The sequence below is a fragment of the Aquarana catesbeiana genome, linkage group LG12, assembly GCF_042186555.1.
Source record: "Aquarana catesbeiana isolate 2022-GZ linkage group LG12, ASM4218655v1, whole genome shotgun sequence".
NCBI lineage: Eukaryota > Metazoa > Chordata > Amphibia > Anura > Ranidae > Aquarana > Aquarana catesbeiana.
The window spans coordinates 47,705,878-47,935,883 of NC_133335.1; the positions used below are offsets into that span (position 1 = coordinate 47,705,878).

Here is a 230,006-nt window from a genome sequence, read left to right on the forward strand (position 1 = left end):
TCCCAAGGATGGGAATCAGTTATGGATGTATTTTTGTATTTCTTAAGGAGAATTTTGTGTATTTTTATTAGTTTTTCCCTTTTTTTTTTTTTTTTATATACTGGTGTCTTCACTGTGGATATCATATTAATTGACAAACACACACACACACACACACACACACACACACACATTTGCCTCCATTTTTAATAAAAATTATATTTAAGATTTATTGCACTGAGTAAAGTATCTCACGGTTAAGTTGCTGTTCTAGTACACTATTGATTGGTTATATATAAACACAAACGCAGCTTAATTGCACAATTTCCACATGAAGTAACACTTGATTAGCCAACTCACATTGTTGACACCCCCATACCTTCTGCAGTTATTGTGATAATAGAACGTGAATGACATTCTTAATATTAGAATGTCTTTTAAGTCCTAGCAACAGACATGTCAAACTGCGCATCTTTTTTTCCAAGCCGTAGAACAGTTATACCATTTTCCAGACTCTAAAGCCCCATACACACTATCAGATTTTCTGCTGATTTTTTCCTTCAGATTTACCAAAACCATATGAGGTCAAACCTTAGGAGTTTCAATTTGTATGCAATCAGGCAGGCCCTTGCACTACATGGTTTTGGTAAATCTGAAGACAAAAATCAGCTGAAAATCTGATAGTGTGTATGGGGCTTAAGATTCCACAGAACCAAGGTTTTGGTTATGCACAGGAACACCTCTAACTGTTAGTACACACATGCCGAATGTCAGGCCGGTTAAAAACGGGTGAGATGCGACCTGTGTATATGGCAGCTGATCCGACAGAAGACGGCCATGCATGCTGGGAAACCAGCAGCCAATGGCTGAACGTGCTGACCGGAGTGTTCGGGCGGGGGTAGTCCCCCTGTCTGAACACAATAGCTCAGCGGGGGAAATCACTGCACTAACAATCAGATTTTTAGTACTCTGGCTCAGACCAGAGCTGCCTTTTTTTTTCTTTATGAAAAAAAAAAAAAATACACTAACAAATGGTGTGTACTAGGCTTAATGCCCCAGGCTCATAAACCCAACCCTTCACAAGGAGGCATGGGTCTATGCGCCTATGTGATTGAGACCTTTCATGTTCCCAAATTTACCTGCAAGCTTAAAGCAGAACTCCAGGCAAAAACTTTTTTCCATGTCCTCATTGCTGATCTCCTACCTTCACCAACTATGTAAACCATGTTCTTCTGAGCTCTGTAATTAGTCTGCAATAACCTGTTGAAAAACCGCTGTTGCCTGCTGATTTCCTGTTTGCAAGACCGCTGGCTGCTATCCCTCCAGTAACCTCAGCCAGCGGTCTGACACGCCCCTTGTAGTCCTCTGAAAGCGAGCAGTGAGTTCCATTTCCACCTGGCTCGCTGTAGTGGGCGGAGGAGTCTCACAGTCCCGGTCTGTGCCGCCCATAGGGGTGGTGTCCTCCTCTGCTCCCCCCTCCTCCCTGCTCGCACTACACCTCCATCCCATCATCTATCTCTCCATTGCAGGGAGAGTTACAGATAATCAGGACAGAGTGGATCTCTGGCTGACAGGTCTGTATGTGAGGACACCGCTTGTCATACAGCCCTGCTCTCCCTGCACATTAGAACAGTGCGCTCTGCGCTGTCTATCACAATTCAGGTGCAGGGAGGCAGGGCTGTACCACAAGCGGTGTTCTCACATACAGATCTGTCAGCCTGAGATCTGCTGTCTCCAGAGGAGCTGTAACTTATCCCCACTCTGCAATGATGGGCACAGATAAGGCACTGGTGACACCGCAATGATGGGCACAGATAAGGCACTGGTGACACCGCAATGATGGGCACAGATAAGGTACTGGTGGTGCCTGATAAGCTGCACTGGTTTGCATTTATATTAAATATATTAATATGCATTTATAAGGCTGTAACCTATCATACCATGTGTTATGTATGGCTTGCTGACTGCAGAATGAGGGGTGTGATTTATTTTGAAGTGGGCATACATATCTCTTAAACTGTAGGAAATTTCACAAATGTAATAACTGTTTAATGGTGTGTGTGTGTGTGTGTGTGGGTGTGGGTGTGGGGGGGGGCTGGGGGTTAACCGACTGAGGGGGGTGAATTTTTTGAAAATCCCGGAGTTCTGCTTTAATAGAAATCTTAATTTAAGAAATGTCCAGTACAGCAAAAGACATTCAGAGCTGCCCTGTATCATCTACACACTACTTGTGTTATCTCAAAGGAGTTTAATCATCCCTTTTCTTACGCATCTTGGCCTACAGAAAAATTTGGCTTGATGGGGAGAAATTAAGTAATTGGAGGGTTTGAGTAGTTTAGCTAAACAACCGGGCAGAATCTCAGTCCACAAAAATGCTGTATGGTGTTATCCCACAACAGGCCGTAGGAGATCAGTGCAATTTTTGGCACAGTAAAGTTACTTTTCTGTAGCTACAGGGTCTTTTGTGGGATACAACATTGGGGAAATGTGTATGAATTGCAGAGATAGAAAGAAGTCTTAGAGCTGAAGGTATGATTTTAAAAGCATCGTTATAGTGGTTCAGCTGCAACCAAAGTTTGCAAATCTCATAGTTGACTGATCCCTGTATAAGCTGCAAATCACTGTAGCAGTCTTCTGCTCCCCTTCATGACTTGTCATGTGATTTGACAGTTTAAAGTCGCACCTGATTTCTGGCTATGGAACCATTCAAATTGGCGAGACTCCAACGTGCACCAACTTTGAAAAGGTTACTGCACTATTTCTGGCGATTTCATGTGCGACTAGCATTGACATCTGTGCATGAAGTCGCAAAGATTTCAGCAAGCAGCACCTGAAACTGCACTGACCGGCTACTTCAGCACGATTTCAAAGCTGCATTTGGCGTGAACCAGGGTTCCAGGTCCAGTGCTGAGGGACTGCCCGTCTACATAGTAGCCACAAGTGGCAATGAATACAAGGCGAGAGGCAGGGTGGGGATATCAAAATTTCCATTTTGCCCAATCAGAGAATGTGTTGTATTCAGAGAATTCAAGACTTTCTCTGATTGCCTTTTCTGCAGACAGGAGAAAATCAGTGTTAAAACCTCACCTAAGCTACGTTTTTATTCAAATCAATTCAGGCAACTTTAAATTTGGTCTGGCCACTGAAATGAATAAATGCTGAAGTGCTAAACGTGCCTAGCCCTTAAGCACTTTTATGCCCAAAAGCGCATCTTCTGAACTTGATTCTTCCGCATTCAGAAGGACCTTTGACTGCCCCTAAACGCTGGTAAAAGCCTGTCTGCGGGTGCACATATAGGCTTTTACTGAGGTGCGTTCAGGAGCTTAGGCAAAAAAAAAACAAAATGAAAAAAACATCAGTTTAGGAGCAGCATTGTGCATGAGGTATAAATGGTAATCTTACACAGTCACCTACAGGATTGGATCAAGATAACCCCTTATGACTATAAGCATGCCTCAGTTTTGTAGAGCATGATCTGAATACAGAAGAGTGGGTGAAACATACAGTATATACCTTAACAGACACCCAGGTTTTTATGGCAAGTATAAAAATCCTATATTCTCTCTCATCTATTGAGGAACACAGAGTATCTTAAAGCGTCAAGACATCCAAAAGCAGTCCAAGTCCAAACAAAGGATGGGAAACACATCAACAGGACCTTTTATTAAAAAAAATAAAACCCTTGGTAACTGCCAGCAGCTCAAAAAGTCCCCTGAAGGACCTAATGCTGAAAGCTGGTATAATATGAGGATGGAACATCCTCCTGATAGAAGTTAGAGAATATATGAACAGAAGACCAGGTGGCAGCCATGCAATACGAGAAACAGTTGCCGATACCAAAAAAAAAAATCTAGTAGAGTGTGCATTGACAGGAAAGGGTTGGACCCAATCCTTGAGACCTTAAAGCGTGAACAATGGTCTACCTGAGCCACATAGAGTTGGAAGAAGAAGCCGATACAGCCATTCAGGGTCCATTTGGGATGACAAATCTGGGATCAGTCTTTTTTTTTTTTTTTTTTTTTTTTATATAAAAAAAAAGAAAGTACCCTGGCTGAGAAGTTCTCACAGTTTGCACATCACTGTGTGTTACTGGAGTCTTTTCCAGTTGGCAATTCCTAAAGATTTAGGATTCATCTACATAGCTGTAAAGCCTGCACAAATATGTCCCTAGCTAGGTGACCCCCTGTTGAAGTCTATGTATGCTACAATGGGGGTGCCATGAGAACGCAGCAGGGCAAATATTGTGGTCAGCACCTAATTGAATACCCAAGGTGTTTACAAGGCTATAAAGTGGCAGTGCATGAGCTCCACCGTAAAGCATAGGAATCACTGATATGCAAGAAAAGATGGAGACATGAATATAAGCATTGTGTCTATGAAAACCAGAAAGCCTCCTTGGTTGGGGGGGGGGGGGTGTAGTATAGCAGATTTGGAGGATTCCATGTGGAGTTTCTGGTCCCTAATGCAGACATTAAGTGCTTTGAGATCCATGATGGGGCAGATGACCCCTATGGATTTCAGAAAATAGTAAACCAGTTAGAGAAAACACCCCAAGCCGTTCTGTCACAGGAACTAGGGCAGACATTTTGCACTTGAAGACCCTGTTCTGTTGAAGGATCTGTTCTGCTAATCTATTCAGTGACACAGGAAGATTAGAATTGAAAACCTAAGGCGACAGAGAGCAAAACTTGACTTGGGACATGACCTGTTGGTTGAGACACAGGATCTTTCATTCTATTACTAGGGTAAGACCTACTAATCGGGGTACTTTGACGCAAGAAGTCTGGCTGCAAAACACAGACTGGCCGGTTGGAGACCGCTGAGAGTGAAGTGAGATGAGAATTGTTGACACACAGCTGGGACTATAATGGTTCTAAGAAGAAGTGGCTAAATGAGTGAGAACTCATTTTATACGCAGGCTGAGACTCCCAATAAGCACCCTGTTTCGAGACATTTCGATAAAGTACATGGTGTATCTCTGCTACGAGTTCTGCTGCTGTTGTTGCTGACGGTGTGATGACCCCTAGTGGATGCTGATAGAAGTTCTCAGAGCCTGTTTAAAGTTTACCTGCCTGCTGTGATCCTCTGTAGTGGGGGATCATGGCCATTCAGTAAGAAGTAACCCCCCTCTATTTCCGGTGGTGGATCTTCTTTGGTTATCACGGATTTATCATTGTTTATCACTCGGACTTTGATTATTTATGGGTGATTTGGAGTCACTACTTAATTTTATTTAATTTTTCTTCTTCATTTGATGGGACACTACTGTGGATTATATGCAGCCTGCACCTATGCCACCATAGAAAGCAGAAGCCTCCTAGGAGGAAGAGTGTCACTGGAGAACCCCAGAAGAGGAGGTTCGGTAGTTCTTTGTGCAAAACCTTTGCACAGAGAAGGTAAGTATAACATGTTTATCATTTTAAACAAACAGAATGATGAAGCTTTACAACCCCTTTAAACAATGGATCAAATGCAGCAGTAGTTACATCTCTTTAAAATGGATTATGACCAGTCAGACATGGTTTGAGAAAGTACTAAGGATCAGGTGAAGGGTAGGAGTCAAAAGGAGTCCTAGAAAGGCTTTTCAGCTGCTTATAGGTGGGGTCCTTAAGGACAGGCATGTCCTCTAAGACAATATTAAAGTGACCCTAAACTTGGGTGGGGAATAAAATTCAAGTAAGAATTGTTACCTCTAAAAAGTACCTTCTATCGCTCTAAGCCTAGAAAGTACCATTTCTTGTCTTTGTTGCTGTGACTTGACTTCCTGTTTAGAGAGGCTGGCTATACTCAGTCTCCATGGTCCCACTGTACATAGGAACATAGCCATCTTCTCTTGCTTGCCCCAAAGATGGACTAGGGACTATTAGGTTTGTAGTATGCAAAGAGCAGTGTATTGCTTGTTTCAAACAATTGGAAGTGAGGGAGAGAAAAGGAGAGGTTTGAGAGCTCAGAAGAGAACGTTACAAGAAGCAGAAAAACACAGTAAGAAACAATTTCAGGAACAATAGATTACCAGGCAAATTTAGTAGCTGCGATGGATAATTTGGGGAAAATAAGGATATTGTTTAGTGTCATTTTAAGTACCTTAAGGCAGGCTGCTAGGGCCATTGTCAAATTAGATAATCTACAGAAGACGTCACCGAGGATCAGAGTCAACAAATAACTTGATGATATAGCTCAAACTCTTCCATGACCACGGTAATTATCTCAGCCAAAAGGGAAGAGGATCACCTAATGTGCTGTGAGTACCAGTGTGGTCTGAGTACTAGTGTCAGGAAGCTAGTTGTTAATTGGACAGAGCATAATTCCCAATCCCCCATTAAATTAGTACGGTGAACGGTGGCAGGTATCAAGATGCGACTCAGTGTACATCTTGCAGCATGTATGCGTTCCTTGATCATCTGATCGAGGGCAAATACTGCTGCGCAAAACGCAAGATGTTTCCCTGGAAGCCCAGGTCCTGAATTTAGGGAAGCAAAGTAGAGTTGGGATTGTACCCGGCGGGGGCCAAAGAGGCAGGTGGAGACAAAGAGGTGCAAGGAGCAGAGTAGATAGGTGACAGTCAGGAAAGGGTAGAGGGGGGAAAGATTCAGAAAGCCCAATCCTGGGCTGGAACATCCCAATACATACGCCCCCTTGCGCGATATTGCAGAAACCAATCAGAGACCAGCATTGCTGGAGCACAATGACGCCCCTAGCTGCCTGGGGAAAAACTCCTCCAGTGAGGGTGGGGGTAAAGACAAGAGAAATGAAAGATATTCTGGTAGTAGGGGACTCCATTCTCAGAAGTACAGAGAGGGCAATCTGTCACAAGATTCAAGACCTGAAGCACCGAACTGTATGTTATCTACCAGGCACTCGGTACGGCACATCACGGATCAGGTGGACAGATTACTGTGAGGGGCTGGGGAAGACCCAGCTGTCATGGTGCACGTTATGGTTTTTTTTTTTTTTTTTTTTTAGGGACCTAGGAGCTAAACTGATTAGGACCTCCAAGGCAATATTCTCAGAAATACTACCGTAACCCAAGCCACACCAGAGAGGCAGCAGTTTAGGGAAGTAAACAAGTGGCCGAGGAGCTGGTGTAGAAAAGAGGGGTTCAGGTTCCTGGAGAACAGGGTCGACATCTCAGTCGGTTACCATCTCTTTAGCAGGGACGGACTGCACCTAAATGGGGAAGGTGCAGATTGGCCTGGAGAGAAGATGGCCAATAAGTTAGAGGTGCTTTTTAGATGTAGAGATAGCCAGTGTGGAACAAATTTCAGAGGGTATTATTGGGGGCATTAGTAGTTGGTTGACTAAAGCACCTAAACTCGAGGTATGTATAGTAACAAGTCCTATTTGCAACCTCAGAACACCCAATAAGCAGATGCGCCCGGACAAAACAACGTGGCTTGTTCACTAATGCCAGGAGTCTGGCAGACAAGATGGGAGAACTAGAGCTGCTATTGTACGATTTTGTGGGAAATTCAGAGACTTGGTTCATCAACGCTCACGATTAGCTGGTAACTATTCAAGGGTATTCCCTATAATCGCAGAGATCCGGAGGGGGGGAGAAGAGGTATGCCCGTATATCAAAAAACAATGTACAAGTGAATGTGAGGGACGACATATCACCAAGGGAGGAGGCAGAATCCTTATGAGTAGAGCTACACGGGGAGGAAACAAAGGGGAAAGTAATACTGGGGAGTATGCTATAGACCCCCCCCCCCCCTAACCAGAGGGAGGAGGGGGCGGCAGATCTATCACAGTTTGGAATGGCAGCAAGGATGGGACGTGTCATAATGGGGGATTTTAAAATTATCCCAACAGACTGGGCGGAGGAACCGTGCATTCATCTAAAGCTTGCCATTGCCTAAATGTCTTGCAAGACAAATTTTCATGGGTCAGATGGTAAATGCACCAAGAAACAAAGCGTTACTAGACCTACTGATTACGAACAATACAGAACTGATCACAGATGTGGAAATACAGGACAATTTAGGAAGCCGCGATCACAGGTCAACATAAGGGGAATACAAAGACACGGAAGTTCAAAAGAGCGAACTTCCATAAACTACGCTCCTTGCTAGAAGATATTAAATGGGATAAAATCCCAGGAAAAATGAACACAGAGATAAAATAGGTGTGCTTTAAGACCACATTAAATAAGGATATTAGCCAGTACATCCCAAAGGGAAATAAATTAAAAAGAGCTAATAAAAGTCCTGGGTAGCTTAACACCAACGTAAAAAAAAAAGCATATAAAAGCAAAAGAAGGCCTTCAAAAAAATACAAGGCTGAGATGTCATTATCAGCATTCCAACTTTACAAAGTATGCAATAAGAAATGTAAGGGTGCAATCGGGGCGGCTAAAATAGAACATGAAAAGGCACATAGCGGAGGAGAGTAAAAAAAAAAAAAAAAAATCCCAATAAATTCTTTAAGTATATAAATAGTAAGGGAGGTCAGATCATATTGGCCCCATAAAGAATGAAGGGAATCTGGTTACAAAGGATGGAGAAGGTTTTGAATTTACTCACCTCAGTATTCACAAGGGAAACGGGGGGCTTCAGTAATCAAAACTGCAATGTTTATCCCTATGACATCACAGGAAGCACCCACATGGCTAACAGAGGATGGAATAGACTTGCAAAACGTAACATTAAAAAGTCACCGGGACCAAATGGCTTGCACCCGAGGGTCCTTAAGGAACTCAGTCAAGTGATTGCCAGACCATTGTTCTTATTTTTTTACAAACAGTCTGACCAGTATGGTACCAGCTGATTGGAGAATAGCCAACGTAGCACCAATATTTAAAAAAGGACCAAGATTTATCCCTGGGAACTATAGACCAGTTAGCCTAATGTCAATAGTATGCAATAGTATTTCTTGGGAGGGGATAATAAGGAATTATATACAAGATTTTAATAATGAAAACAGTATCATTAGCAATATTCAGCATGGATTCATGAAGAATCGTTCTTGCCAAACCAATCTATTAACCTTCTATGAGGAGGTGAACTGCCATCTAGACAAAAGGAAGGCACGGAGACATGGTGTATCTGGATTTTGCAAAGGCATTTGATACAGTTCCCCATAAACGTTTACTGTACAAACTAAGGTCTGGACCAAAGGGTGAGTACATGGATTGAAAACTGGCTACAGGGGAGAGTTCAGAGGGTGGGGATAAATGGAGAGTACTCGGAATGGTCTGGTGTGGAAAGTGGGGTCCCCCAGTGTTCTGTCGGAGGATGGGATAAACAGCTCAATCTCAGTATTTGCTGACGATGCTAAGCAGGACAATAATTTCTCCACAGGATGTGGAAACCTTGCAAGAAGATCTGAACAAATTAATGGGGTGGGCAACTACATGGCAAATGATGTTTAATGTAGAAAAATGTAAAAATGCATTTGGGTGCCAAAAATATGAATGTAAATCTACTCACTGAGGGGGGGGGGGGGGGGAGAAAGAACCTCTGGGAGAATCTAGGATGAAAAATAGCCTTTGCCAAGCTGCTGCAACCAAAGCCAACAGAACAGGGACAGGCATTAAAAGGGGGATTAACTCCAGACATAAAAGGATAATACTCCCACTCTACAAGACTCTGGTCCAGCCACACCTGGAGTATGCCATCCAGTTCTGGGCTTCAGTCCTCAGGATGTGCTGGAACTGGAGAGGGTCCAGAGAAGGGTAACAAAGCCAATTAAGGGACTGGAGGACCTTAGTTATAAGGAAAGATTACAAGCACTGAATTTATTCTCTCTGGAGAAGAGACGCTTGAGAGGGGATAGAATTTCCATGTACAAATACTGGTCTCCCCACAATAGGGATAAGACTTTCCCGTGCAAGGAAAGTTAAGACACACAGCCATTCACTAAAATTAGATGAAAAGCAGTTTAACCTTAAACTGTGTAGAGGGTTCTTTACCGTAGGAGCGGTAAGGATGTGGAATTCTCTTCCACAGGCAGTGGTTTCAGTAGCGAGCATAGATTAAAAAAAAAAAAAAAAAAAATACTAAATAGGCACCTAAACGACCACAACATACAGGGATATACAATGTAATATTGACATAAAACCTGAAGCACACACAGGTTGGACTTATGTCTTTTTTCAACCTCGCCAACTACGCAATGGGGCTAAAGAAAATTCAGAGGAAGGGATAAATTCTAAGAGCAGAGGTGCAACATGACTCCACGCTGCAATCATCAGAACCACCAGGCAGAGAGCAGCCCCAGAGCTGTCTGAATCAGACATGCTGTAACCAAGTGTGATAGAGCAATGTATAGGTGCAACGCCTTAAATATTCACAAAACACAGCTGGTAGAAGCAGATGTAATTCATCCAAGTGCTAGCAAGAAACAGGAGTGCTGAAGAAAGGACATCTAATAATCCTAGGACACTAGCAAAAAAACAAAACAAAAACACTGGGGCATTCTAGTTGTAGGAGGGGTTTGCCTGATTGCCAACATCCAATCCTCTTGTAGACAATAGTATAACCTGAAGATTTAAGACTGTGTCCCTCAATGGAGAAGAAATAGGGCATTAAACTTTGTCAAAGTTCAGCTTTGATAATTCCTAACTTGACCAGTAAACATTGCTGGTTTGCACATTTTTTTTCCACTCACTACTGCTCATCTTTTAAAAGAACCCATCTCTGTTCTGTGCAGTTGGTTGTCTCCTGCTCCCAAATGCTACAACAGACTGACACCTGAGCATATTAAAAGTGCAGACACAACCCAACCAGCTGAAGACCCTTAAGCCACCTTTAACCATAAACATGAATGCCCATATAATGCAAGCATTTTAACACAAGTATTTGAGTTTAGGATAAAGGGAGGCAAGGCACAGATATTTCAAGTACAACCTTATCTTGAGGGAAACCATAACAGTGGGACAAAGTTTGCCTGCCAAATTACTATGCTTGAAATCTGAGCTGCCAGATCAGTCATCTTAGGTGGTTACTTCAACTCTCACTGCATGCCAAAAAATAAAAATAAAAAAATATGAATGTGTATGGGGGAAGTAAACAGCTAAAAGGTTGAAGATCAAAAATTTTCTACAGTATGGTTCATGCTGCAGCTCCAGTCCAGTAATTTTTCCTAAGGCCCCTTTCACACTAGCGGACCGATTGGGTCCACCTGTCAGTTTTTCAAGAGGACCCGATCAGACCCTCCAGTCTCCTCTCTGGAGCGAGGCAACGGACATGTGTCCGTTGACATCCACCAGCATCCGATGCTATCCGGTAAAGGCAGATGGGGATCCATTCTCCATCCATCTGGCAGGCGGATGTAAACAGACAGGCGGTCCATTTATATCTGACCTCCCTTAGAGAACGGGCTGGGTTGGGGTCATGCAGAGCGGACACAGACCAACAATCCGCCTGCTCAGCAGGGATTAGCAGACAGATTCCCGCTGAGCAGGCGGACCAGAGCGAGCCCCGTGTGGAAGGGGCTTAAGCTGTTAGTCTGTTATGGACTGCTGCAGTCACTAGATGAGAGGCTGCAGGGCAAGCTGATCCAGGAGTCATCTCTAGTCAGACACTCAGTCGAGGAAGTAGATGCTTTTGACTATTCTAAAATTATTACTGGTCTAATAATGTAATGGTCTCCCACTAAATATCAGCCTTGTTCTAAATAAAAGGAAACCATAAACCTGTCATTAGACAAACCAGATCGTACCTTCTAAAAATGGAACTTACCTGGCTGGCACCCTGGCTTCAACACTTGCATGTAATTTTCCTGGCACATATTTTCTATCAATGCAAAATATCACAAGGAATTTAACACAAATCTTTTGTTCTTTTATTAGTCCTTCGTATAATATTACATGGATTTTTCTCCAAACCTGTAAGGTTATCTCTTTTATTACTTTTTTGTACAGTTGTATCATACATAGAAACGTCAAAAAAAAAAATCTGATAAAATATACATGCCACAGCAGCAGAAAGTTTTTTTTTTTTTTTTTTTGCAAACTAGTTAAAAACTATACTTTTGCCCTTTCGGTTTAATATACACTACAGCAAGAAGAAAATATGATACAGAGTGCAGATGCCTTTTTAAATCTTCTTTTCAGACTTGTTCCATCGCTGCATCCTCAACATCATGATTTGGGTTGACATCATTGCAGAGAAGCAACTGTCCATTTCTGCCAGTGGCCTATTCTATACAGAAAATAATCACTTGGGAAATAGTGTCAGGAGAAGACCCACCTTCATGTAGAATGCCCCCCTTCTGGATTAATGCTATAACCCAGGTCAAGTGACCAGTTTTGTACTTAGAATGCAGTCCCTGCCAAAAAGTTAAATACACAACAAAACATATATAGAATGGTTTTACCATCCCAAAGGTAAGCACCCACGTCTGATGAGGGTGAATTTATAATCTCAAAGCCTTTGTGGGCTGTGTCACTGCCCTAGCTTCATGTGTGATCAAGACTACAAGTGAACATCCCATTACTGGAGACCTTCACTTTTAGGATTTCAACTTCTAAGCGGTGGTGCTGACAGACTCCTGGTAACTACACTGAAAATAAAAAAAAAAATTAAAAAATTGTGACTTTAGAAGGTATACACAAGTGAATAATCCCCCCTTCCTTAAAGTTGAACTAAAATGGAAGATATGGGAACCTAAAACAAGGAACAGACTTAGCAGTGTAGGCCAAAGTGTCATCACCCCTCCAATAGGGCACAACGTCTTTGTACTGCATTCATTGCCCTTTGCAGCTTTAATGCCCCTCTTTAGTGCCAAAATCTGGTACAGTTGTCAAGTTCATGAAGGTTGTCTCATGTCCCATGACTAGGAGGGTGTTGCAGGTCCTGGCCTGAAAAGATGGGGTGAAGCAGAGGGTGCAGATGCAAAGCTGTAGCTGCTGAGGCTTGCCGAGGAGCAAACAGAGTTGGGTAGAGGGCATGGGGTAGATGGTGAAGCGTGAGAGGTCCAGCATGATGGAGGGCAGAAGCTGGGATTATGTGTATGGGGTGGCTAGCTAGGAAAGCAGCTGGGTGGGCTGGGATTAGAGAGTGGGTGAGGTGGGAGAGTGAGAAAGGTCCTAGATGAGGCTGAGGGATGTGATGAACTTGGGCCAAAGACTGTGGGTGGGGTGGGATGCCGATGGCTGCAGCAGCTGCTGCATGCTGAAGGATGGCATGCTGCATAGTGGTTATGGAGGCAGCAGACACTGGAGGTGGTGCTTGCTGAATGTGAATAGGCTGAAGGGAAGGTGTTGCAGGCTGTAGGGCTTGTGGAATTGCCCCTCCTGGGAAACTTTTGACCTGCTTGGCCAAAAGCTGTTGCTGTATATGCTGCTGGGCCGCTTGCTGTAGCTTACTGTACTTCTCCATTTCTTCAGGCGTGAAAGTGATAGGCTGGCTCTCCAGAGGTGCCAGAGAGCCCTCGTCGTCCTCTTCTTCCTCCACCCCCTCCTCTTCATCTTCACCTTCTGGACGGGGGGCATTTGAATCCATTGCAATAGGTGGGTATGCTGATGGGGGAAAAAATTCACCCTCAGGTGGTGGCGGCATCATCCTTCCATGAATAGGTGGAAAGGGAAGACTACCATTGCCTAAAGGTTGTGGTAAAGCACCTTCTGCAAACTCTGGAGGAGGCGGCTGAAAGACAGTGCCCTCTGTTGGCAGATGTTCTGCAGTTGGTGCAGGTGGCTCAGGCAGTGGAGTATTGTCCGGTGGTTGAGTACTGTCCACCTGTAAAGAAAGCTTAGTGTCTTTGTCCTTCTCCCCATCTACAGTAACAGAGATCCCACCTGAATCGTTCTCCACTTTCTGCAGGCCTGTGACTTTAGATCCTGCTGGCAATTTGCCTATCATAGGCAGTTGTGCAGTTTTATTGCCAAGAGCAGGTGGTAACTTGGGGCCAAAATATCCCTGAGGTGGATCCTTTACTTTAGCTCCTGGCTTTGAGGTTCCATCCTCTGTGGAGCCTGCTGCCTTTTCCAAACGCCGTGACTGAATTTTCTCAAGCAGCTGTTTAGCTGTTAGAGAACATCGGAAAGAGTCCTTTTCAGTGCTCCTATGTGGCTGGTTGGAGCTGCTTGTTCCTTTTGGTTCTGATCGACTCTCCTCTCTCCGGCTTCCAGAGCGAGTAAAATGTGGAGACTGAGAACGGTATATCTTAGAACGATTAAAGTCTCGCCTACCACCTAGACGGCTATCTACGCTGTCTCGCCCACGTGATCCTTTCCCAGAATGACTGCGAGCGCTTGTGCTCCGGTCTCTACTATAACTGCGACTACGCTTCCAACTGTGACCTGTCATGCTGCGACTTCTCCTCTTACTTCGACTTCGGCTACTACTGCTAGACCTCCCTCTGCCTCGGCTCCTACTTCCTCTTGATCGGCTTCTACTTCTAGAACGACTGTGACTGTAGTCAGAGGAGGAGTATTTATGCCTAGTGGAATGTCTCTTAGAAGCTACAGAATCAGAGTCTGAACCCGGTGACCGCCTTTTGGATCGCCGCCTTGACCCACTGCTGTAATCACTGTAGTCACTGTCTGAATAACTTCGATTGTGACTGTATCGACTTCTATCTGTGGAGCCACCTGAACTGGATGAGGAGGACCGTCGTCTCTTTCCAGACCTTGATCGACTTCTGGAGCGGTCACTAGTAGAATCATACTCATCACTAGATCTAGAGGTGGATTTTTTCCTTCCTGCATCATCTTCACTGTCATATTCACCACTACTGTGTCGGCTTCTTGCCTTGTTGGGTGTATTTCTGTGAGATGAAGATGACGGGACAGTAGCAGGAGGTGGGAGTGATGGTTTAAGTTCTGTTTTAGACTTTTTGTTTTCAGGCTCTTTGGAGGAAGCAAGAAGGTCCTTTTTTGTAGTGACGCTCCCAGTACTGTCCTCTTTATTTCCAGACTTTTGCATGCCTAACTCTTTAGTGTGGCTTTTCAAGGCAGGAGATGGACTAGGCTCAGACTCTACCTTTAACACTGTTTTGGAGGAACCCTTTGACTTCTTGTGCTTATGTTTCTTCCTCTTCTTCGTTTTCTGCTCTGACCCCTCATCTCCTTCTTTGTGTTTCCGCTTGCGTTTGCTGCTTTTCTTGTGCTTTTTTTTCTTTTTATGCTTATGAGACTTCCCTGTTGATTCTTTGTTCTCTTCTTCAATGGATTCAGGTTTTAGATCACCAAGAGGTGCTGAGGAAGCCTTTGACGGAGTACCACATGTAAGTGCCAGAGTGATGCCTTCCTTCTTTACTGCGATAAGGTGTTCTTTATTTGCTTCAGTGGGAGGTAGGCCATCTTTGCTAGTGCCTGGGCTGTCTTTCGTCTTGCCAGCCAGCTTTCCTTTGCCATCTTTGTTCCGGGAAAGCTTGAAGTCAAAGTATAAAGGGTTACAGCTGTAGGAGATTGAAGGCTCTGCTTGGGTGAATATGAGGAGCTCAGTGGGCCACTGCAGGGTTGTGCTCTCATCTTTGCTTAAAACTGGAAAAAAAGGACCAGTTGGGTGTTTTGGATGCTCTGGCTGTTCTTTCGCAGGCGTTGGGGATTTCTTAGGAGGGTCTTCATTTAAATTGGTGTTAGGCTTTTCTTTGCCTTCATCAGTCTCTTTCTTCTCTGCCTTAGGTAAACTTGGAGAAGCAATGCTTTCTGCTGCCTGAGTTGCCTTTCCATCACCAACTATGCTCTTCTCCCCTTTACTTTCTGTCTGTTTTGAAGGCTTGGCCTTGCTCGGAGCAGCCTGTTTCTTCTCTTCTTTTGAAGGTTCGCACTCAATCTGTGTTTGCTCTGTAGACCTCATGAAAAGTAGAAACTGAAAGTTGGGCTTCACCTTGCAATGAGCAGGTGGCATGTAGTGATAATACTCTGGCTCCCCTGCTTGAGCACATCTTTCCTCTCGTTTCATCTTTTTAAGTTTGGATAAGGTGCTAGCGAGAGAGCAGCCATCATCTCCCTGACCTTCCTCTTCCTCCACTTTGATTTCACTTTCTTTGCTGCACTCTGCTTCCACTGGACTTTTTACCATGCTTAAAATCTCAGTAGAGGTTTTGTCTTCTTCCTTCTCTTCCTCGATTACTCCCACTTCCTCACCGTGGTCCTTAAAGACAGCTGCCGACTCCAGCTTCAATGGAGTTTTCTTGGCAAAGGAAAAAGAGAAGCCCACCTTCTGGAGTAGCGAGGCACTAGCTGGACTTTTAAAACCAAAAGTAACTCCTGTTGTAGCTGTTGGTTGAGTTGGGGCAGAGAACGTCTGGAGTGTTTTTTCTTCCTGAATGTGTTTTGGGCTATCTTGGCCAGCTGAACTTGGCATATCTTCATCTTCTGTGCCTTCTTCATCCGCTGCAACTGTGATGGCTTTAAACCTAGGGCCACTCCCTGGAGCACTACTAGGAAAAATAAATAAATAAATTACCAATTCATAGAAACGCAAAACTGGCAAGACTACTACATATAAGATTAAAGATGCTGGACCTACAAAAGGCTTTTACATCAAACTTGTACTATTAAAAAAAAAAAAAAAAAAAAAAAAAAGAAGGATTGTCAGTTTGAATAAAATATCCTAAAGATTAAATTTTTTATGGACACTGTACATACTACGCAGACCAATCCGGCCAATCTTAGGTGCAAAAGCAGTCACCTGGGCTGCTCAGTTACCACTGTTCACCTTTTCAGGTTGATGGTGTTTACACAGCACTTAAAAACACTGGTGCACAGACCAAAATCTCAAGTCTAAAGTTCAGTATAGATTTCTTTTAGTAGTTGCAAAGGCTGAAGGATTTTTTTTTACCTTCATGCATTCTATGCTCAAAGGTAAAAAACCTGTGTGCTGCTTCCCCCCCCCCCTCCCCAGTTCCCCCTAATACTCACTTGAGCCCCCTCTCAATCCAGTGATGTGCACAGGAGCCTTTGATGTCTCAGGTCTCTCTCTCCTCATTGGCTAAGACAGCAGCAGGAGCCATTGAGGAGAAAGCGGGGAGTTGGGCCGGCCTTATGGAGGCATAGAGCGGGCTCAGGAACGAGCAAGCACCACTGCGCCCCCCCCAGGAAGAGGCTTGCCATCGGGGGCACTGGTCAAGGGGGAGGACCCAAAAGCGGATCAGGGCTGTTCTGTGCAAAACCATTTCACAGAGCAGGCAAGTATAACGGGTTTGTTATTTAAAAACGGAACCATTAATATTACTTTAAGTATTAAAAAAAGGTAAACCCTGGCATTTAACATACACAGAGCATATTACTGAGCAACCCAAAAAAATGACCAATCCTTTGGTTTTAAAGACTTTACCTTTCTGCTTGTTTCCTCTGCTCAGCCAGCTCAAGCAGACGTCGTAATGCCTTCTCCTGTTTGCGCTCATCCTTCCGTGACCGCGAAGAAACATTGCGGGCAAACTCTCGCTGCTTCAGATCCTTCAGCCTCTGCAATGTGGATAAAAATCCGTGTTAGCTGAACATATCTGCAGACCTTATTTTGACACATGGTTTTCGTTATCTACTTGTGTACAATTAGATCATGTGCCCAGTTTAAATTGCCCAGGTTTGACAGGCTCCCTCAAGTCAAGCTTTGAACCCGATTATACTTGGTTAAACAAAAAAAAAAACAAAAAAAAAAAAAAAAAAAAAAAAAAACTAAAGTAAAAATTACAGAAGAATTATTAATGCACTTTTCGATCACTACTCTGCCAAAGGTACTGTAAGCCCGTTTGTTCACTGAAGCAATGCCAAGATGAATTCATGAATATCAACACTGCAGATATAGATTTTTAAATCCATCCGCCACTCATAGCTTACCAAAAACTCATGCACAAAGACAGTTACAGGCATTTTTTTATGCCTCGTGTAAATTTCCCAGGGCTTTCCCATGCCTGGGGAGCTGCACATGCCGTCTTAGCCTACCCATAATGAGGGAAACTTCCATGTTCAGGAAATACCCCTGGATGCGCATGCACAGGCAAATACCCATACAAAGAAGCATCAGTGTTTATGAGTGAATGTCTGCATACAGCTATGCACTTCTATAGCAGGCTGTATATAGCACATGCTGCTTCCCAGGTGCAGGAGAGCATTGGGAAAATTTACACTGGGCATAACAAAATGCATATAATGGTCCATGTGTATAGACCCTAATAGTATTGCAACAACAACTCTTTCAATTACAAAGATATACCCATCAGGTTCAGCACTCGCTGGAAACCTCAGAACCTCATTTTTGAAAGTCTACAAATGCTTGGTGTTGCAGCCTCCCCATCATTGGCTCTCCGGGTAATCACCAGCAACAGCCACTGTTCTGTGCAGTTTTCCCCCTTGTCCTAGCTCTTTGGTCACATCCAAGATGGAAGAACTGCTCCGATTCACTTTAAATAAAAAAAAAAAATTACAAAAACACCAGCTCTAGCATCTTTAACCAACATAATGTGCCTTGATGAAGAAGTCAAACAAACTGCATCAGGCATGCTGCAGCTGGTGTTTGTATTGGTTTTTAAATTTGTTTTAAAAATAAGTAAATGCAACATGTCATATTCTTGCTATGTACCATGTACCCGTATGAAAAAGTCTGCTGTTCCCTGTATTGATTCCTTTGTGTGAAAACCCTGGTGTTCCTACCAGTCTCTTTGCTTTCTTATTAAAAATTGACCACACTAAGCAGCAAAACACAGCGTGGTCAGTTCTCTAGCTGTGCTGGAAACTCAGCCTGTTCCCCTCCAATGACCAGACTTGTCCTGACATGCCCCCCACCCGCTGCAAAGCCTTTCACAGGGAAGATCAGTGCCATGCGGTTTCTCCTCCTCAGCTCTTATGCAGATGAGAACGGAGCATGTAATCCCTTTTTTTATATCTATTCAAAATAGGTTTTGCCTTTCATTCCTAATTTAAACTGAGTGGGTTGTTTTAAAAGATGAGGGTTTACAATTACTTTAAGGGAGAAGTTCACCTTTTGTAACATGTTACACTCGTAATCAAGGGGTCCCAAAACTTCCCCAATGTGACAGGCGTTCATCTTCTCTGGTGCTCTGCCATTCTCTACAGAGAACGTGGCCATGTGGGGCTCCACCGTGGCCACGTTACTCATTCACAGAGTTCCGTGAATGGCAAACTACAAAGTCCGGCAGCCTTTGTGGCTGTTGGCTTGTAGTTCTCAATGAACTACCACAGCTTGATGCTTCCTGTCAGTATGCAACTGATTGGCCTTCCAATGTGCCAAACAGCTTACACAGGAGTCTGCAAGAGCTCTGCATTACACCCATGATCTGCTGATCAATGGTGTAATGCTTTACAGGGTCCCAGCCACCTGCGAGTATCTGGAGAATCCATGGAGGAGAGGCTGTAACACAAGCATTTACAGACATGTGGGTCTGATTTTTCCAGTGAGCGCTGAATCTGCTGGGTATACTGTATGTTTGTAATTGTAAAGAATAGCTGTTGGAATACCTAAATGCTTACATAAAACCATTTACACACATTTCACAATGCAAGACTTAATTTGTTTACGAATTATGCAAATTAGCTAAACTTAATTTTACTATCACACAAACTGCCTAGTTTTTAGTTTTATAAAATGTGGATTTTACTAAATGCTTCATTAAAAAACTGAATTTTTTTCCTCTCTAATAATAATAATTTGATGGTCGTCATCCTACGGCTTTAGGACTCCATGAGAAAAAGCATGCCAACCATGATTCACAAGCAGCTAAAATGATAGGACAGAGAAAGTAGCAAGTTAAAAAAAAAAATAAAAACAGCAAATGGCTGCTCTCTAGTTCTCGGGCAGGCTCACTTTAAAGGAGTGAAAAAAAGCACTCCCTACATGACATTTATTCATGCCGAGCAAAATCTTAAAGCTTATTGCGTAACAAATATGAAGCTGAGTAATTTAACCATTATCCGTTCAAAAATAGTATGCTGTACTATGACAAAAGTCAAGTTCCAAGGAACTTTTAAAAACAGCCTAGACCCAGGTGCTATGCAGCAATTCTTTCCATAAGAGCCCTTGCACACTGGGGCGGTTTGCAGGCGCTATTGCGCTAATAATAGCGCCTGCAAACCGCCCCGAAAGTGCCGCTGCTGTCATCCCAGTGTGCAAGCCCCGAGGGCTTGCACACTGGAGCGATGCGCTGGCAGGACGGTAAAAAAAGTCCTGCCAGCAGCATCTTCGGAGCGGTGAAGGAGCGGTGTGTACACCGCTCCTTTACCGCTCCTGCCCATTGAAATCAATGGGACGGCGCGGCTATACCGCCGGCAATGCGCCTCTGCAGAGGCGCTTTGCGGTGGTATTTAACCCTTTCTCGGCCTCTAGCGGGGGGTAAAACCGTCCCGCTAGCGGCCGCATACCGACGGTAAAACGACGCTAATAATAGCGGCGTTTTACCGCCGACGCCGCCCCCCGCCCCAGTGTGCAAGGGCTCTAAATGGTTAGACCATTTTCTTTATTACTTCACCAATTAGGACTTAACTTTCTCGCCATGCAGTGGGTATTTTTCTAAACAGTATTATACCTATTAGTCTCTGTGCAAAACCAAAAAATAGTAAGAATAAAATAGTAAAAAGTGTAAACATTAACAGCAAGGCACAATTGAATTGGTGGGGTGGGAAATGCTGTATATAGTGAAATATGAACACTGAATTAAAGGGCATGTCAATTTTTCATTAAAACTTTCAGTTCAACAGCCCACACCAAAACATGCCTGCTATAGCTAAGTCTCTTCTCCGTGCCTCTCTAATGTTACATTCATTTATTTTTAACATGACTTCTGAGTTGTGCCCCACCTCTTATACTTCGCTCCATCATTCTATTGCTAATAAGGGCGCTCTGGCTGGGGAAAGAAACATCAGATGGGTGGGCTTGACTTCAGGCGTTAAGCCTAGTACACACAGACCAAATGGTTCAATAAACCAATGGCAGAGCACTGACTGGGGTTGTTCTGGCTGGGGGGGGCTGTCTCCCCGTTAGACTAAAATAGCTCAACAGGGGAGATCGTTGTACTAACATCGGATTGTTGGTGCAACGGCTCCGACTGAGCGGTCAGTTTTTTTCCATTCAACCCGCTGTGTATAATGGGTAAAATATATATGTATATACATAAAGAAATGAAGGGTCTATAAATTTTTATCATAGGTGTATTTTAAATAAACAGAATATCAACCAAAAAAAATAGGATTTTTTTCCTCATACTTGCCTGTAAAATCCTTTTCTTTGAGTACATCATGGGACACAGTCAGGCTAATATTCATGACCTACTGGGATGACCCAGAGCAATAGCCTTGGGGGGAAGGAGACACCCCGCCAAACAATAGCCATCAGAACTTATACGGCAGCCCGCAGTACACTGTGTCCAAAAGCATAATCCTCGGATGCTTGAACAGCCACTTGATAAAAGTTTGTGAACGTATGCACTAAAGACCAGGTAGCAGCCTTACAAATCTGAGCCACAGATGCCTGATGGCAAAAAGCCCAGGAGGTTCCTACACCCCTGGTAGAACGAGCTCTCGCCCTAAAGGGAGAATCTTTATGTTTCAGACCGTAGGCCTGCATGATCAATTGACAGACACAATTGGCAATGGAAGCCTTGGAAGCTGCCTGCCCCTTCTTGGATTCTTTTAGTAAAACAAAAAAGTAGTCTGATCCTCGGATCTCCGTAGATCTAGACAAACCTTGACTGCCCAGACAACGTCCAAGGAGTGCAGTCGTCTCTCTTCCGCCGAATGAGACAGAGGGGAAAAAAAAAAAAAGTGCAAAATAATGTCCTGATTTAAATGAAAGGCTGACACCACTTTTGGCAAAAAGGATGGAACAGGTCGTAACACAACCCTGTCGTGGTGAAGGATCAACCACGGTTCCCTGCATGACTTTCCTTGATAGGTTCAAATGGTTGTTTCTGTAACACAGACGGCACCAAGTTCAAGTCCCAAAGACACATAGGTGACCTAATGGGGGGAAGCAAGCGAGTTGCCCCCTGTTTAAATGGTTCTGACCAGTGAATGGGAGGCTAAAGGCCTTTTAAAGAATACTGATTGGGCCGAAACTTGACCTCTGATTGTACTTAAAGCCAATTTGATTTCCACAGCTGACTGTAGAAAAAAAAAAGAAAATTCTCCAAATCACGTATTTCTGAGGAAAAGGTGCCAAATGTGACACCGGAGGGGGGGGGAGGATTCCCAAAAGTGGGAGTTCCATTTTTGGGTGGAACTCCGCTTTAAGTGTGCCCGAGGAGATGAGCACATTGGATAATCCAGTGCTTTTCCTCTTCAGGCCAACAAGAGGTCTAGCTGTAAATGCCTGGAATGGAACTGGGCATAGGGCACTGCCTTGAAGGAGTACACCATCCTCCCTAGGAGACTCATACAGAGCCGAATTGAGGGTTGTCTTGTGCCCCTTATCTAATGCACCTGAACCTTGAGGGCACAGATCCTTACAGGTGGAAAAAAATACTCCTGCTTGAACCGTATGTAGGATCAGACCTAAATACTTTAGACTTTGAGCTGGTTTCAAGGCCGACCTTTCGTTATTTATGATCCAGCTTAAGCTTTTCAAATACCGCACTGTGCATATTATGCTCTGTTCTAGAGCCTGTAATGAGTGATCTCTGAGCAGGAGGTCACCCAGATACCAGAGCACTAGGATCCCTTGGGCCCTTAAAAGACCCAGTACTGGTGCTAGGACCTTTGTGAAAACCCGGGGAGCTGTAGCCAGCGCAAAGGGTAGAGCCACAAACTGAAGATGATGTTCCTCTACTGCAAAACGTAGGAACCGCTGAAGGCTGAGGCTGAAAGATAGGTATGTGTTAATACGCGTCCTTTATTTTGATGGAGGCTAGAAAGTTTCCCCTCTGGAGTAAGGCTACTACTGGAGTGGACAGACTCCATCCAAAAAGGACTGGATCAGTAGATACTTGTTTCAGGGATCTTAGGTCCAAAATGGGCCATATGTCCCAGTTTGGTTTCTGAACCGTAAACAGGTTTGAGTAAAACCCTGTGCCCCTTTCGGATACTGGAATCCTTACAATCACTCCTTGATGCACTAGATTATGTAGTGCCTGAAGCAATGCCTGAACCGCAATATATAATTGAGGTGACCCATTCGTCCTGAATTATTGTTCTCCAAATGTCCACAAAAGTGCAGCAGCCTTCCCCCCCACTCAATGGAGTGGGGTCATCCCCTCAAAAAGGAGGGCTTGGTGCTGGGTTTAGAAGAATCTTGGACCCAGGGCGTCCCCCTGGCCCTAGTGCCCTGTTGGCGGCGGAACCACCTTGACATTTGAGAAAGCAGTCCGAGATTTAAACGCGGGACGTCTGGTGCTTTTCTTCACAGGAAGTAGAGAACTCTTCCCTCCGGAAAGCTTTTGGCTATATTTGTCCAAATGATCACCAAACAAACGTTCCCCATGAAAAGGGAAACCTGCCAATAACTTTTTACAAGGAAGCTCGGCTGACCAGTTCTTAAGCCACAAGAGTTTGCGCATAGGTAGACGAGAGAGACAAATGAGAAACCTGCTGTATTAAATCCTTTAAGGCGTCAATAGCAAAACACAGCGATCCAGAAAGGTCTCTTACTTTCAGGCAGATCATCATCCTGGTTAGGCCTATCAGGCCGTTTGACCTGATCCTTTACGGACTGGCAGATACCAATTGCTGCAACAGCAGGCTGAATAGCTGAATTGGCCAAATAAAAAGGAAGCCTTTAATAATTACTCCAATTTTTTGTCAACAGGGTCTTTCAAGCCCTGTGCGTTATCACCTGGACAAGTTAAGCTCTTGTTTAAAGGAAGAGACTGCTACATCTGCTGCTGGCATGCTCCATTTTTTAACAAAACTTTTTATCCATGGGATATAAAAAGGGAGAACCACTTAGTAGGAACAAAAATCCCGTCAGGATGTTCCCAATCAGCATACACCACCTGTTCCAACATTGGGTGTAGGGGGAAAGCCTGTACGGCCTGAAGAGGCCTCAGGGATCCCAAAGAGGACCGGGGGGGCTCAGTCACCTCTGCAAGAAGCAACTTTAAGGCAGAAAGAACCACTTCAGTCAGAGTCGGGATCAAAAGCCTCTGCGACCGAGAGGCAGACATCAACTGGATATCTTGTCCAGATTGCTCGGAAGCAGACTCATCTGCCGGGCCCTCCACAGAGTCCCAAGCTTTAATCTCTTCCCCATCCTCAACCCATTCCTGCTCCAGACTAGGAGGCTCCGGGAAGGGGGATCTGTCACGCTTCCCTGCCACCCTGTGGGATGGAGGCAATCATGCCAGCAATCCTGTGCTCTAACCCGGCTAGGGCCGAGGACAGTTCATCCTTGGTGATAAAGGGAGAAGCAGCGGCATTGACTATAGGCACAGTACCAGATAGGTGCAGCGGCTCAGATTGCTTGGAAGCCTCTGGCCTTTCAGCGGATACAACACTAGGGTTACGACTAGGTTCATCAGGACATCGGTGTGCCCTTCCCTGTAGTGTTAGTCCCGCTCCTTTTTTGAAGACATTTACCAGCCACAAAAGGAGCACTTGGGTGTAGTATTAAAACATCTCAGAAGGGAGACCCTTTAATAGGGTTCGCCAAGCCCCTATGTAATAATCCTGCTAAGCACCTTTAGCCTGCCAAGCGTCACTTGATGAATCACGTGACCCGGGTATGGAGAAAATGAACAGGTGCAAGTGTCTGTTCAGAGCCTGCTCTGTCCTACAGCTGCCTTCAGGAAGCACTGCATGCTTGGTCTACCCAGCTGAAATATGCTGGGTGTGCACCGGAACGTTCTGTGCATGCGCACCCACGTGGCCGTATTCGCGTATGACAATTCCTCGTGCGCCAAAGATAAAAGGCTACTGCTCATGTGCGGTGAAGCCATATGCGCCATGGTGCCAAACTGCTAAGCATAACGGCACTCTTGTGAACGCACATGCACCCTGGTGAACCAAGGCGAAATGGCGCGCCATCATACAGGTAAAAAAACAGCCAGACACGAGAAAAAAAAAAAAAAGTACACTTTGCAAACACCCTCAGCTAGCCCAAAACTCTGTCTGGTCACAGCACACAGGAGTCTAGCCTATAGCTAGCTTGGTTGATTGTTACAATCACTGGGACACCCCACAATAATAAGTAAAGTGGTTTCACTTAACCGTCCAGGCGCAGGGCAGCTTAGAAACTAAGAGCCCAATCTTTACCCTTCACAGTGGGTTCCTCTCACTTGAGGACCTTCAAAGGACTGGGTACCCTTTTCATGTTTAGGGTCCACTCCCTTGGGCCTGTACAGCACCCTGCTGGAATGCCTTACCGCTGTGGTGTCCAAGATTCCACTTCCCAGGGTCCAGCGCCCAGAGGCCGCATTACAGGCAAAACCTTGCAGGAGCTTGAGTCTAATTACTAATTGAGATCATTCAAAAGCTCCTCCCGTGTAGTTCTGGGCTGATCCCTTACTTTTCTCATGATCATCCTTACCTCATGAGGTGAAATCTTGCATGGCGCTACAGACCGAGGGTGATTGATTGTTATTTTGTATTAATGCACATTTGCAAACATTCACGCCAACAGTTGTCTCCGTCTCACTAAGCTTCTTGCTTCTAGACCATTCCAGCCTTGTGCAGGTCTACAATCTTGTACCTGATGTCCTTTGACAGCCCCCTTTGGTCTTGCCCAGAATGGTGAGGTTTGAATGGAAAAAATATTCTGTGGACAGGTCTTTTATACACAAAGGGTTGTCATTAGGAGCACCTTCTTAAATTAACAGGACTAATCTGTGTATCCAATGAGCACATACTGTAGCCAGTCTGTGGGAGCCATTTGTATTGTGTTTTGGACTCTTGGTTGATATTCTGTCTCTATCATTTAAAATACACCTATGATAAAAATTAAAAGACCCTTCATTTGGACAAACTTACAAAATACTACATACATACTATCTTACAAAAGAGAATACACCCTTCACATTTTTGTAACTACTTTATTATATCTTTTCATGTGACAACACTGAAGAAATGACACTTTGCTACAATGTAAAGTAGTGAGTGTACAGCTTGAATAACAGTGTAAATTTGCTGTCCCCTCAAAATAACTCAACACACAGCCATTAATGTCTAAACCACTGACAACAAAAGTGAGTACACCCCTAAGTGAAAATGTCCAAATTGGGCCCAAAGTGTCAATATTGTGTGGCCACCAATATTTTCCAGCACTGCCGTAAACCTCTTGGGCATGGAGTTCACCAGAGCTTCATAGGTTGCCACTGGAGTCCTCTTCCACTCATTCATGGCAACATCACATAGCTGGTGGATGTTAGAGACCTCGCACTCCTCCACCTTCAGTTTGAGGATGCCCCACAGATGCTCAATAGGGTTTAGGTCTGGAGACATGCTTGGCCAGTCCATCACCTTTACCCTCAGCTTCTTTAGCAAGGCAGTGGTCGTCTTGGAGGTGTGTTTGGGGCTGTTATGTTGGAATACTGCCCTGCGGCCCAGTCTCCAAAGGGAGGGGATCACGCCCTGCTTCAGTATGTCACAGTACATGTTGGCATTCATGGTTGCCTCAATGAACTGTAGCTCCCCAGTGCCAGCAGCACTCATGCAGCCCCAGGCCATGACACTCCCATACACTTTCTTTGTACTCCTCACCTGCTTACCGCCACATACGCTTGACACCATCTGAACCAAATAAGTTTATCTTGGTCTCATCAGACCACAGGACATGGTTCCAGTAATCCATGTCCTTAATCTGCTTGTCTTCAGCAAACTGTTTACAGGCTCTTGTGCATCATCTTTAGAAGAGGCTTCCTTCTGGGACAACAGCCATGCAGATCAATTTGATGCCGTGTGTGGCATATGGTCTGAGCACTGACAGGCTGACCCTTCAACCTCTGCAGCAATGCTGGCAGCACTCATACGTCTATTTCCCAAAGACAACCTCTGCATATGACGCTAAGCACACACACTCAACTTCTTTGGGCAACCACGGCGAGGCCTGTTCTGAGTGGAACCTGTCCTGTTAAACCGCTGTATGGTCTTGGCCAAAGTGCTGCAGCTCAGATTTAGGGTCTTGGCAATCTTATAGCCTAGGCCATATTTATGTAGAGCAACAATTCTTTTTTTCAGATCCTCAGAGGAGTTCTTTGCCATGTTGAACTTCCAGTGACCAGCATGAGAGTGAGAGCGATAACACCAAAATTTAAAACACACCTGCGTCCTTGTAACACTGAGTCACATGACACTGGGGAGGGAAAATGGCTAATGGGCCCAATTCGGGCATTTTCACTTAGGGGTGTACTCACTTTTGTTGCCAGCAGTTTAGACATTATTGGCTGTGTGTTGAGTTATTTTGAGGGGACAGCAAATTTACACTGTTATACAAGCTGTACACTCACTACTTTACATTGTAGCAAAGTGTCATTTCCTCAGTGTTGTCACATGAAAAGATAATAAAATATTTAAAATAATGTGAGGGGTGTACTCAAATATATATATATATGTGTGTGTGTGTGTATATACACACAGTGGGGACGGAAAGTATTCAGAACCCCCCAAATTTTTCACTCTGTTATATTGCAGCCATTTGCTAAAATCATTTAAGTTCATTTTTTTCCTCAATAATGTACACACAGCACCCCATATTGACAGAAAAACACAGAATTGTTGACATTTTTACAGATTAAAAAAGAAAAACTGAAATATGAAATGGTCCTAAGTATTCAGACCCTTTGCTGTGACACTCGTATAACTCAGGTGCTGCCCATTTCTTCTGATCATCCTTGAGATGGTTCTACACCTTCATTTGAGTCCAGCTGTGTTTGATTATACTGATTGGACTTGATTAGGAAAGCCACACACCTGTCTATATAAGACCTTACAGCTCACAGTGCATGTCAGAGCAAATGAGAATCATGAGGTCAAAGGAACTGCCTGAAGAGCTCACAGACAAAATTGTGGCAAGGCACAGATCTGGCCAAGGTTAGAAAAAAATTTCTGCTGCACTTAAGGTTCCTAGGAGCACAGTGGCCTCCATAATCCTTAAATGGAAGATGTTTGGGACGACCAGAACCCTTCCTGGAGCTGGCCGTCCGGCCAAACTGAGCTATCGGGGGAGAAGAGCCTTGGTGAGAGAGGTAAAGAAGAACCCAAAGATCCCTGTGGCTGAGCTCCAGAGATGCAGTCGGAAAATGGGAGAAAGTTGTAGAAAGTCAACCATCACTGCAGCCCTCCACCAGTCGGGGCTTTATGGCAGAGTGGCCAGACGGAAGCCTCTCCTCAGTGCAAGACACATGAAAGCCCGCATGGAGTTTGCTAAAAAACACCTGAAGGACTCCAAGATGGTGAGAAATAAGATTCTTTGGTCTGATGAGACCAAGATAGAACGTTTTGGCCTTAATTCTAAGCTCTATGTGTCGAGAAAACCAGGCACTGCTCATCACCTGTCCAATACAGTCCCAACAGTGAAGCATGGTGGTGGCAGCATCATGCTGTGGGGGTGTTTTTCAGCTGCAGGGACAGGACGACTGGTTGCAATCGAGGGAAAGATGAATGCGGCCAAGTACAGGGATATCCTGGACGAAAACCTTCTCCAGAGTGCTCAGGACCTCAGACTGTGCCGAAGGTTTACCTTCCAACAAGACAATGACCCTAAGCACACAGCTAAAATAACGAAGGAGTGGCTTCACAACAACTCCATGACTGTTCTTGAATGGCCCAGCCAGAGCCCTGACTTAAACCCAATTGAGCATCTCTGGAGAGACCTAAAAATGGCCGTCCACCAACGTTTACCATCCAACCTGACAGAACTTGAGAGGATCTGCAAGGAGGAATGGCAGAGGATCCCCAAATCCAGGTGTGAAAAACTTGTTGCATCTTTCCCAAAAAGACTCATGGCTGTATTAGATCAAAAGGGGCTTCTACTAAATACTGAGCAAAGGGTCTGAATACTTAGGACCATGTGATATTTCAGTTTTTGTTTTTTTAATAAATCTGCAAAAATGTCAACAATTCTGTGTTTTTCTGTCAATATGGGGTGCTGTGTGTACATTAATGAGGAAAAGAAATGAACTTAAAAATTTAATTTTAAGAGTGAAAAAATTTAAGGGGGTTTATATATACACACACACACAATATTAATATATATATTTAAATAGTGTGTGTGTATATATATATATACACACACACACACACACACACGTACACTATATATAAAAATATATACACACACACATACATACATACATACATATATACACACATATATACATACACACACACACCCACACATAGCAGTGTCTCAACCTTTTTACCCCAAGGAAACCCTAATCAAACCAATTTAGTATAGGTCAATGGCAAAAATGTCCCTTATATTGGTGGTCAATAGAAAGAATGTACCCTTACAGATAGCTAAAAGGGTAATTTTCATCATGCTACTGGCTTTGCCAAGTGGCATGGGTCCTGCAAATGGGAGGTCAGTCACCCACAGCTCAAGAAACCCCTAGCAACCCGGGTAGGGAATAGCTGATGTAGAAAATATATATATATATATATACACACACTGTATTAACAAAAGTAATGGGACGTCTGCCTTTACACGTACATGAACTTTAATGGCATCCCAGTCTTCGGCCGTAGGATTAAATATTGAGTTGGCCCACCCTTTGCAGCTATAAGAGTTTCAACTCTTCTGGGAAGGCCGTCCACAAGATTTAGGAGTGTGTTTATGGGAATGTTTGACCATTTTTCTAGAAGCGCGTTTGTGAGGTCCGACACTGATGTGAATGAGAAGGCCTGGCTCACAGTCTCTGCTACAATTCCTCCCAAAGGTGTTCTATCGGGTTGAGGTCAGGACTCTGTGCAGGCCAGTCAAGTTCCTCCATACCAAACTGGCTCATCCAGGTCTTTATGGACCTTGCTGTGTGCACTGGTCCAAATAATTTGGTGTGTGTGTGTGTGTGTGTGTGTGTGTGTGTGTGTGTGTGTGTGTGTGTGTGTGTATTTATGGTGTGGGGTTGTTTTACAGGGGAGGGGCTTTGCCCCTTAGTTCCAGTGAAGGGAACTCTTAAGGTTTCGGCATGCCAAGACATTTTGGACAATTTCATGCTCCCAAATTGACTGGCCTGCACAGAGCCCTGACCTCAACCCGACAGAACACCTTTGGGATGAATTAGAGAGCAGACTGTGAGCCAGGCCTTCTCATCTAACATCAGTGCCTGACCTCACAAATGTGCTTCTGGAAGAATGGTCAACATTCCCATAGACACACTCCTAAACCTTGTGGACAGCCTTCCCAGAAGAGCTGAAGCTGCCAAGGGCGGGCCAACTCAATACTGAACCCTACGGATTAAGACGCCATTAAAGTTGATGTGCGGGTGTAAAGGCAGGCATCCCAATAGAGTGTGAGTGTGTGAGTGTGAGAGTGTGAGAGTGAGTGTGAGTGTGTGAGAGTGAGTGTGTGAGTGTGTGAGAGTGAGTGTGAGTGTGAGTGTGTGAGTGTGAGTGTGAGTGTGAGTGTGTGTGTGTGTGTGTGTCCCCTAACTGGGAAAGGCTGATCTACAGTAAATATACATATATCCCATAGGACTCTGGTTAAGAATCTCTCCCTTCATGGCTGTGACAGGCTAATCTTTGCTTTTACAGTAAGCTATATACACCTAAGAAAATTATCCATACAGCCAGATATAAAAACCCAACAGAGTGTGCAGGAAAGAGCTGTACTGCATCCCCTCTAACATTTTCTATTAGCAATGTTTGAAGATTTTATTAAATGGTACAGATAGTTTCTTTCACAACAGATTTACTTAATATGAATGTGAGGGAGGAAGGGGGGGTGCTGCCTCCACAGGCCTGCTTTAGAAAACGCTAGCTGCCTGGCTTCAACATTTACTGACCAACTGATGCAAAACAAGCATGCAACAAATAAAGCTGAAGAAATTTATTTTGAGTCAATGGCTCAAAGAATTTAAGACAAAGCATCAGCAAGACACTCAGGAAGTTAGCAGTTTCTGAAGGTGGTCAGGAATCGGAGCCTGCACATTGATTTCTCAATCAATAGGGATTGGGCTTTGCTGAGTGGGTGGGGGTGGGGGGTGGCAATCTCTCCAAAAAGCAAAGACCCAGCAAAAGATCATACCTTGCCCCAATCTACCCAAAAGGGAAAGCCCATTTTGAGTAGAGTTCTGCCTTCACTTTACCTGTTTGTGTGCGTGGTCATAGGAATTGATGTGGTTGTCAAACTCCTGGTGCTTCTGATACTGCTTGTCACATAACTCGCAGTAGAAGTTCGCACGTAGCTCCTCCAGGGCTTTCGCTATGGCTTTCTCCTTGTCCACAAATTCCTGCACAGATCACAGGACATCCATGTTTAGGTATTAGTCCGACAGGCTATGATAGGACTCCTAGTTCCATGACAGGAGACCCAGAAGTGTTCACTGCCAATATATATCATTTTAGATTTTCAGTTCCACAGTCTGGCCATTAGATGTCAGTACAAACCTGTGATTATTACTTTGACACCTCTGCATGTCCCACACCTTCCAGTACAACATGAAAAGCCAAAAAGATCTGACCAAAGCCAGCTATAGATCATTAGCAAGACAGCCATAAAGCACAAGACTTGGAAAAGAAAAATGTTCTCAGCCCACGCACAAAGCTAGCAACCTGAGAAAAATTGTGTGCAAGGCGCCAATTACAACACGCCCTCTAAATCTGGATAGGTGGTAGTGCATGGCAGGGTAGCTTCTGCTCAGACAGCTATTAGTTTATTGCCCTATAGGGGGCTCAGCAACAGCTGCATGGCGATAATGAGAATAGGAAGTGGCTGTGAAAAATACAAAGGTAGATAAGCTAATGATTCTGCAACTCCTTTGGGAGCATTAGCTGGGCTTCATGCATGCAATTAGAGTAAGTGCTTAGAAACAATATAGAAAGCTTTGAGAAGTCTTTGATTTTAACCTCCTGCAAGACTGCCACAACGGAATGTTTACATTGAATTTGCTATATAGGGGCCAGCAGATGCTGAGTGGCTTATGGTCTACTGTAGCCCTCCCACCCACCCACCAGCTCTCTCCTAAAAAAAGGTGGGTTTAAGGCTGGGTTCACACTAGAACACGCACGAGTCCGGTGTGTCTCCATTCACCGTTTCAGGTCTGTTTTCAGCCCCACTTTTTGGCTGAATTTCAGACCTGAAATGGACCAAAAGATGCACAGGACTCCTGCCATTCACACTGGAGCCGCTGCAGAGAGGTGAGAGCCAGTCACAATCTCCTGACATGTGAATTGGATGCAAGGAAATCCACATCCAATTCACACTAGTGTGAGCCCAGCCTGATGCATTCTCTAAAGTGTAAAATTTGTGCCAGAAAATTACATTGAACGTACCTATGTCCTGTATTCATTATGGAGGAACTATTTTTGAGGCCATCATGGACTTTAATAGTAATGTATAAGGACTTCAACATATAGGATAGATGTATAAAAAGCAATATATATTAACACAATAAAAAAAAAATAAAACACATATAGAAAATACATTGTGCCACAAAAGGGCACCCAGATGCTCCCTATTTACTGGACAATAGCATGTTGATGGCAAAGAGCTGATAATTTAAACCCACATACATTATATTGTCAAAGGTATTGGGGATGCCTGCCTTTAGACACACAATTTTTAATGACGTCTTAGTCTGTAGGGTTCAATATTGAGTTGGCTCACTCTTTGCAGCTATAACAGCTTCAACTCTTCTGGGAAGACTGTCCACAAGGTTTAGGAAATGGAACGTTTGACCATTCTTCCAGAAGCACATTTGTGAGGTCAGGGACGAGAAGGCCTGGCTCGCAGTCTCCACTCCAATTCATCCCAAAGGTGTTCTATCGGGTTAAGGTCAGGACTCTGTGCAGGCCAGTCAGGTTCCTCCACCCCAAACTTGCTCATCCATGTTTTTATGGACCTTGCTTTGTACATTGGTGAGCATTCATATTTAAACAGGAAGGGGCCATCCCCAAACTGTTCCCACAAAGTTGGTTGGGAGCATGAAATTGTCCAAATTATCTTAGTTTGCTGACACCTTAAGAGTTCCCTTCACTGAAACTAAGGGGCCAAGCCCAACCTCTGAAAATCAACCTCACACCATAATCCCCCCTCCACCAAATGATTTAGAAGGGTGGCCCAATACTTTTGGCAATATAGCGTGCCTGAGCAAATTTGGGGTGGAGGAACTTGACTGGAATGCACGGTCCTGACCTCAAACCAATAAAACACCTTTGGGATGAATTAGAGCGGAGACTGCAAGCCAGGCCTTCTTATGCACATCAGTGCCTGACCTCATAAAATGCGCTTCTGGAAGAATGGTCAAACATTCCCATAGACACACTCCTAAACCTTGTGTACAGCCTTCCCAGAAGAGTTGAAGCCGTTATAGCTGTAAAGGGTGGGCCAACTCAAAATTGAATCCTATGGACTAAGACTTGGATGACATTAAAGTTCATGTGCGTGAAAAGGCAGGCGACCCAATACGTTTGGCAATATAGTGTATATATGTTATAACATATATCCAGATTCTTCTCGACATGTATCGCGGATGGGTCCGCTTCTTCAGGAGTTTTAAAGAACAAGCACAACATTTTTTTCTACAGAAAGAATAATAATTATGACAAGATAGCAGAAGACAAAAATAAAAGATATTCTTCATCACATAGAGGCTGTTTATAATCTTACCCAAGGCGTGGCACAGTATACCTCAGCCCCAGCAACTATGGGAACACCATTTAAAAAAAGAAAAAAAAAAAAAAAAGAAAAGAAAAAAAAAAAAGGGGGGGGGGGGGGGTAAATATATTCCCGGTCTGGGGGGTACAAAGATATCAAATAAAAGAAACCCAGAGAAGATGGTCTGAAAGGAAAAAAGGATAGAGACATTTGTGTTGAGTCACACACTGTACCAAAATATCGTAGCATCTTGGCTAGGGGTGGTTCTGGGGCTACACATGCTAAATGGATTATTGCCACAAAGATCACTGGGGTAAAAGCGAGGCCAGATATAACCTCATCTGAATACCTAAAAAGACCATGAAAAGACCATGAAAAGATTGGTCTAAGACCCCTTTCACACTGAAGCCAGTTTTCAGGAGTTTTAGCGCTAAAAATAGCACCTGTAAAGCACCTGAAAACTGCCTCCCGAGTGTGAAAGCCCGAGTGTTTTCACACTGGGGTGGTGCGCAAAAAAAAAAAGTCCTTCAAGCAGCATCTTTGGGGCGCCCCTGCCCATTGGAATGCATGGGCAACGCTTCCAAAGCGCCTGAACAGTTCTTCGGAAGCGCCACACCGTGGACGGTTTTAACCCCTTCTTTGGCTGCTAGCTGGGGTTAAAAGTGCTAAAACAGGCGGCGCTTTAGCGCTGATGCGGCCACGGCTACAGCATGAAAGTAGCTTAAAATACATTTGGAAGGTATTTCAATTCACCTTAGGTACATAAAGATGTAGTAGGTCCACCACAAGGGGTCACCAGAGCTCAACAGGTGGTAAAAAAAAACAGAGTTAGGTACCTGGTAACTCTTTTTCTAAGAAGTCTTCCAGGGCAGCATCCGAGAGATAGGCTCCTCCTCCCTAAAACAGGAAACACATTAGTCCACCATTATAAATTTCACACTCTTACCTGTGTGCCTCAGTTATGTTAAAGCACCGAAGGAATTCCCTGTAAGCTGCAAGCTCCCCCTCTGTACCTGGTTTTTGTTGTTTCAAGGGTGGGAACTAGTGCTGCCCTGGAAGACTTCTTAGAAAAAGAGTTACCAGGTACCTAACTCTGTTTTCTCGAATCGTCTTCCAGGGCAGCATCCGAGAGGATATATCAAGCAATACTTACTAGGGTGGGGTTAGAGACTGGAGCACTTTACGACCAAATGCTTGGTCTTGGTCAGACAGCTGGTCTATGCGGTAGTGCTTAGCGAAAGTACTGAAGCTCGACCATGTCGCTGCCCTGCAGATCTGCTCCGGAGTTGCCCCTGCTTTCTCTGCGGCCGAGGTTGCCCAGGCTCTAGTTGAGTGCGCTCTGATTTCACTAGGTGGAGTGAGATTCTGTGCCTTATAGGTAATCTGTATGGCCATCCTTATCCATCTGCTGATGGTGCTTTTTGAAGCTTGTTTCCCTCTGTTGATTCCTGCATAGAGGATGAAGAGGGAGGTCGTTCTACGCCATTCTTTTGTTCTTTCGAGATACGCTATGAGCGTGTTCCTTACATCAAGTTTGCTGTAAATGTTTCTTTTCCTACTATCCATGGTTGTTGGAAGTGAGGGTATGACGATGTTTTGGGTTCTGTGAAATGTAGAAGAGACCTTGGGTAGAAAGGCCGGATCTGGAGAGAGAATTATCTTGTCCAGATGTATTAGACAGTATGGTTCTATTGAAGATAGAGCTTGGATCTCACTCACTCTTCTGGCGGATACTAAGGCCAGAAGGAGCGCAGTTTTTAACGTGAGGTTTTTGTCTGAGCTGTCCTCGATAGGTTCAAACGGAGGGGAAAGAAAGCCCTTAAGTACTGTGCCCATGTCCCAGGTGGGAGTTTTGTACAATTTGGCTGGTTTGGATCTTTTAAGAGCTATGAGGAATCGTCTTATCAGCGGGTCTTCCGCTAGTCTAGTATCCATGACCGAGGAAAGTGCTGCAACTTGTACTTTCAGGGTACTTGGTGATATGTTTTTGTCTGCACCATCTTGTAGGAAGTCCAAAACTATTGGAATTATCCCACCGTTGGAGATTGGTCTGTCTTCGTACCAAGAAACAAATTTTTTCCTTATTTTCTCATAGATGGCTCTCGTTACCGGCTTTCTGCTGTTTAAGATGGTGTTGATTACTCTGTCTGACAGGCCTTTGTTCTGGAGTTTTACCCTCTCAGTAACCAAGCCGAGAGCTTCAAGATTTTGTGGTTCGGATGGTTGACTGGGCCTTGTGACAGTAGATCCGGGCGGTCCGTCAGTGTCAGCTGAGGTTGTATGCTGAGATTTTTTAAATGACTGAACCATGCTCTCTGGGGCCAGTGTGGTGCTATTAGTATCACTGTTGTTTTCTCTGCCTTGATTTTTTGGATTACTTTTGGGATTATGGCAGTCGGAGGGAATGCATAGCACAGATGCCATTTCCAGTTTTGGTTGAAAGCATCCACCCCGCTGTTGCCATCTGTAGGGTCCAGGGAGAAAAATATCGGAGATTTTGCGTTCGCCCTGGAAGCAAATAGGTCTACTTCGGGTATTCCCCACTTCTGGGTGATTTGAGTGAAGGTTGTTTGGTTTAGCGACCATTCCGTGTGTTTTATCGTTTTCCGGCTCAGGAAATCTGCCACTGTATTGTCTGTTCCTTTTAGATGAATACCGGATATCGATCTTATGTTCACTTCTGTCCATAGTAGGATAGATTGTGTCAGTCTCATCAGTTTTTGGGATTTTGTGCCCCCTTGTCTGTTTAGGTATGCGACTGTCGTTGCGTTGTCTGGTTGTATCTTTACATCCTTCCCCTGTAATGCTGGCTTGAAGGTTTTTAGCGCTTCCCCCACAGCTTTCAGCTCTCTCAAGTTTGAGGAGGCTTGTGCCCATTTGGGTGTCCATTTCCCTTGCGAGAACCGCCCTTCCATGTGGGCTCCCCATCCTAGGGCGCTTGCATCGGTGGTGATGCTGACTGGATTGACTTGAGCCCCTCGATGACCCGAAGTGTGTTGAGCCACCAGTAGAGTGTTTGACTGTGGCGGGGACGGGAATGGATTTTTCTAGGGATGCTTGCCTGCCATCCCATTGGGACAGAATGTAGTTCTGTAAGGGTCGCATGTGAATTTGTGCCCAGGTGATGGCTGGAATGGAAGACGTCATCAGTCCTAGTACGGACATTCCGTGCCTGATCGTTGTGGAATGGTTCCTTAGCAGGGACGTAATTGCTTGTGTCATTTTTACGTCTTTTTCCTTTGTTAGGAAAATGTTTGACAGTCTGGAGTCCAGCACGTATCCCAGGTACACTACTCTCTGGCATGGGATCATTTGCGATTTCTCTGCGTTTATTAACCATCCCAGGTTTTGCAGATGGATCATACTCTTGCGCAGGTTGTTTTCTAGGATTGCTGCTGAGTCCGCAAAGAACAGGAGGTCGTCTAAGTATGGTATTATTCCAATACCCTCCTGTCTTAGACCTTTTAGCGCTTCCGCCATTATTTTTGAGAATATTCTTGGAGCTGAGGAGATTCCGAAGGGGAGAGCTGTGTACTGTAGGTGCAGCGTAGCTGCTGGCCCCTGGATTGCGAACCTTAGAAACTTTTGGTGATCCTTCCTTATGGGGACATGTAGGTAGGCATCCTGTAAGTCTAGTGTTGCCATGAATGTCTCCTGCGGTAGGATGTTCCTGATTGAATAGATAGATTCCATTCTGAATCTCTTGTATCTTATTCCTCGGTTGAGTGGTTTGAGGTTTAGTATCAGCCTTAGTTTGCCTGATGGTTTTCTTTTTGCGAAGATGTGTGAGTAGAAGCCCTTTTGTTCCTCCTCTTGGGGAACGTGACAAATCACCTTCTGATCTAATAGTTTCTGTAGGGATTCTAGAAACACCTTTGCTTGATTGCTGTCCTTGGGTAGCATGGTCGCTAAGTATTTGGTTGGGGGGCGGTTGGAGAATTCTATTGCGTAACCGTCCGCTATGGTGCGCAGTATGAATTTGTTTTCTGTTATCTCCTCCCATTGGTGGGAGAAAGCCGCCAATCTGCCCCCCACCTGAAGGCAGTCATTGTTTTTTGTTCTTTTGGGTATTAGGCTTGAGGATGAATTCACCTTTGCCTTTCTTGTTTTGTTGACCCCAGTGCTTTTTTGCCCCTGGCTTATTGAATTTCTTGAAATGCCGAAAGGGCGCCTTCCCTTGTCTCTTCTTGGTTTGAGGGAACCCCTTATTTTTTGCTTCAGTCCTATCCAGGACTGTTTCTAGTTCGGGACCAAACAGTAGGTCTCCAGTGAATGGTATGCCACATTAACGGTTCTTGGAAGGTGCATCCCCCCCCCAGGATTTTAACCACAGGGCTCTGCGGGCCGAGTTTAGTAGTGCCGTGGTCCTAGAGGATATTCTGACAGTTTCTGCTGAAGCATCTGCCAAGAAAGCTGCCGCTCTAGTTAGTGTGGGGATGGTTTTAATTAGTTCCTCACTGGGTGTGTCGTTCTCCAATAGATCTTGCAGCTGGGTTAGCCAGATTAGCAAGGTTCGGGCTGTGCAGGTGGAAGCAATAGCCGGATTTAGGTTTGCCGCCCCTGCTTCCCATGCCCTTTTCAGGAGAGCTTCTATTTTCTTGTCCATGGGGTCGCTGAGGGTACCTGCGTCATCAAAAGCCAAGTCCGATTTGTTCGTGATTTTTGCCAGAGAGGCATCCACCTTGGGGCATTTAGCCCAGGTTTTGGTGTCTGCTTCCGCAAACGGGTATCTGCGTTTGATTGTGGCGGGGATGAAAAGCTTTTTCTCTGCCGCTGGTAGATGGGATACTGGCCTGAGCGACACTTGCTGGCGTTTCTAATTTCTCTATAGCTGAGCGTAGTGGTGCCATGGTGCTCTGAATTTCTTTCTTAAAAGAATTGAGCAGGTCTTTCAAAAATCCCTGTGATTCTTTTGCCACCATTTTGTCTAAGCATTTCTGACACAGGGGCTTTTTCCAATCTGGGGAAAGCCTGTGGCTGCATGAGGCACATGTTTTGCCTTTAGCCTTCCTTTCCTCAGGGGTCTTTGCCTGCAAGCGAGCATAGAGAACAAAAAAACCCCGTGAGTTTAGGTGGTCAAAGGAACTGCCTGTAGATAGGCAGTAAAGAGGTTAAGACAGAGATAATTCAAGAATATTCTGGCTTACCTTGGAGCTGTCCTGATTTGCAGGATCTGCAGGGCAGGGTGGGGAAGCGTCAGACATGATCAGCCACCAGGATCCTCTGCTTAGAGGCCTTTTTATCTGCTTCCTGCATAAGCTCCGGCCCCGCCCCCGGCTGACCCCGTGCAGGTTGGTGGACACACCTGCACATGCCGCTGTATTGTAGAGTAACTGTGCTGGTAGTGAAGGGTAGCATTGAACAAATTTGCTATTTGTATTCTGTTTTCTTTCTCTTTTTTTTTTTTAAACTTCCCGCCCCTAGGTGTCCCTGCTCTATCTCCGCAGTAGATAGACTACGGGAAAATGGCCGCCAACCCGGAAGCGGAACTTCCTCGGCGCCATCTTGGTACACCCCCGACTTCCTGTAGCGGCCTGTGGCGGTGAGGACGCTGCTGCGCCGCCCGGAGAGCAGTGGATTCGTTTGGGGGGACAGCCGCAGCCACCAGGGACCTAATTTAGAAGGTGCAAAACCCTCCCTGCTAGACCCTCTGCTGCTGAGGTTTTCGGCAGCGGTCGTCGGCGGCGGGGGGGGGGGCGCCCATCTATGCATGTATCCATCCCCCCTGGCGGGCTCCAGATTCTGCGGAAAGCCAGAGGGGGGTGCTTGCGGAAGCATACACAGGCCTAACAGCGGCATGGGGTGGGGATGACAGAGTCCTCCTGCAGCCTGGGGGGATGATTGCAGACCCCTCAGTAGGGGCGAAATCTCAGGCTTTGAGCAATGTTGCCCAGTGCTGCGCCTGCTCGCCCTCCCAAAGCCCCTTGGGCTGTATGGGATGCTGGCAGGGGGTCTCCTGCAACAAGCACAGAGACAGGTGAAAATAAAATAACAAACGTTCTTGCAGCTCCTGTGGGTCCGGAGGAAACACAAACAACTGAGGCACACAGGTAAGAGTGTGAAATTTATAATGGTGGACTAATGTGTTTCCTGTTTTAGGGAGGAGGAGCCTATCTCTCGGATGCTGCCCTGGAAGACGATTCGAGAAAAATAAAATAAATCAATGTCAGGCAACATTCTATTACGTTGTCATTCTTATAAATATTATAGTTCTTTCTGTAGAAAACATTTTCGTGCTTGCTCTCTAAAACACCTGAAGAAGTGGACCTGTCTGAGAAACGTGGAGAAAAATCTGGACTGCACCATGCTATTGTCCAGTTAATAAGGAGCATCTATGTGCCTTTTTGCGGCACAATTTGTCTTTCAATATGTGTGTTTTGTTTTTCTTGTTTATTTTAAAAATTGTAGCAATAAATATTTTTTTTATACATCTACGTGTTGAAGTCCTTATACAGTACCATTAAGGCTCGGTTCACACGGGGGCGAGTTGTCAGGCGACCTAGCCGCCTGACAAGTCGCCTCCCGTTCTGTACAATGGAACCGTTCTAATCGGAGCGACGCAAGTCGCTCCGACTTAGAAGAAAGGTTCCTGTACTACTTTGGGGGCGACTTGCATAGACTTCTATACAGAAGTCGTCTTGCAAGTCGCCCCAGCAGTCGTGTGCAGGTCGCCTCGGTGAGGCGACCTGCAAGTCGTGCCGCCTCTGGTGTGAACCGAGGCTTAAGCCCATGATAGCCTCAAAAATAGTTCCTCCATTCCCTAAAGTGGTTCTAAAGGTTTTTACCTTAATACATTCTATGCATCAGGGTAAAAACCCTCTGGGTGCAGCCCCCCCCCCCCCCCCTTATACTTACCTGAGCCCCACCTCAATCCAGTGATGTGCATGAGAGCAGCAGCTCTCCTGGGTCTCTCCCCCCTCATTGGCTCCGGTTGCTATCAATCACAGCTAGTAAGCCAATCAGGAGAGAGCAGGGGCAGGGCTGAGCTGTTCTCATGTGTGAATAGGCACACAGATGGACTCAAGCGCCCCCATAGCAAGAAGCTTGCTATTGGAGGCACTTGGCTAGGGAGGAGCCAGGACCGCCGGCAGGGTATCCAAAAAGGAGATTGGGGATGCTCTGTGCAAAACCATTACACAGAGCAGGTAAGTAGAACATGTTAGTTATTTTAAAAATATTTCTTTAGAACCACTTTAAGGACTAAATCAAAGCTTCCATCTACCTTTGGGACAGTTCCAACATTCTAACCTCTTCCCACACCCCTAGTTTCTTGCCGAATGTTTTGCCAATGCAACACGTTAGTACATTTCTTTAAAATTGAACCAAAAAGGCATATACAGCCCCTCTATCACTGGTGGTGCACATGTGCTACCTCCTCTCACACCCCCTCCCCTTTATCATAGTCAGATGCTCATGCTGTCTGGGAATGGGAGATGGAACCACCTAAAAGCTGGAGTGGGGAAATGCATTTATTTTGCAGGGGGTGTTCCACATTATTGGTAGGTTATAATACTACATTGCTTTCAAAAGTAATGTGACCTAAAAATCCTTTTCATTTTAAGTGGGGCAGGGTTTCACACTGGTAGAAATCTCCTACCCACCCCGGAACAGCAGAGACAGGCTAGGTTCAGCCAGTCCCACTCGCATTACCCTCACTAAATTTTCAATACACAAGGCGTGTCTAAAATGTTTGGTGAATGGTCCGATATCTCAAAAAATAGCAACATGGGCCAGGTGTAAACGCATGCACATGGCTATCCAGAGACACATCAGGAAGCATTAACTAGCGTGGAGCACAAGTGACCATCAGGGTAACCTGCTGTGGGCAGTCAAACGTAGTCAGTGTGAGAGGTAAGGTCACAGAGCAATGGAGCAACAAGTGAACATCAAGTTCTGCTACAAAAAGTATTTACAACTGGTTCAAACACTTTCGCGATGAGAAGGAAACGACTGAGGATGAGCCACGTTCAGGTCTGCCGTTGACGCAGAACCCCAGACATGATCGAGAGTGTGCGACAAATGCTCGCAGGAGATCAGCGACTGACGCTACGATTGATGGCGGAGGAATTGGGCATTGGTGGACATGGTGGTCATCATCTTCCCCGAAGATTTGTGTAAGCGAAAATCTGCTCCCGGTTTGTGCCAACAGTCGCCGATCTCATGCCAGCATTTGTCACTCGCTCAATCATGTCTGGGGTTCTACTTGTCGACAGCCGACCGGAAAACATTTTCTGCTCACGGCTTCCAGCCTGTACACCTGTGCCATCATTTTATCAGTCTCTGGTTTCCCCAGTTTGTAGCAGAACTTAATGTTCACTTGTTTCTCCATTGCACTGTGACCTTACCTCTCACACTGACTGCCCGCAGCGGGTTTACTCTGACCGTCACATGTACTCTATGCTAGGTGGCGCGTCTCTGGATAGCCATGTGCATGTGTGTGCCCACCTGGCCAGTGAAGTGGTTGAGATATCAGACCGTTCAGCAAACTTTTTAGACACACTTCGTATGCCTGCAGAGTGTTCACTAAAGGGCAGGAGAATTCATCCCTCTAGTGGATTCCAGAATAGTATGTAGGTACAATTCTAGCAGACTAATAATTGCTACCGGGGAATAGGAAAAGGGTAAGGAGAAAAAAACAAAACAAAAAAAACAAAAAAATAAAAAACAAAAAACTGGCTTTTCAACCTGCCCTTGGAATTTCATCATGGAATAGGAATCAACACCGTCTTGGGAACTAACCACTGGTCCACTCTATCCAAAACAATGGACATTTTTAGAAAGTTACTTTTATCAGGAGCATATTGTATCAGAATCAAAGTCCTCCCTGGGAAATAAAGGGTTATTAGTAACCCCCTCCTATGCTGCCAAAACCGGTTGTCTTCAGGAGTACTCGCTGACTAAATTAGGATTTGTTTTTCTCACCGTAAAATCCCTTTCCCTGTGTTCATTGAAGGACACAGCCTAGTACTTTAATATTGACCGCAGACTCAAAGTGTTTGTAACACTTCCATATATTAAAAAAAAAAAAAAAAAAAAAAAAAAAAAAACCTGTCACTGCCAGCCCCTCTTTTGTGCAGCCAAAACAGTGTAAATATTTGTGAAAAACAAAGCCTCTACAATTTTTTTAGAGATCCTCACGCCGGTCACATGACAACCGACCGCTCTTCTACTCCGATGTATAGGCAACAGCAGAAGGGGCCAAGATCTCCCTTTGGCATCAGCTGGGGGGGGGTCACATGACCGCTGTGCTGGCCGCTCAGCCCCAGCCGCCGTAGATGGGAGGAGAGCTGTCAGGAGTCATGTGGCCGGCCTGAAGATCTGAAAAAAACAGTATGTAGAGGCTTCGTTTTCCACAAATATTTACACTGTTATGGCTGCATAAGAAGGGCTGACAGTGACCGTTTAAGGTTTACTTTATTACTAATTAGCCAGCTCAGAGACACAGGAGCTGACAGGCAGGCAGGGAATGAGGGGTGAGGGGGGAGAGCAGAGCTGTGGATGATGGAGGCACGTAAACTGACCAAGGTGTCAGGGCTCAGAAGCCATAATAAACTGTGGTCAGTTTACAGAGGGAGGGCAGAACCAGGCAGGACTAGCCAGGTGATAGAAAGGGCCAAATTACACAGTACTAGCACTGTGCTGTGCTGTATAACATACTTTAAACACTTCCTGCCCGGCCTATAGCAAAAGGACAGCCGGGCGGTGGTTCAATTATCCTGACTGGGCGTCATATGACGTCCAGCAGGATAAGCTGCATCAGTGGTGTGGTGTGTCAGTCTGACACACCGCATCACCGATCTCGGTAAAGATCTGACAGAGGCTCTTTACCACATGATCAGCCACGTCCAATTATGATGTTAACAGGAAGTACCGTTTATCGGCTATTCCTCACTCGCGTCTGACACATACTAGTAGAGGAGAGCAGATCGGTGGCTCTCCTGACCAGGGGGGGGGGGGGGGGGGTCTGTGCTGATTGTTTATTAGCGCAGCTCCCCAGACCACCAGGGATATGCCAATCCGAAACAAATAAAAAAACTTTGTTTTTAAATTTTTGTTTAGAAAAAAAATAAAAACCGCAAAGGTGATCAAATAGCACCAAAAGAAAAAGTTTTGTTTGTACCCAAACAACATTTTTATAATTTTGTTCCCATATTGTAGCATGACCGTGCAATTGTCATTTAAAAAGTGTCTGGTATTGAAGTGGTTAAAGTAAAAAGGAACTTTTTTTTTTTTTTTTTAGGGTTATAAACACTTTAAATTGAACCGCCACCTGTAAAATCTTGTGGCCCAAACATGCATTCAAGGATGCAACGATATTGACCTTGCAAAACGCAAGCCTTGTACACAAGAATATCAGATGAATGATAGTCCGTTTTTTTTTTTTTTTTTGCATGTCTCATATCGAAAGCCAATAGGTTACCAAAGTTACAAAAATTCTCGTACGACAGAATACAACTTGGGAAGTGATGTAATGTACTGTATTAAGTTTGAGCATGTCCGGCCTTGGTCAAACCACTTTTTTTGTAAAAATATTGTACAAAATTACACGCAAATCGTTTGTTCTGTTATTGTACGGGGAAAATTTTCATGTGTGTCCCTTTGGATAATTTCGCATGAACTGTCGTGATCGGCTCTTAAAAAGGTGTGTACTAATGATCAGATTATCGGACGATTGCTCCGAAAGCAGTATTTTTCTTCAGTTTTTCTCATCACGTGTACTAGGGCATTAGTGGGGGTGTGAACAGATGACCAAGTAGCTGCCTAAAAGACCTCAGGCACGGTCACCTGATAATAAAAACCCAGGAATTGCTTATGACCTAGTGGAATGGACCTAAACAGGAAAAAGGAGGAGCCTGACCCTTAATGGTGTAGGCCTGAGCAAGGGTCTACCTAATCAACCTGCAAACAGTAGCCATAGAAGCAGCATGGGTCCCCAGAAGACACAAATAGTCTGTTTTATGTAAAAGAAGGCTGTGGCCGTAAACCAGCACAGTACGTCCTCATTGAGGTGATTGGCAGACACCACATTTGGAAGAAAAGTGACATGGGCGTAGAACCACCTTATCCCTGTGCAAGAACAAATGGAGGCCTTACAGGACAAGGCTACCAGCTTCAAAACCCTACAAGCAGATGTGGTAAACCCAAATAAGAGTCCCAGCACTAACACATTGTGCAAAAAAACTGGACTGCCTTTAGCAGATGGGGGGCTGGTCACCAACAGGGGCAGGTTTAAGGCGACAATTTTGTTGTACTATTGTCCTCCTGGAGGTGACCCTTTACAGTCTATCTACAGTCAATATTAATGTACCGGGCTGTGTGCTTCAATGAAGGAAGGATAAAGAAAATGTTTAGCATCTTTCATGTGTCTCAGATGCCTGGCCCCCTATCTACTTGCTGTATTCCTTCCTCCACCACCTATGGCACAGCATAACGGATCTGTACCAACATGAAGGCAAGAGAAAGGAAGTACAGTACCCAGCGGTGGGCAGCTAATACACTCAAAAGTGCCAGATGCTAAGCATGTTTCAGCCAGCAGAGGTCCTGAAGACAGCAGGTATCAGCGGGGTTGGAGGAGTAGCCATTAACCCCTTTACTTTGCAGGAAGAACTTTGATTCTGATTTTTTTTTTTTAAAGTCACTTTAAGCCTATGTGGTTGTACCTACAGGCAGTCCCACATTGTACACAATCAGGATTGGCCATGTCATACATATAGCAAGAATGGTGTAGGGAGGCAGGACTCCATATAAACCTGAGATGAGCCCACAAGGAGGCTCTGATGACCAGGAAGCTTTCTCAAAACATTAAATGGAACATAGGTCACATTTTCCATGCCCTCCTCTTGCATTGTGCGTTAATGCAGTTTGGCAGGTATCATTTTATGTTATTAACAGCTCATGAAGACACTCTGATGGGCAAAAATGTGTCTTAGTATTGCGAAAGTATGAAAAACCTTGTATTTCTGTCTCAGCTCCTCTGTATCCTCTTTTTCCACCTCCAGTACACGTCTTCGCTCTGTGGCATCCTCTGCGTAATCCAGCTGGTAAAATACAGAAAAAAAAAAAAAAGTTACTAAAATTAAAAAAAAAAAAAAAAAAAAAAAAAAAAAAAAAGTATAAAGACGTGTTCGTTTTGTCACGAATTACACAAATGCAGAATTGCTGACCAGACTTTTTTCAGACATTTGTTGCTTACAAGTTAAAAACATTATTTTTTGATAGACAATTACTTAGATCCCCCCAAACTCTAGAGACCCTAGAGCAGTGATGGTGATCCTTGGCACCCCAGATGTTTTGGAACTACATTTCCCATGATGTTCACCTACACTGCAGAGTGCATGAGCATCATGGGAAATGTAGTTCCAAAACATGTGGAGTGCCAAGGTTCGCCATCACTGATCTAGAGAATAAAATAGCGGTCTTTTAAAATAGATGTCACATGGTTTTTGCGCAACACTTTTTCAAAAGCAATAAAAAAAACAAACATGACATTTAGCCCAATTTTTACATTATATAATATATATTATATTTTTACATTGTGAAAGATGATGTTACGCCAAGTAAATAGATAACCAACATGTCACGCTTTAAAATTGCACCTGCTCGTGGAATGGCACCAAACTATGGTACTTAAAAAAAATCTCCGAAGACGGCACTTTAAAAATTTCTACAGGTTACCAGTTTAGAGTTAAAGAGGCGATCTAGACTTATTGCTCTCGTTTACGGTGATACCTCACATGTGTGGTGCAAACAGTTTACCTTTAAGGTCATGACCTACGCACGAGTTCACTACTATGTGCGAGCACTTGGGGTGCCTTAAACTTTTTTCTATAACTTTTTAAAATTTTGCGCTGTCCTTTTAAAAAAATAAATAAATATATCACTTTTATTACTATTGCAAGGAATGCAAACATCCGTTGCGATAACAATACAGCATGACAGGTCCTCTTCATGGAGAAATCTGGGGGTCTCTCTACCCTTAAAAGCAAAAGATCAAAAATAAATAAAAATACATGGCTCAAGAATCGGAAGTGACGTAGTCGTCTCTCCAGTCCCCCAAGGGCACAGAGATGAACAAACTGTGGCAATCCATCACTCATCTCTATGCTAAAACACAGCCAAGGCCAGATGGTTCCCAGATGGTATTGTTAGCCCAGGAACCATCGGAAAGCAGCGGGAGGGGGTATCGCCTCTCCCGCTGCTTATAAAAGTGATCTTGCGAAGAATCCGCTGCTGGTAAAGAAATGGTGTACATTTACAGTTAGGTGGTTGGCAAGTGGTTAACTAAAAAAAGGGACAACTATACACATTTCTTAAGATCAAACTGAACACCGCTTTCATGAAAGATGGAGCTCACCAATCAGCCAATGCATCCATTTACAGTGACCAACAGCCACCTGCTGGAGGAAAGTGGTTTTGCGCCATAGCCAACAGAAGAGAACTGTCTATTATCGCCATTAATACAGTGCTGACCATTTACACAGCACTTCAAATACATTTATAATAATCCTTTTTGTTAAGGAACCTACAATCCATAGTCTTCATCAAACAGTACAAGACATAGTCTTCATCTAACAGATAAATACAAATACTAGGGCCAAATTTGGAAAGGAGCCAATTAAACCAGCATGTCTTTGGAGGAGTGTGGAAGTAAACCCATGAAAGCACACTGAGAACATGCAAAACTCCATGCAGATAGTGCCCTGACCAGAATCATCTGAGCAGCAAGACTGACAACTTCAGTTTTGGGAGCAAGAGTATGAGTATTTTTGCAAATGCAAAAACAAAAAAAAAACAAAAAAAAAACAAAAAAAAACAAAAAAAAAAACAAAAAAAAACAAAAAAACACAAAAAAAAACAAAAAAAAACCCCCCCACCACACTAAATGCCATTTTTTGGCTTTTAAAAAAAGGCAAAAATCTATAGTCCACTTACTGGAAACATAACCACTTAAAGACAGTCTAACGTACATTTACATCAGTCTCAAGGAGGTGTACCAGGATAATGCCTGCAGCTACAGGCATCATCCTGGTATTTTTTTTTTCAGCCAGAGACCAGTTTTTATGTGAAAGCCATTCAAGCCGCTCGAAATGCTTTTACAAGCAGCGAGAAGTCTGTGCCTCTCCAGGCTCTATCGTCCCACCGGCGAGCCCTGATCAGCTATACGATATGGGAAACCGGAAGCAGCTAATATTTTGTCATATAATTTGGAAATCCATCATTTTATTCTCTAGGGCCTCTGCTAAAAAAAAATTTATATATATATATATATATATATATATATATATATATATATATATATATATATATATATATATATATATTTGGGGGTTCTAAGTAATTGTATAGCATAACAAATATAGATTTTTACATTTAAACAAAAAGAGTCAGAAAAGGCCTGGTCTTTAAAGTGTTACTAAACCCACAACCGTAAAAACAGTCTGTATATGCAGTAAAGCATGCTGGTTATACTCACTGTGGAACCCAAGGGGTTAATCCACTGTAAAAAAAAAAAGGCTGCCTGATCCTGTCTTCTCTGATCCTCCCCTCCCTGCACTGTCCACTGTCCCCCTGAGCAAGTCTGGATAAGACGGAGCCTTTGGAGTCAAGCTGCAAACGCTGGTTTGGTGTGTATTGCTAGAAGTTTTTTTTCTTGGGAGTGCACATACGATCAGCACAGGGCCAATCAGCACTGTCCAGACAGAGGGTCAGGAGACTCATAAGACAGCTCAGTGCAGTATGAAAACTGCTCCTACACGCTTCACCAAGAACTGATAGAAATCACAAGACTGCTATATACTCCTGATGAGAAGGTATTTATCAGTTTATATTTACTAAAATAACTACATTTCCATGTTCTGTGGGAGACCAGATATAGTGAATGCAGGATCCTGGGTTTAACACTTTAAGTGGTTAAGACATGTCTGAGGAGGCCAACACTACGAACCTGCCTCTCAAAGATAATAGCTCCCTGACTATCAAACTGGTCCTCTGCATGAACACCAGTCCAAAGACAAGATGCGGCAAAGTAACCATAGGAGGACCCCTGTTAGCAGTGATACGTCTCTTAACCTGCAGGATCTGGGTGAGATTTCTGCATTTAGCACCTCTGTGCACAAACCCTTTTGAGAATTTGTCAATTTGCATACATAGCACATTTACTCACCTCCATTTCCATGCGGCCCATTCCCATGACATCATATTTAACAACGATGGGGATAGGATCAGTTCTGCCTGCAGAAGAAACAGACAAGGAAGAAAGTGAGCGAGGGATGAGTGGGACAGACAGAAGTGGTTAAACAATGGGTTTTGGGTGGTTAGAAAAATCTTGCCTTGGAGTGCAGAGACCAGAAAGCTACAGTGGACCAAACAAGAGTCATTCTCACAGCTTACCGCCATCAGACTTGAAGGCCCACAGTCCAAGCTGCGGACTGATATTCCCTATGAACTAGTAGATAAACTGATGGAAGAAATCAATCATAAATGCCCAACCCAAACAATGATGGCTAGGGTAACTGGGCCTTGTGTATGGAAGTGTCAGATGTGGAATGCTGTATTGCCCTTCACGTCCTAGCCTGCAGCAGGAATATGAAAGGTTGACTGGTTGCTGTGCGACCAAATTTGACTTTTCTGATGCTTCCATATAGAAGGCACAGGAGCCAAACATAACCACTGGAGAATAGAATCTGTATCCGAATCCCACCCACATAACCTGCTCACGTGACTGATCTGTAAGCTGTGAAAAAGACTAGATGCAAAGAATTGACTCAACTAAATCAAACTAGCAGCAGATTGAATTTTATATTGTTTTATTGCTTCGAGGAGTATCCGAAATCCACTCACAACCAGCCAAAGCAAGGGAGGGGGGGGGGATAAAATAAGGAGCAGCAGACAGGCAATTCACTACCGCAGCTGATCTCAGACTGGTGCAGATTCCAGTTTAGATTACATCACAATGGGATGTAAGTCCAGGACACAGGGAAGGGAGAGGGACTTACCTGCTTGTATCACTCACCTTGAGTAAAAAAGACAAAAATGTTATCTGCTTGCCCAGCTACCTGGAACATTATGTGGCACAAACCTGTACATTATACCATTGGGCCAGGACTGTTAACATATTCACTAAAGCGCCAGCTCTACTTAGTAGCCTGCAGAATTGGCCAAAAGGCCCTAATCTTTACCTTACTTGTATAAAGCCCTGGTGCAGTCACAACTATAAATTAAGAGATTATCTAGATAGTTTTTTGTTTTTTTAAGGGCCTTATGGTCATAACAAGCAGAATGTATTCGAAAGAAGAAGTGGGGCGGCCCTAATTTGGAGTGCCATCTAGAATTTTTTTACATTCTAGATGCAGTTGTGGTAATTGCACACTCTGCAAAACCCCATTGGAGTGCTCTCCCCCACATATATATGCCAAGGATGCATTAAAGAGCAGGTGATACAGAATACGCTACCAAGTAAAGCTAATACTTTAAGTTTTAGATAAGAGTAGGGAATAAGTAAGACCTCTGGGAGACAGCAGAAAGTAGGAGGAGATCTCAAAACAAGAGGATATCCTCTTCCAAATGGCACTAGAACAAAGAGTTGCCCATTGGAACATTTGCCCTCACTAAAGGTTCATGCAACAACGTAAACATTTTGGATTTTCCAATCGCTTTCTGTACTGGAGACCATGATCACCAAGACCAAGTCCAGCCATACACGCCTCGTCTTTTTTTTTTTTAACACCTAGTGGATTCTACATAAGGAGATATATAGATAGATATATCAGGATAGTGGTCTACATGTACCTCCAATACAGGCAGGCAGTTACTTGAGAGCAGGAGGAACACTGAACTTTGAGAGCGCTCACCAGCACCCTCACGGTATATTGAGAACTACAAACCATCAGCTGCAGTGGCGGATGGTACTTGTAATCTATGCATTCACAGGAAACTGGGGACCCCCCTATATACTGGTGTAAGTTCAGAAAGGTAAACTTGGCCTTTAACTCCTTAATTTTATAGCTATCAGACACTTTGTAAAAACAGTTAACAGGCACAATCGCAACCCTTCATATTTAATAGGCTCCTGACAGCTAACAGAACCAATCACAGAACAGTCAGGAGCAAAGGGAATGCTGTTGACTACATCTTAAAAGTGGACCGTAGAGGAGATCTTTGACCTGATTTAAGAAATCACTTAGCTGAAGAGAAATTACAGATTACGTTGCTGTAATAACTGCCAGGCAAGAAAATAAATCCCCCGATGTGAGGATAAAATCTCCTAATTCAGACTGACAAATAGTAGTTGGATAAACATATATGCAGGAGTTATTTGTGCAAGAGCAAAAGACAAGGATCGGTTATAATATTCTGGGAAAGACAAAATATTACACCACAACCAAATTTCAATAGGCTAGTGTCATCCTTGCCTTTTTTAGTGTCAGAATTTAGTATTTTTTTTCCTTTCTATGCAGAGTTGTGAAAAGGATCAATGCGAACTGAACCCTTTAACAAGTGTCTAGAACACCTGTAAAATTTTGATCAGCTGTTTCCTTGCCTATCTCAAAAAATGAACAAATGGGAGGAGTCGATTAGACTCTGATCACTAAAAGCAAACCATGGATACCTTGTGAAATGTTGATGCTGCTGGGAATATGGTCATGTGAACTGCACCAGGGGAGAGAAACAAGAGGTTTACTGAAATCTATCCTGTATCATAGATCAGAGAGGGACAAATACATGAGGTACTCAGGAGCAAGTAGGTTCACATGAGTCGTAGTTTGACAGATCAAGTACTTGGTTGCGACCCTAAAAAATGTGTGCGGACCACGGTAATCATGGCTGCTGAGCCATAATACTGTGGTCAATTTACGTACCTCCGTCATCCCGCTCTCTGCTCTGAGTCTCTCCCCCTTCCTGCCTGTCAGTGCGAGAGCCAATCTCCTCCCCGACTCTCCTGCCACTACACGCTGCAATATGTGGTAAAAATACTTGTATACCCTCTGATTTACACAGTCATTAGCATTATGCTTTTTTTTTTTTAAAACAGTAGCTAAACACCTTTTCTCACACCACTGCTGTGCAGTCAACATATTCCCCTCTGATATGAGTCAGCCAGGAGAGGGAGGTTATTACCCCTTCCCGCTGCTCTCCTTAGGAAAGGAGCATGGAAGGGGATCATGTCACCACACAGCTGCGGTGTGAGAAAAAGGTATTTAGCCTCGTCATTCAATAATAAAAAAAAAAAAAAAAAGCCCCACCATGACCATTCAGCTCAATAAAATATAGCAATGGCCTTGAAACCCTACCCTTTGTGGCAGAAACCAATCCTCTAGGGGTCCTTCAGCCTTTGGTTGCATTGCCAAAATTGTCCTTTGCTAAAGGGAGGACTGCAGCTTCTCTTCTAGTCACTGAACTTCATTCTCCTAAACCCTTACTACTGAGCTGGAATTTGGGCATGTGACCCACCAACAAGGTGCTCTAGCGCAGTTTTTTTCTGAAGGTCAAGTATCTTAGGGTTTTCCCCTACAGGATTGTCAGCATGGTGGGGTGACTTATAACAAATGATTTCATGTCCAGACTTGACATTGTACAGGGATTAACCCCAAGCTTTTATTGGCTGCAATAAAAAGTGAATGCATTGATGTCCAATTTTTGGGTGCATTAGCTACGTGGCTCCTGGGGTTTGTCCAGCCCTGTCATAGAGTGTCAAGGTTTCAAGTAAAAAAATAAAAAAAATGATCAGGTGCCACATATTTGAAAGGGCAAGGGGTGTCAGACAGCATTATAAGAAGATGTTAGGAACTAAGTAGTGCTGAGGCTTTAAGTAAACAATCTAGGATGGTGAACACATTGTAATACTTTGCAAGCAGCCCCGTTAAATGGGGTCAAGTAAGGCCATCATGCAAGTCTATGGCCAATGATCAGTGTATGGCATTACATACAAGACTGATACACAAGAACGTTAGGGTGTAAGGTTTATTCTTTCAAAACCCAATGGTATAATATGGAAAGCAGCGGCCACAGCAAAAGGGAAAGGACCAAAGAGTACACGGAGTCCTGAAATAGTTGGTAAGGCAATTCCGTGTTTAAAGAATTTTTACTATGACCAATTTAAATTCATTTCTATACTGTAAATGTTGACTGCCAATTGATAAGAATACTATAATGTTTAATATTAGAGGAGTATAGGTTTAGTATTTATCTTTATTAGATTTGTGGATAAATATTCCATCGTCAAATGAATCTCCGAGGAAGTTTTCACACTGAAAGAAAATGCCCCATCCCAACAGGTCCCCTTATCAAAACAAAGCTCCTCCAGCCACCCACCTTATCCACCCTCCCATCATTGATCCCATCACCACCAAGAGCTGTGATGAAATTTCAGCTTCTGGTAAAACCTTGTATTATAGCACAACTCGTAGGATGCAATAGTGTCCTAAAGAAAGGATCAGCACCTCCAACCCTCCAGTACCACCAACAGGTCAAGTTTGAAACTGTCAGGTCATATGGGCTGCTCTTCCTGATCTGGAGACACCCCCAACAATGCATTATGTTCGAGTGTGGGCACATACTACAGAATAAATTGTGGCGATTAAACAGTCGCCCACACTCCTGAGGATCGACCGTAAGAACATACAATTGGTCTTCTCCATGGCATGAAGAATGCACCATATCCCAATGTACTTTTAACAAACAGAGCAGTAATCCACCTTGTGACATCCAAGTAGTACCTTTTGGGAAAAGCTGGGCCAACCAATATATATTCATTTACTTATTTATTAAGCTGGCCATAGATGTTAAAATTGAACTCTACAATTTTTAGATTTACCAAATCTATGTAGCTTGAAGGGCCGACCTTAATGCTGTCAATTTTTGTCCAGTTAGACAACCTTTGTGCAATCAATTCGTATGGCAAGTTTTAGAGACTCTAGGATGCTTTGCTATGGCTGCACTGGGCCTCAGTGGAGATGCTACCACTCGAGGATTACATAAATATGCCAAACAAAAGCAAAGTACAGACCTTTAAAGGGAAATTAAGGAATCCAAGGCCATCACTCCAAGATAAGGGGCACGAAAGATCAAACCAATCTGAAGGTTTAAATTTTAAAACACAAATACTGCATGGATTAACTGCTCAATTTTACCAAGGTGAGAGAGAGAAACCTGTATACTCACCTGATCCTCTGCTCCCCCGACAAACAGCAATCCCCCGGCAAACAGCGCTCCCCTACCATCCAGCGGTGGATTGTGCCTGACGTCCGTGTCCAGAGCTAGTCTATTAATGTGATGACGTCAGGAACAGTCCACCGCACAAGACCACTAGAGTGCAGGGGGGAAGGAGTAGGGGTTGTCAGGAACCACAGCGACCAGTCTTGTGCGGGGAAGATCGGAGGATTAGGCAAGTATAGCTCTGTTCTCCAATACCCTAGACAAAGACGAGCAGTTAACCCATGCAGTGTGGGCACAGGCCCATAGGGGGGGGGGGGGGGGGGAAAAAAAAACCTCTTGGGCTGCAAGGCTTTAAAAAAAGGTGAGGTCAGGTGGGGTCAGACTCCATTATCTCTGGTCTTGCCATATTACTAAACAAAGTCATGGCCAAATAAGCCAAATCAAGGCCAACAAGAACATTGGTAGATGAAACCGACAAGCTTATCTACAATACAATGTCCAAAGTTGAAGGCCGCAACTTTTTTAATGTAAAATAGAAGGGGAGCGCAAAATACTACCAGTGCATTTTTCAGCCATGTAATTTTGGCATCGCACTGACACCTGTAATGGGTTCATCCAAATCCACCTCCTTGGCAAAAGCATAAGAAAACATTTGGAGAAGTTTTGCACCTTGACCTCAAGTTAATGTTACTGTAAAGTGAAAGCAAAGCAAGCATATCAGATATATTTATGTAACATTCCCAGCTATTCATTACAGCTCAGAGATCACAATGCCTTCATCTGCTGCATTCTGCAGAAGGAACTTTCTTTAGGTATCATCCAGGGTCAGTATCTTGTGTCAGAAATGACACAAAATCCTGGTGCCTGTGCAGTACTCTGCTGTGTTCACAAATGTCTAACACTGATCAGCACTTGCTGCAGCCTCAAACCCTGTGACTTTCTACAAAGTACCAATGTACAGTCTGAGCAATCACCAGAGAACAGGAGATTGAGGAAATACCCCCTCTGCCAGCAGCAGATGGATGTCTCAGTGTAAAATGGTAGAGGAGAGGAGCATTGGACCACTTGGTGTTTGCGATTGTAAATTTGTAGCAATTGGTAACCAGCTCTTTGGTCCTCAAGACCCATACAAGTGGTCCCTATGGGATCATGATAACAGGCTGAAGGATAAAATAAGGGTCACTTCCCGGGTAAAAGTCAAGACTATATTTTATTCAGGCAAGGTGAGCTAATATGTCTTAGGGGATATAAAGACCTCTCTTCATTAGGGGTACAGAAACAGAGGATTGGGAAGTGGATTAGACTGTGGGATCATGGATATGATTGGTTAGTAAGGACTGGACACCTATTCCAGTTATAGTTTGTAGCCTACACTTAAGGCCAGGTTGCAGTTTTCTAAATATAATACAGCATAAGGGTAGCTGTTTTTTAGCACCAAACCCTTGAAAGTTTTTTTTTTTTTTTTAAATTCTCCATGCTCATCTAATATTTGGTGCACGTCACGCAACAGTTAAAGTCGTTAACCGCAAGCAAAAACAAAAAAGGGAGCCAGCCAGTGTTTGCTGTCACAACTAATGTCTTTGGGCTGAAGGTTATCTTAATATTATTTCTCCAATGTCAGAATACGGAACTGCCGGTATAACAGGATAATCTGGCTCCGCAGGTGGACAAGGATGGAAGACAACTGATCCTACTAAGGAAGCTTCCTTTTGCATTGTTTTACAAATTTACGTCAAGGCAAGTATTGGTTGGTCTCTAATAACCAGAGGAAGCAAATGTGTAAAATTATATGTGATCCAATACTCCCCTAATATTAAAAAAATAAATTTGAAATATTATTCTGCATCTGTTGCCTATAGTAACCTGATTCTCTATTTACTGCATACTGTCAGTGTAGATTAGAAATCTGAAGCTGAATGACTGCTATAGGCAACAAACAATCTTACTTTTCGCAGATGTCAATTAAAAGATCTACTTTTTATCGACATCTTTCATCTGTTTTTAGCCAACGAATACCTACTTTTCTGCTTAAGTCCTTTCCCTCTTAGTAGCCACAACCTGCAACCTATCATTACCCAGTTATTGCAAATGCTAGTAAAAAAAAAAAAAAAAAAAAAAGAGAAAAGTAATCAAAATCCACATGGGAACAAGGTTAAACATTTTCTGCAGATTTTTTTTTTTTTTTTTATTTCCCAGAGGCCTCTACCATTAAAAAAACTTGAGTGAGTGGAAGAGGATGACAGATATAGGGAGGACAAGCTGCAATTGGTTTATTTTTTCTCTGAAGTAAAAAAAAAAAAAAAAAACCCACACACCCCTTTTAACATGTCTCTTTTTATTGGACAAGGATCAGACACGTGTGCATGGAGATAGACAGAGGAAGAAAGGACGATCCAAGCAATATATATATATAAATGAATGCTACGACAGAACAGAAAGAGGAAGCCTAACATTGGTGCACTGATGACAAAAAAAAAGGTAGTCAGTCTGAACAGAAAGTTTAAATTACCACGGCTAAGTTTACCATCACAAGTCCAGGGGTATTATGCTGTAAAAAAGAAACACTTTTGGTTAGGCAGCAATCACGAGGTGAGAGGGTGGGAGGTGGCTTAGCAGGAGGAAGAAGCTTCTTCAGGGTAAGGGAGGGGGAGAGGTGGTCTCCAGAGCTTGCACTCTGACCAACAGGGTAGAAAGCCAAAGAATGTTTAAAGACCTAGAGATGGGAAATAGAAAGAGTACTGAGCTGCTGCACCTGTAGAGCTTAAATCAGGATATCCACACTTGGTCCATCATTATACATGAGCTGTCTTCTGAACTACTCTAAGCAACAATCACAGCTAATCCTCTTTCTGCCCCTTTACCTAAAAACATGCAAATCCTGGAAAACTCATCTCTCTTTTATACCAAGGCAATGGCTACTAGCCATTGTCTAAACCAGGGAGTCCAGCCTCAACAAAGCTTCTCCATTTCAGTTGTGATTTTTTGACCAATGGTTAGGTCAAGCTGTCAGCATCAGAGGGAGGTACCATCAGTTTCCACAGAATAGTCAAGCATTTTTTTGCACCCGTTTGAATATTTATAGGATTTAGAGTTGCAAGAAAGTTGGGTCTGATAATGCCATTGGGTTGGCCATGCATCTGACAAGGTTGTGGTCATTTCAAAAAGAAGAAAAAAATGGTCAAGGCAACCCATAAGTAATTTCCAATTGCATCTTCACTTGATCAAATTTGATCAAGTGCTGGGATGCTTTCATCCATTTAATCATTTTTGTGCATCAAGAGAGGTTAAAAATCACCACAAAAAACTTTGAAGTAAATTGTTAGTGTTAACCAAAAGTAGCTTGCCAGATTTAAAAAGACTGCCTACAAGATGAGTGCTACACACAAAGTACATAAACTTTATGGGCTGTGAGACATATGGGGCAATGTGAAAAGCAAGCCTTACTTCTAGGGAATGAGGCTTTTCTTCAAGTTGGATGATGTCTAGACCCTGGGTTTAGAGTGGACTTGGAAACAATGGGCTCCACTGGTTTACAGAAAAACAGACAATTGGCCATCTTGGAAGTTCTCGACTGAGCACTATAGCTGCACCCAGACTTCCCATCTAGCAGTTATCAAACTGTTGTCATCCAAAAACATAGATGGGCACGCTTAAACCACAGCTTTTTTGGGCATGTGCAGATGAGCAAATGTATTGGACTGATTTAAATTAGTTTAAAGATGCTTCAGAGTTCCTTCACATGTGCATTTAGCCTGCTTCCATCCTGCATTTGACCTTTGGAGTTGCATTTCTGCATTAACCTGTAAAAGGAAAGAAGAGCAAGTCTGACCCAAACAAAAGCCCATGTACACAGGTCCTTAGCACTTAAAACTATTAGTTAGGACAGTACAAAGTAGAGTAACCATGACAACCAGATCAGTTACCTCAAGTCAGATCACTGACCATATCAGTTTCTGATTGGTTACCATCATCACTGCACTTGGCTTTAGAACTTGTGCAAGTGTTTTTGTTTGCACCAGAACTGGTTTTTGTCCCATACAAATCAATCAGAATGCCAAAGCAGCTTGATGCACCCGAGTAGGTCAACCAATTCAGAAGGGTCTCAAACTGATCACAAAAGCAAGCAGAAAAACACCCAAAAAGCATGCTGCATTTGCTCAACTAAACAAACCCTTATTAAGTAGGCCTTTTACGCTAAAGGCAGGACCCTAGAATACATGTAGAGACATCAAATTTAAAGACCATCCCAGGTAATGTTCCATAAATATAAGACATTAGTGACCAATAATGAAGATTAGGTGGCTGAACCTAAGCTTCATGTGATGGGCTGAAGTGCAAATATCCATAAGAGCATCCTGAATAGGAGGGCTCCTGGGGGGTTGCAGCAGATATCCAAGATAGTAAATTGGACTACTAACGGTTTACTCCAAAAAAATGGGAATGCTTTGCAAAGTTTAAAAAGAATAAAACTGGTAGCTTGAAGTGGCGAGGAGCATGAAATCCTGGATATTGACTCAGAGTGACAGCGGCAAGGATACAATTTTATTATATTGCTCTAGGCAAAATGCCAGGAACAACGCTAACGTGATGCAAGGGTTCACTGCTGGAACCTATAGTAAGGAATGTAGCTGAGAGTCCGTTCAGCAGCGCATAAATTACTAGCTATACAATCATTTCAAATGCAGCATTTTAAGCCTCCAAAATTTACTGTTAAGTTTTATGTTTGGTACTAAAATTGTAATTTTTAATTGTTATGCAAAACTGAGAATATTTCAGTTACCACTTGCAATTAATAGGTGGCTCGCTGATTAATTAGTTGATGCTCCTGTTTGCAGGGCTAGAAATAGCTTTTAGCCCAGGTTCATACTGAGCTGCAGGAATGAAGTCATGCGAGTTCAGCTGAACTTGCATGATTTCGCTACTGCATGTCAGTCCCGATTTCGGCGTCAATTTCAGAGACATCTGTGCAGGTTTCTTCACAGATGTCAATGTAAATGGCAGCCCCAAATAGCAAAAAGTAGTACAGAACCTACTTTTTGAAAATCGGTGCAACGCTGCAGATGCCGCCATTGACAGCAATTGCTGCCGATTTGGCATGTCAAAGCGCTCCAGTGTGAACCAGGGCTTAATTGCAAATTCTCTCTGTGTCCGTAGGTTGGTCTCCCCCCCCCCCTTTACATTCTATGAAACGGCTTAATGTAAGCTGGTTAAACATATAAAATTCTCTGTGAAGCAGAAACCTAGCGTTCAAGGACTCCTGAAAGTCACATATTTATACATTTGTACAAATAAGGTTTATAGTGTTTTATTAGAATGGGTCTCGTGACACTGAGGAACGCGATATATGGACTCTTTTTAATTAAAGTCTTCTTGAGTTGAAGCACAGCACAAGCTCATGTGTCTGTTGTGGGATTAAATCCTGCTCCAAGAGGCCTTGAATTGCCTGAGCGCCACACACACACACACACACCTCAAATGCCAACATCTGATGCATTGAGAAACAAGGTAATTTAAACCCGGGCCAGATGCAAGAGAGAACAAGGCTTTAAATATCCAGCTTGGGGTGTTGAGTTACTTGAAACTTATGAATATTGTACACAGGTCAGACAAGTCTACAAGCAGGTCTGACTGACAGGTTACAAGGTAGTACACACTAACCTATAAACCCCCAACCTCCACAATCATGTCTTCTAACCAATATAGGACCTTCAAGGTAGAACACATACTCACGTTTACACTATAACTTGTACATTTGTCCATTACTCAACAGCTTATGAAACATTCCAGTACTATGGGGTACCTTTACTTAAACCCAAACCAAATGAAGCAGTTCCCTGAATGGGGAGGGTGTCTTCGCCCCAAGTGCAAAACACACTAAAAGTTACAATTTTACCCATTGATCTTTCAAAAGAAAGCAACAAAAATGTACTGTACTGCTCTGCCAAAGAAAGGGCTGCGGAACATGAACTATTTGTCATCTTTGTACATGGAGTGTGTAATTTACAAGACTTGGGTTCGCTGAACGAATACAGAAAAATTAAGCATATTGGCCTATGGCCTTTTTCTTTTCAGTGATGCAAGAGTCTCTCCCTCTCATCACGGATATAAAATGAACGTGGGCCCATTTGGCCCACCAAAACAGCAATACTTCCCAGCTGACCAGTCTTGTAGGGGGAACTGATCAATTAGTTCCTCTATTGCTCGCTGGAGAACTGGGTGGCAGAAGAGCCCGCCATCATCTGACCATCTCCTTGAATAAACCGGTACCTCAATTCACAAATTCATTTAGCTTGCAAGAGACTTTTCCTCCCAAAATCTCCTCGCTGTTCATCATGGATATAAAATGAATGTGGGTCCCTCAAAGCTGCAACACTTCCTAGCTGACCAATCTTGTAGTGGGAACTGATCAAACGGTTCCCCTATTATTCCCTGGAAAAAAAAGCCTGCTGGCAGAGGAGCCCACTACCTTCTGACCATCTCCTCGTGTAAACTGGTACCTCAATACGCAAATGCATTTTTTTTTTTTTTTTTTTTTACAGAAATGAAGCATGCAGGGTACATAAAGCTTAAATAACTACATAACAGTGTTCCAAAGTTGTTGCTCGTCTTCTGTAACCAGATCTTCTTGTCGGTGTAAAAACAGTATTGAAAGGGAAAGAGCATAAAGGTATGAAGTGAAAAGAGGGAGGGGAGGGGGACATGGGCATTCAAAAGACAATCATTTTCAAGAAAAAAAATAAAATCATTGAAAATAAATCAGCAACTGACTTACCCTGAAGGGATTTCCCCAGGCCCTGGCCAAGCTTCCACCCATGCTTCTGCAGTAAGCGATGTCCGATGTTATCCTGAACGGATAGGGGAAAGTAGGAAGGGGAGAAAAAGAAACACGAAAATATTCCGGTAATAAAATTTGCCCCCCCTCCCTTTGATCATTTACTCTCCACTGGTGACCGAAGTTTGTGAGAACTGACAGTCATGCAAAGAAAATAAAACAAAAAAAGGTATATAAATATAAAATTCTACTGAGTAAATTACAAAGTAATAAATAAAAAAAACTAAGTGTATGGTGACAAAACACTGTGCTCCCTACACTATGGTCTGAGAGGGTAAGGTGGTATTCTTACTGGCTCTCCAGTAATCTGCAGGAACAGGTCATATGCTGGGGTGTCTGGTAGAGACATACATAGATACAAGTTCAAAATTAAACCGGGAAACACAAAGCATAAGACAAACACCTAGCCATCACCTGAACCACAAGGAAGGTACTGTCCCAAACAGAGCCAAAGAGAAGGACCGAGTTGGAATTTCACATTAGAACATGGAAGAAAAATCCATTTGCCCCAACAATTTGTTTATTAGGACCCATGTTGGATTTATAACATGTTCAGCTAGAAACCAAAACTCTTCAAAGTTGTATTGTGACATTGGGGGGTCTCCAATTGTATGAAGGTGCAGTTTCCATAATGCAGTGTAAAGACAAGGCCAATCAATATGAATTGGCATCTAGCTTGACAGCTTCAGCATCACAGTAAACTGACAAATTCACTAAAGACTGCTTTTGATTTATATCCTTTGTAAGTTAAAGGGCCAGTAAGCCTAAATGACCAATGTTCCCAATCACCAATTGGGAAAAACAGAATCCCCATTTAAGATAAAAACAAAAAAAAAAAACCCCCTCAAATTTAGAAAGGATTCAAGATGATACAGGCATACCTTAAAGCTAAACTCCAGGCAAAAAGCTTAACACACAGATGAAATACTGGATACTGGAACCAGTTTTACTAGCTAAAGTAAGCTCTAACGAGCAGGGCCCTCTGATACCTCCTGTATTGATTTGTATTGTAAGTGTACTGTCTGCCCTCATTTAGTAAAGTGCTGTGCAAACTGTTGGTGCTATATAAATCCTGTATAGTAATAATAAAGAATTTGCCTTTCTGTGCACCCAACCACAGAGAACAGTCCTGTCTGGCAGGGCAGGAGACCTGATTTTTCTCTGCTACTGTTAAAGGATAAGTTCAGGTTTGGGAACATGTTATACATGCACCCATTTTCAGGGTGGAACATGTAACAGCGCAGCAATCCGAACTCTCGCTGTGACAGCAGTACGGGGAGATACAAACTGTCAGTTTTTGAAGAGTGCAGCCATTCAGGGCTCTGCCCACATGGATACATCCATTCAAAGTCCTGTGAATGAATGAACTACAACTACCGACAGCCTTTGAGGCTGTTGGCTTGTAGTTCTCAAGGAACCACCACGGCACTGTTGAGCGTTGTGGTAGTTCAAGGATTAATTTTTTACCTGCAAAAAAAAAAAAATGTGCATTATGTTGTTTATTTTTCTTAAAAGCTTGTTTGGCTGTACTTCTCCTGTGGATCACAGGAGTGCTTTTCATTCTGCACTCTTGTGACCCATTTTCAGCAGACAGCGGGCTGAAGTCCACTCTTCTGACGTCACAGAGCAAGTCCAGGCTTGGGAAAGATCGTGACAATATGGTCAGGATCCGCCCACATGCCTGGACTGGCACCCGGCTCAGCCTCTCAGCGAGCTGCTGAGCGCCCGAGACTGCCGCTCCCACCTTTTCCCCAGCGCACCAGTGAGCGTGTGTGGGGGGCAGAGGAGAGAGCCAGCGACTGACCGTCACCAGCTCTCTGCTCATGGAGCTCTGAGAACTGAGCTATTGGCAGCATTTGATCGCTTGGTTCTAAGTGTTAGAGCCAGCAGGGGACTGATGCTGCCTCCACCTAAGCAAGTATGAATCTACCAAAAAACTGGATTCCCGTACTTCTCTTAAGTAACTCCTGCAGGTCTGGTCTCTCCCTCCTATGACTGGACAGTGACAGGAGAAGCAGACTGATAGATCATCTGTCTCTCTGCTCTTAGCACTGCAGCACAACCCAAAAGGTTCCTTGTGCTGCTTCTCCCTCTCTCAGCCAGAGTCTTGCTGTAGAGGGGACCGAAAGGAGGTAGATACGTGGTCAAAATTTAGGTTCTTACACCATCTGCATAATTAATGAATGCAGAGCTGCTGTATCTTGTGGCTGAATATGTCTGGAGTTCAGTTTTAATGGTCAAATGATAATAGGCAATGAGCTGGCTATGATCTCACAGCCTCTCGTAGTTTAGGTTTATTGGTCCTTTAAATGGGAAGCAATGCAAAACTCATACTTCAAATTTTTGGGTAGGCCAGCTTCTTACAGCTCATAAATTGGACTGAATTTCAGAAGTTTTGCTCTCGTTAACTCTTGATGGGACAGCACGCTTCATCCCCTGAGGGTAAAATTCTTGAAGACACGGACTTGTGAGTGACCCAGAAGCCAACATTGTAGCAAGACTCGTATATACCATTTGGCTTCCAACTTGGCTTTCTCAATGACATTTTTGATCATCTCAGACGTAACTAAAAGCATGCAGCAAAAATGTTATTTGTTTTCGGAAGAAACCATTGGTGTTAGTGTTATCCAGACAAGAGTAATCATGGAAGAGAAGTAAAACAGAAGAGGTACACCTGTAGGCCTGGCTTTATCAAATGGGATTTATGAATGATTGCATAACCTCTAATGCAAAAAAGGGGTGAGACAGGACAGGGTTAACAGCCAAGGATGTGTAAGTGCAAATGATAAAAGCAAAAACAGAGGCATGGGGGGGTGGGGGTCCCAGCAGAGTGTCTCATCTTCCCTTTATGCAATCAGGTCCTCAAGGCTACAATAAAGACAGTAGAGGGCCCCGAAACATATCCTTCACCTGCACACGGTGGGAGCATAGATCTCGTGGGCCAAAAAATGAAAAAGCAGAGACAAATGTGGCAGGTTGTTGCCTTTCGACAACGAGGCGTTTGATTTTGATCAACAAAATGGCTGGCTGAGGGCCAAAACGAAGACACTAAACCTATATGATCTAAAAACTAGCGTGTGTCGGTACTGTAGATTGGATCAATACACCAATTATACTGCTGCTTAGTGCATGTCAACAGATCATTGTGCTTTCCAAAGACTGCATACAGACAAGGCATTGCAGTCTACTACGGAGACAATATTTCTGTGCAATGACGAAGGGAAGGCGCTACAAGGCACCAAGATGATGGGGGGAGGGAAACAATAGAGAAAAGGCTGAATGAGGGGGGCGGTGGGTGAGTCATACTGCAGGGTGGAACGTAGCAGGACATAGAAGGGAGTCTTGTTCTGCATTCCGATGCACAAAGGCGCATTGCAGAAGAGCAGCGTAGGGAGCTATTGAACACTGCCTGCTAATGACAGCTATGGGATAGAAACATAGCTGCATCATGAATCGTAAACACTTCCAATATCGCCATTGCTTTTCCTGAAAGGATAAAATTACAGATATTAAGCTGACTGCATATACAAAATAACTAGCTGTCATAAGGGCTATACCCAAAATTCAACGTTAATAGACATCCTATGGGATGAGAACATCACGGAAGATGTGACCATGCAAAGGTCACCCTGTGTATGCAGGTCTCTTTATGAATGGCCACACATTTGTATCTATTGGGACAGGCAGAATTACATGAATATTTAAGCTATAGACTAGTTTAAAACTGCAATTTTTTTGCTAGCAGTAAAAGTCATTTTGTTCTAGCAGTTATTATGCTGGGTGAAAGGCAAGGAATGGCCAAGCCTTAAAGTGGGATTAAATCCAAAAATGTAATATACCTGTATTGCAGCTTACCAATCATTAGATGTGGTGGCTGCATCAGTTCTCTTTGGCGCACCCCCCACTGTTCCAAACAACTCTGGGTGAATGAGCACAGGAGGCACAGCAGCATTGTCAGTCTCGAGGGAGGGTAGTGTTAAAATGTATTAACAGCTTTAAAGACATTCAAAGCCAAACTCCAGCTCACACTTTATAATTAGTTACAGCAGCAGTAGTTTTCATTTCAGGATAAATGTTTTACATGAATAAAAGCTGATCATTTTAAAAGCAGAGTTCCACCCACAAATGGAACTTCCACTGATTGGATTCCTCCCCCCCTCCGGTGCCACGTTTGGCACCTTTCAGGAGGGAGGGGGGAGAAGATACCTGTCAAATCCAGGTATCTGCACCCACTTCCAGGGAAAGATTGCCACATTGTGCGGCAAACTACTTGATGTCCAGCTCCCCCTCCACCTTCTGGGAGACACAGGTCCTATAAGACAGCAGGGACCATTCAAAAAGTGCAGCGCGACTCGCGTATGTGCAGTAGGAAACAGGATGTGAAGCCATGAGGCTTCACTTCCTGTTTCCCCTAGTAATGATGCCTGCACCCGGAGCCGAGGGACAGGTCGACTTCGGGTGCCGACACTGTGGGCTCCAAGCACAGGCAAGTGTCCTTATATTAAAAGTCAGCAGTTACAAAATTTGTAGCTACTGACTTAATTTTTTTTTTTACCCAAGCGGAACTCCGCTTTAAGTACCCCTGCTAGTGTTAGGCCCCTTTCACACCAGCAAACCAATCTGGTCCACCTGTCTGTTTTTTCAGGTGGACAGGATAGGACCATCCGTTCTCTATGGGGTAGCAGATGACAGCGGACGTCTGCTAACACTCCCCGGGCATTCGACAAAATCAGCTAAAAACAGACATATAGGGATATGATCGCCATCCATCCGGTGGGTCATCGGTGGATTGGGTCCTATGATGGGCTGTGTCCGTGTCCACTCTGCATAGCGGAGCAGACACAGACCTGTCATTCGTCTGCTCAGCAGGGATTAGCGGAGAGATCCCCTGCTGAGCGGATAGACCCGCTCCATCTGAAAGGGGCCTTAAATGGTTTGTCTCATTCATGTAAACTGATACAATCTACTGGAGAGCTTGTGCTTTTGAAAAAAAAAGACTTGCTGGCAGGATCACCAGATAAAAATAGAGGAAAGCCTAAAAAAGAAAAAATTAATGCAGCCACAACATCAACAAAATTGGTAAACTGCAATTTAATAAAGGTTTGCTTTTGGGTTTAATACCACAATGAAATTACCCTAGAAGCAAGGCATTAGCAAGATTTTCCAACAATTTTTAAAGTTCCTTGGGCTTGATCTTCTATGCTGCTATGCTCCTGCTATAAAACATACATCAGCACACTCTTCTTTTGCCTCTATTGATTCATCAAGGTGTCTTCATGGACTGATACAGAGGTAGGAGGGGCGAGTAGATCTTCAGCTTTTTCATTTAAAACAGTGGTCTCCGAACCGAGTCCTGGGGAGCAGATATGGCCATTTGCTTGCCTTTATCTGGCCCTTGGGAGCACTATTCCTCTCACTGATACGAGACAAGATTGCTCCCACTGACATCAACTATGGGGTACTACTCTTCCTACTGACACCAACAGGGAATTACTCCTCCCACCCCAAAGTCTGAAGCACAGTAAACTGGCCTATTGTTTAAAAAGTTGAGACCGATTTAAAGTCACAATGTGCCGTTTTGGAGCTCCCAGAGTGCTTTAGAAGTGATCTGAGGTATGTGCTACCTCCATTTCATTCCAATGGTTGGGTGGCAAAAATAGTAACAGGTGTAAAATAAGGGAGTCTTTCACTGTAAAGAAAAACCTTATGGGGGTCATAAGAGACTGGCAGGGATTTCCGCACACAAAAACCCCACAGATCATCCATCTGCAAAAGGCAGCTCTGCATCTGCTTGGACTAGACCAGATCCGACCCGTTTGTCCTTTTCAAGTATAACAGTCCATGGTTAGACAGCTGGAGCTGTGCTGCATCAACAAAGACTCAGCTGCTCATCCCTAAGGGCTGCCAATAACTGGATCTTTGAGGATTTTCTGAGGGGGTGGAAGCACACTAGTCAAGGTGTCATGGGAAGGGTTTTGCTCATTTAGGAAAAAAGGTCACCCCCCCCCCTTTAAGTTAGCAAAATACATTAAGTACATGGCTGCAAAGAATGGAAAACATGACACCCTGCCAGAGATTCTCAAAAACACCAAGTCTGCCAAAAGAAAGAACAAAACCGCACTCAATCTTGAAGATCGGAAAACCCAGGATGACAGATTGTGGAGAAATATCTTGGAAAGTTCCAACAAGAGTAATTAGGGTCTGGGAAATGATGCAACTTAAAGTGAACTGGCCGTGCCCAAGAAAGTGTAGAAACAAACACTGCTAGTGGTGCCTGCAGACTTGGGAACCTTGTCCCTGAACGCATATGGCGCTTTTCTACAAGTAAGCAAGTCCTGCCCCCTCCTGGATCTACGCCATACCCTCCAATAAATGAACTGTCAATTGAGACAGCCTCTCTGCCAGTAAAGTTTCTAGTATATGAAGGAGAATTGACCTTAAAAATTTTGGAGGTAGGCAAAGCTGAACAACAACTTGCCAGATAAGATCATAACTCAAGTACAGCTGGGGCCTATGATCTGGGGTTTGCCTTAAAATAATAACTGACAGCAATATATTTTTTCACCCTCTCCATCCACCATAGGAACTTATTGGAAGACTTCCCCTCTATTCCTGCTCTGGTTGCAACTCAAAGTTTGGGATTTACACTCAACTTTCATTCCTGTTGACAATGATGATCAGGACAAAAAGTGGATCTCCATAATGGGGACACCGAGAGCAATAAAAACCTCACAATGGCTCTAACCTTGTACCAATATCCAAATCTAAAAAAAGTTTTGCCCTTAAGCTAGCTAAAGGACTTTTTTTCAAATCAGCCAGCTGGAGGAAAAAAACAAAAAAAAACAAAAAAAAAAAAAACACAAAAATTCCTCCATTCACACAAGCAAGGTGGCTAGAGGAATCCTCCCTGCTGAGACATTGGGGTTGATTTACTAAAAGGCAAACACTTTGTGCACTCTGCAAGTACAGTTACATACTTACATAGTAGGTGAGGTTGAAAAAAGTCCAACCTATGTGTGATTCACCTATGTCAGTGTTACATTGTATACCCTTGTATATTGTGATTGTTCAGGTGCTTATCTAATCTTTTTTTAAACTATCGATGCCCCCCCTGCTGAAACCACTGCCTATGCATACTAGCTCATTATGCCTTTATCTTGCAGTGTTTTTTTTTTTTTTTTTTTGCAATTGTTAGAAGGATTAGAAGGTTTACAACCACTTTATTAAACTCCCTTCCGTGGAAAAGTTTTATCCCTATTGTGGTATTGTGGGGTCACCAGTGTGGCATTTGTAAATTGAAACCATATCCCCTATAAAGGGTCTCTTCTCCAGAGAGAATAAGGTCAGTGCTCGCAACCTTTCCTCATAACCAATATCCTCCAGTCCCTTTATTAGATTTCTTGCCCTTCTCTGTACTCGCTCCATTTCCAGTACATCCATCCAGTTCAAAGTCTTGTAGAGTGCGAGCAGTATCGCTTTCTCTCTTGAATTAATGCCCTTTTTAATGCATGCCAATATTCTGCATTGCATGCCATTGCTTTTACCATCCTTTATTCCCCCAGAGGTTCTTCCCCCAGTGTATAGATTGCATTCATATTTTTGCCACCCAAATGCATTTGACATTTTTCCGCGTTAAAACTCATTTGCCATGTAGTTGTCCACCCCATTAATCTGTTCAGATATTCTTGCAAGGTTTCCACATCCTGCGGAGAAGTTATTGCCCTGCTTAGCTTAGTATCGTCTGCAAATACAGGAGATTGAACTGTTTACCCCATCCTCCAGGTCGTTTATGAACAAATTAAATAGGATTGGTCCCAGCACAGAACACCACTTTCCACTCCTGACCATTCCGAGTACTCTCCATTTATCACTACCCTCTGAACTCGCCCTTGTGGCCAGTTTTCAATCCATGTACTCACCCTATGGTCCATGCCACCGGACCTTACTTTGTACAGTAAACAGAGAAGACTGAGAAGAATAAAGTTAATACCTTTGCCACCCTCCCCATCCTTTTTAACCAGGTTTCCTTCCTCATTCTTTATGGGGCCAATATGGTCTATCCTCCTTTTTTACTGTTTATATAAAGAATTTCTGGGGATTTTTTTGTTCTCCTCCGCTATGTTTTTGTGTTTCAATTGCACCCTTACATTTCTTGTAGCATTATTTGTAAAGTCTGAATGCTGATGACTATCCCTCAGCCTTGTATTTTTTGTAGGCCTTCTCCTTTGCATTTATATGCATTTTTACATTGGAGTTAAGCCATCCAGAACTTTTGTTCACTCTTTAAATGAATTTCCCAATAGAATGCACTGGCTCATGCCCTTATTCAATACGCTCTTAAAGTAAACCTCTTGTCCGTGTTGATTGTTCCTAAGATTCCATCCCAATTAATCTCTTTTAGCAAAGTTCGTAGTTTGGGGAAGTTGGCTCTTTTGAAATTCATTGTCTTTGTATACCCCTTATGTTTCCCATTTGTGTGATTTATACTGAAGCCAACTGACCTGTGATCGCCGTTTCCTAAATTGCACCTTATTTCCACATCTGTGATGTTGGTAAACAATAGGTCTAGTAACGCTTTGTTTCTAGTTGGTGCGTCTACCATCTGACCCATGAAATTGTCCTGCAAGACACTTCAGCCCAGTCTATATCTGGATAATTAAAATCCCTTATGACGACACTTCCCATCCTTGCTGTTAATCCAAATAGTGATAGGAGGTCTGTCTCCCCCTCCTTTCTCAGGTTAGGGGCCTATAGCATACTCCTAGTATTTTCCCCTTAGGTTCATCCCATTGGAGCTCTACCCATAAGGATTCCACCTCCTGCCTAGCTTCCTTAGTAATGTCATCTCTCACATTAACTTGTACATTCTTGATTTACAGGCATACCCCTCCCCCTTTTTTACCCTCTCTATCCCTGCGATAAAAGGAATACCCTTGAATGGTTGCCAGCCAATCATGACAGCTGTTGAACCAAGTCTCTGAAATACCCACAAAATCGAAATCCTCCTCGTACAACAGTATCTCTAGTTCTCCCATCTCGTCCGCCAGGCTCCTGGCCTTGGTGAACATGCCACATAGGTCAGACTGGTCGCATATTGTCCTTTTATTGGGTGTTCTGAGATTGAAACTAGGACTTGTTACTATACTAACCTTAGGTTTGTGTGCTTTAGGCAACCTACCACGAATGCCCCCAATACTACCCTCTGGAATATGTTCTGCGCTGACTACCTCTACCTCTGGACCCTCCCCCCCATTGCCTAGTTTAAAAGCCCCTCTAACTTTTCAGCCATCTTCGCTCCCAGCAGATCTGCACCCTCCTTATTTAGGTGCAGTATGCCCCTTCTATAGAACTGGTGACTGACTGAGAAGTGGGCCCAGTTCTCCAGGAACCCGAACCCCTCCTTACTACACCAGCTCCTCAGCCACTTATTTACTTCCCTAATCTGCCCCTGCCTTTCTGATGTGGCTTGAGGTACCAGAAGTATTTCTGGTAATACTACCTTGGAGGTCCTTTTCCTCAATTTAGCTCCCAAGTCCCTAAAATCGTTCTTTAGGACACTCCATCTGCCTCTGACTTTGTCATTGTTGCCAACATGCACCATGACAGCTGGGTCTTCCCCAGCTCCTCCTAGTAATCTGTCCACCAGATCCGTGATGTTCCCAAGCTTAGTGAATAAGGTTAAATAAAAGGTTAAGTTTCACTTGTAAAGAATACCCAATCACATGCAAGGAAATTAAAAAAAAAAAAAAAATGCATTTTTGCTTGCACATGATTGGATGATGAAAGTCAGCACAGAGCTTTCCCTCATTTACTAAACTCTGAAGAATGTCTATTTGCCTTTAGTAACTCAACCCCATTTTATTCTAATGCTGCTGATAGAGCAAACTTTTCCTACAAGCCCAAAAGACTTGTAAAGCAGGCACAGCCACACAGATAAAAAAGAAAAAAAATCAGTCTGATCCCTACTGAACTGATGGAATTGTATCTATGGCCAGGTTAATTCATACTTTACAAAAAGGCACAGAGAATCTAGCTTGACGATACAGGAAAGAGGTCTGCTGGCTCAACAAGACACCTGCACCTTGGCAATAAAGTTAATTAATACACTTTAGAAGACATAATTGGTTCACGTAAATGCAGTTTCCTGCCCTATGCATATTACAAAGTCTAACGTATATGTATACACTTTATGAACACAAGTGGTAGTACCGTTTGCCAAAAAAAAAAAACTTATGTATAAAAAGGCTATCTGTAGGCTATTTAATGAAAAGCAGCAGCGACCATGCCAGCTGAATGCAAACTGTGTACACTGTGGAATGAGAACTAGGTTAAAGAGTTGGCTATAAGCAGACGCAACCATGTCTAATGCAGGCTAGCTTCATAATAAAGGTCATGCCTTTAAAGAAGCCAGTTAGACAAAAGAAATAAAATAAATTCTAAGACTGCTAATAACCCATCACTAAAATAAATGAACAAATCATGATCTACAGAGGTGGCGTTGTGTCCCAAATCCTCCCTTATTGCCTGTCCTACTGCTGAAATAAATGGGCCTTGTACAAGACCAACAATGGGCAGATGACAAATAGGAGCAGATTGTTACCAATTTTTATCTTCACACTGGATTTGGAAAGCAATGTAAAAATTGTACCGACAGGCTACTCATCCACCGCAACCACAAAAGCAGCGATAGTGGATGATAGGTAAAGAACTCCGCAAGCTCAAGAGAGCTTTAGGAATCCTGCGCATGATCAACCCAGTGACCAAAAACAAATTTTGTTTACAGGTGTAGAATGCTTAAAAAGTAAAATAGCTAGTGTTAACCTTTAGACGCCTACCTAAATCGAAGGCACCACCTTTTGCAAGCCAGAAAAGCACCACTGTGAGCAGTTTTCACTTTGTAACGAAGGGTTTGACTTGACAACTAAGGCAGGTCCATACAAGGTTTGAATCGCAGCCGGTTCCTGATTCGAACAGTGTATAGGCAAGGCTGAATGTACCAAGTTGATAGGTTGGTTGTACCAAAGTCAATCAGCCTGCTGGGTTTTGCCTGTGATTCTCTCTAGCAGCTGCTACAGCCACTAGCAATAATCACGGTCTTCTACCTAGAGGGACGGCCCCCTACCGTGAAAAGTCAATGGTTCAGCAGGAGGGATTCCCGCATCAACCTTGTTTTGATAGGGGAATCTAATGAATTTCTTTTCTGCAACCCATTGTTGCAGGGAAGAAATTCACTCCATGTATGGCCAGCCTAAAGCAGGCCATAGATTATGCGATTTTCTTTTCTGCAAACTACCGGGAGAGCACAATGATTACTGCTAGCAGCTGTAGTCGCTGGCAATTATCGCACGCTGGTTGGTATCCATCGATCATCTTGGGTGCAATACGCCTGCCCACAGATGGATCGAATCTTGGAAAGTCCCAGTTAAACAGGCTGAGATTCAATCCATCTATGGCCATCTCCGTATGCAATGATAGCGTCCCAATGGCCGCTCGTAGGATATGGAATTTTTTTTTTTTTCCTATATACAGGACTTGCACCAAAAACAGCTGGGATCTAATTAGCTGTTATAAAGAACAGTTAAAACTTGTTGTGATCTGTGTCCTCGATAAAGAAACGTAGTGTTGGAAATATATGAAAGATATTAGTGCAATCTGGGAAACTTTACGCACTGGAAGAGACTCACTCATACTATGGGCTACCTATAAAAACACACAAATAATAGAATGTTTTAATTAGTACATGAAATGAACCATTGCCAAAAATCACTAGAGCACCACAGCGCAGACACAAAAAGTGGGCATGACCAGGCTGCTCGGGGGAGGGGAGGCACTCTGCTTGGGTAAGAGGTGGAAAAAAAATCACTATGAGCTTTCTACAAGAAAGGTTAAAAAAAGACAGACAAAATGGGGAAAGCATTGCTAGTTTCCAAAAGATAATACAAGTGGAGTGAAAATACGAACCTGGCTTTAAAAACAGGGCTGTCAAAGGAACAATTAAATGTAACACAGTAAGAAACACAGATTTTGTTGGTATTTCTATTTTAATGTTTTTTTTTTTTGTTGTTGCATTGTCACCAAGCCACTGCTTGCAAGTTAAAGGCTTAATATAGAGATACGAAAGCAGGATAAGTGAAATGAAAAAAAGGCATAGACAAAGTAATATGAAGGATTGTAAACTGGAGGGCTGGGCTAAGTGCTGGAAGGTTACAGAGGAGAGGGGCAAGAAGAGGAGAGGGGAAAAAAAAAAATGGGAAAGAATGAAGAAGTTATAAAAAGGAAAAAAACGGAGAGAAGATGGCACTTGGTAAGGGGGTGATGGATGCACTTGGCAGACAATGGCATCACTTACAGAGCCAGTCAAGAGCAGTGCCTGCTGGGAAAAGTAATCCAGCCATTAAAACCCTTGCTGAGGACTCATACTTACAAGCCTTTGCAGCTGTCCCACTGCCTAAACCTCCGCTAGATGAAAAGATGGTCATTACTCACGACACTTTGGTGAGAGATTGGTGCATCATAAAGGTTCTCAAATGTCTGCCATGACACATGCCCTGTCTAAGCTTGTTGAAGCACCTGGGCATGTTTGGAGTCACCATCTATGAAGTAGATGGGCATCAATTCTCAATGAGACTTTGCTGACTACTGGACTTATTCACCATATACAGTAATAGTCTCTATAGAGCCAATAAATGTCATCACATAAGGGCTGGTGCAGCAATAAAGGCTCATAAGTGCAAGTTCCAGCAGATGAAACCCACCCTGTTCATTGCCAATATATATTGTGTATGGCTGGAGATCCGTACTTCATTCACCAGTTACCAAAACATTGAGGGCAAAATAGAGGTAGTAACTGAACTGTTCAACATACAATATATTGTAGAGACCACTGCTAAATAAAAAAAAGAAACGATAAAAAAATGAAAAGAAAAAGAAAAAAAAAAAAAAAAAAAAAAAACACACACCACGAAAGCACACAGATGACTGCCCTATACAGATTTTCCCTTGAGAAGCGTGCCCTCATTTAAAAAAAAAAATGAAACCGATTGTCTGGGTTGCTTGCAGCGGGGACATGATAGCTGTTGAACAAACAAGGGTGACTATAGATATTATACGATGATCATGAGATCAGCAGGTGGAAAATGGACCTAGTGACAGCTGTCTGAATATGGGGCACGCACAAGAAAGGACTATCAGACTGCCAGTGAACAGATGTCATAACGCACCACCTCTATTTTGCTCTCATCAGTCCACCTTCACCAGCTCTTGAGTGGGTGTTAAGTTCAGCTCAGCGTGCTCCGTATTAAGGACTGAATGCTCACTGTGGTAATCTCATGCATACTTGCAGGACTGAGAGACCTCAACCAGCCTCTCAAAACCAAGCCCTGCAGCTCACTACAAGTTTGACACCACCAAGGCCGGACAGAGAGGAAGTTGTTGAGTCAGGCTATGCCGTGCGGCGCCCAACTTGGTGCCAGTAAGTAACCCTTCTCACTTGCCAACGGCCTGGTTCCTCTTAAGAACCTTCCGGTAGGGGAAGGGTTAACGTTGGCCAAGCTGAACCCAGGCAGTCTCAGAGTCCACAGATCCTGCCAGATGCACTCCATGGGAACCTGCAAGTTCTCCCTTCGCCACAGCTAAAATGGCATCAATTTTCCCAGGATGCCATACTGAAGAAATGCATTTAAAAAGGCAGCCCAGACACCCATATTCACACCACTTCAAAATCAAATTTTGTTTATGCTTTTAAAAATAATGTAATCTGCAAAGTAGACTATTCAGACATTTTCAGATGAGGGTGATGTTTGTATAAGAACACAGATTAGTCCCCGATTGTACAGTACTGGATCATGTAAAAAAGTAAAGACTCCAAAAATTGAGAGAGTACCGGGACAAGTACATAATTTATACCTTGGCTTCTCACCTGGAAGTGCAAGGCTAGAATCTGTAGACTCCTAGAGATCTACCATAGCCCAACACCACACTCTTCCCCACAGGTATTGCTGCAGAGGCCGGCTAACACTCCCTCAGAAAACTCATCCTTACCTGAACTCCCCAGACAACCAACTGTTGCTAAACATCCTGCAAATGGAAACCCTGACATTCTGCATGACGCAGAACCTGTCCAGCCTTCATCTACTGCTTCATTCAAAAAGAACTTAACTAGCTTCATTCTACCACTTTATTAAATAGAAACCTTCCATTTATAAAAGCCACCATTAAGGGCTCTTGATACAGCTTTGAATCTAACTGTTGGGCATTTTATCTTAGTCACAATGCATAACCATGGCTATAAAGAAACTGAAAAAAGGGTTGTCCATTATCAGGTCATCTAGTATTATAAAAATGACTTGTGGACATAAGGAACAGGTTACCATATCAAATGAAGTTTTAACAGAATTCTAAACCTGTTGACATAGAAAAACAAAACCAAACAAAAACACAAAACAAAAACAAAAAAACACCAACCACCATGAGAGCGCCATTATGCCAATTCCAACTTCAGCTTCCAGTTATTGGGGTGTGTTTCCTGTGCAGATTCTTCCCATTTTAGAAGAATTCTTCATCTTTCGTCAGGAGCCCTCATCAAGTGATCTCAACTATGCCCACCCTTCCCTGCCTGAGCCACCATTAATAGAAGCCATGCTACAGCTTTTACAAATGACACAGGATCTCTGAATAGGTGAAGGGTGGATGATTGATAGCGCTGCACCCTCCAGAGATCTGGTGTAATTCTTGAAAGCTGTAGATGCGCTTCTATGAATGGTGGATCCAGCAGGCATAGTTAAGCTGTCTTGATGAGAGCTCCTGACAGCCCTGTAGTTGTATAGACCCCTGCCGCACCAGAAGTTTATGGGGGTGGGCAGGAAAAGATGAAGATCTCTCCTAGAACATGAAAATGAATCAGCACAAGGAACACATCTCAACTTCACCTTCTGTGATTTTCCGTTTAACTTAAGCTAAACTTAGGTTTTCTCTGAAAGAGGGGCCTAGAAGAACCTAGTATAAACCTCAAATCTGCTCAAAGGAGGAGCAGGTAGATGCTCAGGAACCTGCTCTTTCACTGACAGCTATCCAAAAAGATGCACTGGTTAAATTTAACAGGAACAGATCCGGATTGGCAAGTCCAGGTATGATGGGCTGCTTTCAAAACTAGAATATTCCACAGCAATACTCTAATCAAACTAGTAGGGAACATGTAACTCTCCCATTCCTGGCCTTTGCTAAAAACACAAAAGGGAGCCTGATAGATATAGATTATATCTATCTCTAATAAAAACCTTATTTCACTAAAAACACCAAAAGACACCAGTACTTCCAAATAGGCAGCTTACTAAACATGGTCGGTCTCTACACTGGTGCTCCAAGTGCAGTGGTACCCTCCTCTGCAGCATTACCTTGTGCGTACTTTAGCTAGCAACATGCCAGCACATAGCAGAGAAAGGGAAGATTATATAAATATATACACACAAAGATATACGTGGTGTTCACTGGACCAAAACATAAAGGAGAAGGGTAAGGGAAAGATGAGGAAAGAAGTCCTAGAATATTAAAACCTTCACTGCTGGGGAGAGCAGTACCACCACACTGAACCCACCAGCAGTGGACTTAAGGAAAAAAAAATAAAAATAAAAATGTATATCATATAAAAAAAAAAGAAAAAAAAAAAAAGGCAGAGCGTGCAATACAAACCAGGTCATGAGCAGCTTAGCTAATATTGGGATCAACTGCTGTGGAAGAGAAAGGCCAGATAGGGCCAAAGTTGTGTAAAGTTCTGTAAACCATCTACACACAGACACACACGCACACACAAACACAACACAGACCTACGACTGGGTAGAGATGCACACTGCTGCTCAGCTGGTTGCACAGACATGGAAGGAAAGTGACCATTGTGAGGGCTTTTTATAAGGACAGGCTGTGCTGGAAAATTTTTGCATAAACAAAGTGGGAACAAGCCTTTAAAACAAAGCCATGAGACCAAGCTTGGCACAGTGAAAGGTTAGCACCACGCATCCTGAAACCTCACTTTTAGTTATAGTATGGCTTGAAGAGGCTACATCAATGTTAAGCTGCAAAGCGAAAGATGATCGCGAAGGGTAGAAACTTTTGTCCTCCAGTCATGAAGGGTTATTATTGCAATCTGAAGTTAAATTAAAACTTTACAACTATGAAAACAATTTAGGATGAACATGATGCCGAATAAGAAGCACCATAAGGGTGCATGAACATAGCTCTTACCTTTAACCTGCCAATATTTTCTCACTCCCTCTTAATCAATTTTCCCAATGCTGCAGTTGCTGCCCGATCTCCTCCTCCCTGTGACAGCAGTACGGGGAGAAGTTCCCCATACTAGCAGTCACTTTTTGAAATCAAGTGAAGGCGGGCGGTCATTCAAACAGCTGTGTGTTAATGAACTACAAGTCCCGACATCCTATGCAGCTGTCGGCTTCTAGCTCTTAATGAGCTGCCACGGAGCTGTGGTGTGCCATCGTAGTTCATTTATACACTGACAGAAAGTATCTGCTTGCCCGTACAGGATGTTTGGGCACACAGATTGCCTGCAGTGTATCTGCTAATTGCTGCTGGAATGCTTTACAGGCTCCAAAAAATTTATATATATATTTATATATATATTTATATATATATATATATATATATATATATATATATATATATCTCTATTAATTATTGCACTTTTTTACCTGCAAAAAAAAAATGTAAATTCATTATTTTCTTCTAAAAAAAGTGAACTTCTTTAAATAAAACCTTAACGTTTTGATGACATACCTTATTTTAGACCCAGTGATGTCCTCACCTGGTCAGTTTCTCTATGCCGGGGTCAGCAACCAGTCAATCGCGGTCCACCTGTCATCCACTGGCAGGCAACAGGTGGACCACGAACAGGTTCCTGCGCCGCCGACCCTCGCCTTCTATGTGTGCCGATCTTAGTCTCCCCTACTGCCTCCTCCGCGGCTGGGCCATCTATGTTCCGGTATCTCTCTCTCCCCCTCCCACCTCCATCCTCCTCCGCTGTGATTAGTGAACAGCGGAGACCAGGAGGAAGCACAGCTCAGGACAGAGGTCGGGAGGAGGAGCTGGCCAAACAAACTTCTCAAACCACTGGTTATTGTTTGCTTGGGACCACCCTGTGTGCTGCCAACCAATCACAAGCTTGCCAATACGAAAAAAGTCACTGCCAGCTCCTGCCCCTTTGTCCAGAATTGTGCTGACTCCCGGTCTCTGCGGTGGAAACAGGTAGGACACAGTGCTATGGGGTGGGGGTGGGGGGGGTTACTGCTATAGGGGAAAGGAGGGGCAGAAGACACCACCGTGTGTGTGCTTGCGTGTAGAGGGGGGGTGCTGTGAAGGGGCAGAGGACACAGTTATGGGCAGGGTCCTCTACCACCCTTCACATCACCACCCACCCCATCCCTGCATTCTCACCAAAAACACACTCCTAAACCCTGCACTCTTGTACTACTTTAACTCAAAACAAAAGTAAGGGTCGGCCTTGCTGGAATTTTTTTTTTTGGGGGGGGGGGTTTACACTGTGCCTGGTGATCTTTGACTTAATCGGTGTCGTTCAAGTAGATCTCCATCTCCCGAAGGTTGCCTACCCCTGCTCTATGCAAAGCAGGCAGATCATGGCCAGTAGGTGGGGCTGTACATAGCTTTCTGAAAACATCACTGCACAACTCTCAAGAGCCTCAACCCTAATTCAAACAGTGGGCTGGCTCTTGGGAGGAGTTATGCGAATTTCAAAATGCCTTGAATGAGTGAATGGATGCCTGGAAAGTGCACATAATAAGATGCCAATTCAAATGCTCTTTTGCAAAGCTACATTGTCTGGTAGAATCAGCAGCCTTCTGTTACCTGAGTGCACTGAATGCTCTGGTTCCACCCGCTGGCTGCCAGGTTAACTAGTGTGCCTTAAATAGTGGTAACTGGTGGGTAGAACCACAGCACTCAGCATGGGATGCAGGCATCCAATAACCCCAGAGATGACAGAACACTAATGATTCTAGCAGACCTTGTAGCTCTGCAATAGAGAAAAGTTTCAACTCAGCAGGTGGAATAGCAAGTTGAAGTATTATTCTTTTATAAGGTGCTTTTCTCATCCTCAACCGAGTCTTAAGTCATCAGCCTGATGGTTTTAGCTGATGATCAGCCGCTAAGGCCAAGCTGCACTGTTGGAGAGATTTGTGCCTGCTCTTTCCATTCCCAGTTGTCGGAGGACTTCAAAAGTTCCCAGTGGTGTCGGATGGATTTTTGATACATTGAACAGACATGGGGCCCATTATTCAAGCTAATTTTTCTTACAAAGAGTTTTACTTTAAGCCTTCCCCAATTAGATTTGAAAATAAGTTCCTTTTAATATTAAGGGATAAAAGGTGGGCACTGGGATAGAGAAAAACTTACTATGATACTTTCATACACTACATAACTGGGGACTACCTTTCTACATCAGCTCTTTGCAACGTTGCAGAAAAAAAAAAAAAGAAAAAAAAAAAAGAAAAAGAACCACACACGCATATCCATCTTTAATAAGGTCATAAAAATGAGAGGAAAAAAAAAAAAAAAAAAAAAAAAAAGTTGATTGTAAGGCATTGCACAGCTCACAGAAAACAAACAAATTGAACCCTAATCACCTCCACAGTTTAAACGACTGCAAGTCCCAGCTGAGCGTCAATGTGCATTTCACTTAAAGTGGACCTGTAACTTGCTACACACCAAGCAGACGGCCACTTGTAAGTTTAAGTTCTGCATTAGTCAAAACCCTGACTTCTACAAAACGTGCAGAATGAATACTGCTTAAACTTCCAAGATGGCTACCTCTCCATGTGCAGCTGACACGTCCACTTTAAAAACAAAACAGGTGGATGGTGCCAAAACTGGCGTTAAAAAGTCCACCTATTCTCTAGGCTATGCGAATACAAATGGAGTACGCTTCTAACCTCTCATGCAAAGGGCCAGGATACATTGCCCCTTGACTTCCAAAGGCCTGCTGGATATTGCAAGGCCTTTTCAATATGTAAGAATGTTATACAGTTTGCAAAGCAAAATAAAACAAAAGAAATCAAAATAAAACCGTAAAAATAAAATTAAAAACCACCAATGATTGCTTTAAGCTGGACTCCTACATCTTCTAAAAGTCTGTCTCACTGGGCAAGTAAAAAGAAAAAAAAAAAAAAAAAGATACAAAGAATATGAAGCCTGACCAAAATGCACCGTCTTACCGATTCAATGGGCTTGTCCAAAGAGGCCTGTTCAATCTCCAACTGTCCATCCTCATATTGGTCAAAGTGGTTACCCTACACAGAGAAAGAACACAGAAAATTAAGGATAAACCCCAGAGCATCATGAATCATCGCTTAAACATTTACTTCAAAAAGCAGATTCTGACCCAACTCGACAGATATCATCTCATCTTCAGGATTTTTTTTTTCTTTTAAAACTATTCTGTACAAAAATTTGGCAAGCATTACTTACCCTCTCCACGCTCCTCTGCTCACCCCTCTGTCCATTGGCATCTTTGGACCTACTCCATGTAAGCCCCAGCTGTTAATGACACACCTCCTGGGGATGATCACACAGGTTTGGCTCATAGGACGATGTTGCATAGAACAGCGCTCACACATCATAACATAAGCACTGTTTTACACAGCAATGAAAGCTGCCCATTGTGGATGCCAGAAAAAAAAAAAATAAATTAGGAAGTCCCTACTTGTCACGTAACCAGCTGGAAGCCAAGCCTGTACCTGGCTCTGCCACTTTACCAGGACAACTGAATACTACCTAACAGTTCAATGATGTGGACAGTATGTGCTCTAAAAGTTTGATGCCTTGCAGAGACATTGAGCAATGAGAACTTGGGAGAGTAAAAATTCTTGGGACAAAAAAAAAAAAAAAAAAAAAAAACAAAAACACACACACACACACACACACACACACACACACACACACACACACACACACACCATTTTATAGTATAGGGCAGGATCCTAGGGATGCTCACAAAAGGATGGAGTCAGGCTTTAATTGCACTGTTGATTACAAAAGTACATTAAATGACAGACATTTTATACCAGCTATATAATCATTGTGTGCATCACAAAAGCCACGTACCATTAGCTGCTCTAAATAAGGGCTTGTGCACAAGGACATTGCTGTCAAACGCAGGATCTTGCAATTGAACGCAGCAGCGCTTAAAGGCAAAAATTGCAGCAAAAGCTTCTTCCTAGCCTGCTTTGCCTTTAGGTAGAAAGAAAACCAAACGGCCATGAGCTCCAAGACTACATTGAGACTGCAGTTTGATGAAATGGGAGATTTCAACTGAGGTAGATAATGCATTTAAAAGATGTTTCCTAGAAGCCATACTTACAGAGATAACACATTTTCCAACATAGGGATATTTACAGGATCAACCTAAAGCCGATGGATTCGAAACTTGGCCGGTTCAGCAGGGACTGGCCTTGATTCTAACCATCTATGGACAGGCTGATTGTACCCAAATCGATTCAATGTACAACCAGCATGTCGGATTTTTCATGCGATTATAGCCACTGGCAACCATTATGTTGGAGTTCATAAATTAAGGGCATGTGAAAGTGGGAAGGACTCTAATGCCATTTAAACACATCACAATATGTCTCTTGCATTCACCTTCAATGAATCTGCTCAAAAGCAAAATCAAGGCCCATCCCCAGGCTCCTATCCCCCACTGACACCAGCTGGATTCCCAAACTACAATGGAGCGTGCCATCGCACACCTGATGAGCCTAAAATACAGCCTTTACCTCACTTAGGCCCCTTTCACACTGGGGCGGTAGGGGGCGTCGGCGGTAAAACAGCGCTATTTTTAGCGCTGTTTTACCGCAGTATTCGGCCACTAGCGGTGCGGTTTTAACCCCCCGCTGACGGCCAAAAAAGGGTTAAATCCACTCGTATAGCACCGCTATAGCCGCGGTATAGCCGCGCTGTCCCATTGATTTCAATGGGCAGGAGCGGTGAAGGAGTGGTGAATACACCGCTCCTTCACCGCTCCAAAGATGCGGCTGACAGGAGATTTTTTCTTCTCCTGCCAGAGCACCGCTTCAGTGTGAAAGCCCTCGGGCTTTCACATTGAACAAACAGCGGAGGCTGTTTTGGGGCAGTTTGCAGGCGGTATTTTTAGCGCAATAACGCCTGCAAACCGCCCCAGTGTGAAAGGGGCCTAAAACATGCTGCATGACATCCACTCCGCCTTTTCACTCACTGGTGCCAAGGTGCTATAGTCCCCGAGACATGTAGTCTAATGAAAAGTCATGTGACAGATTCTGAATGTGCACCCGCGGCTCACAAAAACAGAAGGGTTTGGAAATATGGGTTGTGTATTATTAAAGGATAACAAAACCCGAGAACAAAAATGCAAAAATGATTGCAGCTTACAGTTCTTAGAATTAAAGGGGTAGTAAAGGCAGTGCTCACAATAACTGTCAGCCCCTCTGTTAGGACAAAATGTACTATATAATATGTGCTTTTTAAAAAAAAATTCTTCTAAATACCTTTTCACCTTGCCAATCAGCGGTCATGTGACTGCCCGCCGATCTGCTTCTCCAATCTATGCACTAAAGAGGGAGGAGCGGAGATCTCCCTCCGACGTCTGCCGGGTCACGTGACTGCAGATCGGCAACGTGAAAGGAGGCATTTAGAGAGAGAGAGAAAAAAAAAAAAGTACATATACTATATAGTACATTTTGTCCTAACAGAGGGGCTGGCAGTAATTGTGAACAAGTAACTTTACTGCCGCTCGGAACAGAGATAGAAGGGGTAGGGCGGCTCACACACAGGAACTGAGAAGGCGGGGGGGGGGGGGGAGAAAGGACAAAGCAACAGGATGATGGAGGCATGTAAACTGACCACAGTGATCAGCAGCCATGATTACCGTGGTCAGTACACACAGGGGGACACAGGAACAGGCAGGATCAACCAGGCATTTTATATCATACATTGGGGGGTGGGGGAGATAAAATAAATTATATATATATATATATATATATATATATATATATATATATATATATATATATATATATATATATATATATATATATATATATATATACACACACACACACACACACATACATACATACATACATATACACACACACACACATAAAGCTCTTGTCCGTTTCTTCCTAGCAATCTTCTTATAATCTACCAATTGATCCCCCCCTCATGCAATGGAGATATGGACGTGTCTGTAGTCCATATAAAAGGAGAGCAGCCCAGTATGACAACCATGGCTCCCTTGGAGGAGTGTCAGACCCCCAGGGACAGGAAGGCTGCGATTTGAAGGAATACCATGTGAACATAAAAAAGCAAAAAGAAGCTTGAAAGATTACAAAAAAATAAATATTATAATATGAATGCAGCCATCACTAGTAAACCAATATATTGCAGTTGTGGTTTTGGGTTTAGATACACACTTTACATCCATTCACAACCAGGAAGGATATTTTAGTGATTTACATCTCTATCGATCTTTTGGCATGCAGCTTATACCAAAGGGACCCTCTACTCACACATTAGCGCTCACAATTTTTTTTTACTTAAATTATGCACACAGTGGTGGAATATAGATTATTCTAAATCAAATCTGAATATAAAAACAGAGCTGTATATGTAGCCCAAATGACCATCCTTCCCGATCAATATCCATTACAATTATGAATAGGCAGGATGTAGAACCTAGTGCTACAGTGACTGCCTCCATCATTATTCCCCAAGGTAAACATATTAGCTGCATAACAATGGCAAAAATCTCATCATTGCGCTAAATGCACATTGTACTGGCAACCAATTGACTGCCATATAGTCTATTCAGAGATAAATGATGCCCAGTGGTGGTGGTGGTGGGGGGGGGTGAGGATTAGCTGCCTGTAGAAGGTCACCAAGCAGTACGTTCATTCACAGTGCTTCCATCCCTATCCTTTGCCGACGAGCACACTTTAAGACCCCCCCCCCCTCGGATAGGATGACTGAGGACACGGCAGCTGGCTCTATTTCCTCCGTACACATTGTGTTTGTGCACGACATGTGAACTCAGCCACCCACTCGACAATTAAAACTATGAAGACGTCTATTTTTCAAAGATGTACAGGATCAGCCTCTGCAGATGGCTTCAACATGCTCGCAATCTGGGTTTTGTTTTTGGGACCCGGAGGTTTAAAAAGGAAAAAATGTCATGCCATGCTTACCCTCTAGATCAGGGATAGGCAACCTGGGGCCCTCTAGCTGTTGTGGAACTACATTTCCCACGAGGCAAGGCTGGCAGTTACAATTATTCCCAGAGGCATGATGGGACTTTTAGTTCTGCAACAGCTGGATGGGCCACAGGTGGCCTACCCCTGCTCTAGATTGCGATTTACTTCCAAAATTAGATTTTCCTTCTTGAAGGGTTTTCCTTGCGCTCCTTGTGCAAACATTTGAAGAGATGCACACTTTAAAAAGTCAAGAGTCCACACCATGATATTCTCTACAGGTTCGTTCAGCTCCACCTGTTTGTGCACAATATATTGCAGTTGTCAAACACAAGGTCTGCTGGCAGAATCATGCCCGCCAGGTCATTTCTTGTGGCAGTCTTACCTCTCCCGCAGCTGCGGCACCCCGTCGTCTCCACCCCCACCTTGTCTCACAGTCGGCAGCAGAAAGAACAGAACTTCTTTGCTTCGCTTCTCCGCGCAGTCATGGAGAGGCTTGTTTCTGAACCCCATCCCCCACCCCCATCTCAGCAGGACTGTCTTCACGATAGCGACAATGGTGGACCAGGCCTGTACGTGTGTCGGCATGTGTAGACTTTACCAGGGGTGCGGGTAATAGGGTGACAAAGCACAAGCACAACAGGTGTCATCCTTTACCAGGAAGTGCCAGAACAAGGACCTTCAACGGCAGGATTGGATACAACTGGAGTTATATTAACATGATTTAGAGCTTTAAAGCACATTTCAGATACCATCTGGGACTGGTACATACAATACTTAAATAGGAATTCTGTATTTAACCAGCTCTAATGCAACTTGTACTTGTTCATGTCCACTAAAGCCTCCCAGACAAATTGTATAAAAACACGAAGCACTGCCAGTAAGATCTGCACTCACCAAGAACAGACTGGAGCTCAAGGCTACATCGAGGGGTTCAAGAAAACTATTCATGAATAAATGCTCTGCAAATACTTGTTGGGAATTGATGTTCCTGGGTTTGGGTGGAGTTGTGTCTTAAGCAACTAATCATTTAAGCAATATGGCCAGGAGGCTTTTCCAGGTGGCATGAAGCTGACAAGACAAATAACTGAGTACAGCTTTCTGATAACCGTCAGCAGCAAGGGGATGCATCAAGGAACTACCCAGAAAAAAAAAAAAGAAAGTCTCAGCAGGGCAAATAGATACATTTCGCAAAGCTGCAATGGCAGTGCCAATGGAAAACCATTGGGACAGGGAAAAAAAAAAAAAAAAAAACCAAACACACACACACACACACCCCACGACTTAGGTTGCAACTCCTAGGCCTGATTCAGATGGACAAATAGGCTTCTGTGTTCATATACAGCTAAACACAATCTCTGGTCGCAGCAGCATTCCGTGCTATGGCCGCACTCAAACCAGACAGTCATCTGCAGCCAGAAGTGCCAGACTCTGACCCAATCTGCCTGCATCCAGGGCCCGGTCAGAGCCCCTATTCAGGCATACTACTAAGGATGAGCAGTTCCATACGAACAGCAGTGGTGTCAACCATACATTCATACAGGGTACATAACTGGCCGCGCCACTGCTTGCCGAAGGAGTTTTTCTGCTGCAGTTTTAAGGTGGAGAAGCCCATTGATCATCGGAATCGGCCCGTGTGTTGATCCATTGCCAGCACTGCTAGAAATTCATTTTAGCACATCAAGCAATTGCCCTTTTGTAAAAACATTCAGAAACAATGTACTGAGTGGGAGGAGAGGCTGCAATGTTTTCCGATGTTAAATACATGATGGCACCCTGGTATACCTTCAGATAAGCATGCTTCCAGCTCTCATCCCCCAGGGTCTTCATCAAGATCATTGAAAATCCACCAATATATAAATGTATTTTTTAATGCAACTTGTGTAAGTACCTTAAAATAATTATATCAGCCCCTCGTAGTCACCTGCATAAGAGCACCTACATGGGAACTGGACTTCAAGTATATAGGGCAGTGCTGCAACCGCTGTAGTACAGGCCTTTCAAGAATAATTCCAGGCACCAGCTGGAAGGTATGTATGTATTCATTCAAAAGTTTGCATACCCTGGCAGAAATTGTGAAATTTTGGCATCAATATTGAAAATATGACTGATCATGCCAGAAAACTGGTCTTTTAAAGGATAGCAATCACATGAATCCATTTATTACTGCAACGTTTTTTGGATCCTTTTTAAATCATTACAGAAATCACCCAAATGACCCTAATAAAAAGTTTACATACCCTGGAATGTTTGGCCTTGGCACAGACACAGAAGGTGGCGTACACACACACACAGGTTAAAATGGCAATTAAAAAGGTCAATTTGCCACATTTGTGGCTTTTTAAATCACAACTAGCGTCTGTGTATAAATAGCCAATGAGTTTGTTAGCTCTCACATGGATAGCTAGACACTAAGCCACGAGGAGGTAGAAAAGAACAGTCAAAAGACCTGCGTAACAAGGTAATAAAACTTTACAAAATGGAAAAGGATATAAAAAGATATCCAAAGCCTTGAATATGCCAGTACTGTTTAATCACTTATTAAGAAGTGGAAAATTAGGGGCTCTTTTGATACCAAGCGAAGGTCATGTAGACCAAGAAAGGTTGCAGCCACAACTGGCGGAAGAATTGCTCAGGATACAAAGAAAAACCCACAGATAACAGCAGGAGAAATACAGGCTGCTCTCCAAAAAGACAGTGTGGTTGTTTTTAATGCGCTCAATTCAACGATATTTGAACAAAAAAAAAAAAAAAGAGCTGCATGGCTGAGGTGCCAGAATGCCACAAAAAAAAAAAAAAAAAAATAAGTCCAATGGGCAGGTCAAGGTGTTGGGCATATTGTAACCAGGCTTTTTTGTGGAACTTGTACAGTAAAGGCTTCTTTCTGGCAAATTGACCAGGCAGCTCTTTTTGTTCAAGTATCAACGTATTGTGCTCCTTAAAAACAACCACTCCATTTTTTTCCAGAGCAGCCTGCATTTCTCCTGAGGTTACCTGTGGGTTTTTCTTTGTATCCAAAACAATTCCTGTGGCAGGTGTTGAAATCTTTGACCCACCTGACCTTGGCTTGGTATCAAAAGATCCCCAAATTTTCCACTTCTTAAGTGATTGAACAGTACTGACTGGCATATTCAAGGCTTTGGATATCTTTTTAGATTCTTTTAGATCTTTGTAAAGTTATATTTGAAACTTTACAAAGATTCTTTTACATCTTTGTAAAGTTTCATTACCTTGTTACACAGGTTTTTTTGACCGTTCTTTTCTACCTCCCCATGGAGGTAGAAAAGAGCTAACAAACTCATTGACTATTTATACACAGACACCAATTGGGATTGTGGCAAAATAACCTTTAATTGCCATTTTAACCTGTGTGTGCACCACCTTCTGTATCTGTACTAAGGCAAAACATTCAAGGGTATGTAAACTTTTTATCAGTGCCATTTGGGTGATTTGTTATAATGTAAAAAGGATCCAAAAACCATGTGATAATAAATGGCTTCACGTGATTGCTATTCTTAAGAGTTTTTTGGCATTATCAGTCATATTTTCAATATTAATGCCAAAATTTCACCATTTCTGGCAGGGTAAGCAAACTTTTGAGCACAACTGTACGTATGAATGCATGCATGCGAGTGATATACCTGGCCGACACCGCTGGAAGCTGCAAATCACTGAAGTAGATGCCGCTACTCGTGTGATCTCCACTTCCAGGTCTGCCTACTGCTGCTTACAGGAGAAGCTGCTTGGCACAGGCACCGTTCAGAGAACACTTTGCATTTCTGAAAAGCATTCCGATTGGAGCAGGTACAGAGGTGGGGCTTTGACATCATGCTTTCCACCTCATGCAATCACACCTGTGTTCACAATGCAACAGGGCCAGTCATTCAGCATGGGATCCGAAAGTGGAAATCACTGGAGTAGCAGTGTGCACTTCAGCGATTTCCAGCAGCATTGGTCAGGTATGGTATATAGTCCCGTTTGTCCAAGCTGGATTAATTTAACTACATAACATGCTGATGCCAGGAAATATTCTTTAAAATAGGCTCTGAACCTCCCAGCTGCCTGTCAACTTCCCTCTGATCCATCGCAGATCAATTTTCAGAGGGGATTTCTGCTAGCAAAAACAAGCCCTTAAAGCAGAAGTCCAACCCAAAGGGGAAGTTCCGCTTTAAGGCTTCCTCCCCCGCGCCTCTTTTTAAATTTAAATTTTATTTGGGGGGGGGAGGTGTTTGACCATTCACTATGTAGCGAAGCCGCAAGGTGTCACAGCCAGGTGCCCACAGTTAATATGCTGGTGCGGAGGACCAAACATGGCCCTCAACAGCCCCTGAGGTGAGCAAAGTACTGGATCCGGTGTTTGTTTTTGTAGCTACTGACTTCTATTTTCAGAAAACCGACTGGAGCTCCTCTTTAGGTGTGCCGCTTCTCCTTTACTGTATCTGCAACAAAGTTGAGATGTCCAGGTACTGCTGTGACAGCAGAGGGGATCCCACACCTGGCTATGCCATCTGGCAGGGGGTGACTTGGCCATAAGACTAATTGAATTTTATTACAAAAAACTCTGACAGGCACAACAGTTCATATATTTTTATTTCAGGTGCATTTAGCTGCTTAAATTGTACAGGGAACCTGTCTTCAGAGAAATAGGAGAACTCCCACTGTGGACCTACTTGCATGTCCTAAGTTAGTGACCACAAACCGCAATTGTGGCCTCTTTATTTCTCTCATAACAAGCATTCAAGCTCTTGTGGACGATGACCTTTTACCTCACAGTGTGTACAAGAGTCTGATCACTGAGCTAAAAAGGGCAAAAAAGAAAAAAAAGAAGGGAGGGCGGATGGGAGAGTGGTAAAAAGGAAAAAAAAAAAAAAGATTTTACGAAGACAGCAATTAAAAACTCACATGACTAAGCCCGCTTTTACAATTTTCACAGTCACGTAACGGGGAGGGGGGTGGAATTGAAGCATGCATGTCCTAAGCCTCCAAATCGAAACGATGCCCTGCGTCTCGCTGACATTTCACAAACACCTATACTTACAGCAGCTGAAAGGTTTGTACCAGACTTGATCAGGGGCATTTTTTGAACGCAGTGGGCCTTTGTACAAGGTTATACGTTGGGCTAGGGCCAAGACATTCCCAAATGCAGCAAAGATTAGCACTTTCAACTGAAATCAGACCTATTTTTAGGGTCCTATAATTAGAGGTCGACCGATATATCGGCCGGCCGATATATCGGCCGATATTTGGCGTTTTTTACTTAATCGGCATCGGCCGATTGTGCTGATAAAAAAGGCCGATTATAACTTCAGCCGTGACTTGCAAATGACTTCTGTAATATAAGTCAATGCAAGTTGCCTGAAAGTTATCTTCTCTCCTCCTCTGGGCAGCCTGCCAAGTCTGATAAGAAGATACATTTGTATCTCTTCAAGTTCTTTTTTATCAATAGACTGAACTCCGTGGAGAAGTTTTCAGTTTAACCATTTAAAGACTAAATCTTTTCTGACACTTGTTGCTTACAAGTAAAAATCCTGTATTTTCTGCTAGAAAATCACTTAGAACCCCCAAACATTATATATATTTTTTTTAGCAGAGACCCTAGGGAATAAAATAGCGGTTGTTGCAATATTTTATGTCACACGGTATTTGCGCAGCGGTCTTTCAAACGCAATTTAAAAAAAAAATACACTAATAAATTTTAAAAAAAAAACTAAGCAGTAAAGTTAGCCCATTTTTTTTTGTCCAAAAGTTTTGATTACCTGTTTTTGTGTATTAATTTTTAAGATATAGTTTTTTTTTTATATTTTTTTTAATCTAAATTCTACATACAAGTGAACTGATTGGAGGTTTGTTTTGTTTAATAAATGTTTAAATGTAAAAAAAAATTCTGTATCACTTTAGGTTGCTTTCACACTGGAGCGGGCATGCGTTGACGGTAAAACGCTGCTAGTTTTAGCGGCGCTTTACCGTCATTTTAGCGGCGCTATTCGGCTGCTAGCGGGGAGCTTATCACCCAGCAGCAGCCGAGGAAGAGGTTAAATGCGCGCCTGAAGCGCCGCTGCCGAAACGCTTTGCAGGCGCTTTGGCAGCGGTGTGCATTCATTTCAATGGGCAGGAGTGGTGGTATACACCGCTCCAAAGATGCTGCTTGCAGGACTTTATTTTAACATCCTGCCAGCGCATCGCCTCAGTGTGAAAGCTCTCGGGATATCACACTGAGACTGCAGGGGAGCCGTTTTACAGGCACTTTACAGGCGCTATTTTTAGCCCAAAAGCGCCTGAAAAAAGCCCCAGTGTGAAAGGGGTCTAAATGTTAGATTTTATGAGATGAAGGGGAAAAAAAAAAAAAAAAAAAAAAAATCGGCCTAATATATCGGCCCAAAAAAATCGGCATCACATATCGGCCATCGGCCACTGCGATTTCTAAATATCGGCATCGGCATCGGCCAGAGAAAAACCCATATCGGTCGACCTCTACCTATAATACAGAAAGTCAGGTTCAACCTCTGTTTTGACAAGACCAGGAGCTGCAAACCCATATTTCTCTTGTGGTGCCACTTGAGCAGCTATCTGGTACACAGTTGTAAGCAACAGCAAGTCCAGGCCCTCATGTTTACCATTTGGACAACACCTGACCGCTCTTACATGAGCTTGTTGGACATCCCATCCCAAAACCATGAAGTTGCCACCAACCCCCATTTAGCTAAACAGCCTCCACTTTTCTGGGAATGCTTTCCATAAGATTTTGGAGGGTGTCCGTGGACATTTGTGTTCAGTCAAAAAAGTGTTTGTAAGGTCAGGTACTGGATAAGAAAACCTGGCTTGCAATCAATTTTCCAATATATTCCAACAAGGTGCACAACCAATTTAACTGCAAATGACTGTCAATGGAAACTGCATAGCTATATACTTAAATTTTCTGATTCTGATGGTGCAGGTGAAATTCCTGAACTCATTTTGGAGGGGGTATCCACATGTTTTTTGGTCAGTGTATACTATGGAAGGAATCACTCCTGTCTTATTACTCAGATGTGATTGATGCAGAGGCACACTATTCACCAAAATCTTAAAACCTCTTTAAGTACACGCAGCTTAATTTGTATTCTGCTTAGGAGCTTCCAGAAGCCATTGGGCCCACTGGCAAAACCATAGAGTCCACTCACTTTTTCTCATGGCCTCATCTCATCAGCCAATGCTGGCCACCTTTCTACAATGTTAGGGGCCCTTTCACAGGCAGGCCATTTACATCCGACCTCCCATAGAGGAGTGCGGGCTGTATCTGCTCTGCATAAACTAAGTAGACACAGACCAGCCATCCTCCTTCTCATCAGGGATCAGCGGACAGATTCCCCACTGAGCAGGCGGACGCCAATGGAGCCATTGTAAGGGGCCCAATTCAGCAAGGACAGGCCAAATTTTGATCCCTGTACAACTTCTGTTCAGTCAGCCGCCAATCAACTTGTTTCTCCCCCATTGAAAAAAAATCTGCAGACTATAGACTACAGAGCTGATCAATGTCTTTTGACAAAGAATACAAAGACATAGCAAGGAGGATTCCCCACATACACCTCAAATGTGTTGATGGGAAAATCTGGTCAGTTTTTTCGTTCAATGTGCTGGCTGAAAAAAAAAAAAAAAAAACCTGGACTCATCTATGGCCAGCCTTAGGCTTCAATCACACAGGGGACTGCGGGTGGCCGCCGTGGAGAAGCAGAGATTGACAGTGTAGCAACTAGCTAAATGCAAATGGTGTTTGTGGTGTGTGTGAACAGCCACAGCCAGTGGCTGCATGGCTGGATTTGTAGTTACCACTGCTGTTTGCATGAAATCCAAACAGTTAGGTCCCTTTCACATAGGGCGGATTCGCTTTGCTCAGCAGGGGATCTGTCAGATGATCCCCTACTGAGCAAAACGGGTGAGTGACCACTCCAAGACTGCTCAGTTTATGCAGAGTCGGACATGGACTGAGCCTGCTATGCTCTAGGGGCAGTCGGGTGTAAACGGACTGGCTATCCCTTTACACCCAACTACCTTCTAATCTGCCCACACGGACATAGACTGATCCTTTTCCAGTTGTTTTTTCGCAGATGGGAGGTAAGCTGCCAGTCAATTTGGATACATGGACCAATCAGGTCCGCCTGAAATACCAACAGGCGGACCTGATCAGATCACGCGTGTGTGAAAGGGTCTTTACATGCGATTAGGGACTCTGACAGGTTATGTAGGCAGACAGTCAGGGTCCAGGGACATCAGTTCTAGCCGCAAAAAAACTGGCTACAGCCAATAGTTACGTTTGTATGCAGTCATAGCACAGAGTGGTAGAGGCAGTCGCCCTCATTCATCCATCTGAACTAGCTCTTATAGATTCGTCTTCAAAACATTTGGAGTCACTAACTGGCTACAAGCATAAAAACTAGGAGCAAAGGTTTGGGGTCAGTAGCTCAAAAACTAGTGACGTCACAGAGCCAGAATGAGAACTAGGAATTTTCAGGAAGAGACAACCAGTGACGACAGCCATAAACATTGACTCAGAACAGGTTTCCTTCACCAAAACCACAGAACGACGAGGGCATCCAATCTGGGGACCAGCAGTCAATGCACAGGGTGCCTTTTATTGGCCAAATAGCCTTGTAGGATAACGGGGCAGTGTCAAAGCCAAGTCGAAGCTTTTATTTGCCTATCCTGCACAGCATGGAAAACGACCTGGATGCAGCCAAATATACACTGTGAGGGCTCTAATTGCTCCATTAGTCTTTTAGGTGACGTTTTGTGACAAACTTGGTTTAAATTATATAACATTAAAACATTGATTTCAATTGGGTTCAAATCGGTGCCTGTTCCTGTGTGGTTATTTAAAATAATCATGTCTTGATCAGAGCTGAAACATGTTCTATAAAATTCTCTATACGAGAAGATATCTTCAGTACAGCCATCAGAGCTGAGCTGAAAAACGGCATTCTGGTTCAGCTCTGAAAAATGGCAATTTATCATTTAGAACAGCGATTGCTGATGCCGCAGTGAGGAAAGCATCCTGAAAACCTCAATGCAGATTTAAAAAAAAAAAAAAAAACAAACTGGGGAGGAGGAGGAGGAAAAGCTGGCTATAGCAATCAGGCTTCCATTTACAATTAATGTGGTATAAGAATAAATGAGCTATTCCCTGGAAATCTTTTGGCTCCTCCTCGTCTTTCCCAGCTACACATTCCCAGACTGTCCTTGTTTGCACTGAGATCTCCACATGGATAATCAAGTCAAGTCAATGCAAGGACTGTGCAAACCAAATAAACCCCTTATTTGGTCTGAGTGGAGTGCAACATACAATCATCACTGCATCTACTCTATAAAAATGGGGACTGCTGGCCCTGGCAACCAGATGTCTGCATTATGTTTAAGCTGAAGGCTCCATGCACACTAGGAGCAGAAAAAACGTCAACGTTTTTTTTAGCTTAAAAACGTGGCATAAAAGATGCAAATTGAAAGCATATTGTACAAAGTTAGGTGAGTCTGTTTAACCACTTAAGGACCAGCCTCGTTTTGGATTTTAGGTGCTTACGTGTTTAAAACAGGTATTTTTTGCTAGAAAATTACTTAGAACCCCCAAACATTATATATGTTTTTTTTTCTAACACCTTAGAGAATAAAATGGCGTTGCAATACTTTTTTTGGCACCGTATTTGCACAGCGGTCTTATAAGCACACTTTTTTTGGGAAAAAAATTTCACTTTTTTTTTTTAATTCAAAAAACGACAACAGTAAAGTTAGGCCAATTTTTTTTATATTGTGAAATATGTTACGCCAAGTAAATTGATACCCAACATGTCACGCTACAAAATTGCGCCCGCTCGTCGAATGGCATCAAACTTTTACCCTCAAAAATCTCCATAGGCGACGTTTAAAAAAATTCTACAGGTTGCATGTTTTGCATTACAGAGGAGGTCTATGGCTAGAATCATTGCCCTCGCTCTACCGGTCGCGGCGATACCTCACATGTGTGGTTTCATATGCGGGCGCTACTCGCGTATGCGTTCTTCTGCGTGCGAGCTCGTGGGGACGGGGGGGACGGGGGGGGGATTTAAAATTTTTTTTTTTTTTTTTTTTAAACAGTGTAAAAATAAATAAAACAATGGATCACTTATTCCTATTACAAGGAATGTAAACATGCCTTGTAATAGAACAAAAAGCATGACAGGACTTCTAAAATATGAGATCTGGGGTCAAAAAGACCTCAGATCTCATATTTACACTAAAATGGGGAAAAAAAAAAAAAAAAAAAAAAAAAAAAAAACCCACACCATTTAAAAAAAAAGGAAATTGAAAAAAAATATGCCTTTAAGAGGCATGGGCAGAAGTGACGTTTTGACGTCGCTTCCGCCCAGCAGTGTCATGGAGACAAGTGGGTGCCATCTTAGCCTCACTCGTCTCCAGGCACAGAAGGGAGACGGACACGATAGCCTCTGCCGCTACCGGCGGCTCCGATAAGCGGCGGAGGGCACCGGATCGCGGCGGGAGGGGGGCCCTCTCCTGCCACCGATAAGCGATCTCACGCCGAATCTGCCGCAGGGACCACTTTTATCAGAAAGCCGGCCGCCGCACAAAAAAAAAAAAAAAAAAAAGGTATACCGGGGTTATGGCAGCTGGCTGCTGCCATAACAATGATATCCGCCGACAAACTTTGGATGTACATCAGCGTGCGGCGGTCCGGAAGTGGTTAAGAGCATTTAGTTTATAGGCTTTTTTTGCACTACACGTCCCTCTGCAAAAGCCAGGAAATTATGTAAAGTGACACACTTTTTTTTTTTTTTTTTTAGTAAAAAAAGTTGAAACTTGACGTTCAGAAGAGAAAAGGAGTTTAGGAGAGACTGACGTTTTTACAGCTCCTAAACTTCTCCAGAAGGGGTTTTTTTTTCTGCCTCTGAACGTCCCTGACAGAAAACGCCTGTAGTAGTCATAATGTGCAAAGACACATAGGACACAATAGAAGTGCTTCTAGAGGCAGGTGAAAAAAAACGTCAAACGCATGTAGAATCAACGTTTTTTTAAGTCCAGTGTGCATGGAACCGAAGTGTTTAAAGTGGACATGAACTCAAAAGATGAACACTTGCCTTTTTACAGTGGGGAAGAAGATTTTGTAAGTTTGCACACTTAAAGAATTTAAGGGTGTATAAATTTTTTATCATAAGTGTATCTTAACCACTTAAGCTCGGCCCATTTGGCTGCGCAAAGACCAGAGCACTTTTTGCGATTCGGCACTGCGTCTCTATATATCTATATCTTTCCTCAGTTTAGGCCAATACGTATTTTTCTACATATTTTTGGTAAAAAAGAAAAAATTGCAATAAGCGTTTGATTGGTTTGCGCAAAAGTTATAGCGTCTACAAAATAAGGGATAGTTTTATGGCATTTTTATTGATAATTTTTTTTTTTACTAGTAATAGCAGTGATCAACGATTTTTATCGTGACTGCGACATTATGGTAGACAGATCAGACACTTTTGGCACGATTTTGGGACCATTCACATTTATACAGAGATCAGTGCAATTAAAAATGCATCAATTACTGTGTAAATGTGACTGGCAGTGAAGGGGTTAACCACTAGGTGGCGCTGTATGGGGGTTAAGTGTGTCCTAGGGAGTGATCCTAACTGGGAGGGGCTACGTGTGACACGACAATGATCATCGCTCCAGATTACAGGGTGTCACTAGGCAAAACGGTGAAATGCTTGTTTGTATTCGCATTTCCCAATTCTTCCTCTCCATGAGACGATCGTGGGTATCACACTCTGAGCTTGCGGCTGGCACGCGCGCCCGCAAGCCGCCTCTTAAAGGGCAATGTACAGGTACGTTAATCTGCTGTACGTGCCCTTCTGCCGCAGTATATCTGCGTGAGGTGGTCGGGAAGCAGTTAAAGAATAGAGACAGAATTTCAACCAAAAACTCAAAAAAAAAAAAAAAAAAAAACAAAACTGCATGATATAAATGTTATGAATAGAGTTGCAGTTCAGTGAGTAAAATAAGTATTTGATCCCCAAGCAAAACATGACTTAGTACTTGGAGAAACCCTTGTTGGCAAGCACAGAGGCAAAACATTTCTTGTAGTTGGTTACCAGATTTACACACATCTCAGGAGGGATTTTGGCCCACTTTTTTTTTTTTTAACATAGATCTTCTCTAGATTTTTAAGGTTTCATGGTAGTCTCTTGACAACTCCTTTGATGAATTTTCTAGGAAAATTCTTTCTAGGATTACAAAAAAAATGTAAAAAAAAAAAAAAAAAAAAAAAAGCTAAGATGCTGCATCTGTCCCGACGCCTCCAACACTGAGAACCAAGCGGTTGAACACCGCCAATAACTCGGTTCTCACAGCTCCCCGAGCAGGGAGCTGTAGACTGTCAGTCACATCTATCTGCTCTGCCCTCTTCTAGCTCACTGGAGCGCTGGACTGTGGAGGGGACAGGGGCGGCTGGGCTCAGGCTCTCAGCAGCATGCTGAGAGGCTGAGCTGGGTGTCGGTCCAGGGATCTGGCGAATCCCAACTCTGTGGTCATGATGACACGGAGCCTGGACTGACTTCTTTGAAGTCAGCAGAGAACGGACTTTAGCCCACTCTCTGTTGAAAACGGGTCACAAAACGAACTGCGCTCTTGTGATCCACAGGAGAAGTACAACCAAACGAGCTTTGGCTGTACTTCTTACAGGGCTGGAGACTGGCTGGGCCACTCCATGGCCTTAAGGTGCTTCTTCTTGAGCCACTCGTTTGTTGCCTTGGCAGTAAGTTTTGGGTCATTGTCATGTTGGAAGACCCATCTTCAGTGTTGTGGCTGAGGGAAGAAAGTTCCCATCCAAGATTTTACAATATACATGGCCCCGTCCAGTCAGCCTGTACCTTTAGCAGAGAAACCGCCCCAAAGCATAATGTGTCCATCTCTATGCCTGACTGGAGAAATGATGTCCCTAGGCTCATAGTCAGCATTTTTCTTCCTCCAAACATGGCAAAGAGCTCAATTTTGGTCTCATCTGACCACAACACATTCTCCTAATCCTTCTCTGAATCATTTAGATGATCACTGGAAAACTTCAGATGCCTGTACATGTGCCTTCTTGAGGGGGACCTTGCGGGCACTGCAGGGTTTTAACCCATGATGGCGTATTGTGTTACTTGTTTGGCGACTGTGGTCCCAACTGCCTTGAGATCATTCACAAGCTCCTCCCATGTAGTTCTGGGCTGATCCCTCACTTTGCTCATGATCATCCTTATCCCATGAGCCAAAAATCATGGAGTTCCAGACCAAAGGTGATTGATGGTTATTTTGTACTACTTCCGTTAGGGAATAATCACTCCAACAGTTGTCTCCTTCCCACTAAGCTTCTTGCTGGTCTTGTAGACCATTCCACCCTTGTGCAGGTCTACAATCTAGTCCCCGACATCCTTTGATAGCTCTTTGGTCTAGCCCATGATGGTTAGATTTGAATGGAAGAAAGATTCTGTGGACAGGTGTCTTTTATACACATGCCGAGTTGTCATTAGGAGCACCTTCTTATATTGAGAGGGTCAATTTGTGTACCACATACTGTAGCCAGTCTGTGAGAGCCAGAAATATTGTTGGTTGGTAGGGGATCAAATACTTATTTTACTCACTGAACTGCAACTCCGATTATTAAATTTGTATCATTTGTTTTTTTCTGGACTTTGGTTCATATTCTGTCTCTATCATTTAAAAATACACCTATGATCAAAATGAGACCCTTCAATTCTATGCAAGGCTGGGTTCACATATGGCATGCAAGTTTGCCCGGCCCGCAATGGAGCCAGTTCACACAGGTACAGGGCCGGCCACGGTCAGCATTCTAAAAGGGCCCTGTGCGTCTTTGGGCCCGGTTCAGGCATAAAAAGAACGGACCAGATTCGCACCTGAACCGGTGAACAGGGATGCAAACCAAACCCCATGCTGGAAACCGCAGCCACACATTCTAACCAGGCCTAAGTGGGCAAACTTACAAAATCTGCAGGGGATCATATAATTTTCGCCATTGTATATCTAGAAAAATGGTAATTGTGGCTCAGCGGCACTATGGAAAGAAAAAACAAACTAAAAAACAAAAACAAAAAAAACCCCTACCTGTTGCCTTGTACACTTCCAGAATAGAAGTGAGCTTTCTACTACGAGTGCACATGGCACCCCTGTGCCTAAAGCCTCATAGCTGTATATCTGCAGTGTAAGATCTAAGGCACTGCTTTTCTAAATGGCAGTCTTGGGAGACTTGGAGTCAGGTTTGGGGACATCGTCGTTCTTGCTAAGGAGAAAGCTGCCGTGTCCGTTTCATTCAGTGTGCTCCTCTTGTACCTTCTCTGCTACTTCACTAGATATCACGAGATAGCTTTGACATTGGGTAACAAAGCCTTATCACCACCAAGATGGCCATCTTCACACAGACCGTGGAGAACTAGGCAAGGTAAAGCCTTGTACACACAATGAGAATATCGGACAAATGATCGTCCATTTTGTTTTTTTGCATGCTAGTTTCATATCGAAAACGAAAAGGTTCATACGTCAGCATACAACTTTGTAAATTATGTAAGGTGTTGTAAATTATTTGTGATCATGCAAGGTCTCGGTCTTCCGATCTTTTTTTCGGAGACAAATACTGCTCTGACGGCCCCCGCTCTGACAGCTAGCTGGGATCTTCAAGCCCACAACCCCCGCTAGCTGTCCAAATTTTGCCTGCCCGACCACGTCACTTATTCACAGTGATCTGAATGGAAAACTTCAAGTCCCAACAGCCTTAGCGGTGTTGAGCGTTGTAGTAGTTCCTTGATTGTTCCTGTCAGAGCGTATCGTCTTGCTCGGAAGAGGAGCAAGCAGATACACCGAAAGGTCTGTAAGAGTCCTGCATGGCATCAGTGATGTGCCGATTGCCAGTGTGATGCTTTACAGGCCGCTACAACAAAACAAACGGATGCACATTTACCTGAGCTTATCCTTTTACAATCAAGTTTTAAAGGTATTTTTTTTTTAAACAAGCAGGTTACACTTATCTGCTGTGTGCAAGGGTTCTGCACAGAGTGGCACCGATCCTCCTTTTCTGGGGCCCCCCGGTGGCACTCCTGGCTCCTCCTCTTCATCGGGTGCCCCCCCGGAGAGCCGCTTTCCATGGGGACACCCATGCGGGCGCGCTCCCGAGTCTAACGTCAACTGACAGACAGCAGGACTCGGCCCCGCTCCCTGTGTCACTGGATTTGATTGACTATCCATTGGAGGACCCGAGACAGCAGCTGGAGCTGCTGGGCTAGTGCTTGTCGCTAGAAAGATCGGGTTCAGGTAAGAAAGGGGGGGGGGGGGGCGCTGGGGACAGCTGCAGCAAAGAAGGTTTTAAACCTTAATGCATAAAATGTATTAAGGTGCAAAACCATGAGACTTTATAACTCCTTTAAGAGCCCTTTCACATTACTAACGCAGCCACGTTAGTGGTAAAGCACCGCTAGTTTTGACGGCACTTTTCAGCCGCTAGTGGGGTGCTTTTAACCCCCGCTAGCAGCCAAAGGGTTAATAGCACCCATGTAGCGCCACTGCTGAAGTGCTTTGGCAGCGGTGCCCAATTTTAAAAATTTTTCCTGCCCCACGCCGAGAAACTCCCGCCTACGGACGTAACGTGTACGGGGGTCAGGTGTCACGCATGACGTCACCCGCGTCCATCTCGATAGTTATCATACACGCTTGTGTGCCGGCACTAGGATCTGAGTGCGGCTTTATGCAAGTGCAAATTTTGTTTCTTCTTTTAAACAATAAACGTGACAAACAGAGCATTAGATCGCTGTGTTCTTTTAAATTTTACTGGATCACCTTATTGGATTGTGGATCTGAGGACGAGCACTGGAGCAGTTATCTGACGATTGCTTGCCTGATGATTTATACCGCTTTGTGACCTGTTTCAGGTCGAGTTCTTGAGGTGAGAGGCCATCTGTATTCGTGGTGGAGAGATCACGGTCACCAGATATGTCAGCTTTTGCTTTGTGTGCATCACCGCACCTTATAGCTATTTAATCTGTCTCCGCACACACCAGCTGGGACTTTATCAATCTTTGTATCTTATTTATTTCATTTTATTATACGGACATTTAGGAATTGCGCAGCACTATTTTATTTGTACATTCATTTTAAAAGGGCACCACTCCTCCACCGCCACAAAGATGCTGCTTGCAGAACTTTTTTAAAAGTCCTGCCAGCGCAGTGCCCCAGTGTGAAAGCACTCGGGCTTTCACATTGGGGTGGCAGGGGAGACGTTTTTCGGGTGCTATTTTTAGCCCTTTAGTGCCTGAAAAACAGCTCAGTGTGAAAGGCGTCTAAAGCCTGTGGGGGGGGGGGCTGGGGGGGGAAAAGGTATAGGCACAAAGCCAGCGGGAGAGAATACAAGAGCCTGACATCGCACCCATGATCGCAGGTGCAATACTTTGCAGCCTTCTGGAGAAAAAAATAAATAAATATATATATATATATATATATATATATATATATATATATATATATATATATATATATATATATATATATATATATATATTTATTAATTATGTATTCTCCACCACGAATACAGATGGCCTCTCACCTCGAGAACTCGACCTGAAACAGGTCACAAAGTGTATACATACATACATACATATACACACACACACACACACATATACATATACACAGTATTGCACCTGTGATCATGGGTGCAATGTCAGACAAACATAAGAACAAGGAAGTAAAAAAAACGTGAAAGTCACATCAAACAGTTACAATAAACACAGGCCGTGCACTACAGTCCGCTCCGTCAAAAAGGTTTTCTACCCAAACCAATTAACTATAAACCGTTAAAACAAACTGGACTTTAAACACATACAGAAGGACCCCCTGAGGTGTCAGATTCACCCCCGAGGTGCATGTGCGGCTGGCGAAGCATCGGCAATCTGCTCCATCCTGTTAGGGGAGCTTGAATACAGGCCATTCATTCAGAGCAGCTTTGATTCACGCTATACATTCCGCAGCATGTAACGGACTGTAAGTGATAAACAGGTCTCATCTGCAGAGATCGCATTCCGCAAAAGTAGAACGGGCCAACTTAATATCCAACGCTGGCTCAAAAGGGACAGGACATATGTGCTGAGGCTTCGAGAAACAGCTGCTTACTTTCCAAGCAAAGCTATTTGTGAAATCGCATAGTACCTCCACAGAGCTCAGCCTGTCCCCGATCTGCAGCCAGATCTACGGGAGGCCCTGGACATACCCTAGCCACAACAGCCAGTATATTAATTTACGCATCAGTACTGTACAATGAGCATTTACTGCAATCGTCTTTATGGCCGTCAAAGGCAGCCCAGTGACGGGCTGTAGCTGGTGGCGAGTCTAAAGCCAGATGGTGGCGGGGGTGGGGAGCTAATGGTACATTGCTGACATCAGTCAAGCTTTCCTTAACTACCAGCTAAAAAAACACGCTAAAAGCCTTTTATTGTTTTGCTCTATGGAAAGTCATGAATTTGGAGTGCTGCTGTGTAATTCAAAATACAGAACCTGGAGAATCACAAGTGCTTTAGCATGTGTGCTTGTTTACACCATGTGTGGTGAGCTGCATTAATCTGCACAAATCAACGCAACGCTGCACTGGGGCGGATGCATAAAAATACAGATGTGCCACATTTTTTGCACACCACACCACCTCTGAATGCACACATATTCAAAAGAGTAGAACAATGACATCACAATGGAGCGATCAGCTTTCATGTAAAATTGATTGGTGCAGCTCTAGAGCCACCCAATCACTTCTACATGGCTTGGAAGAGACCCCTCCTCCCAACCCTCTGGGCTCTCCCATTCCCCTACACTGTTGGGCCAGCTGCAGACAGAGGACTAGGAGGAACATGTGTCCCTCCCCCATCTCTGGGACAAACGATCCCAGAAGCAACCGGCGTTATATCATTCCACTTTTCAGCTGTTCGTTTACTGGCCAAATAGGCAGCCAATCAAACCAATCTCAGTTTGATTGGCTGCCTTGGAGGTCAGAGGAGAGATCAGGGGTCTAATAAACCACAGATCTCTCAATAAAGAGTACCAGTCAATACCCATGCTAATCACAAAGGATGTTGTTCATACCATGTGATCACAAAGTTGATTCAAAACAAAAAATGTATGGAAAAGGGGAAAAAAAATAAATAAAATGCTATAAGTAGGTATTTAAAAAACCTGATTTTACTGGACTTTTATCTGCAATTGCCTAAAGCGGTATTAAACTCTACAATTTTTTTTACATGGTCCCCTGCAGGTTTATGCCATAATGTGCTAGAATGCACTGCATACTAGCACATTAGGACAGACATAACTTTCCAAGCCCTCCAGCGCTGAGCTGTCACCAATTCTAGCACTTCCATCCTCACTTGGTCTTTTGTGAGTTTGCACTCTCCCAGCATTTCAATGACTGAGCCATGATGATGTCACTTCGGTGAACGCACACAGGAGTTACTATAGCGGCATGGTGCTCTCTGCAATTATCAATGTGCCATGAATTCTGAGCATACCGTGCACGTGCCAGTGACACCATTGGCTGAAGCCGATGTGAACATCTCTACTAAAGGGTGCAAGTTTAGGAGATATTCACGGTACCTACAGGAAAGATTTATTATAAGCTCAAAAAAACACACACACACACACACACACACACACACACACACACAAACACACAAACAATAAAAAACACACACACACACACACACACACCCCTCCTCCTTGCACGGTAAAAGGCATAATGTGTTAGTATGCACTGCATACCGGAGGTGCCGGGCCTGTGAAACGAGTCGGGGTCCGGAGGTGCTGGGCCTGTGTCGATTCTGCAGAGGAGGAGTCTGGCCATCCGGGGGGCAGGGGCAGGATTCTTCCGGGTTCCGGGCTACATGGTGACGTGCGCTGCGCCAATTCCTGAAGGCAGCAATATAAACCTAGTTGTATCAGAACCACTACTGACCCTGTGCCCCTAATGAACAAATATTTATTTATATCCACAAGCGATCATATTTTTTTTTTTTTTTTTAAAGATCTGCAGAGAGACCGCCCCCCCCCCCCCCCCTCCAATGGGCAAATGAGTTGAAAGGGCTGACATTTTCTGTAGAAGCTCTATAAACATTCTACTAATCAGAGCTTGTTATATAGGTCAGAAAACGTAGGTTCTGCCATATTACTGTCCACCACTGGGCCTACTTATTCTCCAAGCAGACCCCAGTATTCCAGAGGATTAAGGACACCAATACATAGGTATGCAATATCCCCCAGCCCCTTATCTGGATCTGCTCCTGAACACAGGAGGTAAAACATAACAGATCTGTAGAATGTTCTATGGCGAGGGCAGCAGAGGACTGATAAAAGACACACAGAGGTGACTGCTGAGTCAGAACACTACAAAAAGGAGGTTATGAGAGCCGTGTGTTTGGAAGAGTCCCCTAGTCGGCATACCTAGAATACCAATTGTGCACGGCTTACTCCTAAAAAGGCCAGACTGACTCCTGCAAATGAAAGCGATGATATCACAAGGCTGCCCCACACTGCAAACTACAGGGAAAGACTGGAAAAGTCAGACATCTCGGGAATACCATGGGATTGTATGTAGAGGTGTGCAGTATGCCAGGAGAACACAAACTAAAGTCATGGCGTGAACTGGTGACACAATTAAGGAAAAGCTGTTGCTATTCTAAAATCAAACGATTGCCTTAGGCTCCATTCACACCCATGCAGTTTGCTTTTGGAGCGTTTCTGCAGAGCTTTTTGCTGTGCTTTCTGCAGATTTTTTTACCGCGATTTGCATTTATTGGAAAGTTTGTTAGGCAGATTTTTAAAAATGCTAAATCGCAGCCAGTATATGTCTGCAATAGTGATGCACCAAAACTTATCGGCCTAAAATGGCGTTTTCAGAGTTGTGCAGAAAGAAAAGAAAAAAAAATTATAAATATATTTTTGATGCATTTTTTTGAGTCCTGGTACCTATGGAAAACGCAGCATAAGCACAGTAAAATCGTGGGCATTATCGGTATATATATATATATATATATATATATATATATATATATATATATATATATATATACACACACACACATACACACACACACACACCGATAATGCCCACGATTTTACGGTGCTTATGCTGCGTTTCCCATAGGTACCAGGACTCAAAAAAATGCATCAAAAATATAGCACAGGCGTTTTCAATGTATTTCAACAGGAAGGTGCATTTTTTTTTTTCTTTTTAACTGACCAAATACGCACCAAAAATCCAGCTAGGAGGAATTTAACAATGCTTCAAAAAAAAAAAAAAAAAAAAAAAAAAAGTGCCGATAATGGCAGACAATAAATTCATATTCATTTTAACCAAAAAGTCGAATGCAATACAATTTACACAAAATTCATTTTGGTGCACCACTAATCTGCAATAAATGCACATTTCCGCTTCTTCAATGGAGCTCTACTGTACAGGCGTGGCCAGGGGAAGGAGTAATTGTGGCGCTGGTGTCAAACACAGGAAGCCACTTGCGTCAGATCTCAGAAAGTACACACCTGTAGAGGAGGGGGGGATAGTCGCTCGGTCAGGGGAGGAGGGAAAAAAGGACACTTTGGGGTTGATTTACTAAAGCTGGAGAGTGCAAAATCTGGTGCAAATCTGCATAGAAGCAATCAGCTTCCAGTTTTTATTCCCAAAGCTTAATTGATCAAAACTGAAATTAGAAGCAGATAGGCTACCATGCACAGCTGCAGATTCTGAGTGCTCCAGCTTTAGTAAATCCCTCCCGTTGTATGAAGATTTATGTATTGTATTGGAATAGGTTCACACATTCAGTTGGCGATTGCCACATTTGCACCGACACAGCAGCCCATTTAAATAGCCTGTTGTACCTGTGGGAAACAAGAAAAAGGTCCTTGCATTTTTTAAAAGATGCACCGAGGTGCCATTAAGAATCAATGGCACTAAAACTCGTCGACTAAAAAGCAATGTGTTCTGCCTGTGGGTGCAGGAATGCATGCAATTTACACACATTCCTACACCCACATATATGTGAACCTAGCCTAAAGCTGAAGTTTAAAGCGGATGTTCACACAATTTTACATGTTTAGCTGAGTAGTTTTTAAATACAGCATAGAATGCAAAATGGAAGTTTTTTTTTCCGGGTGTACTTGTACATATGTGCCTTAGTCTTTTTTCTCTGCATATTGTCTCTGCAGCTGTGGGCGGGTATTTTCCTGTCCTCGCCGCACTGTCTCCTGGGATCTCGTGTCATTACTCCCAGGAGTCGGTCCGGAAGCCCGCCGCAAAATCTTGCGGGATTTTAAAAGAAGTGGGAATGTTTACAACGCTTGGCGCCGTTACAACTGAGCATGCGTCGGAACCAGCAAGGAATGCTGGTAGATCTTTAATTCTGGAACCAGGAAGTGATTGCTTGTGGGCTTCAAACGCCCACAAGCAAGATGAAAACGGCAGCACACATTTTATATAAATCACGATTTGAAACAAAACCGGACATCTAGGGAGCAAATGAACGCAAAAAGTGAGTGTGACATTGTAAAGATGTGAATTTTTAAGTGTTAAAAAAAAAAAAAATTGCGAGTGCACATCCGCTTTAAAGTAGAAGTCCAGTCAAAACCTAACTAAGCTTAAACCTGCTTCCACCCCCATTCTAAACCCTATATGGACTATCCTGTAAAGTGGGATCTCCGACCCGTAGATAGGATAAGTGACCGGTAGATCGGGGTCTGGGCTTTCTGACCCGGAGTGCAATACAGAGGAAATACTTGTAAAGCTGTAGCAAGAGCCCCATAATCCGACGTCTCCTCTGTAGTGCCGGTGTTCTGACGAAAAGTGTCGTCCCCCCCCCCCCCCCCCCCCATCAGATAGTGTCCGCTCCGTACTGCGCAGGCGCCACGCTTGCACAGTAAGGAGGACAAAGGAGACGCCGAAAGTCTCTGAAGAAGAGCAGTTGACGAAGAAATATAAAGGGCGCCTGCGCAATGCAAGTTACATTCTGTCACAGGCTCCCGCACGCTCCCAATGCTCGAGGGGGCGGATTTTTAAAGTGGGCGTATGTTTGCGGGGTGTGTTTAGTGAAGTGAAGGGTTAAAAGTATCCACCCTTATCAACACACCGGCCCTTACAAATTAGTTTGAAAAGTTTCCGCCCCAAACACCGCCCCTTACAAAGTTGTACGGCCCCAGGAGCGTGCGGGGCCATGTGACATAATATGGTATTAGGAGCGCATGCGGCCAGCTCAGCTGTTGATTTTCGGATCTTTTCAGAGTGTCCCGCTGCGCTTGTGCAGTAGAGAGCGGACACCATCCGATGGGCCAGCTGCGCTTGCGCAGTAGAGAGCGGACACCATCCGATGGGCCAGCTGCGCTTGCGCAGTAGAGAGCGGACACCATCCGATGGGGGACAAAATACGATAGGACACCGGCTCCTGTCCCATGCGGAGTGATACCAACTGCACTCCACCTCTTATCCCGGAGTAGCGGTCTCCAGAGTGGTGCCAGCAGCAGGAAAGAAGAGATCTTCAGGTCAGTGTGAAGCAATACATCGGGTAGAATAGTATCAAGCTGCTTTCACACTAATGTACTGCAGACTACCCACACCACAGCTTTCCTGCGCTTAGCCATACACTATTATATCCTGCGGGTTTGGTGCACTTCCTGAATGTAGGAGTTCTGATGCGCTTTCAGAAAGTGCACTACACCTGCAGGATATAACAGAAGTCTATGGCAAAGTACAGCTAACCCAGGAAAGTTGCAGATGCACTGTGCACATGGTGCAGGTAAACCACAACACATCAGTGTGAAAGCAGCCTAATAGGGGCTCCGAACAGTAAGTGTTCACTTACATTTGTAGTTTGGGGGATGGTAAAACCCCATAGGTAAGACGTGTTTTTACCATCCCCCCGGCCACACCTGCACCCTCTTTAGCTGCAGTGGACAGGGGTATATACACGTCACAGCAGCAGTTATACACCCCGTCATGGTTGGTGGGTGTAGCACCTGCCAAGCATGACCCATTCAAGTGAATGAGGCCACTCTGCAACCTTGTGCAGTACAGCAAACAAAGGGGATTAAAGCAGGCAGCGTTGTGTTGATTTTTCACCACCTGCTTTAACCCCTTGGACCCTACAGAAGCATGCAGTTGCGGGGTGCTTGCAGAGTGGCACCATTTTACTTGAACGGGTCGCTTTTGGCAGGCGGTAGCACCCATCAAAAGCAACAGGCGGTTTAATACCTGCTGCAGCATGTGTACATCTTTGGCTGCTGCCTCAGCATCTAAAGAGGTAGGGATTGGGGGCGGTAAAATCGTGACTCAACTGCAGGGTTTTAGCACCCCCAACTTTATGCGTGAACGAGCCCGAAGGGTGCGGCTGCCAAATGCAACTAAACAGCCCGTGTGCCCAGACTGGGGGGGGGGGGGGGGGGGGCACACCTCGCACGCCCAGAGCTGGAGTAGATTAAATGTACATTTCTATGTTTGGTGGCATAATTCTTTTATAAGCCACAGCATACGGCACAATGATAGGACGCTCCATGTCATCATCCATCCACTCTGATGACATTCATTTTCATGACACGCCAAAACTATTACTGGGAAAGGGGACATACTTGCGAACAGCTGAGGACGAGCGACAGCTTCTCCAAATAGAAGCAACGGCAGCACCTGAAGCCAAAAGAGTCTGTTTAACCCCCATACTGTCATTGCTACAGACTGCTCATCAGAACAAGCCATCCGAACTCTCATCTGACAGATCTGTTATTATTTTAAAATTAAATGAAGACTTATTAGTGCAGCCACTTCATTACAACCGATTGGTAGGGTAAGATTGGTCAAGACTGTGCTGGAAAGTGGGGAATGTCCCTGTAAGGCATATCGTTTTTGGTGACAGCAAGAATCTGTAAAAAAAGTTGTCTGTACATTTCTAATTTATATGTGTTCTTGGCCTCTTTTGGGGGGTGGTGCTGCTACTCAGAGCTGACAAAGATGAACAATGCGTAGCCAGTGTCATATACCCTAAATGACCACGACTGATCCTGAATTACTGCAGACAGAGGTCATTGTGTGCATGCGCCGCCGCCTCAATCATAGAATGACATAGAAAACATCAATATTGTGTATAAAGTGGGGGTGGAGCTGGTGCCTCGAGTAGTGGTTGCTGGCAAAAGAATCCAAGTATGCTGTACGCATGCAGACATTGGCCAAATGTTTACATGCACACAGCATAAAATACGGTCCATACACAGAATGTGAACACAGATTTTTCTAGCTTTAGCTAAACAACTAAACATTGCACACCAAACAGGACAGTGTGCCTGCACTCAAAGCATGCAATGCTGCTCTAATCAGATCCATACAAAATGACATACACATGCAGCAGATTACACAACCGCGTGCATGAGCCTTTCATGGAAACAGGCTGCTGAGATCTGTAATGGCTCTGTGATAAATCAGCACCACTGCAGCAAGTCACAGCTAAGGAAATTCTACACAACTGATCATTTAGTGGGTGTTCTTCCTGCTGACAAGTCAGCACTGTAAGAGCCTTTATTACGTTAAATAAGATTTGAGAAAGGAAGTGAGTGGGGAGTGAGATTCCAAGATGTTTGCCATGATTCAATCATCCTACCATCCTCCCAGGACTTCCCGATTTCCTCCTCCCCTGCTCGTCTCCAGGACTGCTCCAGTCTTCTCCTATCGTCTGGAACTCCCTACCACAAACTGGTGAAGCCTATCATTTCTGCACATAACTAAAAATGTTACCTTCTCCATCAACTCATCCCGAGCGCTTTTTACATCTCTTCCCCCTCCATTATAGATTGTAAGCTCTCATGACCTTGGTCCTCCTAATCCTCTTGGCTTGAGCTAAATTGTAAATGTACTGTGCTATATATATATATATATATATATATATATATATATATATATATATATATATATATATATATATATATATATATATATATATACACACACACACACCAGTATCGGCACGCCTGCCTTTACACGCACATTAACTTTAATGACATCCCAGTCTTAGTCCGTAGGGTTCAATATTGAGTTGGCCCACCCTTTGCAGCTATAACAGCTTCAACTCTTCTGGGAAGGCTGTCCACAAAGTTTAGGAGTGTGTCTATGGGAATGTTTGACCATTCTTCCAGAAGTGCATTTGTGAGGTCAGGCACTGATGTTGGACAAAAAGGCCTGGCTCACAGTCTCCGCTCTAATTCATCCCAAAGGTGTTCCAGCAGGTTGAGGTCAGGACTCTGTGCAGGCCAGTCAAGTTCCTCCACCCTAAACCCACGCATTCATATCTTTATGGACCTTGCTTTGTGCACTGGTCCAAATCATTTGGGTGGGGTGGGGATTATGGTGTGAGGTTGTTTTTCAGGGGTAATGCCACGTACACACGACCGGACTTTACGGCATACTTGCTTCGGCAGACCGGAGTCCGGACAATTCGATCGTGTGTGGGCTCCGCAGACTTTTCCCCAAAAGCTAGACGGACCTAGAAATGAAACAGGTTTCAAATCTTTGACGGACTCGAGTCTGATCGAAAAATCTGCTCGTCTGTATGCTAGTCCGACGGACAAAAATCCACGCTAGGGCAGCTATTGGCTACTGGCTATCAACTTCCTTGTTTTAGTCCGGTGTACGTCATCACGTACGAATCTGTCGGACTTTGGTTGATCGTGTGTAGGCAAGTCCGTTCATTCGGAAAGTCCGTCATAAATTCCGTCAAAGTCAGCAGGACAGAGTCTGCCGTAAAGTCCACTCATGTGTACGCGGCATTAGGCTTGCCCTCTTAGTTCCAGTGAAGGGAACTCCTAAGGCGTCAGCATACCAAGACATTTTGGACAATTTCATGCTCCTAACTTTGTAGGAACAGTTTGGGGATGACCTCTTCCAACATGACTGCACACCAGTGCACAAAGCAAGGTCCATAAAGACATGGATGAGCGAGTTTGGGGTTGAGGAACTTGACTGGCCTGCACAGAGTCCTGACCTCAACCTGATAGATCACCTTTGGAATGAATTAGAGAGAAGACTGCAAGCCAGGCCTTCTCATCCAACATCAGTGCCTGACCTCACAAATGCACTTCTGGAAGAATGGTCAAACATTCCCATAGAAACACTCCTAAACATTATGGACAGCCTTCCCAGAAGAGTTGAAGTTGTTATAGCTGCAAAGGGTGGGCCAACTCAATATTGAACCCTACGGACTAAGACTGGGATGTCAATAAAGTTCATGTGCGTGTAAAGGCAGGCGTTCCAATACTTTTGGTAATATAGTGTAGCTACTTACAAATATCAATTGGCAGTTGGACGACATTCCATAAACATGCATGAAGGGCTCTTCATTGCTGGTAACAACAACGCAGCGTACAGAGGAGTACAGGGTCTAGTTTTGTATGCAGTAATAGACAAACTTATGGGCCATTTAAGACAGATGCGTATAATTTTCCATTTATGCGTAAATGTTCATGTTCAGATTTACATGCCATTATGCACCTTATTGGCCGCACCATTCAGGGCCGACATTTCACTATCAATGTGTAACCAATGGAGGCACGGCCACTGGTTAGAGACTATTGAAGTTTACATGACAATCCTGAATAGGTCATTAGCACAAACCCTACATGTGTATACTGAACTTTAAAACCTAAAAATCTTTCTGCCGAGCTTCTGCCACAAAGATCCTGCGTTTTATTCCTACACAAGTCTGAGGGAACCCTTAGACAAATCAGGCATTCATATGTTTAGTGTTATGGGGGTGGAGAACTCTGCAGTACTCTTGGCTTTTCTAGCTATTGTCCCATCCCCTGCCGAAAATACCATATATATAAGTCGTTCCGAGTATAAGTCGAAGCCCTAATTTACCACAAAAAAAAAAAAAATTTTTTTTTTAAAAAATGGGTAAAAATCTTATTGACCCGAGTATAAGACGAGGGTGAGAAATGCACAGCTACTGTAAGTGGAAAAGAGGGTCAACAATGCCCATTTGCAGCCTCACTGTGCCCATTTGCAGCCATAGGTCCCCCGAACTTCAAACTCGGTAGTTACGGGTTCCTAGATGCCCCTTAGCTGCAGCCAAAATTTGGGGTCTCTGGACCCAAATGGTCCAGAAATGACATTGCTGCAGATGGACACAGTTGACCGAATTTGGGGCCCCGTATCTCGGGGCCACTTAGTGCTAGGAACCCCAAATTTGGTGTGCAAACTCAGCGGAACAAGCACCATAAAATATCCAAAGCTGGGGTTTCTAGCTCCAAGTTTTCCCGAGATACAGGGCCCCAAAAATCAGTTCAGAAAATGTGAAGCACTTTTCTGCAGCAGAGAATGACATTTTCCAAACCGGCTTTGGGGCCCCGTATCTCGGGGCCACTTAGTTCTAGGAACCCCAGCTTTGGATATGTTGTGGGACCAGTTCCACTGGGATTGCACACTAAATTTGGGGTTCCTAGCACCTATTGGCCCTGAGATACAGGGCCCCAAAATCGGTTCAGAAAATGTCAAGCACTTTTCTGCAGCAGAGAATGACATTTTCCGAACCGGCTTTGGGGCCCCCGTATCTCAGGGCCACTTGGTGCTAGGAACCCCAGCTTTGGATATGTTCCACTGGTTTTGCACACCAAATTTGGGGTTCCTAGCACAAAGTGGCCCTGAGATACGGGGCCCCAAAGTCGGTTCGGAAAATGAAATTTTTTGCTGCACAAAAGTGCTTGACTCAAGTATAAGTTGAGGGGGGCACTTTGAGCACAAAAAAAGTGCTGAAAAACTCGACTTATACTCGAGTATATATGGTAGAAGCCATTGAATTGTTCCCTGAGAAATAATGTCTGGACAGCACGGGGAGAGGACACGCATGCAAACAAGGTTTTTCCCCACACCAACCAGCAAGGTTATCTTAATTTGATCTTATTCCAATAAGTAATGTTCATTAACAGGTACTAATATCAATTTAGGCATCTAGACATGGTGAAGATGACCTGCTGAAGTTCAAACCGAGCATCAGAATGGGGAAGAAAGGGGATTTATGCGACTTTGAACGTGGCATGGTTGTTGGTTCTCAGGTTTATAGAGAATGGTCCGAAAAAGAAAAATATCCAGTGAGCGGCAGTTGTGTGGATGAAAACGCCTTGTTGATGTCAGAGGAGAATGGGCAGACTGGTTTGAAGATGATAGAAAGGCAACAGTAACTCCAATAACCACCCGTTACATCCAAGGTATGCAGAATACCATCTCTGAACACATTGAAGCTTGAAGCAGAAGACCACACCGGGGGGTCACTGTCAGCTACGAACAGGAATCTGAGGCTACAATTCACACAGGATCACCAAAATTGGACAATAGAAGATTGGACAAAACATTGCCTGGTCTGACTAATGTGGATTTCAGCTGCGACATTCAGTTTGTTGGGTCAGAATTTGGTGTTAACAACATGAAAGCATGGATCCATCCTGCCTTGTATCATCGGTTCAGGCTGGTGGTGTAATGGTGTGGGGGATATTTCCTTGGCACACTTTGGGCCCCTTAGTACCAACTGAGCATTGTTTAATCACCTTTGAATCACCAGTGCATTTAAAACTGACAGACATTATAATCCCTCTCTACTCTATCCAAAACTAAAAAAAAAAAAAAAAAAAATTATATAAAAAGCTTTGCCTTCTTGAACTGTTTTATACCGCTCTGGTATGTTCAGGGCTTTGCCCCTTCTTTCTTTTATAAAAAAATCAATAAAAATTATATTTTCAAAAAAAAAAAAGAAGAAGAAGCTTTGCCTTTAATGACACTTTAAGATTCAAGGGTAGATAATGAAAATCGAAAGAGACACAAAATGAGGAACTGATAAAATGTAACAAACAAACGGCGGGAGGACGGCTTGACGCTGACCTATGAGCGAACTGAAGAGTCTTGTTGTCTGGAAGGCTTTGTTTACAAATCTCCAGGGCAGGAAGATGGAGTAAACATAACCGGAGGCCAAAGCGTTGTGTTATGAGCAGAGATCAGTAAAGAGCACCGCCCTGATACTTCGAGATCAACTCCATGGAGATACAAGAGAGACAAATGAATGCAGCTCTCTACTCCAGTACATTCTGTATTAATCTTTTATGACAGCAAGGTTGGCAAGGTCCTTGTAGTCCCTGTACGGTCTTCTTTCTGGTTTCACACTCTGCAGCCATTTGAATGGAGAAGCTGTGATCTCTCCTGCACATGGAGTCACGATTGTAACAGCACTCTGAACTGACGCTACACTCAGTGCATTGTGACATCACCATCCAGGGCTCGGCAAACCCCAGGCGCCAGATCACCATGGTGACTAGAAATTGCATCCTGGCGCCTAGGCATTTGTCAGCCCCATTGGCACAGCTGGGCACAATGGGAGTAACTAAACAGGTGTCCCAGAAAAGATCAGTCCTGTAATAGCTGGGCGGTCAGTAGGCATCACAGAGCCATGTGTGCGCATGATACCGGGGGTGGGGCAGGACTGTGAAGAGCAGGTTAGGGGAGATGCAGGGAGGTAGGAAGGGCAGAGCGGAACCCCTGGCAGAATGTGTACCCTGTGCAGTTCTCAGTGACACCATTGCGGTGTCACCTACAGGAGGACTGGGTGTGGTTCCAGGCCGAATTGTCCAGGTAGACTCTGAGCCTCACCACGGAGCAAGAATCGACAGCGCTGAACAGGCTCAGCAATGGCCCCGAGCCGGGGGGAGGGGGGGGGGGGCTCTCCCACTCTCGTCTGGGCAACCCGCTACCCCCTGGACAGCTCAGAGCCAGTGTAGCCAGCTATCAGTGCAGCCTCATTAGGGCCCATCAGTGAAGAAAAAAAAAATTACATGTTTGCAAAATTTTGTAACAGAAAAGAAAAAGGTTTTTAATGTATTTAGCTAGAAATAAAAAAAACAAAAAAAACAAAAACACATTGTTGGTTAACCACCAAAAGAAAGCTCTATGTGTGAAAACAAAAACAAAAAAAAAATCATATGGTACAGTGCTGCATGACCACGCAATTGTCAAAGTGTGACAGAGCTGATATATTAAAATCGGCCTGGGCAGGAAGGGGGTAAAATTAACCAGTATGCAAGTGATTAACAAAAAACTGGCTCCTAAATTCAAAGGAAATTTGTCAAGCCCTGCCACCATCTGCTACAACTGATATTCACAAGTTTACCTGTGGGTACAAGCGAAAAAGCGGAGTTTACGATCGCTTTGAAGTGCGCCAAAACATCTCAAAAAGTCCAACATGGTACAAAATCTTCCCTGCACCACACTAACCTCCCTGGCGGTATGATTATTTCAGATTTTTGCTTCTCAAAGCGGTACAATTATGTTGCATAAAAATGTGGGCGTTTTATATTGTAGGCCTGTAATTTTTAGCAATAAACACACTTATATCTGTCCACCAAGAGTCTAGTAGATATCCTGGGTATGATGAAGTTTGAAACAAAATCATAAAATAATAAATATTTATAAAACATAATAAAAAGGAATTTCCCCACTATTCACCATCGATCAATTCTGCAAGTGTTCTAATTTACTATTGCTGTTTTCTAGCTGGTCTGAAACCACTTTACATAAAGGGACACTTTTTGGTTGCTATGGACAATCTCCACTCCAGTTTCCAGGAAGAAATATATATATATATATATATATATATATATATATATATATATATATATATATATATATATATATATATATATACACACACACACACATACACATACACACTGCATGCAGGGCATTGGACAAAGCACTGGGGACAAAAGGGACGTGAAGTGATTTCATACTGTAAAATCGGTAAGATTGTACTGTGTTATGAATTTTCACCTTTTTGAATTTGCCCTTAGGCTCCGCCCCCACGCCTCACAACCCTCACAGCGAATGGAGCCTGGCACACAGGACATTGGGGCGGAGGACAGAGCCCACGGACACAGCAGGGGGACATCGCAGGATCCTGGGGACAAGGTAAGTAACCTCTTCCAGGATCCTGCAATGCAATCCCTAGTGTGGCTATAGTGCATTGCATGTTTGCTGCCTTAGTCACTATGGTGCCACTCAAAATAGATGGCATCACTATGGCTACTACATGCAATATGTGCGGTCCCTCATTTTGTTTCACTGCCCAGGATAAAGAGTGGAATCTTCTTCCCCATTGGGATCACAGACAGAAGAAAAAAATAAAAACACACACACACCCCTAAAGGAGCAGTGTAAATTATGGCAGCAAATTTCGATTCAGTTTTAGTCTTAGTCTTGGGACTAAAACGCCATTTTAGTCCTATTTGTGTCTTCTGCAATTGTTTTAGTTTTAATTGTATTTAGTCGACTAAATCTCCAGTACATTTATTCAACTAAAACTCATTTTAGTCGTCTAAAATCGAATAGGTGTAATTAAATTGTAATGCATTAGTTAACATTTCTCTACAATTTCCAAACTCATTATATACTGCTGGAGTGAAAAATCTCATGTTATTTATAGTATTGAAGTATGAACATGCACTACAGGCCAATGTTAATTTTGAAGTCAAATTTCAATTTAGTTTTAGTCTTGACTAAAATGCCATTTCAGTTTTAGTCATTTAGTCATCTCAATTGTTTTAGTCGTATTTTCGTTGACTAAAATAAATATTCATTTAGTCGACGAAATTAAACACTGCACTAGAGTAACTCTTCATCACTCCTATCCAAAACACAGGTCTTTCCTTTACATACACTGGCAATAAATCCAACTGATCAGCACACTATTGTCAGCACTCATACGATGTGATGGTTACACCCTGGGGGCAATGATGAGCACATCCAACTACTCATTCCAACAGCATGAAAAACCTCTGCAATCAATAACACATCAATGTAGGTGCACCACATGCCAAAGTCAGACTCTTCACAGGGAAACAAGCTGCAAGGCCCAGTGGGTGTGACAACGTGATCTATGTATACCATGAATCGTTTCATTTCTGTACACAGCACACAGCTTTTGGCAGAGATTAGCGATATTTTGGAGCACTGGAAAATGCACGCCAAAGTTTAAATCGCAACTTTTTTTTTTTTTTTTTTTTATTACAGTTCCTCCCTTATTAACTCCCATGACAGAATTGATCTGTAACACCACAGCACATGATAGTACAAATATTACTGAGGACTAAAGTTAGTGTTGGGGTGTATATTCAGGTGCAAAGTTCACACCTATGCATTCTAAGGCAAGTGTTGCTATTGAAAGCGATGGAAATGCATACTATGTTTTAATGTGCACCGGCTTGTGTTTTTACATACACACTGATGCACAATACAAAGTGCATTGCAATGCGTGCGCAAAAGATTTGGTTGCGAAAAGTTACTGGTTTGGGTGTAATGTATAGATCAACCGAAGGCAAGTCACATGGCCGTCTTTCTATGCAGCCCTCCATGTACTTTGATTAGACAATGCGGTAGTTCTCTAGTTGTGCAGGAAGAGGGCTCATCCTCAAAAACGCACAAGCCGAAATGCACACGAGGTACCCAAAGGTTACTGAATAGGACTCAGTAGGACAGTTCTGGCATCCAGTGACCAGAGCAAGTCTTCCCTTGATACCCCTTCAATTTTGGCCAACACATCATCTGTTGTTACGCAATTTGCCATCTAAAGGTAATGTACCCACCTAATCCCAAATGCAGTGGTTCCTAGTAGGGATGAGCTCAGGAGTGTTTGCACACGAGTCTGAACCCACCAGAAAGCTGTGAAAACCAACAGCCAGACAGCAGAGGCATTCCCTTGCACCAGACCTATGCGAGGGGTGTGTATGTGTGGGGAATGAGGCCTCCTCCACCTATGGTTGGGTGCCAGCTTTGACAGCTACCGGGTGGGATAGCTCAGACGATTGAGTTTGGAATGGTGTCTGAACATGTCTAAACTCATCTCTGGTTCCTAGCATCATCAACTGACCCCACCAATGGAATTCCATCTGCCAACAGCAATTTAGTAACCTTGTTAATGTTCTAGACCAGTGATGGCAAGCCTTGGCACTCCAGATGTTTTGGAACTACATTTCCCATAATGCTCAATTACACTGCAGAGTGCATGAGCATCATGGGAAATGTAGTTCCAAAACATCTGGGTTGCGAAGGTTCGCATCACTGTTCTAGACAGTTAAAACCGTAAAGAGGACATATGCTTGAAAAGAACTCTGCGTCGATCTCTTCCCAACCTCTTTTTGGGAAGTGGGGACCTTTTTTTGCTGTCACTTCCATGCTTTCATTCCTTGCCTAGGGGAGGATGATATACTCTGGACCATCCACGGCCTTCTGGGTTACACATCACACATCCCAGGAAGATAAAGGACCAGTCCCCCTGCAGTCCATGATCTTGTGTTTGTGCAGTAGGGGGCGGCTGTGAGTGATAAAGAACTGACAGCCGACTCCCAAACGCAACATGGCGGCTCAGATCAGAAGCCCTACAAAGAATCAGACACCATGTAGTAGCAAGTATGTTTCTTAAACATATACTTTCCCATAGCTGGGTGAAGTTCCTTTTTAATGCCCTGGGGTCAGAGCTAAATTTCACAGCACCAGTATGAATCAAGTAACGCGACAATAACGCTATAACTAACTGGTCCGGAAAAATAATTGAAACTTTTTTTTTGTTGTTGTAAGGATATATGGAGATCTTTATACATTGTTATAGCGAATCCATTCTTAAAAACAGATTTTAATCAAAATACTTGAGTCATATATTTCTCACAAATGAAGACAGTGAGATCTGCAACACATATGCTTCAGATGCCACTGTGTATAATATATCTATATCTATATATCTATAGATACCGTATTTATCGGCGTATAACACGCACTTTTTTCCCCTTAAAATAAGGGGAAAATCGTGGGTGCGTGTTATACGCCGATCCCCGCTATTTTGTGATCTGTCGGAGCGATCGCCGCCGACATTCACATAGCTTGTATTTTTAAACATGGCGCCGCGGAGTTCGGAGGGACTCGGGGGCGCTCGTTCAGCTGAACGAGTGCCGCCGAGGACACAGTGACTGGGCGGAGCCGAGATACACATAGCCGAGGGTTCTCGGCTTTTCTCGGCGCCGTTCACAGTCACGCCCAGTCCCGCCATTGGACCTCTGTTATGTCCATCATAGGGACTGGGCGTGACTATGAACGGCGCCGAGAATAGCCGAGAACCCTCGGCTATGTGTATCTCGGCTCCGCCCAGTCACTGTGTCCTCGGCGGCGCTCGTTCAGCTGAACGAGCGCCCCCGAGTCCCTCCGAACTCCGCGGCGCCATGTTTAAAAATACAAACTAAACGTTTGTATGTCGGCGGCGACAAGGCTGCACGGATCACTGGGGACAAGGCTGCACTGGACACTGGGGAAAGGCTGCAGATGAACACTGATGAGGCTGCATTGATGGGCATTTAACTGTAAGTTTTTTTTCCTTAAAATTCCCTCCTAAACTTGGGGTGCGTGTTATACGCCGGCGCGTGTTATACGCCGATAAATACGGTATATAATCTATATATATCTATCAGCGACAAGTAGAGCTGTCAGGTTTGTTTATAAACAAAAAAGTTATGCAACAACCATTAGGCCCCTTTCATACTGGCGGATTCTGCCAGATGATCTGCCTGTTCAGCAATTGACAAAGCGTATGCGTGCGAAACGCGTAGTCACAACAACAGACTGCGTTCCATGCTAGTCAGATTGGCAACAATTGTCTCCTGCACTCCGGTTCTGAGGTTGTGGTTAAGTCTCTGGGGAGCGCCGGACTCCGGCTGGGCTCCGGAGTGTTTAGAACTTGATCACAGTGGTTTATTGCCACGTGCCACACTGCACCCTCCCGTTCATCAGCCTAACAGACACTAGCCCATCCATATGCACAACCACCAGCATGGTATCGTATAACTCACTATGGGTTTAATTTTACCGTCTCCAATTTCATACTGCGAACTGAACGATCGTGTAACAAGTGCAAAGGGCGTTCTCTGCTCACCTCACAGCTGTCAAAAAAAAAAACCTCACAGAGCCTTTCAAATGTTTATCAACATAGCTCGGTGCTGGGTTAAAAGGAAACATTGTAACGTTTGGTTAATTAGATCAAAGGGATAAACTTTGGTCTGTAAATGAGGGCAGTTTCCGGAAAGTGTTCACAGCACTTCACTTTTTCCACATTGTTATGTTACAGCATTATTCCAAAATGGATTAAATTAATTTTTTTCCTCACAATTCTACAAACAATACCCCATAATGACAACGTGAAAAGTTTGAAATCTTTGCCAATTTATAAAAAATAAAAAAAAAATCCCATGTACATAAGTATTCACAGCCTTTCCCAAGACACTCAAAATTGAGCTCAGGTTCATCCCGTTTCCACTGATAATCTTTGAGATGTTTCTACAGCTTGATTGGAGTCCACCTGTGGTAAATTCAGTTGATTGGACATGATTTGGAAAGGCACACACCTGTCTATACAAGGTCTTACAGTGCCTGTCAGAGCACAAACCAAGCCATGAAGTCAAAGGAATTGTCTGTAGCCCTCCAAAAACAGGACTGCATTGAGGCACAGATCTGGGGAAGGGTGCAGAAAAATTGGCCTCCATCTGTAAATGGAAGAAACTTGCAACCACCAGGACTCTTCCTAGAGCAGGCCGTCCAGCCAAACTGAGCAATCGGGGGGGGGGGGGGGCCTTAGGGAGGTGACCAAGAACCCGATGGTCTCTGACAGAGCTCCAGCATTTCTCTGAAGAGAGAAGAACCTTCCAGAAGAACAACCATCTCTGCAGCACTCTACCAATCAGGCCTGTATGGTAGAGTGGCCAGATGGAAGCCACTCCTCAGCAAAAGGCACATGAAAGCCCGCCTGGAGTTTGCCAAAAAGGAACCTGAAGGACTCTCAGATCATGGGAAACAAAATTCTCTGGTCCGATGAAACAAAGATTGAACTCTTTAGCCTGAATGGAAAGCGTCATGTCTGGAGGAAACCAGGCAACACTCACCTGGCCAATACATCCCTACAGTGAAGCATGGTGGTTGCAGCATCATGCTGTGGGGATGTTTTTCAGTGGCAGGAACTGGAGACTAGTCAGGATCGAGGGAAAGATGAATGCAGCAATGCACAGAGACATCCTTGATGAAAACCTGCTCTAGACCCCAAGACTGGGGTGAAGGTTCATCTTCCAACAAAAGAACAACCCTAAGCACACAGCCAAAAAGGAGTGGCTACGGGACGACTCAATGTCCTTGCGTGGCCCAGCCGGAGCCCAGACTTGAACTCGACTGAACATCTCTGGAGAGATCTACAAATGGCTGTGCACCGATGCTCCCCATCCAACCTGATGGAGCTTGAGGAGGTCCTGCAAAGAAGAATGAGAGAAACTGCTCAAAAATAGGTGTGCCAGACTTGTAGCATCATACTCAAAAAGACTTGAGGCTGTAATAGGTGCCAAAGGTGCTTCAACAAAGTATTGAGCAAAGTGTGTTCCATGTGTTTTTTTTCTGCATCAAAAAACACATGGAAAGCAGGGTATATGGTTTTCGATGGCATAGTTCACACCAGTGTTTGCAATTCCAGTTAAAAAAAAAAAAAAAAAAACAAAAAAAAAAAGAATAAAAAAAAAAAAAAAATAGATAAAGGAAAGTTAGCCCATTTTTTTGTATAACTTGAGAGGTTATGCCGAGAATCGCTATCTTTAGTCTAATCTCCAAGCTAACAATTTTGTGATTCTCATGGTTTCCAGAATCGTGCAGCTCTATTGTGAACAATAAAAGGTTTACCTTTTACCCTTTACCATTGCCTTGGATAATATATGTTGAAATACTATAGTCACCCACTCCCATCCAGATAGCGCTGTCATCCTATCCGTTTTTTGCCTGCTCAGCAAGAGACCTTACCGCTGATCAGGCAGATGACAGGGGTGTGCGCTCTGCTTATATAGCGCGATGTTCTCTATAGCCACTTCCCAACCACCCCGTAGCAGATTTACTACAAGGTGGCAGAGCTGTGCAGAGTCACATTGGATTCTGCACTTCTGAGATTTTGGGCATGAGTGTGCACAGCCGAGGGGCTCGCTCCTGCTGTAATTTTACACACCCGATGTCCGCCTGCACCTTCTGTTCGATCGGTACACTGACAGAATGCCAGTCTGCCTATATAAACAAGGTAGATTGTCATTCTACAGAAGGCATGGATCCTGTGTTCCTGTAAAGCAGAAACACCAATCCATGCCTTCCACTAGTAAAAGCACCTCCCCCACTACACAGACATTAGCTAGGCACACAGTTAACCCTTTGATCACCAATAACCCCTTCCCTGCCAGTGTCATTAATACAGTGACAGTGCATAGTTTTAGCACTGATCATTGTACAAAATGTCACTGGTCCCCAAAAAAAGTGTCAGTTAGGTGTCCGATTTGATTGCCACAATATCGCAGTCCCGCTATAAGTTGCTGATAGCCACCATTATTAGTAAGAGAAAAAAAAATTATAAAAATATCCCAAAGTTTGTAGATGCTGTAACTTTTGCACAAACCAATATATGCTCAATAGGATTTTTTTTTAACCAAAAATATGTAGCAGAATACACATTGGACAAATGTATAAGGAAATTATAAATTAACAATTTTTTTGGATGCGTTTTAGAGCAGAAAGAAAAAAAAAAAAAAATTAAAACCCCACACACACACACACACACACACACACACAGCAGAGGTGATCAAATACCACAAAAAGAAAGCTCTATGTGGGGGGGGAAAGGAAAAAGAAAAAGAAAAAAAAAAAAAAAAGGGAGGACATAAGTTTTATTTGGGTACAATGTCGCACAACCAGTTAGGCTGCATTCACACCTGAGCGTTTCAAAGTCACCAATGTAAAAAGGCAGAAAAACGCCTGTAATCTGTCCGAAAGAAGCTCATGTTCTTTTTTGGAGCTTAGGGCTTTTTTTTTTTTTCCCAGGCGTTTTGCTTTAGGTGACAAAACGCTCAGATGTAAACAGGTGCCATTGAAATTAATGGGATTTAGCTTGTTGAGCATTTTCAGCTTGTAAAACGCCCAGGTGTGAATGCAGAAGTAACGCAGTGCCATATCTCAAAAAAAAATGGCCTGGTCAGGAGGAGGAGGAGGGTGTAAACCTTCCGGAGGTCAAGTGGATAGGGCTGTCAGGTGGAAATGAACCACCTGTCCGTTTCCACCCGACTGTCATCCAATCCAATGGACAAGATCGGAATGGATGTCAGCGGTGTCTGAGGACACATGTCCGCTGACAACCGCCACTCTATAGGGGAGCATTGCAAAGTCCGATCAGATCAAGTCCACCTGAAAAACTGGTAGGCGGACACGATTGGTCCGTCAGTATAAAAGAGGGGCCTTGTTGGTTGTGGTGACCATTGCTGATCGGTTTCTAATTGCTACTCTGAGGTCTCGGAATCGAAGCAGTTACCATGTCAGAGAACTTTAACATACAGAGGTCGTCTGCCTTAGATGGTGGCTTACATTTGCACTGAAGTGAGGACTGTGCTCCAACCAAGAAGTCATGATCCCTCAAAATGTTATTACAGTCTATCCTTGGGATACAAAGAAGCATAAGCTAATAAGGTTCTACCAGGGATGTGCTTTTTTTTTTGTAACAGCAATGCTTTCAACTATCATGAATGGATTACATGACAGCTGTGATTACCAGTGATCTGTGATTGGCTACAGCTAACCACATAGTACAGGGTGGTGTTATTGGCCCAGGTAACATGTGATAGCTGTGGGCCAATCACAGCTCACTCTGCAGGAAAAACAGCCGTTATGAAATTCATTCATAACAGCTTTGTTGACATTGCGGTCATGTGATCCGCAATCCACCAGACAACGATCGTGGGATCGGCATGCTAAGCCGATAAAGGCTGAATGACTTTCGTGTACAGGTCCCCGGATTAAACAAGATAGGGACCGTAGGTTTGTTCTTACGTTGAATCTGTAAGTCGGAACAGGTCCATTTTTTAAGTGTAGCTCCAGCCAAAAAAATCTATTTTTAAGCTTTTTGGATAATATAGGGAAGGGTTATCACCCCTGTAACATTTGTTATGCTGTCTGTGCCCCTGTCCAGAAGATTTCACCTCACTTTCTGTCCCAATGGCAATTGGATTTTGAAAATTTTGGGCTGTTAGGGAAACAAGGATTGCTGATAAAAACCATCAGTGAAGACACCTTTTTCCCATATTAACTCTTACAGGAGAGAATTTCCCTCCCTAGGGGTAGATTTCCTCTCACTTCCTGTTGTCTCCTTCCGTTTGTAAGTCAGATGTTTTTAAGTAGGGGACCGCCTGTACGTGGTACTGCTCATAGATCACCAATTTTACACTGAAGTGGGACCGGGTACCTGTCATAAGCAGGTACCCGCTCCCCCCACAAAAGTGCAAAATGTGGTAGGGGAGGGAAGGGCGCGAACAAGCGGAGCTACCCCTTTTTGGTGGCGCTACGTTTTAAGTTCAGTGAGGAATCTGACAAGGTCAGAGAGAAATTATAGGCCAAAAATAGGGTTATGGGTGTCGATAATGGCCAAAAATAAATTCATATACATTACAATTGATGATATTTATTAAAATGTTGAATACAAATTATACATAAAAAAAAATATTTTTTTTTTTTAAACCTGTCCATTTCAGTTTTCGGCAAAGTACATCCTGAATTTTCAGTTTGGTGCACTATCAGAGAGGCATCGTTCACCAAACAGGGACAGCTAGGGGGCCACAAATTGCCCAGGTCTACTTGAAAATATCAAATCCAGACAAAGGAACCTTGTGGCGTGCAGACGTTCCTTTTATATTGCATTTGCTGGCCTCAAAAGAAAGTCGTGTGTCCTTCACCGTCATCCCGGCAGCTGTCCCTACTACAGGCCCAAAACAAAAGGATTTTTTTTTTCCCCTTTTGTATGACTCATACAAATTAGACTGGAAACTGTGCTACTCTGTTTAATATTTACAGTTTGTTACACTCAAAAGAACCAACGTGCACAGGATGGCCAGACGTTTGTAGACACCTGATCACCAGGCCGATATGTGCTTGTTGGACATCCCTTTCTAAAACCACAGGCATGAATATGGACTTGGCTCTGAGTCTCCACCAGATTCTGGAGGTTGTGGGAATTTGTGTTCATTCAGCCAAAAGAACATCATCCACATTGAGTTGGTGAGGTACTGATGTTGGATGGGAGGATCTGCCTTGCAATCAGCATTCCAACCCAACCTAATGGTGTTCAATAGGGCTGAGGTCAGGTTCTTCCACATCAAATCACTTCTTTATGGAGTTAGCTTTGAACATGGGGGAACAATCATGCTGGAACAGAGAAGTGTCTTCCCCACGAGATCAGAAAGTCAAAATTGTCTTTGTATGATGTACCATTAGCAGGACTTTACACTGGAAACACCTGAACTGAGTGTTAAGAGGAGCCCCATGCTCTGGCCATATACAGTATCTCACAAAAGTGAGTACACCCCTCACATTTCTATAAATATTTTATTAGATCTTTTCATGTGACAACACTGAAATTAATGACACTTTGCTACAATGTAAAGTAGTGAGTGTACAGCTTGTATAAGTGTAAATTTGTTGTCCCCGCAAAATAACTCAACACACAGCCATTAATGTCTAAATCGCTGGCAACAAAAGTATGCCCTTAAGTGAAAATGTTCAAATTGGGCCCAATTAGCCATTTTCCCTCCCCGGTGTCATGTGACTCGTTAGTGTTACAAGGTCTCAGGTGTGAATGGGGAGCAGGTGTGTTAAATTTGGTTTTATCGCTCTCACCCTCTCATACTGGTCACTGGAAGTTCAACATGGCACCTCATGGCAAAAGAACTCTGAGGATCTGAAAAAAAAAAAAGAATTGTTGCTCTAAAGATGGCCTGGGCTATAAGAAGATTGCCAAGACCCTGAAACGGAGCTGCAGCACGTCGGCCAAGACTATACAATGGTTTAACAGGACAGGTTCCACTCAGAACAGGCCTCGCCATTGTCGACCAAAGAAGTTGAGTGCACGTGCTCAGCGTCATATTCAGAGGTTGTCTTTGGGAAATAGACGTATGAGTGCTGCCAGCATTGCTGCAGAGGTTGAAGGGTGTGTGTGTGTGTGTGGGGGGGGGGGGGGGTCAGCCTGTCAGTGCTCAGACCATACTCCGCACACTACATCAAATTGGTCTGCATGGCTGTCGTCCCAGAAGGAAGCCTCTTCTAAAGATGATGCACAAGAAAGCCTGCAAACAGTTTGCTGAAGACAAGCAGACTAAGGATATGGATTACTGGAACCATGTCCTGTGGTCTGATGAGACCAAGATAAACTTATTTGGTTCAGATGGTGTCAAGCGTGTGTGGCGGCAACCAGGTGAATAGTAAAAAAAACACAAGTGTCTTGCCTACAGTCAAGCATGGTGGTGGGAGCGTGGTGGTGTGAGCCATGAATGGCAACATTAGGGCTGTTGAAAATAATTGTAGCATCGATGCATAGCGATTCGACCATACACGATGCAGCATCGATGCTACGACTGGAATAATCGATGTTTGGATGATGTCATACCCGTGCCGCGTTATGCCACACCTCAGAGACCGAACGGAGCCAAAAGCCGCCGAAGAGCCGTGGGAGTAAGCCGCGCTGGCTTTTCCCCACTTCCTGCCTCCCACTGACGTCATCCTCTGCGTTGAGGAGCGACGCTGTGTGCACGTTGGAGGGGACATGGAGCACCGGTGGCTGGAGCTGCTGCGGATAAGAGTGGCGGCGGCCGGCTTGTGGAGCATGGAGCTCCGAGGAGGAGAGTGGAGCTGCAGCATGTACAGCCAGGTGTGAGGAGGTGTGACAGATGAGGCAGAGCCAGGTGAAGGTGCCACGGGGAGGACATGGTGAGAGGTGTCAGACTGTCCTATCCAAGCTGACCAATACTCCGCCCTCTCACCACTAACCTGTCACCATATAATACTATCTCATTACCTTAGCGCTCCTCTGCCCAGTGTCAGCACAGACCAATTCCCATCCTTCTCGACCAGCATCCACAGTGTTCTCTGCTCCCCCCCCCCCCCCACCTCTACACAGTGAGCATGCAGATAGGGCAATAAAACAAAAAATAGTGTGCAGTGCTTTGTGGTGATAAATGTACAAAAGAGTCTTATTAAGTAGTGAACTCTATACACACACACACACACACACACACACACACACACATACATACTCTGTGATTCGATTAAAAGAAATCTTTTGTGTATTCAACGCAATTCCAATGGTGCTGAGTGTGCTCTGCTGTGTTCAAATCATTATTCCAAAAAGGGCCTTTAAACTCAACTGCCTAAAAACACTGTAAACGACCCTGTGTACATGTACTGATAAGATAACCCAGGAGAGTTCAGGAGCAGTTGAAAAAAAATGCCCAACTGCTCCTAAGAGCCCTTTCACACCGAGCCGCCCATAGAGTCGGCGGTAAATGCCCCGCTAGCGGCGCATTTCGGCCGCTAGCGGCCGAGAAAGGGTTAAAACCGCCCGCAATAGCGGCATTTTGCCGGTGGTATCCCAGCGCTGCCCCATTGATTTCAATGGGGAGCAGCGGTGGAGGAGCGTTAAACACACCGCTCCAAAGAAGCTGCTGACAGGACTTTTCCTGAGGTCCTGCCAGCGCGCCGGTGTAAAAGCCCTCGGGCTTTCACACTGGAGACAATGCTGCAGCTGTTTGAGGGCGGATTGCAGGCGCTATTTTTAACGCTATAGCGCCTGCAAAACGCCCTCCGTGTGAAAGGGGTCTAAACGTCCGTTTACCAGCAGCAGTGTACATGAGGCCTTATACAAGCTGTACACTCACTACTTTAAATTGTAGCAAAGTGTCATTTCTTCAGTGTTGTCACATGAAAAGATAATAATTTACAAAAATGTGAGGGGTGTACTCAGTTTTGTGAGATACTGTAATGCCCCATACACGCGATCTGATTATCGGACGAATGATCGTCCTTTTTTTTTTTTGCATGCTAATCTCACGTTGAATCTGATGAGTTTACTAAAGTCACAAAGAATCTCGTACGACAGAATACAAATTTGTAAGTGATATCATGTGTTGTAAGGCATTTGTATTGCATTTTCGAACGTCAGCTGTACTGCTTAACCACTTCAATACCAGGCACTTAGACACCTTCCTGCCCAGACCAATTTTCAGCTTTCAGCGCTGTCGCAATTTGAATGACGATTGCGCGGTCATGCTACACTGTACCCAAACAAATTTTTTATCATTTTGTTCCCACAAATAGAGCTTTCTTTTGGTGGTATTTGATCACCTCTGCGGTTTTTATTTTTTGCGCAACAAATAAAAAAAGACCGAAAATTTTGAAAAAAAAAACACAAGTTTTTCTTTGTTTCTGTTAAAACTTTTTGTAAATAAGTACGTTTTCTGCGGCACTGATATGGCTGCACTGACGGGCACTGATATGGCTGCACTGACGGGCACTGATATGGCTGCACTGACGGGCACTGATATGGCTGCACTGATGATGGGCATTTATAGGCGGCACTGATGGGCACTCATAGGTGGCATTGATGGTTACTTATGGGTGGCACTGATAGTTGGCACAGATGGGCACTGACAGGTGGCATGAATGGATACTGATGGGTGGCACTGATGGCACTGCTTGTTTGCAGTGATGCCCCTAAGGGTGGCATTGCTGGGCATCACTGCAACATAATGGTGCCAATCAGTGCCCATTTGTGGGCACTGATTGGCACAGATTTGACACACTGGGCACATGTGGATGGCCATGGGGTACATACCTGGCCATCCACATGTTGCCCCTTCCCTGGTGGTCCTAGTGGCGATCCCTGGTGGTCCAGTGTGGTGATCTGCGGGGGGGCTGCGCTGATAAACAATCAGCGCAGACCCCCCCCTGCCAGGAGAGCCGCCGATCGGCTCTCCTCTACTCGCGTCTGTCAGACGCGAGTGAGGAAGAGCCGATCAACGGCTCTTCCTATTGACAGCGTGATCAGCCGTGATTGGACACGGCTGATCACGTGGTAAAGAGCCTCCGCCGGAGGCTCTTTACCAAGATCGGTGTAGCGGTGTGTCAGACTGACATACCGCTCCAACGATGGGCGCGCTGCGGCATGTTATCCTGCTGGACGTCATATGACGTCCAGTCAGGATAACAGAACCACTTCCCGGACGTCAATCCGCTATAGGGCGGGCGGGAAGTGCTTAAACGAAAATTGTATGATCTGGCATTGTACGAAAAAAAATTTCTGTGTATTCCGAATAATATCGGATGAACTGTCCTGATTGGTTCTCGAAAGCTCTGTATTAACGATCCGATTATCGTACGATCGATTCGAATGCGGCATTTTTCATACGATTTTCGGATCGTGTGTACGGGGCATAAAAGTATCTCAGCAATCTTATAGAGCATTTGAAAGCAGTTAACAGTAAATTTTCCAGTACGTCAACAAATCTGCTAATCCTGTACAATCCAGGGGGGTAGGCCATACACAGAAAGGGGGGGGGGGGTAGTCCATACACAGGAAAGGGGGGGAATATAGGGGGGGGAGCCCATACACAGGACGGGGGAAATATAGAGGGGTAGTTCATACACAGGAAAGGGGGGGGGGGAGAGAATATAATGGGGAAGTCGATAAAAAGGACGGGGGGAAATATAGAGGGGGGAGAAACACAGAAGAGAAGACTCATTACTGATGTGTAGACATGGTGTCAGGTATCTGGTGTGTAGACATAGATGGGATGACGGTGTCAGGTATCTGGTATACAGACACAGAATGGGAATAATGACACTGGAGTATCAGGTGTACATAAGAGGATGATAGTACTAAGGTCTGGTATACAGAGGATGGGGGGTGATGATGGGGGGGGGGGTCTGGTATACAGAAAATGGGGGTGATGATGGGGGGGTCTGGTATACAGAGGATGGCGGGAGGGGTCTGGTATACAGAGGATGGGGGGGGGGGGGGGGAGTCTGGTATACAGAGGATGGGGGGGGGGGGGAGTCTGGTATACAGAGGATGGGGGGGGGGGGGGGGAGTCTGGTATACAGAGGATGGGGGGGGGGGGGGAGTCTGGTATACAGAGGATGGGGGGGGGGGGGGGGGGAGTCTGGTATACAGAGGATGGGGGGGGGGGGGGGAGTCTGGTATACAGAGGATGGGGGGGGGGGGAGTCTGGTATACAGAGGATGGGGGGGGGGGGGGGGGGGAGAGTCTGGTATACAGAGGATGGGGGGGGGGAGTCTGGTATACAGAGGAGGGGGGGGGGGGGGAGTCTGGTATACAGAGGATGGGGGGGGGAGTCTGGTATACAGAGGATGGGGGGGGGGGGGGAGTCTGGTATACAGAGGATGGGGGGGGGGGGGGGGGAGTCTGGTATACAGAGGATGGGGGGGGGGGGGGGGAGTCTGGTATACAGAGGATGGGGGGGGGGGGGGAGTCTGGTATACAGAGGATGGGGGGGGGGGGGGGGGGTCTGGTATACAGAGGATGGGGGGGGGGGAGTCTGGTATACAGAGGATGGGGGGGGGGGGGGGAGTCTGGTATACAGAGGATGGGGGGGGGGGGGGGAGTCTGGTATACAGAGGATGGGGGGGGGGGGGGGAGTCTGGTATACAGAGGATGGGGGGGGGGGGGGAGTCTGGTATACAGAGGATGGGGGGGGGGGGGGGTCTGGTATACAGAGGATGGGGGGGGGGGGGGGGGGGAGTCTGGTATACAGAGGATGGGGGGGGGGGGGAGTCTGGTATACAGAGGATGGGGGGGGGGGGGGGAGTCTGGTATACAGAGGATGGGGGGGGGGGGGGGGAGTCTGGTATACAGAGGATGGGGGGGGGGGGGGGAGTCTGGTATACAGAGGATGGGGGGGGGGGGAGTCTGGTATACAGAGGATGGGGGGGGGGGGGGGAGTCTGGTATACAGAGGATGGGGGGGGGGGGGGGGAGTCTGGTATACAGAGGATGGGGGGGGGGGGGGGAGTCTGGTATACAGAGGATGGGGGGGGGGGGGGGAGTCTGGTATACAGAGGATGGGGGGGGGGGGGGGGGAGTCTGGTATACAGAGGATTGGGGGGGGGGGGGGAGTCTGGTATACAGAGGATGGGGGGGGGGGGGGAGTCTGGTATACAGAGGATGGGGGGGGGGGGGGAGTCTGGTATACAGAGGATGGGGGGGGGGGGGGAGTCTGGTATACAGAGGATGGGGGGGGGGGGGGGAGTCTGGTATACAGAGGATGGGGGGGGGGGGGGGGAGTCTGGTATACAGAGGATGGGGGGGGGGGGGGAGTCTGGTATACAGAGGATGGGGGGGGGGGGGGGAGTCTGGTATACAGAGGATGGGGGGGGGGGGGAGTCTGGTATACAGAGGATGGGGGGGGGGGGGAGTCTGGTATACAGAGGATGGGGGGGGGGGGGGGGGGGAGTCTGGTATACAGAGGATGGGGGGGGGGGGGGGAGTCTGGTATACAGAGGATGGGGGGGGGGGGGGGAGTCTGGTATACAGAGGATGGGGGGGGGGGGGGGAGTCTGGTATACAGAGGATGGGGGGGGGGGGGGGAGTCTGGTATACAGAGGATGGGGGGGGAAGTCTGGTATACAGAGGATGGGGGGGGAAGTCTGGTATACAGAGGATGGGGGGGGAAGTCTGGTATACAGAGGATGGGGGGGGAAGTCTGGTATACAGAGGATGGGGGGGGAAGTCTGGTATACAGAGGATGGGGGGGGAAGTCTGGTATACAGAGGATGGGGGGGGAAGTCTGGTATACAGAGGATGGGGGGGGGGGGGGGAGTCTGGTATACAGAGGATGGGGGGGGGGGGGGGGAGTCTGGTATACAGAGGATGGGGGGGGGGGGGGGGAGTCTGGTATACAGAGGATGGGGGGGAGTCTGGTATACAGAGGATGGGGGGGGAAGTCTGGTATACAGAGGATGGGGGGGGAAGTCTGGTATACAGAGGATGGGGGGGGAAGTCTGGTATACAGAGGATGGGGGGGGGGGGGGGGGGGGGAGTCTGGTATACAGAGGATGGGGGGGGGGGGGGGGAGTCTGGTATACAGAGGATGGGGGGGGGGGGGGGGGGGAGTCTGGTATACAGAGGATGGGGGGGGGGGGGGGGGGGGAGTCTGGTATACAGAGGATGGGGGGGGGGGGGAGTCTGGTATACAGAGGATGGGGGGGGGGGGGGAGTCTGGTATACAGAGGATGGGGGGGGGGGGGAGTCTGGTATACAGAGGATGGGGGGGGGGGGGGGAGTCTGGTATACAGAGGATGGGGGGGGGGGGGGGAGTCTGGTATACAGAGGATGGGGGGGGGGGGGGAGTCTGGTATACAGAGGATGGGGGGGGGGGGGAGTCTGGTATACAGAGGATGGGGGGGGGGGGGGGGGGGAGTCTGGTATACAGAGGATGGGGGGGGATGATGATGGGGGGGGGTCTGGTATACAGAGGATGGGGGGTGATGATGGGGGGGTGGTCAGGTATACAGAGGATGAATGGGGGTGATGATGGGGGGGGGGTCTGGTATACAGAGGATGGGGGGTGATGATGGGGGGGGGTCGTCTGGTATACAGAGGATGGGGGGTGATGGGGGTGGTCTGGTATACAGAGGATGGGGGGTGATGGGGGTGGTCTGGTATACAGAGGATGGGGGGTGATGGGGGTGGTCTGGTATACAGAGGATGGGGGGTGATGGGGGTGGTCTGGTATACAGAGGATGGGGGGTGATGATGATGGGGGTGGTCTGGTATACAGAGGATGGGGGGTGATGATGATGGGGGGGGGTCTGGTATACAGAGGATGGGGGGTGATGATGATGGGGGGGGGGGTCTGGTATACAGAGGATGGGGGGTGATGATGATGGGGGTGGTCTGGTATACAGAGGATGGGGGGAGGGGGGAGTCTGGTATACAGAGGATGGGGGGTGATGATGATGGGGGGGGTTGGTATACAGAGGGGGGGGGTGATGATGATGGGGGGGTGGTATACAGAGGATGGGGGGGGGGGAGTCTGATATACAGAGGATGGGGGGTGATGATGGGGGGGGTCTGGTATACAGAGGATGGGGGGGGGGGGGGGAGTCTGGTATACAGAGGATGGGGGGGTGATGATGATGGGGGGGGTGGTATACAGAGGATGGGGGGGGGGGGGAGTCTGGTATACAGAGGATGGGGGGGGGGGGGGGAGTCTGGTATACAGAGGATGGGGGGGGGGGGGAGTCTGGTATACAGAGGATGGGGGGGGGGGGGGGAGTCTGGTATACAGAGGATGGGGGGGGGGGAAGTCTGGTATACAGAGGATGGGGGGGGGGGGGGAAGTCTGGTATACAGAGGATGGGGGGGGGGGGAAGTCTGGTATACAGAGGATGGGGGGGGGGGGGAGTCTGGTATACAGAGGATGGGGGGGGGGGGGGGAGTCTGGTATACAGAGGATGGGGGGGGGGGGGGAGTCTGGTATACAGAGGATGGGGGGGGGGATCTGGTATACAGAGGATGGGGGGTGATGATGGGGGGGTGGTCAGGTATACAGAGGATGAATGGGGGTGATGATGGGGGGGGGGGGTCTGGTATACAGAGGATGGGGGGTGATGGGGGTGGTCTGGTATACAGAGGATGGGGGGTGATGATGATGGGGGGAGTCTGGTATACAGAGGATGGGGGGTGATGATGATGGGGGGGGTCTGGTATACAGAGGATGGGGGGTGATGATGATGGGGGGGGTCTGGTATACAGAGGATGGGGGGAGGGGGAGTCTGGTATACAGAGGATGGGGGGTGATGATGATGGGGGGGGTTGGTATACAGAGGGGGGGGGTGATGATGATGGGGGGGTGGTATACAGAGGATGGGGGGGGGGGGGAGTCTGATATACAGAGGATGGGGGGTGATGATGATGGGGGGGGTCTGGTATACAGAGGATGGGGGGTGATGATGGGGGGGGGTTGGTATACAGAGGGGGGGGGAGTCTGGTATACAGAGGATGGGGGGGTGATGATGATGGGGGGGTGGTATACAGAGGATGGGGGGGGGGGGGGGGGGAGTCTGGTATACAGAGGATGGGGGGTGATGATGATGGGGGGGTCTGGTATACAGAAGGGGGGGGGGGGGGGAGTCTGGTATACAGATGATGGGGGGAGTCTGGTATACAGAGGATGGGGGGTGATGATGATGGGGGGGGGTCTGGTATACAGAGGATGGGGAGTGATGATGATGGGGGGGGGGGTCTGGTATACAGTAGATGGGGGGGGTGATGATGGGGGGGGTCTGGAATAGAGGGCGGAGTCGGTGGTCTCAGTGGGAGGAGCCTGTGTACAGTAGGCTGGGTTCATATAAGGTGAGGTAGAGCGGGGGAGGGGTGTACAGATGAGTCCCTGATCTCCGGGGTCACTGTGTGGGGGAAGGGAGGCTCCCCTCGCCTCTCACTATGATACATCCCGGCTCTCCCCCCCCGACTCCCCGCCATCCCCTCCCCTCCCCTCGGTCCCGCTCTCCCGCCCCGCACCTGAAAGTCTCGGTCCTCGTTAAACCGGGAGAATCTATCCGCGGCCATCTTCCTGCGTCTGCGGGAACCAGGATCGCGTACATCACACTCCGCCCACTCGTCATAGGACGCAGCGACAAGCTCATCCCCCATAACGGGATTACGCACTTTCCCTCAGTCACGTTTTGCGTGCAACAACAGCACCGCCCCCTCTCTGTGCCCCGCCCCTCCACCTTCTTTGTTCCGCCCTTCCTAATCTCAAATCGTATCAACTGTGTGATTGGCTGTTTTTTCCATGGAGAGGCGGGGCAGCGCGCTGTATATAGAGAGAGTATGGATGGTTCTATATACACCAGATTACCAAAAGTATTGGGACGCCTACCTTTCCACGCACATTAACTTTAATGGCATCCCACTCTTAGTTCATAGGATTTAATATTGAGTTGGCCCACCCTTTGCAGATATAACAGCTTCAACTCTTCTGGGAAGGCTGTACACAAGGTTTAGGAGTGTCTATGGGAATGTGTGACCATTCTTCCAGAAGTGCATTTGTGAGGTCAGGCACTGATGTTGGATGAGAAGGCCTGGCTCGCAGTCTCCACTCTAATTCATCCCAAAGGTGTTCTGTCGGGTTGACATCAGGACTCTGTGCAGGCCAGTCAAGTTCCTCCTCCCCAAACTCGCTCATCCATGTCTTTATGGATCTTGCTTTGTGCTCTGGTGCGCAGTCATGTTGGAACCGGAAGGGGCCGTCCCCAAACTGTTCCCACAAAGTTGGGAGCATGAAATTGTCCAAAATGTCTTGATATGCTGACGTTTTAAGAGTTCCCTTCACTGGAACTAAGGGGCCAAGCCCAACCCCTGAAACAACCCCACACCATAATCCCCCCTCCACCAAATGATTTGGATCAGTTATTACATTAAAACTGCTTTTTACTCACTTTTAAAATGAGTGACTACATATAATAGTGCCGATGTCACTTCCGGTATGCCTCCACTCACACCCTACACGTTACGTCACGCCCACGTGACTTCATCAGGGGTTAACAGCTGGCATATGAGGTGCCCTTATATAGCATTGTATTATTGCAGTATCTATAATGGTGGCCATTTTCTAGTAGCCCAGAGCTCTTATATGGTTCTGGTATTATTAAGTGTTACTAAACTATTTTTTTTCTATTAAAGTAACAAACATACATGCTCTGTGCAATGGTATTGCTCAGAGTGGCCCCGATCCTCCTCTCCTCGGGTCCCCGGCGGCGATCTCAGCTCCTCCTCTTCTCGGGACTACCATAGCCAGCCACTGGCTATGGGGAGAGGTAGTCCCCGCGCTCCCGAGCTGTGTGTCTACAGAGCCGTGCTCCATAGACTTACACAGTGGGACTTAGGCCCGCCCCCACTTCCTCTGACAGCAGCAAGAGCCAATGGCTCCTGCTCGAATGAGGTGCAAAGAGGAAGTAAGGGGAGAAAAGATGCAGCCAATGCACAGCGCTGATCTCTTCTCCCCTCTCTTCCCCTTCACACAGGGAAAGAGAGGGTGGTACAGGGAGACTGAAAAAAATGTCTTTTACCCTAATGCAAGCAATGCATTAAGGTAAAAAAAAAAATGTTTAGGTTTAGTAACGCTTTAAGTATAACGGCGCCCATTTTCCAGAAGATCAGAGAATGATCCTGTCGTCACCATTTTCCCATGGTCCCTATCGCTACCAATATTGCATCCTTAATCTGGTTGTGTGTAGACAATGCCAGCGACAAAGATAATTATATATTTTGTAATCTATAGATGTTAAAAAGTAAGTAAACCCTGATGGGTTTTACTTCCTCTTTTGCTCCCTGCAAAGCCTGCAAATTAAAAGCATAATGGGCTAGTATGCATCGCATACTAGCCCATCATGTGACACTTACCTGCAAACGAATCCATCGATGTCCCCTGTACAGGCCGCGTCCATCTTCACTCCTCTTCCTTCGGGGGGCCACGGACTCCAGCTCTGTGACTGTCCGGAGCCGCGTGTCGTCACTCTCGTGGATGCGCGCGGGAGCCATCAGTAACGGCACACACTGGGGGAAGAAACGGCACGGAGGTCCGTTTCTTCACAGCGCATGCGCCAATTACATCATTGGTGCACTACAAGTGAAATATCCCCTAAACGGTGCACGTTTAGGAATTATTTCCACTACCTATAGGTAAGCCTTATTCCACGCTTACCTATAGGTAAAAGTCACTAGGGAGGGTTTACAACCACTTCAATAAAAAAGAAAAGATTTGCTGCGCTCAAAACTAAATAGGATAACGAAAAAAGCAGCTAACACAATATTGTTGGATACAATGGCAAAAACTAGCAGGTATAGATGTAGCGCTAAATCATAGTGACAATAGAGCAAATGTATAAAAAAATACAGTCCATAAATGAAATATTGCAATCCATCCAAAGACCTCCAATTAGATAGAAAGAAGGAGAACCGTCACCGACACCCAATAAGACTGCCTCTTACCGCCAGTGTATAAGATATATGCATTGAGCAAACGTCTGAAGAGCCAGTTCCACAATTCTAATGCCCTTTACACACAGTCGGATTTTCCGACGTAAAAAGTGCGATCGGATTGTGTTGTCGGAAATTCCGATCGTGTGTGGGCTCCACCGTACTTTTTCCGTCGGAATTTCCGACACACAAAGTTTGGGAGCAGGATAAAAAAATCCGATCGGTTAAATTCCGATCGTGTGTACACAAATCCAACGCACAAAGTGCCACGCATGCTCAGAATAAATTAAGAGACGAAAGCTATTGGCTACTGCCCCGTTTATAGTCCCGACGTACGTGTTTTACGTCACCGCGTTCAGAATGATCGGATTTTCTGACAACTTTGTGCGACCGTGTGTATGCAAGATGAGTTTGAGCCAACACCCGTCGGAAAAAAATCCATGGATTTTGTTGTCGGAATGTCCGATCAATGTCCGACCGTGTGTACAGGGCATTATTCATCAATTAGGTTCTCTCATTAGGCAGGCGTCACAATACTTTTGGTAATCTGGTGTATATAGACCCATCCTTATCTCTGGTGGATTTGTGAATGAGGATTCCTACCTCATTCACAGACCCACCAGAGATAAGGATGGTTGTATTTTTCCAACCCCGGCCGGGAGATGAACTCCACAGACACAACTCAGTGATTACATATGAGGGGATGAAAGAAATAATCTCATTGCGCAAACATCCATAAAATATGACAATATATTAAACAAAAGGTTTGGTATACAACTCACATTAGGTAAAAGAAATTAGGCATGAGCAAAAAGGAAAGCGTCCAGTGCTTCCTACCAACAAGATGGCGCCACTCCTCTGTTCACAATGCGTTACTCGTCCCTCATTGGCCCGACGTTTCGTCACGAGTGTGCGTCCTCAGGGGCGTGGTGACGGCGTGTGACACTGTGATTTATAGGAGTGGATCCATTTGCGAGGCCGGATATTGTGTGCGTTCCATCAGGAGGAAGTAATTAACCTCCAGCCAATGACGCGCCAGAGCACATAGCATGTGATGTACAGGATGGAGATAGGAATCTCCCAGCCCATGCTCCGCCCACCCCGTCCACCCGACGGACGTAAAGAACCTCCATCTATTGGACAACATTTGTGACAGGAAATGTGTGCGCTCCATCAGGCGGAAGCAGTGATCTCCCGGACCATGAGACACACCAAAACACATTGTATAAAATATATGGGACGGAAGTAGTATAACCCCCGTCCATATAATCACCCACCCGGAAGTAATATGCGTACCACCGGGCGGAAGTGACATACCTCAGCCCAATGGACAACACTTCACAAAAAGGGCATTTTAAAAACAAGCTTATATAGACAGGAAACAATAGTCATCTATATCCCAGGAAGCTCATTATACCAAAACAAAGAAGGGGGAAGGGAGGAGTTTAAAAACGAATAAACAACATTATAAGGTCAAAACAAGAAGAGTAAAGCCCCTCCTCCACATCGGAACATACCCGACGTAAAAAACAATAATCAAATAAGGCTTTTATAACCACTTCAATACGGGGCACTTATACACCTTCCTGCCCAGGCCAATTTTCAGTTTTCTGTGCTTTCGCTGTTTAAATGACAATTGCGCGGTCATGCTACGCTGTACCCAAACAGAATTTTTATCATTTTGTTCCCACAAATAGTTTTTTTTTGGTGGTATTTGATCACCTTTGCGGTTTTTATTTTTTGCTAAACAAATAAAAAAAGACAGAAAATTTTGAAAAAAAATAAAAGTTTTGCTTTTGTTTCTGTTATAAAATTTTGTAAATAAGTACGTTTTCTCCTTCACTGACGGGCACTGATAAGGCGGCAGCGATGAGGTGGCACCAATGAGCGGGCACTGACAGGCACTGACGATGGACCCTGATATGCGGCACTGATATGCAGCACTGATGGGCATTGATAGGTGGCACTGATGGGCACACATGGGTGGCACTGGTGGGCACTGATAGGCGACACTGAAAGGCTGCAAAGATGGGTACTTATGGGTGGCACTGATGGGTACTGATAGGCGGCACTGATGGGCACTGATGGGCATTGATACGTGGCACTGATATGCGGCACTGATAGGCATCACTGGTGGCATTGGCAGTGGTAGGCATTGTGAGTGGGCACTGATTAGCAGCTGCCTGGTCATTGATTGGCAGCTGCCTTGGCACAGATCCCTGGTAGTCAAGGGGGGGCATACCTGGTGGTCCAGTGTGGATGGCCATCCTGGTGGTCCTGGGTGGCATGATAGTGATCCTGGGCGGGATCCAAGGGGGGGGCTGCGCTGATAAACAATCAGCACAGCCCCCCCTGTCAGGAGAGCCGTTGATTGGCTTTCCTGTACTCGTGTCTGTCAGACATAGGGTTGCCACCTTTTCTTGAAACCAAACCTGAACACTTTAGCGGCTCACAGCTAATTTTTTTTAAGGAGGAATGCTGTGGACTCTGGTGTAAAGGGGAACTCTGATGTAGGGGGGGTTTCTGCTCACAAAACCTCCCACTTACATCAAAGTTCTCAGCATTTCCCCTTAAATCAGGGTTTCCAAATACCTCCCTAAATCAGAGTCCACAGGGCATCCCTTGCATCTGAGTCCCTCTTACCTTAGTGTATTCACTTGTTCGGAGGCAAGAGAGAGAAAAGGGAGGGTGGGGAAGACTTCAGTTACAGACATTGGATGGTGAGCTCACTCACTCAAGGATGGAGGTTCAGGTATCGACACCTTTCATCCACGATCTGCCAGTTGCTGAACTTCAGATTTCCAGCCCACACATCCCTTTCCAGAGGACCAGAACACCGGGGATTGGAGTGTGGGTGGGCAGACAGAGTTGTAGGGGTGGGAGAAGGAGGAGCAGATCAAGCCCTCTCTCCTCTCCTGTCTATGTATGGGAATGGGTCCTGTGCACACCCCTATGCACTCGGTGGTACTCGGTTACTTATGGAGCCACAGTCCATTATGAATATTGTGTCCGGGTTTCAGGAGGTCTGAAACCCGGACACACTTTTCTAAACCCGAACTGTCCGGGTGAATCCTGGACAGGTGGCAACCCTAGTCAGACACGATTGAGGAAAAGCCGATCAACGGCTCTTCCTGTATACATTGTGATCAGCCGTGATTGGACACGGCTGATCACGTGGTAAACAGTCTCCTTCGGTGGCTCTTTACCGAGATCGGTGTAGCGGTGTGTCATATGACGCCCAGTCAGGATAACTGAACCACCAGTTGTCATTCTGCTATAGGCCAGACGGGAAGTGGTTAAAGGGGTTGTAAACCCTCGTGGTTTTTCACCTTCATGCATTCTATGCATGAAGGTGAAAAACCTTCTGTGCTTCAGCTGCCCCCCAGAGCCCCCCTTTTTCTTACCTGAACCCAATCTTTCCATGGACAAGAATGAACCCAGCAGCTCCAGCCGCTGTCTCGGGTCTTCATTGGATAGATTGATAGCAGCGGGAGCCATTGGCACCTGCTGCTGTCAATCAAATCCAGTGACACTGGAGCCAGGGGGCGGGCCAAATCCTGCTGTCTGTGTCAGTGGATGCAGCAGCAGGACCTGAGAGCGCGCCCACACGTGTGTCCACATGGAAAGCGACTCTTCGTGTGAGCACTCGATGAGGAGGAGCCAGGACCGCCGTCGGGGGAACCCCAGAAAAGGAGGATCGGGGCCACTCTGTGCAAAACCCTTGCACAGAGCAGATAAGTATGACATGTTTGTTATTTTTTTTATTTTTTTTAAAAAACCTTTACAGTCACTTTAAGGTGAATAAGAAGATGTCAATACTCTTGGACTAGAAAAGAGGTTGTTGTAATTACACAGAGCCCAGGCATACCGGAAATGTTAGAAATTACATGAAAGACTTATATTGCTAGTTTAAAGCGGGATTCCGGCCAGGAAATTTTTTTTTTTAAGTCAGCAGCTACAAACACTGTAGCTGCTGACTTTACATAAGTACACTTACCTGTCCTGGGTGCCCGCGATGTCGGCCGCCCGAGGCCAACCTGTCCCTCGGCTCTTGGGTCCCGGCACCGCCATCCTAACTAAGGGAAACAGGCAGTGGAGCCTTGCGGCTTCACTGCCAATTTCCTGCGGCGCGGTGCTCTGTGAATGGCCCCATGGTTTTCTGGGAACACACACAGTTCCCAAAAGGCAACGGGGCCGCTCCCCGAGAAGCAGGACACACCTGGGATGATTAGGAAGACTGCCTAGCAACAAGGGTTCAGGTAAGTTTAAAAAACATTTTTTTTTCAAATGTTTTTTTTTTAATTCTTTTTAGTATTTTTAATGCTATTTTTTATTTCAGGGTGGCCCTCCACTTTAACATAATAAATAGTGCAAATACTACATGGATTATACTCAATAAGCTTATAGATTATAGTATACCACTGTAAATTTCTAGTAAGATAAGTAAAATCTACATCGTGAAATCTGTCTGTGTAAAAAAAAATTCAAATCAAATCAACTATAGTAAAAACCATATGTATAGATCTTGCGTGCTATCTATATTCAACCATTATGTGTGTGTATGTGTGTGTGTGTATAGATATATATATAATTTGCACCAATACCAGTTTTTTTAAGTACGAGTACCAATACTTTTCCTCAAGTACTCGCCATTACCAATACCTATTTTTCCATTTTTTCTTATTATTTACATTATAACTTTAACTTTTTTTTGGTGGAGAGGTGGGTTATTGTTTAGGGTGGAAGGGTGTATTGTTTAGGGTGGAGAGGTGGGGAGGGGGTTTATTGTTTAGGGTGGGGGAGGGGGGTTATTGTTTAGGGTGGAGGGGTGGGGGAGGGGATTATTGTTTAGGGTGGAGAGGTGGGGAGGGGGGGGTCATTGTTTAGGGTGGAGAGGTGGGGAGGAGGTCATTGTTTATGGTGGAGAGGTGGGGAGGGGGGTTATTGTTTAGGGTGGAGAGGTGGGGAGGGGGGTTATTGTTTAGAGTGGAGAGGTGGGGAGGAGGTCATTGTTTAGGGTGGAGGGGTGGGGAGGGGGTTAGGGTGGAGGGGTGGGGAGGGGGGTTATTGTTCAGGGTGGAGGGGTGGGGAGAGGGTCATTGTTTAGGGTGGAGGGTGGGGAGGGGGTCATTGTTTAGGGTGGAGAGGTGGGGAGGGGGGTTATTGTTTAGGGTGGAGAGGTGGGGAGGGGTGTTATTGTTTAGGGTGGAGGTGTGGGGAGGGGGTCATTGTTTAGGGTGGAGGGTGGGGAGGGGGTCATTGTTTAGGGTGGAGAGGTGGGGAGGGGGGTTATTGTTTAGGGTGGAGGGTGGGGAGGGGGGTTATTGTTTAGGGTGGAGAGGTGGGGAGGGGGTCATTGTTTAGGGTGGAGAGGTGGGGAGGGGGTCATTGTTTAGGGTGGAGAGGTGGGGAGGGGGGTTATTGTTTAGGGTGGAGGGTGGAGAGGGGGGTTATTGTTTAGGGTGGAGAGGTGGGGAGGGGGTCATTGTTTAGGGTGGAGAGGTGGGGAGGGGGTCATTGTTTAGGGTGGAGAGGTGGGGAGGGGGTCATTGTTTAGGGTGGAGGGGTGGGGAGGGGGGTTATTGTTTAGGGTGGAGGGGTGGGGAGGGGGTCATTGTTTAGGGTGGAGGGGTGGGGAGGGGGTCATTGTTTAGGGTGGAGAGGTGGAGAGGGGGGTTATTGGTTAGGGTGGAGAGGTGGGGAGGGGTGTTATTGTTTAGGGTGGAGAGTTGGGGAGGGGGTCATTGTTTAGGGTGGAAAGGTGGGGAGGGGTGTAATGTTTAGGGTAGAGAGGCGGGGAGGGGGGTTATTGTTTAGGGTGGGGAAGGGTGTTATTGTTTAGGGTGGAGAGGCGGGGAGGGGGGTTATTGTTTAGGGTGGAGGGGCGGGGAGGGGGGTTATTGTTTTGGGCGGAGAGGGGAATGGGGGTATTTGGGACCCCAATCACTGCACTACAACACCCAGCAGACCTGCCCCCCCCCTCCAAGAAGTTCTGCAGCAGCAAAGCCTGGCTCAGTGCAGGACACACTACTCACCAGGCAGGCAGATCTATCACCCCCACAGCCACCAGAGGAGGAGAAGCACATCACCGGAGGACACAAAAAACTGAGCTAAGGGGTAGGGGCGGAGCCGGGGCAGGCCACTGCGGGAAAGAGAAAATCCCTACTGACAGCTGAAACGTCATTGGTTGTTAAGGACGCGGCGGCCCCGCTCCTTAACAACTAATGACTGCCTGCATTCTTTTGTATACATTTCATCTGTCAGCGGGGGAATCTCGCTGACAGATGAAAGAACCAAACCTGAAGGTATGTGTGTATACAGATAGCACTCTGAGTTCCTATTTCAGCTGCTTCTCATTGCAGCTGATTATATGGAACTACAAGCAACATACTATTAGGCCCCATTCACACTAGCGCGTTTTTTGATGCATTTTGCATTTTGCAGAAATGCACGGGAATTTTTTAACATGGGTTCCTATGGAACATGTTCACATCAATGCTTTTTTGTATCTCAGCGTTTTTGGAAAGGGTCGGGGACTTTTTTTCATGCAAAAAGCAGCGTTTTGCATGTAATGGTTTTCAATGGACAAGCATCAAAAACGCAAGTGCTGCGTTTTTGCAGCGTTTTTGCAGCGTTTTTGATGCGTTTTTGGTGCGTTTTTGCCGTTTTTTTTCTTTTTTTTGTAATTTTTTTTAAGACTGTAAAAAAAAAGAAAAAAAAAACAAAAAAAAAAAACGCAAAACGCAAATCGCGGCAAAAACGCGGCAAAAACGCGGCAAAAACGCGGCTCAAAAACGTGGCAAGCATGAAAAAAAAACCTCCAAAAACGCTCAAAAGCAACATGCATAGGTGTGAATCCAGCCTTAGGCTGGATTCACACCTATGCATTTTTAGTGCTTTTTGCATTTTGCAGATTTGCACTACAGAACGTGTTCCATAGGAAACCATGTTAAATGGACTGTAGTGCAAATCTGCAAAATGCAAAAAGCACAAAAAATGCATAGGTGTGAATCCAGCCTTAGGCTGGATTCACACCTATGCATGTTGCTTTTGAGCGTTTTTGGAGGTTTTTTTTTCATGCTTGCCACGTTTTTGAGCCGCGTTTTTGCCGCGTTTTTGCGGCGTTTTTGCAGCGTTTTTGCCGCGATTTGCGTTTTGCGTTTTTTTTTTTTTTTTTTTTTTTTTCATTTTTTTTTACAGTCTTAAAAAAAAATTACAAAAAAAAAAAAAAAAAAAAAAAAAAAAAAACAAACGGCAAAAACGCACCAAAAACGCATCAAAAACGCATCAAAAACGCTGCAAAAACGCAGCACTTGCGTTTTTGATGCTTGTCCATTGAAAACCATTACATGCAAAACGCTGCTTTTTGCATGAAAAAAAGTCCCCGACCCTTTCCAAAAACGCTGAGATACAAAAAAGCATTGATGTGAACATGTTCCATAGGAACCCATGTTAAAAAATTCCCGTGCATTTCTGCAAAATGCAAAATGCATCAAAAAACGCGCTAGTGTGAATGGGGCCTTAGGTTGCCTGATTGGCCTTTTCACACAGCTTTATACTATTTAAAGTGCACACCTACATCCAGCGTTCTCGCAGTCTGTGGACTACTACTTGGCTCTCTACACCATACTAATTCCATCTCCAGTGAAAGGTAAAATTTACTCTATTTTTGACTAAGCAATCCAGGGCATGGTGTCATCACAATTTGATGTTTTACTAACATCATAAAATCATATTTAATTGCCTCAACTAAATGTGGGGTTTTTATCTTTATGACTTTTCATGAAGTTCATAAACTGGAACCCATTAATCACTTGGAAACGTTTATTGCACGGAGTGTATTGGACTTTTCACTTGGGACATACATTGATATTTCCATGTTTTCATATATTGTTTATCAGCAGTGTCATATTTTTTAAATGTTTTTTTAAATGTTTGTTTACAACATGTCCTCACGTTAATATTGGGTATAAGGTTCTGTATCTCACGCCTTGGGGTACGTGATTATTCTTATATGTGTTTCACAGTTTTTGGATTTAGGAAGACGTACACAGATATTTATCTTTTATTATATTTATGGTATAGATATTAGTGCCCGAGGGCACATTAAATCACTGAAATCAAGGTTTTTTTGGAATGAATAATACAAAGGCACTGTGGCACTAGTATATATCATTACGGTTCAGGGTTTAAAATAAAAAGTGGTGGTACACAAAATTAGGACACAAAAACGTTTATTTAATAGTTGGCGCAGTCCACTCACAGTGACAGGCTGCATTGATGGACACGGGCTTCATCGATGGACACGGGCTTCATTGATGGACACAGGCTTCATTGATGGACACAGGCTTCATTGGTGGACACGGGCTTCATTGGTGGACACGGGCTTCAATTGATGGACACGGGCTTCAATTGACGAACACAGGCTTCAGTGGAGGACACGGGCTTCATTGGAAGACACGGGCTTCATTGGAAGACACGGGCTTCATTGGAGAACACGGGCTTCATTGGAAGACACGGGCTTCATTGGAGGACACGGGCTTCATTGGAGGACACGGGCTTCATTGGAGGACACGGGCTTCATTGGAGGACACGGGCTTCATTGATGGACACGGGCTTCAATTGATGGACACGGGCTTCAATTGATGGACATGGGCTTCAGTGGAGGACACGGGCTTCATTGAAAGACACAGGCTTCGTTGGAAGACACGGGCTTCGTTGGAAGACACGGGCTTCGTTGGAAGACACGGGCTTCATTGGAGGACACGGGCTTCATTGGAGGACACGGGCTTCATTGGAGGACACGGGCTTCATTGATGGACACGGGCTTCATTGATGGACACGGGCTTCATTGATGGACACGGGCTGCATTTGGTGGACACGGGTAGGCTGCACTGGTGGACATGGATAAAGTTGTTGTTAATATTTATTTTTATAACTTGATTCTGCATAAAACATTTAAGTATAATTTTCACAACATAATTTATGAGGGTGGAATTAGGTGCAGGGTAAGGGATGGGCAGGGCAACTGGTGGCGAGTAACCCTTGAGGCTTGGCTAGTAGCTCAGGACTTGAAATTTTGAGCCCTGCATATGGTAATATATATATTTATTTGATTTTTATTGACATAGACAGATTTCATGATATAGATTTTAGTTATCTTACTAGAAATTTACAGTGGTATATTATAATCTATAAGCTTATCTAGTATACTCCATGTAGTATTTGCACTATTTATTATGTTAATTTGCCAATATAAGTCTTTCATGTCATATCTAACATTTCTGGTATCCCTGGGCTCCGTGTATTACAACAACCCCTTTTCTAGTCCAAGAGTATTTTTACCTTAACATCTATAGATTACAAAATATATAATCTTTGTTGCTGGCGTTGTATACACACATCCAGGTTAAAGTGATTGTAAAGCTTTGTTTAAAAAAAAAATAACAAACATGTTATACTTACCACCTCTTGTGCAAGTGTTTTACACAGAGCAGCCCCGATCCTCCTTTTCTGGGGTCCCCCAGCGGCGCTCCTGGCTCCTCCTCTTCTCGAGTGCCCCCATGGAGAGCTGCATTCCATGGGGGCATTCGTGCGGACGCACTCCCAAGTCCTGCTGCTGCGTCTGTTGACACAGACACAGCAGGACTCGGCCCCACCCCCCAGCTCCCGTGTCGCTGGATTTGAATGACAGCAGCGGGAGCCAATGTATCCAATGAGGACCTGAGACAGGGGCTTGAGCTGCTGTGCTCGTCCCCATCGCTGGAACGATTGGGCTCAGGCAGGGGGGATTTGATTTAAATCAAGTTGATTTTAAATTACGATTTAAATTGTGATTTAAATCGCTAGTAAAAAGGCTTTATTTAAATCATATTTTTTAAAGAGCAACTGTCATCTCTGTCCCGTAACGACTCCTCCTCTGACCCGCTGTTGACTCACCGACCGTCCCATTCACTTTAATGGGGCGGTTGGTGATGCGGCAGTGACACAACAAAGTGAGGGATGTGGTGGCAGCAGGTGAGTGGATGCCCGCTAACAGGCGCTGCCATGATGGATCTGAAATGACAGGTGATCTTTAAATGTAAGGACTAATTCTTGCTGGTAGTTTAATTTTCACAAAAATTTAGAATAAGCTGTCAGGTTAGTAAAACAGCGATATCAGAACCAATTCAATCATACAGTTTGTAGTGTACATAGATTTGCAAAACAATGGGATAAAGGAATATTCCTGAACTTTGTTTTATCTTATGGGTACTGTGAAATTGTGTGAATGCATCAATGCAGTGCATGTTATCTCAGCTTGCAGAGCTTGGATTGATTGAATGAGTTTACCAAAAATTTAAATATTGCAGAATATACAGCCCCATGCTGAATTAGCTGAATAAACTAAATTATTCATGTATCTTAAATAGAAAACTATCTTTAGATAAAATGCTTTTGTGGTAAAAATCTATTAAAATAAATTTGATCAAAAAAAAAAAAAAATCATTGATTTATATCCACCCTGGGCTCAGGTAAAAGAAAGGGGGTCTGGGGGGGGGGGGTCTTGCAGCACAAAAGATTTTTCAACCTAATGCATTAAGGTGAAAGACCGTGATGGTTTACAATCGCTTTTAACCGGTTCCTGACCGGCGCACGCCGATGTACATTGGCAGATTGGCACAGCTGGGCAAATGGGCATACCCGTATGTGCCTTTAAATTTGCCGCCGTGCCATCACGGAGGTCCTGGTCGGCGCGCACGCGAGTCGGGTCGCGGGTCCCGCGGCCTCGATCACCGCGGGTAAACCCGCGATCGCCTCACGGAGAGGAAGAACGGGGAGATGCTAATGTAAACAAGCATCTCCCCGTTCTGCCTAGTGACAGTGTCACTGATCTCTGCTCCCTGTGATCGGGAGCAGAGATCAGTGATGTGTCACATGTAGCCACGCCCCCCCACAGTTGGAATCACTCCCCAGGACATACTTAACCCTTACACTGCCCCTAGTGGTTATCCCCTTCACTGCCAGTGTCATTTACACAGGAATCAGTGCATTTGTATAGCACTGATTGCTGTATAAGTGACAATGGTCCCAAAAGTGTGTCAAAAATGTCTGATGTGTCCGCCATAATGTCGCAGTCACGATAAAAATCGCTGATCGCCACCATTAAAAGTAAAAAAAAAAAATTATTAATAAAAATGCCATAAAACTATCCCCTATTTTGTAAACGCTATAACTTTTGCTCAAACCAATCAATAAACGCTTATTGCGATTATTTTTTTTTGTACAAAAATATGTAGAAGAATACGTATCGGCCTAAACTGAGGAAAAAAAAGTTTTTTTTATATATTTTTGGGGAATATTTATTATAGCAAAATGTAAAAAATAATGCGTTTTTTTTCAAAATTGTCGCTTTTTTTTTTTTTTTGTTTGTTTATAGTGCAAAAAATAAAAACCGCAGAGGTGATCAAATACCACCAAAAGAAAGTTCTATTTGTGGGAAAAAAGGAGATTAATTTTGTTTGGGAGCCACGTCGCACGACCGCACAATTGTCAGTTGAAGCGACGCAGTGCCGAATCGCAAAAATTGCTCCGGTCTTTGGCCAGCAAAGTGGTCCGGGGCTTAAGTGGTTAAGGATGCCATATTGGTAGTGATATGGAGCACAGGAAAATGGCCACCACAAACACCTGTCATAGCCAAAATGGCAACGACAGGATCCTTCCCTGGTCTTCTGGAAAATGGCCACCGTTATAGTTAAACAATAACAGAACCATATTAGAGCTCTAGGTTACTAGAAAATTATTATATCTAACAATACCATGCTAGATAACAATGATGGTGACTGTTGGCACCCCAGATGTTTTGGAACTACATTTCCCATGATGCTCAACTACACTGCAGAGTGCATGAGCAATATGGGAAATGTAGTTCCAAAACATCTGGGGTGCCAAGGTTTGCCATCAGTGCTATATAAAGGACACCACATATGCAAGCCATTATCCCTGATGAAGTCACGTGGGCGTGAGTGGAGACATACCGGAAGTGACACCGGCAGTATTATGAGTTCAGCACTCGTGGATTATATAAACAGTCACTGATTTTAAAAGTGAGTAAAAAGCTTTTTTAATCTAAAATCCCTTGAAAATGATAATACTATGGGGAGTGTCTTTTATACATGTATCTAATCACGGATGACATTGATAGGGAACTCCCAGGACTACCATAGAGGAGACATACTTACCATAGAGATCCATGAGCCAGGGAGATTACTAGAGGATCCCTAGAGGTGAGCAGAGACATACGAACCAACATATTGAGACAACCATTACATGCTCTTACCTTTCAGCAGTAAGAAGAGAGGCTAGAGAGCACAGAGGATGGATGGGTCAGTACTGTGCTGGGGAACCACAACTCTCAGCATGTCCACTGTCCCAGCATGCATTGCTTTTCACAGAGCCAGCTCTCACTCTGTGCACCTAAAACAACCATCCCCTACAGTAGGGCTGTGCCTGCACTGCAAGGGATTAATTGCTTATTTATGTTTAACCACTTGCCGTCTGCCCTATTACAAAATGACGGCGGCAAAGTGGTTTGAAAGTCCTGACCGGACGTCATATGACGTCGGCCAGGATGCGCCGCTATTGAGCGCCCCAGCGATCGGAGATGACGCTTGTCCCTCGGACACAGCGCATCCCTGATCAGTGTAAACAGCCAATGAAAATGGCTGTTTACCATGTGATCAGCTTTGTCCAATAACAGCCGGTCACATGTCAAAACAAATCGTGTTCGCGCCTAATGCACGCCGGGGGCATGGAGTGCGCCAATCGGAGATGGCGCGTGTCCCTTGGACATAGCCCCATCCCGATCAGGGTAAACAGCCAATGAAATGGCTGTTTACCCACATGATCGGCTGTGTCCAATCACAGTGGGTCACAAGTATAAACATTGTGGCGATTTCCAGGGATCTCTCCTTCTCTCTGCTCACACACTGATCGTGTGAGGAGAGAGAAGGAGAGATCTGAGATCTGTGAGTGAAAAATTGTATTAACCACTTGCCGACCGCCTAACGCACATATACGGCGGCAGAATGGCACGGGCAGGCAGAATCACGTACCTGTACGTGATCTGCCTCCCGCGGGCGGGGGGTCCGATCGGACCCCCCCCCGGTGCCAGCGGCGGTCAGCATTTGACTGGGAGCGTCGGGAGGCGAGGGGGAGACCATCCGATCGTGGCCCCCCCCTCGCGATCGCTCCCAGCCAATCGGAATCCTCCCCTGCCTGTGTGTAGTTTCACACAGGCAGAGGATGTGATGTCATCTCTCCTCGGCTTGGCAGTTTCCGTCCCAGCGCCGAGGAGAGAAGACATGTGAGTGCACAACACACACACACACACAGTAGAACATGCCAGGCATACTTTACACCCCCGATCCCCCCCCGATCGCCCCCCGATCCCCCCCCAATCACCCCCCCCCCTGTCACAAACTGACAGCAAGCAGTATTTTTTTTTTTTTTTTTTTGATTACTGCATGGTGTCATTTTGTGACAGTTACAGTGTTAGGGCAGTGAGTATTACCCCCCTTTAGGTCTAGGATACCCCCCTAACCCCCCCTAATAAAGTTTTAACCCCTTGATCACCCCCTGTCACCAGTGTCACTAAGCGATCATTTTTCTGATCGCTGTATTAGTGTCGCTGGTTAGGGAGGTAAATATTTAGGTTCGCCGTCAGCGTTTTATAGTGACAGGGACCCCCATATACTACCGAATAAATGTTTTAACCCCTTGATTAACCCTTTCACCACTGATCACCGTATAACCGTTACGGGTGACGCTGGTTAGTTCGTTTATTTTTTATAGTGTCAGGGCACCCGCCGTTTATTACCTAATAAAGGTTTAGCCCCCTGATCGCCCGGCGGTGATATGCGTCGCCCCAGGCAGCGTCAGATTAGCGCCAGTACCGCTAACACCCACGCACGCAGCATACGCCTCCCTTAGTGGTATAGTATCTGTACGGATCAATATCTGATCCGATCAGATCTATACTAGTGTCCCCAGCAGTTTAGGGTTCCCAAAAACGCAGTGTTAGCGGGATGAGCCCAGATACCTGCTAGCACCTGCGTTTTTCCCCTCTGCCCGGCCCAGCCCACCCAAGTGCAGTATCGATCGATCACTGTCACTTACAAAACACTAAACGCATAACTGCAGCGTTCGCAGAGTCAGGCCTGATCCCTGCGATCGCTAACAGTTTTCTTGGTAGCGTTTTGGTGAACTGGCAAGCACCAGCCCCAGGCAGCGTCAGGTTAGCGCCAGTACCGCTAACACCCACGCACGCACCATACACCTCCCTTAGTGGTATAGTATCTGATCGGATCAATATCTGATCTGATCAGATCTATATTAGCGTCCCCAGCAGTTTAGGGTTCCCACAAACGCAGTGTTAGCGGGATCAGCCCAGATACCTGCTAGCACCTGCGTTTTGCCCCTCCGCCTGGCCCAGCCCAGCCCACCCAAGTGCAGTATCGATCGATCACTGACACTTACAAAACACTAAACGCATAACTGCAGCGTTCGCAGAGTCAGGCCTGATCCCTGCGATCGCTAACAGTTTTTTTGGTAGCGTTTTGGTGAACTGGCAAGCACCAGCGGCCTAGTACACCCCGGTCGTAGTCAAACCAGCACTGCAGTAACACTTGGTGACGTGGCGAGTCCCATAAATGCAGTTCAAGCTGGTGAGGTGGCAAGCACAAGTAGTGTCCCGCTGCCACCAAGAAGACAAACACAGGCCCGTCGTGTCCATAGTGCCCTTCCTGCTGCATTCGCCAATCCTAATTGGGAACCCACCGCTTCTGCAGCGCCCGTACTTCCCCCATTCACATCCCCAACCAAATGCAGTCGGCTGCATGAGAGGCATTTTCTTTGTCCTCCCGAGTACCCCTACCCAACGAACCCCCCCAAAAAAGATGTCGTGTCTGCAGCAAGCGCGGATATAGGCGTGACACCCACTATTATTGTCCCTCCTGTCCTGACAATCCTGGTCTTTGCATTGGTGAATGTTTTGAACGCTACCATTCACTAGTTGAGTATTAGAGTAGGGTACAGCATTGCACAGACTAGGCACACTTTCACAGGGTCTCCCAAGATGCCATCGCATTTTGAGAGACCTGAACCTGGAACCGGTTACCGTTATAAAAGTTAGTTACAAAAAAAAGTGTAAAAAAAAAAAAAAACACAAACAAAAATATAAAATAAAAAAAAAATAGTTGTCGTTTTATTGTCCTCTCTCTCTCTCTATTCTCTCTCTATTGTTCTGCTCTTTTTTACTGTATTCTATTCTGCAATGTTTTATTGCTGTTATGTTTTATCATGTTTGCTTTTCAGATATGCAATTTTTTATACCTTACCGTTTACTGTGCTTTATTGTTAACCATTTTTTTGTCTTCAGGTACACCATTCACGACTTTGAGTGGTTATACCAGAATGATGCCTGCAGGTTTAGGTATCATCTTGGTATCATTCTTTTCAGCCAGCGATCGGCTTTCATGTAAAAGCAATCCTAGCAGCTAATTAGCCTCTAGACTGCTTTTACAAGCAGTGGGAGGGAATGCCCCCCCCCCCAACGTCTTCCGTGTTTTTCTCTGGCTCTCCTGTCTCAACAGGGAACCTGAGAATGCAGCCGGTGATTCAGCCAGCTGACCATAGAGCTGATCAGAGACCAGAGTGGCTCCAAACATCTCTATGGCCTAAGAAACCGGAAGCTACGAGCATTTTATGACTTAGATTTCGCCGGATGTAAACAGCGCCATTGGGAAATTGGGAAAGCATTTTATCACACCGATCTTGGTGTGGTCAGATGCTTTGAGGGCAGAGGAGAAATCTAGGGTCTAATAGACCCCAATTTTTGCAAAAAAGAGTACCTGTCACTACCTATTGCTATGATAGGGGATATTTACATTCCCTGAGATAACAATAAAAATGATTTAAAAAAAAAATGAAAGGAACAGTTTAAAAATAAGATAAAAAAATAATAATAATAAAGAAAAAAAAAAAAAAAAAAGCACCCCTGTCCCCCCTGCTCTCGCGCTAAGGCGAACGCAAGCGTCGGTCTGGCGTCAAATGTAAACAGCAATTGCACCATGCATGTGAGGTATCAACGCGAACGTCAGATCGAGGGCAGTAATTTTAGCAGTAGACCTCCTCTGTAAATCTAAAGTGGTAACCTGTAAAGGCTTTTAAAGGCTTTTAAAAATGTATTTAGTTTGTCGCCACTGCACGTTTGTGCGCAATTTTAAAGCATGTCATGTTTGGTATCCATGTACTCGGCCTAAGATCATCTTTTTTATTTCATCAAACATTTGGGCAATATAGTGTGTTTTAGTGCATTAAAATTTAAAAAAGTGTGTTTTTTCCCCAAAAAATGCGTTTGAAAAATCGCTGCGCAAATACTGTGTGAAAAAAAAAAAATGAAACACCCACCATTTTAATCTGTAGGGCATTTGCTTTAAAAAAATATATAATGTTTGGGGGTTCAAAGTAATTTTCTTGCAAAAAAAAATTATTTTTTTATGTAATCAAAAAGTGTCAGAAAGGGCTTTGTCTTCAAGTGGTTAGAAGAGTGGGTGATGTGTGACATAAGCTTCTAGATGTTGTGCATAAAATGCCAGGACAGTTCAAAACCCCCCCAAATGACCCTATTTTGGAAAGTAGACACCCCAAGCTATTTGCTGAGAGGCATGTCGAGTCCATGGAATATTTTATATTGTGACACAAGTTGCGGGAAAGAGACAATTTTTTATTTTTTTTATTTTTTTTTGCGCAAAGTTGTCACTAAATGATATATTGCTCAAACATGCCATGGGAATATGTGAAATTACACCCCAAAATACATTCTGTTGCTTCTCCTGAGTACGGGGATACCACATGTGTGAGACTTTTTGGGAGCCTAGCCGCGTACGGGACCCCGAAAACCAAGCACCGCCTTCAGGCTTTCTAAGGCCGTAAATTTTTGATTTCACTCTTCACTGCCTATCACAGTTTTGGAGGCCATGGAATGCCCAGGTGGCAAAAAACCCCCCCAAATGACCCCATTTTGGAAAGTAGACACCCCAAGCTATTTGATGAGAGGTATAGTGAGTATTTTGCAGACCTCACTTTTTGTCACAAAGTTTTGAAAATTGAAAAAAGAAAAAAAAAAATTTTTTTTCTCGTCTTTCTTTATTTTCAAAAACAAATGAGAGCTGCAAAATACTCACCATGTCTCTCAGCAAATAGCTTGGGGTGTCTACTTTCCAAAATGGGGTCATTTGGGGGGGGTTGTGCCACCTGGGCATTCCATGGCCTCCGAAACTGTGATAGGTAGTGAGGAGTAAAATCAAAAATGTATGCCCTTAGAAATCCTGAAGGCAGTGATTGGTTTTCGGGGTCCCGTACGCGGCTAGGCTCCCAAAAAGTCCCACACATGTGGTACTCAGGAGAAGCAGCTAAATGTATTTTGGGGTGCAATTCCACATATGCCCATGGCCTGTGTGAGCAATATATCATTTAGTGACAACTTTGTGCAAAAAAAAAAAAAAAAAAATTTGTCACTTTCCCGCAACTTGTGTCAAAATATAAAACATTCCATGGACTCAACATGCCTCAAAGCAAATAGCTTGGGGTGTCTACTTTCCAAAATGGGGTCATTTGGGGGGGTTTTATGCCATCTGGGCATTTTATGGCCTTCAAAACTGTGATAGGTAGTGAGGAGTAAAATCAAAAATGTACGCCCTTAGAAATCCTGAAGGCAGTGATTGGTTTTCGGGGCCCCGTACGCGGCTAGGCTCCCAAAAAGTCCCACACATGTGGTATCCCCATACTCAGGAGAAGCAGCTAAATGTATTTTGGGGTGCAATTCCACATATGCCCATGGCCTGTGTGAGCAATATATCATTTAGTGACAACTTTTTGTAATTTTTTTTTTTTTTTTGTCATTCAATCACTTGGGACAAAAAAAATGAATATTCAATGGGCTCAACATGCCTCTCAGCAAATTCCTTGGGGTGTCTACTTTCCAAAATGGGGTCATTTGTGGGGGTTTTGTACTGCCTTGCCATTTTAGCACCTCAAGAAATGACATAGGCAGTCATAAATTAAAGGCTGTGTAAATTCCAGAAAATGTACCCTAGTTTGTAGGCGCTATAACTTTTGCGCAAACCAATAAATATACACTTATTGACATTTTTTCTACCAAAGACATGTGGCCGAATACATTTTGGCCTAAATGTATGACTAAAATTGAGTTTATTGGATTTTTTTTAGAACAAAAAGTAGAAAATATCATTTTTTTTCAAAATTTTCGGTCTTTTTCCGTGTATAGCGCAAAAAATAAAAACGGCAGAAGTGATCAAATACCATCAAAAGAAAGCTCTATTTGTGGGAAGAAAAGGACGCAAATTTCGTTTGGGTACAGCATTGCATGACCGCGCAATTAGCAGTTAAAGCGACGCAGTGCCGAATTGTAAAAAGTGCTCTGGTCAGGAAGGGGGTAAAACCTTCCGGGGCTGAAGTGGTTAAATTTACTGTCTGCACAACACGCCCCCCTCCCCCAAAAAAGAGAACCTGTCACAGTCCATCTGGATCTGTCACAGCCCGCCATCAGCACAACCACCCCCATCGGTACCATCTAGATCTGACAGCCCACCTGTCACACAGGCCGCTATCAGTACCACCATCGGTACCATCTGGATCTGTCACAGCCCATCTGGATCTGTCACAGCCCATCTGTCACAAAGGCCGTCAGCGGTACCATCTGGATCTGACAGCCCATCTGTCACACAGACCGCCATCAGTACCACTAACGATACCGCTATCAGTACCGCCATCGGTACCATCTGGATCTGACAGCCAATCTGTCATAGCCCATCTGTCACACAGTCCCGCCATAAGTACAGTCACACAGGCCATCAGTAACCTGTCAGTACCATCACACAGCCCCGCCATCAGTGAGCTGTCAGTAGCACCACCAGTTCTGTCACACAGGCCCTCCAAAAGTACCGCCATCATGTCTAGAAGAGTTTATAGCTGAGCTGGCATATAACAGCCTTACCATGTCGGATGATGAGAGCAGCGGGGAGCTCTCATTATCCTATTCTGGTTCGGAATACGAGCCAGTGGAGGGTAGTGAATCGGAGTCCGAGTCAGCGGAGGAAACCGCCCCTCCTAAAAGAGTAAGGAGATCAGGACCTAGATCAAAACACCTGCCTACCACCAGCAGCGCCAGACCCCAGGAAGAGGAGCCCAGTACAAGTACTGGAATTGCACATCCAGCCCAAAGAATCCCGGCCCAGTCCTACCTTCCCGATTCCCTGGCAAACCCCTTATGGTTGCCTGCCAACTCAGGATCCGCTACAATCCCCCCTTTTACTGCACAGTCAGGTGTGCACCCCAACACTTCAAATTTTTCACAATTGGACTATTTCTATTTATTTTTCCCCGAAGATGTGTTGCAGTACATGGTGGACCAAACAAATCTCTATGCAGAGCAATTTATTGCTGTCAACCCCAATTTGTCCTACGCCCCTATGTTTCATTGGCGACGTCTCACACTAGATGAATTCAAATTATTTTTGGGCCTTACTTTTAATATGGGGCTTACAAAGAAAAACAAACTGCATGCCTACTGGTCCACCCACCCCATCCACCACATGCCCATATATTCTTCTGTCATGTCCAGGACACGGTACGATATGATTATGCATTTCCTACATTTCAATGACAATTCGCAGTGCCCTCCCCAAGATCACCCCAATAAATTATGTGATCAAGCCACTGGATACGTGTACTCCTTTCGTATTTATGAGTGCAAAGACTCCCAGCTCCATCCCTGTGAGTGCCCCACATATATAGGAACCAGTGGTAAAATTATGTGGGACCTTGCATACCTTCCGTTCAAAAAAGGTTACCGCTTATATGTAGATAATTACTACAGCAGCTTGCCCCTATTCCGTCGCCTGTATTGTGAAAAAACCCTGGCCTGCGGTACCTTCCGAAAAAATGGGAAGGGCTTCCCACAGAATTTACTATCAAAACGGCTACAAAAGGGGGAAGCTGCATTCATGAGGAATGAGGAGGTGTTGGCCATGAAGTGGCGGGACAAGAAGGATGTTCACATGATGACTACCATTCACAATGACACCTTGGTGGAGGTACAGAGAAGACATGGCCCCGTAGTAAAGCCTGAATGTGTCCATGACTACAATCTATATATGGGGGGGGGGTGGATTTAAATGATCAGATGCTACAACCATATTTGTCAACCTGCAAGTCCAATTATTGCTATAAAAAAATTGCATTTCACCTGTTTCATATGGCCATGTTCAATTCATTTTGTCTGCTATCAAAAATCACCCGAAAACCAAACCCATCACCTACCTCAAATATATTGAAAACATTGTCACTGCCTTATTTACCAGCAAGGACCCGCCCCAGGAAGCATTCACTCTGATCGTGTGAGTCGACTTCACGAGCAACCTTTTCCCTACAACATTCCCCCCGCAGAATCCAGAAGAAGACGCCAAAAGAGATGTCGTGTATGCGCAAGTGGAGGAGCAAGAAGAGATACAAGTTATTATTGTCCCCAATGTCCCTCCCAACCTGGCCTGTGTATCGGTGATTGCTTCAAAAATTATCACACATCCATCAGATATTAGTTCCCCTTATTAGTAACAGACTGCCATTTCCCCATTTCAGTTACCTGTGTGGATCATTTGCCTGCCACCATATTCTACCTTCCATGTTAACTGACCCTGGACTGTTTACCGATAATGTTTTTGCCTGTCGTTATAACCACGTTTCTGACTTCTATGTGCACCAACCTCAGCCTGTTTACCGACGATGCCTTTGCCTGCCTTTTTAACCAGGTTTCTGACTTCCATGTGCACTGACCTCGGCCTGTTAAAGCGACCATGTTTTTGCCTCCAACTTGGACTGATCTTTTTCCCTTCTACTTCAGTACACAGGGGTCTCACATATGTGAGGGGCTTCATAATGGCGTTCTGAGTAGAGAAAATCAGTTTTTGGTTTTCTGTGTTCCCAGAACAGGGTCTGGTTGCCCGCAGGCTTCAAAGAGATTTGGGTGGGAGAAGCCTCTACCCCTGTCCCCCTGGCCCTAAGCTTGATGGTCCTTCCTGCTGCCTGGACCGATACTTTGGCTGTGCTGACCATATCGCTGCCTGTAATTACCCAGGACTTTATGGACTGTGTTTCTTTCTGCTGCCTGGACCAATACTTTGGCTGCGTTGACCATATCTCGGCCTGCTGCCTCTACTGACTATGGACAGTATTTCTGCCTGGACATCTCTGCCTGCTACCTGTGCCAATGCTTTGGCTGTGCTGACAGTATCTCTGCCTGTACTAACTATGGACAGTATTCCTGCCTGGACGATTGCTTTTGCTGTCGCTGACCACATCCCTGCCTGCGGCCTAGACCGATGCTCTCCTCTGTGGACCACTGCACTACTAAAACCACAGTTAATCTTTTATTATTTGGTATGTACCTGCTATGTGTTTAGCAATATGAAGGGCCTTCAAAAATGTGATTGGTAGTCAGGAAATTATATGTGTAATTTTATGCTCCTAGAACGACTGGAGGTGGTATTTGGATGTTGGGCCTCTGTATATGGCCAGGCTGTGTAAAAGTGTCACACATGGGGTATCGTTAAACTCGGGAGGAGTAGCAGAATGTATTTTGGGGTGTCATTTTTGCTATGTACATGCTATGTGTTGAAAATATCTTATAAATGGACAACTTTGTGTTTAAAAAAAAAAAGCGTTTTCATTTTTTTTTTCCCCTCGTTTTCCGAAAACTTCTGGAAAAAAAAATGAACCGTTCAAAAGACACATTATGCCTCATAGATTATACTTTGGGGTGTTTGCTTTCCAAAATTGGGTCATTTTGTGGGTGTTTCCATTGTCCTGGTGCTCCAGGGCCTTGAAAAGTGAGATAGATCCTCATGAAATTATATGTGTAATTTAGCTCCTAGAATGCCTGCAGGTGCTACTTGGATGTTGGGCCTCTGTATGTGGCCAGGCTGTGTAAAAGTCTCACACATGTGGTATCGCCATTCTCAGGAGGAGTAGCAGAATGTATTTTTGGGTGTAGTTGCAAGTATGTGCATGCTGTGTTCAAGAAATAACCTGTCAATACGATAAGTTTGTGTGTGTGAAAAAAACAAAAAAACAAAAAAAATTCTTCATTTTCCCAAGAATTGTGGGGAAAAAAAAATTACAACTTCAAAAAAAACTCGCCATGCCTCTTACTGAATACCTTGGACTGTCTACTTTACAAAAAGGGGTCATTTTGGGGATTTTTTTTTTTTTTTTTACAAATAAACATTACACACATGTCTAGAAACTCCCAGAACATTATGAGTTAGCTAAAGAAACAGAACAGTAGTAGCAACCTGCTTTCTGATTCCCACTGTCTATATGAAACTTAAAGAAGAAGTAAACCCTGGTGGGTTTTACTTCCTCTTTATTTCCATGCAAAGGTAGAGCATAATGGGCTACTAATAATCGCATAGTAGCCCATTATGTGTCACTTACCTGACAACAAAGCCCGCACTGTTGCCGTTGTCCCCACGAGCAGGGAGCATCCATCTTCTCCCCTCTTCCTTCCGGGGCCGCAAACCCCGGCTCTGTGACTGGCCGGAGTTGCGTGACGTCACTCACGCACATGCGTGCGGGAGCCGCCAGTCACAGCATGACCCCTATTAGAAACGACACGACGTGCCCTTTCTAAAGGATGCATGCGTCAATGTCAACGGCGTTTGTCTCTTTAGTAAATATCTCCTAAACCGTGGAGGTTTAGGAGATATTTCAAGCACCCACGGGTAAGCCTTTAATATAGGCTTACCTAAAGGTAAAAGTGGTTGTACAGGGTGTACAACCACTTTTAAGGGCAACTTTCATGAACCTTTTTTCCCATAATATCATTGGTGACATGCTGCTGGCTTTGCCAAATGGCCTTGTCCTTGGAACTATGCAGGCACCATCAAATTAGAGGTCTATTAGCCACAACTTGAGGAACCCTCTGCAACCTCTGGAGGAACCCTAGGCTTCCACTGAACATTGGTTGAGAAACAGATTTGAGTAATATCAGAGGTACGTCACTGTGATAGGGAACCTACATCTCCACCTGCTGCCACAAAATGAGAATGCAAAATAATATGTGATAATATTATAGAAAACCACCAAACATCTCATTTAGGCCATCTTAAGCATGTCGATGATAGATTTATGTCCTCCTAGTCTTCTACTCACCTGTCCCTGTTCCACTGAGATGTCACTGCCTAGATCCCTCAGCTGTTTATGGAAAATGTCCTTGTTGGGCCCATGTATGCACGCTGCAATTCAGAAGCTTCCCAATATAAAGTTACATTTTATCCAAAGCCAAAACATTTTTGTTTTTAGTTTTTGATAGAGCAGAACCTCCATCACCCTTTCTGTTGGTTTTGGGATAAACTCCTCTCACATTCTATAGTGTCTCCAGGACAGGAAGTGGAAATGATTTTCCCAATGGGGGCACTGACAGCAAAAAAACAAAACAAAACAAGGGTTTTAAAGTGTATCGACAAGTTGGAGGAAATCTCTCAAAGTTGGCAAGTTCTATCAGGTGTCCCTATTGGAAGATGCACTCTCATCTATTATTCTGGGATCAACTCCAACATTTTGGATTTCCCATCACTTTCTTACAGTACTTACAATACAGATAAAAGGTGAATCTCCCCAATGGGGACACAAGCAGAAATGAAACCTCGACACAGAGTCTGTCCCTTCCCCCACTATATCAGGAACAAAGCAAAGGTTTGGTTTTACTGTAAATACACGTTCATTTGTCTAATTCTTGGTGTAACAGTCTGTATGTACAAACAGGCCCAGCATGCCTACAATAATGACAGGGTGGCACACAATGGCATTTATTCTTCCTGTCTGTTTCTCTGCACCTCCATAAATCACACATCATAACCCGGTGATTGTACAGGACTGAACATGACATGGCAGCTGTGGTCTAATGTGACAGCTGTTATGTGGTCAGGACAGACCGGACAGTGCGGCAGTCAGGCTTACGTAGTAAGAAGACATTGTTATCAGATTACAAAGTTAGTACATTCATAGTGCTCCTTACAAATACGTAGTTAACCTCTTCCTGACAGCGAAATGCATATATACAGTCACAGGAAAAGTGGGCTTAACGCCAAGCATCGCACATATGTGTGCTACCTCTTCTGTCATAAAGCCTGCCTACTTGTCAAGATTTATGTACCCTGAGACATGCATGCACAGCTCAGCGTACATTTATGGCACTGTTCTGGGCCACGATGAAGTGATGATGCGCGTGCACAGGAGTGACGCCGCCATATCCTGGCCAACCAAGCAGTCAGAGTCCAAACCTGGAAAGATGCCTGGGAGAAGATGGCAGCGGATACAGGCGGTCCCCTAGTTACAAACTTCTGACTTACAAACGACTCCTACTTACAAACACAGGGAGACAACAGGAAGTGAAAGGAAATCTACCCCTAGGAATGGATATTCACTCCTGTAATGCTGTGTACACACGACTGGACTTTCGACGGACTGAATCACGTCGGACCTTTCAACTGACTTTTCGACGGGCTTCTGTCGCATCGGACTTGTCTACACACAATCACACCAAAGTCCGACGGATTTGACTGTGATGACGTACGACCGGACTAGAATCAGGAAGTTCATAGCCAGTAGCCAATAGCTGCCCTAGCATCGGTTTTTGTCCGTCGGACTAGCATACAGACGAATGGATTTTTCGACCGGACTTGAGTCCGACAGAAAGATTTGAAACATGTTCTAAATCTAAAGTCTGTCACATTTTCGACAGAAAAGGTCAGCTGCAGGTCCAATGAAGCCCACACATGGTCAAATTGTCTGACAGATTCGTTCCATCGGACAAGTTTGGTCAAAGTCCGGCCGTGTGTACACGGCATTAGAGTTATGGGAAAAAGGTACCTCCTCTGATGCTTTATCACCAATCCTTGTTTCTACAACCCAACATTTTCAAAATCCAATTGTCATAGGGACAGAAAGTGAGGTGAAATCTTCTGAACAGGGGCACAGACAGCAAAATAAACACTACAGGGGTGATGATAACCCTTCCCTATGTTATCCAAAAAGCTTAAAAATAGATTTTTTGGCTGGAGCTACACTTAAAAATGTACCTGTTCCAAATTACAAACAGATTCAACTTAAGAACAAACCTACAGTCCCTATCTTGTTTGTAACCCGGGGACCGCCTGCACCTGTGACAAACGGGAGTGCTGACAGAGCAACGCTGGAGGGGATCGCTTGCCAGGCAGGTCTGCCATCCATGATGTGCTAATATGCACTGCATTCTAGTACATTAGGGCTAAAAGCTCCTGGGGCCCAAAAAAAGAAAAATTGTTGAAGTTTAACCACTTGCCTATTGGGCACTTTTAAACCCTTCCTGACATGGTCAGTTTTCAGGTTTCAGCAATGCTGCACTTTGAATGACAATTGCGCCACCGCCGGGCACTCGCATCGGCTCCGTGGGCGAGCAGGGGGCCCGCGCGAGCCTCTGGCAGCGCACACGCGCCCCCTTGTGGGTATCTATGTTACCGACGTAACATGACGGTGATCCGCGCAGCCGAGCTATGTTGCCGCAGTACAACTGCGTTGGCTGGTCGGCATGCGGTTAATGGGCACTGATGAGGCAGCACAGATGGCCACTGATGAGGCAGCATTGAAGAGGAAGTAAACCCTGGTGGGTTTTACTTCCTCTTTATTTCCCTGCAAAGGTAAAGCATAATGGACTACTATGCACTGCATAGTAGCCCATTATGTGTCACTTACCTGAAACCGAAGCCTGCGATGTCACCGTTGTCCCCACCAGCACTGACCCCAATGATGGGGCACCATTCCCACCACTGATAGCAACAATGGGGCACTATTCCTCCTACTGACACCAACAATGGGGCACTATTTCTCCCACTGACATCAGCGCTAGGATCAGGGGCGGATCCAGGGGGGGGCAACGGGGCAATTGCCACCCCCGAAAAATTTGTTGCAGGTGAGGGAGCGGGCGGCTCCGCGGGAGGACCGGACGGCTCGGTTTGTGGGCGGGCGTGTGGTTCAGTGTGTGGGCGGGTGAGAGCAGGCTAGGTGTGAGTGGACGGCTGGCCAATCAGCGAGCCGGCGGGCAGGGGAGCAGAGAGATGACATCATCTCTCACTGCCCCCGCATCCCTGCAGTAACTTCTGCCCTCACTGTGCAGGCAGCGTGGGCAGCAGAGAGATTACATTATCTCTCTGCTGCCTGACTCGGACAAAAGAAGCAAGAGACAAGCAAAGCGCCACCTTAGCTGGCACATGACAATCTGCAAGGTGTGTCAGGTGACGTTGGCAAGTGACAATCCTCAATGTGTGGCAAGTGACAATCCGCATCTGGTGGCAGGTGACGTGACAATCTGCAATGTGTGGCAGGTGACGTGGCAAGTGACAATCCACATCTGGTGGCAGGTGACGTGGCAAGTGACAATCCGCAACATGTGGCAGGTGACAATCTGCATCTGGTGGCAGGCAAGTGACAATCCGCAATGTGTGGCAGGTGGTGTGGCAAGTGGCAGGTGACGTGGCAAGTGACAATCCGCATCTGCTGACAGGTGACGTGACAATCCGCAATGTGTGGCCGGTGACGTGGTAAGTGACAATCCGCATCTGCTGACAGGTGACGTGGCAAGTGACAATCCGCAATGTGTGGCTGGTGACGTGGTAAGTGACAATCCGGATCTGCTGACAGGTGACGTGACAATCCGCAATGTGTGGCCGGTGACGTGGTAAGTGACAATCCGCATCTGCTGACAGGTGACGTGGCAAGTGACAATCCACAATGTGTGGCCGATGACGTGGTAAGTGACAATCCGGATCTGGTGGCAGGTGACGTGGCAAGTGACAATCCGCAACATGTGACAGGTGACAATCTGCATCTGTTGGCAGGCAAGTGACAATTCGCAATGTGTGGCAGGTGACGTGGCAATCCACATCTGGTGGCAGGTGACGTGGCAAGTGAGAATCCGCAACATGTGGCAGGTGACAATCTGCATCTGTTGGCAGGCAAGTGACAATCCGCAATGTGTGGCAGGCGACGGTGGCAAGTGAGACGCTCAGGGCTCCCACTGATTTTGCATTATGGTGAGTTGAACCATTTAATTTTATATTACAATGTATTAATAGAAATAATGCGCATAACAACCATGGTGACGGGATGATTGAAGCGCCAACACCAGCCATTTCCTCGATAAATTGCCCACAAAAAAAAGTATTTTCTGGCACTGCCACTCCTGAGACTAGACTCTGGATCCGCCCCTGGCTAGGATAATAATCCTCCCCCTAATACCAAAGATGCATTGTTTTCTCCCACTGACACCAGGACAAGTTCCTCCCACTGACCCCAATGATGGGGCACTATTCCTCAAACTGACACCAACGATGGGGCACTATTCCTCAAACTGACACCAACGATGGGGCACTATTCCTCAAACTGACACCAACGATGGGGCACTATTCCTCAAACTGACACCAACAATGGGGCACTATTCCTCAAACTGACACCAACAATGGGGCACTATTCCTCAAACTGACACCAACAATGGGGCACTATTCCTCAAACTGACACCAACAATGGGGCACTATTCCTCAAACTGACACCAACGATGGGGCACTATTCCTCCCTCTAATTTTAAAGATGCATTATTTACTCCCACTGACACCAGGATAATTTCTACTCCCAATGGCCACAGTCCAGGCCCCCGTAAAGTCTGGGGGACAAACTGGCCCTTTGTTTAGAAAGAAAAAGTAATAGGGGGCGCTATATATTAGACCCACTGTGTGAATGTGCCGGTGATTATGTTAAATATACCAATTAAGACCACATATAATACATGGAAAGCAAAGTGCTAAAATTAAATTAGGAAACAATGAAAGTACAAGTGTCCACAATATTTTTTACTTTTTGCTATAATAAATATCCCAATTTAAAAAAAACAAAAACAATTTTGTTCCTCAGTTTAGGCTGATATGTATTCTTCTCAGGGCTTTTTTTCAGCGGGAACGCGGGGGGAACGCGGGGAGAACGCAGTTCCGGCACCTCCTGGACTGACTGTATGTAATGGCAAGGGGTGCTGGGGTGTACTGCAGGGTATTGAAGCTCACTGCTGGGGGATCTATTCTAGCTGGAGGGGATATATTTTTGCAGGGCGGGTCTATTGTTGCTAAGGAGGTCTATTGTTGCTAATGGGGGACCTATTGTTGCTGGGGGTGGGTCTTATGTTGCTGGGGGGTCAGTTGATGCTGAAAGAGATCTACTGTTGGGGGGGAGGGATCTATTGTTGATGGCTGCCTGAGAGTCTATTAATGCTGGCTGTGCGGAGATCTGTTGATGCTGCTGGGAGTCTATTGTTGCTGGGGGGGAGGGGGGGATGTTGTTGTGGGTTGCTCCATTGCTGTTAGGGGGATCTATTGTTTTGCTTGCTGCAGGGGATCTATTTTACTGCTTTTCTTGATATCATTACCAAATTCCATACAAATTACTTAGCAACACAAAATGATATTTGGTTCTGTATTGTCTAAAAGGGGCGGTACTGGGAGGTGGATAGGGGATGGAACCAAGGGATGGTGCTCAGAGGTGGGTAGGGACGGAGAAAAGGGGTGACTCGGAAAAGGGGAGTTCCTGCACCTATTGTCTGAGAAAAAAAAGCCCTGATTCTTCTACATATTTTTGGTAAAAAAAAAAAAAAAATCGCAATAAGCGTATATTGATTGGATTTCGCAAAAGTTAAAGCCCCTACAAAATAGGTTATTGATTTATGGCATTTTTATAATGGTGGTGATCTGTGATTTTTATTGGGAGTGCGACATTGCAGCGGACACATCGGACACTTTTTTGATACTATTTTGGGACCATTGACAACTTATACAGCAAGCTTTGTTTTTTTTTTTTTTTTTTAATTCTGACTCAATTTGCGAGCGTTGTTTCTCAAGACAAGCAGGATTCAAGCCTCTGGTGTATGCAGTACCGCAATGGCCAGAGGTGTGGGGGCACCGGGGGCGGTCGAAGATGCTCAGAGACACTCCGTTTTTGAGTGTCTCCGAGTGTCTCTGGCGCCCCCACACCTCTGGCCACATGCGGTACTGCATACACCAGGCAGTGGCACTGGAACGCATTATCTGAGTTTCCATTGATTCCTATGGGGAAACTCGCTTTGATATGCAAGTGTTTTGGATTACAAGTATGCTTATGGAACGAATTATGCTCGTAATCCAAGGTACCACTGTATATACGTTGCGGTTTTCAAGTGGTTTACCAGGATTATGGCTGAAGCGGTCAGCCATAACCCCAGTACTGTTTTTTACAGCCCAGTGGCTGGATTTCTCTTGAAAGCGTTCCGAGCGGTTCATAAGCCGCTAGAATGCTTTCAGAAGCAGGAAGGGATGTCCCCCCCCTGCTTCTCGCCGGTATGCTGGTCATAGATTGTCTTTCATTGCCTCTATGGCCTTGGAGGTCCAGAGTGAGCTCTGGGCGTAACTTTCGGAGATTTTTAAGTACTGTAGTTTGTCGCCATTTTATGAGAATGGGCAATTTTAAAGCATAACATATTGGGTATCTATTTACTCGGCATAACATCATCTTCATATCATACAAAAATTGGGGTATATATTGTGTTTTGTTTTGTTGTTATCTATTAATTTTTTCCCCAAAAATTGCTTTTGAAAAACCGCAGCGCAAATACCGTGTGACATAAAAAATTGCAACACCCACCATTTTATTCCCTAGGGTCTCTGTTAAAATATATAGATCTAATGTTTGGGGGGTTATAAGTAATTTTCTAGCAAAAAATACTGATTTAAACTTATAAACAAAAAGTGCCAGAAAAGGCCTGATCTTCAAGTGGTGAAAAGAACATACAAGGCATTCTGTAAATGGTGGTCATTGTGCAGAGGGCAAGTCACTTGGGACAGGACCTGGTAGATACCGGCTATCAGGGTAGTAGAGCCGATTATTACAGTCAATTGGGTTAATTTACAAAACCTGGAGAGTGCAAAATCTGGTGCAGCTCTGCAAAGAAACCAATCAGCTTCCAGATTTTTTTAGTCAAAGCTTAACTACTTAAGGGCAGGGCCTATTTTTCAGACTTGGTGTTTACAAGGTAAAATCAGTTTTGTTTTTTTTTTTTGCTAGAAAATTACTTAGAACCCCCAAATATTTTTTTTTTCAGACACCCTAGAGAATAAAATGGCAGTTGTTGCAATACTTTATGTCACACCTTATATGCACAGCGGTCTTCTAAGCACAATTTTTTTGGAAAAAATACACTTTTTTTGAATTAAAAAAATAAGACAACAGTAAAGTTAACCCAATTTTTTTTTTCTATATTGTAAAAGATAATGTTATGCGGAGTAAATTGATACCCAACATGTCACGCTTCAAAATTGCGCCCGCTCGTGGAATGGCAACAAACTTTGACCCTTAAATCTCCATAGGCGACGTTTAAAGATTTCTACAGGTTACCAATTTTGAGTTACAGGGAAGGTCTAGTGCTAGAATTATTGCCCTCACGATCGCGACGATACCTCACATGTGTGGTTTGGACACCGTTTTCATATGCGTGCACGACTTGCGTATGCGCTCGATTCTGCGCGCAAGCTCGGTGGGACGGGGCACTTTAAAATTTCTATTTTATTCTTATTTATTTAATTTTTTATTTTGACACTGTCCTTTAAAAAAAAAAAAAAAATTGGGTCACGTTTATTCCTATTACAAGGCATGTAAACATGCCTTGTAATAGAAAAAAAAGCATGACAGGACCTCTTAAATGTGAGATCTGGGGTTAAAAAGACCTCATATCTAACATTTACACAAAAATCCAATAAAATACAAAAAAAATGTGTTTTTTTTTTCAAGAAAAAAAAAATAAAAAATTCCCCTTTAAGACCACTGGGCAGAAGTGACGTTTGATGTTGCTTCCGCCATCCAATGGTGCGGAGCCGAGTGGGGGCCACCTTTACCTCACTCGGCATCCAGCCTGTGAGGGGAGAGGACCCGATCGTCTCCGCTGCTACCGACGGCTCCGGAAAGCGGCAGGGACGACCGCAGCGCGGCGGGAGGGGGGTCCTCCCCCGCCCCCAATAAAAATGGTCTATGTGGCGGATTCGCCGTGTGATAACTTTTATCAGCGGCGGGAGAGGGCCCCCGCCATGCTCTGGTCGTCTCTACCACTTACCGGAGCTGTCGGTAGCGGTGGAGACAATCGGGTCCTAAAAGCGGACCGCCTGCTGCTGCCATGACAACGGTATTCCACTTTAAACAGCCGACGTATAACTGCGGCGGGCGGTCCGGTTCCGACCAGCACGCGCTGATGTACGTCGGCAGTATGGCACGGCTGGGCAAATGGGCGTACCCGTACGTCCCTTTGTATTTGCCGCCGTGCCATTGCGTGCACGCCACCGCCGGCGCGCGAGCCCGCCGGGAGCTCCATGAGTCGGGTGCCGCGGACTTGATCGCTGCGGGGTTACCAGCAATTGCCTCACGGAGAGGACGAACGGGGAGATGCTAATGTAAACAAGCATCTCCCCGTTCTGCCTAGTAACAGTGTCACTGATCTCTGCGCCCTGTGATTAGGAGCAGAGAGTGACGTGTCACATGTAGGCACGGCCCCCCACAGTTAGGAACACATCCCTAGGACACACTTAACCCCTTGATCGCGCCCTAGTGGTTAACCCCTTCACTGCCAGTGTCATTTACACAGGAATCAGTGCATTTGTATAGCAATGATTGCTGTATAAATGACAATGGTCCCAAAAATGTGTCCAAAATGTCCGATGTGTCCGCCATAATGACGCAGTCACGATAAAAATCGCTGATCGCCGCCATTACTAGTAAAAAAAATATTAATAAAAATGCCATAAAACTATCCCCTATTTTGTAAACGCTATAACTTTTGCGCAAACCAATCAAACGCTTATTGCGATTTTTTTTTTTTACAAATATGTAGAAGAATACGTATCGGCGTAAACTGGGGAAAAAAAAATGTTTTTTTTTTTAAAATTTTTGTGGATATTTATTATAGCAAAAAGTAAAAAATAATGCGTTTTTTAAAAATTGTCGCTATTTTTTTGTTTATAGCGCAAAAAACTAAAAACCACAGAGGTGATCAAATACCACCAAAAGAAAGCTCTATTTGTGGGAAAAAAAGGACGTCAATTTTGTTTGGGAGCCACGTCGCACGACCGTGCAATTGTCAGTTAAAGCGACGCAGTGCCGAATCGCAAAAAACGCACTGGTCAGGAAGGGGGTAAATTCTTCTGGGGCTGAAGTAGTTAACACGCTGAAGTTAGTAGCTGATTGTCTACCATGCACAGCTGCACCAGATTTTGCACTTTCCAGTTTTAGTAAATCAACCCCAATGTCCAATTCCACAGTGGTCTATCAGGTGTGAGATATACTGTATATATTGTGCCAAACTGGGCAAATGTAAGTATGCAATACAGACCATACCTGGAGTTCAGCTTTAAATCTTTAGTACAAGCAGTTATAATAATATAATACTTTAATTATCATTATAATTGACAATACAAGTGCAGTAATGCAGCTACCATCGCCCATTACAACTTAGAACTATTAGTTGAATAATACCTCCTATGGTCACTATGGGGCGCCCTTGTACTGGAGAACACAAGTGAACTTATGTCAGATATTTTTTCATTCTATGAAATGTAAAGGAAAGGTGACATCAGGGATATGCTATGGGTAATATAAACACTTCATTACTTCAATTATAACATACAAGACAACCAAAGTCCGCTGACAAATTTCCAAAGGCTATGGTTACCTTTATAACCTTTATAACAAGCGCTGCGCAAATGGTTGGCGCTATATAAATCCTGTATAATAATAATAATAGCCTATAACAGTGGTCATCAACAAACATTGATTTGGGAGGAAAATGATTGACTGAACAATGACTGCGTCCAATAAGATGCAGCCACTGTTCAGGTATTCAGGCAGCTAAGGGTGCCCATGGCTGTTTCAATACAATAGCCTGCAGGCTGAAGAAGAGAAATCTAACTAAGTGTGGCTAGCATTACTCTGTCTTCAATGACTGCATGCCTGTTCCAATCATTCAGGTGCTGAGAAAGTTGATCCAATCAGATGCAGTCACTGTTCGGGTATTCTGACAGCTGCGGGTGCAGGGTGTTAGAATACAAAAGATGGCAGGGGGAAATTTGTCTATCCGAGCTGTTTAACATAATTGGGGAAACCTATGGATTTGTTGAAGGAGAGAGATCTTTCCATGTATGGCCATAAATGGTTCAAATCTCGGCTCCCTGTTCCCCCGCCGAGAGAACACAATAGCTCCGTGGGAGGGATTCTCCATTAACACTGTGTTGGGGGGGGGGGGGGGGGGTGGAATCAAGCAATTTTCTTTCCTGTAACCCGTGGTTGCAGGAAAGAAAATCGCATCATCTACGGTCTGCCTTAGACTATACATTGTAGTCAGGGACTTGCCTAGGTTAATTGCCACCTAATATGCCCATTTTTGCCTCAATAGATGCTAGGATGCAGGCAACTGGGCCGTGCAGCCTCATTGGTTATGGTCCAGGTGACATAACCCAGCCGTCAGCATCCTAGCAACCAGCTCAGTAATGCTGCCTTGTGTATCCACTTCAGCCCCGGAAGATTTGGCTGCTGAATGACCGGGCCATATTTTGCAAATGGGCACTGCGTCGCTTTAACTGACAATTGCGCGGTCGTGCGACGCTGTACCCAAACAAAATTGACGTCCTTTTTTTTTCCCCACAAATAGGTGGTATTCGATCGCCTCTGCGTTTTTTTTATTTTTTGCGCTATAAACAAAACAACAATTTTGAAAAAAACACAATATTTTGTACTTTTTGCTATAATAAATATCCCCATTTAAATAAAAAAAAAATAATAATTTTTTCTCAGTTTAGGCCGACGTGTATTCTTCTACATATTTTTGGTAAAAAAAAAATCGCAATAAGCGTATATTGATTGGTTAAGTTAGAGTGTCTACAAAATAGGGGATAGATTTATAGCATTTTTATTATTATTATTATATTTTTTTTTTTAACTAGGAATGGCGAAGATCTGCGATTTTTATCATGACTGTGACATTATGGCGGACACAGACAATTATGACACATTTTTAGGACCATTGGCATTTATACAGCGATCAGTGCTATAAAAATGCATTGATTACTGTAAAAATGTCACTCGCAGTGAAGGGGTTAACTCTAGGGGGCGATCAGGGGGTTAACTGTGTTCCCTGGGAGGTGATTCTAACTGAAGGGGGAGGGGACTGACTAGAGGAAGTGACGGATCGTGGTTCCTAGCTGATAGGAACACACGATCTGTCACTCCTCTCAGAACAGGACTGTCAGAAATCATGAATCAGACCAAGACAGAAGTACAGTTAATCACACTTGTTTAATAATAATAAAAAGGTAAACAGAGTAAGCGTAGTCAATACATAGCCAGAGTTCAGTAACCAGATCAGGTAGTCAGCCAATGTCAGAGAGCCAGAGATCAATGTAGTAGTACAGCAAGCAGGATCAGGAGCCAGAATGGACGTCAGCCGAGCAAGTCTTCAACAGGAACACAGGAGAAAGTCTCTGAGATGTGACCAAAGGCGAAGACAGAGATGAAGTGAGCTGGACGGCTTTAAGTAGCCAGGACTGACGAGCAGATCATCAACAGCTGAGTCACTGTGGAGAGATAGGAGCTGGCAATTAGCCGACAGCTGAGCGGCCAGCTCAGAGAAGGAAGGGCTGAGCCCAGCCCTGACAAGGACACGGATTTGTGTGTTTACACACACGCTTCCATGTTCTGTCCCTCGTGCTCGTGATCGCTCGTGGCTGGCGGTCATCGCAACCGTCGGCCACGAGCATCGGCACCCCCGCTGTGCAGCGGGCGCATGCACACGCCTGCTATCCCGATCCCACAAGCCGACGTATAGCTATGATGGTTCGCGGGATCGTGCTGACCTGCCGCAGTAAAATGACAGCGGCTGGTCGGCAAGTGGGTATACAGGGCAACATTTATGAGCTGCAATGAGGACTGGGTATCCAGTATGGCCGCCCCACTTTGCCTTATGCACACCCCTGATTGTAGCTTTGTACCACAGTGTACACACTCCGGCATATTTTTGTGCCTGGGATGTTGTGGTGCTCCATACAATTGCCACATGAATAGGTGACGGTGGTTGTACGCACAAAGTACATGTTTGCGCTAAACGGGCAAATGCGCCCATCTACATAAAGCCAAAAAGTGCTTGTGTAGTGTGTGAGATGTCCATGTGAATAAGATCAGCTTAACATAAACATCAACGTGTGCTAACCTTTTTGCTATCTATATTTTCTAATAGTATCTGAACATGGGGTCAGCCATATTCACCCATATTTGCTCATTACAAACACAGGCTTTGCTTTTACGTTGGTTCTCTTATTCCAGTGATAAGCTCTGCCTGGCTGGAAAAAACTGACTTTGCAATCTCTGATTATGTCAAACTCCCACAATGCACCTGGTAGCCAGGGTCTGAATTATCTATGCCTGCGTAGTAAGTGACATGATTGTTGCTCACAACAACTTTCTTATCCTTGGCAAGAACAATGTGCCTTACTTCCAAATATATTTTTTGGTAACACTTACTTGTGCCCGGTTGGTTAATGTGTCAATTTCTCATAGTTGGACCGTCCCTAGTTATTTCTTATAATAAAGAGTTAAAGCACACCTGTTCTAAACTCAGATTTTGCTGGTAGCTGACACAAAGCTACTGGCCCAGACCCCTCTTGCACCACCTGGAGCCCACATCAAATGTCTTGACATGATATTTGGAAGTAATAAGAGGGTATGTATGTTTTGGAAGGACAACAGCATTAGCATGTAATGTAAAGTAACAATATATACTGTATGCATTATACCTTTCTATCCAGCAGGTGGCACTGTAGTGTGTATCTATGGTAATGTAATCAGAGGAAGTGTTATCTCTCTAAGTGTGTGTAGTTGTATGCTCCTTGTTCCTGTTCCCTGATAAAGACATCATCTAATATTCTCTATAAAAGTAAAGCCGTTTGCTGTATCCAAGAAGCTTCCAGCGCATAATTTCAATACTCTGTACAACAGTATGCACCCCTTTTCACCTATTACCAGGCTCAGGCTCTGCCATTTGGAGAACTTGTCTATGGATATTTTTATTCCAAATGTCTAAGACCCCTTTCACACTGAAGGTGCTTTTCAGGCTTTTTAGAGCTAAAAATAGCGCCTCTCAAGCCTCCTCAGTGGGAAAGCCTGAGTGCTTTCACACTGGGGCAGTGTGCTTGCAGGACCGAAAAAAGCATCTTTGGGGCGGTGCAGGAGTGGTGTATACACTGCTCATAAACTGCAATTGCTATTAAAAGCAATGGGCAATGTGCACCTTGCGGCAGTTTTAACCCTTTCCTCGGCTGCTAGCTGGGTGAAAAGCTCTGCTATAACATCGGTAAAGCAGCAGCGCTTTACCGCTAACGCGGCCTGCACCCCAGTGTGAAAGGGCTCTTAATAAAATTCTTATTTTCAGAGGTGCTTTGGGAAGTAGTCGCCAATGTTGTTGGAGGAGGGACATTGCTGAATAAAAGGAATAAACTTATAGGCAGGTGAGGTTGAGTGCAGCCTCTGCTATACCTAAGGAGTGATGATATTGCTCTGTTGGGTTACCTATACCAGGGAGTGATATAGTGATCCCGCAATTGCTAAATCCCGTTTGGCTTTTCCTCCAGTAGTAAACAGAGCAGTCATGAGACCACTGCTTACTAATAGCACTGGGGGGGGCAGCAGTGGATTAATGTGCTCTCTGCTATGGGCTTCATCCTCCGTTTTGGGAAAGCCTGTGTTGCATTTTGACAAGGAGCCCCTGTGAGATTTTGGGGGCCATTGTGGGGCACAGAAGCGCTAAAAATAGCATGATCTGGATCACCAAGGGGTCCTGGAGTGGGAAGTGTGAGTTTGGGAGTGGAACCCATCTTATCGCATAGAAACTAGATTTGGCCTTCAGGCAGATGGGTGGGCAGCCAGAATGTTCATTCAGCCTGAAAATAGGATTTAGCAAGGTGTGCCGCTGACAAATAGTTTAAAAATTGAAGAGGTCCCCCATCTATGGGAAGTTTGTAGTGCCTAGAAATGTCTATTTTGAAGGACTGTAAGTAATAGTTTAATATTTAAAGGGAATTAGAGCTGAAGGGATGTATTTCCTGATCTCATTGCTCTGTAAGCGTTGAAGATTATTAACTTATAACTGGCTTCCTGGGTCACTGGGGATGCTATCCCATTGGATGCTGCCACCCAATGTGACCTAGAAGCCATCTTGGGTCAGGCAGAGCCTTTTTAAGGCCCTGGCTTCCAGGTTTGGCATGCATTTTGCATGTGGGTAGAGTAGGGAAAGTACACCTTTACTGCCTGAGAAATCTGGATATGGAAAGCTTCTACACTTAAAGTTCTATAACTTCTGGATTTCTAGATAAAAAGTTGTTTAAAATAGGAGTCGTCTGATTGCTACACCATGTGGCAGAGTTTATACCAGCTTTGCACTAATGCTGTCAACTATTAGCAACATCTGATAGCAGTGGCGGCCCGTCCATAGGGGGCGCACGGGCTGTGTTCGGCGCCGGACACAGTGCACTATGGGAAGCGCCACGTCAATGCAATCACGAGATTGCAGACGAGGCGCTTCATTTGCAGGATTTTTACCTGCTCTGTGGCGCATTCCATCGTGCCGAACAACTTCCGCCTGTAGTATCATAACAGGCAGGTGCTTTGTTGTTCTAGTTAAGAGGTTACTTCTGGTTTCCCTGTGCCAGAGGGAAACCGGAAGTGACGTCTGAAGCTCTGTGGAAGCATGGCCCAAGCGGAGCTGGTAAGTAAGGCTCTAAGGCTGCAAAATAGGTGAACTGCGAGCGCCATGCTTGGCGCTCGCAGTCTACTCAACTGTGTTAGGAAAGCGATGACTATTCGCTTTCCTAACACTGAACCGCCTCTCCGCCAATCAGGTGCTCGGGTTTGTTACCTGTCACCTGATTGGCTGAAACGCCTAATGGAGGAGAGGACGGGAGATGAGGCAGGAGACGCATGGAGGACCCCGCTCCTCGCCGTCACCCGATGCCCCACAGACACAGGGTAAGTTCCGGGCAGACAGCGAGTGGGCAAGGGGCACACCGGCAGCATTTAATGGGCACACCGGCAGCATTTGATGGGCACACCGGCAGCATTTGATGGGCACACCGGCAGCATTTGATGGGCACACCGGCAGTTTGATGGGCACACTGGCAGCATATGATGGGCAGTTGGGCACACTGGCAGCATATGATGGGCAGTTGGGCACACTGGCAGCATTTGATGGGCAGTTGGGCACACTGGCAGCGTTTGATGGGCACACTGGCAGCATTTGATGGGCACAGTGGCAGCATTTGGCACAGTGGCTGCATTTGATGGCACAGTGGCTGCGTTTGATGGCACAGTGGCTGCAATTGATGTTTTTTTTTTTTTTTTTCAAAACTTTTTCAGTTTGTTTGCGCCCCCCAAAAAATTTTGAGCACCAGCCACCACTGTCTGATAGTAAATCCGATCTGGGTCAGGTAAATATGCACCTTAAAGTGCATTTGTTATTGCCCCTTGATGGCAAAGTGGTAGGTTCCCTTGATGGGGCTTAAACCTTCTGCTGATACTTACCAATGCTCCGCTTGCCTGCCAGAGCCCTGTGAAATACTGTATCCATTACTTCCGAGTACGGTGAGGCATGTGATCTTTTTCACTCCCACCCGCAATTCAGTGCTCAGGTCGGGACGGCCAATCACCAGGTCCAAGCACTGTCCCACAGAGATGGGGGGGAAGGCCTTTAGCGCTGTATAATCTCCAACATTGAGCTTGCATGGGTACTTTAAACTATAACTAAAGGCAAAACTTTTTTTAGCTTTGGATAGAGTGGAGAGGGATTAGAATTCCTGTCAGATTCTATTGCTGTCTGTGCTCCCGGAGATTCACCCTCTCTATTCATCCTGTTTACCATGATCATTTAAAGTAAAAGAAAATCTCAAATTTTGGGTTGTCCCCAGAAAAGTAATATATAGGGAATCTTCCAATAGGGACACTAGTTCAGATGACATGGGGGTTCCCAAGGAATTCCCTTAATTTGCAGGGATTTCCTGTCACTTCCTGTTTGGCTATGGGCCAGGAAGTGAAGGGATTTCTCTGCAATGGGACATAGATGGCAAAACTAAAATTTGATAGGTGTTAACTCTTCCTTGCTCTATCCAAAATGGGGAAAAAAAAAAGTTTTGCCTATAGTTCTACTTTAACTCTGGACATTGGCAGGAGCACAAGGCTACAGGTAAGAATGGGAGAATGTAAGTAGCAGCAGGAAGAGGGATACAAGAGAACCCGTTAGTTTGTCCATTAAAGTGTATGAAGAGGCGAAATCTGTGTTGCAGTATGTTTGACATCATGTCTATTTTGGCATCAGGTTTTCTTCAGCAAATACTTTTTGGTTTCATATCTGGAGGTCCCACCAGTAACAAACTTTCTTTTGCAGGCTGACAGCCCTAAGCCTGTAGGCAGGTGCAGTCTACTTGCTCCACTGCAGGTGGCGCTCTATGGCCCCATAAACACGGTCGGACATTGATCGGACATTCCGACAAGAAAATCCTAGGATTTTTTTCTGACGCATGTTGGCTCAAACTTGTCTTGCATACACACAGTCACACAAAGTTGTCGGAAAATCCGATCATTCTGAACGCGGTGACGTAAAACACGTACGTCGGGACTATAAACGGGGCAGTAGCCAATAGCTTTCATCTCTTTATTTATTCTGAGCATGCATGGCACTTTGTGCTTCGAATTTGTGTACACACGATCGGAAATTCCGACAACAGATTTTGTTGTCGGAAAATTTTATAGCCTGCTCTCAAACTTTGTGTGTCGGAAAATCCGATGGAAAATGTGTGATGGAGCCTACACACGGTCGGAATTTCCGACAACATGGTCCTATCACACATTTTCCGTCGGAAAATCCGTCCGTGTGTATGGGGCATATGGCTTCCTGGGTCACTGGGGAAGCTATCCCATTGGATGCTGACACCCAATGTGACCTAGAAGCCATTTTGGATCAGCCAGAGCCTTTTTAAGGCCCTGGCTTCCAGGTTTGGCATGCATTTTGCAAGTGGGTAGAGTAGAGAAAGTACACCTCCTGGTAGGGGTGGAACTAGCCTCAGGAAAAGGTTCCTGAGGAGGAGGGAAAGCACAGGGCTCACAACGTCTCTGGACATCTTCCTGCTTGGGCACAAGACTGCTAGGCCTAGGGTTACCACCTCATCCCTTTAAACCTGAACACATAATAATTACACAGGGCAGATAAGGCACTAAGTGAGTTTAATTACCACCTTAATCATACGCAGAACATGCATAATTAATATGTGTTTGGTTTTAAAGGGATGGGGTAGCTAGGCCGCATTCTGCCCCTCTCAACAGACGCTGTTAGTTTGGATGAAACCTACTCTCTAAAAGTTGTTGAACCTGTGAGTGTTGGGCTGACTTCCCACCGGGTTTATAGTGAACTGTCTTTGCATTATTTCAATACAAGCTCTTTCATCGCACTTGGACTGTGTGTGTTATTGCCGCCGCACCGAGCTGCACTCTACCTACAAGCATGACTTTTAGATTGGTAGCCAACAGCCAAGTAAAGGGGTTTTGGAATGGTTGCAGCATTAATAATTTATCAAAAAGGCAGGTTCCATGACAGACAACAATAAATGGTAATGCATTCCATTCTGCAAAATACAGTAGTATGATTCCAGTAAGTGAAATCATGATACAAAAAGGAAAGAACAAAGTCATACTCTGTGTGTACTGAGCAGGCTATCTATGAAGTGACAACCAGGGAAGAGTTGGTAACGACTTCCTTTCCTCAGATCAAGAGAGTTGTAGGTTTAGTAACGGAAGGAAAAAACTGCTCAAATTTTATTTATATGATTGAAGAAGGGTGAGGGGGGAGGAGAAGACATAGAAAGCAAAGAAGAGAAAAGGGGAAAAAAAAATACAAGTAATAAAAATAATAATAATGGTGACAGGTAAAGAAATTAAAGGAATGAGCTGGCATGTCCTAGTGGGTAGCACCAGCAAGAGCTCTCAACCAGCAGGCTGTACATCAAAGAGGGCTTTCCCCTCTTCAGAGTAGACAAACATGTTCCATAACGTCCAGGTTTTAAAATGCCTCTCACATTTTATGCTGCGCGGTAAGCACTAGATCCTCCATCTGGTTTAGCTCTTCTACTCTGCGAAGCCAGAGGCCTATGGTCAGTGGCTGTGTGCATTCCAAGTAAGGGAAATGCATGATTTGGCAGCGTTGAGGAGATGGCAGATTATGGAACTGGGAATTTTAGAGGAGGTATTGCATCACCTGAAGACCGGAGATATGTCCAAACCCAGCATATCATTCAGTCCAACAGTTCCCACCTGAAAATGGATTGTAGGTTTAGTATGGAGTCAGCTTTTAATCACACTTTAGCTTCACACCTTCGTCACATTTTATTGTAGAACACAGCTCGATGGTGAAGCCTCTTACTGGCTCACTGTGAGGGCACCTCAGCTAATCCCCTAGTCCCTTCCATTCTGCCCCCTGACAGATGTCTTGGGGATCTAAGCCTCAAGAAACAATCGCATGCCTTTCAAGTCTAAGTGTCCCCATCTCTGGCTGACAGAGGCCGAGGCAGAGTCACAATGATTCCCCGCGCTGGCAGCTGAGTTGTGCATGCTGTGCCCAGCTCTAGTAAAAAGAAGCTCATTAACTTGCAATTACTGATTCACTCTCCGTAATAGGGGGCCCAGTCCTCCTACTGCCAAGCAATTCGACCAAATAAAAAACAGGTCGCCTGCCCTCATCTTTCAGGAAAAGCCCCTTTTCCCTTTTGTCTCCTCAGGAGGATTGGGGATTAACCTCTTAGCAACTTGGGGAATAGTGTCATTATTGTTACAAGAGTTGAAAGGACATGTTTTATGGGGACAGCTGAGGAAGAACAAGGAATGCAGAAATGTGACGGGAAGAGCTTTATGGACATGGGGCACTGAAATGCGTACAATACAGAAAAAAAGTTTGTGAACCCAGAATCAACATAGTAAACTAACTCAACTCTAAAGCTGGCCATACACATATAGATTTCTTTAATTCAGCCTGCGGACTGAAGGAAAGCTTACAGTAGCTACCAACTGTCCCTGATTTTGAGGGACTGTCCCTCATTCGGAACAAAGTCCCTCTGTCCCTCTTTTCTCCTCATTTGTCCTTCATTTTGGTCTGATCTATATAGTTGTGTATATAAAATGCACTATTTAGCTTTAAAAAAGTGTTACCCAGTGCTCAACCTTTCATTAAATTTCTAAATTGCTGCATTTGTAAATACCAAAAGCTAATATAAGGTAATAGTAGGGGTAAAAAAGCACTTGTGGGTTTAACAAATAATTTTTTTTCTACAATTCTCTGTTAAGAGGGGGGGACATGGCAGGGGGTGTGTCCTATGCCTACATACTACTAATGCCGTGTACACACGAGCTGACTTTTTGACCGGACTGGTCCGATGGACCGAGTCCGGCGGACAATCCCACTGTGTGTGGGCTTCATCGGACCTTCAGCGGACTGTTTCTGTCGAAAATCTGACGGACTTTAGATTTGGAACATGTTTCAAATCTTTATGTCGGAACTCCGCCAGACCCAGTTCCTATCGAAAAATCTGCTCGTCTGTATGCTAGTCCGGCAGATGAAAACCAACGCTACGGCAGCTATTGGCTACTGGCTATCAACTTCCTTATTTTAGTCCGGTCATACGTCATCACGTACGAATCCGTCGGACTTTGGTGTGTGTAGGCAAGTCCATTCGTTCAAAAGTCCGTCCGAAGTCCGTTGAAAGTCCGTCGGACTTTTGATGCTGAAAAGTCTGCCCTCCATTTCAGAAAGTTGGGAGGTATGCAAAAGAAATCTAACAGATTCCTCCAGCCATGCTAGAAAGCGCAGATGGATGAATCTCCTCTGCCAACAATTGTAAAGGGTATGTTGCCTTGGTATACTGGAAACTAGCTTGGCACACTGAATTTTATATCAAGCACTAATGGTTTATATCAAATAGTTTAATTTTTGCATGGAATTTTCATGTTCTTCCTGTGCTTATGTGGGTTTCCTCCGGGTACTCCGGTTTTCTCCCATGCTTCAAAAATATGCTGGTAGGTCGGTCCTGTCTAAATTGGCCCTCATCTGTGTGTACAAAATGGCACTGCACATGTGTTATCACATTCTGCATGCCAGTCCTAAGCTGGAGCAACTGGGTAGAGTTGAGGAAAGGCCTGAAGACCTACTTCGTAAAAGATTTACAATGAAAATTTTCGGAAAGGTCTTTAGGTTTATCAGATGTGATGTCCATAGAATCGCAGAGAGTTGGATACAACTGAACGGATATATACATACTGTGATCTAAGGTAACTCGGGAATGACAGCCAGCCGGTTTGGTAAAAGCAACCAGTTCATTTATTTGAGAAACAGATAAACAAAAACCGCTTTCTTCAACCAAAACAAGTTAATAGTCCAAAGTCCTGGTACATCAACCTCTATAGCAAGCTCACCGCCAATTTGTTGGCTCACACTGGGGTTCAGCAGGAACCTGCCAAGATTCAAACCATGTATGGGCAGGCTGAATGTACCCAAGTTGATCGATCAATCAACTGGTACAACCAGTCTGTCGGATCTTAAATGCGATTATTGCTTGTGGCTGTTTTAGCCGCTAGGCCCTCTGATTCCTCCTGTATTGAATTGTAATGTAACTGTACTGTCTGCCCCCATGTTGTAATGCTCTGCGCAAACTGTTGGCGCTATATAAATCCTGTATAATAATAATAGCAATAATCACGGTGCTCTCCCCGTGAGGGAAGCTGTTCCCGATGGGAGAACACAATGGCTCTGCGGGAGGGATTCCCCCATTAACGCTGATTGTGTTGATGGAATCGAGCTATTTTCTTAGCTCCGTCTATGGCCGGTGTACTGACAGATTAGCAAGCCTGTCAGATCAGCGAACTGAAGTGACGTTGCGTCAGCTGACTGACCAAAAATACATTCCACATGCGTTCCACCGCTAGCATGTTTGCTAATCCAACAGAACACCTGCAGTCAGAAGGCGGCAGCGGACATCTTGTTACAACCGGCCAAGTTTTCAGACTCATTATAGCAATAAAGCGAGCATTTATGCTTTATATAGAGTATTTTGATTTTTAATTTTGAAAGCCTCCAGTGAGAAGGTGGTGACGGCTATCTTGGTACACCCAGCACTGCTCAGCGCCAAACTTATAGGCTTTCAAAATGAAACATCAAAACAGTCTCACAGGTTTTGAAATATTGTATATAAGCATATATGCTCACTCTATTGCTATATTGAGTCTGAAATTCAAAACTTGGCTGGTTGTAACAAGATGTTACTGTAGCCGCCTTCTGACTGCAGGTGTTCTGTCAGATTAGCAAACCTGCTAGCAGTGCAACGCATGCGCAGTAAGTATTTTTGGTGAGTCAGCTGGCAGAACGTCACTTCTGTTAGCTGATCTGACAGAACACCGGCCTTAGTGTTTCTCCATGGCAGGGGTGCCCGACAGACCAGAAGGTTGGTCAGCAACAGTCTCAGCTTGTTCGAGCCTGTGAGCCTCTCTCTCCACTCTACTTCCTTAACACAGGTGCTAATTTCCCTTTCAAGCCTCTACTGCCTGGGGCTTAACCCCTTGGGGACCAGAGTCCTAGCTGTCAGGGTTTGGAGGTTCTTCCCACCCAAATCTCACAAACCTCCGAAATTCTGGGTCCCTAACATGGACTATCAAACAAGAGTACTGGAAATCAGTTCTCTATCTAGCCAAACACCCCCTCCCCCCGAACACCTCAGCCTGCATGGGTAAAAACCTCTGAGTACAACAATGTCTCAACAACTGTCCCCTTTAATGGAACCACAACCTACATGTCAGGGAAATGTACCTGCCACCCAGGACACACTCCCAATGTCCTGTACAATACACACAATAGTTGTAAGAAATGAGAATAAGACCTTTATATTAGCAGCCTTCATGGGGATTCTGCACAGACTTTATGTCTAATCTTTCTACTATGTGGGGAAGAAAAGTTTTTTTCTAACGAACATCCTTGGTAATAAGGAACCATCAGCAATCCTGCTGCCCAGTCCTGTGTTGCTGATGGAGATTGGAGAGAGAGAGCTATGCCAACTGCTGCCCTGTCATCTGTAACACAGGAAAAAAATATGTCTTTACTGGTCTAGATTAGTACGCTGCTGGGACCACCAAGAGTTTTCTCCAGCTAACTTTATAATACGAAGACCATGTGGTGGGCAGACGTTTCCTTTTCTACAAAGGAAAAAAAAAAGTCACTTGGGAATCAAATACTTTTCCATCTATTGCAAAAAATGAGCTGTCAATGCCTGTCCTGGGTTTTATGTAACTGGTAATGATGGTAATGGTAATGATGTAATTTTGTTGTACATGGTGACTTCACTATCTCGGTCTTCTTCATATCAGAATCCATCTCATGCTTAAAATTCAGAATTGACCATACAGCTCCCTAGATAAATTTCTGGATCACTTGGGTAAGAGGAGAAGCTGTCATACACATATGCCAATTGTTTGTCAGCCAGCTGACAAAAACAATGCGGCGCTCAAAGTGACCAAATGCTCTATTATTTTCTCAACGAGCCAGCAGAGACGTCCTTTAAAAACACTTCTCTACACCTGCCTCTGAGACACAGCTGAAGACACAGGCCTCAGAAAGTGCCAGTCATTTCAACTGCTGGATAAAAGCTAATCAGGCATCACTAACACACACTGGTGGGCCTAATAACTATCCATTGAGTCCAAGGAAAGCCATAGACATAAATGGAGATGAGTGGAAGGATTTAGCCAAAATTGATTTTGCTGTAAAATTGTGCTCATACAGTAATCAACGATTTTGCCCATAAACTGTAAACTGTAAATATTACATTAGATATTGAGATGCAGGGTTGCCCAAAAGCTAAACCCTAATGTAGCGATCACGTGGCTTTGTTGCTAACAATGGGTTAGTTAGGGATGGCGTTGGCATTAGACGTAAGGTTCGGGTTCCTCTGTTCTAACATCATTGTTCCCAGCTAACAAGGGGCTGTTTTATTGGCGCAAAAACAAGTCCAGCATAGTTGAAAGGAGCTTCTCTTGCCCTCAGGAGCCATACAAAAACCTATAACTAAAAGAGGAATTCCAGGTATGGATATTTTTACATGTATTAATGCATATGCCATACCTGTAGGACCCCAATGGAAGCTGGAAATCGCTGTAGCAGACACTGCTGTATATTTAATTTAGTCTATCCCATTGACTACAATGCATTAGGCTGAATTGCCTTAATTTTTCAACAGAATTTTTGAAAAGCAAATAGTCCCAAGTGGTCTGAAGATCTGATCTCCTAAACATCTTTCAAACTAAATATCTTACTATTGTACTAGCCCTGCCCTTGCCCTGCCACTGTGTAATTGAAGGTAGAAAGCACACAGGATTCTCGCAAATGCAGAGTTAGGGGCTCCAAAATGTTCGTGCTGAACTGTGTTTTTCTCCATGTTTTGGTGTTCTCAGATTTGGTTTTGGAGTTTGGAGTCTTCAGAGAGCTTTGGGAGGGGAGAAGCCTCCAACCCAGTGTCCAGGTCTTGCCAGAAACCAGCAGAATGTGTGCACAGGTTCGCTCTACCTTTATAATCACAGACCTAGCCATAGCTCAGGGGCTGCAGCCAGGAGACAGGTATGCTCTATTGAGGGGACAGGTGTGCTCTACCCAAAAGTCGGGAGGTCTCAGGCTAGGAGGGTTTCATACAGGTGCCAGGAGAATTCCCTGTTGGGAGGCCAGGGCATGGGCCTCTGCAGCACCGAGCTGCAACTGAAGAGAGCTACGAAAAATTCCAACTGTTATTCATGAGCACAGGTTTGCTATTAGTCTGTCTGAAGGACCGGGGCAAAAGGCTTGAGTCGCGGTGTTGCAAAGAGTAGGAGCCAGGAGGCTTGGCATTATTTTGTAATTTCCCTGTTCTTGCTTTGAGTGCTGTGTGAAGCTGAAACCCCTGTGTGGGAATCCACATGTAAGAAACTTTATTTTTAAATAAAAGTGGGCCAACAAGCCCTGAACCACAGTTCCCTAAGATCACACAAAATTCATGCATCATCGCTTCTCCAAACACCTTGTCAAAAAAATAGATTTTCTAAGACAATAACTATTGTTTCCCAAGTTAGGGTCAGTACCAGGGGCGTTTGCTCAATGCAATAATTTGCAGGTTTGTCCAAAATCATTTATGCATGTCTATGAAAGGAAGGATGTTTTGATAGTTAGTCTTCCACTTACCATCTCATGTTTATGGCTAGCTTATGGCATAACTATATGATGAGCGGAAGGAACAGCTGCTCTTTGGCCCACATAGTTATTTCTTATTCCTGTTTACTAGCTAAGTGCCCACATTCCGTTTTGTACAACTAATGGCATACCTCTGCAAGGATAATAAGGTGGCAGGCCTATAAATTTATGGTGGTGGTCATATGACAAAAGGTGTGATCAGGTCTTATAGCAAAACCATTACAAAGGCAGTTCCTCTAGTTGTACAGAATACCAGTTGTGTAGAGGTTCCCTACTAACTGAATACATCAGTAGAGCAGCCTTTCTTAACCATTTTAACATTGAGGAACCCTTGAAAAAACTTTCCAGGCTGGGGGAACCCCTGCTGATAATTACTGTATCTACAGCTCACCTGTAAGAGTCCAGGGCTTACTGCGCAGAAGACCTGATGGAAAAAGGCAGGAAAATGCCCAGGAGACGCACAGGAAGTGACCTCAAACTTCCCTATATAAGCCCAGCCCAGACACTGCCAAATTGCTGGATTATCTTCAGTCCCTCCTTGTTCCTATGCTAGTGTGTGATCTGTCTGAACTTGTTGTGACCTGGAATCCTATTTGACTACTCTCGATTGCTGCTTGCAATTGACCTTGGATTTGTACCTTGACCATTCTACTCCTTTGCCCCTTTTGTACCAGCTTGGATCTCGACCATTCTTTTTCTGATTAACCCTTCTATACTTCGTTGCCAAACTGGACTTGACCTCGGCTCGGATCTCGGACTAAGGCTTGCGCTGTGCCACTCAGCATCCACCAAGTCTCTGTCTCCATCTCCAGAGGCTTCAAGGACCCGAGGTGCAAGGGAGGCCTCCCCACTACTTCGGTCTCACCTCAGGTACGTGGCCCTTGTGACATCACTGTATGTTAGTATTGATGGTCACTGGGAAGAATGCTCCTTACATTTACGATCATTGGGAAGAACTCCCACCATACAAATAGCTAAAAATATCATTGGTGTTAGCGACAGAACTTATCTGAGAGGCAGAAGTTGATCATTGCTCAAGAAACCCCTGGCAGCCTCTGGAGCAGTGGTCTTCAAACTGCAGCCTGCGGACCAGATGTGGCCTTTGCTTGCTTTTACCCGGCCCTTGGGGCACTATTCTCCCCACTTTCAGCAACACCGGGGCATAGTTCCTGCCACCGACCCCGACAATGGGTGACTATTCCTCCCACTGACACCAATGATGGGGAATTTTTTACTCACACTGATGCCAGGGCACTTTATTTCTCCCACTGGCCACAGTCCATTCCCCCTAAAGTTGGAAGGTTAGTAAAGTGGCTCTTTGGAGACCCCTGCTCTGGAGAAACCCTGGTTGAGAATGGCTGGTATAGACAGATTGTGCGGGACAACTTGTGCTTCTTGACCCCATACCAGTTGCACGATCTGCTATGAGCTTAGTTACCCATCTTAATATGACTAGGATGGGTGGAGACTATAATAATATGGTGTTTTATGAGCAATGGAATGTTTTCAAATGAAATGACCATACAATGCTTGACAAGGGTTACAAACTTCCAGCTCATCCAAACAATTGTTCATTTAACTATTATGCTTGGATCTTATTTTATGTTTGCACGCATACAGGGTCTGTTGTTTAAAGCGAAAAGTGTTTTTTTGTGCCGTACATAATTTATGACTCGTGTATGAAAACCCATAAAACAGTGAAAGTGAGTAACTGTTTTCATGTGGCCAATTCCCTTCCTTTACCCCTCTCATCATCCTCCCCCTTTTAATCACTTCCCTCCCTTTCGCTCTGCACAGCCCTTAATCCATCTCTCTCAGTGGGAAGGATTAGCACAGCCATTCTCTCTACTTGCTTAGCATGCTGAAGCGCACAGGATTCAATGGCTGAGCCTGGCAGGGGTCTTGTCCGACATGCAGACCAAACCTTCTCCCCTGCAGAGAGGGTCAAGGTGCATCCATAGCTAGTGCTCACCCTGCAGGAGGAAAAAAAACCCCTTTCACTACTTGGCCACACTATATCACTGCATTACATGACTTCTTTAAACTTCATAAAATTGTATCTAAAAAATAAATGTGTTATTACCACCAATCAGGGCATAGAAAAATTCTAGGGGCAGAAAATCCCCCATTTCACAAAACAGCTTGTTAAAGCAGACCTTCAGTAATTTTTTCAACTTTCCATCTATTAAATATTCTGCCCTTGTTGTTTTATCTTTGTAGTAAAACATTTTTTTTCGGCCAGTAAATGCCTTATACAGCCCACTTCCTGTTTCTGTGTCTTGTCATTAGCCTAGGCTTATGACATTATTCTCTCTCTCTCTCTCTCTCTCTCTCTCTCTCTCTCTCTCTCTCTCTCTCTCTCTCTCTCTCGGAAGGGAGGGGGGATGAGTCATAAGAGGGCCAATGAGAGCTGCAGAGCTGGAGGTGTGCTTGTGTGCGTCTATAAATCCAGGAAGTGAGTAGGCAGGAGCTTTAGCTGCCCACAGTTAATATGGCTGCAGCCAGATTAAGTGGAGGGAGATTTCTGCAGCATATTTGGCAAGTACAGAATCACAGTATATATAAAATAATACGCAAAGTGGGTCTCTCACCATGTACCGTCAAGACCACTCCGATCGGCCAACTTACTTCTCACAGGACCGATAATCAGCAAACTAAAATTTACTGGTAACAGACGCCTGGTTACAAAGGGCAATGAGCTGTGGAACTCCCTTCCAGTGTCCCTAAGGTCCTTACCCTCCCTCCTGAGTTTCAGGAAGGGTTTAAAAACCTTCCTCTTTATCAAGGCCTACGGATAATCTTATGAAGAATAGGAATTTGTATGCTCTTTTTTCCTCCCCCGGTTTTTCTCTGTTTTACTTTACCTCTTTCATATTGGGCACCCTAGACTCCTTTCTTAACGTTCTATTGGAAACCTCAGTTTGATTTTTAGGGTCTCTGTGCGCCTAGTCGCGCTCCTAATGGAGCGCATTCGACGCAGTACAAATCCCATATCAAATCAAATCAAAGTGAATGGAAGGAAGCTTCAGAATGGCAAAGATGTTTTTATTACAAATGATGTGAGCAGACCGCAGTTCCTCTTTTACCACTTGCTGACCAGCCGCCGTTATACGGCGGCAGGTCGGCCCGTTCCCACAAATCGCTGTAGGTGTACCTCGGCTCCTCTAAGAAGCCGTAGCAGGCGCGGGGGACCCGATGTGCGTGGCCAGCGCCCGCGATATCCGCCGGCCACCTGCAATCGCGGGAACGAGCTGGAACGGGGATCTGTCAATGTAAACAGACAGATCCACGTTCTGAGTTAGAGAGAGATCTGATGTTCCTAGTGATTAGGAACAGCAATCTTTCTCCTCCTCCAGTCAGCCCAGCCCCTATACATATTGGAAACACTCTCAGGGAACACACTTAACCCCTTGATCGCCCCTAGTGTTAACCCCTTCCCTGCCAGTGACATTTATACAGTAATCAGTGGCTATTTTTAGCTCTGATTGCTGTATAAATGTCACTGGTCCCACAAAAGTGTCTGATCTGTCTGCTGCAATGTCGCAGTCCCGCTAAAAATCGCAGATCACCACCATTACTAGTAAAAAAAAAAAAAAAAAAAAAAGAAATTATAAAAATGCCATAAATCTATCCCCTATTTTGTAGATGCTATAACTTTTGAACAAACCAATCAATATACGCATATTGCGTTTTGTTTTTTTTTTTTTTTTTTTTACCAAAAACATATAGAAGAATACATATTGGCCTAAACTGGTGAAGAAATTTTTTTTAATTTGGTGATATTTATTATAGCAAAAGGTTAAAAAATATTGTTATTTTTTTTCAAAATTGTCACTCTTTTTTTTTTTTTTTTTTTTTTTTTGTTTACAGCTCAAAAAATAAAAACCACAGCAGTGATCAAATACCACCAAAAGAAAGCTCTATTTGTGGTGGAAAAAAGGACATCAATTTTGTTTGGGTACAGTGTCGCACGACCGCGCAATTGTCAGATAAATCGATGCAGTGCCGTATCGCAAAAAATGGCCTGGTCATTAAGGGGGGATATCTTCCGGTCTATAAGTGGTTAAATGCATTTGGTAATGCAGACAATTCAAGTTCCTGAATGTGACCTGGTATCAACCTTGTGGAGTCCTTATACAGCTAGCCTGGAGTACGAAGAAGAATCCACACACAAAGCCACGTAGTTCATGTGCAGATAGGAGGAGAGAGCAGAATGAAATAGATCATTAAGCTGCTTCTCCTTTCACTGTTCAGTCACAAGTTATGGTTTTAGATACACTTTTTTAAGTTTTGAATAGAGTGGATATAGGTCAGAATCTGTATCTGTTGGGTAGTGTTCCCCTCCCTTCCTGTCCTGGTGACAAACGATCACTAGAACAAGAACTGAGAGAAACTCTCCAAGAAGGACACTTATACTGCTGTCGTCTACAGTATATCCCCTTTTGGAAAATTCCCTAATTTCCCATGAAGGTGACAATATTGCCCCTGATACTGGAAGAGAGGGGAAATCCCCCCCCCCCCAACAAGGCATTAGACGGTGGGCCACCGTGACAGTGCCTAGGTAACCCTCTATTCTTTTAGGCTCACAGGATCATCAGAGACATAACCTACCCACTATCAGGTGAGATCTAGGAACAAGAAGACCTGCTTGGTGGTGGCTTCATCCTACACGAACATGAAAGCTGCCTAGAGATCTATGGATTGGATGACAAAGTGGGTCTAAGCAAAAGAGCAGATGTACAATACTTACAGTAACTTCTATAGCATTCACAACTCCCCGGTAGACCTTTTAATGTCCGAAATTGAAAAAAGGGACCACCTGGAAAGGAAGAAAAAAACGTTCAGCACATTCTGTGCGCTACCATGAAAAATGGGCATGTCTATTTTGTGTTGGATATTGGTTGTGGCCGAAAGGAAGACAGTTGAGCACCGTACACACAGGCCAAATGTCGGGCGGCATCGGGCAGTTCAATAGAAACCGGCCGACATTCGGCCCGTGTGTACTGCAGCCGATCCGACAGAAGCTAGCCTGACTGAAAAAAGTCTGCAGACCGACTCCCGATCAATGTTCTAAGCCAATGGCTGAGGGCACTGACTGGAGTGTTCTGGCGGGGGGCGGTCCCCCTGTCAGAACAGCAGGGGAGATCGCTGTACTAACATTGGATTTTTAGTACAGCGGCTCTGACCTGAGCTGTCAGTTTTTTTCATCCAGTCCGCTGGGTTGAATGAAAAAAAACTAGCAGTGTGTACCAGGCTTAAAGCATAGTCAAAGTCAACTCGTAGTACACACTACGCCACAGTCTTTGTACCCACAAAAAAGTGCTTTACCACAAGTGAGATTTTCACAGACACACATAAACCTGGACGATGATTCATTTTAATTAAAACAGAATATGAACTAAGAGACTGGATGGAAATTACTTTTGAGTCATTAAACACTTTGGCCAGGAGTATGTAATGTACATGAATGTTATGTACAGTACAATGCAGTGCAGTGCGGTATGTCATAGTGCCCCTTAGATTAATGGTCAGCAGGAAGAAAAAATGGCTTGGGTCAGTGATCAACTGGTAGAAAAAATGACCAGTGTCGGTGGTCATCAGGAGGATAAATTGCCTTGTGTCAGAGGAAGGAAAAATGCCATGTGGGGGGAGGGGAGGTCACTGGTGTCAGTGGAAGACAATGGTGTCAGTGGGGGACATTGGTGTTCAGCGGCAGGAGAGAAGGGCACTGATACTCTGGAAGGAGGGGCACTAGTGCTTGGTAACATGGGGGTGTTCGTGTTAGTGGAAACATTGGTGCCATTGGGGACATTGGTATTCACTGGGAATAGAGGGGGCTCTGATGCCTTGTGGAGTGAGGGGAACTAGTGCTTTATGAGATGTGGGGGCTACTGGTGTCAATGGGAGACAATAGTGTCAGTGGAAGACATTGATGTTCAGTGGGAGGAGAAGAGGGCACAGATGCCCTGTGGAGGGAAGGGCACTTGTGCTTGATGAGGTGAGGTGTGGGCACTGGTCTCAGTGGGAGACATTGGTGTTCAGTGGGAGGAGAGGTGAGCACTGATGTCCTGTGGAGGGAGCAGGAGAGGCATTAGTGCTTGTTGCAGTGGTGGGGACACTGGTTCCAATGCGGGACATAGGTGTTCAATGGATTACTTACCTGACCAAGCTCTGCATCCTGCCCCTCCGCCAGATTTATAGTGCTTACGATGGGCAGGAGATCACCAGACAGTGCAGCAAAGAAACCGAAGCAACGTGTAGGCATGTTGAAATGTGTGAAGTTAGTTCTAGCAGCCAGCCAAGGCTGGGGAAGGTATAAACATTTTTTAAAAAGCTTAGTTCCCAGGCCTTTGGTTTTGGCGAACCGACCTGTTATATAAAGAGGGGGGACAGCTAAGACCGGGGCCGGAGCTGGGAATCAGAGTGGCGAACGTAGTGCAGAGGGTGTCGTGACCCACCTGTGAGCGATAGGACGGCGCTGAAGATACCAGGAACCACAGACCACATCCAAGCCATGGACAATGCCTAAATGGACTCTCACCTAATGGAGGTATGCCTGGGCCCATGGGCGTCCGCAGAACTTTTTTTCAGGGGGAGCATCATTTTAAGGTCACCCATGCTCGGACCCTTTGAGAATGTAATGAAGGGGAGGGGCTTAGTCATTATCACATAAAGGTTTGAGAAACCTGATGCAAAAGCTTAATAGAAGGATCGATTAATCTAATCTATAATCTGTTTTTATGTTTACAGAGGTTTCCACTACTGACTTTTCTTTCTGAAAATGCTAGCACCATGGCTCTGTTGTTCCAATATTTATATTCATTAACCCTTAGGAGATAAGAATTAACCCTTATGCAGATAAGAATTTTTAAGTTTTCTGCCTGCCTACCCTACTTTCTCTCTTCTGAAATTCCCACAATCCTTCTTGGTGATTCCAACATCCCTGGTAATACAAACACTCCTGCTACTTCCAAACTTCTTCTTATGCCCCGTACACACGGTCGGATTTTCCGATGGAAAATGTGTGATAGGACCTTGTTGTCGGAAATTCTGACCGTGTGTAGGCTCCGTCACACATTTTCCATTGGATTTTCCGACACACAAAGTTTGAGAGCAGGATATAAAATTTTCCGACAACAAAATCCGTTGTCGGAAATTCCGATCGTGTGTACACAAATCCGACGGACAAAGTGCCACGCATGCTCAGAATAAATAAAGAGATGAAAGCTATTGGCCACTGCCCCATTTATAGTCCCGACGTACGTGTTTTACGTCACCGCGTTTAGAACGATCGGATTTTCCGACAACTTTGTGTGACCGTGTGTATGCAAGACAAGTTTGAGCCAACATCTGTCAGAAAAAATTCTAGGATTTTGTTGTCGGAATGTCCAAACAAAGTCCGACCGTGTGTACGGGGCATTAGTCTAACCTCCTCATTTGACCTGAAGCAATGGGTATAGGCTTCTACCCACTCTGATGGCAACACCCTCAACCTTGTATTCTCTTGTAACCTTGTATGCACGCCATGCAACTTCTCCAACAATCCTTTCCCTCTCTCTGACCACCACCTTATTAGTTTCTCTCTCTCTCTCTGTCTTCCACCACCCTTTCCTCCAATCGCCTAACCAGCACCCGTAGAAACCTTCGCCGCTTCAACCCATCTCGTCTCTATTCTGCTACTGACCACCTCTATGACAAAATCTCACCCCTGTCCTGCCCCAACCAAGCAACTTCCATCTACAATACATCCCTGTCCTCCACCCTGGACAAGCTCGCTCCCCTCACTACACACAGAATCAGGCCTCGACCCCTACAACCCTGGCAAACAGATGACACCAGAACTCTCAAAAAACGTAGTCGTGCTCTTGAGTGTCTGTGGCACAAGACTAGGTCTCTCAAAGAATTCAACCAATACAAATCTGCCCTCCAAAAATACTATTCTTTCCTCCACACTGCCAAGCAGACCTATTTTACCTCTCTTATTAAAACCTTCACATCCAGTCCCCATCAACTCTTCTCTACCTTCAACTCGCTACTTCGTCCTCCACTATCTCCACCCACTAACTCACTCACTGCCCAGGAGATTGCTAATCACTTCAAAAACAAGATTGATACAACAGGTATCTCCCCCAGTTAAGACCCCATGCCAACAGATACAATTGACACTCCCCTTATTCAAACCTGCTATATAAACAAAGTTGCTAAACTCCTAACGCCCACCTAACCACCTGTCCCCTTGACCCTATTCCCTCTCAAATACTACTTTCACCCTCTAACTCTAGCCTAAACTCTCTAACCTACATCATCAATCTCTCCCTCTCTTCTGGCATCCTCCCCAATGCTCTAAAACACGCATTGGTCCATCCCATACTTAAAAAGCCATCCTTGGACCCTACCAATTTTAACAATCTACGGCCTATCTTCCTGATCCCCTTTTCCTCCAAACTCCTTGAATGCCTGGTTTACAACCAACTGAGTGACCACCTCACTAAGAATAACCTTCTTGATCCCCTTCAATCTGGATTTCGCCCTCAACACTCCACAGAAACTGCTCTTTTAAAACTCACAAATGACCTACTAACCACAAAAACCAATGGACACTATTCTGTACTCCAACTTCTGGACCTTTCAGCTGCCTTTGATACAGTTGACCACCCCCTCCTCCTCAAAAAACTTTACTCCCTCTGTCTCCATGACTGTGCTCTCCAGTGGCTCTCATCCTACCTATCCCAACGCACCTTCAGTGTCCCTTACAACTCTACTTCCTCCTCTTCCCTTCTCTGTTGGGGTCCCCAAAGGTTCTGTTTCTTGGACCTCTCCTATTTTCAATCTACACCTCCTCCCTGGGTCAGTTGATTGCCTCCCATAGCTTTCAATATCATTTCTACGCTGACGACACCCAAATCTATCTCTCCACCCCTCAACTCACTCCATCAGTCTCCTCACACATCACTAACTTACTAACAGACATATCTGTCTGGATGTCACATCACTTCCTCAAACTCAACTTGTCCAAAACTGAGCTCATAATATTTCCTCCCCCACGTGCCTCTTCCCCTGACTTCTCTGTCAAGAGCAATGGCACAACCATCCACCCATTCCCACATGTCAGGGTGCTAGGTGTTATCCTGGACTCTGAACTCTCCTTTTGGCCCCATATCCAATCACTCTTTAAAGCTTGCCGCCTCAACCTCCGCAACATCTCTAAACTACGTCCCTATTTAACCAATTAAACCACAAAGCTCCTGATTCACTCCCTGAATGCATGAATGTTGCTGCCAGACTCATCCACCTTACAAACCGCTCAGCATCTGCTACCCCTCTCTGCCAATTCCTCCATTGGCTGCCGCTAGCCCAACAAATTCAAATCAAAATACTAACCATAAGTTACAAAGCCATCCACAACTCTGCCCCCAGCTACATCACTAGCCTAGTCTCAAAATACCAACCTAATCGTCCTCTTCGTTCCTCCCAAGATCTCCTGCTCTCTAGCTCCCTCATCACCTCCTCCCATATTCACCTCCAGGACTTCTCCCGAGCCTCTTCCATCCTCTGGAATTCCCTACCCAAATCTGTAAGACTTTCTCCAAATCTATCCACTTTTAGGTGATCCATGAAAACATTTCTCCTTAGAGAAGCCTATCCTCCCTCCACCTAACAACCACACTTCTATTTTCTTCATCAGCTCATCCCCCACAGCTATTACCCTTTTGTATCACTTGACCCTCCCACTGTAAGCTCTAACAAGTAGGGCCCTCTGATTCCTCCTGTACTGAATTATATTGTAATTGTACTGTCTGCCCTAATGTTGTAAAGCGCTGTGCAAACTGTTGGCGCTATATAAATCCTGTATTATAATAATAATAATAATAACATCTCCGGCATATCTATCATGAATGAATTTATTTAACACCTTGACCGCAATTATACAAGTAGTGCTGTAAGATGAGCTCCAGAACATGGATACAGGCTGCCTCACCTCAGGCAGGTGCTGGTGCAGGTGGACGGCTCACACTCAGCGCTTCAGGCGCATTGCCTGGAGAAAATAGAGGAGGTGGGTGGAGCCAAAATTGAGCAGGCACAAAGGAGGAAGAAATGAATCGTGCTAAATAAGTGTGCAATATTGCATACGTGAAATAATGCAAAATACATACAATATATGTGAAAAGAAAATAAATGCACGTGACAACTGCATATAATCCAAAAAATGTGTCACATCAACTGAAAAGAAAAAAAAAAAAAAAAAAGTGACTACGGATCACCCATAAATATTAAGCAAAAAGTCCAAGTGATTAATAATAATTCATCTGTGAGAACCAGTGAAGATCCACCACCAGGAATAAAAGGGGTCACTCCTTACCGGATGGCCATGATCCCCCACTACAGAGGCTCATAGCTAGCAGGTACACTTTAAAATTGGCTGTGGGAACTCGTGTCAACATCCGCTAGGGGTCATCACACCCGTCAATAGCAACAGCAAGCTCATAGTGCATCTCTGCTACGAGCTTGCTGTTGCTATTGACGGTGTGATGACTCCTAGCGGATGTTGACACGAGTTCCCACAGCCAGTTTTAAAGTGTACCTGCTAGCTATGATCCTCTGTAGTGGGGGATCATGGCCATCCGGTAAGGAGTGACCCCTTCTATCCCTGGAGGTGGATCTTCACTGGTTCTCACAGATAAATTATTATTAATCACTTGGACTTTTTGCTTAATATTTATGGGTGATCCGTAGTCACTTTTTTTTTTTTTTTTCTTTTCAGTCGATGTGACACATTTTTTGGATTATATGCAGTTGTCACGTGCATTTATTTTCTTTTCACATATATTGTATGTATTTTGCATTATTTCACGTATGCAATATTGCACACTTATTTAGCACGATTCCTTTTTTTCTCTATGAGTTACTTTTACAATTGATGTTTATTGTTGGAATTGCTGCTCTTTCCACTGTTATTTTTCACATGTAAACATTTTATAGCGCAGTTTTTTTTCCCAAATTTTTTCCGTACAAAGGAGGAAGAAGTTCCTCCTCCGCTCTGAATGCTGGGGCCTCGCCTCGGCTTCATGACGTGACGTCACTGGTTGCTAGATGCCAGGTGGCAGGCGAGTCTAGTAGCCAGTGCAGCAGGTAGCAGAGAGGCCAGCGGACGGTGCAGTAAGAGAGTCTAGGGAGTCGGGGCGGCACCACTGCTGCTGAATGTAACAGTAAGTGACTGCCACAGCTTCGGCGCCCCCCCTTTGCGGCAGCTTTCGGCACTTAGGTGTGGTGCACCCTGGGCACTCCCCCAGGATTCGTCCCAATTGTGTGCATAAACTGCTCCGAGGGGTGGCACTTGCCAATGCCTGGGCCACTACGCTATTTTGGTTAGGGTTAGAGACAAAACATCATGTTGTATTACCATGATGCCTTTCTACAGTAAAAGTTATATTACCATTCTAAGCCTGGTATGAAGTTGGTATGGTAAGTTGGGGTACATGCTGGTTCTGGAGTATTCCAAAGAACCTGGGTCTGTAAAGCACTATGAGGTATGAAGTAACGCTACAAAAGGGTTAACTCAGCAAGTCAAGGAAGAGAAGTGTAGTTGCTATGGGTAACCAATGGAAGGAAAAAGCTACAAGCAACCAGTCCTTAAGTGTGGTACTTGATAGAACGGCAGGTCCTCTGGTAGCAAGGGGGTTGCTGTTCTGGCTCCCTCCCTAGCAGTCCGTTTCCCATAGCAGCTGGGAGTAGACTAGCGTTACAAAGAACTATGACCTGGTCTCTTGGTATGGGAAGAAAAGAGTTAGGTGAGAGCATGCATGAGGTCCATGCTATGTGCTCGGCGGGACCCCGTTATGTTACTGGGAGTGAGGTTACAGAAGTATGATGGACTGGTGGAATAAGTGCAAACTCAGAATGTCACTCCTAATGCAAACATACAGATTACAGTGTGTAGTGACAAAGGGCAAGTCGCTGTCAGAGGAACTCTGCGTGTTATTACTGCACACAGTGAATGCTCATCTCTAAGTTGGGGGACTGCCTTAATGTTCGATCATTCACATGACCTCAGTCTCCACTTGGTCCAGGGCACTGATGAGCATGCTCAGCGTGAGAGGTACCCCACGTGCACGGGCTAAGTAGACCATGCCCACAAGCAGGGCAAAGCCTGGTTTTGTGGGGCACGGGGACTGTGTTGAAAATTTCATGGACAGCCCAGCAAAATCCAGGACTGTTGGGAGTTATGGACTTGTCTCACACTGTATAAAGGTTAAAGTCCATGGTTAAAGATGAAGGTAATGACTCAAATTAATTCTGACCCCCAACAACTGAGCCAGAATTCATGTCCTCCCTCATACCACCCCATGGTATATGAACAGTGCCAGGACAAGGTCATCTAAAGCCCAGGGCAAACATACCAAACTGCACCCCCTTAAGATGTATGAGCATTATGTGTCAGCAAACCCCCCCCCCCCCCCCACAAAAAAAATAAAAAATTGAGCACTAATCTGCATGCTTAACCCCTAAGCATAAATTCCCCCTCCTCCCAGTAAAAATCTCCCCTGCCAGCACTAATCTTTGACTCCCCCCCAAGCTCAAATACACTCTCTCTCTCTCCAAACCCCCCTCCAAAAAAAAAACACCCCTCCTAGCGAAAATCCTCTACGCCACAAATTTCTTCAAGCACAAATCCTGCCCTCCCCCACTCCAAATCCCCCCCCTCCCAGCACAAATCCCCCCCCAAAAAATGTCCCCTCTTAGCATAAATACCCCCAATCATCCCTACTATCACAAATCCCCCCAATCTCCTGGAGGTGCCCCCCCCTCACATGATACCACAGTGCCCAGCCGCCCCTTTCTGCCCACCTCTTTTTCCGGCCCTGTGTGCCGCAAAGCACTGTGGGACCTAATGTCTGATTTGTACGTTTCTGTCGGTGTTCACACAGCATGGCTCAGAACACGTAATACAAGAAGAGGTCAAAAGACCTTTGCAAATGTCCAGATTCTTCCAACATAGTGAATTTAGAAAGTTTAGGAAACATATCATGGAAAATAAGACGGATGTGGTATTTAAAAAAAAATGAAGAGCAATTCATTATAGAAAAAGAGCAACATGAAGTTTTTACAGCTTGTTAACGAGTCCAGAGAATTTCAGGACCTAAAGAGGCAGGGCAGCCTTATGATGGTAAATAAATAAAGCTTCAGCCAGGATTAACTGCTGAGTAAAATATTCTATGTGGGAAAGGCAGAGGGAGAGGGCCTATCGCCTCCTCCTACACGCCATGACATTTGGACGACTGGCTCTACGCCTGGAAGCAGCTGGCTGCCTTTACAGCTTGGACACTTGATGAATGAGGCCAAAGGGTGGTCTATGTGTCCCCTTCTCCATGGGAGGGTCAGCAGAGGTCACGATCCACCCATGACAGTAACCCTGTCTTTTAACTCTGTCACGGCTATGAGGTGGCGGGACAGCGTGATTTTAATAACTCACAGCAGGGGCCAATTCATCATCTAGTGTACAGGGGACAAGCAGGTGACCTGCATCACATGTCCAAGACATCAAGTAGATTTGCCAAAATTAAAAAAATCATTACCAAGGAACCGCTATACAAATATTAAAGTACTCCAGACTGATGTAAACATTTTGCGCTTTAACTCACGTGGATAAGAACATACTAATAAATAGTCAGAGGAAAAGACCCATCAGTAAGGGGGGGGGGGGGAGAGAAAAAACTTCCAAATACTATTGTTTGGATCAGTGCCAGAATACCAAATGGGCAGAGTAGGCATTGGCCTATGGGCCCCATGTAGTTTAAGGGGTTTTGAGGGGATTTGATCTTTAAAGAAAATTACAATGAAGCTTTCTTCAGTTGTTTACAAAATGAATCAACTCAAAGAAACAAAAACTTTACCTTAAGCCTCATGCACGCTGCTAATTTATGTGAGTTTAGATGTTTTTATTTCTGCCCTTATGTTATCCTATGTGTCCATGCATGCATGGACATTTTTAGCTGTTTATCAGCAGGGGAGTCTATGGGCTGTTGTCTGAACACCCTAAAATCGCGTTCAAGAGCAGTTCTTCTGACCACAAAAAACGCTGAAAGACATGCATAAACTTTAGGCACGTTTATCACTTCAGCGTTTATTTATTTGAATAAAATAAAGAAACTCCCAAACTCTGTAAAACTCTTTTGAAAACATGCAGCATTAAGTGAGTTTATAACGCTGATTTCCTCCTGTTAGGATAAACAGCGTTTACAAAAAAAACAGTGTTCACGAGGCCTAATGTTTGAATCCCAGTCATGACACTACCTGCCTGGAGATTTCTCCCTGTGCCTGCTTGGCTTTCCCCCGGGTACTCCAGTTTTCCTCCCACACTCTAAAGCAGGGGCGGATCCAGGGGGGGGGGTGTCAATGGGGCAATTGCCCTCTCCGAGAATGCGGGTGAGTGAGTGGGCGGGTGGCTCCGCGGGCGAGAGGGTGGACGGCTCTGCGGGTGAGAGAGCGGGCGGCTCCGCGGGGGGCCAGGCAGCTCGGTCAGTGAGCGGGTGGGTGAGAGAGCGGACGAGCAGCTGGGCGGCTCGGTGTGTGAGTGGGCTGCTGGCCAATCGGGGAGCCAGCGGGTGGGGGAGAAGAGAGATGACATCATCTCTCACCGCCTGGTGCCCGCCCTGCATCCCTGCAGTTCTGCCCTCACTGTGCAGGCAGCCGCGAGCAGCAGAGAGATTACATCATCTCTCTGCTGCCTGGCTGGTAATCCCACAGCTCAGATGGGAGAATCTGTCCACAGGACAACTATTAGTCGTGCTCTCCACAAATCTGGCCTTTATAGAAGAGTGGCAAGAAGAAAGCCATTGTTGAAAGAAAACCATAACAAGTCACGTTTGCAGATTGTGAGAAGCCACGTGGGGGACACAGCAACATGTAGAAGAAGGTGCTTTGGTCAGATGAGACCAAAGATTAACTTTTTGGCCAGCACTGTGTGGTGGAAAACTATTAACTAACACTGCACATCACCCTGAACACACCATCCCCACCGTGAAACATGGTGGTGGCAGCATCATGTTGTGGGGATGCTTTTCTTCAGCACGGACATTTTGAAGCCAAAAACAGGGCAATCTTAGAAGAAGACTCGTTAGAGTCTGCAAAAGACTTGAGACCAGGGCGGAGGTTCACCTTCCAGCAGGACAACAATCCTGAACATACAGCCAGAGCTAAAATGGAATGGTTTAGATCAAAGCATATTCATGTGTTAGAATGGCCCAGTCAAAGTCCAGACCTAAATCCAATTTAGAATCTTTGGCAAGACATGAAAATTGCTGTTCACAAACGCTCTCCATCCAATCTGACAGAGCTTGAGATATTTTTCAAAGAATGGGCAAAAATGTCACTCTCTAGATGTGCAAAGCTGGTAGAGACATCCCCGAAAAGACTTGCAGCAAAAGGTGGTTCTACAAAGTATTGACTCAGAGGGGGCTGAATACAAATGCACACCACGCTTTTCAAATTTTTTTGCAAACCATTTATCATTTTCCTTCCACTTCACAATTATGTGCCACTTTGTGTTGGTCTACCACATAAAATCCCAATAAAATACATTTATGTTTTTGGTTGTAACATGACAAAATGTAGAAAATTTCACGGGGTACGAATACTTTTTTAAGGCACTGTACGTACCTGGAATAGTAATAATAATAAAAAAGACTCTATATTGAAAATACTGTAATCACATAATGTACCAATAACAACTTAAAGCAGAACTTCACTCTCTCAACATTGGCTATTTTAAATTCTTATGCTACTAGCATTAGTAAATAGATAAAAATTATGTCATATTTACTTGTTTTAAACTTTTTTTAACATTTCTTTAGTTTCTTCCTGGTTTCCAGGCCTATGTAAATTATGTCATACAAAACAATTAAAGAAGGGGCTAATTAAACTACATACATTAAACTAAAATTAACATGTGCTAGGTAATAGATTACACCCACTGTAATACTCATTATTGTGTGTAGCGCTGGTAGATTTTTAATCTACTGCTTATATGTAAATTTAGTGGGTCATCTTTTCTGTACATAGTTCAGATTTAATCTATAGCTAAATTAGCTTCTGTTCCAACCTTGGTTGTGTTGCATGCAGTACCACTCCGTTGCCTGTAGATGTCGGTGTCACTACAGACCGGAGCTGGAAAGCAGCAGACTGAGGTGTATTGAGTGCTCTTCTTTCTCAGAAGTAACTCGGCAGAGGTTGTCCCCTGCGGTGCATTCTGGGAGGGGGTATTTAAGGGACAGACGCCATATTTCTGGGTCTTTTTGTTCCACCTGCTGGCTCTCCTGGCCGACCGGTATGTGCTAGGAGTCCTACCTCGTGGTCCTCCGGGCCGGAGGACCGCGTTGCTGCAGCGTGTGGGTGGGCCCGGAAGTCTGTCTGGGGCCTACTACAACTGCTGCGGAGATGGTCCTGTGCTGTCTGTCCTGCGGGAAGAAGCTGGACAATTGAGAAGAATCCAGGGGAGGACCCGTCATGGAAGGATCATGCGGAGCGCTGGTCTGGAGAGGGGCCTGGTGACTCAATTGGAGGACGCATCTTAAGTTAACCTACCACATAGTACTGCCGGGTCGGCTTAAAGGTTCTGGTACTGTGTTGCTGTTCACTGAAAACTACTACATCCTGTGGCAGAGGATCGTGCAGTTTTGCTCTACTCAAGTCTGTGGCAGAGACTTTCTGTTCGTGCTGCGCACCGGCTGCTAGGTTAGTGAGAGAGACCTATCCGGGCAGGCAAAGATTTAATCCTGAACTGAAGATACATTCATCCCTGAGATTTCAATTCCTTAGTGCTACACCAAGAAAATGTATTTGAACTTCCCTGCAGCTCTTCTTCTACCTCTTTCCTGCTACTTCTTCCAGTTATCTCCCATTAAAGCATTGGAAAAGTATTAAAGTGACTGGTGCCTACATTGTTGATGATAAGTTCAACATGGACTCTAAATCTGGTATTGGTGAAACTACAGGTAAAAAGGTGACGGAAACAGCCCGCTTTAAATCAGCAGCTGCACCGTGAGTTATTGCTACATGTGAGATACCAAAATCAACAAAAAAAATGCCCCAAAAAACGCACAAAAAAATCCACAAAAGATACTGTGAAAAAAAAAACGTTTTCGTCAATGCTACTGTTCTATCAGTGATAACTTAGTGCAAATACTGTACATTAAAAATAACGTGATCATTACTATTGTGCAATGCCAAAAACAAAAAACGCCCAAAAAATGCACAAAAAAAATTGCACAAAAAAATCGCACATTACATTTCACCAAGTTGCTGTAAAAAAAAAATTCAAAATATTAATACCAGTGTTCTATCAGTGATAGTGAAGTGATAGTGATCCGTGAAGAAAAAACGTGCTCCACCACCAATAATGCAAATGCTCATTCACCAGAGCCCAAAGGCCCACTGGACCACAAAGTGTTTGTAATGATATTATTACAATCTCTCCCAGCACGGGGTTCCAAGTTTTCTCCTTTCCAGCTCACAGGGGCTCCTTCTCCTCAGCAGGAATGACACCAATCACCCAAAAAGAAGATAAACACGGTGATCGTGCAACACAGTTTTATTAAAAAAGTTCCCTTTTAAAACTAATACCCAAATAATTGCGCTTACATGTCAGGGTGCCCAGACCAGCACTAGCTCGACCAGCATAAACGTTAACCACTTAAAGCGGAGTTCCACCCATTTAAGAGTCGGCAGCTACAAAAAGTGTAGCTGCTGACTTTTAATAATCGGACACTCACCTGTCCCACGGTCCAGCGATGTGGGAGTACGAAGCCCCGTTCCTCTCCCCCTCCTCTCTGCAGCGCTGACATTCTAAATGTGGGCGCCCGGCTGTGGCTTCACAGCTGGGCGAGTACTGCACATGTGCGACCCGCGCTGTGAATGGCCAGGCAATATTCTGGGACCTGTGACGTGTCCCAAAAGATTACAGGGAGGTGATCTTCCTTCCGGCACCGCGGTGCCAGGGGAGGAAGTGGGAGCTGGGTGCCATTAAAAAAATGGGTACCCACTCCCCCCCAAAAAATGACATACCAAATGTGGCATGTCAGGGGGTCACCTGCACTTAAAGCGGAAGTTCCATTTTTGGGTGGAACTCCGCTTTAAGAACCGGGCCTATTATTCAGACTCAGTGTTTACAGGTTAAAATCCTTTTTTTTTTTTCTACTTAGAACCCCTAAACATTATATATATATAATTTTTATTTATTTTTTTCTAACACCCTAGAGAATAAAATATTGGTTGTTGCAATACTTTATGTCACACCATATTTGCACAGCGGTCTTACAAGCGCACTTTTTAAAAAAAAAAAAATACAAATTTATGAATTAGAAAATAAAACAGTAACTTTAGCCCGATTTTTTTTTTATATTGTGAAAGATAATGATTCAAAATTGCGCCCGCTTGTAGAATGGCGACAAACTTTTACCCTTAAAAATCTCTATAGGCAACTTTTAAAAATGTCTACAGGTTACCAGTTTTGAGAAACAGAGGAGGTCTAGGGCTAGAATTATTGCTCTCGCTCTAACGATCGCGGTGATACCTCCCATGTGTGGTTTGAACACCATTTTCATATGCAGGCGCTACTCACATGTGCGTTCGATTCTGCGTGCGAGCTCAGCGGGACGGGGCGCTTTAAACATTTTTTTTTTTCTTATTTATTTTACTTTTTATTTTTTATTTTGACACTGTCCTTTTGAAAAAAAAATTGGGTCACTTTTATTCCTATTACAAGGAATGTAATTCCTTGTAATAGGAAAAAAGCATGACAAAAAGACCTTAGATTTCATATTTACAAAAATGTAATAAAAAAAAAAATTTAAAAAATGTAATTTGAAAAAAATAAAAAATAAAAGTCTCCTTTAAGAGCATTGGGCGGCTTCTGCCAATCAATGCTATGGAGCCCAGTGGGGGCCATCTTCCCCTCACTTGGCTCCAGGCAGTGGACATGAGAGGGCACGATTGTCTCCACCACTACCGGTGGGTCTGGTAAGCGGCGGAGACCCCCGTAGGGCGGTAGGAGGGGGGGCCCTCTCCTGCCCCCGATAAAAGTGATCTTGCAGCGAATCCGCCACAGAGACCACTTTTATCTGAAAACAGACCGCCCGGTGAAGAAGAGGATACCGGGGTTATGGCAGCTATCTGCTGCCATAACAACGAAATTCCTCTTCAAAGAGCCGACGTATACTGACGGCAGGCGGTCCGCAAGTGGTTAAAGTGATTGTAAAGGATCGTTTTTTTAATTTTTTTTAAATAACAAACATGTCATACTTACCTCCCACTGTACAGCTCGTTTTGCCCAGAGTTACAGCCTCTTCTGGAGTCCCCGTGAAGGTCAGATCGAGGGCAGTAATTTTAGCAGTAGACCTCCGCTGTGAATCTAAAGTGTAACCTGTAAAGGCTTTTAAAAATGTATGCAGTTTGTCACCGCTGCACGGTTGTGCGCTATTTTAAAGCATGTCGTGTTTGGTATTTATCTACTCGGCATAAGATCATCTTTTATATTTTACCAAACATTTGGGCAAAACTGTGTTTTAGTGCATTAAAATGAAAAAAAGTGTTTTTTTTCCCAAAAAATCGTGTTTGAAAAATTGTTGCGAAAATACTGTGTGAAAAAAATAAAAATTGCAACACCCACCATTTTAATCTGTAGGGCCTTTGCTTTAAAACAAAATATATAATGTTTGGGGGTTCAAAGTAATTTTCTAGCAAAAGAAAAGTATTTTTTTCATGTAAACAAAAAAGTGTCAGAAAGGGCTTTGTCTTCAAGTGGTTAGAAGAGTGGGTGATGTGTGACATAAGCTTCTAAATGTTGTGCATAAAATGCCAGGACAGTTCAACCCCCCCCAAATGGCCCCATTTTGGAAAATAGACACCCCAAGCTATTTGCTGATAGGCATGTCGAGTCCATGGAATATTTTATATTTTGCCAACAAGTTTCGGGAAAATTACAATACATTTTTTTTTTTCACCAAGTTGTCACTAAATGATATATTGCTCAAACATTCTGCTGCTCCTCCTGAGTACAGGGATACCTCATGTGTGAGACTTTTTGGGAGCCTAGCCGTGTACAAGACCCTGAAAAACCCCGAAAAAGATTTGTGTTTAGTGAAGGATTCTTGCTTTTAGGATGAAGTGCTGCCTTAACTCTGCATCATTGTGCTCTGCCACTGGGGGGCACTAATGAGAGCTCACTCCAAGTCGCACACCTAGGTGCCATTAGCCCCGCCCACTAACTGATTGTACTGAAGGTGACTTCAGTACAACCAGCCTGTTTGTTTTTTTTCCATATGATCACTGCTGCTGGCTATAGCCAGCAGCAATGATCATTGTATTCTGATGGTGGGGAAATCTCCAGCCAATATGCAGTGCACACGCGTACATAATGACCATAGGTGTGCACAGGGGGTGTGCCCGGTGTGCCTGGGCACACCCTAATCCAGAGGCAGCTCCAGGGAGGTGCTTGGGTTCACCCCCATGTCTGTGACCATCTCTGTGTCACTAGGCCGGAAAGGTCTGTCTTTGATTTTCTACCCCGGATGCAGTGTTTCTCTAGTGCTCTGTACATAGTATACTGAGGCTTGCAGCTGGCAGGGGCTCCCAGCTGTATCTCCCCGGGGCCGAGGAGGTGGTGGATGGCTCGGGGGTGTGGACGAACTCTCTTTCATACACACTCACAGGTGGCTGCTCTGGCTGATCGAGAAGCTAAAATTGGGAAAGAGGCAGAGCAGAGATGGCAACCTGGGAGTCCTCTACTTCCAGCCATGTGGTAAGTGGCCGATGGGGAGAAATTTATCTTTATCTTTATCACTGAAAGAAATTCCTCCATGCTCCATCTTTGCTGCTACAAGCCCCTACACAGCACACAAAGAACTGGAGAACTCCCAGTCTTTTTTGTTTAAATCGCAAAAAATAAAAAACTCAGCGGTGATCAAATTCTACTAAAAGAAAGCTCTATTTGTGTGAAAGCAAAAATAATAAATGTTATTTGGGTACAATGTTGCATGATAGTGCAATTGCCAGTTGAAGTAGCGCAGTGCAGAATAGTAAAAAATGGCCTGGTCACAGTGGCAGCTGGTGCTCTCTTTTTTTTTGGGGGGGGGGGGGAACAAACCCCCCCTCCCCCTTGTACCCCTTGTACATTCGTTCGGTCGGTCTAACCCCTCCTCTGTTGCTTTCCTGTCCGCTCACCCGCCCCCCGCACTTACCCCATCCAAGCGGGCAGCTTCGGCGGCTTCCCCCTGCGTCCCCTCCTCAGCGCCTCCCCCCTGCTCCCAGCCAATACAGTTGCTTCTCCTCTAGGCCAATCAGGTCTTAAGACCCGCTTCCTGATTGGCCGGGAGGAGAAGCAGGAAGACAATAGCGAATATTAACTCGCTATTGTCACACACCTGGGTGTACTCAGGGCGCAGTTCTCTGCGCCCCCCCCGAGGCCACCCTTTCTTGAAACCAGTTAGAGCCTCAGGCTCTAATCACGTGCTTCAAAAAAATATATATAAATCTCATTGAAATCCATGCATTTGGAGCCCTGCATGTAGATTAGGGGCCGGGCGCATGGATTAGGGTGGCGGCGCCCCTAATGGAGCGGCCAACACTGCCTGGTCATGAAGGGGGCAAAACTTTCCAGAGCTCAAGTGATTAAAACATTTTTTAATACATTTTAACCGCTTCGGCCCCGGAAGATTTTACCCCCTTCCTGACCAGAGCACTTTTTTCGATTCGGCACTGCGTTGCTTTAAATGACAATTGCACGGTCGTGCAACGTTGCACCCAAACAAAATTGGCGTCCTTTTTTTCCCACAAATAGAGCTTTCTTTTGGTGGTATTTGATCACCTCTGCGGTTTTTATTTTTTGCGCTATAAACAAAAAAAGAGCGATAATTTTGAAAAAAAAAACGCAATATTTTTTAATTTTTGCTATAATAAATATCCTCCAAAAATATATAAAAAAACAATATTTTTCCTCAGTTTAGACCGATATGTATTCTTCTACATATTTTTGGTAAAAAAAAATCACAATAATCGTATATTGATTCGTTTGCGCAAATATTATAGCGTCTACAAAATAGGGGATAGTTTTATGCCATTTTTATTATTTATTTTTCTACTAGTAATGGCGGCGATCTGTGATTTTTATCAGGACTGCGACATTATGGCGGACACATCGGACACTTTTGACACATTCTTGGGACCGTTGGCATTTATACAGCGATCAGTGCTATAAAAATGCACTGATTACAGTAAAAATGTCATGGGCAGGGAAGGGGTTAACACTAGGGGGCGATCAAGGGGTTAATTGTGTTCCCTAGTGTCTGTTCTAACTGAAGGGGGGATGGGACTGTGCAGGGGAGATGACAGTTTGCTGTTCATACTCTGTATGAACAGACGATCAGTCTCTTTTCCCCTTAGAGAACCGGAAACTGTGTGTTTACACACACAGATCCCGGCTCTCGATGTGTCACCAGCGATCGCGTTAGCCCGGCGGTGACCGCTGGGCACTCGCATCGGCTCCGGGGGCGAGCAGCGGGCAAGTGGTTAAAATGCTTGTTTACATATATTTATAAAAGTGTGCATGTATGTATACAGTAAATACACACACACACACACGTGGGTTTGAACCTAGCGGTGCACACCCAAATGCAATAGGCTGCGCACACCTATGATTATGACATAAAGCTCCTGAGGGTGTTTTTTTTGTTTTGTTTTTTGTTTTTTTGGTTTTTTTTGTTTGTTTTTTTTGTTTTTTGTTTTTTTGGTTTTTTGTTTTGTTTATGCAGAGGTGTAGTTCTGCTTTAGGAAAATATTGACAGTGAAATTACCATGCATACCCTTTTGGTTGAAACGGGCTCACCCCTTTTTTGTCAAAAAATGGTTGGTGATCCGTTATGTAGAGGTTTGTCAACATAAACAATTAATCTCTGCACAGCCAATTGCCAATTATAATTCCAATAACAATGGAGAGATTGTATGTGTCTCAATTTCATTGAACCCCAAAGAATCATGGCAGCTCCCGCAGCCTCGTGATTCCAGTGAGGGGGGGCAGATCTTAAAGCGAATTATTGAACGGCTCTTCACTGGTTGATAGGGTTCTATCTCTCGAATACTAGTAGCCTGGCCTTGCAGAGGGTCCTTGTAAAGGTCTGTAAATAAGATCCTATGTTTGTGTTTCAGATGCTTGTAATTCCAAACCCAGCAGGCTGAACCTCCCTTGAGATTGGAGGTAAAAGCAGGCAGAGGGGGAGGAAGGAAAACAGAGAAGGAGGCCAAACACTGATAAACAGAAGGGAGAGGACGGCAAGAAAGAAAGAGGATCCTAGGCCTTATTCACTATGAGGAGTAAAGTTTTGGCACTTTCCTCATTCCCGTCAATGCAACCGGAAAAAAGAGACAAATCCCTCTTTATTTTCACGTAATAAAGTCTCTCTGTTAGAATAAGAGAGGCACGGATAGGAGACCAGGTGACATTATAGACAATATCCTCGTGACTGCATGGAGATGTACAGGGGAGATGTACACACTGCTGGGGAAGGGGTATTAATGCAAAACCTAGCTTTATTGTAATGCAATAGTAAACCCAAAACCAAACATTTTATACATTGCAGCTTACAAATCTTTAGATACAGTGCCTTGAAAAAGTATTCGTACCCCTTGAAATTTTCCACATTTTGTCATGTTACAACCAAAAATGTTATGGAAGAGCCCTGGGGCCATCATTAAAAAAAAAACTGAATTCTGACTTTGAAACTTAGAATTCTGAGATTGTATGGAAAACTCAGAATTCTGACTTTTAATCTCAGAATTCTGACTTTTAATCTCAGAATTCTGTATTTTTTTTTTTTTTAAACTTACAATTCTGAATTTCAATCTCAGAATTCTGAGTTTCAAAGTCAGAATTCAGTTTTTTTTTTTTTTATGATGGCCCCAGGGCTCTTCCATAAAATGTAAATGTATTTTATTGGGATTTTATGTGATAGACCAACACAAAGTGGCACATAATTGTGAAGTCGAAGGAAAATAATAAATGGTTTTCAATTTTTTTTTTACAAATAAATATGTGAAAAATGTGACGTGCATTTGTATTCAGCCCCCTTTACTCTGATACCCCTAACTAAAATCTAGTGGAACGAATTGCCTTCAGAAGCCACCTAATTAATAAATAGAGTCCACCTGTGTGTAATTTACTCTCAGTATAAATACAACTGTTCTGTGAAGCCCTTAGGCCGGATTCACACTGGTACGACATGACAGTCGTACCACTTTGGATCTAACTGTACCTTTGCGACTTAAACTCCGACATGCGTCCGACTTCACTGAACAGGGACCCAACTTTGATCCCCGACAATACTTACCAGGCACTGTGTCTGGTATGAATCTTTCGGGGGGGCACTGTGTCTGGTATGAATCTTTCGGGGGGACTCCACACAAAATGTAAAAAAAAAAACGGCATGGGTTCCCCCTCAAGGAGCATACTGGGCCCTTCGGCCTGGTATAGATTCTAAGGGGAACCCCCATGCCGAAAAAAAATGGCGTGGGGGTCCCCCCAAAACCTATACCAGACCCCTATCCGAGCACACAGCCCGGCAGGTCAGGAAAGGGAGGGTGGGGACGAGCGAGCGCCCCCCCTCCTGAACCGTACAAGACCGCATGCCCTCAGCTTGGGGGGGTGGGTGCTTTGGGGCAGGGGGGCCCTGCGCCCCCCCGCCCCAAAGCACCTTGTCCCCATGTTGAGGACAAGGGCCTCTTCCCCACAACCCTGGCCGTTGGTTGTTGGGGTTTGCGGGCGGGGGGCTTATCGGAATCTGGAAGCCCCCTTTAACAAGGGTGCCCCCAGATCCCAGTCCCCCTACCCTATGTGAATAAGTATGGGGTACATTGTACCCCTACCCGTTCACCTGAAAAAAAAGTGTCAAAAATAAAACACAGTACACGTGTTTTTTAAATTAATTTATTAAGGCAGCTTCATCATCTCTTCCTATCCCTTCTCCCCTCTCTAGGTCTTCTCTGCTCTCCTCTGATGTCTTCTAGCCCTCTCCGGTTCTGCTCCCTCTGTCTGCTGTCTTCTGCCTCTGCTGGGTCTTCTCTGCTATCTTCTCACTCTTTTGCTGGGTCTTCTCCCTCTGTTCTTCTTCTGATGTTGACTCAACGCTCTCTCCAGCTTTAATGCTGGGTGCGTGGTCAGCCACTACTTATATTGGCATGGGGCGGGGTCACCAGGTGATGTCGTTCAGAGGCCCCACCTCTTATGATGTCACCGCCTGGGGCATGATGGGGCGATGACATCATAAGGGGCAGGCCTCCTGTGACCCCGCCCCATTCCTATATATGTAGTGGCACACCGCGCACCCAGAATTAGAGCGGGAGAGAGATTCGAGTCAACATCGGAAGAAGAGAGGGAGAAGACAGCGGAGAAGACCCAGCAAAAGAGCGAGAAGACAGCAGGAAAGACCTGGCAGAAGACAGCGGACAGAGGGAGAAGAACCGGAGACGGCTAGAAGATATCAGCGGAGGAGGCAGAAGAGCCGGAGAGGGGAGAAGAAGTCGGAAGAGACCTCGGAGCTGCCTAATAAATTACTTTAAAAACATGTGTAATGTGTTTTATTTTTGACACTTTTTTTAGGTGAATTGGTAGGGGTACAATGTACCCGATACTCATTCACATAGGGTGGGGGGCAGGGATCTGGGGGCCCCCTTGTTAAAGATAAGGGTTGTCGGGAAGAGGCCCTTGTCCTCATCAACATGGGGACAATGTGCTTTGGGCCCCCCTGCCGCAAAGCACCCACCCCCCATGTTGAGGGCATGTGGCCTGGTACAGTTCAGAAGGGGGGGCTCACTCGTCCCCACCCCCTTTCCTGACCTGCCAGGCTGTGTGCTTGGATAAGGGTATGGTATGGGGGGCGGACCCCCACACCGCCCGATCTAAATCGAATGTAAATTATTCGTAAGGGAAGCTTTGGCTATTTGGATGTTTGCTGATTTGATTGTTTCAATCGAATCACACATCAATCTGATCTAAAAAATCTAAGTGTGTATGGCCAGCATTAGATGGACTTGATTAACAAATTATTGCTAAACTCCAGCTTAAGTTTTATTTTTTTACATAAATAAATAAAAGCTGGCAACCCTTTAGTGATAAATGGTTTGTCCAGACCCTTTAACTGCCACTTTTGCTAGAAAATAACTGTAAAAATTGTTATACCTAAACTTCAGCTTGAGGGTTAATTCACCTTTACAGAAAAATGTAAGCGTAAACTAACACTGGACACCCTTCTCACCCCCCTGGTCCCTGCTGTACTTAGTTGTTGTAGTTCCAGAACATCTGGGGTGCCAAGGTTCGCCATCACTGGATTAGACCAATTCATTGTGACAGCACTGGGCACTCAAAATTGATCTGTTCATTCCTAGAAGCACTGCATGAAAAAAAAAAAGTGGGCAAACTGACAAAATCTGCGGGGCATCAAATAATTATTTTCCCTACTGTATGTCCACTTTAACTGAGCAAGCTGAAGTTGAAAGCTGATTGGTTGCCCTGCACAGCTGCTCCAGTTCTGGCTGCTACAGTCTTGATAAATTCCCCCCCCATTGTCTTCCATCTCTTGAGTGTTCAACATATCAGGTCAGACAGCTATGGCCCCTGCCCCTCCAGGCTCCAGCCAAAGTATGCTCCATCTTCTCCTACCACTCCTTTCCTTCAAACAGTGCCAGAAAAGCTAACCTTGTATAAGATCCTTCTCCTCCAACGCTGTCAGAGCTTGCACCATATTAATGTTTACCTCTTGCCCATCAGGTGACATTGTTCAGGCATGACAATTGGGCACTCAGACCCAAGCACTGCATTTAAGAAGGTGGGCATATTCCTCCCCATGCTCAGAGGCACCAAGTATTTGTGGTGGCCTCTAATGAGAGAAAGGAGTGGCATGTCAGAACATCAAATTCGAGTATTCATAAGTTTATAATGTTTATTTTAGGTTATGTGATAAAACTAGATATGGGCAGCCTTTGGAGAGGCCATTGTAGAGTAGATCTCGGAATGGAAGGAGCACTTTGTAATCACGTTACAGTTTCTCCATGCTTGTAAGTTTGGTTTGTACCTCCAGCAGGCCTTTGTGTGCCCCCTGGGAGCACTAATACCCTGAGAGCAGGTGTTCACCTCTCTCCTCCTACCTTGTGCTGCTTATATCAGCCTCCAGGCCTTGATTCCCATCTTCAAACAGTGCCAGGAGAGCTTACTCCATATTAATGTTTACCTCTTGCCCATTAGGTGACATTGTTCAGGCATGACAATTGGGCACTCAGACCCAAGCACTGCGTTCAAGAAGGTGGGCATATTCCTCCCAATACTCAGAGGCACCAAGTATTTGCAGTGGCCTCTAATGAGGGAAAGGAGTGGCATGGTAGAACATCAAATTCGAGTATTCATGGGTTTATGATGTTTATTTTAGGTTATGTGATAAAACTAAACATGGGCAGCCTTTGGAGAGGCCATTCTAGAGTAGATCTCGGAATGGAAAGAACACTTTGTAATCGCGTTACAGTTTCTCCATGCTTCTAAGTTTGGTTTGTACCTCCAGCAGGCCTTTGTGTGCCCCCTGGGAGCACTAATACCCTGAGAGCAGGTGTACACCTCTCTCCTCCTACCTTGTGCTGCTTATATCAGCCTCCAGGCCTTGATTCCCATCTCCAAACTCTCTTTGATTTTTTTTGGAGCTTAACTCTACCCCCCCCCCCCCCCAAGCCTATGGTTTCAATTACCTCCTGAAGTCACAGGGGCCTCTCTGCAGAAAGCGCCCTCATTCTTACCTCAGCCTCTGCTAAGCTAGAGTTACAGGAAAGAGCGAGAGGAGAAGGAGGGGGCAGGGAGGTATAGCACGGGGAAGGGAAGCCAGGAGCCAAGAAAAAAAAAAAAACAAGATGGAAAACTAAAACTACTATGGGGAGAGGGATAAAAGACAAAGAAAAAGGGAAATCAAGAAAAAAAAAAAAAAAAAAAGAAAACTGCGACTACAAAAGACTTTCTCGGTTAAAAAGACGTCTATGTTTTTTTTCTTGTATCCACCAGTCTCTAAATGCTAAAGGCTTGATACGTCTCGAAAGCAAAAGGACATTAAAAAATGATATTGGTCATATGAGCCAGAATATGATTGTTTGATCCCATTTTTGATTCCATTTTCCATTGATGAAGGATTGAAGGAATAATCCACTGTTTGCAATTGACTGTGTTAACGAATCCCTGATTGAGAGCGGCAGAACATTCAACTGCTTTCTGTCAAAATGACTCCTCTTGTTCCGGTTTTCAAACAGTTTCTATTCAATTGCAGTTATTCTTTTAATTTACTACTTCTTAAATCTACTTGAATCTGTAACATCGATCAATTTCATTGATGGGAAGATGCCCTTGTTCTGGTTGACAGCGGTTGAATTTGTCAGGAATTGCTACATATATGGTCAACATTAGGGTGAGTGGTGGAGAGTGGTTGGAGGTATTTTACGCATTTGTAAATCCTTACATATACTTAGTGAAAAGACTGGACTCAGGTGATACACAGAGATGAAACAAATCCTAATACATAGGTTGTACCTGTTTATCTAAAGTCTTCTCTTCTCTACATCCATTCCAAGTCCAGAATTTATAAAGTTTGTCTGAGCTGTCAGAAAACGGGGTGGAGAGCTGACGTTACACACTCAGTGTAAGGGCTCAGTGAGGTGAACGAGGTGAGAGCTGATTGGAGGGAAGGGACACACCCCCTTCACGCAGCACACAGGAACAGAGCTGAGGCTGTCAATCACAAGCTGTGTGCTGGAGCTCCATCCCCTGTCACCTTTTTTATCTTGGTGTCAGGAAAACTTATCAGAAGGGATTCATGGAAAATTGTTTGTGGCCTCTAAGAACAGTATTAATAAATATGCGTAATCAAACAAGGGTTGTACCATCATCCACTACCGACATCTTCTGTCATGCATTATGTATCAATAAACGCTTCTATTTTTGATAGATTGTTTGTTTATATATTTAATTATATCCCCTTTTTGTATTGTACCGAGATAGTCCACTTGCCCCCCATTCTCTCCGTTTGGTGAGGCCTGGTTGGGGACCAGGCTCCCAAACCCTTTATTTCAGAAGAGATTCATGCTGATAGCAGAGGGATGAAGCAGCAGACAGAAATGACACTTATGCAGCGTACACATGGTCGGACTTTTCGACCGGACTTGTCTGACAGACGCCGACGGACCAAATCCGGTGGACAATCCGATCGTGTGTGGGCTTCACCGGACCTTCAGCGGACTTTTCCAGTCGCAAATCTGACGGACCTTAGCTTTGGAACATGCTTGAAATCTTTACGTCGTAACTCCGCCGGACCCCAGAAATCCGCTTGTCTGTATGCTAGTCAAAAACTGACGCTAGGGCAGCTATTGGCCACTGGCTATCAACTTCCTTATTTTAGTCCGGTGTACGTCATAACGTACGAATCCGTCGGACTTTGGTGTGATCGTGTGTAGGCAAGTCCGTTCATTAAAAAGTCCGTCGGAAGTCCATCAAAAGTCCCTCGAAAGTCCGCTGGAAAGTCTGTTGGACCAGTCCGGTCGAAAAGTCAGACCGCGTGTACGCGGCATAAGTGCACTGGATTGAGACAAGTACACACTATAGAGGGATATGCTTTTGTTCATATTTCATGTCTGAGGTTTATAACCACTTTAACTAAGCATACCTTTGCCTGCCCACCTTTGTGTCCCGTAGCAGCTTCAAATTTGACTAAACTAGTTTGATTAAACCATCTAACCCAGTGCACAGCTGCCATGGCATTAGGTCATGTGACCTGGAACAAGAGTGGTGAGGGACCTTCTTGTTACATCCTCCAGGTAAGTGTCGCTCATTTGAACACCCCTACACCCACTCTTTAATGTCTCTCAAGGCCAACCTAAATTTGGTAAATTTACAGCAAATAAAGAAAACAAGCAACAAGTGACCTGTCAATGCCAAAGATGGCATGATGGATGGCATGATGTACGGCATGATGTTCATGTAGATATGGGATGACTGACTCCAAAATTCTACTGCTAGATTAAGTTATAAATAAATAACCTAAATTAGAGAGGGGTATAAAAGAATATTATCCGACTTTAGGGCATCTTATAGTAACCACATTTTGGAAGAACGTAACATTGAGTAAAGTTCATGTTAAGGCCTATGGTCAGCTTGAGGTGAACCAGCCATGTTGGAAATATTGGAACTTCCATTGCTGAATGACTTTCACATTGATGGCTGGGGAAAAGTAAAAACAGGTGGCCGAGCTGTGGTTTTTCCACCACCCTAGCCAACCACCCAAATTCTGAGACTACAGCCTGACAGGTCTGTACATATGTCATGGCCATGATGCGTTGCTTTGCAGCATTTTTAAATCGGGCTTTAGAGTTTGACAGGTGGCACCGCCTATCAAACTCGTTCATTGAGACCAATGGGGTTACACACAGCACGAATCATCTTCTCCCTGGCTACTTCCGTGTGCCAGGTTTTCAGCCTCTTGATTGGTCAGTGAAGGAATGACATTATACCTGCCCTCCAGGGTCAGTCATTCTGGCATAGCTGGAGTATGTCAGGAATGCACGCTGAGCTTCGCAGCTCAGTGTACATTATAGAGGACTGCGAGTGTGTGTTATTGCAGAAAAGACTTTGGGGTTTATTTACTAAAGCTGGAGAGTACAAAATCAGGCTCACTTCTGCATAGAAACCAGTGAGCTTCCAGGTTTTATTGCCAAAGCTTAATTGAACAAGCCGAGGTTAGAAGCTGATTGGCTACCATGAACAGCTGCACCAGATTTTGAGAGTACCAGTTTTAGTAAATCTACCTAATAGCATGTCTCTTCTACAATAAAGCGCTACATCCTCACAGTTTTTTACAAATTTAGTTCCACTTTAAGCTGCCCATATACAAAAATATTCCTCTCATTCAGCCCACTGGGATAGAATGAGCGAAATCCATAGATCCCCCATCTACACTAAATAGCATGGATGGACGAAACTCCCCCCTGCCAGCTATTGTTTTCTAACAGCCCACACACGTGGCTGTCAGAATACCCAAACAGTGTCTACATCTGATCACCCACGGCTGTCAGAAGGGCCAACCATGGGTCATGTTTTAGCAAATTCACAGGAATCAGTCACACTTGAGCCATATATAGTCAGCTTTAGGCCTAACACCCCTCAGCTCACTCCCTCTGTCTCCTCACGTATCACTAATTTACTATCAGATACATCAGTCTGGATGTCACACCACTTCCTCAAACACAATCTATCCAAAACCCAACTTATAATTTTTCCTCCCCCATATGCCCTTAACCCTGATCTCTCGGTACAAATCGATGGCACAACTATAAGCCCATCCCCACATGCCAAGGTTCTAGGTGTAGTCCTGGACTCTGAACTTTCCTTCAAGCACCACGTCCAATCACTGTCCAAATCCTGCCGCCTCAACCTCCGCAACATCTCCAAAATACGCCCCTTTCTAACCAATGACACGACAAAGCTCTTAATTCACTCGCTGGTCATCTCTCGCCTCGACTACTGCAACTCCCTTCTCATTGGCTTACCTCTACATAGTCTATCACCTCTTCAATCCATCATGAATGCTGCTGACAGACTCATCCACCTTACCAATCGCTCTGTGTCTGCCACTCCTCTCTGTCAATCCCTCCACTGGCTTCCGCTCGGCCAAAGAATTAAATTCAAAATACTAACAACTACGTACAAAGCCATCCACAATTTAGCCCCCAGCTACATCACTAGCCTAGTCTCTAAATACCAACCTACTCGTTCTCTTCGTCCCCCTGAAGACCTTCTGCTCTCTAGCTCTCTCATCACCTCCTCCCATGCTCACCTCCAGGACTTCTCCAAAGCCTCTCCAATCCTATGGAATGCCCTACCCCAATCTGTCCACTTATCTCCTACTCTATTAGCTTTTAGACCATCCCTGAAAACCCTTCTCCTACCCTACCCACACCAAACAAATGTTTCTTTAATTTTCTCCATCAGCTCACCCCCCCCCCCCCCCCACAGTTTTTACCTTTTATTTCCATTTGACCCTCCCTTCTAGATTGTAAGCTCTAATGAGCAGGGCCCTCTGATCCCTCCTGTATTGATTTGTATTGTAAGTGTAATGTCTGCCCTCATGTTGTAAAGCGCTGCGTAAACTGTTGGCGCTATATAAATTCTGTATAATAATAATAATAATAATAATAATTTACACCTGCAGTTGAATGACAGTAAAACCAGGTGGTTGGGCTAACTTGGGATATGCTGATAGAGGCAGTGCAAGCAGCCAATCAGGCACGCTGCAGTCAGAGTTGGTGCAAGGATTTTTGACACCCTAGGTGAAACCTAGGAGCAAAGGGCGGGGAGTCAGGGGTGGAGCCCCTGGCTCCACCCCTGACTCCCCCCCTTTGCCCTGCCCATGTATACCCCACCTTTTTAATGAAGCGCCTATCAAATTCAGCCTCACTAGCACCCATCAAATGCAGCCTCACCAGTGCCCATGAAATGCAGCCTACCAGCACCCATCAATGAATGTTTGCTTGCTTCCATTCATTCGGGACAGGCACAGTCCTCTGCCACCACTGCGCCTCTGACACTATGTGCGAACAGAGCAGCGGCTGCTTGCTGATGCTGAGACTTAGTTGCTTGCTGCAGAGAGTAGGAACACCAGTGGCCGGGCGCCCTAGGCAGCAGTGCGCCCTAGGCGGCTGCCTAGTTTGCCTAGTGGTAGCACCGGCCCTGGCTGCAGTACAAGGAGCATGCTGCCACAGCATGGCATGGCCCCATAAACGTGAAAACAAAGCATTGCACTGTGTGTATGCCCCCTTTCGTCTCCCTTTGCAGCTGAAAGCGGAACTTCACCTCCTCCTCCCCCCTTCTCCTTTACATTTGGCATATTTTTTTGGGGGGGAGGGGGGGTACCTGATTTTGACAGGTACCCATTCCCCACCTCTGGTCAGATCACAGCGACAATTTGAGCGGAAGTTCGCCCCTCCCCCCTCCCCCTTAGCCTACTGGGACACATCACAGGTCCCAGAAGACTGCGCGGCAATTCACAAAGTACAGCGAGCCTCACATATGTGCAGTTGGAAGTGTGCTACAGTATGTGTAGCTGCTAACCTTTAATGTTTTGTGGGGAGACTGGAGCTTCTCTTTAAAAGAGAAGTATGGGATTGGGTTTTTTTTGCAGAATCATACTTACCTAGGTGGATGCAGCATCTGTGCCCCACCAGCTCTAACACTGAGAACAGAGGGATCAAACACTAGTGATCGCTCAGTTCTCAGAGCTCCCTGAGCAGAGAGCCGGTGACTGTCAGGCACCGGCTCTCTGCTCTGCCCCCCTATACTCACTGGAGTGCTGGGCTGTGAAGGGGATGGGAGCGGCCGTCTCAGGCTCTCAGTGACTTGAGTCGGGTGCCGATCCAGGCATGTGGGTGGATCCTGACCACATGGTCACGATCTTTCCTGAGTATGGACCGGCTCTGTGACATCAGTCGCCAGCTGAAAACGAGTCAAAGGAGTACAAAGCAAACTGCACTTCTGTGATCCACAGGAGAAGTACAGCCAAACAAGCTTTGGCTGTACTTCTCCTTTAAGGGGGGGGTATGCACATGCTGCACTGCTTTGGATTCAGGTTTATGGAGTTGTGCCTCGCTGTGGTGCGGCTGCGCAGGTGTGAAAACAGGTGGTAAGGAGGAGACACAATGCCTCGTCACTGCCTCTGAAAAACAATCCACCGTGGATCGCTCTTCAGGGGGCTACCACATCTGTAAAGGAGTCCTTCTTCACAGCCAGAAAAGAAACAGCAACAGACTTATCTAGTAAAATTGTGCAAGGAGCTAAGTGCGGGATCAAAGAGCAACCAATCAGAACTGATTTTATTAAACCAGACCACTACAAGATGGAACTGGATTGGCTGCCACAGGTACTGGTCTTGCACCCTATTGCTCACTCTTTAAATGAGCAATCTCAATCATGTACATTTACTGGTAATTACGGCCAGACTGCCCTATGCAACAAGGTCCAGATATATATATAAGGAGAAATGAGAGACGGAGGTTTATCTGATGGCTGATCTCCTTTCTCCCTATTAGCCCCCCAGGCTCTCTTTCTGCTACATCCTAAAGAGGAGGAGGAGGATATGAGGAAATCTATATGCACTGCCCGGGGGCCTGCAAATCAGAAACAGGACTCTAACAGCCTATATATAAACATCAGCCACGTCTCAACCCATACATCACCCCGAGCAGCCTCGGGATACATAGAGGTGACAGACTACTTACAGAATTCCAGACAAATACGCCATACTTTTCAATCAGCTTTCTGTTTACAAAGTTTACCGCTCACAAAAAGTTCCTCATTTGCTAAATCGGTGAACATTTGTATACCTTTCATGTGAAATAAGAAAATATTGTAATTAACAGAAAAAAAGACATATTAAAGAATAACTACACTTTTAATAATTGTCCTTTTAAACTAAGGTTGAACTCCAGATATACAGTGGGGAAAATAATTATTTGATCCCCTGCAGATTTTGTACGTTTGCCCACTTATAAAGAAACGAAGGGTCTATCATTTTTATCATAGGTGAATTTTAAATGATAGAGACAGAATATCAACCAAAAATACAGAAAAAAAAACCACACAATAAAATGTTATAAATTGAGTTGCAGTTCTGTGAGTAAAATAAGTATTTGATCCCCTACCAACCAACAATAATTCTGGCTCCCACAGACTGGCTACAGTATGTGCTCATGTGGTACATAGATTAGTCCTGTCAATTTATGAAGGTGCTCCTAATGACAACTCGTTATGTGTATAAAAGACACCTGTCCACAGAATCTCTTTCTTCCATTCAAACCTCACCTTAATGGGCAAGACCAATGAGCTGTCAAAGGATGTCAGGGACAAGATTGTAGACCTGCACAAGGCTGGAATGGGCTACAAGACCATCAGCAAGAAGCTTGGTAAGAAGAAGACAACTGTTGGAACGTTTAATCGCAAATGGAAGAAATACAAAATAACCATCAATCTCCCTCGGTCTGGAGCTCCATGCAAGATCTCGCCTCATGGGGTAAGGCTGATCATGAGAAAAGCGAGGGATCAGCTCATACACGGGAGGAGCTTGTGAATGAGCTCAAGGCAGTTGGGACCACAGTTACCAAACAAACCTTTGGTAACACAATATGGCACCATGGATTGAAATCCTGCAGCGCCCGCAAGGTCCCCACCTCAAGAAGGCACATGTACAGGCCCGTCTGAAGTTTGCCAATGAACAGCTAAATGATTCAGAGAAGAATTGGGAGAAAGTGCTGTGGTCAGATGACACCAAAATTGAGCTCTTTGAGCTCTTTGGCATTAACTCGACTCGCCGTGTTTGAAGAAAGAAAAATGCTGACGATGACCCTAAGAACACCATCCCTACAGTCAAGCACGGAGGTGGAAACATTATGCTTTGGGGCTGTTTCTCCGCTAAAGTTACAGGCCAACTTTGCCGCATTGAGGGACCAATGGATGGAGCCATGAATTGTGAAATCTTGGATGAAAACCTTCCCTCAGCCAGAACACTGAATATGGGTCGTGGAGGGGTCTTCCAGTATGACAATGACCCAAAACATACCGCCAAGGCAACAAAGGCGTGGCTCAAGAAGGAGCACATTAAGGTCATGGAGGGGCCTAGCCCGTCTCCAGACCTTAATCCTATAGAAAATTTATGGAGGGAGCTTAAACTTCCAGTTGCCAAACGATAGCCAAGAAACTTTGTAAACAGTAAAGAAGAGTGTGCCAAAATCCCTCCTGAGATGTGTGAAAACCTGGTCATCAACTACAAGAACTTTTTTACCTATGTGCTTGCCAACAACGGTTTCTCCACCAAGTACTAAGTCATGTTTTGTTTGGGAAAAAAATACTTATTTTACATACTGAACTGCAATTCAATTTATAACATTTGTATTGTGTTTTTTGCTGAATTTTTGGTAGATATTTTGTCTCTATCAATAAAAATACACCTATGATAAAAAAAATTATAGACCCTTCATTTCTTTGTAAGTGGGCAAACTTACAAAATCAGCAGGGGATCAAATATTTATTTTCCCCACTGTATAAAAGAAACAAATTAACATAGCTCTGTATTTATTAATACATTATTAAGGCCCCTTTCACACTGGGGCGGTAGGGGGCGTCGACGGTAAAACAGCGCTATATTTAGCGCTGTTTTACAGCGGTATTCGGCCGCTAGCGGTGCGGTTTTAACACCCCGCTGGCGGCCGAAAAAGGGTTAAAACCCCTCGTATAGCGTGGCTATAGCCGCGGTATTACCGCGGTATAGCCGCGCTATCCCATTGATTTCAATGGGCAGGAGCGGTGTAGGAGCGGTGAATACACCGCTCCTTCACCGCTCCAAAGAAGCGGCTGACAGGAGATTTTTTCTTCTCCTGCCAGCGCACCGCTTCAGTGTGAAAGCCCTCGGGCTTTCACACTGAACAAACAGCGGAGGCTGTTTAGGGGCGGTTTGCAGGCGCTATTTTTAGCGCAATAATGCCTGCAAACCGCCCCAGTGTGAAAGGGGTCTATATGTATTTTTGGATGCAAGCAGTATTAGTACCCAGGGCTGGTGTAAGGATTTTTGACACCCTAGGCGAAACCTCATTTTGCCGCCCCCCCTTGGCTCCACCCCTGACCCCACCCATGTATACCCCAACTTTTTAATGAAGCGCCCATCAAATGCAGCCTCACCAGCGCCCATCAATGCTGCCTCACCAGCGCCCATCAATGCTGCCTCACCAGTGCCCATCAATGCTGCCTCACCAGTGCCCATCAATGCTGCCTCACCAGTGCCCATCAATGCAGCCTCACCAGTGCCCATCAATGCAGCCTCACCAGCGCCCATCAATGCAGCCTCACCAGCGCCCATCCATGAATGTTTGCTTGCTTCCATTCATTCGGGAGTCGGGACACAGACACAGTCCTCCGCCGCCGCTGCGCCTCTGACACTATGTGAACGGAGCAGCGGGTGCCTGCTCATACTGAGACTTAGTTGCTTGCTGCAGAGAGAAGAGAGTAGGAACACCAGTGGCTGGGCGCCCCTAGGCAGCAGTGCACCCTAGGCGGCTGTCTAGTTTGCCTAGTGATAGCACCGGTCCTGTTAGTGCCTGCATTTGACTGGGTATCAGCCTCTTGCAGTACCTGTACAGCAGAGCTCAGATTATAAAAGGGATAAATCACAAAAAAGTAAACCAGATATTCTGCAATGCTCATTCCATGAATCCACCCCCCCCCCCTTACATCAGTGATCAGTGGGAAGAATGCCCTCCTTACAGTAGTAGTCAAGAAAGCATGTCCCCCTTAAATTGGTGGTCAGTGGAAAGAATGCCCTCCTTACAATGGTGGTCAGGAAAGCATGTCCCCCTTAAATTGGTGGTCAGTGGAAAGAATGACCTCTTTACAGTGGTGGTCAGGAAAGCATGTCCCCCTTAAATTGGTGATCAATGGGAAGAATGCCCTCCTTACAGTGGTGGTCAGGAAAGCATGTCCTCCTTAAATTGGTGGTCAGTGGGAACAATGCCCTCCTTACAGTAGTGGTCAAGAAAGCATGTTCCCCTTAAATTGGTGGTCAGTGGGAAGAATGCCCTCCTTACAGTGGTGGCCAGGAAAGCATGCCCCCCCTTAAATTGGTGGTCAGTGGGAACAATGCCCTCCTTACAGTGGTGTCCCCCTTAAATTGGTGGTCAGTGGGAAGAATGCCCTCCTTACAGTGGTGGTCAGGAAAGCATGCCCCCCCTTAAATTGGTGGTCAGTGGGAACAATGCCCTCCTTACAGTGGTGTCCCCCTTAAATTGGTGGTCAGTGGGAAGAATGCCCTCCTTACAGTGGTGGCCAGGAAAGCATGCCCCCCCTTAAATTGGTGGTCAGTGGGAACAATGCCCTCCTTACAGTGGTGTCCCCCTTAAATTGGTGGTCAGTGGGAAGAATGCCCTCCTTACAGTGGTGGTCAGGAAAGCATGTCCCCCTTAAATTGGTGGTCAGTGGGAAGAATGCCCTCCTTGCGGTGGTGTCAGGAAAGCATGTCCCCCTTAAATTGGTGGTCAGTGGGAAGAATGTCCACCTTACAGTGGTGGTCAGGAAAGCATGTCCCCCTTAAATTGGTGGTCAATGGGAAGAATGCCCTTCGTACAGTGGTGGTCAGGAAAGCATGTCCTCCTTAAATTGGTGGTCAGTGGGAACCGTCGTCATAAAGTCCGTCGAAAAGTCCGCAGGGCAAAGTCTGCTGTAAAGTCCGACCGTGTGTACGCGGCATAAGAGTTCTATTAGTAAAAGCAGCACACTTTACACACATTACACATAGTTAAGCAAACATTTAACTCACTGATCACCCTAGATGTTAACTCCTTCCCAGCCAATGTCATTAGTACAGCGACTGTGTTTACTATTACCACTGATAACAGTATTAGTGTCACTGGTGATGTCAGTGGCAGTTAGACAGTTCCCCCCAACTTCATTTAGCCTAGGTTCACACTGAATGTGGGTTAGAAATCGTGCGAGTTCAGCTGAACTTGCACAATTTCAAACCGGCAATGCAGTCTGACTTTGGGGGCGATTTGACAGACATCTGTGCGGGTTTCTGCACAGACGTCTATTCAAATCGCCCCCGAAGTTGCCAAAAGTAGCATAGGAACTACTTTTGGGTATTGGTGAGGTGCCGCAAAGTCGGTGTCGCACCAATTCAGGCTGTGCTATTGCCGGCAATAGCTGCCAATTTGGCATGCGATTTTTAAATGTCAAATCACATGCCAAATCGGCCCAATCTGAACATGGGCTTAGTGTCAGATCGTGCCGCACTATCACAGTCCAATTAAAAGTTGCTAATCACCGCCATTAGTAGTATAAAATAAGTAAATTATTGAGAATTTATACCATTGTATAACTTTCACGCAGAGATAAATCATTATACACTTATTGGGAATTTTTTTTTTTATCAAAGTCATGTAGCAGAATATATTTTAGCCAAAATTTAGGAAGAAATTTGATTTATTTAATTTTTTTATCGGATATGTTTTGTAGCAGAATGCAAAAAATATTTTTTTTTTTTTTTTTTACAAATTTTCGGTCTTTTTTCATTTATATCGCAAAAAATAAAAAACCCAGTGATGACCAAAAGAAAGCTCTACTACTCTACAAAAAATGATACAAATTTTGTTTGGGTACAGTGTTGCATGACTGCGCAATTGTCAGTTAAAGTAAAGCAGTGCCGTATAGCAAAAAATATTCTAGTCAGGAAGAGAGTAAAACCTTCCGGAGCTGAAGTGGTTAAGGGAAACCTAGCAGATGCAGAAAAGGTAAACTGATTAAAGCTCAGGCTGCCCACTAAGGCCTGATTCACATCTATGCATTTTTAATGCTTTTTGCATTTTGCAGATTTGCACTACAGAACGCATTCCATAGGAAACCATGTTAAATGGACTGCAGTGCAAATCTGCAAAATGCAAAAAGCACTAAAAATGCATAGGTGTGAATCAGGCCTAAATTTCGCAGATAGACACTCCAGCTTTGGTAGGATCTCCACAAGGCTACTTTTGTAAAGAAAATGAACTGTGCATGGAATGGATTTAGCTGAACTGAATTAAAAGTTCAATTGAGCTTAAGGCTCGATTCACATCTATGCATGTTGCTTTTGAGCGTTTTTGGAGTTTTTTTTGTGATGCTTGCCACAGTTTTGAGCAGCGTTTTTGTGGCGTTTTTGCTTGCTTTTTGCGTTTTTTTTTTTTTTTTTACAGTTTTTTTTTTGAGACTGTATACAGTCTCAAAAAAAATTTAAAAAAAAAAAACAAAAAACGCCAAAATCGCATCAAAAACGCTGCAAAAACGGTGCACTTGCGTTTTTGATGCTGGTCCATTGAATTCTATTACATGCAAAACGCTGCATTTTGCATGAAAAAAAGTCCCTGACCCTTTCCAAAAATGCAGAGGTACAAAAAGGCATTGATGTGAACATGTTCCATAGGAACCCATGTTAAAAAATTCCCATGCATTTCTGCAAAATGCAAAATGCATCAGAAAACGCGCTAGTGTGAATGGAGCCTTACAAGCCAAGTTCGCCTTTCTGATCATGTTTCATGTTACAACCATATTCATATATGTGGCATCCCTAGCTTTCCCTCTAAAAAAGCAATCCACGGTGGATCGCCTTTCAGAAGTGCTTGTCAGGTGGTTGCTGCACCACCCTGCTGCAACCACGTTCATTACACATAGTTGTAGGGCAGATGCAGTTCAGCCCCATACGCTTAAAGCGGTTGTATACCCGCTGTCTTTTTTTTCTACACCTGCAAGGGAAAAGGCATAATGAGCTAGTATGCACCGCATATTAGCTCATTATGAGATACTTACTCTAGAACGAGGCGCCGGCATCTCACCTGGTCCACGCCGAGGAAGCTGACATCTCCCCTCGGCGTGTCTTCCGGGTATCGTGGCTCCGGCGATGAGTGGCCGGAGCCGCGATGTCGTCACTCCCGCGCATGCGCGCGGGAGACTTCTGCCCGGCAAGCTCCGGAGTTTGCCGGGTTGTCAGCCGAGAATCCCCTGTGCGCATGCGCCGCTGCAGTCAGCGACTCATTGCGAGGGGAATATCAATGCGAGGGGAATATCTCCTAAACCTTACAGGTTGTATACCTTTAAAAATAAAGGTATACAACCGCTTTAAAGTAGAACTATAGGCAAAATATACTTTTAATATATACCGATACTTTTTTTTTAGTACTCGTGGATACCATTTACCGATACCTTTTAAGTTTTAATTGTTTATTGTTTTTAAAATAGACATGAAAAAAAAAAAAGCAGAAAAATAATAATTAGATGGAGGAGAATAGGGAGTTAATTAAGGCTGATTAGAGTAAATTAAGGGTTAAACAAAGGAACATTTGTTCATCCCTTTGATCTGCAGATGAAGAAACAGAATGATACAAAAAGAAACAATGTTTCTTTTTATTTTAGTTGTTAATAAACATTGCTGGCTGCTTTTTTTTGACAGCTCCAATTACCAGACTTCTTTAAGACTTCAACTGTCAACAGGGGAGACTCCCTGACAGCTCAAAGAACCCAGCCTGAAAGTATCTGTTTCAGGTATCGTTGCATTTGCACGAGTATCGATACTTGTACAAATACTCGGTATCAGCACCGATACCGTGCAACCCTAATTATAACCCCTGCCAGATTTTTATTTTGTCATCTGAGTCCCATTGCAAAGATTTTCCTTCACTTCCTGTCCCATAGCCAAACAGGAAGTGAGAGGAAATTCCTTGGGGACCCCTAGGTCACCAGAAATAGTGTCCCCATTGGAAGATTTCTCCTCTTACTTTTCTGGGGACAACACAAAATTTTGGATTTTCTTTTACTTTCAATGATATTGGTAAACAGGACAAACAGAGAGGATGAATCTCCCTAATGGGGGGCACAAACTTAGGGATGACAGCAATAAAAACAGACATGATTCTAATCCACTCTGTCCAAAACTAAAAAAAAATGGACATGCTGTTTATCGTTTGCCATGGCATGTGTACAGCCCTGGGCAGCTGCAAGCCATTCTATGGATGACCAATCTGGAGGTGGTGAAACTGCGGCTCAGCTGCCTAATTTTGACACCCCCCCCCCAGTTGCCTATGTGAACAAGCCCTTAGGCTGCATTCCCACCCAGGATTTTGAGAATGCATGTGATTTTGCGTGTTTGTGTATACAATTATCGGCGCGCATAAGGCAGGCCATACACGGTTGGAATCTCGGTCAGTTCCTACTGGACCAGTCGAGATTCCAGCTATGTATGGGAAGGCTAAGTGCACCATCGATCAACTTGGGTTCAACCAGCATGCCAGGTTTTACCTGTGGATATCGCTAGCAGCTGCAATAGCCACTAGCAATAATCACTGTCTTCTCCTGCCGGGAAAAGACAATGGCCCAGCAGAAGGGGTTCTGTGTATGGCCAGCCTTATGTCCCGTACACACGGTCGGATTTTCCATCGGAAAATGTGTGATAGGACCTTGTTGTCGGAAATTCTGACCGTCTGTGGGCTTCATCACACATTTTCCATCGGATTTTCCAACACACAAAGTTTGAGAGCAGGATATAAAATTTTCCGACAACAAAATCCGTTGTCGGAAATTCCGATCGTGTGTACACAAATCCGACGGACAAAGTGCCACGCATGCTCAGAATAAATAAAGAGATGAAAGCTATTGGCCACTGCCCCGTTTATAGTCCCGACGTACGTGTTTTACGCCACCGCGTTTAGAATGATCGGATTTTCCAACAACTTTGTGTGACCGTGTGTATGCAAGACAAGTTTGAGCCAACATCCGAACAAAGTCCGACCGTGTGTACGGGGCATTAGGCAGCTCCATTGCTTTCAATGGGCTGCCCTACATGCCAAAGTATATCATGTAGCTTTTGAGGTTTGAGTTTCTCACATTTTGACACGTGTGTCAAATGTTTTTCTGTGTGGAAAAATGCGCATCTGCTTGTTTCTAACATGTTCCGCAAACGTGCACATGAATGTGCAATTTTGCGCGCATTCACAAAACACTCGGGTGTGTATGGAGTCTTAAAGTGTTACTAAAACCACAACAGTAATGTCAGTCTGTATATGCAGTAAAGCATGCTTGTTATACTCACTGTGGAACCTAAGGGGTTAATCCTCTGCATTATGTAAAAAGGCTGTTTGATCTTGTCTTCTCTGATCCTCCCCTTCTCCCACTATTCCCAATCCATCTCCTGGTAGTACAGAGCCTTTTGAGTCACTCTGCACATGCTCAGTTTGGTGTGTATTGCTAGAGAGTTTTTTTTTTTCTTGGGACGGTGCATGTGATCAGCACAGGGCCAATCAGCACTGTCCAGACAGAGGGTCAGGGGTCATGCATACTGATAGGACAGTTAGAGCAGAATGAAAACTCCTTCTACAAGCCTTAACCAAACACTGATAGGAGCCACAAGACTGCTATATACTGCTGATGAGAAAAGGTATTTAGCAGTTTTTTATTAATTTTTTTAACAGAAGGAATGTTTATTGAGATAGTAACACAATACACTTTGTAAATAGTAGCATAGGTAGAACACATAGGGGGTTATTTACTAAAGGAAACTCCACTTTGCACTGCAAGTGCACTTGGAAGTGTCGTCGCTGTAGATCTAAGGGGGACATGCAAGGAAAATAAAAAACACCATTTTAGCTTGCACATGATTGGATGATAAAATCAGCAGAGCTTCCCCTCATTTCAGATCTACCACTTAGATTTAGAGCGACTGCACTTTCAATTGCACTTGCAGTGCAAAGTGGATTTGCCTTTAGTAAATAACTCCCATAGCACTTGATAAGACCTCATTACAACTTAGGTTAGCATTGGAGAAAGATAAAGTACATCACACAGGTGACAGAATATTTGGAAACTCTTTCTGTGTCATGGTTCTTCAACAAACATCGGGCAGCCTATATGGCATATAACAGAGTGGGGATAACTCAAACCACCCTATATTTCTAGACCTCATATAGGCAAAAAGGCGGGGGGGGGGGGGGGGGGCGTTAGAGGAAGGAGGAGGGAGGGGGGAATGGTATTTGCATGAATAGTTGTCCATACAGCTGCTTGCGTTCGGGAGTTTCTCAGATCACGTGACTGCCGTGACAGTCAATCACGACGGTCACGCGCTCTTAAGCCCCACCCCGCCTCCTGGCGTCATAAACCTCTTGAAGGGCCGGGAGGCACCAGCATGAAGAGTTTAAGGTGCAAAAATAAACATGGTCACTCACAGTCTGCAGTCCCTCACCATTAAACTCCATAGACTTCAATGGAATTGCATCAAAAACGCAAGAAAAGCGCATGTAGATGCCTTTTTGGTGCGTTTTCCTGCATGAAAACCAACACTTCCTCCTAGCAACACCAATGCTTTCTTAAAAATGTAAAACGCATTAAAATGCACACGCAAAAAAAAAAAAACGTTAAAGAGGCATCAGCTGCTCATGCATAGATGTGAACCTAACCTAACCTTAGGCTATATTCACACCTGCAAATGTGCCTGACACCAATTACTGTTGAGAACCCCAGCCGGGGGGGGGGGGGGGGCTCCCAGTGATTAGCGATTAGCTCCCAGCGATAATGGCTGAAGATATCAGCCATAACCCGGTAACATTTTTTGCAGCCCGCAGGCTCATGATGTCACTTCCGGTCCAGGCTGAAAGTAAATTATTTTTTTTTTTTAAAGCAAAAGTTCCAAAGTTTTTTTTTTTACCATTTGTTTCAAAAGGTACAGTGGGGACAGAAAGTATTCAGACCCCCTTAAATTTTTCACTCTTTGTTATATTGCAGCCATTTGCTAAAATCATTTGAGTTTATTTTTTTTCCTCATTAATGTACACACAGCACCCCATATTGACAGAAAAACACAGAACTGTTGACATTTTGCAGATTTATTAAAAAAGAAAAACTGAAATATCACATGGTCCTAAGTATTCAGACCCTTTGCTGTGACACTCATATATTTAACTCAGGTGCTATCCATTTCTTCTGATCATCCTTGAGATGGTTCTACACCTTCATTTGAGTCCAGCTGTGTTTGATTATACTGATTGGACTTGATTAGGAAAGCCACACACCTGTCTATATAAGACCTTACAGCTCACAGTGCATGTCAGAGCAAATGAGAATCATGAGGTCAAAGGAACTGCCTGAAGAGCTCAGAGACAGGATTGTGGCAAGGCACAGATCTGGCCAAGGTTACAAAAAAATTTCTGCTGCACTTAAGGTTCCTAGGAGCACAGTGGCCCCCATAATCTTTAAATGGAAGACGTTTGGGATGACCAGAACCCTTCCTAGATCTGGCCGTCCAGCCAAACTGAGCTATCGGGGGAGAAGAGCCTCTTGGTGAGAGAGGTAAAGAAGAACTCAAAGATCACTGTGGCTGAGCTTCAGAGATGCAGTCGGGAGATGGGAGAATGTTGTAGAAAGTCAACAATCACTGCAGCCCTCCACCAGTCGGGGCTTTATGGCAGAGTGGCCCGACGGAAGCCTCTCCTCAGTGCAAGACACATGAAAGCCCGCATGGAGTTTGCTAAAAAAAACACCTGAAGGACTCCAAGATGATGAGAAATAAGATTCTCTGGTCTGATAAGACCAAGATAGAACTTTTTGGCCTTAATTCTAAGCGGTATGTGTGGAGAAAACCAGGCACTGCTCATCACCTGTCCAATACAGTCCCAACAGTGAAGCATGGTGGTGGCAGCATCATGCTGTGGGGGTGTTTTTCAGCTGCAGGGACAGGACGACTGGTTGCAATCGAGGGAAAGATGAATGCGGCCAAGTACAGGGATATCCTGGATGAAAACCTTCTCCAGAGTGCTCAGGACCTCAGACTTGGGGTCTTGTCATCATTATTTCCATTACAAAGGATGTTTACATTCCTTGTAATAGGAATAAAAGTGTTAAACAAAAATTTTGGACAGTGTAACAAAAAAAAAAAAGTAAAATAAATAAGAAAAGAAAAAAAGTAAAGCGCCCCATCCCTCCGTGCTCACGGGCAGAAGCCAACGCATACGTAAGTTGCGTGCGTCTATGTGAACGGTGTTCGCACCACACATGTAAGGTATCGTCACGATCGTTCCAGCGAGAGCAATAATTCTAGCACTAGATCTGTAACTCTAAACAGGTAACCTGTAAAGGTGTTTTAAGGGTTGGCCATAGAGATTTTTAAGCACCATTTGTAGTTTGTCGCCATTTCACGAGTGTGCGCAATTTTTAAAGCATGACAGGTTAGGTATCAATTTACTCGGCGTAAAACATCATCTTTCACTTGGTACAAAAAAATGGGGGGGGGGGGTAAATATTGTGTTTTTTGCTTTTTTTTAAATTCATTAAAGTGTATTATTTCCAAAAAATTGCATTTGTAAAACCACTGTGCAAATACAGTATGACATAAAAAAATTGCACTGATTGCCATTTTATTCCCTAGGTTCTCTGCTTAAAAAATCTATATATAATTTTTGGGGAGTTTAAAGTGGAGTTGCAGGCATTTTTTTCACCCCCCGCGTTCGTGATCAGTTTGTGACACTTGTTTGGACACTTTTTTTTTTGCAGCAGCAATGTAAATACCTTCTATGTAAGCTTCACCACTTGCCGACCAGCCGCTGCAGTTGTACTGCGGCAGGTTGGCTCGGCTGCGCAAACCGCCATCATTGTACTTCGGACGCGTACATGGCGATCTGTGGGCGCGTGCGTGCCCATTCCCTAGCAGAGGAGCCAAATCAGTGGGTCCGCTGGCCACCCGCGATCGCTCCACAGAGAGCCAGAACGGGTATCTGTCAATGTAAACAAAGCAGATCCCTGTTTTGTCAGGGGAGTACAGTGTAATTGTCTGTTCCTAGTGATTAGGAACAGCGATCTCTCTCTACTCCCTGTCAGTCCCATCCTCCCACAGTAAGGAACACTTAACCCCTTGATCGCCCAATAGTGTTAACCCCTTCCCTGCCAGTGTCATTGACACAGTAATCAGTGTATTTTTATAGCTCGGATCGCTGTATAAATGTCACTGGTCCCAAAAAAGTGTCAAAACTTTCCAATCTGTCCCCCGCAATGTTGCAGTCCCGCTAAAAATCACTGATCACCGCCATTACTAGTTAAAAAAAAATGTAAAAAAAAAAATAATAATAAAAATGCCATAAATCTATTCCTTATTTT

General features: G+C 44.7%; 1 protein-coding gene across 4 annotated transcripts; it reads right to left on the reverse strand.

The window, feature by feature from the left end:
- Nucleotides 1-11,740: 11,740 nt before the first annotated feature.
- On the reverse strand, nucleotides 11,741-133,450 carry GPATCH8 (G-patch domain containing 8). 4 transcript variants are annotated; one of them, XM_073607711.1, is made up of 8 exons: nucleotides 133,297-133,450; nucleotides 79,788-79,862; nucleotides 60,493-60,565; nucleotides 48,730-48,797; nucleotides 45,518-45,604; nucleotides 31,057-31,200; nucleotides 17,208-17,338; nucleotides 11,741-16,308 (listed from the first exon to the last, which is right to left on the reverse strand). In XM_073607711.1, exons 1-8 carry the CDS (start codon nucleotides 133,426-133,428, stop codon nucleotides 12,744-12,746), a joined length of 4,275 nt encoding a protein of 1,424 aa, XP_073463812.1. In that variant the 5' UTR covers nucleotides 133,429-133,450; the 3' UTR covers nucleotides 11,741-12,743. The 4 variants fall into 4 exon arrangements, with proteins under 4 accessions (XP_073463812.1, XP_073463811.1, XP_073463813.1 ...); XM_073607710.1 differs by having other exon boundaries at nucleotides 11,741-16,311; XM_073607712.1 differs by lacking the exon at nucleotides 31,057-31,200 and having other exon boundaries at nucleotides 11,741-16,311.
- Between the last annotated feature and the right edge of the window lie 96,556 nt (nucleotides 133,451-230,006).

Coding starts and splice junctions, on each gene's coding strand:
- GPATCH8 (XM_073607710.1), bottom strand. CDS start 133,428: ATGGGGGATGAGCTTGTCGCTGCGTCCTATGACGAGTGGGCGGAGTGT. Junction 79,863..133,296: donor ACGAGGACCGAGACTTTCAG/GTGCGGGGCGGG, acceptor TTCTCTGTGTAG/GGTAACCACTTTGACCAATA. Junction 17,339..31,056: donor ATGACCACGCACACAAACAG/GTAAAGTGAAGG, acceptor TCCACATTGCAG/AGGCTGAAGGATCTGAAGCA.